The sequence below is a fragment of the Ictidomys tridecemlineatus genome, chromosome 7 (genome assembly GCF_052094955.1).
Source record: "Ictidomys tridecemlineatus isolate mIctTri1 chromosome 7, mIctTri1.hap1, whole genome shotgun sequence".
Classification (NCBI taxonomy): Eukaryota; Metazoa; Chordata; class Mammalia; order Rodentia; family Sciuridae; genus Ictidomys; species Ictidomys tridecemlineatus.
In genome coordinates, this window is record NC_135483.1 from 181,307,949 (window position 1) to 181,584,513 (window position 276,565).

The 276,565-nt window shown below is 50.6% G+C and overlaps 11 protein-coding genes and 3 long non-coding RNA genes across 51 annotated transcripts; 9 read left to right on the top strand and 5 right to left on the bottom strand.

Annotated features, from left to right (window-relative positions):
- Positions 1-27,298: 27,298 nt before the first annotated feature.
- Positions 27,299-34,390, top strand: Des (desmin). Its single transcript, XM_005330512.5, has 9 exons — positions 27,299-28,017; positions 28,918-28,978; positions 29,084-29,179; positions 29,285-29,446; positions 29,619-29,744; positions 30,352-30,572; positions 31,795-31,838; positions 33,344-33,426; positions 33,630-34,390. The coding sequence occupies exons 1-9, from the start codon at positions 27,314-27,316 to the stop codon at positions 33,669-33,671; spliced, it is 1,539 nt and encodes a 512-aa protein (XP_005330569.3). The 5' UTR covers positions 27,299-27,313; the 3' UTR covers positions 33,672-34,390.
- A 9,844-nt stretch (positions 34,391-44,234) lies between these two features.
- Positions 44,235-50,696, bottom strand: LOC144365634 (uncharacterized). 2 transcript variants are annotated; one of them, XR_013424325.1, is made up of 2 exons: positions 50,319-50,696; positions 44,235-44,559 (listed from the first exon to the last, which is right to left on the bottom strand). It is a non-coding gene; the product is annotated as an uncharacterized LOC144365634 (long non-coding RNA). The 2 variants fall into 2 exon arrangements; XR_013424324.1 differs by lacking the exon at positions 50,319-50,696 and adding an exon at positions 49,501-49,783.
- Speg (striated muscle enriched protein kinase) lies at positions 46,635-96,403 on the top strand. Of its 20 annotated transcripts, none has more exons than XM_078018060.1 (43): positions 47,051-47,203; positions 48,152-48,194; positions 49,022-49,051; positions 49,605-49,694; positions 49,777-50,113; positions 53,130-54,436; positions 56,211-56,354; positions 56,647-56,829; positions 66,050-66,225; positions 66,436-66,524; positions 67,943-68,118; positions 70,498-70,758; positions 71,803-71,961; positions 72,092-72,281; positions 72,397-72,620; positions 74,924-75,043; positions 75,258-75,362; positions 75,957-76,163; positions 76,476-76,599; positions 76,695-76,870; positions 79,459-79,571; positions 79,940-80,108; positions 80,337-80,433; positions 80,549-80,749; positions 82,129-82,186; positions 82,753-82,830; positions 82,924-83,102; positions 83,518-83,544; positions 84,104-84,256; positions 84,417-84,459; positions 85,453-85,521; positions 85,758-87,729; positions 88,026-88,157; positions 90,904-91,020; positions 91,193-91,360; positions 91,465-91,587; positions 91,761-91,928; positions 92,053-92,650; positions 93,171-93,410; positions 93,496-93,719; positions 94,564-94,639; positions 94,869-95,018; positions 95,367-96,403. In XM_078018060.1, exons 1-43 carry the CDS (start codon positions 47,171-47,173, stop codon positions 95,557-95,559), a joined length of 9,522 nt encoding a protein of 3,173 aa, XP_077874186.1. In that variant the 5' UTR covers positions 47,051-47,170; the 3' UTR covers positions 95,560-96,403. The 20 variants fall into 20 exon arrangements, 17 of the variants coding, with proteins under 17 accessions (XP_040123814.2, XP_077874186.1, XP_077874189.1 ...); XM_078018063.1 differs by having other exon boundaries at positions 49,777-49,936; XM_040267880.2 differs by lacking the exons at positions 47,051-47,203; positions 48,152-48,194 and adding an exon at positions 46,635-46,906.
- A 1,814-nt stretch (positions 96,404-98,217) lies between these two features.
- Spegnb (SPEG neighbor) lies at positions 98,218-100,814 on the top strand. The gene is made up of 5 exons (XM_013360857.4): positions 98,218-98,326; positions 98,862-98,983; positions 99,315-99,622; positions 100,246-100,387; positions 100,581-100,814. Exons 2-5 carry the CDS (start codon positions 98,862-98,864, stop codon positions 100,717-100,719), a joined length of 711 nt encoding a protein of 236 aa, XP_013216311.1. The 5' UTR covers positions 98,218-98,326; the 3' UTR covers positions 100,720-100,814.
- LOC144365636 (uncharacterized) lies at positions 99,132-100,583 on the bottom strand. The gene is made up of 2 exons (XR_013424326.1): positions 100,402-100,583; positions 99,132-99,549 (listed from the first exon to the last, which is right to left on the bottom strand). It is a non-coding gene; the product is annotated as an uncharacterized LOC144365636 (long non-coding RNA).
- Positions 100,815-101,487: 673 nt separating the features above from the next.
- Positions 101,488-108,517, top strand: Gmppa (GDP-mannose pyrophosphorylase A). 2 transcript variants are annotated; one of them, XM_078018071.1, is made up of 13 exons: positions 101,488-102,315; positions 102,420-102,517; positions 103,469-103,572; positions 103,825-104,011; positions 104,320-104,379; positions 105,593-105,723; positions 106,365-106,379; positions 106,708-106,842; positions 106,967-107,064; positions 107,229-107,275; positions 107,491-107,583; positions 107,755-107,923; positions 108,237-108,517. In XM_078018071.1, exons 1-13 carry the CDS (start codon positions 102,276-102,278, stop codon positions 108,335-108,337), a joined length of 1,278 nt encoding a protein of 425 aa, XP_077874197.1. In that variant the 5' UTR covers positions 101,488-102,275; the 3' UTR covers positions 108,338-108,517. The 2 variants fall into 2 exon arrangements, with proteins under 2 accessions (XP_077874197.1, XP_021585659.1); XM_021729984.2 differs by lacking the exon at positions 106,365-106,379 and having other exon boundaries at positions 101,491-102,315.
- Positions 102,922-123,459, bottom strand: LOC144365633 (uncharacterized). The gene is made up of 2 exons (XR_013424323.1): positions 122,848-123,459; positions 102,922-104,231 (listed from the first exon to the last, which is right to left on the bottom strand). It is a non-coding gene; the product is annotated as an uncharacterized LOC144365633 (long non-coding RNA).
- Asic4 (acid sensing ion channel subunit family member 4) lies at positions 114,047-138,860 on the top strand. 2 transcript variants are annotated; one of them, XM_078018070.1, is made up of 10 exons: positions 114,047-114,126; positions 115,289-117,423; positions 132,954-133,098; positions 133,197-133,324; positions 133,504-133,666; positions 135,995-136,148; positions 137,250-137,341; positions 137,424-137,503; positions 137,778-137,882; positions 138,024-138,860. In XM_078018070.1, exons 2-10 carry the CDS (start codon positions 116,842-116,844, stop codon positions 138,135-138,137), a joined length of 1,563 nt encoding a protein of 520 aa, XP_077874196.1. In that variant the 5' UTR covers positions 114,047-114,126; positions 115,289-116,841; the 3' UTR covers positions 138,138-138,860. The 2 variants fall into 2 exon arrangements, with proteins under 2 accessions (XP_077874196.1, XP_013216309.3); XM_013360855.4 differs by lacking the exon at positions 114,047-114,126 and adding an exon at positions 134,152-134,208 and having other exon boundaries at positions 116,648-117,423.
- A 179-nt stretch (positions 138,861-139,039) lies between these two features.
- Positions 139,040-143,538, bottom strand: Chpf (chondroitin polymerizing factor). Its single transcript, XM_005330516.5, has 4 exons — positions 143,225-143,538; positions 141,672-142,245; positions 141,049-141,228; positions 139,040-140,716 (listed from the first exon to the last, which is right to left on the bottom strand). Exons 1-4 carry the CDS (start codon positions 143,536-143,538, stop codon positions 139,460-139,462), a joined length of 2,325 nt encoding a protein of 774 aa, XP_005330573.1. The 3' UTR covers positions 139,040-139,459.
- Positions 143,539-143,885: 347 nt separating this feature from the next.
- Positions 143,886-150,078, top strand: Tmem198 (transmembrane protein 198). 3 transcript variants are annotated; one of them, XM_013360853.3, is made up of 5 exons: positions 144,214-144,354; positions 144,690-144,859; positions 146,984-147,559; positions 148,707-148,909; positions 149,224-150,078. In XM_013360853.3, exons 2-5 carry the CDS (start codon positions 144,694-144,696, stop codon positions 149,359-149,361), a joined length of 1,083 nt encoding a protein of 360 aa, XP_013216307.2. In that variant the 5' UTR covers positions 144,214-144,354; positions 144,690-144,693; the 3' UTR covers positions 149,362-150,078. The 3 variants fall into 3 exon arrangements, with proteins under 3 accessions (XP_077874200.1, XP_013216307.2, XP_021585663.2); XM_021729988.3 differs by having other exon boundaries at positions 144,230-144,354; positions 144,657-144,859; XM_078018074.1 differs by lacking the exon at positions 144,690-144,859 and having other exon boundaries at positions 143,886-144,354.
- A 996-nt stretch (positions 150,079-151,074) lies between these two features.
- Positions 151,075-170,165, bottom strand: Obsl1 (obscurin like cytoskeletal adaptor 1). 5 transcript variants are annotated; one of them, XM_013360878.4, is made up of 20 exons: positions 168,433-170,165; positions 166,711-166,980; positions 166,370-166,621; positions 165,923-166,225; positions 165,476-165,772; positions 163,786-164,058; positions 162,156-162,428; positions 161,305-161,577; positions 158,273-158,545; positions 157,348-157,623; positions 156,987-157,274; positions 156,526-156,801; positions 155,720-155,989; positions 155,330-155,602; positions 154,060-154,326; positions 153,157-153,269; positions 152,395-152,551; positions 152,064-152,225; positions 151,662-151,766; positions 151,075-151,352 (listed from the first exon to the last, which is right to left on the bottom strand). In XM_013360878.4, exons 1-20 carry the CDS (start codon positions 169,442-169,444, stop codon positions 151,075-151,077), a joined length of 5,691 nt encoding a protein of 1,896 aa, XP_013216332.3. In that variant the 5' UTR covers positions 169,445-170,165. The 5 variants fall into 5 exon arrangements, with proteins under 5 accessions (XP_013216332.3, XP_005330578.2, XP_077874198.1 ...); XM_005330521.5 differs by lacking the exon at positions 156,526-156,801 and having other exon boundaries at positions 168,433-170,164; XM_078018072.1 differs by lacking the exons at positions 151,075-151,352; positions 151,662-151,766; positions 152,064-152,225; ... (2 more) ...; positions 154,060-154,326; positions 156,526-156,801 and having other exon boundaries at positions 154,733-155,602; positions 168,433-170,158.
- A 201-nt stretch (positions 170,166-170,366) lies between these two features.
- On the top strand, positions 170,367-174,219 carry Inha (inhibin subunit alpha). Its single transcript, XM_005330523.4, has 2 exons — positions 170,367-170,778; positions 173,188-174,219. Exons 1-2 carry the CDS (start codon positions 170,505-170,507, stop codon positions 174,018-174,020), a joined length of 1,107 nt encoding a protein of 368 aa, XP_005330580.1. The 5' UTR covers positions 170,367-170,504; the 3' UTR covers positions 174,021-174,219.
- Positions 174,220-185,728: 11,509 nt separating this feature from the next.
- Positions 185,729-202,131, top strand: Stk11ip (serine/threonine kinase 11 interacting protein). Of its 3 annotated transcripts, XM_021729992.3 has the most exons (25): positions 185,729-185,812; positions 186,004-186,089; positions 188,584-188,789; positions 188,999-189,073; positions 189,349-189,444; positions 189,888-189,995; positions 190,126-190,197; positions 192,459-192,585; positions 192,774-192,877; positions 193,000-193,095; positions 193,258-193,299; positions 193,501-193,647; positions 193,842-193,926; positions 194,471-194,830; positions 194,978-195,183; positions 195,582-195,698; positions 195,812-195,989; positions 197,875-198,105; positions 198,204-198,307; positions 199,303-199,400; positions 199,492-199,670; positions 199,844-199,925; positions 200,132-200,202; positions 200,744-200,991; positions 201,739-202,131. In XM_021729992.3, exons 2-25 carry the CDS (start codon positions 186,029-186,031, stop codon positions 201,886-201,888), a joined length of 3,243 nt encoding a protein of 1,080 aa, XP_021585667.2. In that variant the 5' UTR covers positions 185,729-185,812; positions 186,004-186,028; the 3' UTR covers positions 201,889-202,131. The 3 variants fall into 3 exon arrangements, 2 of the variants coding, with proteins under 2 accessions (XP_021585667.2, XP_040123829.2); XR_005725876.2 differs by lacking the exon at positions 201,739-202,131 and having other exon boundaries at positions 200,083-200,202; positions 200,744-200,822; XM_040267895.2 differs by lacking the exon at positions 194,471-194,830.
- Positions 202,132-212,101: 9,970 nt separating this feature from the next.
- Positions 212,102-225,789, top strand: Slc4a3 (solute carrier family 4 member 3). 8 transcript variants are annotated; one of them, XM_078018077.1, is made up of 24 exons: positions 212,102-212,161; positions 212,285-212,337; positions 212,890-213,033; positions 213,359-213,521; positions 214,105-214,382; positions 214,511-214,626; positions 215,038-215,237; positions 216,830-216,978; positions 217,134-217,314; positions 217,773-217,908; positions 218,155-218,338; positions 218,714-218,813; positions 219,170-219,354; positions 219,893-220,118; positions 220,310-220,528; positions 220,921-221,069; positions 221,204-221,398; positions 221,870-222,088; positions 222,425-222,514; positions 222,988-223,154; positions 223,758-224,011; positions 224,320-224,489; positions 224,674-224,847; positions 225,511-225,789. In XM_078018077.1, the coding sequence occupies exons 3-24, from the start codon at positions 212,983-212,985 to the stop codon at positions 225,586-225,588; spliced, it is 3,684 nt and encodes a 1,227-aa protein (XP_077874203.1). In that variant the 5' UTR covers positions 212,102-212,161; positions 212,285-212,337; positions 212,890-212,982; the 3' UTR covers positions 225,589-225,789. The 8 variants fall into 8 exon arrangements, with proteins under 8 accessions (XP_077874203.1, XP_077874204.1, XP_077874202.1 ...); XM_078018078.1 differs by lacking the exon at positions 212,285-212,337 and having other exon boundaries at positions 212,140-212,161; XM_078018076.1 differs by lacking the exon at positions 212,102-212,161 and having other exon boundaries at positions 212,224-212,337.
- The last annotated feature ends 50,776 nt before the right edge of the window (positions 225,790-276,565 follow it).

Sequence of the window (276,565 nt, forward strand, 5' to 3'; positions counted from 1 at the left end):
CGTCTCTCCTCACCACCCTGGGCAGAGAGTGAGTGGGGTACTCGCCCCAACCAGCTCACGAGTCGGATGGGTACAGTACAAAGTACTCTCTCTTGTCTCTGACAACCTTGTGATAGCACCAGGGCTAATGTACATGCTCACGATGAACTTTAGCTTTATGATAAAGCTTACCGGGTTATCTGGATTAGTCTTCACAACTGCCCTATCAATGTAGGACTTTCCCTGTTCCCATTTTATACATCAACTAACAAAATATAGAGAGGCGTAACCTGTCTGAAGTAGCTGATGCAGAGGAGGAGTTTGGACTCCACTGGTTTGATTTCAGAGGCCTGAAACAACTTCCAGAGGTCCTGGAAGGGCACAGACATTAGTGACTTGCCCAAGATCACCAGGCTATTTGGGCAGACCTGGGGTTTTAATTCTGATATCTGTGTTCTTTGCACTTCTTAAAATGTTACAAAACCAAACCAAAAACAAAACTCCCTATGTTCTTGGGGGCAATTTCAATATTTCCACAAAACTCTCTATATTCTTGGAGGCAATTCCAATATTTCCAAGTCAAAAGTAGTGTGTAGCAATTTAGAAACCTGCCTGGCTATTGGATTCAGATCAGGACTTTGGAGGACCCAAGGTTTAAAATAGGACCTAGCTATCAACACTGGGGGATCTCAGGTCCATGGTGTAATCTGACATTTACATGCTTAAGGTGGGAGTGAAGGAGGGAGCAGAGAGGTTGGAAAGGTCCTTCCACCCTCCCTTCAAATGAGTAAATATTAAAGGAAGGCTTTCAAGACACACACACCAGGTGATGGGTTAAATTTATATGATTCCCTTCAGATGCAGTGGCTACATGTGTATAATCCCCATAACTTGGGAGTCTGAGACAGGAGGATGAAAAATGTGAGGCCAGCTTGAACAAATTAACAGAAACCCTGTCGCAAAACAAACATTTTAAAAAGTGGAAGAGTGCTTTCTTAGAATACATGAAGTCCTGAGTTCATTCTGCAGTTCTGAAGAAAGAAAAAAAATCTTGGGATTCCCTAACCACTCATTGAAATAGCATTCTGTATAATGTTCTGTACAGAGTGGGTCATGTGAAAACATTATTTTTGAGACATGGTTTCAATATGTTGCTCAGGTTGGGCTCAAAATCACAATCCTCCTGCCTCAGCCTCCCAAGTGCTTAGAATTACAGGTCTGTGCCATCACACATGATAAAGGTGGGTAAAAAGAACATTCTTGACTTCTGAGAAGCTGCCATACAGGACTAGTGTCTTCAGTCAGTCCTTGGGAAAAAAAAGATTAACCTGTACTAAACATGTACAGCCTTTTTTCCATGTCATTACTTCTTAAACAATATGATTTAACAACTATTTACATAACATTTGTGTTTTATTAAGTAATAGAGAGATGATTTAAAGTATACAGGATATTGGGCATAGTATATATGCAAATACTACACCATTTATGTGAGGGACTGAGCATCCTTGGATTTGGGTTTCCACTGGGGGTCCTGGATCCAAAACCTCACAGATAACAAGGGATGAGTGGATAAAGGAAGGAGACCTAAAAAAGAATCTTTAATGTTCTGATCACAAAAGAGTACATGCTCATGTGAGAAAGTCATACATCACCAAAGTGCATAACTTAGAAAGTAAAAATAAACATTTGATAAATTGAACCTCTATTCTTGATTTTTAAAACATCCTCTAAGAAACCAGAAAGAAGGCAGGTGTAGTGGATCTGTAATCCCAGCAACTCAGGAAGCTGAGGCAGGAATATTGCAAGTTTAAAGACAACGTCAGCAACTTAGTAAGGCCCTGAGCAAGTCAGCAAGACTGGTTCTCAAAATTAAAAAAAATAATAAGGGCACCTCTGGGTTCAATACCTGGTACAAAAAGAAAAAAAGAAAGAAAGAAACTAGAAAGAGAAGCAACAAAGGACTTCTGCCAGAAATCTACAGCAAAAAGCAAGGAAATAACAGAAGTGCCCTTATTGAAATTCAAATTAAGACACTGATGAGCTATAACTGCTGCACATTATAAACTGTCAAGCTATTAGAACTGGGAGAAACAATGGCCAGATTAAATAAATAAATAAATAAATATTTGCTTTCTTGTACAACAAAGAAGTAGAAAATATAAAAAGAAAAAAAGGTCCTATTTGCAAGAGCAATAAATACTATTATATTCCTATGCATGATCATATAAGAGACCCAATGTGACTTTAATCAGGAAAATACAAGTTAATCTTTATTTATGAGATTAACAAAAATAGTGGGGGCTGGGGATATAGTTCAATTGGCAAAAGTGCTTGCCTTGCATGCACAAGGCCCTGGGTTCAATCCCCAGCACCCTCCAAAAAAATGATTAACAATAATGAAAAAGTTGGTAATGTTTTGGAGAGGCTTGGGGTAATGCTGCCTTCATACCCAATTTTCTATAGTGTAAACATTCCCCATGTTGATTTCAAGCTTCCAACATGATGTCACTGAACACAGCAATTGGGAAGAGATGTGTAGAACCATGTCATTGTATAGATTTTCATCATACACATGCAATGAACATAAATGACCTCAAGAGCATAGATTTAGGAATAAGTGGAATTGAATAATTGGGCAAGTGATGATTGTTTTAACTTTTATCATCTCTATTTGCAATATAATATATTTAATTGCAATTCTATATAATTTAATGTTTAATGATTTCTGTGTTAAACAACAGCCTCACCAAACCCTAGGGATTTGACAATCCCTAGTTCTCATGAACTGATCTAAGTTGGCTCCAGCAGAATACTCCACCCACACTGCATATCTTTGCTATTAAAAGTACATTCTGTTGTCCAACAACATCAATAACACTTGGGAGGTTTTCAGAGATACAGAACCTCGGGGCTTCTGTAGACCCATCCAAAATCTACATGTTAACAAGATCCCTAGATAATTTGAATGAATGTTAAAGTTTGAGACACAGTGTTTTAGAATACCACATAACAGTAAATAAAAGTCAGGTCAATCTTTATGTATTATCACAGAAGAAAGTTCCAAATATATTTTTGAATAACAATAACAATAAATCAATTTCCAGAATGTTCATAGGGCAGGGACATTTATGTAGAATTCACATAAGGAGCTAAATTCCAGATTTTATATAAATTAATATGTAAATGCATAGAAACAGGGTTGGAAAGCAAGTAGTCACTCTGGATAAGGGAATGATATCGGGTACAGAGTAGCCATGGGATATCAGAGAATTATTGTAGGACCCAGATGTTTGAAAGAATCATTATTTCCCTCAGGCTTCTGATTGAATCTTCTTCACTAGCTGGTGTTTACAATGCTACCATTATTCATTTATCTTTTTGGTTTACAAATGTTAAAGAGTAAATGCCTGAGTTAATAAGGCAATTGGTTATGCATATCACTGAGAGTGGATATGATATATATGTCCTTTCTGATACACTGGTTTATGAGAGAAGCTTTCTAAGTAGTAATTTGTCACATAATTTTCAAGGGTGATTTGGGATTCAAAAGACCAAAGTGGTGCTGTAAGGAAGAGAGGAGTGTGTGTGTGTGTGTGTGTGTGTGTGTGTGTGTGTGTGTGTAAAATCTAGTCAACAACTGCTTACTAACTCAATCAGGGTATAGAAGAAGACAAAATCATGGTCATAGAAAGTGCTTAAAGACCATTTTCCAATTGTTACTTTTTAAATGTACTTTTAAAAACATTTAATACATGGACATAAAAAATAACTCAAAGGTACAAAAGAATGTATTAAAAAAAGTTATATGTGGTCACATATATATACTGCCCCCATCTGCTAAAATGGTTCCAGTGAGGGGCTAAATCAGACTGAATCAGATTATCTTGATTTCCTGATGACAATTTCTTGATTTCCTGTGTATCTCACAGGAAGTAGATATGTTGTTTGTTTCAATGAATAAAAAATCTTCTTCTAGGTATGATAGAAACTTGCACAACATGGTATAGTTTGTCTTTCTTCAGTGTTGCTGGAGGGACACTTTAGTTTTGAACACAGGATTTTGCTCTGGACCTGTTTTCCATATAGTACTTAACTGATGGAGAACTACAAATCCCAGGATACCTTGAGGTAAGTGACTCAAGCAGAAATAATAATTTCCAACCAATTATGTCTTAGGAGGGAGATTTTAAAACTTCTATTTAAAAAGTGCTTTTCACTGTATGACCAATGTGATTTTGCAATCTGTACAATCAGAAAAATGAGAAATTATATCCCAATTGATTCACATGTATGAATTGCCAAGATCATTGTAATGTCATGTGTAGCTAATATAAATAAATAAATAAAATAAAAAAGTGCTTTTCAAACCTCTGTAAGTACCAGTAGGAAAAAACATGTATAAGAGTGAAAATGCAATGTATAGAACAGCAGTTATGATATGCAGCTGTTTGTATGCTTAAACACACACACACATACACACACACACACACACACACACACACACTCTCATACCTTTAAAATATATCAGAATTCACAAGAAAATTCTGACTCAGAAAGAGAAATGGGATGACTGAGGGACTAGAAAAGAAAAGAAACTTTTTTATATACATTCTTTTGTACCTTTGAGTTATTTTTTATGTCCATGTATTAAATATGTTTTTAAAAGTACATTTAAAGCCAGGCACAGTGACACACACCTGTAATCCCAGTGGCTTGGAAGGCTGAGGCAGGAGGATAGTGAGTTCAAAGCCAGCCTCCGCAAAAGTGAGGCACTAAGCAACTCAGTGAGACCCTGCCTCTAGATAAAATACAAATAGTACTGGGGATGTGACTCAGTGATGGAGTGCCCTTGAGTTCAATCCCAGGTACAAAAAAAAAAAATACATTTAGAAAGTAACAGGTGGAAAGATAGTCTTTAAACACTTTCCATGACCATGATTTTGTCATCTTCTATACCCTGATTGAATTAGTAAGCTTTTGTTGACTAGATTTTACCTAAAAGCCTCCAGTAAACTAACAGTGTTTCAAAATGCCCATATAGCACAGTATTATTTTCTGATGTGGAAATTGTGTACTTGTGGAAAGGGAAGTGGATGAAATTCTTCTTTTGATATTGACACTTGAAAAACAAAAACTGAAAAGCCAGAGATGAGATAGGGAAGCCTTTGGGAAAAGGGTACCCAGCCCCAATCTTTATTCCCCTACACTAGAACTGTAGACTATCAGTCCTACCTGTATTCCCACTTCTGACTTCCTGTCCCTCTGACCAGCATTGATCATCTGTTTTACTATATGATCACACCCTTCAAGTCCCCTGCCCCACTCTAGATTTGCTTACTTGTCTGGCCAAACCTCAACCCTGCCTGCAATCGACTCCCTACCTGCTCTGTGTCCGTACCTATGTGGATGGAGAAGCACACAGCTGTGCTGACCTATTGCAACCACTAACTTAAAAAGAGGTCCTGTCCTGCCCAGAGTGCCTTTTGCATCTCCCAGACTATTTGTTCTTCCATTCTCGGGAGGAAAGTTTTTTCCAGTGTCCATCCCCACATTGTCACTCTTAGTTGATGACCCTGGTTCCCAATTTACTGTGAACATTGAAGTCTTCAAAGGAGCACTCTGAGACAGGCAAGGTGATGCATGCTTGTAATACTGGCGATTCAAAATACGGCAGGAAGATGACAAGTTCGAAGCCAGGCTCAGCAATTCAGTGAGCCCTTCAGCAACTTAGCCAGACCCTGTCTCAAAATAAAAAGTAAAAAGGATTGGGGATGCAGCTCAGAGGTAAAACACTCCTGGGCCCTTGCATTAAAAAAAAAAAAGTACTTTGTCCTGTTTTTCTGAACAAACCAACATGCTTCTAAGGCCTCTCCCTTGCACTCAAGATTCTGCCTCAAGGGCGCACCATGTCTGCAATTCTCCCCTTCTACCTGCATTATCCAACTCCACAATTCTAGTGGGTCATACGGATTGGCATACAAACATTCTGTAATTTCTCCCATTAAAAAAGTAAACATCTCTTACTCCCATCCTCCAGCAATGGCCTCATTTTTCTTCTCTCCTTTAGTTTTTGCTTTTTGAAAAAGAGTTAGTTACCTGGACTTCCTGTCCCCAATTCCTCTTCTCCCATTCTCTTGAAAGCTCTCTGAAATGAGATTTTCACTTTAATCATTCCACAAATATTTTTCTTGTAAAGGTCAACAACAACCTCCACAATACTGAAGCCAATGGTCAGTTTTAAGTCCTCACTGTACTTGACCCATGGACCATATCTGACCAAGTTGCCTGCTGTGTCTCCTGGAAACTCTCCCTCCATTTGGCTGCCAAGACACTTCTGGTCCTTGCTTACCACTCCTTTGCGTCTTCTTTCCTGGCTGCTCCTCATCTCTTCATCTCTCCCTTTTAATGGTACTGGGGATTGAACCCAGGGGCCCTCTACTCCTGAGCTACAGCCCCAGCCCTTTTTATCTTTTTTTTTTTTTTTTTAAAGAGAGAGTGAGAGAGGAGAGAGAGTGAGAGAGAGAAAGAATTTTTAATATTTATTTTTTAGTTCTCGGCGGACGCAACATCTTTGTTGGTATGTGGTGCTGAGGATCGAACCCGGGCCGCATGCATGCCAGGCGAGCGCGCTACTGCTTGAGCCACATCCCCAGCCCCAGCCCTTTTTATCTTGAGACCACATCTCCTGATGGAAGCCTCAGGATTTAGCTCTTAGAAATCTCTCCAAGATCACTCCCTGGCTGATCTTTTCTAACCTCATGGCTTTCCTACACCCTGACAATCTCCAAACTTACCTATATCTAATGCAGATATCTCTTCTGAACTGTAGTCTCTTGTTTACTCAAAAATCTCTATATGCCACTGGGCATGGTGACACACGCCTGTACTGAGGCAAGAGGATCGCAAGTTAGGAGGCCAGCCTTGGCAACTTAGTGAGACCTTGTCTCAAAAAAAAAAAAAGGCTGGGGATGTGGCTCAGGGTTAAGCACCCTTGAGTTCAATCCCCAGTACCACCCCGGTAAATCTCTGTATGTTTAATAAGAAACTCCAGTTCCATATGTCTAAATTGGAATTCCTGGTTCCCCCAAACCTCCTCCATCTGCATTCTTCCCAACTCAGTAAATTGCAACTCTGTCTTTCCAATTCCAGGCCCAATTCCTCCATGTCATTTGTGGCCCCTCTCTTTCTCACATCCCAAGTCACATTCGTCAACACATCCTGCCATCCCTCATTCCAAACTGAGCCTTCTCTAGGATCTCCAGAGGGCACTGTTGTAGTTCTCTGTCCTCCCCGTTGACATCAGCATCATCTCCTATCTTAGGTTCCACAGGAATCAGTCTCAGTATTTGCCAACTCAGAGTAACCTAAAGGCCAATGACTTGTGATAATTCTCACTTTGCTGGTGTGATTCTCAGTGCCTTGCCCATAGTGAACATGCAATATATATTTATTGAAATAATGAGATTTTTAAACATAATTGTTCTTTATGAAAGGAACTCTCTTGGAATCCTCTTCAGGAATAAAAAGGAACAAACCAACAACTCAAGCAACAATTGGGTGGACCTCATGGGCATTATGCTGAGTGAAAAAAATGACAAATTATAGAGATGGAGAACAGATTAGTGGTTGCACACAGAGGGAGGATGGGGAAGAAGTGGGTGTGACTCTAAAGGGGTAAAACAAGGAGCATCTTCATAGCAATAGTTCTGTATCTGATGGTTGTGACTGTATGTGATAAAACAGGTTTCCAGAGACTGGGGGTTAGCTCAGTGGTAGAGGGTAAGGCTCTGGATTCAAACCCCAACATGGGAGGTGAGGCAGATTGCCAGATAAAATACAGGATGCATAGTTAAATGAGAATTTAAGATAAAGAGTTCAAAGAGTTGCTTTTTTTTTTAAGTGTATATACATTCCAAATTGTGTGGGGCACACTACTTATACTAAAATACATACACACACACACACAATTAGCTGAGTGTCTTATATTTTTATTTGCTAAACCTGGCAATCCTAGAAAAAAATGTCCTAAAAGTATATGCACAGACATTTTATCCATGTCATTGTCCTGATTGGGTTTTATGTTTCTGTTATATAAGATGTAACAATTGTGGGAAACCAAGGGGAAAGCACATGGGACTGTGGTACTTTTTTTGAAACCTTGCATAAATGTGCAATTATGTCAGATCAAAGGGTTTTTTTTGAATGGCCCTCAAAAGAAAAGTAACTGCTTCTTAGGTGATGCAAACAGAGAGGTATAAGGAAATGCTGACCTTGAAGTTTTATGGAGCATTGTAAAAGTGGCACTTCACAAAGGTTTTAAGCAGTGTCCCTCTTGACTGCCAACACCCTCATTCAGTTATTGACCGTATTACAAAGTGGTTCTAAGCACGAACTTGAGATCAAACACATCTGGGTCAAGACCTGGCTCCTCCATTTATTTATTTATTTAGCGGTGCCGAGGATGGCCCTGAGGCCCTGGCGTGTTCGAGGAAGGTGCTCCATCACTGAGCCACATCCTGATCCTCCTCCACTAATCAGCCATGGTCTGCCTATGCCATGTAGACCTGGACAGCTCACACTTTTCTCTTTCCTACCCCACATCTAGTGACAACCAGTGGGAAACCTGAAACAGGCCTGGGAAATTGGCAAACACTACAAATTAGCTCTTTTTTTTTTTTTTTTTTTCCTGGAGAGCTAGTAGTTAAACATTTATCATCACACCACAGACTTTGAGCCTCTGTTTCCTTATCTGAAATATAGAGGAGGATAAAAATAATAACCTCCAAATGCTATAAGGGTTAAATAAGATAATGCCTGTAGGGTGCTTATCATTGAATTGATCAATGAGCAATGCATGTTAGCTAGTGCGACCTCTCATGGTCATGCCTCATATTAAACTGTGAGAACTTTGAGGGCAGGGCTGTGCCTTACTCTGTTTTGTTTTGGTGATTGTTGTCGTTGTTTGCTTTTTTTTAAAATACCTAATTCATCTATACTTTTAGTAACTGGTTCAGGATCTGACATAAAGCAGGGGCTAAATAAATGTTTACTAAAGTTACTGAATAAATGGCAAATAATGCTGGACATGGTGGCACATGCCTGTAATACGCCTGTAATGCCAGTGGCTCAGGAGGCTGAGGCAGGAGAATTGTGAGTTCAAAGCCAGCCTTAGCAACTTAGCAAGGCCCTAAGCAACTCAGCGAGACCCTGTTTGTAAATAAAATACAAAAAAAGGGCTGGGGATGCGGCTCAGTGGTTAAGCGTCCCTGAGTTCAAACCCTGCTATGAAATAAAATAAAATAAAAGGTAGATAATGGTAACTTAGAATAATATGCTGCTAGAAATTTGCATATTGATATAGGCCTCTTGGGACTTAATCTTTATATTTATTTGTTTAGTAGTACTGGGGTTTGGACCCAGGGCCTAATACATACTAGGCAAGTGCTTTACTACTGAGCTATATCTCCAGACCTTTTTATTTTGAAGCATGGTCTGGTTAAGTTGTTGAGGCTGGCCTCAAACTTGTGATCTTCTTGCCTCAGCCTCCTGAGTCGTTGTCATTACAGTGGGCACCACCATGCCTGGCTCTAGGACATACTTAATCTTTAATCTGGGGGATTTTCAGGCTCTGGGGCAGGCTACCGGGGAGATCTGGGAACACTCCTACCACCCAAGGCTAATGTCTATCCTTCGTGACCTGGCCCTGACCTCCAAGGAACCATCCTCCTGGGGGGTGCTTCCTCCAGTGGGCAGAGGCAGGCACTCACCTCTCCTTCCTTTGGGAGCCAAGATTGGGCGTTTCTGGCTCCAAGCCTGTCTGGCTAGAGGTCATTTAATCCTCACTGGATTTGTCCTGTTTATTTTAGTGAACATGGCTGTTTACTTTCCGTTTTTATTTCTAGGGGTGCTTACTCATTTTGCTTCCCTTTTATTTACTCTTTGCAAGCACTTGGGTTTGAGCAAATATGTCTATAAAGTTCCAGGGACTGGGTTATTCTGTGTCTGGTATTTTAATGGCCTTTAAACAGTGTCTGCTCAGGTAAGCATTTTATAGATGGTTGAAAAGATAGGGGATTCTGTTCTTAGTGGCCTCTGACTCCTTCCTGTCTGATAGCTGGCCACCAAAGCCATGAATCATAGCTTTTCATCAGCAATAAAAATATCAAAAGTCAACACTCATCTCAAACAAAGAAATCAACCCCCGCTGATAGACATGTGGCTTAGAAACTATGGTAGGTGTTTAAACTCCAGGGCAGAACTCAAGATTCAAATTCCCTCCAGGGCTTTTTTAAATGAAGACTCAGTAACCCCATCCCCGAAAATTCTGATCTGGAAGATTTGAATATAGGCCCAGGAATCTGCATTAAAATATATTATTTATATATATATATATATATATATATATATATATATATATATATATATATATATATATTTGGTACAAGGGATTGAACCCAGGGGCACTTAACCACTGAACCACATTCCCAGCCCCTTTTAATTTTTATTTAGAGATAGGGTCTCACTAAGTTGCTTAGGGCCTCTCTAAGTTGCTGAGGCTGGCTTTGAATTCACAATCCTCCTGCCTCAATCTCCCAAATTGCTGGGATTACAGGCATGAGCCACTGTGCCTGGCTAAGGGGGGCACTGCAAATAATTTTTCCATCCCTATACCACCTGAGAAACAATAATCTAGATTCTCAAAAGCAGTTTATGGCCGGGTGGGTTGCTCTTAAGCTCTCTGCCATGTTTCTGGGCAGCATATAGAGAAGCTGGGAACCAAGCAGGATTGTTAGGACTGATTACATAGACGGTCAGCACACTGCTCCTCCTCATTTAGCTGGGATCACAGTGAGTGTCATTCTCTTAGGCCATTTATTCCAGGTCCAGTTTATTGGCAGATGGAGGATGAGGATGATATCTCATTCATCTCTTTAATCTCCCATAAGGCCTAAGACAGTGCACATGCTCGCTGGCTGATGCTCCAGGAGGTAGCCACGTCTTCATGGGCTGGGGCACCCACACTGAGCACAGAGCAAGAAACAGGCCTGTTACCAGGAGCCAGAAAGCCAGCAGTTGAGAACAGACATAACAGACAGGCTGAGAGCCATGGTGACTTGCCTTCCTCCTCCCAAGGCCAGAACCAGCTATGTCTGTCCAAAATGGAGGGACATAGTGTCTCTCTGTCCCAACTTGCAGGGTCTTCATTCCATCCTCCAGAACCCATTATCACATCATCAGTGCAATTTGAAACAGTGACAGCCCCACAGCACCACCAGCCTCTGGCTAGCCTGTTGTGGCCAATGTCTCAATAGCAACTCCTGACCGGAGGAGGGGACTCCTGTATTCCAGGAGGCTACACACAGAGCCATCCTCTCTGCTTGAAGAAGTCCTCCCTTGTTTTCTATGGGCCCCTTTCTTTCTTCCTGCCAGCCATGTAGACATTAGGTTATTTGCATGCATTGACTTGTTTATGGTCTATTTCTCCCATCAGAATGTGAGCTCACAAGGGCATGCCTGCCCTGCTCACTGCTGAATCCAGAGCACAGCAGAGGCTGGGTAGTGAGTATTCAGCAAGGCTTTTTGGTGCATGAATGCACGAACACGAGACTTCATAGCTCCGGACATCCACTCATTCACTCATATGACAAGCAGGCCTTGGGCATCTGCTGTGGGCCAGGCTCTAGTTGACCTGCATAACTCCGTTTTGGCTCCGAGGAGCTTCCAGCCTGATGGTGGGAAGCGGGAGACACATCCTTTGTGTAATGCACCCTGACAAGGCCCGAGTCCACAGTCTAATGGAGATGGGGTTGCATGGAGGAGCACGCTGTGGCAATGACAGGCTCTTAAGTCAGAGAAATGGTATCTTGTCTGGTAGGATTTCCCCGGCCTGATTCAGGGAGCCTCATCTGCCCTGAGGCCTCTGCCTCTGCTGACAACCTCAGCTGCTTGTTTCTGCTAATATTACAACAGGGTGCTTCTATAGAAGCGATCTATAAAACACCATTTATAGACATAACTGAACCACAAAAAATCAATCCCCAACATTCACTCCCATCAACAAATATGCTTTGAGGGCGGCCTCAGTGTGGGGCCCAGTTTTTAGGTGTCACAGGGGATAAACAGATGAATACAACAAGGACTCTGCCTCAAAGGGGCTTCTAATTTCCTTAAGGAGACAGGACACACAGGGATGAGATGATGAATTGCACGGAGCAGAAGTGGATATGCCAAATAGAGAACAAAGGCTCCAGAACCGTGCTGTCCAATACAACGGCCACATGTGGCTATTAAAATGCTGCTGCACATTCCAGCACCTATAGAGAGGTGCTATAGTTGCCAAATCATGTAGGTATTAAATTCTAAACAAAATGGGTACAATATCTCCACTTTAAAATATTGATCACATGTTGGAATGATAATCTTTTCTATAGATTGGGTTAAGTATGCTATGTCATGATAATAAATTTAACCTGTTTCTTGTACATTTTTAAAAGGTGGCTTCTAGAACATTAAGAATAATATGTACAGCTCCCATTATATTTTTATTGGACAGTACAGGTCTAGGGCTTGAGAGGGCCTAATAGGGTACCAACAGCCTATGCTCCTGCAGTTGGGAAGGAAATGGGACAATGGAAGCCAGCAAGGGGGGAGGGCGAAGAAGGGTGTGGGGAAGACTTTTGAGGAGTTTGATCAGGAAGGGAAGGAGGGAGAATGGTAGTTCCAGGAGGTACTGGGCTCCCAGGGACAATGCACACACCAATAGTAGATGTCACCAGCAATTACCCCCTGGCCCCCACCCCTTCAGCCACCCTCTCATGCAACAACTCTAAAATGAGTCTACTTCATTTCAGTCCTAGGTAATGGGGAGTTGACCTGAGATGGCCAGTGAGCTGCATTCAGATGCTTAGTAGTGATCAACAAAATTCCTATCCAGGACATTCATTGCAAGTGATTTAAAATCATCAAATAAATAAAATAAAGATCCGTCAACAACTTAAAAAAAAAAATCACTTGATCTTGACTCCCAGCTCTGGGTCCTGGTTGGCAATGGGGAGGAGAGATCAGGAATTTCCATGCTGCAGGAGCTGGGAATCTGATTGGTGTTGAGATGAGGGAAGATTTCTCAGATGAGCAAGAAGGCTCTGGAGGAGGTAGCCAGCCCCCCAACCTAGCCAGGCTAGGACACATTGCATCAGGGGAAATCAGGCAGCTGGAATCCATTGTTCGCTTTTCTGCCTCTGCCTCCCACTCAGTCACCCAGAGAAGCTGTAAACACTTCAAGGATTAGCTCTGCATGTGGTGTCTGGGACATTGTGAACAACTCTTAGTGACTGTGTTTGTGTCTGTGTTAAATTGATCTTTTTTAACCCCAGCACCTAGGATGCAAAGCTTGGCACATAGCCAATGTTCAATAAGTATTGATGAATGGATAAACATAGAAAGGAAAGAAGGAAAAAGTGCATGGTGAACAGATGAATCTGCTGAAGCACAGAGCCTACTCTTGGAATGGGCTAACCTCATCCTGTGCTAGATTTTTGGAGGCAGGTAGCAAGAGGGGTCTTTCACTCCACCGTGTCCAAGGAGGATTGAAGCTCAGCTCACAGCACTCTACCATCCCACCTTCTGCCATGAGTCCTGGCCTACAAGCTCTGAGAGGGTTAGGCCCAGGCTTACTGCTCTAAAGCTCTGCCCCCATCTCTGATCCTATTGAGTACCAGTTAGAAGCCCCTTAAGGCCTCCAAAAGAGAAAAGGTAATGAACAGAATTCCAGCAGGATTGGATAACCCTGTCCTACCAGGGGAGTAGGGGCGCATCTGAATTCTTGCACCAGCTAAGGAAGGGCTCTCCAGTCATCAGGAAGCCTGCAGTTTCTCCTTATGGCCACTGGAGGGCACTTGGACCATGAAATATCAGATCACCACCTCCCAGGTCTTTGGAAAGCTGTGATTCAATTCAACAAACGTTTCAAAATCATCACAATAAGGATAGCCCTCGTGTGTTGAATATCCAATATGGTGACATATATAATGTATATAATCTTGTTTAATGTTCATTACAATTGTTGTGAATTACAACAATTGGCTATTTAGGAAAAACTAAGGCTTATAAAAGTCAAAGAACTTATCTAAGGTCATTTAGCTAAAAATTTGGGAATAAGGACTTTAATCCAAATCCTTAGGCACTGGCCATAAATAATGAATGCACAGGAAGCTGAAAAGGGGCTTTCTGGATGGAGGCGGGGAGAAGCAAATGCTGTATAGACATTATTGTTACTGAACAATTTACACATTCTGAAATTGGAAGATGGCTTACAGATGATTTGTACATTTCATGTGTTAATGTTGTTTCCCCCTTGAAATGATGTTATTAAATAAATGAAGTGTCTCACAATTCATGGTGTCTTAACTTGGAGAAAATAAAGTCTTAGTAATACAAGGCAGAAAATGATGATTTTCATCTAACATTTAAAGAGCACTTACTCCGTACCCAGAATTGCTCTAAGCACTTTACATTGTTACTCGACTCTTCCTCATAGCGCCCCTCTGAGGAACGCATTATTATGGCTCTCATTTACCAAAGAAAACATGGAGCCCAGAGAGGGAAGCCATTTGCCCAAGACCACACAGAAAGAAGAGGGGCTGGGCTGAGGGATCAGGTCGTGTGGTTCCAGTCTGGGCTCTGAACCACTTCCCTTCAGAGAAGAGAAGAATTGAGAGATCCTCAGACGAGAGCTGCTGGCCTTGTGAGGGGATAGTCCACAGAAGAAATGCACAGTGAGGGTGTTCCAGGCCCAGGGACGGAACAAGGCCTGGGAGACCAGGACAGCCTGAAAGAGGCCAGCACAGCCAGAGGTCCCTGGGGCCTCCTAGAGGTAGGAAGAAGCACAGTGGGAGGGTCCAGGGTGGGTGGGTGCTTCAGTGTACAGAAGGGCAGAGGCCACCCTGCCAGTCCCCTCTCCAGGGACAGGCCATTTGGGAAGTGCAGTGTGTGCTCAGGAAATGGCCAGATTGGATTTCAGGGAAGATTAAAGGAGCTAAATCTGGCCTGGGGCTGGGGGAGGTGTCCCAGAAGGGAACTGCGAAGGGCCAGCGGCTGGAAGGCCCAGAGGAGCAGCCTGGGACCTAAGGGTGGGGGCGGGGCTCCCACAGCAGGCCGGAAGCCCTCCTGACCCCAGCGAGGCTGGAATGTGGGGTCGACGTGCAAAGCGATTCTCTTTTAGAGGGGTGGGGTGGGCAGAGATCCAGAGAAGAGGAGTTGCTGGGCTCAGCAGAGAGAAGAGAAGCTAGGGTGCAGCCTCAGCCCTGTGCTGAGATGTGGTCTGGAGCCTTCCCTGGCTGGGAAGTGGGGTGGGGGCACTGCTGCTTGTAGGGTGTTGGTGGGGAGCTCTACACAAGCGCAGGGAAGCAGCTGGCAACTGCCAGGGGCCTGCGGTGCCCTCCCACAGTCCCTGCCCACCCGCCTGCCCCTCCTCCTCCCAACCCCTCTCTAGCCTGAGTGGCAGCAGCGGCTGTGGCCCCTCCCGGTCCCAAGGGCAGGCAGTCAGTGATCTATTCTGGTACCAGGGGGAGGGCCGTCCCATCTTTTTGAGTTGAAATGGGGGGGGGTGTCATCAGAGGGCCTCTGGGATGTTGGGGGGTTCTGACCTCTATGTGGGGGGTGGGGATCTTTCACTGGGAGGGGAGCGGATCTGGGACATCTCTTGGTGGCTCTGGCTAGGAGCTGGGAGCTGGGGCGGTGGGAATCCCCAGCAGCTGGCAGTGGACCCCAGAGTCTCTTTCCAACCTCTGGGCTCAGGATCAGTCCTGGCCCCCAGCCCCAGATCTCTAGGCAGCCTCTCCAGAATCTAGTTGTGGACCAGGCCTGTTGGGGGCAGTCTGGGGCCAGGGTGCCCAGGGGGAGCCTCTCCGGTCCTTGGGGCAACCATGGCACCTGGCTGGCCTAGGGGTGGCACAGGGTGGGGTGAACCTATTGGTTTCTTTAGTTCCCAGATGAGAAATTTCAGTGCCCGCCCCTCCTGTAGGATGAGGCCAGATTCCTCTGCCAATGGGCCCTGACTCCGTGAAGACCTCCCGCTGTACCCAAGCCCCTCTGTGGAAGGCAGCTGGGTAGGGAGAGGAGCATGGCTGGATGTGGGGTTTCCTCCTGTGGTGATCCCTCAGTAGGGCTGAGTTTAAAAGGGAAGACCCTAGGCTGAGCCTACCAAATCAATTTGTGCTAAAGCCTGAGAGCCCACGTAGGCCTACCAGGGGCCACCAACTAGGGTTCAAATCCAGGCTTTGTTTTTTACTTGCTGTGCACCTTAGGGAACTTCTCTCGCTTCTAGTCAACTGGGGATAATAAGGGTAGTTGCTTTACAGTTTCACAATTCTGTGAGGATTAGAGACACAGTGAGTTGACATGACAGCTGACCATGATACAGTGCCCATATACAGTAAGTGCTCAATCACTGACACTGGTAGAGTAAGAACTTTGGAGTCAGGCAATCCTGGCTCTGAATCTTGGCCCCATACCTGCTGACCTTAAGTAAGGGCTCACGGAAGTCCCTGGACCTCCCTGAAACAGTTCCTTCTTAGTCAAAAGGGGATAAATATTTATATTGACCGGCCTTTAATGAGCGTTCCCTGCACACCCAGAACTGGCTAAACGCTCTACAGAGGTTTCTCATTTAATCTTCCCAATACCCTATGCTGTTATTATCATTTTACAGATGGGTAAACTGAGGTTCAGAGAGATGAAGAAACTAACCCAAAAGGGATAGATCCAGGATTTGAACCCCCAGTTCCTCCCCATACTTCCGCAGAGGTGAATGGGACTTAGGTCACTGATTGGCTGGCATGAGAAGACAGAAGGATAAAGGGCTGAGACTCTTAAGAATTCATAACAGTAAGGCCCCAAGAAGGGGTGTCCTCTGGAACCCAGGGCTCACTCTCATTGTGTGTTTAGATGATTTGATGAATAATTTTCCTCCCTACCAGCAAGAACAGATTAGGGTGCTACGGTGGGCTGTGGTCTGGAGTGTCAGAGAAGGCCCTGGGATCTGAGTGGACCCCAAGCTGACTGTGACTCAGCTGGTTAGAGGAAGAGGAGGATGATCTATAAGGCTATAAATAGCGGCTGTGCATAGTGGCCCTGTGAGGTCATTGCCAGCCTGCTCAGGCCCTGTTTAAAGCACTCTACAGCCTCAGAGGGATGTAGGAAACCTGGAAAGGGCCCAGGACAGCAGGAATATGACCAAACAGGAGGGCCTGGAACCAAAAAAGCCCATGAGGAGAGTCAAAAGGAATGGGGATGGATCAAGCCGAAGAGAGGGCTGAGTGACGCCTAAGACCCCGGGAAAGGATGAGGCCGCCCCTCTGTCTCCACCTGGGTTAAGGTGTGAAGAGTGTCCAGCTGTGGCTCAGTGGTAGGGGGTGCCTAGCAAGGGAGGCCCTGAGTTCTCCCCCCAAGACCGCAAAGCACAAATAAATAAATGAAAATAAAAATAAATGGTCATTAGAGTTGAGCCATGAGCGCGCCCAGGTTGTGAGTCGGGGGCTGGGGGAAGAACCTGGGCACTCTCTTGCCAGGAGGGCTCTGTGTACCCCGAGTCTGCCATAGCTCTCCATTTTCCCTGACTGTCTCCCGCCCTGGGTTCTGCACCCCCTTTCCGCTTCGGCTCTCAAACCCTGATGCCCCCGGCTGGTCAAAGAGATTCCTCCTTTCCACCTTGGGGGTGGTGGCTGTATTGGGGAAGGGGCTCCTCTGCTCTGGTCTGTCTCTTTGGGCAAGGCTCAGGCCTGAGTGGAGGTGAGGGGGATGAGCAGAGAGGTTCAGAGACATCCAGTGGAGACTGAGAGCCGGCAGGGAGTTGGGGTGCAGTGGGTGGTTGGAGAGGACCAGCAGCTGAGACAGTAAGGGTGGATGCCTGGAAGGAAGGAAGAAACAGGGCCAGGGGAGGGAGAGGGGCTGTGTCCAGGGAGGGGTGGACTCCGATTCTGCTGGCTGGAGTAGCCACGTCTCACTGGTATGTGGTGGCATTGGTTCTAGTCTGGGGGATGTGCCCACAATCTGGGTCCTGCTTCATGGTGAATCTTGGGGGAGCACAGAGGCTTCAGACCAGGCTGCCCAGAGAGGCCCCCAAACTACAAAAAAGAAATTGAGTCTCTCATTACTCTCCTTAGGATCAGGATAGGGAAAGGTGTGTGAGGTATTCACTGTATGCAATGAGAAAGGAGATCCAGAGAGGGTTGGTGACCAGTCTGGTGTCACACAGTTCATCCCAGAACTGGCCCAGGACTGGGGTCTCCTGCTCCCCTGACCTCCAGTTCCCAGCCGCGTGCTCCCAATACAGCAGAGTCCCTTCCTTAATGCTAGCAAAGCGCCCTCTCCTTCCCGCTAACCTTCCATCCCGTCCTCCCCTCCCTGCTTCTTCTGCTGAAAAACACCTGATGTTTACATGGCACTGATGGTCCATGAGGCCCTGTCACCTTCGCCATCTCTGTCATTCCCAGAGCGCTTGCCCTTGAGGCTCAGGCTCCTCCTCCTAACCTCCTTCATGCCCGCGATGTCTTATTTGGTAGAAGTTGGGGGCTGGGGTGGAGGTGAGAGTAGCGGGAGACTTCTCCTACTTTGGCAGAAAACCTGCTACACTCCATGTCTGTAAAAGGAGCTGGGGGGGGCAGGAAGGGGCTGGAGTGGGGCAGAGGGGGTGAGGAGGGTGAGTGGAGGAGGATTTATGAGAATCGGGTGGGGGTGCCATAACGGAGGGGGCCCAGAAAAGGGTCTGGGGACAGGACGTGGGCAAAGTCGGGAGCAGGAGGACACGGTCTGAAGGTCTTAAGCCAGTCAGATGTGGAGGGTGGCAGATGGTGGCGAGTGGCAGGTTTGCTGGCGGAGCCCGGGGAAGAGGGGGCGGTGCAGCAGGAGACAGATGAGTCTCAGGGAGAATCTTGACATCGTTCCGGCTGGCCCCCAACTCTCCAGCCTCCCCCTTCCCGGGGTGATAGCAGAAAGAAACAATTGCCTCTGGACATTCCTTCCCTTTTACAGTCACTCGGGCCCCAGCAGACGTGCAGGTTTAGCAGCTGCTACAGTGAGAAGGTGGCTGGGGGCATCCTGGAAGGGGCTGCTGGAGGGAGGTGGCCTTGGGCAGGTCACTTCAGGAGGTGACCCCCCTCCCCCATGCTGTGGCCCAGAGACTCAGAATGTCAGAGTCAGGGGTACCCCAGAGATGAGCTGGCCTAGTCCCCCTTCCCACAGAAGTCACCCCAGGACCAGAGAGGAAAAGGACTGGCCTGAGTTACACAGAGGGCAGGTTGCTGAACCCCGAGGGTGAGCACCCATATCTGCGCCTCTGGGGGACCGCTCCATGCTCCCATCCAGGCTGTGTCTCTGACCATCCCTCCAGCTAAGTGCTAACGCTGAGGACGAAGCCCAGGCTCCCAGGATTCACCCCACCCTGTTCCCAAGGCTCCCTGTTATAATGGCTGCCTCCTGGCCCAACCTGGCCCCGGAGAGAAGCATGGGCTCCTTGGCTGGGAGACAGAAAGAGGACTGTGGGCCCTGGAGGAAGGAGCAGATGCGTCCTTGGAGGTCCTAGTAAGGTTTGGAGGTGCTTTGTCCCCTAAGGGTTCATGTGCTGGAAATTCGGTCCCTGGTGTGGCAATGTTAAGAAGTGGCAGAATCTTTAAGAGGTGGGCTCTAATAGGAGATAGGTCATGGGGACCCCACCTTCAGAAGTGACTCACTTCAGGGAGTTTCCACAAGAGGGAGTGCTTTTAAGAGTAAGATGAGGCCCAGCTAGTGGCGCATGCCTGTAATCCCAGCTGCTTGGGAGGCTAAAGCAGGAGGATCATGAGTTCAAAGCCAGCCTCAACAATAGCAAGATGCTAAGCAACTCAGAGAGACCCTGTTTCTAAATAAAATATATTAAAAAGGACTGGAAATGTGGCTCAGTGGTTAAGCACCCCTGAATTCAATCCCCAGTTCAAAAAAAAAAAAAAAGAGTAAGATTAACTCTGAATCACTCTTTGGCTTCCTTTCCTGCTATGAGATTTCTTCTGTATGTGCCCCCACCATTGGATGCTATCCATCATAAGAGCATCATCACAGCCATGCAGATACTGGTACCATGCTCTCAAACCTCCAGAACTGTGAGCTAAACAAACCTCTTTCCTTTATAAAGTGCCCAGCCTCAGGTATTTTGTTATAGCAATGCAAAACAGACTAAGACAGGTGGGGTGTCAGTCAGTGGAGGGAGGGCACACCGTGGAAAAGATCAGCACTGTCTCACACCTGAGATCCTGAGGTAAGTGAGATTTTTGTCCTTGTCCTAGATGGGGCAAGAATCTGGCTCTCTTATTTTGGGTCTCTTTCAGCTTTTCCTTTTCCAAGTGTCCCATACTAGCCAGACCAGTGTCTTCATGCCAACTCTTCACCTATACCAGTGACCTGTCCCTTGTCCATGCCATCCATGAAATATGGTGATATCCTATGGGTATCCAGAGCCCTTGCCTACTAGGGAGCCCTCTGTGAGGCTCAGATATCTGCCTAGGCATTGTTTAGTCCTCCAGACACTGCAGCTGGGAGAAGACGGGGAATAGCACATGCTAAGTCTGGAGGCTGGAGAGAGGTGATTCACCAACAGAAAAAAGCCTGCAAAAGAGGAGAGCGAGTTGAGGTTGGCAACATGGGCAGGTCAATCCCGTGGGGCCTTGGAGGCCACGGTGGGTTTGGGTCTTGCTCGTACAGTAGTTCAGGCACGGGAGAGAAGTTGGGAATGTGAATAGGCAATATTGCATAAGGCATGGGAGCAATGCCTCCTCATATTTTCAGGGCATATCTATGAAAGAGAGGTTCTTCTTGCCCTGGCTCCTAGGTTACAGTAAGTGGCATAACATAGACACATCACCTGGCTTCAAATAAAAGCAAAATTTTGGGCTGAGGATGTGGCTTGGTGGTAGAGGGCTTGCCTGGTATGTGTGAAGTCATGGGTTTCATTCTTAGCACTACAAAACAATAATAATATGAATAGTGATAATAAATAAAATGAATGGCTTTCTACCAGCAGAACTGGCCCCTGCCCACAATGGAGACATATTAGGTACCCAGTGACCCCTCATGGAATGGAATAAGTGGGACAAGGGCTTGCTGCAATTGTAGTAGAGAAGATTTAAGCCTTCTATGAGAAGGGAGAGAATGATAGTGGTTAACCTTGTTATCTGTGGGTCCAACCTTAAATTTCTCTTTTTTTTTTAGGGGGGGGGGTTACCCTGGATTGAACTCAGGGGCACTCAATCACTGAGCCATATCCCGAGCCCTATTTTGTATTTTATTTAGAGACAGGGTCTTACTAGCACCTCACATTTTGCTGAGGCTGGCTTTGAACTTGTGATCTTCCTGTTTCAGCCTCCCAAGCCACTGGCCAACCTTAAATTTCTAAGACTTGATGAGATTTGAGCCATCCAGGAACATTTCAAACAAAGAACAGAACTGTTTTTCTTCTTTAACTCATTTGACAGAATTTTTTGCCAGTACACTCTGTGCAAGACACTGTACCACATACACAAGTTATAAATTGTACCCACTTTCTGACAAATCCTGAATGAAATGGTCTGTCTTGGTGACTCTTCTCCTCTCTGACATCATAATGCTAAAGAAGATGTGATCATAAAACTATGTGGCTGTTTTATGCTATAAATAATTTACCAAATTTATATATTCAAACATGTGTCCTGAAGATATTCACAATCAGTATTGTTTATCATAGCAAAAGACTAAAAACAACATAAATGTCCATCAATAAGAAACCAAATAAATTACACCAAATCCATACAACAAAATACAAATGAAGATATTAAGAAGAATGACTTAAAACCTCACAACAAAGAAAAGTGCATGACCAGATGGTTTCGCTGGTGAGTTCTACTAAACCTCTAAAGAACATACACCAAAAAGTAAAAACAGAGAATATTTCTTAGTCATTTTATGAGGCCAGTACTACCCTGATATCAAGGCCTACAAAGACGCTAAAAGAAAACTACTGATCTGTATCCCTTATGAACATTGATGTAAGAATTCTGAATGATTTATTAGCAAACCAAATTTGGCAACAAATTAAAAAATTACATGTCATGAATAAGTAGAATTTATTCTTGGGATGCAAGGATGGTTCAGCATATGAAAGTGAATCAATGTAATATACCACATTTCACAGAATAAAGGGGAAAAACCCCATATGAGCTTCCCGGTTATTGGTAACAGTATTGTTTAAAATAGCATCAAAAATAATAAAATACTTAGCAATAAATATAACCAAGGAGGCATAAGACTTGTACATTGAAAAATGTAAAATGTTGCTGAAATAACTGGAGGCATCCCATGTTCATGTTCTGGAAGAGTTAATATTGGAGATGTTATTTAATCTCTCCAATTGGAAAATCCCTAGTTACATAAGTTTCTTGGCTGCTTCTGATTGGTTGTACTTAAGTTTTGTTTTCCTTTAATACAGGTATTTCCAAATAATAAAACCAATTAAGTTTCACTTATATTTGCAAATCAAGCAAGGATTAGGATATTTATGGTGTCTAAGTGGTTTGATCTGCTCATTCTTCATAGGTCATTTTCATTTAACACCAACTTTCTTTTTCTAAGAATTTGATACTCTAGGTACTTTATACAAAAAGAATCATATATTTTTCCTCTGTGACTGGCTTATTTCACTTAGCATAATATTTTCAAGGTTCATACATATTGCATGTATCAAAATCCATCCTCACCCGCCCCCCCCCCCACCTTTTTTTTGGTGTGGTATTGGGGATTCAACCCAGGGAGCTCTATAACTACTCTACATTCCCAGCCCTTTTTATTTATTTATTTATTTTAATTTTGAGACAAGGTCTCACTAAGTTGCTCAGGTTGGCCTTGAATTTACAATCTTCCTGGCCTCAGTTCCCCAAGTAGCTGGGATTACAGGTGTATACTACCAGTTCTATACAATCCCTTGCTTTTAAAAGGGTGAATGATAGTCCATTTCATGTAATATCATACTTTGTTTATCCATTCATCCGTTGATGAATATTTGGGTTGTTTCTATCTTTCGGTAATTGTGATGAATGCTGATATGAGTTATGGTGTACAAATATCTGTTAAAATCTCTGCTTTTAATTCTTTATTGTATATGCCCAGAAGTATAATTACTATATCAAATATATTAATTTTATGTTTAATTTTTAAAGAAACTGTTATTTTGTTTTCCAGAGTGGTTGTACCATTTTATATTTCAGCCAGCAATGTGCAAGGGTTCCAATTTCTTCACATCCCTCCCAACACTAGTTATTTATTTATTTATTTTTGTAAGAGCCATCCATATAAAATATAGTGAGTATAAAATGGTAGGTACTTCATGGTGGTTTTAATTTGCATTTCCCTAATGATCAATGGTGCTGAACATCTCATGTGCTTACTGGTCATCTTTACATTTTCTTTGTTGAATGTCTATCCAAAATCTTTGCCCATTTTTTGAATTGGGTTTCTCTCAACTGGTTTTGTCTTCAAAACCATTTAGGTCTCAAAAGTAACCTAATCCTTGCTCAATTTGCAAAAATAAGTATATTTTTTATAAATACATATACTAAAGGAAAACAATATAAGTTAATAAATCAGAAGTAACCAATTCAAACTTATATAATTAGGGAGTTTCCCATTTGAAAGACAAAATAAAGCAGCCATACAGCTGTAACCAATCAAAGATTTTATTAGCTTTCCTTTTATATTTGTAAACACCTCCTCCTCTCATTCCTCCACGGACCTCCTGATCTCCTTCTGATTTGGAGCTGCTGAATTCACTAATCACTTTTGAAAAATGTTTTGTGCCTCAGTTTACTTACTTTCTGTCAATGATAACCAGGGGTGGCAAGGAAGGGAGATGGGGAGTTATTTTCAATGGTTGTGGAGTTTCCGTTTGGAAAGATGAAAAAGTTCTAAAGGTGGCTGATGATAGTGATGGCACCACAGTACAAATGTACTTAATGCCACTGAACTACACACTTTAAAATGTCTAAAATGGCCAACTTAATTTTATTTTTTTTTTGTATTTTTCACCACAATAAAGAAATGAATCTCTAACAAATATGTTCATTGAAAAAAGCTTTTAAGTTGGGCGCGGTGGTGCACACCTGTAATCCCAGCAGCTCAGAAGACTGAGACTGGAGGATCGTGAGTTCAAAGCCAGCCTCAGCCACTGCGAGGTGCTAAGCGAATCAGTGAGACCCTGTCTCTAAATAAAATACGAAATAGGGCTGGGGATGTGGCTCAGTGGTCAAGAGCCCCTGAATTCAATCCCTGGTACCTCCCCCATCCCCCCACCAAAAAAAAAGAAAGAAAGAAAGAAAGAAAAAAAAAACTTGACTCAGAACAGTATGTAAAGAATGTTTTTATTAAAGGGAGAGTTCCATATACAAAATGTGCTGGTATATATGTCAAGCATCTCTGAAAGGCGACACCAACAGACGGCCCAAGACTGGTTGTCTCTGAGGAGGGATACCTAGTGGCTGGGGGTCAAAAATTCGAAAGAGACTTACTTTTGACTTCATACCTGCTTGTGCATTTTGTGCCATGTACATTACCCAGCCAGATAAATGGTGATGATTTTTAGTGTGCTTAGTCCTTAGTAGGCCCCCCTGGGGAGGCTGAACTCTTATTCCTGAGGTGCTGTCCCTCTCAGAGCATGTTTTGGAGTGCTCCTCTTCCACCTGCCTTCCAAGCCCAGGGTGTTGTTTTGCTGCCCTCCATGGTAGCAAATCCACAGGGTGGAACTAAACTTTGGAAACCGTCCCAAGTGGTTCAGAGCCAAGTCTGGTGGTTGTTGATTTTGACTAGAGAGTAGATGACACAGTTTATTTATTTGTTTTCTGCCTCATTTCACCAAGGAACTGAGGCCTCAAGCTGGTCAAAAAGCCAATTGCCTTATGTGGTCTGGAGACTGTGTGCTGAGAGGAATCCCAGAAATGTCCTCAGTAACATCATAGAAATGGGTGTGCAATCACCTACATGGATTAGTTGGGTTCTTTGGGCTGTAAGTGACCAAAACCAACACCGAGGACCAGGAGAGCTTAGTAGCCTAAAGTCAGGAAGGACATAAAAGGTGCTGTGAAATCTAAGGAAAGTCCTGGGCAGGAAGCAGAGTCCCAGGCGCTGGAATTGAGGACTACTCCTCTCCAGGTTTCTTTGCCTCCTGCATGTAGACCTCTGTGTCTCCCTATGCCTCCCAGGGAACAGGAAACACCCACCACTCCAGGCTCTAGCTTAATAAATCCAGTTCCAGCTCTAAATTCCAGGATGGTCTCTGATTGGTCCTGCTCAGGGCCCATTCTTGAGCCAATCACTACAGTCAAAGGGATGCAATAATAGGACCAACTGGGATCAGAGTTACATATCTGGTCTTTGGGGTGGGGGTGGGAGGTGGGAAGGAGGTGCAGCATTTGTCATCAAAATAAAGGGATGGGCAAGAAAAGCTTACAGGCCTACTTTGAATGACAAGGACAACGGATGGTGCTGCCTGGGATGTGTTAAGTATCCACACAGCCTCCAGAATCCTCCAGGAGCATGCAGACTAGTTTGGGAGCTGAGACACAAAAATAACCACAACACAACAGCTTGCACTGACTCGAAGGTTGGATAAGAATATCTGGAACTCCCATCCACCTCGTAAGCTTGTCTTGTGGATAAAAAAATTAGACACTTAATGTGAAACGGCTTTAAAAGACAGCAGTTACAAAGCCTTTCCCAATCTACCTGGCACACTGTTACCCAACTTGAGGCCAAAGCATGGCCCCACAGCCTCCTGAGCAACCAAGTGAGAAAGGGGTTGCTGGTCACAAGTATGAAGTGTTCAGTAGAGTGGTCCACTGTAGGTGGTCAGTACCTGTAAGGTATTGTTATTATCATTGCAATGTGCATTATTGTTGCCTGGGCCTCTTAATCCCTATCAAGTGGGTAGACCTGGCAAGGCTGACCAGCCCCACTCTATAGCTGAGGATCCTGAGGCTCTGAGAGGTGAGGGATGAAACTTCTAGAAACTGTTGCTACTGGAATTGGCAGGACCAGCCATGGTAGATAGACGGTAGGACCAGCTATGGGCTCCTAATCCAGGGTTCTATTCCCAGGGTCAGCATTCCAGAAGGAACAGGCTTAGGAAAGGCCTGAGTCCAGCAGGTGGAGGTGAGGAGACAGCCAGTGGATGGAGAACTGTGGGTGTTCTTTGGGGGTCAGCGAGTGGTTTTGCTGAGGGGGACTGTGAAGGAATAGGCAAGCCCTCTCTCGGGCTTCATTCCTGTTGGGGGCCAGACCATCATGAGGGTGGGATGTGACTGGGGCTTGTCAATCCTGGCTGTCCTCAACTTTCTGAGGCCTGAGCTTCCTCAGGTGCTGGGCCCCCACCCCCAGAGCTCCTCTCCTGCACCTTGTTCTCAGGCCCCTGCATTCTCCTCTATAAATACCAGCTCTGGTATTTCGGGTTGGCAGCTGCTGCTGCCAGGGAGATGGCTGGGTTGACACACGGCTCCTGACAAAACACAAGCCCCTGGTGTGAGTGGGTGTGGGTGGTGTGAGTAGGGGGATGAATCACAGAGGAGGTGAGGGGGACAAGGGGGCAGGAGCCAGGCAAAGTTGGTGCGGAGGTGGAACTACACTGCAATTGGAAATGGAGAGTTCAGCAGACTCTCTGTGGTAATCATCTTGCTGCTTATAACCCGAGCCCCCCCCCCCAGCGGGGGGGGGGAGGAGGAGGGCCTAGAAGACTCCAGAGGGAAACTGAGGCTCAGAGCTAGAATCCACGTGCCAAAGGATATTCATGGGCCGGCCAGCTCTGGCCAGGATTGTTCTCTGCCGGCCAGGCACCCTCCCACTTTCCTTGCCTGCCTAGAGACCCCTCCGGTTTGGCCAGTGGACTCTTGGTGTTTCCCTGAACCTTCCAAACCTCCAGAGAATCTTTAGAAATAAGGTGACTTGGGACCTTTCTTGGGTACAGGCCTTGTCCATTCAAATGAGCTAAAGTTTCTCCTTGGAGAAAAAAGGGGAGCCTCAAACTAAATGGAAGTGTAGCTTGCTCTCTCCCTAGGGCAAGGCAGGCACCTAGAGGCGGCAGGGGGCCCGCCTAGGGTTGCAGGAGAGCTCATCACCCCGGTGAAGCGGTTGGCAGGCCTGTTTGCAGCGCTTCTCAGCCCCTCGCACGGCTCAGGGGCGCAGGCCTCTTCGGGGGAGCTGGCCTCCCCGCCCCCACGGCCAAGCGGCCGCCCTTTCCTGGCAGGACAGCGGGATCCTGCAGCTGTCAGGGGAGGGGCGGCGGGGGCTGATGTCAGGAGGGCTACAAATAGTGCGGACGGCTAGGGGCTCCGTCTCCCCTCTCCGCAACCACTCTCCAGCCGGCTGTCCGCCCGCTGCCTCCTCCGTACGCCCACCCAGCCTCGCCCGCGCCGTCACCATGAGCCAGGCCTACTCGTCCAGCCAGCGCGTGTCCTCCTACCGCCGCACCTTCGGCGGGGCCCCTGGCTTCTCGCTCGGCTCCCCGCTGGGCTCGCCGGTGTTCCCTCGCGCAGGCTTTGGCACCAAGGGCTCCTCGAGCTCGGTGACATCCCGCGTGTACCAGGTGTCGCGCACGTCGGGCGGGGCCGGGGGCCTGGGGTCGCTGCGGGCCAGCCGGCTGGGGTCGACCCGCGCGCCCTCCTACGGCGCGGGCGAGCTGCTGGATTTCTCGCTGGCCGACGCGGTGAACCAGGAGTTCCTGACCACACGCACCAACGAGAAGGTGGAGCTGCAGGAGCTCAATGACCGCTTCGCCAACTACATCGAGAAGGTGCGCTTCCTGGAGCAGCAGAACGCCGCGCTCGCCGCCGAGGTGAACCGGCTCAAGGGCCGCGAGCCGACGCGAGTCGCCGAGCTTTACGAGGAGGAGCTGCGCGAGCTGCGGCGCCAGGTGGAGGTGCTCACCAACCAGCGTGCCCGCGTCGACGTCGAGCGGGACAACCTGATCGACGACCTGCAGCGTCTCAAGGCCAAGTGAGGGCCCGGCGGCCCCAGACCCTCTTCCCCCGGGCAGGGCTCCACTGTCAGCACACTCCTTTCCGGGCCAAGGTCCCCTTAACCCCCAGGTCTTTCGCATGTGCTCCCCTCCACACAGCAGATCTTAGAGATGTAGATCAAGGGGTAGAAATCAGAGGCCTGGTGCCCTGTGGGCAGCTGGGAATCTAAGCTGCTGGGGTGGGGTGGGGCAGAGATGGACTGAGGAAGGGCTGGGGAATGGGGGTGGGGAGGGGAGTTTGGTGGGAGGTAGGAAAGCTGAGCAGGCTGAGAAGTGGGGGAAAGTCAGCAAAAACTCTCAGCTCAACTGTGATGAGGCCCTGGGGAGGGGAGAAGCAGGGAGAGGGGAGCTTGACTCCTGGGCCTCCTCCCAGAGGCTGTGGCATCACAAGGTTAAGCTGAAATAGAGGGGAAAGTGAGCAGGAGGCCCTGGGTCTGGAAAAATTACGGAGCACTAGTTAGTAGGCTCCACCAACATCCAGTATGAAAAGGCTAAGTATATTCATGGGTCTTGATTCTGATATTCCAAATGAGCAGTCACCCTCCGGCCACCAAAGTCACAAATATTAATCAAGCTGTTACATGGGCCAGGGTTAGACTGAGAACCAGGAACTCAGAGGTGAATAAAATAGATACACTTTCTCACCCAGAGAGGTCATAGTCTTCAGGAACATAGACTTCAAGGGTGTGGCTACAGGACAGAGATTTGGCCACTTCCTGTCCCCCCCCCCCCATGGACAGGCCTCTGCCACTCCCTTTCTGGGCCTCTTGTTTCTACCCATCAGCCAGGCCTTCTCCCTCTGTCCTGAGTCCACTCCCTGATCTGTCAGTAGTGGCAACTCTATCCCAGTAACTGTCTGTCCCATCTGTCTTGGTCAGGCTGCAGGAAGAGATCCAGCTGAAAGAAGAAGCAGAGAACAATCTGGCTGCCTTCAGAGCGGTAAGCCCTCTTTGGTCACCCAGAAGTCTTCCCACTTCTGTCCCTCCTGAGTGTCCCTTTGCCGGACCTGGGTTATCACTGACCCTTATATTGGATCTCTTCCAGGATGTAGATGCAGCCACTCTAGCCCGCATTGACCTGGAGCGCAGAATTGAATCTCTCAACGAAGAAATTGCGTTCCTTAAGAAAGTACACGAAGAGGTACTCGGGGGTTCTTGGGTGATGGTGAAAGCAGCTGGGAATGGGGGGGTGCCAGGGTCCTCTGGGGGGCCTGCAAGGGAACTGAAGCCCAACCACAACCTGCAGGAGATACGTGAGCTGCAGGCCCAGCTTCAAGAACAGCAGGTCCAGGTGGAGATGGACATGTCCAAGCCAGACCTTACAGCTGCCCTTAGGGACATCCGGGCTCAGTACGAGACCATCGCAGCTAAGAACATCTCTGAAGCTGAAGAGTGGTACAAGTCCAAGGTGGGTGGCCTAGCCCGGGGACTCAGGCACCTCTGTTCCCTCAATCCCAGTTTGGAGGTGCTGCTTGTGGCCACATCCATGAAGGAGGGTGAGCTCAGAGTGCCATACTTCCTTGTCCACCCTATTTGCACCCTGCTCCTGCTTATCTGAGGGACCCTCTCTCTGCCCTCAGGTGTCCGATCTGACCCAGGCAGCCAATAAGAACAATGATGCACTGCGCCAAGCCAAGCAGGAGATGATGGAATACCGGCACCAGATCCAGTCCTACACCTGTGAGATTGATGCTCTCAAAGGCACTGTGAGTCTCCGCCTACTTTCACAAACCCAGCCCATTTCTACAGCTCACACCTTCACTCTGTGACCTTGGATCTAGTAGAGACCCTCTCTGGGCCTCCATCTCAAGTCTAAAACAGGGGTAAAACCCGATGAGTGGATTCCCAGTTGGGCACTAAGGATTCAGGTGTTTCCTAGGACATCTCCCTGTGTAGGGGTAGGGGTACTAAACATAGATGCTCCTTTTTATGTTATTTATTCTTTAAGTGTCCACAGAAGACTTTGTTTGAGTTCATGTTTTCCTGGCTAAGAAGCCTTTGACAACCCCTGGACATGACTCTCTGGAGTTACCACCCATCCCCAAGGCCATGTCTCTTTCCAGTCTGGCTGATGGGTAGAAACAGGAGGCCCAGAAAGGGAGTGGCAGAGGCCATGCCCAGGCCAAATCTGTGTCCTGTAGCCACACCCTTGAAGTCTATGTTCCTGCAGACTGTGACCTCCCTGGGGTTAGAAACTATTTTATTCACCTCTGGGTTCCTGGTTTTCAGTCCAAGCCTGGCCCATGTAACAGTCCTCCTCCCTGAGCATGCTCTGAGCCTGCTCTTGACCTGAGCTTCCTCTCACCCCTGCAGAATGATTCCCTGATGAGACAGATGCGGGAGCTGGAGGACCGCTTTGCCAGTGAGGCCAGCGGCTACCAGGACAACATCGCACGGCTGGAGGAGGAGATCCGACACCTCAAAGATGAGATGGCCCGCCATCTGCGCGAGTACCAGGACCTGCTCAATGTGAAGATGGCCCTGGATGTGGAGATTGCCACCTACAGGAAGCTGCTAGAGGGCGAGGAGAGCCGGTGAGGAGCAAGGCAGAGGCTGGGGGAAGGTTGCTGGGGGGGTCCCAGTCCTGCCCCCAGGGGGCTCCAGATCACCTCCATGAGACCTGAAAGCAAATTTATACGCAAGGCCACCTTTCTGCTCATTGCAGAGAATTAATCAAGGCCACCAGGGTAAAAAAGTGATGTAATTAACAGCTTTTATAAAAAGAGAAATGTAAGTATTCCCTTATCCACCTTTAGAATTAAGAACCAAGCAGCATAAAATCATATTTCGCAATCAGTAATAAAATATTACTGCCAGTCAAGGGAGAGATGAAGGCAGAACAGGGAATGAGGATGAAAGGGAGGGGGGAGATGGAGACAAATGAGACAGGAAGAGCCAGAAAGCCTTGCACGTGGTAGGCTAAAAGAAGGGCTGAAGAAATTTGTGCACACACGCACACGTGCACATGCTCAAAGGAAAAGACACAGAGGATGTGCTACTAGGAGCGCATCTCTAGACAATATCCAACTGGAAGGGACATGAGGGAACCTTTAGGGTGATAGAAATGTTCCATATCTGGAGCTAGACCGGTGGTTATGTGGATATAGGCATTAATCAACTCTCATCATTGTACACTAACGATCTGTCCATTTCACTGTATATAAATTTAGCTTTAAGACAGGTCAATTACTTCCAAAAAAGTTACCCACTGATACTCATAAAAATTATATCTGAAATTTTTTTAAAAAGTGGCAGACATGTTTAGATATGGACTTACACATTAAGAGAGGTTTCAGGTTTTGTAGAATAACGTCTACCAGATGACCTTTTAAGGTAGCTAAAGCTGCATTGACTTTTCCCAGCACCAGGCGTAAATGGTCAGCTCCTGGAACTGGCCTGTCTGGAGGGTGGGCACACACAATGATGTCACAGCTGCTCTTCATACTCTTTCAGTGCCAGGAGCAAGAAGGAAATGCTGGTGAACTGCAGGGTGCAGAGAGGTCGGGTGTCATGCTAGCAGGTCAGGGTTGGAATGTGTGATCTTTCTAGAAAGGACAGTTACTGGGACAGCTAGAGTTGGGCTTTGGCTCCAAGCCCTACTGTAGGGGCAGTGGGAGTGCCGGGATCAGTGGGACTGGGACAGCTGAGGATTGCGTTTAATGAGGGTCAGGGTGAACCTTGATGGGTGGCCACAGGGAGAGACAGGAGGAGAAAGAGTGTCCTTAACCCTTTGGGAATTGGTCTCTTTCCTTTCAGGATCAACCTCCCTATCCAGACCTTCTCTGCTCTCAACTTCCGAGGTGAGTGTGTGGTAGGAGGTGGAGGTGGGGTCACAGGGGCAGGAGTCCAGCTTGGATACTGCCCAAGCCCACCAGGAGGGGAGGATGAAATCCTGGGGCTGGGCTGGGGCTGGGGCCAGGCCAGGGAGAGAAAGAGGCCTGCCAAGGTTAGGTAGGAAAGTTTGGGTAGAAACAGATGAAGTGCCTGTCTGGGAAAAAGAGAGAGGTTTTTATTGGACCAGGTTGTCTTATATTAACCATGTCCCTTGTACCTTCAGAAGAACTGAGCCTCAGGAAACTGTCTCTGTTCTGAATCCAAACTCTGGAAGTACCAGGGGTATCTCCGGGGACCTAGAAGTAGGAGCATCTCCCCTTCTCTGGCCAGAAGGAACCCACTGCCCATTGTCTGTCTGGCATGTTGCCAAGTACTCTCTGACTATTTGTTGAGAACCTCCAGTTTACTGGAGCAAGATGTTGGATTCATGTTTGAAAAAAATGAAGCCAAATCTTCGCAAAGCCAAACGATGAAAAGAACGAGCTCTTAAGGCACTCTGCCATCCTAACGTCAGTAATATGCAGATCGAATGGCTTTCCAACCCCAGAGAGCAGAAAAACACGCTCTAATGATACATTAGGAAAGCAAGTCGGAGTGCTTGGCAGCTTCTCCTTTCCTAGATCAAACCTCTTATATCTTCGATGTTCATTTCCATCAGGAAAAAAATACACGCGCTGCTCCACCCAGTTAGAACGTTCATCACAGGCTAGTTGCTTGCTAAGAAGTCTTAGGAACGTCAGACTCATGATACCAAGGACCCAAATTTGACTCTCTATGAAACTCAGGACCTTTCTTTTTAGTTAGTTGTTTATACAGACAACAAGTGTGATTTTTTTTGCATTTAAAATCATTTAATGCCTTTTCAAATCAATACCTCTGTGGTGATGATAGGAAAAGTCTCATTGTCACCATTTCACAGTGAGGAAATTGAGGCACAGCAGGGCAATGATTCGGCATGATATATCATGACTGAGTCCTGTTCTGACTCACTTTCATTAAGACATCAAACTGCTCATCTTGTCCTAAGAGGGCTGGGCTCCTGCAGATCTTCCAAGAGGGTGCCTCCATTCTAAGCTTTGGGGTTCTAATGATCTTGGAAGAAGAGAGTCCCAGGACACAAACTCTTGTAGGGTTTTCCTGGAGCCCAGGGTGGAGAGGAAGCTAGGAGCAGTTGGGAACATGAATGCTGCACCTGGATCTTGGGGATCCCCCACCCTCCAAAACCAGCACACATGGTGCTACCTGTTGACTCCTAAGCCCATGTCAACCAAGACACTGTCCCCAAGATCCATAGGGTCACCTTCTGGGTGCTGGGCGTAAGGACAGGTGCTAGTGTCTAGAAGTAAAAAGCCCATCTTGGGGGATGGGAGTCTTCCAGGACTTTGGGTGCTGTAGCCAGAGGTAGGTGCCCAGTCTCGTGCGGCCCAGTCCTGGTCTTGCTCAAGCTGAATGTGTGGTGGATCTATTACAGAAACCAGCCCTGAGCAAAGGGGTTCTGAGGTGCACACCAAGAAGACAGTGATGATCAAGACCATTGAGACCCGGGATGGGGAGGTGAGTGGGTTCTCTGGCCCCTCATTCTTGGTGGAGACTGCAGAGTATCTGGGGGACTGTCAGCCAGGTGTCTTCTACCAGCTCAGCTGGTCCAGGGCCCTGGCTGGGGACAAAGCAGGTACCGCCACACAGTGGTGGGGTGCATGGGGCTGAGACTCCTCTTGGTCAGCAGTGGGCTGGACTGGGCTTCTCTTTCTTCCCAGGTCGTCAGTGAGGCTACACAGCAGCAGCATGAGGTGCTCTAAAGCCAGAGACCCTCAGACAACATCCTGGCCCCCTCCTCACCGCCTCCTGAAGCCAGCCTCCTTCCATCCTGGGAGCCACACCCAGCCACCTTCCTCCCTCACAGCCCCTGACCCTTCCTCACTGGCCACCCCTCCTGGTTCCCATCCTGTCCAGCCCCAGAGAGCTCTCCAGCGGCCTTTGTGGACCCCATGATGAGTCCTAGCTGTTGGAAGAGGGTGAGGCTGGCCCAGGGCTGAATGGAACCAGCTGGAGTGGTGACCCTACCCTCTCACCTCTGTGACCTCAGGCTCTAGTCTCTGCTTTGGAAAGGGCCCCAGAGCAGGGCATATGGACCCCGAAGTGTCAGGACAGAGCCCCATGGACCCCCACCCTCAGCCTGGGTCAGAGAGAGAAAGGGCAGCCTCATCAGAAAGCCAGGCAGAGACCAGGGCAACTGGCCCCTCAGGAGTATGAGGGGCCTCAGCCTGGCCACGCCCACTTCCTTCCTTTCCCTAGCGCAGGGTGGGCTTAGAAAGCAGGGGCTGCCAGAGGAAACCCCCGAAGGTGCTGGATGTGGGAGCATGAGATGCAGAAGGAGAGAGGGTGGGTGAGATGCTGGAGAGGAGAGGAGAGGAGAGAGGCAGAGAGGGGCTCAGGTTGGCAGGAGGACGCCACCTCCCCACGCCTGCCCCTCCTGCTGCAGGGGCTCTGAACTGAAACAATAAAGAGATAAGCACAAGCTGCCATGTCCCCTGCTGTCCTAACTATCGGTCTCCTGGGGCAGGAGGTCTAGGGTCCTGTCACACCAACCATTACCCTGAGATGGACCATGCCACCTTCTTGCCCAGCCCGACTGTCCCCTGGGCCTCCCAACGCTGCTGTATGTGCGCAGCATAGGGAGCAGGGAGCTGGGAGCAGGGAAGCAAACAAGGGGCCTTTGTTGGCGAACCAGATTCCTGGACTAGCCCCTTCTGCCCATTATCCTACCTGCAGGTGAAGGTGGGAGGCGTGGCTGCCCTCTTGGAAGGAAGCCACAGCTCCCTACACACTGGCTCTGAAGGAGGATGTTCTTGGTCCCTTCTCCAAAGAAGCTTCCAGCCTCTTCATTAACCCTACCCTAAGACTGTTCTATGACAGGGTCCAATTCAGGAAAAACAACATTGTTCAGAAAAATGCAAAGATCTAACTTAAGAAGGCTAGATACTCTAAAAATGTCAGTTCATCCCACCTTCTTCTATAATTCCAGTGCAATGCAATGTCAATTAAAATGGCAAGGGGACATTTTGGGAGAATCAGGGAAGCTAGGAGGGGGGAATATAGGACCTATGGAAAAAAAGGAAAATCATGGAATAAAACATTGAAATGTATTATGAGGCTAGGATAATTCAAAAATATGTTAACAAAGAGTTAATACACAAATAGTAATAGAATAAAACAGAGTGTTTAAGTGTTAAGACCCATAAACATATGATACTCTAATATATATTAAGGGAGTCAATTAATCAATATAAGGGGAAGGCTTAATTGATCTGTATGAGGTTTAGGGAAAATGAGTAGCAAGGGTGTTGGAGGGGGACATGAAGGCTGCCTCTCTTTTCACTCCTTCCAAATAACGTATTCCAGGTAGATCAAAGATTTAGGAAACTTGTTGGCTCCATGTAGGCCTCAGGCTTTAGGTTGCCCCTCCAACTTTGAGGGACTATCTTTAAAGGAAATGGCAAGAGGGTGAGATCCAAAAGATGATAAACTCAGACAGCCTATGGGTGAAATAAACCCAATGAGGTTTTAGTCTTAAGTTCCCGACTCTGTGGCTCCAAATTGGCTTGTCTAGAAACTTCCAAAACCTTTTCTGGAAACCCTGCTTTTCTCCCCTGCTTTGAAGCAGCCCTCATTCACAAGTTGCTCCCTCCCTCCTTCTAAGAAGGGCCCTTTGACAGGAAGAGCTCTACTCCAGGTCCCCACCTCTGCCACAGGGGACGTGGGTCATTCCTTTGCCCCCTGTGCTCAAATGGGGTGAGCCCTGTAGGCCTACAGAAAAACTCCACAGCTTCAGGAAACACAGAGCCAGAAATGCCATTTCTAGTGTCTTCACATTGGGCAGAAGAAGAGGGATGGGCATGGGGCTATTTATCCTTGAAACTGAGGGGGCCCTGGAATCTCAGCTGGCCTCTCTCTGAGGGAAATTCTTGGTTGGGACTGGGCCCTGGTGGATAAGGAGGGGAGATATTTGGAGACATTTCTAAAGCCTTGATCCTTCTTTTCCTGAATGAGTTATGTGCACCCAACTGTCCCACAAATGATAAAAGGGACACACAGATCAGGGAAGGTTTTGGAGGCAGCCTCCATGCCCCCCCAAAAACACTTGGGTACAGACTAGTCACTAGGGTGGAGGGAGGGTAGAATCTTAGACTCTCAGGGTCAGATCTCAGAAGTCCCCTGGATAACTCTCCCAGTAAGAAATCTGCTTCCCAAGCCTCACCCCTGCCTCCTTGATGGGCAGTGAGCTGGTCCTCTGCCTGCCTGGCCACAGTGTCAGAAAACTCCCCATTTGCCCTTCTTCTCTTTACACCTGTCTTCTCTAACTGCTACCCACCTGTCCTGGAGGAAGACAGAGCCACCCTTGGACTCCCAGGGGAAGCATTCTCTGTGTAGAACCTTCCAGACCTGTCCCCCTGGGACCCAGGGAATGGGCAAAAGAAGCCAAAGAAGGCTTGGTTCTCACGTGGCTGTGTGCATACAACCAGACACTCGGTGTCCCCTGCCCCTTCCACACACACCCCATCACCTCCATGGCAAACCCCTTCCCTGCACTTTGGGGTGCTCTAGGGTCATCGCAAGACTCTGAATGTGGAAAGAGAAGGGCTTACAGAGGACTGACCAGTTAACTTCCCACTGAACCCAGAGAACCAGACCCAGGCCAGCTCCTGTCCCATCTGAGGGGAGGGAAGGAGGACGGTGGAAATGGACAGATTCCTGTTCCAGAAACCAAGGGCCCCGTAGACACTTTCCCTCTGTCCATTCTGTCTGCCCTCTCAGCCCTGTCCCTTGAGGCTCTATTCATCCCCCCTCTGACTCACTACAAGCTCACCCAGGGTACAAGTGGAAGGTATTTGTGACCTCTGATTCAACACCTAAATTGTCAGTAACCCAAGGGTAGGGTTTTCATCCATCTTAGTCACTATTCTATACAGAGTACCTAGAAGAGTGCTTAGTACGTAGTAGGTATTCATTGAATGTTTACATACTTCTTGAATAAATACATACCACTTTTTTTTTTTTTTACATTTCTTGAAGTTAAATATTCACCGAGAAGGACTGATGGTCCCACTTCATTCATTGATTCAATGAACACATATTGAGATTTTCCCATGTTAGTCACTTGGTACACAATTACAATGGAGAGTTAGTGCCTCATAGCCCAGAGAGGTGGGGTGACCTGCCAAGGTCACACAGCAGAGTGTAGCAAAGAAGGACCAGGCCCTGGGCTCCTTGACCTCTGGAGCCTAGATATCTTTCCATGACACCATAGACTTGAGATGGAAAGCCAGGGCTTTTTGGCAGCACACACACCCAGCCTGGCGCCAGGCAGCAGGGTACTGTGGGGCCCATGCTGAGGGACAGACAAGTGCCTTGAAGCCAGCTGCTCTGGGTGACTGGCCTGGCCAGAACCTGACTGCTTCCAGCTGTCTCAGTTTTTGTGGGCTCCTCCAGGAGAGGGCACCAGTTGCACACCAGGGCCTGTGCCCTCCCCACGCAGGCAGGCGGATCCTTGGATGCAAGCCAATTCATGCCCCAGCTACGGACACAGGCAGGCAGGAGACAAGTCATGTTCCGGGCTCTGTACCAGGCCCTTTTAAATAGTTAATATTCATTTTAATATTTAATATAATATTTGAATACCATCACAACCATGTAGGATCGTGTAATTCTCTGCTCAAAACACTGAGATGACTTCTCATTTCTCTAAGAATAAAAATGCCATGGCCTGCAAGATGCTAGGCCATCTGGTGCCTGCCAGGTGTCTGATCCAGTTTCCTCCACTTTGCCCTCACTCTCTCTAGCCTTGCTGGCCTGCTGGCTCTTCTGGGAGCCCACGAGGCATATCCTCACCTAGCCTGAAGCCATCTCTCCCCGATGTCTGCATCATTTGCTTGCTTCCCCCTTCAAGATTAGCTCCAATGTTCCAACTCCACCCACCTTATTTGAAAGAACAAGCCCACCTCATATTCCCACCCCCACTCAAAGTACTTAACTCCCAAAATACTTATCTTCTTCTCACGATCTTTACAATTTCTTTATGTCTGTTGAATGTCTTTTCTGGACTATAAGCAACCTGGGGGAAAGGAATCCTTATCTGATTTGTTCATAGCTATAGTCACAGCTCCTGGAAGAGTGCCATGCACACAGTAGGAACTCAAAAATATTTGTTGAATAAATAAATTCTGAGTTGTGCCACTCTCATTTTGCAGATGAGGAAACTTGAGGCTTAGAGATGCTCAAGATCATCTGGTCTCCTTATTCAACTAACTGACCAACCAGACAAGATTCACAGGTTACCCACAGCATTCCACATGATTGTTTGGGGCACGGGGTTAGGAAACTTCAGGTTCAATTAGTTTTTTAAAACAGTCTCTATTCCTTTGTTCTCGATATTCTGTTTGCAATGTTTTCTCCCACATTTTTACCTTTTTAGAATTCAATTTACATTGTAAAATTCAATTCATCATCAGTGGTTGCCTGGGGATGGTGGAGGGGGTGTGGTTGACTACAAAGAGGATTCACAAGCAATATTTAGGGTGGGGGAACTGCTCTGTATGGTCCTGGGGTGGTGCAAGTATGACTCCATGCATTTGTCAAGACCCAACACAAAGAGTAATCTTTAATATATGCAAACTACAAGAAAAAATTATTCCTCAAGGCTCTTAATCTCTATGGATATAATTCAGTATTTAAATTGTTTCTGCTGTACTGTGCTGTGTGGTTTTGACTTCAGCATCCTAGAATGAAGGAGGGGATGAAAAGGTAAGGGCTAGAGTGCCTCTCCCATCCTCCAAATGACTTGTGGATTCTTTCAGTCCCTCTCTGACTTCATCCCACAGGCCTCAAGGTCAGGCCTGGGTCTCTCATTGACTGTTTTTTTAACCTTTGATTTTGAGAAATTATTGATTCACATGTGATTGTCAAAAATAATATAGTGAGATCCTGTGTACCCTTCACCAGGTTTGCTTAGCAGGAAGGTAACATTGGTATAGTCCATCCACCTTCTTCAGGTTTACCAGTTTTATACACACTCTTAGGGTATGTGTATGTATGTATATATGTGCACATGAACATTTAGTTCAATGCAATTTTATCACATCTGTAGATTCATGTGACTGTCACCACAGTCAAGTTACAGAACTGGTCTAGCACAAAAATCTCCTTTGGATTTTTATTTTATGTATTTCTCTGCAGTGCTGGAGGTTGAATCCAGGGCCTGTGAATGCTATGTGAGCATTCTACTACTGAGTTATACCCCCAAACCTCCTCAGAACTTTCTATTTATTTATTTATTTTGGGATGTCACAGATTGAAACTAGAGGAGCTCTACTTTTATTATTATTATTATTATTATTATTTTTTTTTTTGATACAGGGCTTGCTAAGTTGCTGAGGCTAGACTGGAACTTGAATTTCTCCTGCATCAGTCTCCCAAGTCACTGGGATTACAGGATTTTGTCAGGCTCCTATGGAATTTTACAAAGTCTTGTCTTGATGTTTCTCAGAGTACAACCCTTAGACACATCAGAGTCAGCTGGGCCTTGTGTTAGATGGGCAGATTCCTGGGTCCTCCCAGCCTCTCCACTGAACCAGGTCTCTTGGGATGCAGCCTTTCAGCAGGCACCATCCTTGGAGGATCATTGCTCTGGTTAGCCACGTTCCCTGATCCACCCTCCACACTGTGGCTGCCAAAGGCATTCTCCTAAAACACTGACCACCCACTCCCTATGGTAGAGCCCTATGGTTGCACCCCTGCTCTCAGATAGAGACCTTAGCAACCAAAGCCTTGTCTGGCCAGCCCCAGATCCCTTACTTTCACTGCCAACCCACCATGGGCAATCCCTCCAAACCTTTCTGATTCAGAACTCATTCTCTTCTTTCATCGTGCTCTCATTTTGCTCATGCTGTCCCTCTGCCTGCAATGTCCTTCCCACTCTTTTCTGCCTGTTGCAACCCTATCCAACTAACTACTATTAGTGCAGATGAGGACTTGGAGGCTGAGAGAGGTTTGGTGTCACCCAGTGGGAGAGGGCAGGACCGCTGAGAGACCCAATCCACTAAACTGCCAGGCTCCTGGTCTTACTGTTGGCCAGATGTAATGGAGGTGCTGGGTGGCCACTGGTCCTTCCTGCTGGGCAGTCTGCTCCCTCCACTTGAGAGGTGGAGGTGGCCTCTCCAGCCTTCTCTCCCGTCTTCCTTTCCTCCAGCCACCAGCTGTGTGAGGCTGGGGCTCTGGGACTGAGAGGAGGGAGGAAGGGAAATGGGACTGAGCCCAGGGGTAACTTGATTCCCCTGCGTGGGGCTGAGGTGGTTGGGGGACAGGCACCCCATGAAAGAGGGGGCCTGGAACCAATCCCCAAGGATTCATTTGAGCCAGGGCTGGAAGACTGGCGATGGGGGCTCCTGGAGGGAGAGAAGGAGCCGATGGAGTCCAAGTCCCCTCCTTTGCTGCCCCCTCCCTCCACAGTTCCCTCACAACGCAACCCGAGCCGGGGGGCCTAAAAATAGACCCCGAGGCGCAACCGCGGCCGCCCTGGTGACCTTCTGGGTAGCACAGGCCGAAGGCGGGCGGGCAGCAGGAAGGCAGGCCGCCGGCCCCCCAGGACTCGTCTCCCAAGTCACCATCCTCCCGGGTGTCCCGTGGGCGCCTAGATCCAGCGTCCCCAAGCCCAGCTCGCAGAGGCCATGCAGAAAGCCCGGGGCACGCGAGGCGAGGACGTGGGCACGAGGGCACCCCCCAGCCCAGGGGTGCCCCCGAAGAGGGCCAAAGTGGGGGCCGGCGGAGGGGCCCCGGCGGCCGGGGCCGGGGCCGGGGCTGGGGCTCCCGTCTTCCTGCGACCCCTGAAGAACGCGGCGGTGTGTGCGGGCGGCGACGTGCGGCTGCGGGTGGTGGTGAGCGGGACGCCCCAGCCCAGCCTCAGCTGGTTCCGGGATGGGCAGCTCCTGCCCGCGCCGGTCCCCGAGCCCAGCTGCCTGTGGCTGCGGAGCTGCGGGGCGCAGGACGCTGGCGTGTACAGCTGCAGGGCCCAGAACGAGCGGGGCCGGGCCTCCTGCGAGGCTGTGCTCACTGTGCTGGAGGTCGGAGGTAATGGGGAGGTGGGGCCATCCCTGTCGGGCTGGGGGGAGCTGGAGTAGAGAAGGGTTGCCCAGGCCACGTGGGCCAGGTAGCGGCTCCTCCGCCTTCTTCCCAGGTTCCCAGGCTTCTCAGCTGTGCAGGCCCCAAGTGCAGATCCAGAGGGAAATGCAGGGAAAGGGTGTCAAGGTGCAGAGGCTCCCCCACCGAAAGGTCAGAGGTCAAGGGTCAGCAGTTGGTGAGCCCAGCTTGAGACCACACTGGCCTTTTGGGGAATTCTGTAGTGGAAGCCCTCCCAGCTCTCCTGTAGAGAGAGAAGCCTCTCTGGAGAAATCCTCTTCTTCAGCTCCAGGAACAGACTTGAGAACCAGGCCATGAATCCTTTGCAGGTGTGTGCCTGTCTGAAGGAGGGGCCAGTTCCCCGGGGGGCCAGGCTGCACTGTGGAGGGGATGGGCCACTGCTGTGGCAGGGCTGGTGTGATCAGCACCAGGCAGGGCGGAAGGGTCTGGGACATCAGGAGGTGGAGCCGGGGTGGATTGACAATCACATGCATGCATGTGTGGAATACTTGCGCAGGCCGTGGAGCGCTGGATCTGTGTGGTGATACAAACAGATGTGGGAAAGGGGCCGGGAAAGGTGGGGTGGAAAACCTGTGGACCACATCCACTAAGGTTCCAGAGTGAATTTGGGGAGGCATGGAATGGGGATGTTCTGGGCAGTCCCTTGTGGAGGTACAGTTCCAGGCTGGTGGTCTGAGGCAGAAAGGAAGGACAGGGGCCTGGGCCCTGTGCTTGTGGTTCTGATGGGCCTGGTGGGAATTCTCCTTGGGTCAATATTTGGGCTTCTGTTTTTATTTTCTCATTTCCTGAGTTAGCTGAATGGTTCTTCTCTTGGTCAAAGGCAGAGCCTTGGGTAGAAAACAGAATTTTGAGGAAGTAGAGTTTGGGGGAGATGGCAAACAACTGGAAGGAGGTGTCACTGTTCCAGGAATTTGTCAGAGGACATCTCAATCCAGTTGGGTGGTCTCCTATAGGGGCCAATCCTAGGAACCTGGGGAGGAGACCCCAGGATGAAGGGAAGACCTCAGCAGCTAGAGGAAAAAGGAGACTGGGAAACAGCTCTCAGCATCTCCTCTCCCAGCCTGACCCTGATCACTTCCCAGGGTCTCCAACTACTGGTTCCTCATGGTCTCTGTGGCCAGACCTGAGTAAGAGAAGGCTAAGGCCAACTTCTCCTGATTGGCTTAGCCACTCATCGGGTACAGGCTTCTCCAGCCTGGGGTGATGGAGTGGAGTGCATTCTGAGCTGGGGAAGGACTGGACTTACTTAGCTCTGGTCCCCTCAGGAGTAAAGAGTGCTGAAACAACATAAATCAAAGGGTAAGTTATGTACCTTAATGAGAACAGGTGTAGGAAGGGAGAGGTATTAGGTAAGATGAAGGAAGGACAGAGAAAGAGCAGTGGTATAATGTTTGTTTAATGTTGGACAGGTCCACAGAGAACTGCTGCTCCAAACGCTTCCTTTACAGGTGAGGACATTGTGGACCAGAGGGGAGGGAGATCTACCTAAGACATGCAGCTAGGTATGGCCATCCCATCCCAGGCTCTTAGTTTTGGCTCTGGGGGCTCTTTACTAAGAAGTTCTGAAAAGTAAGAGAGAGGGAGAGAAAGACTGAGTGAGCCATGCAGTATTTGGGGAGTGTCTGATATGGTACAGGCCTGGAATTTCTTAAGATGGGAGTCTCCTAGTCTTCCTGGTCCCTCCAAGTGCTTAATTATCAGGGTGACATGGTGGGCAGAGTTCAGCTCTGGCTGGGTTTAACTAGACAGAGGCTGGGGACAGTCTCCAGTCTGGGCTGCTCTGATGAATCGCAGGTTTGAAGGTTGTGGGTGAGGAAAAGGCCCCCGGTGCTGTGGGGCTGGATTTGGGGCCTTTGACATTCATGTTAGAATCAGAAGAGGATTGGGCTGCAGCATGTCACATATGAGAATATGTCCAGATTGTACAGACAGAAGACAGCACAACAAACGGAAGCCTCATTCCATCCCGCTGGAAAGAACCAGGTGGTTAACAATTATACCCTTCTCCCATGATTTGGGGGAGAGAGGCTTGGCTTTGGTGATGTTGGGAGATTCACTGGATGAGTCTGGCTTCCATTTCCTTCTATTGGCCACCCCTCCACCAGTCCCTTCCCAGTGACAGCTCTTGAACAGAGGCAGCTGCACAAATATCTCAGCACTGCTGAGACTTACTCATGGAAAACTTTCTTGGTTGGAATCAACAGCAGGATTCAGGGTACTCGAGGAAGCCAAGCAAGGACCTGGCTGCAAAGAGAAGGAGGCAGTTTCCTGGCTGAGATTGTTCTTTGGCCCAGCGAGACAGGGTGATGCTAAGAGTCCTGGCAGGCTCAGGATGGATGGGTATTGGCTAGGCCCTGAGAGGTTGGGTCCTTGAGGTGATGAGTGGGCTGCAGGCTGGGGAGTTTGGAGGGTGTGAGAAACTGGGATGGTAGTGATAGGATTTGGGGATATAGAAATGAGGAAAAAATGGGAGGTGAAGAAAGTAGAAATGCAGGATGTTTATAAAGTCCTTAACTGTGTAAGGCACTCTATCCCATTTAATTATTTAATCTTCCAAACCCCAGGTTATTATTATGACAGTTAGTCATAAAAACAACTGGGGTTCAAGGAGAAAATTTACCCAAGGTCTGTCACATGGCTGGTAAGGGGGTAGGTTTGGGTTTGAGTCTGTAAGTCTGGGTCCACACTGCCCCCTCACAGAAAGAGATGGGTGGGAAGGCTTCAACAAGATTCATTATCATGAACATCTTTCTGCTGTCAACATGGCAATCTACCTTCTGATCTAGTCTCCAGCCGAGGCAGGCATTCTTTTCTTTCAAAACACCAGGTTTCCACCTGTACAAGCTGAGGAGCCATATGTAGATTAAGTGACTAAGTGACGGGAACAAGTGCTACCCTCAAAGCTTGGGGCATACGTGGCTGCAGGGGAAGCCTCTTTGTAAGGGGGTAAGAGGGAGAAGGCACGGTTGAGAGGAGGGGCAAATGAAGGATGCCTGCCCATGTGTTAGCTGGAGTTTTGCACAGGGTCTGAGGGACTTTGGTGTCAATCATAAGGTCAACAGATGGTAATGAACCATTCTGGGGACGGAAGGTATGAAGGGCAAAGTTAGAGATAGGAAGAGAGAGTCAGTTTAAGCAAAGGAAAGATAGGGAGTGCAGCAGAACTCATGTTAAGAAATATTCTGCAATTTCATCATCTTTTATTTTCTGGAATTTGAAGTGAATAGATGAAAACCCAGGAGGAAACTAGTATGGAGCTGGGAATGGGTATGGAGTGTTGCTATCCATTCATGCCAAATGCCAATCAGAGAGAGGAGGAGGGGCCAGAGTGTGAGCAGAAGGATGGCCTGGGAGGGAAGCAAGAGAAGAGCAGAGAGGAGCAGTGAGTCAAAGCCTTTGCAGGAGACACTGTGCTGATCAGAGCAGATCCTTCCAAGAAGCTCTGGGTAGAATCAGGAGGGTGGTCACTTCTCCAACTGTTTCTTAGAAAAGGATCTGGGTCAAGACAGAAAAGTGGGGACAACTGGATGAAGAAAGCTATTCTAGAAGATCCATTGTCCCCCTCCCTAGCACTCCTTATCCCACCCCACCTCTGTAGCTCTACCACCATTTATTCCCATATTTATTGAGTGCCTCTTATATGCCAATTACTGTTTTAGGTACTTGGAATACACGAGTGAAGAGGAAAAAACTAACATTCATGTCCTCCTAGAGGTTACTTTCTAGAGAAGAGAGACAGACAATATACAACAAATGTAGTAAATAGGTAAATTATACAGAGTGTCAGAAATACAGAGCAGGGTAGTTAGTGAGGGAGGGGAAAGAGGGAGAAACTGAATGGAGGCAGAAAAGAGAGGCAAAGGGGAGGAGAGTGGGTGCCTGCAGCTCAGAGGAGTGTCTTCTTGAGAGATCAGGTATGGCACAAGGACTTGGATTTTCTCTAGCTAAGGGGAAATGCTGGCAACATGGAAATGGGAAACCTGAGTTTGGGAAGTAGCAGGAGAGCACAGCTGCCAGCCCAGGAGCAAAGGAAAATGGGGCAATCTGGGGCAAACGGCAGAGGCCCACTCTGAGAGCATGTCCCAGACCAGCACTTCAGCAACACAGGTCCAGGGCAGGAGCACAGAATCTCCCCACCCCTCCTAGGCCCAGCTGTCCCGTCACTCACGCCCGCTGCTCATTGGTTATTTTTGCTACGGAATGTGCCAGCCCCTCGGATTCTCCTGGGGAGCAGAGGCTCAAGTTACCCCCTCTCCCATCTCAGCTACCCCATCTGGGTGGGACATCTGGGGTGTCCAGGGTCCTTTGGCTGGAAGCAGTATGGACAGACACACATGCTCTCTCAATGCGCATCCCTGTGTATGGATCTGTACTTGACACACTTGCCACTGACAGTCTGGGACACAAGAACACCTGTATGTATCTGGAAGGTATAAGGTGTGACCTTAAACTTAAAAAAAAAATAGGGTGCAAACTCAAATAACTTCAGGGGCCAAACAGAAACTGAAATGTGGGCGGTGCTATTGTTAGCTGCTGACTTTGAGATGCTTGTGCCACCCCAAATATTGTGCAGGTTGAACAAAACTCATTAGTCTGACTCTGAATTTATTTTAGTAACCAGGCTTTAAAGCAATAAGTTTAGAAGACACACTGACCAATCAGCTTGTGATGCTTTATGGCATAATGGTCAATCATCCAGTCATAGAATCCTGGCTCCCTCTATCCTGGCTGTGTGAGCTTGGGCAAATGTCTCCATGCCTCAATCTCATTCCCTGCTGTGAAGACTATATGAGTTTTTTTCATACAAAGTGCTTAGCACAATGTCTAGTACAGACCAAGAGTGCAATATTTGTTAACAGTTACTTAGTACTGTAGACACTAAACCATTTAACATGGTGGGATGAGAATTTCAATCGGAAGACTTGCAGACTCAGAAGCTGTGTGGCTCTGGCTAAGCCACAGGAACTCTCTGAGGCTTGTCAGTGAAGTGGGGATGGGAATGCTCATAAAAGCTTCAAGCTCATGGGGTTGCTGTAAGTGTTGCATTTATAAAATGTCAGGTACTTGGTAAATATTAAAGAAATCTAGCTACCATGATTATTGAGAAGGACGGAATAGAATTTGGTTTATGTAAAGAGTTCATGGTGCTGAGTAGGATGATGGGGGTGAGGATAGGGTGGGTGGGGAGGGAAGTGGGGGGAACAAAAAAATCTGTTGAGGGCTGGGGATTTAGGTCAGTGGTAGAGGACTTGCCTAGCATGGAGGCTCTGAGTTCAATCCCCAGCCTGACCCAAACAAACATCTGGTGAGTGTGCCCACTCTGCGAATAAGAGTAGTACCTCTGGGCACCTTAGTGTGTGTGTGTGTGTGTGTGTGTGTGTGTGTGTGTGTGTGTGTGTGTGTAGGGCATCAAGAAATTCAAGGCAAAGGGAGGAAAGCCGTCTTAGGCTGTCTTGAGGATCCTGGGCATTTTATAGCCTGGGTCCGCGTCAGCAGGGAGCCCCCATCCCCAAGAACCCTTGAGTATGACCTAGGCGCCCCCACCCGGCGCTCTGTCCTTCAGTGATTTGGGTACTGCCTGGCACCGTCTGCGTGTGCGCATGTTTGCGGAGTGAGAGAGTGGAGATGCTATTGACCTTCCAGGGCCGCCGGGCTGGAGGACGGAGGAGACGCCCTGGAGGCGGCTTTGGGCTGCCAATGAGAGTGGCCTGAGCAAGGGGCCGCTGCACCCCGCCCTTTCTGTGCCTCAGTTTCCCCATGTGCCCAGGGCCCGGGAGGCAGATGCGGGTGGAGTGGGGGCTGTCAGCAGCGGGAGCTGTCCTGTGGGCGTGCGGGAAGGCAGGTGAGGGCCGCCCCAGGGGACGCAGAGGGGCAGGAAAGGGTAGGGGCGCCAGGTGGGGTGCAGGCTTGCAGGAGAGGGCGGGCTCTGGGCGCCGCCGCCGCCTTCGCTTTACCCCCGCCGGGGCTCCCGAGGCCCGGCGGCTCCTTCCGCCACCCGCGCGGACTCCCGCCCGCTCCCCAGCTCGCCCCCGGCCCCGCCTCCGACTCCGCCCCGCCCCCGCCGTCCCCTCCTCGCCCGGCCGCCGGCCCGGCCCCCTCCCCCGCCATGAAGAAGCTGTGGGTGAAGAAGCGTTTCCAGGTGAGGGCTCCGGGGGCGGGCAGCGCCGGGAGGGGGCAGGAAGGGCTGGGCGCCCCGTAGGGAGGGCGGGTCACCGCGGCTAGGCCCGGGGGAGGGGGCGTTGGAGCGGCGCCGGCCCCACCCCAGCCTCGCGGACCGCGGCGGCCCGGTGTCTGGGCGGGGGGCGCCCCGGCCTGCGTCCGGAGCGCTCAGGCCCCTCCCCAAGCTGAAGGGCAGAATCCCCTATAGTCCCCAGTCCCCGCGACCACCCGGGAGGCCACCGCTGCAGCTTCGGCGCGGGGCACCCGTTTGCTTCGCCATCTCTGGCGCCTCTGTCCAACCCCAATCCCCGACCCCCGCCCGGCTTTCCCCAGCTCCCCACTCTGGAGCCTTCCATCTTCTGAAGCTCCTGAAAGAAACGCAAAGGGATCTTCGCTGAGCTCTAAATTCCCCCAAGCCCTGCCCTGTCCTTCGCGTACCCGGGCATCCTTCCTGCATTCCTGGGGCTCTGGCCCCTCGGGGATCCTTACTCTTTGCCCCCCATCACCCCTTCCCCGTCCTCTTGACACCTATTCCAGGTATCTGTCCTTCCCCACAACAAAAATCTGTGTCCTTGGCCCTCCATCTCTCATCATTCAAGCGCACCCCCTCCATTTTCTTATCAGCCATCCTGGCTACCACATCTCCTCTCCTCTATCTGGTCCCAGGCTATAAGCCTCTGTCCAGCAGGGAGTCCCAGTGTTGGACCTGCAGCCTTTCTGTTCCCTCACCTTCCTCCCCTGCTCCTGAGCCAAGCTGGGTGGCCTGGAGGAAGGCAGAGTGGATACACTCTCTACCTGGCAAGCTATGCCCCCCCCCACTGGCCCCTAGTATGCATTTTTGCCTGATATAGCAGGTTGGGACTGGGAGGTATAGGGACTCAGGAGCAAGCTTCCCCCTCAACAACTCATTCTGGCTTTTCTCTTTCAGAAAACCGGCCATTCCCGCCGGGCCTTTGGCCGACTTACCCATGGTGCGTGGACTGCTCTAGCCCATGCCCACCCCTCCTCTTGATCCATGTCCCTTCATGAGGCATCAAGGCCCCGAAGATAGCCCATAAGATGTGGGACACCCCCCCCCAATTCATCTACCCATCCACCCAAGAAGGACCCCTGGGCCCTGAAGCTGAGAGAGGACCTAGCAATGGGAAGGGGGCTTATCAGCACACCCTACCGTGGGCCTGGGCTCCCCATTCTTCATCTGTGAGACCAAGTGAGGAGGAGCATATTTCCATGCTATGGCAACCAGCACATGGCTCCTGCTTGTCATGGCACCCAAGGGAAAACTGAGGCACAGAACCTGTTAGACTCTGGGAAAGTTAAAAAAATATGCCCAGGAATCTTTGTTTCTAACTCAAACTCTGGGCATTTTTAAAGAACCACTCACCAGTAGAAGAGAGGATTCTTGAGGAGAGTACCTGTCCCAGCCCCATGCCTTCTTTTGTAAGGAAGGGTCAAAGCATAGTACAAATTTTGTGGTAGAGGGTGGGACTGACCCTTAATATTCGAAGGCCCAGGTCTGTGGGTCTGTGGCTGAACTGGGCCCAAACAGGTGTGAGTATGGCCAGTAGGAGCACCAGGAAGGGTTCAGGGTCCCAGAACCACTGGGCCAGTTGGAACAACCAGCCCAGCACATGGGGATGGCTCCCTATGCTGGGCACATCTGGTGTCCTCCTCCCCCATCTATCCCCACCAGGCACTGGGGACCCTTGTGCCCCTTCTGTCCTCCATGTCCCATCCCACAAACACTCTGATAACTGTCTGTCCACATCTCTCTCCTGCTGCTCCTATGGAAGCGAAGTTTTCCGCTCCTGCAGAAAGCAAAGTTACGGTAGGAAGCTGGCTTCTGCCCTACCCCCATTTCCCCCTCTACCCTGCCCAGCCCTGGCCTCTCCTCACCCTGCCTCAGCTGTGTACCCTGATGCCTTCCAGCTGGTTGAGGGTGCAGGACAGGCTGGCCCTGCAGTTGGTCGAGTGCCCTGACAGTTCGACTCTGAGGTGACTCCCCTTTGTTTCTGGGGAACTGGAACCCAGACTTTAGAGCCTTGGAACCTAGGACCTTGTTATTTTGGGCACCACACAGGGAGCGGAGCGGGAGGGGATGAGTCCCTGGTAAGCCATTAACTGGACAGGAGGGAGGATGGCAGTGTTGAGGGCCCCATGGAGGCAAGGGTGAGTAGCCAGGGGGTCAGGGATGGAGCCAGGGCATTGAAGTGGGAATCTGGGCAGGGAGGTGGCAGAAGCAAAAGAGGAGAGAAGACTGGGTCTTGAAAGCCCTACCTGTGGTAAGATGGAGCCCGCTGTGGGCGAGGCAGGAGGCGACTTAGGCAAGAGTTGGAGGAGAAGGAGGAGGGCCCTGCCCACACAGACCCCATCTTCTCCAGACTCAGAGACGGCTGAGGATGACATCAGCGATGTGCAGGGGACCCAGCGCCTGGAGCTTCGGGATGACGGGGCCTTCAGCACCCCCACGGGTGAGCTCTCTGGGTGCTCTGAGAGCAGGCAGGAGGGTTTCCCGCAAGGGGCATCTAGGTCTTACTGTGCTCCTTTCTCTAGGGGGCTCTGACACCCTGGTGGGCACCTCCTTGGACACACCCCCGACCTCCGTGACAGGCACCTCAGAGGAGCAAGTGAGCTGGTGGGGCAGCGGGCAGACCGTCCTGGAACAGGAAGCGGGCAGCGGGGGTGGCACCCGCCGCCTCCCAGGCAGCCCAAGGCAAGCACAGGCAACCGGGGCCGGGCCACGGCACCTGGGGGTGGAGCCGCTGGTGCGGGCATCGCGAGCTAATCTGGTGGGCGCAAGCTGGGGGTCAGAGGATAGCCTTTCGGTGGCCAGTGACCTGTATGGCAGCGCGTTCAGTCTGTACAGAGGACGGGCGCTCTCCATCCACGTGTAAGTAATGGCCTCACCTGGGCCTGCATTGTCCCATCTCACCATGCTGTCCTGCACCGCCCATTACTGCTCCATCAGCCTCCACCCCATCTCCCCTGCCCCATCCATCTCTGTGCACCCCCCACCCCCCACTGCTGGCCCCAGCTACACTCTTTCCACACCATTCCATCCGTGGCCATCACCTCCCACATCCTTCTGCTCTCACCTGTCCTGGCCCACTGTGCCATCTCCATGGTCTCATGGACCCCTCTGTCCCTTCCTCTGTCCCTTCCTTGTCTCCTCTGAGAGCTCCAGTTTGTCAGGGGCCCTCTACTGCCTCGCCCATTCAGGCTCCAGTTGTCCCTAGGATCCCCCCCCCTGCCCCCTCCGTGCCTGCTGTCTCAGCAGCTGCTGCCTTTTCATCTCTCTGCACATTCCTGTTCCCATGTGGGCCTTTTTCTGGGAGGAACAGAACCTTTCCGCACAGCAGCTCCCGGGAGAGCAGGGAAGAGCAGGGGAGCAGGCGAGCACCCAGGAGAGAGAAGAGAACCCAAGGTGGTCAGGGGCAGATGGGGCGAGGGGCCTGCAGAAGCAGGAGGATGGACGTGGGCTGTGGGGAGGCAGAGGGCAGGGAGAAGGAGGGGCTAGAGACAGCAGGCTGGGGTGGAGTGGAGGGTTTGGAGTGACAGCGGCAGGGGGCAGGCGATTATCTTGTGGGAAACACCGAGGGTGGGGTCCAGGGTTGTCCAGGTTGGGGGTGGTAACAAGTGGAGATATTGGAGTGAAGCACTGGAGCCATTTTTGGAGATTTGGGGGCTGGCAGATACTGGAGGGAGTGCTATAGCCGAAGAGGGGAGTGGCTGATGGTAGAGGTAATGGGGGCCATTTGGGGAGCTGTGAGGGGGCCTGCTTTGTGATGGGTATGGGTATGGAGGAGGTACCTCCTTCATGGAGTAGAAAGAAGGGGTCTGGGGAGGGGGTTGTTTCATAAGTGGTTGGAGTGGCCAGTGGTAGACACAGGAGAGGTCTGGTCTGGGACAGGGGCCTGGGGAGCTCCCTTGGCTTATCCTTGGTGCTCCTGTACCCTGTACTGCCTCTCCTTTCTTGCCTTTCCCAGGCCCCAGCCAGAGCCTGGAGTTGCTATGGCAACTCGGAGGAACCCATTTCCTTAGTGATGTCTGGTAGAGTCTGGCCTGGAGCTCTTGGAGCTGCCGGCAAGAGGCCTCTTTTGCTGTCCCCAATTTCTCTGCAGACCTCACCCAGTTCCCAGAGGCCATTCCTCAGGGACTCTGCTACCTCTCCCCCAGAGTAGACTATACCTCTCTGCTGGTGGCTGGCTGAGGCTTTTCTGCCTCCTGGGGCACTCAAGATTACCTCCCCTGCCCCCAGCCAGAGGTGGGTCTTGCAATGTGGGTGATCAATCAAGGTAGTCTAAGATATCCTTACACTTAGGCACTCCTAGGACTCCTGGCTGGTACTGTCCTATTTCTCTTCCCTTCTGTCTCTCTAGAAACCTAACAGTTGAAGGGAACAAGGACTCAGAAGTCAGATTCACTTAGGTTTCAACCTCAGTGCCCCATTTCCTAGCTATGTCACCTTGGGAAGACACTTAACCTGTCTGAAGCCTCGGTTTTTTGGAGTGAAGCACTGGAGTCATTTTTGGAGATTTGGGGGCTGGCAGATACTGGAGGGAGTGCTACAGGAGAAGAGGGGAGTGGCTGATGGTAGAGGTAATGGGGGCCATTTGGGGAGCTGTAAATGGGGTTAATATCAGTTCCTATCTCAAGGGGTTGGGAGGATTAAATGACTCAATGCATTTGAATTATTTTGTATATGCCTGGCCACACAGTAAATATTCAATAAGCCATTTTATAAATTTTTATTATTTTATTTTTTAATATTTATTTTTTAGTTGTAGTTGGATACAATATCTTTATTTATTTATTTTTATGTGGTGCTGGGGATCGAACCCAGGGCCTCACCCGTGCTAGGCGAGCGTTCTACCACTGAGCCACAACCCCAGCCCCATTTTATAAGTTTTAAAGTTATTTCTAATGTGTCAGGTATGGTAATAGAGCTCAGATTCCTTGTCTTGTTATCTTTACGTTTGACTTCCCCCCACCAAGGGTCCATAAGGGGGAAACTGAAGTCTATCTCTTGGATATCAAAGCTCTGCTAGGTGAGGGGGTCTCCTGGGCTGATAGGCTACTTCCCTCCTCATCTTGCACACTCCCTGTTCAGCCCCACTGGGTAATTACTTCTGGGTATACCCTTTGGAGGGAATTTCAGCACTTCTCAGGAGGGTTTTCAAGGATTCAGGGTTCCTTTCCCAGGGGCAGGACAAAGACAAAGGTCTATGCTGGGGCAGATTGAGCAAAGAGAACAGGAGTCTGGGTATCCTATTCCCAGGGATTCAGTTGCTGCCTGCTCTGCCCTACTGTGGGTGGTATTAGAAATGGAGTCAGGTCTCCACAGGAGCTAGGTCATCACAAGGATGGGGCACTGCTCTATAAAGTCTTGTGTTTGGTAGAGAAGGCCAGTGCCCTTCTTCTAAGGGCCGCTGTGAAGGGGATGCATTCTTCTGAGGCTGGGCTGGGCTGTGGGGGCCAGCTGAGGGCAGGAATGAGTAGAAGACTGCATTCTAGAGAGGACCCCTCCCTACCCAACCCTCCTGTCTTCCCTCACCACTTCATCTTTGGGTCCTAAACCTCATTCTTTTTTTCTCGCCCATGCTCAGTTCTGTTCCTGCTGTTCCCAGCTTCCAGGCCTGGGGGGAGGGGGCTGGCCAGAGCTCCTGGGGTTGAGTCTGTATCTGGACTCAGCCACTAGCCCAGTCTTCTGGTGCATGAGCCGCTGGCCTCTCCCCAGCCCCTGCTCTGGCTGTGCGGTTCTCCAGGGGGTGGGGGGCAGGAGGGTCTGGCCCATGTCACCCCCAAGCCTGCCCAGCATGTCCCACCGCCTAATCCCTGTCACAAGCTGAGAGTCTAGGAGGGGAGGCTCCCTGAATCCTCTACCCCTCTTGGTCTTGGTTCTGCAGCAGCATCCCTCAAAGTGGACTGCGCAGGGAGGAACCTGACCTTCAGCCTCAGCAGGCTAGTGAAGCCCCGCGCCCTCGCCCTGCCCCTCCGCCTCCTTCCAAGTCCGCGCTGCTCCCGCCACCATCCCCTAGGGTGGGTAAGAGGGCTCCACCAGGACCCAGCGCCCAGCCCCCAGCCACCCCCACATCGCTCCATCGGCGCACTCAAGAGCCTGAGCTACCGGAGGACACCACCGCGGAAGAGAAACGAGGCAAAAAGTCCAAGTCATCGGGGCCCTCGCTGGCGGGTACGACAGAGTCCCGGCCCCAGACGCCACTGAGTGAGGCCTCAGGTCGCCTGTCGGCGCTGGGCCGCTCACCGAGGTTGGTGCGAGCCGGCTCCCGCATCCTGGACAAGTTGCAGTTTTTTGAGGAGCGACGTCGCAGCCTGGAGCGCAGCGACTCGCCCCCAGCGCCCCTGCGGCCCTGGGTCCCCCTACGCAAGGCCCGCTCCCTGGAACAGCCCAAGTCCGTAGGCGACGCTGCGTGGGGCATACCTGGGGCCTCTCAGGAGGAGCTGCAGGCACCACAGGGCAGTGTGGCCGAGCGGCGCCGCCTGTTCCAGCAGAAGGCGGCCTCGCTGGACGAACGCACACGGCAGCGCAGCCCTGCCTCTGATCTGGAGCTGCGCTTCGCGCAGGAGCTGGGCCGCATACGCCGCTCCACTTCGCGGGAGGAACTGGTGCGCTCCCATGAGTCCCTGCGTGCCACCCTGCAGCGTGCCCCATCCCCTCGAGAGCCTGGAGAACCCCCACTCTTCTCCCGGCCCTCTACCCCCAAGACTCCACGGGCTGTGAGCCCTGCCGCCACCCAGCCTCCTCCTCCCAGTATTGTGGGCAAGTCTGTAGAAGAGCCTGGGAGGCCCAGAAGCCGTGGCCCTTTGGGCAGGACAGAGCCTGGGGAAGGCCCACAGCAGGAGGTTAGGCGGCGTAGGGATCAGTTCCCACTCACCCGGGGCAGAGCCATACAGGAGTGCAGGAGTCCTGTGCCGCCCCACAATGCTGATCTTCCGGAGGCCCAGACGAAAGCCCCCTCGGGTCGGAAGCGGGAGCCCCCAGCGCAGGCAGTGCGCTTTCTGCCCTGGGCCACACCGGGCCTGGAGGGCGCTGCTGTGCCCCAAACCTTGGAGAAGAACAGGGCAGGGCCTGAGGCCGAGAAGAGGCTGCGCAGAGGACCAGAGGAGGATGGTCCCTGGGGGGCTTGGGACCGAAGAGGACCCCGCAGCCAGGGCAAAGGTCGCAGGGTCCGACCCACCTCTCCTGAGCTCGGTAAGGCTGCTGAAAGGGTTGGAAAGGTGCCCAGACCTGGCTGGGAGGGGATTTGGGAGCAACAAGACTGCCTGGCAGTAAGGAGGGCCTTGCTTGGGCCTGGTAGGCTGCTCTGAGGGTGCTGTTTGCCAGAGAACATATTGACACAGGCTCGGGTTGGAGTGACAGGCTGTGAAGGTCCTGTGCTAGATCTTGCCATTGGTGAGTTAGGAGTGTGAGTGTGTTTGGATGCCAGGGTGAGCAAAGGCTGGTGCCCACATATCTGCCATAAGTTCACAGAGGTCCAGTGGTCTCCTGGGTGGTTGTTGGGTCAAGGTCCCACAATGAGAAGAGGCACTAGTGAGAACCTAAGCAGTGCTCAGCAACCTCCATTCCTCTATGGGGGAAGAGAGGGTAGCTGGTCTCAAATTCCTGTTACAGGCAAGCATTGCATTAGTTAACCCCTTACTCTGCCCTTCCCTTCCCAGCACCGTATGTCAGCCTACCTGTGGCCGCTAAGGTCTTACCCAACCTCTTCTCTCCCATACTCACATCCTGCATTGCTGAACTAACTGGTCCCTACACATACTTGTTTTTGTGTTGTCTTCCTGCCTTTCTGTGGGTGATGAGCAACATCAAGGACAAGTGCTGCTGCCCCTAACCCTGCCCATCCTGAACAGCAACTTGGGGCCCACTTCTGGAGAGGCTGAGGGAGCTATCCTTGACTTGCTCCCACTCCCTACTGCTTTTCCACACTGTATCTAGGAGACCCTGCCAGTATCTTTCTTATTGTGTTTATCACCCTGTATTTTTCTTCATCAAAGTTATTTTGCATTTAAGTGTTACCACCTCAGAATCTTTAGAGATGATTAGGCTCCAGTCCATCATCCTACTGACAGCCATTATTATATACCCACTATGTCCCAGGTGTTGTGTTAACTAGGCCCATAAGGATGTTATCTCATTTAGTCTGTTTGCCAGCTCTGCAGAGTATTGCATGTTATTCCTCCATCTTCCAGATAACATAACTGAGACTCAAAGATTATCTCATTTGCCCAAGATGATATAGTTAGAAAACAGCAAAATTGGTATCTTTGCAGCCCTTTTAGCTTCCTACATTGTCCTTTATCTAGCTCATAGAATGTCAGAGTTGGAAAATACCCAGAAAGAACCATGACAGCGTAGTCTCTTTTTATATAAGCAGGGATCACATCTTATTTCCTGTTATATTCTGGGTACCCATCAGTATGCAATGTAGTGAGTGCAGTGTTACTGTCTGGTGAAGGAGGATGGAAGCTGATCTTCTGAGGCCCATCCAATCCCCCTGCAGCTCCCTGTTTGTCATATGGTGGCCTCACAAATGTGACAATTTCCCACATATTACCATTTGTAGCTATTGTTGCTGCTCGGTCTTGGTTTGCTGGTAGCTTGTCCTCTGTCCGTTCGAGCTTATATAGTCTTGTGTCCCCTTGGAGTGCCTTGCACAGGGTCTGCTGTGCCACATGTGATGAACAGTTCTTGTGAAGGTGCCTATCACAGCACGTCCCCACCTTCCTCTAGAAACCAACACTAACTGTGGTCTCAGCTGCCCTGTCCTGGTGAAGAACCTTCCTTCTGAAATTTTCTTTTCTCTATCTTAGGACTTTCAGTAAAGAGACCTTAATCCCTTCCAGAAGCCCTGATCTCTGTGTTTTGGTACTTTCCAAGACACAGGGCTGCCAACATGCTTTCTCCCCGAGTCATTTCCACAGAGACCACATCCCCCTCATCACTCATGTCACCCCTGTGTCTGCAGAGTCTTCGGATGACTCTTATGTGTCTGCTGGAGAAGAGCCCCTGGAGGCCCCAGTGTTTGAGATTCCCCTGCAGAACGCGGTGGTGGCCCCAGGGGCTGATGTACTGCTTAAGTGTATCATCACCGCCAACCCCCCACCCCAAGGTAAGCTTCAGGTCTTGAGGTGCAGAGCATGTGGGACAGGGAGAGGGAGCCTCCCCTAGAATCCTCTGAGGGGGTGGGTGGGAGGAGAGGAGTCTGCCTGTCTTCAGGGAGATGGCTCAGGACTCCCTAGAGAGAAAAGGACAGCCTGGGCTTCTGGAGTGAGGGCAGACTCCTCAGAATTCCCCACAGGCAGAACAAGGAATGGTTTGAACCTTTGTGTGGGAGGGGTGGAGTGAGGTTTCCCCAGTGAGCCTCTGGCCGTAGTGAGTTGGTTCTCGTTGCTTCCCCACAGTGTCCTGGCTCAAGGATGGGTCCACGCTGCACAGTGAGGGCCGCCTTCTCATCCGGGCTGAGGGCGAGAGGCACACTCTGCTGCTCAGGGAGGCCCAGGAGGCTGACGCGGGGAGCTATATGGCCACTGCCATCAACGAGCTGGGCCAGGCCAGCTGTGCTGCCTCACTGGCTGTGAGACCTGGTAGGAAGCCCGCCAAACCCAGGGGCGTGTGAGGGGTGAGCTGTGATCCTTCCCTCCTAGCAGATGTGAGGCCATGGGCCCAAGCTCCTTTCCCACTTGCAAATGAGAGTGCTTGGGCTCTCAGTCATCTTGCAGAGTCCCTTCTCTGTGGGCCTCTCTGGAGAAAGCATTTAAAATGGTCCCGTCCTTAGGGCAAGGATCAAATTCCCAGGACAGGCACCAGGCTGGTCAATTCATGAAGTCGGTAAAATGTGTCTTTAGACATCCTATAACCACCAGCTTCCCCTGCCAATTCCCTGAACAGGGTCCTGTGGGGAAGGCGAATTGTCTTTGAGTCTGAGAAAAAGAATCTCTCAGCCCAGAGGGCTTAAGATCCACCAGGAGCTTTTTATGTTATTTTTTCTATAGGAAAGCCCCAACCCTGTAAAAAGAGAGGCTTTCAAGTGTCCTTGCTTCCTGTTGAACCCCAAACCTTAAAGAAGGTGCAGCTGAGAACACCTTCAGGATGGCAGTATGGAGTTGCCTTGTTTTCTATTTTTATAGAAGCTCTCACTTGGTGTCAGACTACTTCCTTTGGGTTTCAGTCCAGTTTCTTTCTGGCTCAGGCAGGGCTGGACTGGTGTCAGTGTATGTGGCCAGTTCTGTTCATTCAGGTGGCTGGGCCTGACAATGCACTGACCCTGCACAGTGGGGCAGAGAGAGGGGAGGATGGTAGGGGTTGTCACAGAAGGAAAAGACAGAGACTCAACCTGCAGTCAAGGGGATTACCATTGGGTGTCCAAATCTAGCTCAGAGGACCTAGGCTGGAGGACATCTAAGCACAGACGAATTCAGTTTGGAGATGAGTCTAGCAGTGGTCAGTGTTCTAGGATATTTGCACTGAGACAGGAGAGCCTGGAGGAGGCGGGGTTTAGACTGCAGAAGGAGGGGCAGGACATGCCAGGAGGGGGAACAGCACATGCTGTTCTGTGCCTTTCTTCCACTCAGTGCTACAGGACAGCAGATGACAGCCCAGCCTGTGTGCCTGGTCCCAGGGCGTTAGCACTTTCAAAATACAGGAGCTCTTGGTGGGGTCTGGCACCACAGCTGTGCCATGTTAGCTCCTTTGATAGCACCTTATGTTTTTGTGGAGCAGCAGGTCCTCATCTTGCTTCACCTCCGTGTCCCTCCCAGGAGCCATGTTCAAGGCTTGCTGCCTCTTCTTATCCCTCCCACCTTGATGAATCATACCCATCCCTCCACTATGCGTTTCCGTCCTCCCATCACCTCTGGGATCTGGCCTCTGACTCAGCTCCCAGGTCCCCTTAGGGGGCCCAGGCCTGGCTCTAGGACTCCAGTCAATACCTGGCTTGGGCTGAGAAATGGCAAGGGGTAGGGTGGGGGTGCCTGAATATTGGCTAAGAGCCATTTGGGAGCCTTTTAAGGTTGGGAAGGCGGCTTGGGGCACGGCAGCTGTCAGCACTTGACAGGGAGTTCTGTGTTTGCCACATTGAATCTCCCCGAGCTTCAGTTTCCTCATTTGTAAACCAGAGATAATTATACCATCCTCACGGATGAAAGCGAATGTGCGAATGAGCTTTATGAACTGTAAAGCTGTAGACAAATGTTAGTTGTTAGCGTTCAGGGACGGTGTTGTGCACACTAACTCAGCTTTCCAGGAGGACCTGGGGAGCACCTTACCCTTTCCTGTCCCTGTCTTCAGGCTGTCTGGGGCTTTGGGACTCCACTTCTGCCTTGCAAACCTCGTAACCCCCTGGACCCTCCCTATTTCCCAGCCCCTGGATTCTCAGACTGTTGCTGCATCTTTGTTTCTCCTCTGCCCTGGGGAGCCAGAAAATCTTCAGCACAGAAGTTGGTTGTACCAGGCTTTATGAGCAGCCCCATAAGTCAGACTGGCTCCAGGGCCCCTGGGTCCAAGGGGCTGGCGTGCTGGTCCAGCATCGTCGCTGATTGTAATAGAGCAAGCTGACTTTCTTACCCTACAAGGCACTGTTTGGTCCAGAGTAGCTGGATGGGGGCCAGTGGATCCAGAGAGCCGCCTGAGTGGGTGGAAGCAGTGGTGGCACAGATATTTGACAAGGGAGGGGGTCTCAGGCCTAGAGTCTGTAGGCAGTGGTTCAGGCTGTGGGGAGGGGGGGGAGTGTCTGGCTGTGGGGGCGTGGGGAGCAGGTGGAGGGAGGGAGTGGGTAGTGTCTTGTGGGAAGAGGCCCTGTACAGAGCCACTGTCCTCTCTTACTACTTCCCCACCCCCACACCCAATGCCATGGAAACCAGGGCTGGCTGCCCAGTGTGCTCCTGGGGTGCCCACCCCAGCAGGGCCTGCTTTTGAGAGCCCACAGATTTTATTCCTGTTTAGGAACCACAGTAACTAGGGAATGGGCAACTAGAAAATGCAGCCTGGTTTGGGGGGCAGGCTCTGTGCAGGCAGAACCTGGTATTACCAGCTCTGGCCGCTCCTCCCCAGCCCTATGTCCCTCCCACCCTTGGAATAACTGTCTTAAAGCTGGGGAGTGGATGGGGATGGGTGGCTGGTGAGTGTGAGAAGTACTGCTGCTGCTGCATCCAGCACACAAGAATTTATAGAGTGCCATGTCCTTTTCCCAAATCCTTTCATGTCTTTTTCATTGATTTATGTTGAGATAAAATATATGTGTGTGTGTGTGTGTGTGTGTGTGTGTGTGTGTGTGTGTGTGTAATATATATATATCTCCCTTGAAGGGACCGTGACATTTTACAGATGGTGATATTTCCATTTTACAGATGGAGAGACAAATACATGGAGACTCTAGTGACAAAGCTAACACTAGGCCAGCAGCCTTTATTGAGCTTCCACAGTCTGCCTGGGATTGTTATAAATGATAAGAGACTTAGAGTAGAAACAAATAAACTTAGCATGAATAGCAGTTAAAAAATAATATCCCTAATTAGCATTTACTGAGCACTGTTGATTGGGTAATCATATTCAGTCCATCCCTGTGAGGTGGGTTCTATTATTATGCCCAGGTTACAGATGAGGAAACTGAGACTGGGAAAGCTACTGCAAGTTGCTTAAGTTGCTTTAGGCTAGTGCTGATCGATACACCTTTCCACGATAGTGGAAGTGTTTGGTATCTGCCCTGTCCAGTGTGGTGGCCACTAGCCACATGTGGCTGTTGAGCGTTTGAAATTCAGCTGGTCCAACTGAGGAACTGAATTTTTTTGGTGGGGAGGTGCTAGGGATTGAACCCAGGGCTTCACATGTGATAGGCAAGTGCTCTACCACTGGGCCACACCTTTAGCTGGAACTGGGGTTTTCGTAACTGTCATTTTTATTGAATGCATTTGGATAGTTTCAGTGTCCTTTTTGGATACTGAGTCCTAGGTGCACCGGGCCAGTTGGAGGCTTGAGACATGCTTTAAAATGCTTTCTCAGGGTTTCTCAAGTAGACACCCCTAACCACTACACTGCCCACTTTCCTTTTACTCTGAAGAGGTTCAGGGTTAGGGCTTGTGCAGAGGGGCAGCTCGGGCCTCTGTGGGTGGGTCAGATTGGGGGTTTTCTCAGCTTCTTTTGTTGATTCCATGCCTCCATCATAGCTGTGGTCCTGTTTATTTCCTCTGGTGCCTGGAGGGAGCACACCTGGCTCTGCCCCACTGTGGGCTCAGACAGGAGGCCTTTCTGGTGCCGGGCTTCCATACCACAGCCTGCAGCCTTCTGCTCAGGCACAGGTCTCATGTGTTTGAGCCCAAGGCTGTAGCATTTTCTACTCAAGCCTTTGGCTTTTTCCCTTTACCTTGGCTGCAACTTTCTTATCTGTAAAATGAGGATCATCCTGACTCATGGGCTATATGCTCAAAAAGACTCCGAGCTGTGTAAGGAGGATTAGTTGGCTGCAGACGTTTGGACTTGGGATGTGGCTTGTCAAGACTCCTTCTGGTCTTGCTCATATGATCAGCACTATCACAACAGGAAAGAGGCTGTTTATTGGCAGCCATGAATGCAAAAGGCAAGGAAGAAAATCATATCACCAAATTCTACACCCCTTTTCCTCTGCCTTAGGTCCCTGGCCACAGCTACATAGTTGCAGGGTCTTCCTGGTGATGACAGTGCCTGCAGATGGAGGGAATCTTGGAAAGCCACATGACCCGTGTTGTCCATTAGGATGGGGGTCTGGACAACACCTGAAAAAGCAAGGTGGCATGGTTCATTCAACCAGACTCAGTCCCTCCTCCCAACTCCTGTCTGTCAGCAGCAGGTGTACCCCATGGACGACTCCCCAGGACTCTTACCTAGAATGCAGTTGATTGCTCTCAGTCTGTCCCAACGACAGAAACCTAATTTACCATGAGTGCAAACCCTTTATCTAACCTGGAACAACCCAATGTAATTATATGTGAGAAATTCAACACTTGCCTGGATAGGTCAGGCTAACCATGTGAAATTTCCTCTAGTACTTAATACACTTTAAACCAAACCTGAAACACTCTCAGCCTAACCCTTCTCCTTGTCCAGGGGAGACAGTCATGTCAGCACCCTCTGGAAATTCCTACCTCTTGGCAGCCCGCAGCCTCCTTTCCCCTCACTTTCCTGTGGTGGGATCGCATAGCAGCTATTTCAAGAGAGGCCCATGGAGCCTGGGTGTGATGGCACATACCTGTAATCCCAATGACTCAGGGATCACAAGTTCGTAGCCAGCCTGGGAAACTAGTAAGAACCTGTCTCAAAATTAAAAATAAAAAAGGGCGGGGAATGTAGCTTGGTGGTAGAGTACCCTCAGTTCAATCCCCAGTGCACCCCCCCCAAAAAAAAGAGAGGAAGGAGAAGGAAATACAGAAGAAGAATGCCTGTGGGGATCTCCTAGCCACAGGTAGAGGACAGGGTTTGCAAGGCCAGGCTGCATAGGAATGCTGGCCAACCTCCAACACGTTCCTCCCTTCCTCAAAAATCATAAGAGCTTGTCTTGGCCTTTAGAATAAAGGCCACATGCTTAAGCTGGCATCCACCTTCTGGATCCATAGAGGCCAAAAGCCTAAGGATGCTCCAAGAGAGGAGGCAGCAAGAGGTACCTGTTTTCATCACCCATCTCTGTCATCAGTTGAGCTACCGGCCTCTGTGCCTGTACATTTTTCCCCTGAACATTTGTTCATGCAGGTTCATCGTCATGGACTGCTTTTCCCTTTTCCCTGCTTAAACCAAGTTCTAATTCAATACCACCTCTGCTCTCAGTTGCCTCTTTCTCCCTGAGCCAAAAGTCATCACCAGCTGTCTGTACTCTTGTGGTTCTTATCTGCTCCCCGCTTGCCATCTCGTCATTCTTTCCTGCTTGCTATTCTAGTCATCTATGTATCTGGCTTGTCTTCCCTACCAGCCAAAGGCACCTGAGGACATGACCATGCCTTCTCCACTCCTTAGCCCTTGATGCCACACTAGGAGTCACTCCTGGGCAGCTGGGGACTGTGTAGACCACAAGGATTGAGTGTGAGGCAGCAGTGGGGGACCGAGAGCCCAAGAAACTCCAAGCCCTGGGTAATACACAGAGGTAGGGCAGGACACACAGCTGCAGGGAGTAATGAGACTCTGCCTAAGAGTGGTGGTTGTGATGGCAGAGTTCTTAAAGTATGGTCCCCAGACCAGTAGCATCAACATCCCTTTGGGAATGTGTTAATAAACGCAAACTATTTGCCCCAAACCAGACCTACTGAATTCAAAACTGGGGGGAGGTCCCAGCAGCCCATGGTCTAGGGAACCCTCCAGGTGATTCACAGTAAACTTTGGAACCCACTACCAAGCTGGGCGCAGTGGCGCATGCCTATATTCCCAGTGGCTCAGGAGGCTGAGGCAGGAGGATCTCAAATTCAAAGCCAGCAACTTAGCAAGACCCTGTCTCCAAATAAAAAATAAAAAGGGCTAGGGGTGGGCTCACTGATTAAGCGCCCCTGGGTTCAATCCCTGGTACAAAAAAACAAACAAAAAGCATGCCAGGGAGAGAGAGAGAGACAGGGAGGGAGGGAGGGGGCAGGTGGGCATGCAAAAAAAGATGAAAGGCCAACTGGTGTGGTGGGAAGTGTGTGGACTGTGGAGTCAGACCTTATCTGTTCAAAGCCCTGCTGTGAAGTTGGATGGCCAAGCGTGCTAGGACTTAGTGAAACTACCTCCTAGGGTTGTCCTCCTCCCATGAGGGTTGGCAGTGGTCCCTACACTTTCATGTGCATAAGAATCACCTGGAGTGTTTTTGAAAAATGTGGTTTTTTGACCTCCCATTTCAGAAAATCTAATTTTATAGGCTGGGAAAGGCCCAGGAATTTATTTCAAAATAAGCTCCCAGGTGGTCCTGGTGTGGGTGGCTCAAGGATCGTTCTGAGATAAAGGGCCTTGTGTGATGCCTTTCATGTGCTGGATACTGGCAGTGGTGGCTGCAGCCATCTCTGTGGGGAGACTATAGCAGGGGACATTAGAAACTGTTAGGATGTTGGGACCAGCAGAATGTCCCTGATTTGTGGGTTACCCAACACCAGTGTTTTCATGAAGTGTTTGACCCAGGGGTTGTGTTGGAAAGGCAGATATGGGCCTAGGGTCAGCACAGGGGGTGGAGGGCAAATGTGAAGGGTTGGTCCTTCCATGGCATGCTGAGTGTATGTGCCTCTGCGATTTGGCAGGGTGTGGGGGCACCTGCTCCCTACTTCCTGGCTAGTGTAACTATGTCTCCCACAGTGAGAGCTGGGCTTGTGGGTAGAGCACAGCTGGAATGTTAAGGACTGGCCACAAAGGTGGTTGTGACCATAAGGCCATGACATCTGGTACCCGAACATGATGTGGAGCTCCAGGATCCTCCATCAGTCTCTTTGGCCATGCAGTTTGGGGTTATGTCAGGGCAGAGACCACTATCTTCTCTCAAAGAGGCCTGGTTGTGCTTCTCTGGTGTCTGAGCCTCCTGCCTGGGCCACATCCCCTCTGGGAGGGGCTTGAGGACTGCAGCTCACTCTGGCTGGATGCCCCCTGGTACTGTTCCTCCAGAGACCACCAGGGGTCGCTAAAGCCCCTGCAAACCTCACCAATCCAGCACAAATCTCCCTCTTCCCTGGGAGGTACCATAGCACTGTCCATCAGGGAGGTGACCCTGGATCAGGACTCACAACTCCATGGAGGGGAGATAGGCATCCACCTCCAGGGATTGTGCCTATGATCTCAGTGTCAGCTGGGAGCCTTTGGCACCAAGTGCCATTCTGAACACCACCACCCCCTACCTCAAGACAGCCAGCCTGAATGGTGGCCCCTCCTTCCTCATTGGCAATGCTGGGAAACACAGGTCATAGCTTGAGAATGTGGCTCTGGGCGGGGGTGAGGAGATAGGAGGAAAGACATGTGGCCCCAGCTCAACAACCCCTTCTCTCTTGCTCAGTTTCCAAGTCCCTTCTCCAACCCAGATGCAAACGGGTACTAGTTAAAGGGCTGTTGGGGAAAGTAGCCCCCACTCTCCTCGTCCTTGGCCCTGGTGAGGCTGATGGGTAAAGGTAGGTTGCCAATAAGTGTCCCAGAAGAGCCTACCATGAGGACTGAGTGCAGGCCTGTGCCCTGGGGTGGCTGCTGGGCTGACCTGCTATGGCAGTCCTGGCGGGATGGAGATGGGGCTCTGGGGTCCCTCAAGTTGGGAGGGAAATCTCTGGGAAGGAAGGTAAAGATCTCACAGTTCTCTGATCCTCCGTGCCAGAGAAAGCAGGGCATGGCCTAGCTCTTCAGTATTGGAGGCTGATCAGTGTCTTCCCAGGCTGGTGAGCCTGGTGGTTTGGGCAGCACAGGGCCATTGCCATCGGCACCTCCTTTGGTGGACTTGTCAACATTAATGGATCACACAAAGGTCTTGAATGCCACAGTGTGGTGCCTCCCCACCCCATCTTCCTCTGGGGACAGAGGCCCCCATGCCTAGAGTCCGGCCCCGCTGAGGGGCTCTGCTCTTGTCAGTGTCCAGAGCTGTAAGGAGAGGAAAGGCAGAGCGCTGCTTGGGAATGAGCAGGCAGCTAAATTCAGCTGGGCTGGCTCTGCCCCTCCCTCTCTTCCCCCTCCACTCCAGGCCAGGCTGCCTGTGTGCTCAGCAGGCGCCACCTTCCCAGCCCACCACCTTCCCAGCCCAGCCTGCCAGCCACCCAGCCTCTTGCTGGCCACCCCCACCTTCTCTGTCCCCCTCCAGGCTCCTTCCCCTCCCCCAGGGGCAGCTCAGTGCTGGGCCTCCCCAGGGTCCACCAAGTGGGGCTGGGCAGGCTGGACTCCTGCTCCCTGGGGAGCCAAGGCGGGGTGGGCAGTGGGTAAGCAGCAGGAGGGCCTGGTGCCAGGACAGAGCCTTCGGAAAGGTGCAGGCTGAGGTCCGTGTGCAGTCTCAGGGTGAGTTGGGGTGCAGCCCTGCTGGGGGCTTGGGTTAGGGGAACCAGGAGGAGGGGCCAGGGGGCTGTGGCAGATTCATGTCTGTATTTGGCAGTCGGGTAGAAGCCAGCTCAGTGAGCCTGGGCCCCCAGCCAGTTGCGGGGGAGGGCGTCAGGGCCCTGGGGACACCCCTCCCCCAAGGCAGACTCAAGTCCCCCTGCTCTTCCCTAGGCTGAGCTGCCCTTTTCTGTGGATGACTCTAACTGCTTTCTCACCCCCTGAGAGATTTGGGGTCCCCATGCTCTAGAGCTGGGGCTAACAGGTGCCCCTGGGGTTTCTGTGGCAGGAAGCTGAGAAGGGAGGGGGAAGGGCAGACTGGACAGTGCCACCTCATTGGCCCTGGACCGAGATCAGGATAGGGCTTGTCTGGGGTGTGTGTTCCTCTGTTCCAAGCCCAGCTCACCTAAGAAGCAAGTGTCTTGGCTTTGCTGCTGTGGGGTCCCAGAGGCCAACACCACCTGCTTTTAAAGCAAATGATTGGTAATTTGGGCCCCTACTCTGTGTTAGGATATGGATCCCCTGCTCCAGTGGAATTCTGGGTCTCCCTCAAGGCCCAGGAGCAGCCCCTCTGTTGGCTGAATCCTTTGCATCAGGCCATTTCCAATGAGTCCCCTCCCAGGGGGTTCGGTCTTGGGGCAGAGTCTAGCAGTGGAGGAATCAGGAGCTCAGGGAGAGGAAGTGCCTGGGAACAGCAAACCCCAGAGACCAGGAGTGAAGTCAGGGCAGGGCCCACAGGAATGGCCTCAACTAGGCTCTGGGGACATTTCCAGCCAGCTGTCTCTCTGCCTCCTCCCTCTCCTGGCATCCCTTCTGTCTCTCTTCCAGGTGGGTCCACATCCCCTTTCAGCAGTCCCATCACTTCTGACGAGGAGTACCTCAGTCCCCCAGAGGAGTTCCCAGAGCCTGGGGAGACCTGGCCCGGAACCCCCACCATGCAGCTCAGCCCCAGCCAGAACCACCGTTCTTCTGACGCTGGCTCCAAGGCACCCCCCACCTTCAAGGTCAGATTCCTGGCCCAGGTCTGTGTGGACCTCCATCCCTTTGTGTCCCCCTTGTTCTTCAGGAGGACCTAGAACTTTATCCCATTAACCCTTCTTAACCAGCCTCAGTCAGCTTGGTATGGAAGAGACCACTGTCCCAGATCTCCCAGTCCCCAGGAGTCACTGCTATGCCCTGACTGTCATCCCTGACACTTTGGAGTTCCCCTTTAGGTCTCACTCATGGACCAGTCAGTACGAGAAGGCCAAGATGTCATCATGAGCATCCGTGTGCAGGGGGAGCCAAAGCCTGTGGTCTCCTGGTGAGTAGCAGCCACTCACAGGTCTGGGCCCTGTGAGCTGGCTTTGGAGGAAGGGAGTGATACCTGAGGGGCCTTCCCCAGGTGTTGGTCTAGGTGCAGCGGTACTACTCGCCAGCACACCCTGCCCCTTGTGCTGGTGCTCCAGGATTATTTGGGCTTCCCCTTTTGGGGAGAGATTTGAATAATGAATGGTTTCATGTCTTCCCACTTGAGACCAATGGGGAGCCCTGAAAGAAGGCTGCCCACCCTTACCCCATCAGTTAATGGTAAGGTTACTATTTTTTTTAATACCTTTATTTTATTTTTTTATTTTTATGTGGTGCTGAGGATCGAACCCAGGGCCTCACATGTGCTAGGCGAGCAACCTTCCACTGAGCCACAACCCCAGCCCTGGTAGGGTTACTTTTGAGGCTCATTCTCTACCCAGCCCTGGGCTGGACCCAGTCATCACAATTTGTTTCTGAACTGCCCAAACCCAGAGTTAAATGTGGGTCTCAGCTGGGATGCCCGGAACAGCCATTACTCAGCATGTTTTTCTATTGGTTTTCGGATCTATTTTTCATTTTTAATTGATCGGCTGATTTCCTCTGTGATTTTTTAGAACGTTTAAGTTCTTTCACATCCCTTTTGGGAAGTGGGAGAGCTATCTTTCTGGAAAAATAAAAATAAGACAGGGAAATTTAAGGAATACTGAGAGCTAAATAAGCCAAGTTGATGGCACATGCCTGCAATCCCAGCTACTTGGGAAGCTTAGGCAGGAGGATCTCAAGTTTGAGGCTAGTCTTAGCAATTTAGAGAGACCGTGCTTCAAAATAAAATTTAAGAAAGGGTGGGGACTGTGCCCTGTGGCACACCCCTGTAATCCCAACAAGGCCAAGGCAGGAGGATTAAGAGTTCAAAGCCAGCCTCAGCAACTTAGCAAGACCCTAAGCAACTCAGTGAGACCTGTTTCTAAATAAAATATAAAAAAGGGCTGGGGATGTGGCTCAGTGGTTAAGCACCCCTAGGTTCAGTCCTTGGTACCCCCCAAAACAGGACTGGGGATATGGCTCAGTAGTAGACTAAGCAGTCTACTACTATGAAATGTGAATCTCTGGGATCAATTCCTAGTATTGCAAAACAAAAACAAACACAAAAACCTACTAAATTGCATGTCTCTATTCCAAGTGAAGTGAGTTTGGAGAAGGGAGATATCCAGGTGGATTAACATTGTCTGGAAGTTCTTGGAACAGGTGGGAAGGTAGAATCAAAGTGAAAACCTTGTCCTGGAATCCAGGGGTGTCTGTGATCACTGGGACAGTTTTGGGGAGCAGATGAACAGGGTAGGGGAGAAGAGGCCTGTGCTTCTCTGAAGCCCTACTTTGCTGAGCATGCAGAGGACCTTGGGCTCTGGGACTGAGTTGTAACCCCTATTTCAGGCTAAGAAACCGCCAGCCTGTGCGCCCAGACCAGAGACGCTTTGCAGAGGAGGCTGAGGGAGGGCTGTGCCGGCTGCGGATCCTGGCGGCCGAGCGGGGCGACGCTGGCTTCTACACCTGCAAAGCCGTCAATGAGTATGGCGCCCGGCAGTGTGAGGCCCGCCTGGAGGTCCGAGGTGAGAGCCCCACACTCTGATGAAGCCCCAACCTGGTCCTGTCCCCTCTGCTGACAGATTTCACACAGTCTCAGTTACAGGATGCCACACTGAAAGGGGCTGTGGAGGTCCCCTAGTCTGGCTGCTTATATTGTAGTTGAGTAAACCGAGGCCCAGAGAGAAGAAACAACTCGCCCAAGGTCACACAACAAATTGTTCCACTCTCAGCTTGCCACACAGTTCTGCCTTCCCTAGTTTCCATCATGACAGCCCCTGATGTTAGCCAAAGACCCTGCTTCTTGCAACTGGCCACCCTCCCTCCGTGTTCTTCTGAGCCTATGTCGCCCGCTCTGCCCAGTCCTCTCCCTCACACCCTCTCTGTTCTCTTCCCCTTTGCTCTCCCTCCTTGCCCCATTGCTGTGCAGAAGCTCTTGTGGTTGAGGGTAGCAGTGGGGAGAGTCTGATGTCTGGACCCGTTCGGAGGGGCCCTTGATGTGACTTAGGCCTGGTGCATTGCTGGGACCCCAGGGGTGCCAGGATGGGCCCCCAGAGTTGAAGACATAAGGCAGGGGCATCTTGGGCTGTGCAGACAGGTCCTAGCCAGGCTGCCCTCCAAAGGCAGTTGCTTTCCTTCCCTGGGTTGCAGTTTACTCAGCCTCCCACTTCACCATGTCCTATGATGGCTCACGACCAGCAACCTCTCCTTAGTCCTTACTCAGCCATTGTCCCTCTTACCTACAAGCTCAGTCCCTTCCAGCCCAGCAGAGGCCATCTTTGGGAATGCCCCGAGATACCCCCATGCACCTACTGGAGCCCAGACTCTACGGGTCATTGCCCCGCTGCCAGCCTTACCTCCTCACCCTCCCTGGTGCCTTTCATTCCTATGGCTGCCACCTGTTTGGTTTCTAAATTCTTCGGTGCCCCCTTCCCTGGCCTGCTCCTTTTCCAAGGTCTGGCCCTGCCTCGCTTCTCTGTGTTAACCCGTGTCTTGGTGCCTTTCTCTTTGGGATTCCTCCCTAACATCCTGTAGGCTTTGGGGTGTTCCTGATGCCTGTGAATGCCTCTCCCTTGGCTGCTCAGGGTCTCTGCCTGCCCAGAAACCCTGGGAACTTGGCCTCTGGCTAGCCTCTGGCCCTCCCACCCTGGGCTGACCTTGGGGGAGCTGCACATGGCAATGCTCCCTAGAGTGTCAGAGGCAGCTCCATATCTAGAAGGGCCCTAGCCAGGTCTGTGCGTGTGCGTGTGTGTGCGTGTGTGTGTGTGTGTGTGTGTGTGTGTGGTGTGCTGCACTAACCTGCCGCTTGCTGACTGAGGTTTTTGTCTGTACACAGGCGAGTGAGCTCAGGGGGCCGCCTGCGCTCCCCGCCGCTACCCTCCGAGCCGCGCCCCTGTCTCAGGCACCTCTCGGACCTCGCTGTGTTTCACTGCCTCCTGCCCACAGACCCAGCCGGCCTGCTGGCCTGGACCCATCCCAGCCTCCCCTCCCCTCCCCAGCCAATGCAGCACCCTGGGGTAGCCCCTGGGGACCCTCCCTCCCCAAGTGGCTGTGCAGGCCAGGAGGCCCCCAGATGGACTGAGTGCTGGGAAGGTGGGGCATGAGGGTTATCAACCCTCCCCCACTCTTCCCATGGGGACCACCAAGTGAATGCATGTGCTACGCTGCTACAGGCCTTTGTCTGTCCATCAGTTTGTCTGTCTGTGTGTCTGTGACAGTCAGGGAAAGATACCTCTGAGCTGGAGTGGGATGAGACAGAACAGAAAAGGACAAGACATGGCAGGGAGGGCCCCGAGGGGCAGGGGTGTGGACAGGAGGCTCACAAGGAGTGGGGCAGGGCACTGACCATTCCAGAAATGGGTTTCAATGGCACGACACTTTCTATTCTACAAGAGACCAAAAATCAGAGGCCAGGGGCTGACCCCTGGCCCTGGCAGGGGTAGGGCCCAATGGGGACTCCCTCATTCACAGTCAGGGTGGGGGTGCTCTGTCTGGGAATGAGGGAGTTAGCCAAGCGTGGCACAGGAGCAGGGCCATTTGTTGGGGTGGAGGTATTTGGAAACACTATTTCTTAGCTCAAATAAAATCCAGTTTGTACCCAGTTGGTGTGCCGCGTTTTCTTTTCTGCCGCCGTCACTGCCACCACATGGCCCTTTGGTTCCCCTCTTGATTCCCTCTTGCCTTTCGTGACTTTTCCCTCCCTGGGCCAACCTGGGTGGCCATCTCAAAGCCAGGTCTAGGAGCTCCTTGCTGTCCTGGCTGGGTGGGTGGACCTTCCCTGTCTCCAGAGGAACAAAATGCATCTCTCTCTCTGTGTCTGTCTCTCTGTGTGTGCGTGTGCGTTTGTCTCCCTCGCCCTGTATGTCTCTGCTCTGTGTGTGCCCCCTGTGGCTACCTTCCCCCAGCACACCCTGAAAGCCGGTCCCTGGCCGTGCTGGCCCCCCTGCAGGACGTGAACGTGGGGGCCGGGGAGATGGCGCTGTTTGAGTGCCTGGTGGCAGGTCCTGCCGACGTGGAGGTGGACTGGCTGTGCCGTGGCCGCCTGCTGCAGCCTGCCCTGCTCAAATGCAAGATGCATTTCGATGGCCGCAAATGCAAGCTGCTGCTCACCTCTGTTCATGAGGACGACAGTGGTGTCTACACTTGCAAGCTCAGCACAGCCAAAGGTAATGACTTGTTCAGGCCCTAGGGCTGCTGTGGGCACCAGACCTGGGTGTGGGGGATAGAGGGGAGAGAGCTGGGTGCAAAATAAAACACCTAGGAAACAGGGTCTCATATCCTTGGGGAGGTGGGGTGGGGTAGGAGATAGTATAGTACTCAAAACAGTGAAGCTTCCAATAGTACCTGGCACCGAGAGGGCTCCTGTGTCCGCTGAGACGTAGAGAGCAAATCTAGATTTGTGCTCCTGTTCTTGTCCTACAAGCTCCCAAACAAGTGTCTTTGGGCAAGTCCCTTCCTCTGTTTGAGCTGTAGGCTATTCAACTGTAAAAGGAGATCAGGCTAATAACGCACTTTCTAAGGGGACTGCAGGGATTACATAAATTAGAAAAAAGCACTTTGATGCCTGGGGGTACCTACTAAATGCCAGCTGTTTTGCTATTGATGACATCTCTGACCTGATCCAGAGCTCATGTGAAGAAGAGATGATGGCACCTGCCCTACCAGGTTGTGGGCAAGGTGTAGGCTCCCCTCACACCATCATGGAAGGTGAAGTGAGAGGGGCTTAGTAAGCAGGAAGAAGCATCAGGTCCGTGTAGGGATTGTTATCTCTCCTCAGAAGATTCTTTACTGGGGATAGAGTAGGGGCCAGGGGCAATTGCTGGGCATGGGACAGGTGGGAGGGAGTTGTGGGATGACAGAGGAGAGTTCTGAGAGTTGGAAGCTGAGGAGGCAGTGGACTTGCCTTTTAGGACCTTCTCACAACCCAGCTCCTTCATCCTGCACGGGCAGGGTGAGGTAAGAGGGAGCCCTGGGCCAGGCTCTGGGCTTTTATGGAGTCCCCAACCTGCCACGGCAGCCTGCTGCCTCTCCTTACTGACCGCCTGAGAAAGCCTGGCAAGTGGATCTTTGCCCACTGCCTTGCCCCCAGCCCTGTTCCCAGAACTTCTGTAGGACTCTGTCCAGGTTCCCTGAGGCTGGGCAGGACCCATGAGGTGGGGTGCCTGGGCCTCTGTGGCCTTCCCTGGCCCAGTGCTGCCTCTCCCCTGCAGATGAACTGACCTGCAGCGCCCGGCTGACCGTGCGGCCCTCACTGGCGCCCCTGTTCACCCGGCTGCTGGAAGACGTGGAGGTGCTAGAGGGCCGTGCTGCCCGCTTCGACTGCAAGATCAGCGGCACCCCACCACCGTCCGTTACCTGGACTCACTTTGGTACACACCCCCTCCCTATGCCCCTATGCAGATATTGGGAGATCCCAAGGGCCCAGAGCAGGATGGAGTGTATACAGAAGGCAGGGCCCCTGCTATACCAGCTCTGCCCTCCTGTCCTTCCCACCTCCAGGTCACCCTGTAGAGGAGAGTGAGAACTTGCGGCTGCGGCAGGAAGGAGGTCTGCACTCACTGCACATCGCCCATGTGGGCAGCGAGGATGAAGGGCTCTATGCAGTCAGTGCGACCAACACCCACGGCCAGGCTAACTGCTCGGCCCAGCTGTATGTGGAGGAGCCTCGGACAGCCGCCTCAAGCCCCAGGTACCTCCTGGGGCTCCAGATGCTGTCAGCACTGCTAACTCTGCCTCTCAGGAGCCCCCACCCTGCACTGGGAGGTGCAGCCCTGTACCTCTGGGCAACCATGTGGTTCTTACAGCTCAAAGCTGGAGAAGATGCCGTCCATCCCTGAGGAGCCGGAACAGGGCGAGCTGGAGCGGCTGTCCATTCCTGACTTCCTGCGGCCACTGCAGGACCTGGAAGTGGGACTGGCCAAGGAGGCCATGCTAGAGTGCCAGGTGACTGGCCTGCCCTACCCCACCATCAGCTGGTTCCACAATGGCCACCGCATCCAGAGCAGTGACGACCGGCGCATGACACAGTGTATGTGTCCAGGAAGGGACCCTTGTGGCACCCTCTTGTCTTTCAGGGCCCTCCCATCAGCCCACCCTTCATTAGGGCCTTCCCTTTTGTAGCTTGACCAGAGATGTGGTGTCTGACAAAGGGGGCCCTCCAGGGCTGTGAGGTCATTGTGTCCCTTCTTGATCCCACACGGTGCCCATCTGTTAATCACCCCTTGATGGCACCTTGATGGCACCTTTAGCACTTACAACAGGTAGCCCAGCCTGATACTGACCAGATTGTCGAACCCATCTGTGCCTCAGTCTCCTCCTCTGTTACAGGGGTGCTGCTAGAATCGCATCAGCTTGTCTGTGTAAAGCACTAAGAGCCATGCCAGGCAGACAGCGCGTGGCCTGCAGCTGCTCCCCTTCACCAATTGCACCCTTGCTGCCATGCTCCTCACAAAGGAGCCCCTGATAAAGCCCATGCTTCCTGAGAAGTTTCAAGGAAAGGGCAGGGGTAGGCAGCATCTGGCAGGGAAGGGAGCTTGGTCCTGGGTTATTAACAAATAGCCAGCAAGGCAGAAGGAGGCAGGGGAAACAGAGAGCCATGTTGGGTTGGCATCCTCTAGGCCTGAGCTGTGTTCCCCAGGGAGCACTTTTATTCCATCCTTGAAGGAACCTGATTCTCACGCGAGGTCTGCCTGCCTCTTTAAGTTGTGCCTATACTGTCACCCATGATGGACTTCTCCTGTAGCCACAAGCGACCAAGGTCCTCTTACTTGCTGAGTGCTCAAGACCTGATGTGTATGATCTTACCTTGCCACAGGCCTGTAAGGCAGGCACTATAAGCCCTCTTTACAGATGGGGAAACTGAGGCTTACAGAGGTACAGAGACTTGCTCAAAGACAAGTAAGGACCACCTGACTTGTGCCCATCTCCTAAAGGATGCTCCCAATCACCATGTCCCAGTCTCTCAACTCTATCCTCACCCTATCTCCAGAGCCACAGCTGCAGCTCTGGCCTTTCCACTTGGTCCCCTCCAGCAGCGATTACTGCGCAGCCCCAGGCCTTCCTATCTCCCCATCGGCTTGGAGACCGTGGGTGGGTGTCTGTCTCAGGATCTGAGCTGGCGTCTCTGCTTCTGCCTGAATCTGGGGTCACTGGCAGCCTCTGGCTTCACTTTCCTTATAAATAGTGTCAGCAGAGATAAATGAACGGGTGACTGTTCTATGCAGAGATAACCGCTAAGAGAAGGGAGGGTGTTTGGGGCCATTCCTGACGTGAAGAAGGACAGTGCAAGCCTCCTCATTTCTGTGTCCTAGCCAGAGACAGCCTCCTTATCACTCAGGGAGCAGAGTGTAAGGAAAGAGACTTGGAGGAGATGAAACTGAGTTCAAGTCACGGCTTCATCGCTTATTAGTTGTGTGACCTTGGGCAAGTCAATTAATGTTTCTGACCTCATTGGTAAATGGGATAATTTTGTAGAGTTGTTGAACGTATTAGGATTTCGGGTCAAGGCTGGACACCCAGTAGATGACTTATTGCAATTCATAATATCACATGTATTTGTTACTTACTGCATGTGAGGCATTGGTTCAGGGTGGGACAAGCAGATTTGGAAAAAAGCAGCCTGGTCTTTAAAGGGACAGACTGGGTGGGCGATATGGCTTCCTCTTCCCAGAGGAAGAGCCCTGCAATGGCCAGTGGTGCACACCCAGCCACCTGCCACGGAGAGCCGGGGCATGGCACAGGGAAGAGAGCCAGGGCATGGTAGGGTAGGCTTCACTAGAATTGTGTCTCAGAGAGAAGGAAGGCTTAGGTCCGAGGAGAACATTCCAAGAGGAAGGAATTTGTGAGCAAAAACGTAGAGATGGAGCTCCTGTGACTTGTTCAGGGACCTGATGGTCTGTCAGGGTCAAGACATGGAGGAGTAGCAGGGGACACGGCTGGAAGGGAATTTGGACTGAAGGGTTTTCCTCAGGCTCTGCTGGAGATGGGTGGAAGGGCAGCTGCCCTGGGGCTGGAGAAGAGGACTGGAGGAGGAGCCTAGGAGCAAAGCTGTGTCAGAGCCTTGACCTGAAGGTTGTGACCCAGTAGAGGTGAGGGAATGAGGAAGCAGCCGACAGGAGAGGGACCCCAGAGGATGCCCCAGTGTGGGAGGAAGCTGTGAAATTACTGGGCACGAAGAGCAATAAGAGGGTCCAGCACTGCTGGTTTCGACCACTCGAAGGACATACTTCTTTCTGCCTGTCCCCACTTGCCTCCTCCTTGCAATGGGTAGCGGTTCACCCCTCAAAGCATCCTCCTAGCCTAGCCTCCATGTCACTGTACCTCCCCCACCAGACAGGGATGTACATCACCTGGTGTTCCCTGCGGTGGGACCTCAGCATGCTGGCGTCTACAAGAGTGTCATCGCTAACAAGCTGGGCAAAGCTGCCTGCTATGCCCACCTCTATGTCACAGGTAAGGCACCCTCCTAGCAGCTGCACCCATAGCCAAACCTCCAGTACCACCTGGGTGCTGAGGGAGGGAGGCGCCTCCACCAGTTTCCCCCTGTTCCCTGGAAAACTGGCCTTGCCCCTGCCCCTGGTCCCCAGCCTCATTCCCTGAAGCTCAGTGATCCTGTGGTGCTCTTGGGCCCTGAAAGATCCATGGACCTCCAACCTGTGGCTTTCAGATGTGGTTCCAGGTCCCCCAGATGGTGCCCCGCAGGTGGTGGCTGTGACGGGGAGGATGGTCACACTCACATGGAACCCCCCCAGGAGCCTGGACATGGCCATCGGTGGGTCAGGGCCATGCGGGGCTTTGGGTGGGGATTGGGGATGGGCAAGGCAGGCTCAGGCAGGGGTATCAAGGACACCAGGCCCCCAAGAACATGGTGGGAAGCAGGAGCAATGGAGTGCTGGGAGTGAAGCCAGGAGCACCTCTGCTGTCTTCTCTCCTTGGTGGATGAGGCCCTGGCTCCAGGTCAGGAGAGGAGCCGTGGGGCATCACCACATCCTTGCCCTTTCTCAGTGGGACAAGATCCTGGGTCTTGATCCTGGGCATGTTCTTTTCTGCCCTTGTCCAGGATCTCTTCCTGGTCAGTTTCCGTACCTCGGGGAGCAAGGATTTGGGTACAAGTCCAGGGCAAGTGGAATGCTAGGTCCTTCCTCCACATCTGAAGGGGTTGGCGACGGGCAGCTTGATGGCTTTAGGGCTGGCGAAGGCAATGAGAAAGCAGAGCAGGTGGGAGGGAGGCACGCAGGAAACTTCAGGGGAAACTGAGGCACGCACTCAGAGAAGACCCGGGATGAGTTCCAGGACCCTGAGTGGGCAGGATGAGGAGGCACAGTGACCCTGTGACATCAGCCTCTAGCAACTGCCTCCCCTCCAGACCCAGACTCCCTGACATACACGGTGCAGCACCAGGTGCTGGGCTCAGACCAGTGGACAGCGCTGGCCACAGGTCTGCGGGAGCCCAGGTGGGCGGCCACAGGGCTGCGGAAGGGGCTCCAGCATGTCTTCCGGGTCCTCAGCACCACCGGCAAGAGCAGCAGCAAGCCCTCACCCCCATCGGAGCCCACACAGCTGCTGGAGCATGGTGAGCAGGGGACTCCAAGGGCAGGGCTGAGGGGACACCAAATAACCATGGCAGGAACAGTGTGGCTGAGTGGGATCCTGGCCCATCAGTGGCAGCAGGGCCCAAGGACAAAGCTAAGGCCCTGGGGTCAGACAAGCTGTAGTCTAGCCCTTGCTCTGCTGCTTCCTGGCTGTGTTCCCTGCACAAAAGACTAAACCTCTCTGAGCCCCAGCTTCCTCATCAACTCTGGTGATGATGGGGGTAAGAGAGGAGCAGTGGGTGTTGAGTTCTCAACATCAGCCCCGTATGGAGCCTGTGTTCCCCTTCTCCCAGGCCCACCCCTGGAGGAGGCCCCTGCTGTGCTGGACAAACCAGACATCGTGTATGTGGTAGAGGGACAGCCTGCCCATGTCACCATCACCTTCAACCATGTGGAGGCCCAGGTCGTCTGGAGGAGGTAGGACTCCCTACCTGCTGACCCATTCCCCGTATGTAATAGTCCAGCCCCAGCTTGGCCTAGGAGGACCTCCTGTCCTGTCTTGTGTCCCTTAGCTGCCGAGGGGCCCTCCTGGAGGCACGGACAGGTGTGTATGAGCTGAGCCAGCCGGATGATGACCAGTACTCTCTTCGGATCTGTCGGGTGAGCCGCCGGGACGTGGGGTCACTCACCTGTACTGCCCGCAACCGCCATGGCACACAGGCCTGCTCGGTCACACTGGAGCTGGCAGGTGGGTGACAGTAGGCATTCTTCCCATTCCTTCCTCTGAAGCACACTTCTGGTGTACACACCCACCTGCCTCTGGGGATCACATCCCATGTCCTCCCTCTCAGGCTTGTACATCTAATGGCAGTAATAATACCAGTACTAGTAATAATAGCAGTGATAATACTAATAAAATATTGATTGGGCACCTAGTATGTGCCAGGATCAGTGATGAGTGTTTTACATAGATCACTTCATTTAATACCTATAACAAGCTCGTGCAATGGGGTTGGTTATTATCCCCATTTCATAGGTGAGGAAACTGAGGCTCAAAAGTGTGCTAACTAACCTGGCCCAAGGAGCCAGGTTAAATAAATAAATACAGGAGCTGGGTTCAAGTGTGGATGTCAGACTCCAAAGCCCTGGCTCTTATGCTAAGCCCAACAGGAAAGAGATCTCAGCTATAACAAGAGTGGGAAGACTGAGTTAATAAAAACAAGCAAAAGCCCCTGAGCGCAGCTTATCGCCCAACTCCCATCTCTGAGGCTCTTGGCTGCCTTTTTGTACAACCCCCTTTGACCGGGCCTCCCAACCTTCACAGCAAGTCTCCTTTTTATAATTTCTCCTTTAAGGATGTAGCCTCTTAAGCCGTAGCATGCTTAAGTAGTAATTGTTTTGTTTTCCGGTTGTTAATTAACTCCAGACATCTGTAACTGCCACTCAGAACTTCAGATCCACATGAGCTGAACAGTGCTACCTGCCGAGTGATATAATTCCAGCCAAAAGCAAAGAAAGTGACATGTTAGTTAGCACAGGAGATCTGGGCAAATGGCCATTTTCCAGTGCTTTAAAACAATCATGGACATTCACTTGAAACTTTCTGGTGCTTTGACCTTCATAGCTTGCTTCCCCGCTCACCTGGGGACCAGATTCCTAGAAAGGAGGGAAAGCAGTAAGGGGTGAGAAGAAGAGATGGGAACCCTCCTGACTTGGAGGTGAAGAGGGTAGATGGGGTGGGCCACAGATTCCTGGGGGCCCCCTTTGGAAAGTCTTGCCCTTTGCCCAGCCATGATCCCCAGCACTTCCTACTCAGTCACTGCTTTGTTCCCCAACAGTGCCATCTGCAAGACTCATCTTCCTTCCCAGACACAGCCCTATGTTTGGAGCATAGAGAGACCCTGGCCCTAAAAGCCCTGCAGCACAGTTTGGCCAGAGCAGTGAATGAGGGAGACTGTTCCACCCAGCCAGGGCTAAAATGGACCTGGGGCTTGCATTAGCACCCCCATTCACTGGGCTCCAGCCCAGCCCCAGCCAGGCAGGGCAAGTGGAATACTAGCCCCCTTCCTCCACATCAGCTACATTGCAGTGTCTGTCCCCCACATTCCTAGAACAGAGCCCCCTGCTGTCTGCATAAAGCCAAGTGGGTCCCTGAAGTGGGTCTATACGTGGCCACCCTGCTCCTCTCTGAGGTCCTGATCACTCCCACTCTCCTTAAAGCCAAGATCCGCAAACATGCTTAGGACAGAGCACATGGAAATCATAGGCTTCTTCACAAATGTATTTAATACAAAAATATATTTAATTCATGAGAATTAGAAGTGGCTTTGCAGGTCCACATGTATGTGGAGGATAAAATCAATCACCTGTGGGAGAACTAAGTAGAAAGTTAGCTTCTAGACTGTCTGGTTTACATTTGGGGGTTATCTTGCCATCTTCCAGATGGTAGAAAGTCCCCTATACATTTAAATAAGATTCAGATGGGGGCTGGGGATGTGGCTCAAGCGGTAGTGCGCTCGCCTGGTATGCGTGCGGCCCGGGTTCGATCCTCAACACCACATACAAACAAAGATATTGTGTCCGCCGAGAACTAAAAAATAAATATTAAAAAAAAAAAAAAGATTCAGATGGAAAAACTTTAAGATAAAGGTAATGTTGCCAGGAGTGGTGGGGAACGTCTCTCACTCAGCTCTTTAGGAGGCTGAGGCAGGAGAATCAAAAGTTCAAGGCCTGCCTAGGCACTCAGAAAGACTCTCTCTCAAAAAATAAAAAAGGCCGGGGATGTAACTCAGTGATAGAGGGCTTATCTAGCATCTAGCTCAATTCCCAGTCCACAGAATAAAGAGAAAAAGAAAGTACCACAGAAAAAAAGGCAATGTCATCCTTGATCAGTAGTCTGGTGGAACTGTGAGAAGGGCAGTCGCCCACAGGGGGCAGCATTGAGCTGCACGGTGCTTGTTGGTTAATACAAGAAGGGAAGTGGCTCAGGATGGCCAGTCCTGATTTTTCAAGAGACAGGAAATCCAGATTTCTTTTATGTGTGACAACTCTCCTAATTTCAAAGCTAGTAAATGAACGCTGAAGGTCAAACCAAGGAAGCCTGTACCTGTGACAGTTTTTCAGAGATTTGGAGAACATTATGTTTGGATTTATAGGGAGAACACTTGGTCCAGGCAAGGAACTTTGGTGTTCTGAGGGGTAGTTGGCCTGGGAGGCTAGGGCCTGGCATTCCGAGAAGCCAGTTGCTGATAGGGTTTAGAAGAAGGACGGAGAATGCAGGACTTTGGGGAACGTGCTAATCCCGCCCTTCTACTCACCTGTTCCTGTATGTTTCAGAGGCTCCCCGGTTTGAGTCCATCATGGAGGATGTGGAGGTTGGGGCTGGAGAAACTGCTCGCTTTGCTGTGGTGGTTGAGGGGAAACCTCTGCCAGACATCACATGGTACAAGGTCAGTGGGTGATATAGGCCTCAGCAGGGATCAGGCCAGCTTGCCGGAGCCTGGCAGATGGGGAAGGGGTCCCCTGGGAGCTTGAGAGGTTCTGGAGGCCTTAGGAGCAAGGAGTCTGGGCAGAGATGTGGTTAGAAGGAGGAAGTGGGATCCAGGTGATTGACTAAAAGGTGCAGGTCTTTTAAGCTAAGGGAGAAGCTGACTCTGGGTCCTGGAGGAGCAAGGCCACTGGTATGGAGATGCCACCTAGTGAATGGGCTGCTGGCTCACAGATCTAGATGAATCTGGGTCTCTAGTATGGAAATAAAGCTGGGTGCCAGGTGGAGGTGAGGCCAGGCCCTGGCTGGAGGTAACACCTACCTCTGCAGGACGAGGTGCTGCTGGCTGAGAGCAACCATGTGAGCTTTGTATATGAAGAGAACGAGTGTTCCTTGGTGGTGCTCAGCACGGGGACCCAGGATGGGGGCGTCTACACCTGTACTGCCCGGAACCTGGCGGGGGAAGTCTCCTGCAAAGCAGAGTTGGCTGTGCACTCTGGTGAGCTGTAGTTCCTGGGGAGAAGGGCCAGATGCCCACTTCCAGGAACATGATGTGAGCCCCTGCCCTTCACTCCTGACCATCGCATCCCCCAGCCCCAGCTCCCCACCTTAGGCCCCAATATTCTTGCTCCTCTTCTGTCTCCTTCAGTTTCCTCACTGGTCCCAGTCTCTACCCTTGTCCCTTTCATGCCCTCCTCACCTAACCTCAGGACATCTGTTTCCACAGCTCAGACAGCTATGGAGGTCGAGGGGGTCGGGGAGGATGGAGAACATCGAGGAAGGAGACTCAGTGACTTTTATGACATTCACCAGGAGATTGGCAGGTGTGGAGCTGGGAAGCACCAATATAGGGGGCCAGGAGAGGCTGGTGGGTCCGAGGGCCAGAAAAGGGTAGACAGGGCTGCAGCTGAGGACTGCTACCTTCCTTGTATCACCCAGGGGTGCCTTCTCCTACCTGCGGCGTGTGGTGGAACGCAGCTCTGGCCTGGAGTTTGCGGCCAAGTTCATCCCCAGCCAGGCAAAGCCCAAGGCATCAGCCCGGCGGGAAGCCCGGCTGCTGGCCCGGCTTCAGCACGATTGCATCGTCTACTTCCATGAGGCCTTCGAAAGGCGCCGGGGACTGGTCATTGTCACTGAGCTGTATCCTGGGACAGGCTGCAGGGGAGTGGAGGGTACCCATGCCTGGATTATCATTTACAAAGTGGACCTGTTGACAACTAGGAGGATTAAGTCTGGAGGCTTCTGTGAAAACCAGTCTTTTTTTTTTTTTTTTGTCTAGCTTAGTCTTACATAGCATTTAATATGTGTCTGGCAGTGTTTTATGAGTTTTGCAATTATCAGCCTATGTAAGTCTCATGTAAACCTACCTGATGGGATTTTATTATCCAGTTTTGAAGGATGATGAAACAGGTATGAAGAGGTTAAATAACTGGCCCAAGGTCACATAGCTAACAAATGGCGTATGCTTTTTAATCACAAAATGCAGGATAGTAACTGGGTGGCACACATCTGTAATCCCAGCAACTCCAGAGGCTGAGGCAAGAGTACTGCAAACTCAAGGCCTGTTTCAGTCTGGGGCTGGGGTTATGGCTCAGTGGTAGAGCGCTTGCCTAGCATGTGTGAGGCACTTGGTTTGATTCTGAGCACCAGATATAAATATATAAAATAAAGATCCATTGACAACTAAAAAATATTTTTTAAAAATTATCAATCCCAGGGCTGGGGTGTAGGGGCAGGGAAAGACACACAGTGTATCTGCACATTTGAAGGAGCCCACTTCAAATGAGCAGCTATGCTTGGCTTTATTTGGGAGGCTTTTTTCATTTAAAAAAAAAATAGATGTTACCTTTCATGAAAGCTTCAGTTAAACAAAGGCACTTTGAATTAAGGATGCTGGGTGATTGATTCAACTCTCCTATCTCAGGGTGACCATGACCTGCTCACCAGTCTCCCAGGCCTCAGTGTTCAAACATAAACCTCAGCAAAACGACAAATTTTTCCATGTTGTAGACCTCTGGCTCATTACCAGATAGCATCAAGAAGTTCCTTCCACAGTCAACAAGATTCTTCTGTGATTTTTTTAAAAAAACTTTTTAAAACTTTATTTTACTAGTTTACTTTTTTGTGTGGTGTTAAGACTCAAACTCAGTGCCTCTCATGTGCTAGGCAAGTGCTCCACCACTGAGCCACAACCCAGCCCACTCTTCTATGATTTGATCCCGATAAATACTTCATCAGATGGGCAGGGGAGAGTGTTATTCCCATTTTATACCTGAGGGAACCTCGACTCAGAGAGGATAAATGACTTGCCTGAAGTCCTGCAATAAGTGAGTGTTCCAGCGAGTGAGTTGTCCCATCTTGCACCCACATGATGGGGAAAGGGTGAGGACAACTCTGACGGGTATCAGATGTGCTTTAAGGGGAAGGAGAAGCCTGTGCGGAGCTAAGGCCCATGCTGATCTCTGGGGCTGGGCCAGGCAGTCTGCACTGGTCACTGTTCTCCTTGATCCAGGACATAGCTGTACAGAGGAGCTGCTGGAGAGAATGGCCAGGAAACCCACCGTGTGTGAGTCTGAGGTGAGGGCAGTGGGTGGCAGGGGCCAGGTTGGGAACCAGCCTTCACCCATCTGAGCTCAGAGAGTCAACAGGGGGGTGCCCCACATGCCACCTCTGCCCATGAGGAAGCCAAGGGTGGTGGTGGAGAGCATTGATAGGCAGGCAACAGAACTCCCCACCCTGGGGGAACCACACCCCATCTCTTTGGGACTTGTACTGTCCTCTGATCTCAGCAGACCCACCCTAAGCCCTAGCAATGTTGGTTTGGTCTTTCTCACATACACATTCCCCGATCCTGTCTCAGAAGCAGCCCCACCTAGACTCTGGGTCTCGTTGCCATCATCCTGCAGGGTCTGGCTGTACATACTATACACTGCACAGCTCTATATTTCATAATGTAAAGTCCCCTATAATTGTGCTTTTCCCAACTTGTATAGCTGTACTTGATAACCCTAGGTCTTAGCAACTCCAAACTTGTGTTTCAACCCCCTCCGTGAGCCATCTGAAAGCCACTCCCCTGGCCTGGTGGTGATCAAGCATAGCTCCCCACACTGCCCCCAAGGACTCTGGGCTTCCTGTTTCCACAGATCCGGGCCTACATGCGCCAGGTACTAGAGGGAATATGCTACCTGCATCAGAGCCAGGTGCTGCACCTCGATGTCAAGGTGAGGCAGAGAGGGGAGAGCAGGCAGCCTCTGATCAGTACACAAGGCAGTGTGTACTTTACTCAGCTTCCTCACGTTGCTTGTGTTTCATAGCCTGAGAACCTGCTGGTGTGGGACGGTGCAGACGGCGAAGAGCAGGTGCGCATCTGTGATTTTGGGAATGCCCAGGAGCTGACTCCAGGAGAGCCCCAGTACTGCCAGTATGGCACACCTGAGTTCGTAGCTCCCGAGATCGTCAACCAGAGCCCTGTGTCTGGAGTCACTGACATCTGGTAATGCTGGCATTCTCAGCCACTGGGTGGGCCATGTTGGGGACTTAGCTCACCAGCAAAGAGGAGCATTATGAGCATTCTCTGACAGTGCTTGGTGGCCATGTTCACAGGGTCTCTTGCCCATGTAGGAGTCTTGCAGTCCTTGGCTCCTGGCTCCCTTGGGGGTGGGGCCGCCCCAGTGAGACAGACATGCTCTCATTGGTGCTCAGACTTCTCTGGGCTTCATGACAGGTCAGCCCTGTCACGAGCCTTTTGAACTACTGGGTTCAGGGGCCTCCCCGAAGGAGACACTACTGTGTCCGTTTGTCCAGCATGGTGTTCCTTGGGAGGACATTTCAGAGTTGAGGTATCAGAGAACTGCTCACTTCCAGCAGGAGGCAGGCTATCCTCTCACCTGTCCACTCTCTTCCCACAGGCCTGTGGGCGTCATTGCCTTCCTTTGGTAAGAGTCCTCTCCAGTCTCCTAATGGTCTCCCACCCCTAACATTTGCAGGGCCCGCAGCCCACCCCTCTACTCCCACATCTTCCTGCACTTCAAAGGGCCTCACATGCATGAACTTGGATGCCCTGGTCTGCATGTCTGACCTTGTCTACTATCACACCCTCCATAAGAGGTGGACACACTGGACCAGTGCAACTCAGTGCCATTTGGGCAGGGAACTGCCTGGTCTGAGTGTCAAAATCATGGACTATAAGGGGTGGGACTCCCTTCACACAGATGCCTCATCTCATAGAAAGGCCACACGGGAGGTGGGGCAGAACTGGTCCTCTAAAAGCACAAGTAACCAGGTCCCAAGGCAGGACTGTCCTCTGCTCTTCCAGGGGTTGTAGTAGGAGCAGGACAGGCAAGAGTCCGAAGCTTTGGCTTCTTATTCAGATTCACCCAGCCTGTGCCATCCCCACAACCTGGGGCCTCTACCTGCCCCTGGTCCCCCGCATTCTACTTCACTTCTGCCTCAGCCCCAGGACCCTCCTCTCACAACAGTCCTCTCCACCTGCAGTCTGACCGGAATCTCCCCGTTTGTTGGAGAGAACGATCGGACAACACTGATGAACATCCGAAACTACAATGTGGCCTTTGAGGAGACCACATTCCTGAGCTTGAGCAGAGAGGCCCGGGGCTTCCTCATCAAAGTGCTGGTGCAGGACCAGATGTGAGTACAAGACCCCTCATGCCACTGGCCTACTCCTGTTAAGCCTCTGTCCTTAGATATGTAACCCCCAGCTCCTTAGAGGCCCTGTTTTCTCAAACATTTATTAACTATCTGAATAAATGAACAAAAAAATCCCTACTTAATCCTCATTCCTTTACAGGAGACCTACTGCAGAGGAGACTCTAGAACATCCTTGGTTCAAAGTAAGTCTAGTCCTGCCAGTTGGTGGTGGGAGAGGGAGAGAAGACATTATAGCTCAATTTATTGAACATCTACTATATGCACTAACTATGCTCTAGTTTATATACATATGATCTATTAGCCTCATAATAGCTCAGTAAAAAAAGGCATAGTTCCCATTGTTGATAAGGAAATTGGACCCCAATTAAGTGATCAAGTTGGGATATAATGGACTCTAAGTCTTGAATCCCTCCACTCCAGGAGTCCTCTTCAGGGTTCTGTCTGATGCTAGAGATCAGCCCTCATCTTCGTCATTTCTGTATGTCCACCACTGTCCTGTACTGGTCCTCACAGTGTGGTGGGTGGGTGGCCTGTAGACTCGGCCTCTTATGATCTCCGTGAGGACAGGGTTCTCATTCATCTTCAAACCCCAGCACCCCAGAGCACAGTGCTAGGCACAGAGGTGTGGGTATAGCAACTGAGTCCAGAAAGAACACTTGAATAAACTCCATTGAGTGCAGGAGACTTCGGTCATTCTGCTAGCAGTCCTTGAGGTAAGAGCCTCCTCAGATCAGAAACAAGAGCCATGTGGGTGAGGGTGGCTCAGGGAAGCCTCTGTCTTTGTCCAGACCCCAGCTCCTGATGCCTGGAATGTGGCGTTACATGGAGACAGAAGGGCAACTAGGGGCCAGCCAGGGGCTAAGATCACAGCCTTCCCAGACAGCCAGTGTACAGGAGAGGACCTTGAGCCCCCAGTGTCAGCTTAGAAGCCATTCCTGGGAGCCACCCGATTTCTACCTGTCCCCTTAGATTCAGGGAGTTTGTCCACAAGTGTGCACCCTGACTATGGTAGTTGTCCTGATTGATCAAAGGGAAAGAGGACCCCCAGGAGCCCAGATTCAGTGCTGCTGTTCCATGCCTTCAACCCCCAGTGGACTTTGTCTCTCCATTGCCAAACCTTGAGGGTCTAGGTTAATAGAGAGCTGACCCTCAGGTCCTCTTTCCTGGGTTTGCAGACACAGGCAAAGGGAGCCGAGGTGAGCACAGATCACCTGAAGCTCTTCCTGTCACGTCGGAGGTGGCAGGTGAGTGGCTCAGCCCTTCCTCTGTTCCTTCACCATCTAATTTTCTCTCATCTGGTCTGTTTTCCCTGTGTGCCCTCACCTCCTGCTCCTCTGTGTGTGTGGTCTCAATTCTGGCTTTCCTTATGCCCCCGCCCCTCTGCCTGCCTAGGCCTCCTTCTCCAGGGCTGAGGTGGGCCTGAGGGGTGGCAATCCTGCCTGGGGGCCCCTCAGGTCTGACTCTAGCCCCCTGTCTCCAGCGCTCACAGATCAGTTACAAATGCCACCTGGTGCTGCGCCCCATCCCAGAGTTGCTGCGGGCGCCCCCAGAGAGGGTGTGGGTGGCCATGCCCAGAAGAACACCCCCCAGTGGGGGGCTCTCATCCTCCTCGGACTCGGAAGAGGAAGAGCTGGAGGAGTTGCCCACTGTTCCCCGCCCCCTGCAGCCGGAGTTCTCTGGCTCCAGGGTGTCCCTCACAGACATTCCCACTGAGGATGAGGCCCTGGGAACCCCAGAGGCTGGTGCTGCCACTCCCATGGATTGGCAAGAGCTGGGAAGGGCTCCCTCTCAGGACCAGGAGGTTCCCAGCCCCCAGGCCCTCCCCTCTCCAGGCCAGGAGCCCCCAGCTGGGTCCAGTCCCAGGCGGGGAGAGCTCCGCAGGGGTAGCTCCGCTGAGAGCGCCCTGCCCCGGGCTGGGCCGCGGGAGCCGGGCCGGGGCCTGCACAAGGCGGCGTCTGTGGAGCTGCCGCAGCGCAGGAGCCCCAGCCCGGGAGCCACCCGCCTGGCCCGGGGAGGCCTGGGCGAGGGCGAGTACGCCCAGAGGCTGCAGGCGCTGCGTCAGCGGCTGCTACGAGGAGGTCCGGAGGATGGCAAGGTCAGCGGCCTCAGGGGCCCCCTGCTGGAAAGCCTGGGAGGCCGTGCCCGCGACCCCCGAATGGCGCGGGCTGCCTCCAGCGAGGCAGCGCCACACCACCAGCCGCCACCCGAGACGCGGGGCCTGCAAAAGAGCAGCAGCTTCTCGCAGGGAGAGGCGGAGCCTCGGGGGCGGCACCGCCGCGCCGGGGCACCCCTCGAAATCCCTGTAGCCAGACTTGGGGCCCGCAGGCTACAGGAGTCTCCCTCCTTGTCTGCCCTCAGCGAGGCCCAGCCGCCCAGCCCCGCGCGTCCCAGCGTTCCCAAACCTAGTATCCCCAAACCTAAGGAACCCGCTACTGCCACGCCAGGTGGTTCTCCCCAGCCCTCCGCACCCCTGCCTACCCCCGAGAAGGCCCCAGAGCCCACGCCAGAACCAGGCCGAGCCTCCAGGCCGGCACAGCTCCCCGTGGCTCTGCAAACCCCAGCGCTGCCCCTCACGCCCTATGCCCAGATCATGCAGTCGCTCCAGCTGGCCGGTCACTCCCAGCCCTTACAGAGCCCCCCATCGCCCTCGTCAGAGCCCAAGCCCCACGCGGCCGTATTCGCCAGGGTGGCCTCCCCGCCTCCAGGAGTCCCAGAGAAGCGCTTGCCTTCACCCAGGGCTCCCCCAGTGCTAGTCGAGAAAGCCAGGGTCCCCACGGTACCCCCCAGGCCAGGCAGCAGCCTTAGCAGCAGCATTGAGAACCTAGAGTCAGAGGCGGTGTTCGAAGCCAAGTTCAAGCGCAGCCGCGAATCGCCCCTGTCGCGGGGCCTGCGGCTACTGAGCCGGTCGCGTTCAGAGGAGCGTGGTCCCTTCCGCGGGGCCGAGGACGAGGATGGCATGTACCGGCCCAGCCCGGCGGGAACCCCGCTGGAACTGGTGAGACGGCCAGAACGCTCGCGCTCCGTGCAGGACCTGAGGGCTGTCGGGGAGCCGGGCCTCGTCCGCCGGCTCTCACTGTCGCTGTCCCAGAAGCTGCGGCGGACTCCACCCTCACAGCGCCACCCGGCCTGGGAGGCTCGAGGCGGAGACGGGGAGAGCTCAGAGGGCGGCAGCTCAGCGCGGGGCTCCCCGGTCCTGGCGGTGCGCAGGAGGCTCAGCTCCACGCTGGAGCGGCTGTCCAGCAGGTTACAGCGCAGCGGCAGCAGCGAGGACTCCGGGGGCGCCTCGGGCCGCAGCACGCCGCTGTTTGGACGTCTGCGCAGGGCCACCTCCGAAGGCGAGAGTCTGCGACGCCTTGGCATCCCACACAACCAACTGGCCTCTCAGGCCGGTGCCACTACTCCTTCCGCCGAGTCCCTGGGCTCTGAGGCCAGCGCCACCTCGGGCTCCTCAGGTGAGGAAGGGCTAGGCTAGGGGCGAGCAGGTTCCAAGAGCGAAGGAGGTTGGGGTATGCGGAAAGAAGCTCTAGGAGGAGAGGTTGAGGACACCCCAGAAAGAGGCTTCAGAGGTGCTGGAGCCCTGAGGGTGGAATGGACAGTGCTGGAGAAGAAGGAGGCTGAGAGGCCAAGGCTGGGACGGAGCAAGGCAGAGGCTAGATGATCTACTTCTCTGGGCTGAGGGCTGCAGGGAGGCTGGAGCCAGCTGGTACTGGCTGGGTAAACAAATGCTCACAGGCCTGGGTCTATGCAGCTCCAGGGGAAAGCCGAAGCCGGCTCCGCTGGGGCTTCTCACGGACGCGGAAGGACAAGGGCTTATCACAGCCAAACCTCTCTGCCAGCATCCAAGAGGACTTGGGTCACCAGTATGTGCCCAGTGAGTCAGGTAAGAGAGGCCTGCTGGGTGAGCATATCCCTACCCCCACCCCAGGGAGCAGTCCTAGCTGGGTGGGAGGTGAGGAGCCTGGGCAGCCAAGGAAGGGGCCTAGAGTCAGGAAAACAACAAGGATAATCATTGCAACAGCTGCCATTAATTAGCAAAGCCAAGTGTCCTATTAAGCACTTTACAACTGCTGTCTCATTCAGTGCTGCAGCATTGTTTAGGAACAATTATTGTCATCATCCTATTTTACAGGTGAGGAAACAGGCTTAGTGATGTGATGCTAAGTAGCTTTTCCAAGTGGCAGAGCTAGTAAGTGGAGCAGCCAGAATTGAACTGTGTGACCCTCTGCAGCCAGGGCCCAGAGTGGCTTCGGGGCACTGGATTTGGGCTTTTCTTTAGCCTCTTCTCTCATAGGAGACTCTAGAAGGTTTCTGTACCTGGGTATGGTTTTGAAGGAACCTGAGCTCCTGACTGCCCCCATGGCCACCTTCAAGTGTGTGTACTTGAGTGTAAACTCAAAGAAACACTTTGTTTCCCAGCCTTACTTGTGCCCCCAATTCTCCATTTTTCTACAGCCTGGAACACCTGGCTGCCTTCCTTGCCCCTTCCTTCTACAGAAGGCACATCTGTGAGGAAAAGCAGTCTTCAGGGCTGTTTGCTGGGGAGGAGGGGGCTGGGGTATGCACTGGCTTGTTTCTTGCCCTAGTGTACTGGGGCTGCAGGGAGAGAGGCTTTTTCCACCTAGGGTCACCCTACCTGGAAAAGGGCCTTTACTCAAGGACTGCAAGCAAAGGCTTTGGGATGCCAAGTGTTCCAGACCAGCAGGAAAGACGGGAGCCAACCACCAAACAAGATTGTGCATGATCTTTTTAAGCCACCAGCTCCATTCTTGCCCAATTTCTGGTTGAACTGCTCAGAATGGCTCTAGCCTGGCCTCAGCTAGGCTTGAGGGGACTGTGTCCAGCCAGTATTGAGTGAAGGGGAGGGAGGGAGGCCAGTTGGTTGGGGGAGGGTGGAACAGGAGGGGGAAAGAAGGAAAACATCCAGCAGAGAGGACTGGGGACAGCTGATCCCTTCCCACCTGGGGCCTCCCTCCCTCTCCATTTTGCTTGTGCAGCTGATTCCCTGCCCAGCAGTGTCCCCTGACCTCATCCTCTCCCAGTAGGAAAAAGCCTGTCCTGTGTCCACTTCACCAACCAGGGCTGGCCCTGGAGGAATGGTGGTAGGGCTGGCATCACTGGCTCAGGTCACCTTTCACCTCTCTTCCTGCCCACTTGGTCTGGAGGCAGCTGTTAATGAAAATATGTTCACATTACATTGGAGCCTCAGAGGGGAACAATGGGTACAGGCAGTCGGGGGAGTGTAGGCTGTTATCCTGGCCATCCACTCCCGCTAAGTATTCCTCTCCTGCCTGTTCATCCCCACTCACACTCCCTCCTGCTTCTTCAGACTGGCAGGAGCCGGGGCTCCCATGGGTCTCTGTGCACAGGTGATAAAAATCCCCTCATCCCCTGTGGCCAGAACAAGATTTGGGGGTTTTCTAAAGGGAAATTCTAAGGATCACAAACCTAGCTTCTCATGGCACTAAGTAGTCACAGGCCAACTACACTGGAGCAAAGATCCTTACCCCAGGATCATGGGCAAAGTCACCAGTTCACGGTAAAGCAATAGGAAAGGTCACCAGTCCATGGTAAAGCAACTTCTCTGTTTTGCTGAAACAGCCTGTTTTCTGGGTTCTGCTTCTGGCTCTTCTGCTAGACATATTACCAAGAGAACACCATAATAAACTGTGAGTTTATTATGTGAGTACTTGTTTCATGCCAGACACATACTAAGCACTTTATATGACTCTCTTAATTCTCACAACAACCCTCTGAGCTTGGTATTATTATTATTTTCCTCGTTTTGCAGATAAGAAATGGAGCTTCTGAGAGAGTATATGACTTACCCAAAGACAAATAGATACTCCTGTGTGTGTATGTTGGTGGTGGTGGAAGTACTGGGGATTGAACCCAGGGGCGCTCTAGCACTGAGCATCCCCAGCACTTGTTATTTTTTGAGACAGAGTCTAAGTTGCCTAGGCTGGCTTCAAACTTGTGATCTTTACAGGCTTACACCACCATGCCTGGCTAGGATACTGTCTCTTGCCATTTCAAAAGTTCTTCTTGCTTAGTTGACCTAAAGGAGGAAGTGGAAGGTCTAGGAGTCTGACACTACAGGGACAAGAAGGCTGGCATACTTCCAGGGGCTGCTCATGATATGTTGAGTTCAAGTCTTTTGAGACTACATTCTGATGGGAGAATCTATGTTCAGTCTCAGATCACCACCTACTTTCCCTTCCCTTCTCACTTACCTGTGGTGCCCAGGAGTGGGCAGTGCAGAATCTGAACTGTTAACATTTTTCACTATTTGTTTTTATTTTATCTGACAAATGCTTATAGAGCACTTAGCTCCAGACCCTGCCCTAAGTGATTTGCAAATACAAGGTATGTCCCATGCATCTTCAATAACCATTGTAAGGAAAAGGTAGTCTGCACATGCTGAGGGCCTGGGGAAAGTGATGCTCACCCCAGAGAAAATTCTCAGGCATGGAGTGAGTTCCCCTTCCTACATCTGGGTGGGAAGAGACAGCCTTGCACTCTGCTCCATGCAGCAGCGCTTCAGGGCTCACACACACACACACACACACCCCTCCCTCAGAAAGTGGCCCAGGGCTTGCATACACTGGCTGTCTTTGCTCTCCCTTTAGACTTCCCCCCAGTCTTCCACATCAAACTCAAGGACCAGGTGCTGCTGGAGGGGGAGGCAGCCACCCTGCTCTGCCTGCCAGCTGCCTGTCCTGCTCCCCGAATCTCCTGGATGAAAGGTAAGGAGATTATGGGGATTGCTGCCACAAACTCAAATGCAGGAGATGGGAGAGGCCAGGCCTTGGGGTGACCATGGTTCAGGGGAGGCTGGGGCAGAGGCATGGGCACGGGAGAGGGGTCTCTACATGTGCTGCCTCACTCAGCAGCCCCTTCTGCTCCTCCCTGCCCTAGACAAGCAGTCCCTTCAGTCAGAGCCTTCGGTGGTCATTGTGTCCTGCAAAGATGGAAGGCAGCTGCTGAGCATCCCCCGGGTGGGCAAGCGACATGCCGGGCTGTATGAGTGCTCAGCCACCAATGTCCTAGGCAGCATCACCAGCTCCTGTACTGTGGCTGTGGCCCGTGAGTCTGGGGCAGGGCCCCAGTGGGGAAGTGATGGGGACAGTGGGGTGGGGCTTAATAGGCCCTTAGCTGGGGTATCACTGAGCCTCTCTCCCTTTTACCAGGTGTCCCAGGAAAACTAGCTCCTCCGGAGGTGCCCCAGACCTATCAGGACACGGCACTGGTGCTGTGGAAGCCGGGAGACAGCCGGGCTCCTTGCACGTACACACTGGAGCGGCGGGTGGATGGTGAGGAACAGGGCAGGATGGTGAGGGGAGGAAGGTGGCAGGTGGCAAGTAAGGGGAGTCTGGGAAGGCAAGTGTCCTGCTTACACAGAGGTCCCTTCCCATGTTCTTAGACAGTATTGGGAGCTTGGGCCTCCCCTTCTGTGGCCTTATACCCACCCTTATGCTGCCCACAGGGGAGTCTACCTGGCACCCCGTGAGCTCAGGCATCCCTGATTGTTACTACAACGTGACACATCTGCCCATTGGTGTAACTGTGAGGTTCCGCGTGGCCTGTGCCAACCGTGCTGGACAGGGGCCCTTCAGCAACCCTTCTGAGAAGGTCCTCGTCAGGGGCACTCAAGGTCAGTGGCTGGAGGGGGTGACAGGAGAAAGAAGGGGAGCCTGAGTCCTGGGTCTTCCCCGGCTTGGAGCATGGTGGCTTTGCCCCCAGGTCACATGGTGATGATTTTCTTTGTTTCTTCTTAGATTCTTCAGCTCGACCATCTGCTGCTCACCAAGATGCCCCTGTTACCTCAGGGCCAGCCAGGGCCCAGCCTCCTGACTCTCCTACCTCACTGACCCTGACCCCAGCTCCCCCAGCCCCCCAGTCAGCCTCTTTCAGCCCCTCAGCCCCTCTCACGCCCCCCAGCCAGGCCTGGTCATCACTCAAGGCTGTGGGTCCACCACCCCAAACCCCCCCACGAAAGCACAGGGGCCTGCAGGCCACTCAGCAACCAGAGCCCACCCTACCCAGTGCCCAGGTCACCCTAAGTGAGCCCAAGTCTTTTGTTCCTGACACTGGGACAGGGACTCCAACCTCCACCCCTCAAGCAGTTAAACCAGCGTCTTCCTCCACTCCCCTGTATATGGTGACTTCCTTTGTGTCTGCACCCCCAGCCCCCGAGCCCCCAGCCCCTGAGCCCCCTCCTGAGCTCACCAAGGTGACTGTGCGGAGCCTCAGCCCAGGCAAAGAGGTGGTCAGCTCCCCTGGGGGCGGCCCCCCCAGGTCCCCCACACCAGAGGGCACTACTCTGAGACAGGGCCTCCCTCAGAAACCCTACACCTTCCTGGAAGAAAAAGCCAGGCAAGTAGGACGAGGGAAGGGAAGGAGGAAGAACGGGGAGAGAGTTGGATGTAGGGAACACAGCCGGGGAGAACCCAGCAGACTGTCCTGGCCAGCCTTGGGGAAAGGTGCTGAGATGCAGGTCCTTGGAACTGTTGAGTTCAGGGCTGGAGATGTGACTCAGTTGCAGAGCACTTGCCCAGCATGTGCAAGGCATGGGCTCAATCCCACAGGCAAAACACAAAATAAGTTGTGAGTTCAGATGTGCCAGGTGCCATCCTGAGCTTGATAGCCACATGCTGTCAATCCTCACCACTCTAGAGGAGGCACTATCCTACTGTCATCACCCATCCCACAGGTGGGAGGAGAGCTGAGGTTGGAGAGCATGTGAGAGCTGCCCAGGGTAGAGAGCCAGGAGTGCAGAGGTGGATGTTCCCAGGATTGAGCTCTAGAGCCCACAGGGGAACCCACTGCATTCTTGTCCCCTTAGTCCTCACAAGGAATATACCCCTGAACCTGTGGTGTCCCCCTACTCACACAGGGGCCGCTTTGGTGTCGTGCGAGCATGCCGGGAGAATGCCACAGGCCGTACATTTGTGGCCAAGATTGTGCCATATGCAGCAGAGGGCAAACGGCAAGTCCTGCAGGAATACGAAGTGCTCCGGACACTGCACCACGAGCGGCTTATGTCCCTGCATGAGGCCTACATCACCCCTCGGTACCTTGTGCTCATTGCTGAGAGCTGCGGCAACCGGGAACTCCTCTGTGGGCTCAGTGACAGGTAGCCAGACCTTCTGGGGCAGCAGGGAGCAAAAGCAGGGGAGGCCGGGCTGGGAGATCTCCCACTTGGCCTTTGCCACCCCCAGGTTCCGGTATTCTGAAGATGACGTGGCCACCTATGTGGTGCAGCTGCTACAAGGTCTGGACTATCTCCATGGCCGCCACGTGTTACACCTGGACATCAAGCCGGACAATCTGCTGCTGGCCCCTGACAACACCCTCAAGATTGTGGACTTTGGCAGCGCCCAACCCTATAACCCCCAGGCCCTGCGACCCCTTGGCCACCGCACGGGCACGCTGGAGTTCATGGGTGAGGGGACCAGCTGCCAGCCGGGGGTGGGGGGGATTGGGTACTGCCAAAGGTGCAGCCTCCAGGGCTCACCCCACTTCACATACGTATCTACCATTGATTGTGTGCTTACTGTATGCAAGCAATGAACTAAGTTCTGAACATGAATTTTTAAAAATTATTTTCACAATGGCCCTGGAGTTTGGCAAAATATTACCTACTATTTACAGATGAGGAAACAGAAACACACTGAACTTAAGTGTTGGTCCAATCAGTTATAAATGGTAGAAGTGAGATTTGCTAAGACTGGAAAGACAGGAGAATCTATTATTATTTATATAAATAAGGAAAACCAGCTGCCATTCAGCTAGCTCCTAAATGTTTGAGGTTTATTATCTCTATTCCTTAGAGCTATTCTACAAGCCCCACTTTACAGACCAGACAATGAGGGTTTAATAAATCACCCAGAGTCCCATAGCTAAGAGGGGCAGGCCTGGGATTAAAGCCAGCCAGGTTGGTTTCAAAGGCTTTTAATCTTGATGTTGGCTACTCTCTTTTTAAATGGGAGTCCTACCTCGGAGCTGATCCAGGGGAGCTAAATGACCCTGCTTCTCCACTCCTCTAGAGTTCTGGGGACCTCCATCATTCAGTGTCCAGGCTATTTCCTCAGATGGCCCATATCTCTCCTGGGAACCACTCCTGCTTCTGTCCTATCTGCTAATATCTAAGGCCTACTGTTGTGATTGTCCCCATAGTCTGGTGACTTGAGCATTATCCTGCTCCTCAAACCCCCAAGAACCTCCCTGCCTCTTCCTTCTCCCCTGTCACTGGGAAGCTGGGTCAGCTTGGCCTCTGTCTCCTCTAGCTCCTGAGATGGTGAAGGGAGAACCCATTGGCTCTGCCACAGATATCTGGGGAGCAGGTGTGCTCACCTACATCATGTAAGTTCCCTGGGCCCTGCTCCAGCCACTTCTACTCTCTTTCTGCCTACACATTCTCCTTCCTGTCTTGCCTCCCTAGCACATCCCTAGGTACAGGTTGGTACTGTGCCCCCCAGCATCCCCACATGAATGTCCCCCAGGCCTGGGAGTTGACCCTCAGTCCACTAAGGTAGAAAAGCAATGAGTGGCAGATTTGGGGCTATTTCAACTTATCTGTCTTCTAAAACAGGCTCAGTGGACACTCTCCATTCTATGAGCCAGACCCCAAAGAAACAGAGGCTCGGATTGTGGGGGGCCGTTTTGATGCCTTCCAGCTATACCCCAACACATCCCAGAGTGCCACCCTCTTCTTGCGAAAGGTTCTCTCAGTACATCCCTGGTAAGTGGGCCCCCTACCTGCCAACCCCTTCTGCCTTACCTGCCCCTGGCTACAGACTGCCCTGGTCCCACCTGGCCAAAGATCCCCAACTACTTCCCTGCCTTAACAGTATATTCCTGTTTCTGCTTCTGGGAAGTCGCATTATTCTCCATTTAAAGTCCCTAACAGCCCTTTGAGAGACAGAATCACAAGCCTCATTCCAGACACTGGGAAACTGAGCCCTGGGGTTGTCCAGTATCACACACATGGTGGTGGAATCAGGATTGACATATGGATCGGGGGAGGACAGAGCCCAAGGACATCGGGAGTCATCAGTCCTGGCTTACTGTCCCTGGCTTGGCCTGGCAGGAGCCGGCCTTCCCTGCAGGACTGCCTGGCCCACCCGTGGCTGCAGGATGCCTATCTGATGAAGCTGCGCCGCCAGACACTCACCTTTACCACCAACCGACTCAAGGAGTTTCTGGGTGAGCAGCGGCGCCGCAGGGCTGAGGCCGCCACCCACCACAAGGTGCTGCTCCGTTCCTACCCTGGCAGCCCCTAGCAGCATGGACCACAGCCTGGCCGTGGGCTTCAACTTGGGGTTCCCACCAATGTCAAGGGACATTCCAGGGCCCATGCTGAACTGGGTGGGCCCAGGGCTTCGGATACCACCAGCAGCAACATCTGGCCGGGTTATTACCTCACGGACCTGCAGGGATGGAGGCTCTAGGGCTTCAGCCTGATGCCACTCCCAGCCAGAGCCAGAGCAGAAGACCCATTGGGCAGGGGTGGGAACAGAAAGAGTGACAAGAGGGATTGAGGAAGTGAAGAGGAAGATACAGAAGACAGGCAGAGAGACTCTAGGAAGGTTCTGGGGGTGGGAGGCATATTGCATCTCAGGGAGAATCCAGGAGGGTGAGAGTCTGGAGAGGAGGACAAAGAAGGAGTCCAGGTGTCAGGGACACAGGCTGAGAATGTCAGTGAGGCAGGGACTGGACACAGAGACAGTACCAGGAGTCCTGAGCCAGGGTGTGAGAGAGGGCAGCAAGGTGGGAGGAGAGGACAGCAAGCTCAGGGGGGACGAGGGGAGGGATGGGCCAGCAGCGGCATCTCCAGAAGCAGAGAAGAGAAATGCTGAGAGCCCCAGGCAAGTGGCCATACAAGCAGTCCTTCTGTCCCAGCGGATGCAGCTCTGGGCACTCTCTGCTGGCCCAAGGATGTCCCCACTGTCCCTCCATGACCTTTGCCTTTCCTGTTCATATTTATTTATTTATTGACTTTTATGAAGTTTTCCTTTCCATCCAATCCCTATTGCCCATGTTGTCCTGACCATTCCCCCAGCCATCCAGCTGTCTGTGCAGTTCTCTGTCTGTCTGTCACAAGGAAAATAAAAACAGCAAGCAGCAGGACCTATGTGTGGTCTCTTGGGGAGGGCTGGCTAGTGGGGACTGAGTTTGGGGGCAAAGGCATTTGTCCTTCTCTGGGCTACTGAAGACACATTCAAGGGTATATCAGCTCTTACCCTGGGACCTCCTACCCTGTCCCCTGATCCTCAAGGCCCCTTACCCCTCCTTATTCCTAGAGAGAAGGGAGACTACAGTCTGCTTCTCAACCCATAGTTTCTAGAAAGCTTCCAATCCTACTGAACCCCTCACCCACAACCTCTAACTGGATTCTGGTAACCCCACCTCTGCTCATTGTCCCCTCATCATAACTTGAGGAATGCTGGCTCTGGAATGAACTAGCTTATCCCAGTCCTGGCTCAGCTTCCTTCACTCTGGTCCTGTGCCCTGGGATAGTGGGGTTTCATCCTGAAGATTGGCAAGAGGAGGCTGTGTGAGAGCTACAGGAGAAACCCGCACAAGCCCCAACCTCACTCAGGCTCCCAGTGTTAACAGACAGAGTGGAACACATGGAGCAGCTGTGGGTACTTGACACACTAGCCTGGACCTTCTGGTCCTAGTGGCAAGTTGGGTCTGCTGTCTGCTAAGCCACCCTGACTCTGGCCACTCACCTGCAATGCCACAGAATGGTTATTGATCCTAGAACTGAGTTGCTCTGCCCTGGAATGAGTAGGGAGAGTGAAGCCAGGCTTCCTTGTGTCTAGAAGGATGATTCTCCCATTGAAAACTCTGTTGCTGGCAAAGTAAAAGGAACAAAGCCTCCAACCATGAGCCGGGAGACTGGCATTGTCGTGCGATTGATTGACTCTGAGGGCCCCTTGGCTCCAGCTTCAACTGCCCTTTGCCCAGCCCAGCCCAGCCTCTGTGGCTTCTCAGAACCACAGGGAAGAGACAAGCCCCATCATCAAAAACTAACTGGATGTTAAAACCAGCTAGAAGGGATGAGAGAGACACCTTGCCCACTTGTCATTTTAGTGATGAAGATATACAGTTTGCCTGTGAGATTCTCCAATCTCCTACATGCTGCAAATGTTTTGTATAAAAATGAGGTGCCTGAACTCATATCTTGATAAATGGTAAAATTTCCTCCCCGTCCCCTTTCTGATCTGGAGCTCCTTTCCCATCTCCATTGGAAATGGCATGTGAACTGTTTATTCCAAACCTGGAGGAGCAAAGGTAATTTATGTCAGTAGAGCTGTGTCAAAATTGTTCTGATCAGAAGGTGACAGTGTGGGCTGGGTGTGTAGTTCAGTGATAGAGCTTGTCTAGCATGTATGAGACCCTGGGTTCCATCCCCAGCACCACAAAATTATAAAAAAGAAAGGGACAATGTTCCACACCTGATTAGATAGTTACAATTAACAGAAGCAATGCTCCTACCTGGGCCCCTACACTGATAGACTGAACTCCAGGCATGCCCCTGAGGAATTTATGTGAACCCCTTCACCCCAGATAGTCTGGTGAAACTGTGCTCTAGTTTAAGCCTCAAAAGGGCGTGGCAGACCTAGAGTTGGGGACTCAGTAGTAGTACTAATCTCCAAGGACAGCACAGATCAGCCAAACCCTACCTTGTCATATCCAGGGGAGTGAGTTGGGATGGCAATGTCATGGGAGAGGTTGTTCTCAAAAAATCATTCCTGTCCCCTCTGGATTTACCTCCATTTACCACCAGGGGGCACAGTGCAAAATGACTACCGCAGAATCCTGGGGTAAGGATGGGGGTAGGGGAAGAGTAAGGCCTTTCCCGATTGGTCTTGACAGCCACTTAGCCCTATCATGATTGGCTATATGAACCACAAAGTCCGAGGCTACTCTGGCTTCATTCCGGGACACCCACAAAAACACTTGCACCCCCTTAACCTACCATGCGGGAAGCACAAATGTGGGATTACATGGAAGCTGAATTGAGTGTTAACTGCTCCAGCGGTGAGCTGAGTCTCTTTCTGGCTAGGGACCATGACTGGTCCCCCAGGGAGTGGGATGGATACCCCAGTCCTGGGACGGGATGGGGCAGCATCCAGTTGTCCAGTTGTCCAGGCGCTGACATATAGTGTACCCCAGAGCCGCTCGAGTTTCCCCTCCTGGGCCTGTACCAGCAGCTGAGCCAGCATCCCAGGCATCCTCAGGCTATATAAGGAACCTGCTTGGGTCAAGGGGCGGGGGCTGGGGTCCCGGGGGGCTTAAGGCAATCACCCCAAACAAGGCAAGGAAGAGAGCTATGTATAAAACCAGGGCCTGGGGCTGATTACCTGTCTGCACCCTTACTGTGCCATCAGAAGGGCTCTGGGCCGCTTGCAACCAGCCAGTCGCCTGAAGTCCCAAAGTCAACCCCTCCAGGGTGAGTTCACTCCCCAGAGAAGCCTCAGATATTCCCATCCCCCAGGATGTTTAGATCGGGCAGGAAAAGGGCTGAAGAGCTTCTGGCTCAATCCGGATCCCATGTTCATTGTCCACTCACCAGATGTCCAAAGCAGCTCCTGCCAAAAAACCAGCAGCCCCACCTCCAGGATGTACCCTGGATATTAACGACCCTCAGGTTCAGAGCGCTGCCATTCGCATCCAGGCCTCTTACCGGGGCCACAGGTGAGGAAGCCACAGGTGGAGGGTACCCACCTGGAGCCTTCAACAGGAAGGAAGCTGTAGCTTCCTGAATTGGGGTAGGGGTGTGCCCTTGAGGACTTCACCAGGGCCACTGGATTTAAGGAAGGGAGGTTACTGAGTTGCAGCCAGATGGCTGGCAAAAGGGGATCATTTTATTAGGGTTAACAGTGCAGGGACAGCCCCCTTTCTATCCACTCCCATTTCCCTGTTCATGGATGGGGTGGGCAGGAGACAGTGTGAGGGAGGACTGGGTTGGAGAAGGGCAGGAGCCATGTCATGGTAGCTCTGGGTCCTGACCGCGCCCGCGGGGTAGGTCCAGGAAGGAGTTGCGCGAGAAGGGGCCGCCAAGGGTGCTGGAGCCACTGAAGGACGTGGTGCTGATCGAGGGCAGCGCTGCCAAGTTGACTTGCCGCATTTCGGCTTTCCCTGACCCGTTCATCCGCTGGAGCAAGGATGGCAAGGAACTTCGAGACGGGCCCAAGTACCGCTATGTCTTCGAGGACCCTGACGTTGTGGCCCTAGTGGTGCGCGACGGCGAACTAGCAGACCTGGGCCAGTATAGCATCAACGTAACCAACCCTTTCGGCCAGTGCTCAGACTCGGCGCGCATCCTCGTGGAAGGTACGCGACCTCCGCGAAAGCCAGGGTGCCAACAGCACCACCCCGAGGGTGCCTGCAGCTGGGTCCAGACCCGCGCAGTAATTGCTGGGCCTAGCAGAATCTGGGTAGGGTTCTGGCGAGTTTATCAGCCTGGTTCGCATCGCCGCTCTGGCAGTGGACATCTTTCCCTATCTCGGGATCTGGCCCCACCAGGGCTGAGAAGTCAGCTGTGGGCTTTGATCACAGGATTCCAAGGCCCCAGGGTCAAAGGACGAGGCAGAGGCATAAACAAGGTTAGAGTGGGTTTTCTGGCTCGCAAACCAGAGCAATTTACACCACTCAGAGCTGCCTCTAAGGCACATTAGATATGTGAACATTCCCAAAATTCCACCCGCTGTATCTCTTTTGATCTCTCTTCAGCCCCTTGAAGTAGGAAGTTCAGGGATAAGTTCCCTTTAACAGCTAAGGACATGAAACCAGAGACTAACGATTTGTTCTATGTCACTGGGAGTTTAAATGCACCTTGTTTTTTAATTAATTAATTTTTTTAATGCACCTCGGATTTAGAGCTGGATATTAGCTGAGAGGTGAGGCCACTGTCCCACCTCACCTCACGGGGTCGCGTTTCCCTCCCCTTCCTCTAGTACCCGCTAAGATTCAAAAAGGACCGGACAACACTAAAGCACGCAAAGGCACCACGGTAACGCTGACCGCGGAGATCATGGGAGAGCCTCCACCAGACGTGGGTTGGACTAAGGACGGGGAGGACATCGAGGAGGACGACAGGCAAGGGCCAGTACCTGAGGACAAGGGCCGGGCCTGGTGCTGGAATCTGGCGGAACTCTGCCCAGAAACCGGCTGGGAGAGGGTTGAGGGAGAGGAACTGGGAGGCAAAGAACAGGGCTGGCTAATTAGCCGGACCCAGTTCTCCTGTAAACTGACCCGCAGCCCCGCCTCCCCCTGCCCACTCCTTCCCCAGGGTGTTCTTCGAGATCGGTACTACTACCACGACGCTGACCATTCGCCGGGCCACACCTCAGGACAGCGGCAAGTACGAAGTGTACGTGGAGAACAGCCTGGGCATGGATCAGAGCTTCGCTCGCGTGGACGTGGCCTGAAAGGGACCCTCAAACCTTTCGCCCTGGCTTCAAGCCTAGGGGTGGGTGGGGACCGACAGCCCTCCTCTTCTTGCTTAATAAAGCTGCTCTCTGACCCTCCGTGTCTATTCGGTTCTTCAGCGTCGCCATTCTCTCCCCCGGCCCCTGTCCCCACACTTATTCCAGGCCCACAGGCCAAGGTCACAAAATGCTGGAGTCAAAGGGAAGTTTGGAGAGTGATTGGTCCATGCTTCGTTTTACCGAAAGTAAACCCGAAATAGAATTACTCTCACCGTGGGACTTCCCAGAGGGACGGGCAGTGGAGCTATGACTCCGCCCTCTCATCCTGGGTTGCCTCAAGCCCCACCCTCTCGTGGCTGCTCGAGCTCTGGCCCGCCCCTCCCTTGACGGGTCGTTCCCTCGGTGGTCTCCAGTGCCACTTTCCACTTCTCCACTTTGGCCGCAGTCCCTGGGTCCATTCCAGGACAGCTCCGGTCCCAATCTTAGGTTCCAGCCTCTGCTTCTCAGGTCCCCTCCTTCTCATTTAGGCCGCCCCTCGATCCCTTGGCTCTGCCCCCTACTTCTAACACCGCTTTCCTTCGGTCTCACAAAGTTAGAAAGGGGAGGGATCTTCGGAACTACAATTCCCGGCAGGCCCTATGAAGGAGTTCTCGCGAGTTGCGAGAAGACACGTGCGCGGAAGGAGCAAGCTGTAGCGGGCGACCAAGCTGAAATAAAGGGAGCTAGTGGTAAAGGGAGCCGGTGAAGGGGTGGTGCGAGGGGTTGGGACTGGGCACTAGGCCGAGCGCCAGCTCGGATGTCCTGGCGCGCTCTCTGCGGTCGGCGCCTATGTTGGTCTCACAACTCCTAGCTACAAGAAGCTAGGGTTATTGGACATAGTCTGTTGTGGGGTTCAGAGGGTCAGCAGTCATTCCTCCAGATCCAGAGATCCGGCACCAGTCGCCAGTATTGGGACTCCGGGGGCTAGTAGGTTCAGGTTTGGGATGCTGATTTGGGATTCAGCATATAGAGGTTAGTTTTAGGATTCATGTTCAGCATCTAGGGGTTTTTTGCTTGGATTGGGGGTTTGTCAAATGTGGTCATTGTTGGATCAATACTTGGAATTCATGCTTAGGATTTAAGTTAAATATCCGAGGCCCACTTAAGGTTTATGGCTCGATATTCAGGTGCACTGTTGGGATTTAGGGCTGAATACAACAACTTGAGAATCACTGGGATAGAGTTTTCAGTTTTTTAAAATTTGGGTTCGAGAAGGAAATCTGCTGAGTTTCTTAGTTTGCACAATTTGTTTATAGCCAAAGGGAAATCTTTTAGAGATAAGGTTGTGAGGTATGGATTTCAGAATTTGTGAGGAATCATTGTGAGGTTTCAAGGCCACCTGGAATCTAGGTGGCATTTATGAGATGTTGTATCCAGGAACGGACTACACTGAACTTTGGTTTACATCTTGGGAGGGAGCTAAGTGTTGCTATTGAAGGTTTTTGGGTTTACTTGGGGTGTGAGAAAGGGACCTGATTTGTCTGTTGGGGTTTGAGATTTAGGTAGCACTCACCATCATGCTGAAAGCTGTCATCCTGATTGGAGGCCCTCAAAAGGGTGAGGAGCCAGGGGACTGTGGGGAGGGGGGTGTTGGGCTCCAGTGGTTAGTGGGTTGGGGCAGAGGGGGGCAGGAGGCTGAAATGTTCTCTCTCCTCTCCCAGGAACTCGCTTCAGGCCTTTGTCTTTTGAGGTGCCCAAACCATTGTTTCCTGTGGCTGGGGTCCCTATGATCCAACACCATATTGAAGCCTGTGCCCAGGTAATCACATAGGCTCCCCTCTCCCACTAAACTTCCTGCTGATCTCCTTCATGCTATATTTCCCTTTCCCAACAATAGTTTTTTCCTACTGGGGAAAAATGTGAAAGGTGTCCCCTTAAGTCTCAAGTTGTACAGCGTAGCTGCTCTGTTTTTCCCTAATCTAGTCTCTCATCTGGCCTCTTCCTGCTCAGATTTCACACCTTTTTTTAAAGTTTGGAAATGAGATCAGACAAGGATCTTAAGGACAATTTAAAGTCATAGCATGGAGATCCTTTTTTTTTTTTTTTTTTTTTTGTGGTACTGGGAATTGAACCCAGGGCCTGTGCATGAGCGAGGGAAGCATCTACCAACTGAACTATATCCCCAACCCACATGGGGATCCTTAATGAAGACAAAGCACAGAATTCATTGCCTTGCTCACCACAGAGCTCATTTCTTTATTTTAGTATTGTTACAGGCGAGGTTTTGGGTGAAATCTAGCTCTGCTGTGAGACTGACCTGGAGCAATCAAGCTTGGTACCCTGTCTGAGCTTTAGTTTCCTTATCTATAAAATAGAGACTCGACTTTGTTGTAGGATGGCAAAGCTATAAGGTGCCTAGTTCAATGCTGATCCTTGATTAATAGTACCCTTACTCATGCTGATGTCAAGTTTAGACTGACAGATAAGAAAAAAGGGCGGTGGGGTGAGTAGATTATCCTTTGCATTAGCTTGGCAGGCAAAATCTTTCCAAGAATGAGTCCATTTCAGGTGTGTGAGGGAGTGTAAAGGAGTGAGAGATCTGAACTGAGATTTCCTCTAACTCCCTCATTGTGCAGGGGAGAAGACAAGAGTGGGTCCCCAGCTGAAACTGAAACTGTGGTCTCTGGACTTCTAGGCCAGCACCAGGGATTTTTCCCAGCATTCCCTCCTATTAGCTATTTTCTCTCCCATTCTCTTGCCTTATCCTCAGGTCCCTGGAATGCAGGAGATTCTGCTCATTGGCTTCTACCAGCCTGATGAGGCCCTTACCCAATTCCTAGAAGCTGCTCAGCAGGAGTTCAACCTTCCAATCAGGTGTTTGTACATGCAGAAGGGGATATCCTAGGCCTCTGAGTTCATAAGAGTGGGTTGAATTAGTATTTGCCAGAGTTCACCATCACATGCTAGAAGGATTCTTATTTGGATACCTCCGACTCCCTAGATATATGGAGTTTCTCTGTGGATAGGAGTACTCCCAGGGGCTGGGGTTAGGAGATTAGCTTTCCTGGCTCATGCTGTATGTCTTCTCACATATCACTGAGCTGGCTTTGGGGTCCCTGGGAATAGGTACCTTCAGGAATTTGCTCCCCTGGGCACAGGAGGTGGTCTCTACCATTTCCGGGACCAGATCTTAGCTGGAGGCCCTGAAGCATTCTTCGTGCTCAATGCTGACGTCTGCTCTGACTTCCCCTTGAGTGCTATGTTGGATGCTCACAGATGCGAGCGCCACCCTTTCTTACTCCTTGGCACTACGGTAAGGGAGCTGGTAGGGCCAGAGGATGTTGGGGAGGCAGGGGCAGCCCCAACAGTTGGAATAGGAATGTGTGTTGGGAGGGAGGTATACTGTCCCAGCTGTAACGAAGGTATCGCTGGTGACCCTGAGCCCTTTGGCTGCTCAGAAGCAGGGAGGTGGGGGGAGCTGTCAGCACTCACCCTGCTGAAGGCCTGTCAGTGGTGGAGCTGCGTGCCAGGTGCTGTAGGTGAAGGAAAGAAAGAATAAGAAAACAGCCCTGGCCCCCCCTGAAGCAGCAGGTCACTATCTTGGATGTGTTTATCTTCCAGGCTAACAGAACACAGTCCCTCAACTACGGCTGCATCGTTGAGAATCCACAGACACATGAGGTGAGAGCAGAGAGGGGGCTGGGTGGGCATCTGCTCATGACTCAGAGGACAGTAGAACACTATGGGGAGGCCCCAGTCTTTTCAAACAAGAGGCAGTCCCTTGATTAATCATCTTGTATCGCTTTCGGAGAGGCTGGCTAGGGGGAAGGGGTAACAGTTATTTCCCATGGGTGTGTGCTGAAATCAATGTATGTACAGGGTGCTATGGAGCACAAAAAGGGGCCCTACTGAGCCTTGCCTGGGTGGGAGGTAGGGAGGGCTTCCTGGAGGAAGCAAGGTACGCTGAGTCAGAATTGTCCAGATAAAGGAAGAAACAAGAAGGCATTGCAGACAGGGAATGGTATGTGCAAAGGCAGAGGCAGGGAACATTGTGGTGGCTCCTCCTCTAAGGAGGTGAGAGTGTAGTCAGCCAGGCAGAGGGCTGTGGCCCTGTTTGTGAATCTCCCTGCCCTGAGCCTCACTTTCTCACAGCCCTTTTATTTCACCTTATTTTTAAAATATTTTCTTAGTTGTCAGTGGGCATTGATTTTATTTGAATATGGTGCTGAGAATTGAACCCAGTGCTTCACACACGCTAGGCAAGCACTCTACCACTGAGCCACAACCCCAGCCCTTGACCTTGTTTTAATGTAAAACATATATATGAACACACACACATGGCATGCATACCTCGTTTTGCACCAGGCACCAGCTAGATATGAGAGAAACAGAGCCAAAAGGCACAGTCTCTGCCTCTCTGGAACCCTCAGATTAGTGGGAAAGACAGAATCCAAGACAACCTTTGGAAATGGCACAGTGCCACCAGTGAGGTGTGGTTGGGGCCTAGGCCTGAATAACTAACTTTGGGACTGGCAAGAGAGGACTCACGGAGGGACTGACAATGTCAACTGCGTTTCTGAAGATGTTTTTTTCAGAGGAAGAGATGGAAAGAACATTCCAGGGCATGCATGCAATGGCTTGGGGCTTTGGCCCCGGAGCCCTAGGAGATGGGGAGGGTGGAAGAGAGAAAGGCCTGCAGTTCAGATTTATCTTGAAGGTGAAGGTGAAGGACAGTCATCTCAGGGTGTAAAGTCAGGTGAGAGCAAGATGCATGCTGCATGTTAGCAAGTCCATCCTGGCAGCAGCAGGGAGGGCCTGCAGATGAGAGGGTCTTAGGGGATCATGCTGGGCAGTGGTCCTCTCTACTACCAAACCCAGCCCTCACTGTCCTTAGGTCCTGCACTATGTGGAGAAACCCAGCACATTTATTAGTGACATCATCAACTGCGGCATCTATCTATTTTCTCCGGAAGCCCTGAAACCTCTTCGGGACGTCTTCCAGCGTAATCAGCAGGATGGGCAACTGTGAGGCCCCATCGCCCTGTAACCCCAAGTACCCCAGTCACAGACCCCTGGCACATGCCAGGCTCTCAGGCTTCATCTCAACCTGCTCACCCTCTTCTTCCCTTCTCCCTTTCCCACTTGTCATCTCCAGCCAAACCTCCCTCCATGTCCCTCCCTTTCTAACCTCATTCTGTCCCTCTTCCTTATCCGTCCCAGTTCCTCCTCTGTCACTGCCTGCCCACTCCCCTTCTGGTCCATTTCTCTCAAGCCCTGAGTGACCCAGAGACACCTTTCAGAGCAAACGGCAACACACTTGGGCCCAGGCATGCTCCAGTGCAGACGCAGGTGCACACATGCATACATAAGTACACACATGCATGCACGCATATTCTCAGGCTGACTCTCCTTGGGATGTAGTATCCCAGAGCCCTTCCTACCAATCCCAGGGTACCCCTTCTTGGCCTAAAAGCTGTTCCCCTCTAGGATTCCCTGTCTTTACCCTCTCCTCCCTGCCCACCTCCCCATCTCACATCATTTGCTCATAGCTATTTCTCACCCCACTGTGTCTCTGCTTCTCTCCATCTCTCCTGGCCTCTCTGTCTCTGAGCTGGCATCTACCATCTCTTTTTCCCTCTCTCTGTGACTGTCTCTGCCCTCACCAGCTGCCTTGCTCTGGGGTGAGTCTGCCTGTGTTTCATGCCATCCTGTGAGGGGAGGGTGAGTGGAGGGGTGCGCGGGGAGGAGGATGTGAAAATTGGGGGATTCCTTCTAGACGCGGGGTAGAGATAGGAAGCGGGTCTATGCCAGGGGCTCCCCTGCAAGAGCAGCCAATCCAGGGCGGGTGAGAAAGCGGCCTGAATGTGAGCACACTTTGGAGAGAACCCACCGGACCTGGAGAGGGGCTTGGAAAGGTGATGGGAATCTCTCCATTTTCTTCTGGGAGAGACACATTGGCTCACCTCTGGGCTCAGCTGGGGACCTGATGTCAACATCCTTTCTCTGCAGGGAGGACTCTCCAGGTTCATGGCCTGGGGCAGGGACCATCCGCCTGGAGCAGGATGTGTTCTCAGCCCTGGCTGGGCAAGGCCAGATCTATGTGCACCTCACTGATGGCATCTGGAGTCAGATCAAGTCTGCTGGGTATGCTAAGCAGGGGGGTCTGTGCCTCAGATCTGGAGGTTGGGGAACCAGGTGGTAGGGGGTGTTGAGACTTTGGGGTTGTGACCCTGCTGGCCCCTGAGCTTCTCCCCTCTGTGGCGTCTAGTTCAGCTCTCTATGCCTCTCGCCTCTATCTGGGCCGATACCAGATCACTCACCCAGAACGTCTGGCCAAGCACACATCAGGGGGTCCAAGAATCCGAGGTACCCACCCAGCCCCAGTTGTTAACCTTTGCCCATCCCCGTCCCCCATTCCCCCATTGCTTCCACTCCTGACCTCAGGTCCAGAGGTGAGTCTCAATCCCTGCCCCTTCCCATCTAGATAAGGTTTTGGGTATTTGGACCCAGGTCCTCTCTTCTGCTTCTAGGAAACGTTTACATCCACCCCACTGCTAAAGTGGCCCCGTCAGCTGTGGTGAGTGGTGGGCCCAGCCCCAGAGAGAGGAAGGTGCTATCCGTTTGGGTTCAGGAGTGGGGTGCAGAGAATGCCAGAGCTCAGGGTGCTGGTCTCTGCCGAGCCCATAGTGTGGCCTGGCGCAGGTTGCTTCCACCTTTTGTGTTCTAGGATGGGATTGGACCTGGGCACCTGTAGGTCCTTACAGGACCCATGGTATGTGCTTCTCTCCACAGCTAGGCCCCAATGTCTCCATCGGGAAGGGGGTGACTGTGGGTGAAGGTGTGCGGCTCCGAGAGAGCATTGTCCTCCATGGAGCCACGTTGCAGGTAGGTACCAGGTCCCACAGCAGTGTGTGGTGCCCAGGAGGCTGAGGGATGGACCCAGCTTGCCTCCCAAGGTAGAGAAGGGTGAGCCACACAGGCTCTGCCTCTGGACCCTCTCACACCCTCCCGTTCCTGCCTCCCAGCCCACTCACCTCGCACCATCCTGTTTGGCAGGAGCACACATGTATTCTGCACAGTATCGTGGGCTGGGGGAGCACTGTTGGACGCTGGGCTCGTGTGGAGGGGACCCCCAATGACCCCAATCCCAATGACCCTCGAGCCCGCATGGACAGCGAGAGCCTCTTCAAAGATGGCAAGCTGCTGCCTGCTATCACCATCCTGGGTATGACTTACTGGGCCCTGGGGCTTCGAGAAGCACCAGAGATGATGCCAGAGGTCTGTGGGAATATTTGTTCCTGTGTGTGTGTGTGTGTTTGTGTGTATGTATGCGTGTATGCACATGCGTGCACGCTTCCTTTAGCAGACACTTACCAAGTGCCTGCTGTGTGCCAGGCCCTATGTGAGTTTCTAGGGGCATTAAGCCAGGACCACAGATGGGCAGGGAGGGATCCCTCCCAGATGGCCTTGGGTCCCTAGCTACCTGCCCCTTTCTCTTCTCCCATGACTTCCCCTTGGTGCCCTCATCTCTACTGCAGGCTGCCGTGTCAGGATCCCTGCCGAGGTGCTTATCCTGAACTCGATTGTTCTGCCACACAAGGAATTGAGCCGCAGTTTCACCAACCAGATCATCCTCTGACAGGGGCTGCAGAGGGGCCCCCAACTCCTTCCTGCTCTCCTGGAGGCTGCTGCCTGCTTGGCCAGTCCCTATCCAGAAAGGACCAGATGAAGCCTGGCAGGATCTTCACCTGCTGGGGCAGTGTGGGTGGCTTGGTCTCCCTCCCCACTCCCAAATAAACCCTAGTGAACCTTGAAGCCAGCACCGACTCCACTTGTGCCTGGGCAGGGGGTGGGGGCAGAAGGTGAGCAGCTGAGTCAGGCCCCCCCACATTAGCATTTAAATTGGAGTCGTTGCTGCGGGCTCATGAATAATGAATCTGGAGCTCTGGTAAATCTCCCCCTCCCTAGATGCCCTTCAATAGACGAGTGGATAAAAAAATTGTGGCAGCTATACACAATGGAGTATTATGCAGCACTAAGAAACGACAAAATCATAGAATTTGCAGGGAAATGGATGGCATTAGAGCAGATTATGCTAAGTGAAGCTAGCCAAGCCCTAAAAAACAAATGTCAAATGTCTTCTTTGATATAAAGAGAGCCACTAAGAATAGAACAGGAAGGAAGAGCATGAGGAAAAGACTACCAGTAAACTAAGACGAATGGGGGGAGAGAAAGGAAGAGAGAAGGGAAAACATATGGAAATGGTAGGAGACCTTCAGTGATACACAAAATTATAAGAGGTTATGAGGGGAAAGGGGGTGGGGGGAAAAAAGGGGAGAGAACTGAACAACAGCAGAGGAGGTAGAGAGGGAAGATGGGAGGGGAGGGGAGGGGAGGGGGCATAGTAGGGGATAGGAAAGGTAGCAGAATACAACAGTCACTAATATGCCATTATGTAAAAACGTGAGTATGTAACAGAAGTGAGTCTGTATTATGTATTTGGGGAGTTCAAATCTCAATTGAGTCGAATGTATGAAAGATGATATGTCTTGAGCTCTGTAATGTTTTGAACAATCAATAAAAAAAAAAAAAAAGAAAGAAAAGCCAAATGGAAAAAAAAATAAAAATAAAAAATAAATAAATAAATCTCCCCCTCCCATTGCCTCAGCCTCTTGCACTGCTTTGGAGGAAGGCCCTCCAGGCTCCCCTGCCCGCTGGCCCCCACCTTTGCCCCTGGTTGTCCACCTTCCTGCCTCTTTATCCTTACTGGGCCTGGCCTGGACTCCCAATGTGAGATTCAGAGGTGGGGGGTTGTGAGCCTTTCAGCTGGGCCCCAGAGCTGGGAGCCACAGCCCTGGAGGCTGATCACCCCTGGCAGCCCGCTCTCCTCAGCTCCTGCCGAGCCCTGGTGTTGGCCTGTTTTTCCACTTTGCCAGCCCCATCTGCTCCCAGCCTGGCTTTTGGCGAGGTGTAGGAAGGTTTGCCCCCGCCTGGGGCTCAGTATCTCTGTCTCCTACTCCCCTGGCAGGCAGGGCAGACCTGAGCCAATGCTGCTCTCTCTGGAAGTGCAGGGGGAGGTGTCCTTTCTGGGAGTTCTGGCCACTTCCCATCAGCCTGGTCCTGCCCTTCGCAGGTCTCAGTCTTGCTCTCCCTACAATCTCTCATGTTTGCCCATGACCCCCAAGTGCCCCTCTCAGTGCCCCCCTTTCCCCAGCTGTGGGTGCGGAGCTTAGTTGCCAGATGAGCTGGTAATGATCGTAATCTGCTAATTGAGAGGAATCTAATTACCCGAAGAGAATGGGGGGGGGGGCAGGGTGTGGGTGGGAGGGAGGAGGGGGTCCTGGCAGCAGGCTGGGGTGGCAGGCGGCAGGGTGCTGGGGCCTTGTTATCAGCACCATCATCAGGGACAGCCTAGGATTTCATAGCTCCATAGGTGGGCAGTGACAGAGATGCACAGGAGCTAGGCTGAGGTGACCTCTCAACCCCTTCAGGCTCTGCAGATTGTGTGAGAGCCATGGGAAACGACTGGATTTAGCAGGCCTGACCCGTAACCTGCCTCACTCAGCTCCCTTCCCTCTTCCTTTGGTCCCTGCTTCCAACCCAGACCTTCTATCATCTCTTTGCCTGCAGGGAACTGCAGAGGCCCACTCTGTGCCTGGGGTCATCTCCCTGAGGAAGGGGCTGGGAGAGGGCTGGGCCGCAGGGCCAGGCTCTGGGTCCCTTCCCTCTCCACCCCCGCCCCGTCCTGACCCTTCTGTTCCAAGCGGTTGGCAGAGGCCATGGCAGCTCCATCATAAATATGATAATTTAATTATTTTCTCAGCAAAACACCGTGAAATCCAATAAGTCTGTGTCAGGCCCTGGCCCCCGGGACCCCCCTCCTAGACCCAGTGGGGGTGGGGACATGGTGGGTAGAGGTACTAGAAGGGGAACAGGTCTGTGTTTGAAAGGGGGGTAGCTAGTGAGGCTGAGGTCTGCCTCCCCCCAGGCCAAGAGAGTGTATGCAGGGGGGTGTCTAAGGGGAGAGGCTGTAATGCCCCATCTGCAGCCCTTTTCTGTGGTGGAAAGACCTAAAGCCTCTTGCATCTATGAGGGGGCCACTCAGGGCCCAAGATGTGAGTAGGGGGAACAAGGAACCCCCTTGTCCACTGCTTCTTGACCCTGCACCCAACCTTCAAAGGCCCTGTAGGGGTACAAGGGTGCTGGCCCTGTGAGGGTTGGAGAAGGGAGAAACAAGGGAACTGGGGTGGGAAGTGGGGGATGAACAGGGGGAGGGATGCGGGGGAGGGGTGCGCTCCTGCCATTAGCGCTTTTTCGGTTTCCATAAAAAGATTATTCTGTAAAATCAGCGAGGGGGAGCAAGCTGGGGGCCGGGGAAGGGGGTGGGTCCCTGGCACCAAGCTGGATGGGGCGACAGGGGAAGAGAGCTGGGGACAGGGACTGAATGTGGAGAGAAATTTGGATGGGCTTCAGGAGCCAGCAGAGGGGGAGAGGATGATCCAAGAACAGACAGGGAAGGTTGGGCGGGGTGGGGTGGGGCAGGGCAGCAGTGCCTTCATCTCCCTCCTGTCCCTTCGGTGGGCTGTCCAGGGACCCTGTCCCACCTCCATCTCGATCCCCTCCCTCTGGCACTTAGCAGCCATTATCGGGGGAGCAGATTGCGGCCCCCTCCCCCTCTCCGGGAAGCAGGCACAGCTGGGGCCCCGCCACATCTGCCGCATCAGCGCGGAGCACAGCTGGGTATGCCCAGAGCCTTGCTCCCCAAAACACAAAGGGGAGCCGGGGGCCAAGAAGAGCCCAGACCCCCGAAACAGACATACCGACACCTCTGCCAACAGACACACACTCCTCAAAGCGAAGCTACACCCACCAACACACGCTCCCTCGGTGTGCAGAGACGGAGAACTGGCAAACATGCAATTACCCAGCCCCGCCTGCCACCCCCGCTCCCCTCCCCCAGCCCCTCCTCTTCCCCCAGGCTCCCTTCCACCACCCAGACCACCTCTGAACTGCCCTGGACTCTGGTCTGGAGGGAGCAGGGATCTCACTGCCCCAAACACCCTTCTGGGAGGGTAGGAGGGTTGTAAGGGACTTCGAGGCTCACCCTGAGAAGCTACCCGCCCTTCTTCTGAGCCTATATCTCTCCCCAAAAAGAAGCCCTTCTGAAACTCTGGCCTTGCCACAGTCTGGGTGTGATGTGGTCTCCATGCTAGGGCAGTGGACTGGGCATCCTTAATTGTTCCCTGTGGCTCTCTGGTGTTCCATCAGCCGCCTCAAGGAGGCGCTGTGTGCCCTCAGTCTCCAAGCCTTGGCTCCAGGGCTCCCAGGGCCACCTCTGCATCATCCCCTCATCCCCACCCTACCCCTTAATCCTCCAGCACTCTAACCTCAGCAGTGCATCCCTCCGTTTAACTCTGCTGTCCCTAATGTGGGCAGGTGGGCAGGGTGTGGGGACTCCATCAATGGTACAAAAGTCTTCCTCCCCAGAACAGACGATGAACAGTCGCTTCTTTCCCAGTTAATGGCCACCTCGTGGCCCCTGATTAAATCCTGCTGCCTGGAAGCCGCATTTTCCTACTCATCTCCTTGGCCCTGGTGTCTTGCCCTCAGCCTCTCCTCCCTGCCCCCCCACCCCCTCCCACGCCGCCCCCCCCATGCCCCTCGGAGCTTTAATCCCTCCTGCTGCTGTGCTGCCTTATCTGCTCCCAGCAGCTTTCACTGCTGCAAAGCCCTCTCCCCCTCCTTCTCTGGATCTTCTCCCCTCCTTCCCAGCTCTGGCTGCTCTCTGACCAGCCTGTGCCACCCCCCAAGCCTCTCTGCCACTCAGGCCCCCATTGGGGCCCCTGGCTGACACCAGATCTGTACCCCGGTGCCCTTTGCCTGCTCTCCACCTTAGCTCTGAGGCTGTGGGCTGCCCACCGTTCCCAAGCTAGCCTCTTCCCCCTGACAGGCTCCACAGATTTTGTCAGTTTCTGGCAGCCAGGATTTGTCATTTTTCTTTTTCCTGCCCTTCCCTTGCCTGGGCCCCTCCTCAGTTCCTCAGATGAACGCCCTTCGCCCTCCGCCCCATCTTGGACCAGCTGTGCTGCAGTCCTGGGGACCCGTGGTCTCTGAGTGGGAGTAACTGCATAGGGATGGAGGGTGTGGGTTCAAGACACAGGAAAGGTGCTGTGCTGCCCTGGCCTCCGGAGGTCAGGGTGGGGGGTAAAAAGTACTGGTGACAGTGGGGGCAGGGCCTGGCGGTGGGATGCTAACCCTCTTCAGTCCTCTCAGATCACGTCCAGGCCTCCCCACCCCCTTTCGCCGGGACTCTCATTAACCGCTTCTCCTGCCTCGTCCGCGGCATAAATAACCCAGATAAATCAGCCGCCGTCCGCCCCCCGCCCCTCACCCCCGCACAGCCCGTTTGTCACCGCGGCTCGCTCACTAGCCAGGCCTGGCCCAGCCCGGCCTCCCCTTCCTTGTCCCTTCCCGCCCACGTCTGTCCCACACTGGCTCATACCCTGGTCCGCACCGGAGGCAGGTTCCTGGTCGGGGAGGGTGGTGAAGGGGTGTCTCCTGAGAGTAGGGGGAGGCTGGGGACTCTCTGGAGAATGCTACCTAGGAGTTTGAGGGTCATGTGGTTTATTAATGGGGCCAGAGAGATGGAGCTTGGGGCCTACACATGGTAGGAAGGGGCAAATGTAGCTTAGCTTGGGGGTCCCTGTCCTGTGAACAGAAGCCCCCTGGGAACTCGGTGAAGTTGAGTCCTGGGATGTCTCCAGGTCTCCCTTTGGGGTATTTTGCTCAAATAAAACCCCTGTGCCTCCTCCCAGATTCATTGAGCCAGAACCATTCTGCCCTCCCTGCTACTCCTCATTCCTCTGCCCCCATTCCCAGCCCTGCCTCATCTAACCTCTGCCTCCTCACTGTCACAAAGCCTGGGGGTGGAGAATTGGACTGTGAACAAATCTGTGGAATGGGGACAATTGGAGGGCAGAGGAACTCCAGCTGAGGCTTCACGTCCAGACCCTGCAGCAATGCCCCCAGCCCTTCTGTTTGGCCCAGGGTCCCTATCAGCCCCACCCTGTTTGCTCACCCCCAGCTCAGGTTCTGTCCAGCCCCACTTGGCTCTGATTCTTCACTACAGGGGGCAGCTGGTCCCCTGGGAGTGGGTGGGGGGAGCAGGGAGGGGATGGGGAGCTTGGGCGCAGGACTGGGGATGGGGGTGGGGAAGAAGCTGGGCCGGGCCCCAGGGACCAGCTGGGCAATGAGCCGGGGAAGCAGCCGGGAGGCTAAATGAGGGAGATTATCACCCAACTGCAGCCGGGCAGAGAGAGAGGCAGGCAGGGAAGCAGGGAGAGGCGGGGAGAGGGGACGGGGGGCCAGAGGCGACAGGGGTATAGAGGGACATGAAGAGGGCCAGCAGAGGCTGGGGAGGAGTGGATGGTAAAAACCAAACCAAGAGATGGGCTGGAAGGATGGGTGGGGGTGAGGGATGACTCCTACCGAGCATAACCAGATTCCTGGAGATCTGGGAGACTGGAGGTGGCAACTTGGGGACAATTGGAGACAGCTGGCCATCGGGCAGTGGTGGGGGTGTCAGTGTAACTAACTGCTGCACCACTTCCAGGCAGCCTGGAGTTCCTCCACAGCCCCCCATGCTCCCCCTGTGCCCAGTTACCACCCAACTTCATTCCTTTTAGAGGTTGAAGCTTCCCTGCCATCCCTCAAGGGGAAAGGGGGTGTGATTTGGGCTCTGATGGAGGCCAGTATGTGATGGGAGGGTGTGACCCTGAGATCTCAGCAGATGACAGGGGAATTCAGGGACATGTACAGACGCCAGGGCAGTAGTGAGTGCTGGGGAGAGCTTGGGGGGCAGCTCCTTGCTTTCTTGGCAGAGCCCCAGACTGAAGTAACCTTAAAAAAGCAATTAAATCACCTTTTTAAAAAAAACCTAGTAAAGAAAAATCAATATTGGGAGAAAGGGGAAGAGAGAAGGATGGGGAGGAGCGGTGGGGGGAGCTCTGGAAATGTCTGTAAGTCTACCAGGGAGGGGAGAGCCTCGGAGGGGGCTGCCAAGGCATGGGGCATGGGGGCTGTCTGTGGTCACTTGGGTACCTGAGTAGTATTGTGGCGGCTGCTTCCAGTGCCAATCTCACTTTCCCCTCTAGGATGTTGAGTCCCAGCCAGAGTCAGCACTGGACCCAACCCCAGGGGTCTTCTCAGTTTGCCAAGCTTCTGACCCTGACTCAGCCTCATGGGAATCTATGGGGAAACCCAGCTGTGGGACGCCTGGAAGCCACTTTGCTGAAAGGCTTGGAACAACCTAGTCAGGGCACCAGGCATAACCAGGCTGGGTGTGTGGGCAGGCTCCATGCTGAGGTGACCCTGATAGGACCTGACCTGGCCTTGCAGCCAGGGTGGCAGAGCAGCTCCCTGCTCCCTAGGGAACCATCCTTGGGTCCCTCCCTCAGGTCCAGGCGGAGACTGCGGGGCCAGGCCTGACGCAGGGGAGGGGTGGCCGACGGGCAGCGGGTGGACCTCGGGCTCTAATCCCCAGCAGCTGCCGTTTCCCTCAGATCGATTCCCTTCTCACTTTTTTTTTCAGCTGCTGGTTCCGCGGCTTGGATCGATGGAGCCGCCTCCCCCGCCCCTTGGAGCTTCCTCTCCCTGCTGCTCATTAGCGCCCCGATTAATCAGCCCCCCCTTCCTGCAGGGGACAAGTGCTTCCTCCCCCATGAGGGTTCACACTCTCACATGGGTCCCCCAGAGCACAAGCAGCTCATTCTTGCTACCCTCACCCTGGGGGCCACAAATGTATCCCCTCCTGGCCGGCCAGCCAGGCATCCTTCCCCTGCCTGTGTTGACAGACCACGTGCCCACTTGTCCCTCCACGAGAATATGGCAGTCCCTCAGGGTTACCCTGCCCCCATTCTACCAAGTGACAGGGCACCCCTGGCATTGGTTTCCTGAGGATGGCATTCTCTCCCATTGAGAACCAGCACATCTTCTCGCTCCCTGGGAAACCTCCATCTGGGCTCTCCTCTACCTCCTTCCACATTTGAGAGTTCCCGTTTCCTCCCTAGTCTATTCACCCAGCACCCCCCCACCTCCAGCCTGGTTGTGGCAAGAGACTGGGGGGACATTTGGGGTGAAAGTGGCCATAGACATGCAAGTTAACCAGGGTGGCCTCACTCCCAGTCGTATGAGTGGCTCAGGGGTTAGGGACAAGATGAGAGAGACAGAGCCAGTCTCCTGGAGCAGGGACAGGGGTACAGTGGGGCATTGAAGTCGACAGCAAAGCTCTAGGGAAGCTAGCATCTTAGTGGAGTCACGGTTGTCCCCTAGTCTGTCTTGCCTGCCCTCTCCTCCTTTCCCCTTCCTCATTCAAACAAGTGGCTCTCTCAAGGAGTTTCTGGAAGCTGTTGTGAGCTGGGTAGTGAGACCAGGTGTTGGCTGGAGTCCGGAGTCAGGGAGGCTGGGAAGTGGAGGACAGAGTTGGCTGACCCTCCATGGGGTGTGGTTCAGAAAAGTGGCAGACGAGGTTGAACGCTCTGGGTGTTGTTCTCTTGCCTGAGTGCCCTGGGAGTGGGACACATCTGGGGCTCCCTGCAAGTGGCTAGGGTGTAGCAAGACTTTGGGGGATAGCCCAATCCCTGGATCCCTGTCCTGGACTAGGGGTTTTCCCCTCCCCTGGCCTGGCTCCTGCCGCCCATGCCGCCGGTGAAACGCTGTTGACATGTCCTGAATTATTAAGCACGGGGTGGGCTCCGGAGCACATGCTGAGCGGAGCGGCTGGGGCTGCGCGGCGTGGCGGAGCAGCGCTAGCTCCCTCGCTCACTCGCTCGCTCGCAGGGACACACGCAGGGGCTGACAGCTGTGCTGGTGCTGATAAGGGAAGCCACAAGGAGACGATCGAGGAGAGAGACAAGCGGCAGCAGAGGCAGCGGCGGCAGAAGCAGCACCAGGGCTGCGGAGCTGCTGGGAGTGGGAGTGACGCCCCCACCTCGGGCCCCCACCCTGTCCCTGTCCTCCTCCTGCTTGCCCTGAGTTTAGAAGAGCAGCCGCTGCCACCACCGCCACTCCGGAGGGCACCAGGGCTGCTGGCCAGGGAGGGACAGGGGCAGGGAGGCTCTGGCCAGTCCCAGCAGCCAGGGACAGATGCCGATCGAGATTGTGTGCAAAATCAAATTTGCTGAGGAAGATGCGAAACCCAAGGAGAAGGAGGCAGGGGATGAGCAGAGCCTCCTGGGGGCTGCTCGGGGGGCAGCAGCCCCTCGGGACCTGGCCACCTTTGCTAGCACCAGCACTCTGCATGGGCTGGGCCGGGCCTGTGGCCCAGGCCCCCATGGACTGCGCAGAACCCTGTGGGCACTGGCCCTACTCACCTCGCTGGCTGCCTTCTTGTACCAGGCAGCTGGCCTGGCCCGGGGCTACCTGACCCGGCCTCACCTGGTGGCAATGGACCCTGCTGCCCCAGCCCCAGTGGCGGGCTTCCCAGCTGTCACCCTCTGCAACATCAACCGCTTCCGGCATTCAGCACTCAGCGATGCTGACATCTTCCACCTGGCCAATCTGACAGGGCTACCCCCCAAAGACCGGGATGGGCACCGTGCTGCTGGCCTGCGCTACCCAGAGCCCGACATGGTAGACATCCTCAACCGCACTGGCCACCAGCTTGCCGACATGCTCAAAAGCTGCAACTTCAGTGGGCACCACTGCTCCGCCAGCAACTTCTCTGTGGTGAGTTCTGCCAGCTGGGCTGCCTGGCCTGGGGTGGTGAGGCTGGCGTGGGGCGGGGGTGGTACGTGAGGGCATCCTCAACAGGGCTTCCCTTCCTTCCGCCACCAGAGGCAGGCCTGGTGTCTCCCCAGCCGGTGTTTCCCTCTGGCTTCCCAGCCCTGGAGCGGTGGACAGTCCTAGGGACTTACCCCAGTGCTGCTGCTCCTCTTCTTGGTCCTGCCGCTGCTGCAGTGCCCAGGGTTGGGGGCCAGGGGCTAGCCTGGGGTGAGCCCAGGGATCTTGAAGCTGATCAGCTAGCAGGGAAGGGATGTACCCTCCCAAGGCTGGACTGACTGATCCCCACTTTGTTCTTGCTCCCCTTTTCTTCTGGAGCAACTGAATTCTCCCCCCCCAAATGAAGATGAAAGGGACGGGTATTTGGGGGGCTTTGGCTAGGGAAGGACTCAGGGCTGCCTTCTGGGGAACTGGCCCCGCTGGCAGACTGGATAGAGATGGTCTTCGTGTACACTGGGTGCCAGTGTCTCTTCTGTCCCTGTGTCTCTCACTGCCCCCCTTCACGGATACCCTCACACATCCCTCTTTCATGCTCCCCCCAGCTTCGCCTGCCAGTGGCCCCCTCCATCCCCTTGTTGCTCCCTTGCCCGGCTCTGGCTCCTACACTGAGGATCACTCATTCACTCTGTGTGCATAATTCACCCTCAGTGCTAGCACACGCACATGCACGCGCGTGCACACACACACACACACACACACACACACACTCCTACTGCTTGGGGACACAGTTTCCTGCACACTCCCTCTCACACGCACTCAGTGTCCCTGTCACTCCACTCACATGCACACCTGCACGCCCACATACCCACACGCCCAGAGAGCTATTCAGCTCCATGCCCATATTCCAGCTCCTAGCTGCCAAGGATGGGGTCATGCTGTGGGTGCCATCTCACCTCATGATGCCCCTTCATCTACCCCAAGTGCTGCTCCCCATTCTCCACGCAGAGATTGCTGGCGCCATCTCTCACACATGTAGGAACACAAACACATGTACCCTGGCTGGGAGTGTCGGCTCGGGCTGCTCTCCCTGCACACCTCCCACAGTCAGGTGTATGAGTGCGAGGGGTGTGTCTGGTGTACTGTCTGTCTATCAGCAATCCGTTCACCCACAGTCACAGGCTATCTATTATTCATGGTGCTTGAGATGGCTGTCCCCAGTCCACAGTTGACTCCCAGCACTGTGTGTATCTGTGTTTTCATCCTCGGTACCGATGCCCATGCAGGTGCAGATGTGTGGTGTCAACACGGTGCCCACTCAGGCCAGCCTCCAGCAGCAATGGGGACTTTCCTTCCTCAAGGCCCAGCCCCCATCCCCAGGCTTTCACTCACTTGCTGCCTCAGTGTCACCAGGAAACACACTCCATCCAGGTCCTGGCCCCCACCATGATTTCTGCCTGGGGCCTCCTGACATTGGGTGGGGGCAATTAGATGGCAACAGAGAGCCAAGAAGGAGAGGATTGTACTGGGAGCAGAGTCAGAGGGCATCAGCCCATTGTCTGGCTGTACACCTTGTCTTCTAGGAAAACTCACTGCTCCTCAAAGGCAAGCCTGGGAGGGTCCCTGAGGAGGAGGTGGGATATAGAGTATGTGGCCTCTAAGATCCATGGGGCTCCTCTGCCCTGCAGCCTCACCCCTCCTTGTTGCGGGGGTCCAGTCTTAGCAGGTGCTGTTGGGGCAGAAATCAATGGGGTCTTTGTGTCCCCTAAGCAAGCTAGAGCAGGAGTTTGTGTCTCAGGCCCTTGTTGGGGGTGGGCAGGAAAGGGGAAGGGTAATGACATATCAGTGGGAGGGAAGGGGAGAAAGAGATGGAGGGGGGCTGAGGAAGTAAAGAGAGGGAGCCAGAGTTCCTGCCTAGCCTCCAGGGAGGGAGGAGGTGCCTGGAGGATACAGGGACAGGGAGTCCCCTGATCAAAGCTGGTGAGTCCTTGGAAATCCCAGGAAGAGCTGGGAGGAGTGAGGGTGGGTTTCCCACAGGCCCTTTGCTACCCTGGGGCTGCAGAAGAGAGGATAGAAGTTTGTGGGTCTCAGCTCTGGGGCTGCAGGAGGATAACAAGGGGAGGAGGAGCAAAGCAAGCACTGGGGGGTGAGTCCTCTTTGGGGTTCCTATTCTCTGTGCCCGATCTAGATTCATACCCTTATGCCCATACCTCGTTCCCATCTGCTGAGTGTAACTTCCCTTGGATCTGGCACCTTCGGGCCGAGCCTGCTGCAAATGCACCAGGGTCTGGAATTAAAGATTGAGATGGGGCCCAAGATCCGCAGCCTCGGGGAAGATGAGGGCATGTCATCTGGGCAAAACTGGAGAAGGGACATGAAGACATTGCGGTGTCTGGTGAGGGCATGAGGTCTGTAATTGTCTCTGTAGTGAGGACATGGAGTCCATGTTGGGGATGTGGGGAGGTCTGTGATGGGGAGATGGGTACCTGAGACAGTTGGTGGGGAACATGGAAGCAAGTGGGTCATGAAATGGTCAGTGACGGCGACAGCCTTCAGTAAGGGGCTATTATGTGTTTTCTGTTGCTTTCCCTGTTTCCTCTTTCCCACTCCCCACTCTGCTGTGACCTTTCCTCCGGAATCCAAGTTAATAAATGTCACATTTTCCAGCCTATTTTTACTCCTGGTAATGCACCCTCCCCCAGTCCCCTAAGCTGCTGCTCTTGCTTCTGTTACCACTGCAACTGCTCTCACCCGGTGCTCCCAGATAGCCCCTCATTCACTCGCAGGCAGTCCATCAACTTGGAGCTTGGTGTACCTACTATGTGTTGGGATCCCTGCTTGGAGTTGTGGGGGTCAGCAAAGAAGAGAAGCCCTAGTCCCTGGTCCCTGTCCTCAAGCAGCCTACAGTCCTATGATAGAGCAAGGACAGGGATGCTCAAAAGCTTAAGCAACCATGCAAGAGTTAATCAGCCATGCAAGTGGTGTCGTAAGGTGCCAGGATTAATTGCCAGATGAGGTGCATGGATAGGAAGAACCTGAGTTCAGAGAGAGAGGCCACTCGGGCTGAAGAGGGCTGGGGAGGCTTAAGGGATGAGGCAGGATGAGGCAGGCTGGCCATGGTGTGGAGAGGAGGAGAGGGAGGAGGGGAGGAAGAGAGAAGAGGATGCTGGGGCTGGGGGTGCTCTCCCTCCACACTGCTCTCCTCCAGCTAGTCCCCAGCTCTCCTCCTCATTCCCTTTCCCTTTCCCTGCCACGCTTAGTCTCACACCAATCCACTCCCACTTATACCTCCTACTTTCTCTGTCACCTATGTGTTCCCCTGCCACCTTGTAGATGGTTCTCTCTTTCTTCCCCATTCCTACCACCATTTGCTCCAGGGGTCCTGTGCCCCAAGCCCCATTCCACTTTCACTACCGGGCTCATGCCCAGCCTGCCCACTTCCTGGAAGACAGGCATCACCCTTCCCCACTCGCCAGCGTCTCTTTAGCTGTACAAAGCCAAGGCGGCTCTAAAATTCAGCATCTCCTCTTAGCTGGAGACTGTACCGTGGAGGGGTCAACTGTGTGAGTTCTGGAGTCACCTGATTGTGTGGATTTGAACCTTGGCTCTACCCTTTCCAATGTATGGCTTTGGGGGGACCTAAAAATGCTTCTGTGAGCTTCGGTTTTTATATTCATTAAATAGGATATTAGAACCTAAACATTTGGGGTTGTCTTAACGATTAAAGAGATGCCTAAAGTGCTTAGCACGCTGCCTGGCACCCACATCCTAGGCACTCTGCAAGTGTCAGCTGTCAGAAACGCCACCAACCCTGCTCCTGGCTATCTTTAACCTGACTGATCACAGCATCACCTACTGGTTTCGGACCCCTGCTTTGGCATTGTCGCTGCTGTCCATCACCTGGTCTTCCCTCCCTGTTACCCTCGGGCCCAAGTCCTCCTCTGTGCCGACGTATCATTTCCGTTTGATCCAAATAGGCACGCACATGTGCATATGTGCCAGAGTGTACGCACACTCTAGATCAGTGCTAGCCAAAAGAACATTCTGTGATGACAGAAATGTCCTGTGTCTGTGCTCTCCAGCATGGTAGTCACTAGCCATACGCAGCTGATGAGTATTTGAAATGTGATTAGGCATGTGTGGCTAGTGGCTACTGTCTTGGACAGTGCAGCTCTTGATGATTCTAGGAATGAGGTTCAGACTGCCTGGCAGGCTGGAATTAGAACTGGGATCAAGGACAAACTGTAATGGCTGCAGGCTATGAACTACTGTTCAGGCTGAGGTACCAGGCTGAGCTGAGGAGGGTGCCTGGGGCACTGGGGCATCCAGAAACACCTTGCAAACCAAGGGACCTTTTTTCCCAGGTGCAGATCAAAAACTGGCCTTTCGTCTTCCATTCCACTTCTAGGAAAATTGAGGCATGGAGGAGCGGGAGAGTCCCTAAGGAGGGAGGTGTAGGACCCAGACCTTCTTCATGGGGGTTTAGAAAATTCCTGGAGGGGTGGGAGACAAGGGCCCTGTGGGTGCCTCACTGTCTCCATCCCCTCTTGGCTCCCAGGCTTCCCTCCCCCTCCCAACACTCCTTCCCCACAGGCTGGTGACTGCCGTGACTATTAATCACTCGCCCTGTTCTCTTCCTCTCTACTAATCAGGCACAATTAGACAAGGCCTCTTCCAGCTGGGCAGTCCCCCTCCCTGCCCTCCTCCCTCTTCTCCCAGCCCTACCCAGCCGCCACCCAGGGCAGCTCTGATACAAGAGGAAGAGCATGTAAGCCTTCTCTCTCTCTCTTTGGCTGCCCAAGTTCCCCGTTTGGGGCTCTCAGCAATCCCCTCCTTCCATCCCAGCTTCCCTCTTAGCCCCTTCAGTTTCTTTTATGGTCAGACCAGTACTGATCATCTCTACTCCCCCCGCAACTAGACCCCCTGCCCTTGGCCATGGGAGTGGCCACTCCATGATCCATCCCAACTCCATTCTTTTGCTTTTGGGTCTGAGAACCTAAGGGCTGCTTCTAGCCCTTGTTGGCTCTGGAAGGATTCCCAATTGGCTAGGGTTGGTTCAAGCCTCTTATATACCAGATGAGCTCTGACCCCCATACCCTATGTCCTCTGTCTCCTCTGTACCATCCTCTTTCAAGGTGTGAACCTTGAACACAATTAGTTCAACATCTAGTTCAGGGTCGGTTCTTCAGGAGCCAGGCAGTCAGGTCAGGGAGGGAACACAGTGGGGAAGGGAGGGGTCTGAGGAGAACTAGAGATTAATTAACAGAATGGACAGCTGCTGTTCATATCCAGTTAACTGGAGGGTGCCCAGTTAACATGAGGGTGCCCAGTGTTGGAAGGTTTCCTGTTTTTGTCCGACTAAGGCCCAAATCTTGCTTATTTTAATAATTTTTTTTCTGATATAAAAAACAGCAAGGGCTGTCTCCAACTCACCCAGAACCCAGTGTGATCGCTGGTCCTGCTCACCTCTTACTCCAACACTGGCTGCTGTCCCTTAGGCCCTCCTGCAGGGGGCGCCTCAGTCTGGCTACTTTAGCAGTGGAGTTGGTGGACCAGGATTTGGATGGTGTGGTCCTGCAAGGAAGGGCAAAGATTGTTACTGTCACAGAGGGCTGGTCTGCAAGGGCAGTGGGGAGGGTCATGAGGAACGTGCCCCACCCGGCCCCACTCAGCAGCCCCGTGGCCTCTTCATTAATCAGGAATCAGCCCTGAGCTGGGCTCATTATCAGCTCAGCTTCTCCTGGCACTGCCGGAAGATGCTGATTAGCATTTGAAGAAATGGCCCCCACGTACTGTTCCCCTCCTGTCCTCCCTCTTTCTTCCCTACAGTATTCCTTCCTGGACACCCATTCCTGCCCTTCAGCTTCCCAGGAGGGATCTGCTCCCTCTTGTGGTTGGTGGCAGGGCTACCTCTGTTAGATCAGGGCTGGGGGCAGAAAGAATCAGGAATGTAGGGGATCCCAGGGAGCATTGAGAGCACCCAGCCTCAAGGTTATTCCTGCTGAGGCCCCTGACTCAGTGGTTCAGTGGGTCCTACTGGGTGGGGGAGGGAGAGTGGGGGATGGAACCTGAGGGTGGTTCAGGAAAGATGCACAGACACCCTGGAGGAAGATGAGAGGGCAGCCTCAGGCTGGGGGTTAGCAGTGTTGCCTGCCCTTCCAGGTTCTTCTGCTCTTCTGCATCCCACCTCCTTTGAGCAGCTGGGCAGAAGAGGTGGGGACAGCCAGCTTGGTGGGCAGGAGGCCTGAGGGGAGAAGACCTACCAGGGCATTTTCTTGTTGCTGTTTTTGCAAATCATGGTAGAGGCTTAGGATCTTCAGAGCCACCCCAGATTTGGGTGGGTTGGGGGGGGGTGGACAGGGACCCTGAGGGTGGGGACAGGAAGACTCCCCTGCTTTGTGTTTTCCAGGAAGGTGGTGGGGGTGTCTGAATTTCTTCTTTGGGTCCCCAGGCTGGGGGCTGGCAGCTCTGGAAATCCAACCCACCCCTCAAATGTTCACAGTGCCCTTGGGACACTCGTTTTGGTTGGAGGGGAAGCAGTTCCAGAGAGATAGGCATAGGCTGCGGCAGCCGAGGCAGCAGCGAGAGTTCAGAGAGGAGCCACGGGATGATTAAGGGGAAATGGAGGATTGATTTAGGAGGAAAGATTAAAGGAGCTAAATCCGTGGCGCTTGGCTCAGCGGTGACTAAGCGTGGACAGGATAATAGCTTACAAATGTGTGAAAGGTGTAAATACCAAACGGGGGGAGGGGAGGCGGCTAGGCGGGCCAGGGGAGCGGGGCCAGGGGGCTGGGCAGGCCCCGGGAGGGCTGGGACCCCAGGGTGACTGCTCTGTGGCGCTGGCCCCTCCCCAGCAGGAGTACAAAGCACAGAAACTCAGTATTTGGGACCCCCGGGTTCCTGGAACCGGGGTAGGGGTTTCGTTTCTGAGGCTCCGCTTTTCTGGGCCTCGACTGACCTCCACGTCTCATTTCTGCCCGACGAGGCACCTGAGGTCGCGGGTTCAAATCCCTCCCGCTTCCTCGGTGCCCCTCAGCACCAGACCTTTAGGCTATCCCCACGCCCGCCAGCCACCCCCAGCTCTGCAGACATCTCCTCGCGACCCTCTCCAGGCTGTCCGGGCTCCCGCCCCCTCGTCCCTCCCTGGCCGCGGCGGGCGACGGTGTCTCCCTCCGCCGTGGAAGCCTCTGGCGCTGCTGTGTGCGCGGAGGTCACTTTGCCGAGGAGCCGGGAGCCGAGGGAATGCAAATGAGGCAAACCCAGGGAGGAGAGCCGAGGCGCCCGGAGGAGAGGAGGAGACGGGAGGAGGGCGCTGGCGCCGTGATGGATGCCTGCCCCGCAGGAGCGCGCGCGGCGTGGAGAGTGGGTCCGGTGCGGCTCTGGGCTGCGGGTGGGCCAGGCCTGGGCTTTCAGGGTGGGGGGTATGCGCGGGACAGCAGTGGGGGCCTGGGGGCCGGTCAAAGTTCCTGGTGGGCACACAGCCACCCATGGCTGTCCCCAAGGCCACCTCAGCTTTGTTAGGAACTGGCAACTCACATCCGGTGTGGGTGTGTACTCCGCGGTGTAAGCACAACTCTTAGCGACAACTTTGCATGGGAGGGGAGGTCAGGAAAGGACTTAATAACCAATTAAAAATATTCTCGCCTGAAAAATTGATTTTCTAGGGTTTAAGGCCTAAGCGTGGCTGCCAGGGGAACAGGGTTGACTGTCCCGCCTCCTCCTCTCGGTTGGAAGCTGGCGCTCCCTGGACCTCCGCATTCTTCCACCATTCTTCCACCGCTTGAGCTCCCTGCTCAGAAATCTCAAGGCCTTACTGGTCCTCCTTCCGTCCACCACAGTGCTCACATTTACATTTGAACAAACACAGTGACCATTGCTTCTCAGACTCACCTTAGGAAGGAAGTCTCCTTGAAGAGCTCATGGGTGACAGTGGGGACTAGGGGCTGTGTTGACCATAAGGCAATGGAGACCTACACCATTCACATGACAGCCAGGACCCCTGGAGGGGATAAGTGTATTCTCTGGTCTTGACTGTGACACAATCCCCATGCCCTTCCTGGGCAGTGGAAGGTAGGCCTGTGGTCTTGCTCAAAGAAGCTCTGCCTGACCCTCTAACCCAATGGTCCTGTTCCACATTCGGAGGGCTTGACTGGGCTTTGGCATCATAGCATGGACCACAGCTAATAACCTCTATCTGTGATTGGATTGTTGGATTCTTGTGTTTTCTTCTTGTTTGTAGACCTGACACTTAGAATTTGCCTGGCATGTAGTGCTCAACACTTTTTGAATGAATGAATGCCCAAGGACCGGATGGCAAATTCCCTAAAGGCAGAGACTGTTTTGTTCTATGATGCATCCTCAGCACCAAGCACAGTGCCTGGTATATTGTACAGGCTTCACCAATAGTATTGAACACGTGTTGTTTGAACATCCACCATTCCTTGAGCACCTACTGTTTGTAAGTGCTGTGTGCCAGGTGTATATTGCACAGTGGCTGAATGCAGACTCTGGGCCAGACTGACGGGTCCACCAATCTACCATACTACATGACCCTGGCAAGTTCTTTATCTGTGCCTCCATTATCTTGTCTGTACAACAGAGACAGTAGGGATACTCCTATCATTTCTGTCAGCATTGACAAGCAAATTTATGTAAAATACTTGGACTGTGCCTGACACAGAGTAAGTACTCATTAAATGTTAGCTGATCCTAACATGTTATGTAATTATCTCTTTCTTCATAACACCTCAGAGACGTGCCTATTTAAAAAAAAAATTTTTTTTTTTTAGTTATAGTTGGACACAATACCTTTATTTATTTATTTTTATGTGGTGCTGAGGATCGAACCCAGTGCCTCACACGTGCTAGGCAAGCCCGCTACCACTGAGCCACAACCCCAGCCCCAAGGGTGCCTATTTTGAATCCCATTTTATACATGAAAAATGGAAGATCAGAGCAGTTAAAGCCCATGGACTTAAGGGTAAGGCCTGCTGGTAAACGAGGTTAGGCTTTCCAGCTGGTAGGACAACCGTATCTATATCAGAGCCTGCGGGATTTTCTCTGACAAAGCGCCATCCTCTGAGCAGCTTCCAAGTTCCAGAGAAAGCCTTACCAAGGGGCATGCTGCCCTGTGAGGGTGGGCCCAGTGAGAATCCAAATCAGAGCTGCTGTACCATCTCGGCAGGAAGCTCCATTTCCCAAATGGGCTCACCTAGCATACGTCACTCTGAACTTCTCTAATCCTCACTCCTAATTTTAGGAAAATGAATCACCACTCCCCTTTCACAGAGGCACAAGCTGGGGCTCAGAGAGGTTAAATCAAGCTCCCAAGGTTCTTTGCCCAAGATTGGTGGAAGAGGCAGGATTTGAACCCTGTTTTGTCAGGCTCCAAAATGAGATACACTAAATGAGACTTCTGTGTATCCATTTCCAGTATGACATCCAATGGGCAATCCCTGCCATATCTTGGTTCAAATTGGTCTATACAACTCCCATTACTAATATTGAGGCCTCATATACATAATTTCATCTTGCAAATGCCTTTTTTTTTTTTTTTGAAATTGGATGTCACTCTGTTGCCCAACTGGCCTTGAACTCCTGGGCTCAAACAATCCTCCTGCCTCAGCCTCCTGAGTAGCTGGGTCTACAGGTGCACACCATCACGCTTGGACTCTTATCTCTTTTGAGACTTACAACTACCCTCTGAAATGTCAGGCAGGAATTTTTGTCCCCACTTGAGAGATGAGGAAACTAAGGTCTAGAGAAGTTGATAAATCACTTGGCTAACCAAGGCCACAAGCTGTTAATGGTAGAGCTGGAGCTGGGACCAGCATTGACTGACTCCCAGAGAAGTGGCTGAAATGAGTGGAGAATACTGGCGCTTATAAGGGAGGTGGGACTGGGTTCCAGTGTTGAATTTGTCAGTTTCCTGTGTGCACTTGGACTTGGACCTTGTCATCTTTAGGCTTCTGTTTCAGTCTTGGGAAAAGAGGGGTTGGACTGAGTGACATCGAAGTTCTGACTGGCACAAACACCCAGAAGTTTTGGGTTGGTGCCATTTTTCTTCCTCTGCTCCTGGAGAGGATAAAGAAGGAGGAGGCTTTGATCCTGGTCACTCCTGAGTAAAGCCAGGCCTGGGAGCTGTCTGACTGCAGAGTGCGAGACTCAGTCCAGGGAGGATGGAGTTGCACTCCCTTCCACTGGCCCACCCTGGACCTCGGGGTATTGTAGGGGTAAGAGAGGCCCAAGTGAGAAGCATGGGGGTGGACTTATTGCAGGAGGGCTGGTGGAATTTGGGAGAAGGAACTACCATGGAAAAGTGAGTGGGAGGGCGGGTGCTAGGGTTTTGGCAGAAGCAGGGTGCCCAGAAGGTGGTGGAGATAAAGCCTGGGCTGCAGATTAGCTCTGGGATTAGCCAGTCTGGTCTTCACTGCTCCTGGCTGCTTCTTATCTCCTGAAGGCCCAGGGCCCTCTCCCACACAGCTCTGAGCCCTGGCCCTGCTAATTGCCTATTAACCCTGTGGGCTCTGTGACTGCAGGGAGAATGAGGGACTGGGGAGGGCTCTGGGAGAAGCCAGCCAGCCAGCCAGCCAGCCAGGGAGAGCTATCTGAGGAAATAGAAGCTGTGGATAGATGGAGCTCAGGAGGCTGAAGGAAGCAATCGCTCAGGGGAGCAAGCTCTGGACAGATTGCTCCCAACTTCTGATCATTGTCAGACCCAGAGAAGGGGGAGGAGAAGAAGGAGGGGCACCTGGTGAGGATGACCTCAGGCTCAGGGGATAATCTCAGAGGAAGACAAGAGACAGAGATCAGGCAGAGAAGAAAGCAAGTGAGAGATGCAGAGGGCAGAGGACAAAGAGGCCAGGGGGCCTCCACACCATGTAAGAGAAAGACAGAGGCTGGGGGGAGGGACAGGCTGACAGAGGGCAGAGAAAAAGTCTAGACAGACAGTCGATCAGGTGCCAGAAACAGATAGACCAGGGATAGATAGAGAAGCGTTGGAGAGACAGAACAAGATCAGAAAACAGAGGCTGGGGAGGCAGACTCAGGCTGGGCTCCAGGCCAGCTCTGTAGGGGACAGAGAGGTAGTCAGAAGGGACCCGCAGAGGGCTGGCCAGAAAGGAGGTGGTAGAGGGGATCCAAGAGAGTCCTATGGAGAAGCTGTTCACCCTGAGTTCAGAGGGGCCTGTGGCAGGCTATAAGCTCCGGGTAGGGTCAGGAGGTGGGCCTGGGAGCCCAGGCAGAGAGGAGGAAGGACCAGACCAAGAGAGGTGATCGGCACAGGGTGCAGAGGCTGAGGGGCGGTGTGGGTGGGTGATCTGGAGAAAGCCCCACTGCCATCAGGACACTTCTTGGCCTGGGACTTTCCCCTCTAATTGGGCCGTGGACTCTTAACCCCTGTCCACACGCCCTCCTTCCAGGACAGTCCATGTGGCAGGAGCAGTGGACTGCCAGTGGGACCTTGTGGCTGAGCAGCCGTGCCGTCTCCATGGAAGAAGCTGTGGGCTGTGCTGCCACCAGAGTTCTGCCACTTAGGAGCTGGCGGCCCCAGCGACACTGCCTGGGCCAGGGACTGTCTCCGGGGCAACGCTGTGCTCTGCCCAGCAGTGGGGCCTGACCTGGGCTATGCAGGTGGCCTGGTCCTTTCCGCCTAGCCTGTTCATTCCCTGCAGAGGGACTCTCTTAGGCCTGGACTACTTCTACCTACCTCCCTGCACAACCACCTCAAGGGCACATGTGTCCCACAATCACCCCCTTCCCAAGCCAGGGATTTGTTCCATCCCGTGTGGGGCTGGCTGAGCATCCTGTAGCATGTGTCTCTCCAGTACTGCCCCACCCAGGATCAGGAGCCTCCAGGAGTCACTCACTCACTGAACACCCATCCACCCACCAGACATTTCGTAAGCACCTACTGTGCCTTCACAGGGGTCTGTTCCGTTTGCATCTTGCCCGTCATTTACTTGCTGGGTGACCAGTCACTTTCCTTCTCTGAGCTTCAGTTTGCCTCATCGCTAAACAGGGGGCAACGACGCTTACCTCATGTGGCTTCCTTGGAGGCTCAAAGGAGAAAGCAGATCAAAAGCATCTATCAGAGGACCTGGTAGGAAGTGGGAGTGTTTGATGGCGTTTGCCTTCCTCTGTCGCTCACCTCTCCTCTGCAAATCTCTTTGGGCTCTGGGGATGCCAAGAGGGAAGCAGGACTCCCAGCCTCAGAGAGTTCATCCCCCCATTCTTGGGTGAGGTTGAGCTTCCAAAAGATCTTGGCATTGCCTGGCAGTCAGGGCTCTGCCAAGGTGGTATGAGAGTGGAGGGGAAATGAGTGAACTGCTCATCTCTCAGGTCCCCCACACAGTCCAGGCCTCGTTTATCCTCTCAACTGGAGCATGCCCTCAAAACTGGCTGTGTCAGCAAGAGCTGATTCCAGCATCTTCTTGGCTGGAAATCGCATGAGGTCGGGCATGGTGAGATTTGTGTGTGTGTATGGTGCTGGGGATTGAACCCAGGGCCTCACTCATGCTAGGCAAGCACTCCACCACTGAGCTACATCTCCAGCCCTTTTTATTTTATTTTGAGACATAATCTCCTTAAGTTGCCCAGGTTGGCCTCAAATGTTATCCTCCTGCCTCAACCTCCCAAGTAGTGGAATTACAGGCATGTACCACTATGTCCTGCTCACTTTGAAATTTTTGCAAATACTTACATATTCCCCCCATCTACATTTTCACGCCACCAGGGACCCAGGAATCTTGTACCCAGCCCATTTTGGGGTTCCTCTACCTCTGGTGACATGTCGAAAGAACATGGTTAGACCATTTTGCTGGCCTCTTACCCCTTCACCTAACATCTTTCTTCTCACAGTGTGGTCAGCAGGTTATTAGAAACACAGAATCTCAGCCCTGCCCAAATCCAACCCTATCTATTAAATCAGAATTTACACTTTGAAAAAGTCCCCAGGTAGCCAGCTTTGCGCCATAGCACGTGCCTGTAATCCCAATGACTCAGGAGGAGAGATCCTAAGCAACTCAGTGAGACCCTGTCTCAAAACAAAACAGAACAAAAAATAAAAAGGGTTGGGGATGTAGCTTACTGGTAAATGCCCCTGGGTTCAATGCCCAGTACCAAGAAACAAGAAAAAAAAAAAAAAAAGTTCCCCAGGTGATTTGTGTGCACATTGGAGTTTGAGAAGCACTGATCTTGGAGATCTTGGCATATCAGCTTAATTATCTGAGCCTTGATTTCTTCATCTGTAGAATGGGGAGATAATAATACCAACCTCATGGTATTATGTTTTTCATGAGGATTCAATTAAACAGAGCATGTTCAGTGGTTAACACTGCCCAGGGCATATCAAGGGCTCCTGGAACTGTGGGGCCTACTCCAGCCCCTCAGATGGACACAGGCAGGGAGCACACAGTTGAGAGCAGGGGTGATATAGATGGGGATCAAGAACTGGAATGCAGAGGCTGGGCGGGGGACAGGTGAAGAACTAAAAAGCAGCAGATATGGAGAGAATGAGTGCAGAAGATGCAGAGGAGTGGAGAAGAAAGGAAAAAGGTACAGGGGAAAAGACACATGGGGTCGCATCCTGTCTCATTTCACCTGGATGGAGGAAAAGCCTCTTGAGGTGGAGTGGGCTTGGGGTGGGAGAAGTTAGAGCTTTGCCCATGGCTGAGTTCCACCACTCCTGCTCACCAGCTGTGTCACCCTGGGCAAATCACTTCACCTCTCTGAGCTGCAATTTCTTCAACTGTAATAATAGAGATAATAAACCTACCTGACACCAGAGAGGCTGCGTGGATGAGATGGAGCAGCAGTAGATGTTGCCCTGTTTTGTAAACTCCAAGCTACTTGTTATGCGCGTGTTTTTGATTTAGGAATCAGGCAGGGTAGCCGACTGGATGCAAGAACTGCCTGAGGGGGAGGAGCAGGGTGGGATCCCTGGAGCGCTCAGGCTGGGTGGTTGACCCAGCGACAGAGGGAGGACTTAACTCTGCCCCATGGGATGTCCCCTGGACCCCCTAGGCTCTGCTACGGAACTCTGCACTTCACTGCCCTCAACCCCGCCTCTCTGTCCCTTCTGCCCTCTCCTCCGCAGCGAGGCCTCCAGGAGATCTTTGCCTTCGACACAGCTTCGTGCCATTTGTCCCAGCTTTTACAGTGTGAACATGTTCCGCGAAGAGCAGGGAGGGGGAGCGCAGGAGCGTGATTGAGTGCGCTGACCTCCTGCCCCCAGGGAAGGTGCTGCCTGTGATGGGTTTGACCCAGGGGCTTGTCTCTGTGGGGTGAGCCTGGCAGGAGGAACTAGATCCACCTCTCCCTCAGCCGCTTTCCCACCCCAGCTGCGGCGCAACTCTGGCTCAATCCCCAGCCCGAGCCTCAGCTTCTATCTCCGGGCCGTCAGCGCCATCTGGTGTCCATTCCGGAGAACCCTCCCCAAAGGAATAGGGAGAAGGACTTCGCTGGGCAGTTAACAGCTTACCTAAACATCGCTTATGCCCCGCACTGGGGCAAGAGAGGGAGACATAAGGCAGGCTCGCTGCTCCTGCGAGGCGTGCGCTCTGGTGGTGGTGGTGGTGAGAAGGCGGACAGGTAGACGAACCAGATCATCTCAGGTCTTGGTAACTACCTGAGCAGATCAACAAACTGGACATGTGTGTGGTGTATAAGCGAGAAGCTTACGCTCAGGCTTAACAGCTGTGCCAAGAGTGTGTGTGTGTGTGTGTGTGTGTGTGCGCGCGCGTGCGTGTGCATGTGAGTGTGCATGCACTCGCTTGTGCATTCCAGGAGAGTGAACAACAACAACAAAGACCAGAGGGGAAAGGAGGGGCAAATGTTTGAATTTGTCACAGATCCAGGGGTGGAGGGGCAGGAGAGGCAGGCAGGGGTCACATCACATGGAGACTTTCAGGCTAGGAAAGGAGCTTGACTTCATTTTCTAGAAAAATGGGAATCCATGGTTGTTTTTTAAAAATAAAATTTATTTCATTGTGTATTTGAGGTTTATAACATGATGGTGTAGGATGCAGATAGTAAAAGCCAGCAGGTGGTTTGATGGCATCTAAGTGTTCTGGCTGCTGTGCAAAGGATGGAGGGGCAGGGATGAATGAAGGGAAATCAGTTAGGAATAGATTATGGGGACGTCACTGGAGAGGGAAGAGAAGTAGAGGGATTCTGTCTCAAACAGAATTGCTGGGGACTTGCTGCTGGATTGGATGTGGGGTGAGGGAGATGGAGATTTTAAGGATCCTCACTTGAAAAACAGATAGCAATGTGGGACCCTCTATTCAGGAGGAGAATGGTGGTTGGGGACAGGATATTGAGAAGATATCAAGAGTTCTGGCATTGATGTGTTGTAAATTCGAGCTGCCTTTTAATCATCAAAGGGGCATGACAGTAGAAAAGATGGAGCTCAGGGGAGAGTGGACTGTACATTAGTTGCTGGTGTAATGGCCTTTGGGGCAGGGGTGGCCTTGGGGCAATAGGGACAGGGAATTTTGGAGTTGTCTCAGCTCCTGCTCTCTCACCTTGCCCCCCTCCAGGTCTATACTCGCTACGGGAAGTGTTACACCTTCAACGCGGATCCGCAGAGCTCACTCCCCAGTCGGGCTGGGGGCATGGGCAGCGGCCTGGAGATCATGCTGGACATCCAGCAGGAGGAGTACCTGCCCATCTGGAGGGAGACAAGTATACAGGCGGGAAAGGGACAAGGGCCAGTCTGGGGACTGGGGTCTGGACCCTCTGTCTGGGATAGGTTTCCAAAGATTTTCATCTCTGCTGTGCAGATGAGACATCGTTCGAGGCAGGTATCCGGGTGCAGATCCACAGCCAAGAGGAGCCACCCTATATCCACCAGCTGGGGTTTGGTGTGTCTCCAGGCTTCCAGACTTTTGTGTCCTGCCAGGAACAGCGGGTGAGCACTCCCAGCTAGTCCTGGATTGGGCATGGGGTTGGGCCTCCATGATCAGAGGGGGTCCCAACAAGGCCTGCCTTCCAGAGGCTCACAGCCCACCAGGTCCCTTGGTCCCTGCTGTGGCTGTGGGCATCAGGAAGGACTCCTGGCCTTGACCCCTTCATGCCCTACCTCTGCAGCTGACCTATTTGCCCCAGCCCTGGGGCAACTGCCGGGCAGAGAGTGAACTCAGGGAGCCTGAGCTGCAGGGCTACTCAGCCTATAGTGTGTCTGCCTGCCGGCTGCGCTGTGAAAAGGAGGCCGTGCTTCAGCGCTGCCACTGCCGGATGGTGCATATGCCAGGTATGCACCCCACCCCCAGCCGATCCTCTGTGCCACTCTGCTGGCTCCATAACTTCTGGGAATGGGGATGTGTGCTTCCTTACCTGTAGGTGTACAACATATGCTTATAGCCATGAGAGTGTTTGTGTACATGCTTGGGTTCTTCTGCATGTTTTTTACATAGACATTTGGGAATGTATGTTAATATGTATTTGTGCATGTGTGTGCTTATGTACATGTTGTGTGCATGTGTATTTTGGGGTATTGTATGCTTGTGCTCAAATAAATTGCATACCGTGTATCTATGTGTGTGCAAGGATGCATATTTACAGGCATAAATGCATTTTCATGCTTATGTGCAGAAGTGTGTATCAGTTCATCTGTGCATGTGTATGTGCAAACATGTACATTCGTGTACATGTGGTGCATGCATGCCCACACTGGGTGTATGGTGAGAGGGAAGGGAAGGGATTGTAGATTCCAGAAATAATGTTTTCTCCTTTCAGGCAATGAGACCATCTGCCCGCCAAATATCTACATCGAGTGTGCCGACCACACACTGGGTCCGTGCTGCCTCCCCTCTCCCCCACCTCTTCATCACCCTCTTCATCTCTCTGTCCACCCTGTCCCTCACTGTCTTGGCTCCTCTCCCAATCTCTCTCTGGAGGATTCTTCCTGGGACTTGAGCCTTATCCCATACCTCAGGGGTGTCTGAGAACCTCTGCAGGTGCAGACACTTGGGTAAGTGATGCTCACAGGGCGAGGTTGCAGAGAGCCCAGGACTGGGACTGAAGGGCTGGGCTTCCAATCTTGGTTCAGCCAATGAGCTCAACTTCTCTGAGAAAGCAAAATGACTCCTTGTCTCAGGAAGAATACGTTGCTGCCTGTCGGTGTGAGCCAGGCAACCCCATCTGTCCACAGGTCTCGCCTGATTTGCAACTCACCCATCCATTCATCCATCGATTGATTCATTCATTCTTCAGACCTTTACATTCCTCCGGGGTGCTAGAGGTGGGAGTGCAACAAGAGTCCAGCCCTTGATGAGCTTACAGCCCACCTGGGCTGTGACACAGTGGGGATAGGGAGCCTGGGGGTGCTACAAGGCCCCAAGGATGGTCATGCTGCCCCAAGGAGGGCAGGGAAGATTCCTAGGAGAAGTGAAATATAGCTGAGCTTGAAGGGTGCATGAGAGTCAGCCAGCTGCAAAGGACATGTTTTAGGCGATGGGAACAGTATGCACTAAAGAGCTTTCGGCCAGAGAGTGTGCTTTGCGAAGGCCAGAAAGGTCAGTGTGGCTGAAGGCAGAGCAGGAGGGGCTGACAGAATGGACGGGGAGGCTCTGGGAAGCCAATGAGGGCTTAAGGCAAGGCAGGAATGCCATTGAACCTTCCAAAGGTGAGTCTGATAGGACTTGAAGCAGGGGCACTGGCCACAGCTCATTGTAATAATTCAAAAGTGATGGGACCCTGGGGGATGGGCCTGGGGGGCAGGGCGAGAGGCTGCATGGCAAACTGGCACATGCAGATCGTCTTTGACCTCCATACCACCTGCATCCATTCAAGGGGTGGTTGAAGAGTGTTCAGTGAAGGAACAGAGGTGTGATCAGGGATAAGGGAGGTGAGAGCCCACAGAACTAGAGAGACCAGGGAGCCTTCACTCTCCCAGGTCCAAAGCAGGCAGGAAGGGAGCACCATGGAACCCAGACAGAGACTTGGGGCAGAATGATGATGGCAGGTGAGGGGGAACCACAACCTCTGCCAACCTACAGTCTGACAATCAGGAAGTCATACCCTGGCCTCTCCTACCTCACGTCCTCTGACCCTGCCCAATCCGAGGCCAGAGGGCAAGGGAGTCTAGGTGATTCATTTGCTAAACAGCCTCCTGGGGATGGAACAAGGGAGAGGAGAGTGGAGAATAGATCTGAAGGGATGTGTGGAGAAACCCCAGCACAATGAGCTTGCACATCTTGTCTGCCTGTTTGTTTTGTGGTCTGTCTGTCCATCCATCCTAGCATCCTCTCCATACTTACTTGTGTGTCTGAGGCCTCGTGGTTGATTGGTTTTGCAGATGGGCTCTGACCTCCCTCTGAGCATGGGGCCTCCCTGACCCAGGGGCTGGGAGCAGAGGGATAAACCTATGGGAGGGTGCTGTGGGTTCTCCTACACCTGCCTTCTTGGTTTTTCTAAAGCTAGTCCAGCAAGAACTCCTGGCCAGTGTCCTCTAGGAAGTGCCAGGGCTGGCTCTCAGGGTGGACATGCCTGCCTCAGGACAACTCCTGTGCCTCCTCCCTGCAGCTAGTGGGCTTGTGGGCCACTCTCCCCTACTGCAGTTGATACCTCTGTGTTGCAGACTCCCTGGGTGGGGGCTCTGAGGGCCCGTGCTTCTGCCCTACCCCCTGCAACCTGACCCGTTATGGGAAAGAAATCTCCATGGTCAGGATCCCCAACAGGGGCTCAGCCCGGTACCTGGCGAGGAAGTACAACCGCAATGAGACCTACATACGGTATGTGCCTACTTATGGGCTGTGTGTGTGTGTGTGTGTGTGTGTGGAGTCTGCCTTCAACAGGCCTGGTACATTATGGAGACTGAGAGTGGGCTGGATATTCATGTTTGATGAATCTTCTCTGCCAGGATTGATGTTCACAATTCTTTTCTTCTGACTACCCATCCTTAAAGTCCCATCTTGTATCCACCTCTAGGAAAGTACTTCCTGGCCCAAATGTCCTCTCTGAGCTCCCACAGCCCCCTGTACATATCCCTGCTGTTGCAAGGACTCCATTGTTTTAAAACCTTTTATATGTCTTTCTTCCTGGCAACCCGAGAGCCATTAAATACACAGGGAGTGAACTGCATGCTGACGCAGAAGAAGAGGGTGGGTGGGAGAGGCACAGGGAGGGGCTGTACTGAGCCTTGAGTCTAGTACCCTGCAGCCAGTCAACAAATACTAAGCATGGTCTACAGGCCAGGCCCAGTGCTGGGTAGTGGGTACAAATGATTCTGATACAAAACCTACATGCCACATTTGGAACAAGCCACATTTGATGGTGTTATGCTGATTTTCAGACCCTGATGGGGGAAGGAAAGTAGGGGAGGCATGAGTTGGGTCTTTGAGGACTCTGGGTTGGAACCTTGGGGGAGAGAGGGGAGGCTTCTCAGTTGGAAAACTGTAGAGTGGTGGGTACCCAGAAAAGCCTGAGCAGCAGGAAGCCTGTGTGGAGGGAAGCTCAGAAGAAAACTGGATAAGAAGACACAGTGTAACAGATCTGGGGGGACAGCCTTGAAAGACTAATGAGCAGTAGGGAACCACTGAAGGTTCTAGAGAGGCATAAGGAAGAGGCAAGGTGAAGATCCTGCTGATTTTGAAGAGATAGGAGACAATACTTCAGGCCTTAGAGGTCTCTTGGGCCTTTGCCTACCATTCAAAATATGAAGCTAATACCTCGGGGACTACCTCCCCTCATGGCCCTTGAGAGTCTGAGAGGGTGGTCACTAGCTCCCCAGCACACAAAGGGTATTCAGATCAGAATCTGCCTGAGTTGCTCCTGCCAGCTGTCTCCTCAGGAAGAGTGGCCCTGCAGGGATACCCTGTTTTCTTTCTCCACAGGGAGAACTTCCTGGTCTTAGACGTCTTTTTTGAGGCCCTGACCTCTGAAGCCATGGAGCAGCGAGCAGCCTATGGCCTGTCAGCCCTGCTCGGTGAGACCCAGCCCCTGCCCCTCCTCCCATGAGGTGGATCAGCCCAAGCTGCTCCCTCTGACCCTTCCCTCCTGATCCCCAGGAGACCTCGGGGGACAGATGGGCCTGTTCATTGGGGCCAGCATCCTCACGCTGCTGGAGATCCTTGACTACATCTATGAGGCAAGGGAGTCAGGAACAAGGATGTGGGGGAACAAGGATGTGGGAGACCCGGAGCTGGGTGGGCAGGCTCCTAGTGGAGCTGGTCTGGCTGGGCAGTCAGCTGGAGCTGGGCCTGACTGGCTGGAAGACCTGAGGGCCCTGAGGAAGCAGAAGGGTTTGGCCAGAATGATGTGGGATCTTACTGGGGGAGTTGCTGGGCAGCAAGTCCTATAAGCCAGCCCTCTTTTTACCAAATTTCCTGAGCTCGCTTCTATACCCCACCCTGACCCTCAAGGTGTCCTGGGACCGATTGAAGCGGGTGTGGCGGCGGCCTAAGACGCCCCTGCGAACCTCCACTGGAGGCATCTCCACTTTGGGGCTGCAGGAGCTGAAGGAGCAGGTGAGGACAAGCTCTTCAGAGTTTGCCACCAGTGCCCTCTTCAGGACCTAACACCCCCCCCCCAAATTTCTGAAGGGCCCGAGGGGACAAGGAAAGGCTGTTGCTTGAGTCCTCCCGTTCTACTCCCTCTTCATCCTACAGAGTCCCTGTCCAAGCCGGGGCTGTGCTGAGGGTGGGGGCGCCAGCAGCCTGCTCCCCAACCACCACCACCCCCATGGCCCCCCCGGAGGCCTCTTTGAAGACTTCGCTTGCTAGGATGGTGCTGTGTTAGAAAAGCCCTAGGAGTCCGGAACCCCTCCCTGGATCCCCAATATTATCTCCTCCTGCTCCTGGGACAGAAGGCCTGGGGGCAGCACAGGCTAAGAGGAGCGGGCGGTGCTCACTGAGGGCCAGGACTCAGTTCTTGCTCTCACCTGATCCTTGCCTCTGCTGCTCTTTAGGAGTGTCTCCCCACCCCCAGGGCTGGTGCCCAGGGAGGGTTGGGGACTAGACCAAGGGCCCCTGTGCAGGGGGAGGAAAGAATAGAGAGGGAGGTGGAGATGGAGCCCACCCCTGCAGGGTGGAACCCTCTGTATATTTGTATATATTTAGGGAAGACAGGGTGGGGGTGGGGTACATATGTAGAAGTTGGGTGGGGCTACAGGGGTGGGTGATTCCAGGACAGCCAGGGTCCCAGAGCCAATGTCAGCAGAAGAGGGCAAGTCCCTGGGACTCAGGTGTGCTGGGCTAGTCCTACTTCCTCCTCTCCAGGCCCAGTTTCCCTCTTGGCGGGGGGAGTGGGTAGCCCAGCAGGTCTGGCCTAGCTCCCAGTCCCCTTGCACCAACCCCTCCCCAAGTCCTCTCTGCAGGGAGCGGGTAGACCTTTCAGAGCTTGACTGAGCTTGGGTTGGGGTGGGAAGGCAGCCCTTACAGGCCTCTCTCCCTCCAGGCTGGTTTTATAAAGTGTTAACAAAATTGGGAATAAAGAAGCATAAAGAATTCTCTGAGTGTGTGTGTGTGACCTAACATATGCCGGTGGCTGGGGCTGGGATGGGCATGCTCATGACTTGGTCCCCCAAAAGGAAATGCAGTCCCCAGCAAGAACAAGACACCTCCATCCTCAGGATCAACGCCCCCCCTTCTCCAACCCCTACCTTTCAAAAACTCAGATTCACCAGTCCACGTTCAGCCAGTTTATTAAGGGAGCTTCATCAGGGGTCCAAAAGGGAGAAGGTGGGAGATGCCCCCCTCCCTCAGCTCCCCCTGTCTCCAACTCATCTGCAGCCCGGCCCCTAGGACAAGATCCCAGGAGATGTGGCTGGCGTCAGGCATAAATACACAGAGGCCACAGCCTGAATCAGCAGCGTCATGGGGAGACTGGGCTTGGGGCACGAAGGGGTGACTCTGGGGGTGCCTCCCCCAGGGTTTTCCTGAGCCCAGGGTCCCACTAAGCCAGAGCAGGGGACCAGCAGGCTGCCCCAGGGTCTGAGGTTTTGGCCAGCCCTGTCCAGCGAGGCTGGCAGGTGGCTGTGGGTTGTTGGGAAAGAGCAGGGCAGGGTGCAGTCGCGCCAGGGTGCAAGGGCCCATGGTGGACGGGGTCAGGTACTGTTGCCCTGCTCCTGTTCAAAGAGCAGCATGGCGAGCTGGGTTCGCGAGCCGAGGCCCTCGAGCATGCTCTGGCGGCAGCGATGGTATAGGTCCTCGCTGAGTCGCGCACTGCAGGACTGGGCCCGGTAGCGCTGCAGGAGTGCTGGCTCCACCGCACGCAGTACGTGCAGGCTGGAGTAGCGCAGAAAGAGCTCATACACATCCAGGCTCTCCAGCAGCTCCTCCTCCTGCTCTGAGGCTGCCGCCAGCCTCCCTCGGGCGGTCACATAGTCGGAGTTGTAGAAGCAGGCCTCGCTGGCTGCCTGGCGATCAAAGCGGCCTGTGTCACGGCCCAATTCTGGTGGCCCAGGCCCCTGTGGTGGAGCCACAGCTGGGTGGAAGGCCTGAAAGTGCATGGGAAAGAAAGCCTGCCAGCCAGAGATGGCATGCATGCGGCAGCGGTTCAGGAAGTCAGGTGTGAGCACTGTGTCTGGCCCGGCCAGCAGGAACAGTGTGTCCAGCGGGTGCTTCTTGGAGAGCAGATCCATGAGGCGTAGTGGGGAGGGGGCGGCTGTCTGCACACTGAGCCAGGGCACCCGGGCACCAGGGAAACGCCGCTCCAGCTCTGCCACGTGGGCCTTGACAGGTGCAAAGATATCTGCATGGGCTGCCCGCTGGGCCTGTCGTGGTTCATACAGTAGCAGCAGCGTCAGGGCTGCTGCATCTCCAGGCTCCAGTGCTGCAGTAGCAAAGGCCTCCAGGAAGCCAGGGGCCAGGTCACGTTCGGTCGCAGCCAGGGGCAGCAGCACAGTGAGACGCGAGGCCTCAGTGACATAGGGCACGGGCAAGATCTCCACACGGCTTAGTGGTCGGAGCAGCTGCACCCTGCGGGTGAGGGGCCTGCGGCCACCCTGGGGAGTCAGTGCCTCCAGCTGCAAGTCCAGTGTGTACTCCATTCCCCTGGCCGGATCAAAGCGACGGTAACCATTAACCAGCTGCTGCTTCTGGAGACGTAGGGCTGGGTGGTAACGGCGGTTGAGCTCCTCCAGAGCTGCCCCCAGCACGTCAGCCACATCAGCCCGGTCAGCCCCACGCAGTGGGCAGCGGGGTGAGCCATCAGCACAGGAGAAGGCATGCTGCTCTGTGAAGTAGTCCCAGCGTAGGACCTCAAAGCGCGACATGGGGCGGGATGGTGCTGGGATGCCCACAGGCCAGGCAGCCGCCCGCTCTCCATCAGCAGCCAGACGGCTGGTGTTCTGGATCTCCCACTGAGCCAGAGAAACAGGCCATGAGCAAGGCAGAGACCTAGCACCAGCACACAGTAGGGGGGCTGGGTAGGTGGCAGATGCCACTCAGGCTGGACCCCCAGTCCTCTACACAACTCTGCCCATCCAGGGCCCACACATATTCTTTCTGCAGCCTAACAGTTACAAGGTGGGGAGGGGTTCTGGAGGCTCCTCTGAGAATGTGGAAACAGACAAGGACTGGGAAACAAGCTTGTTCTGTGATTCAGGCTCTAATTTTATATTCCCTGGGATCTGAGACTTTAGGCCCTGTTTGTCCCACACCCTTCCCCCACACCTCCAAACCCAGACCATACCTGCAACTCCTGGATCTCCTGGTACGTGCGTTCCAGCTCAGCTCGAGCAAAGGCCTTGTGCAGCTGGTACATGTGCACAGGGTCATGCACAGGGTGGGCTGTCAGGGCACTTCGGAAGCGAGGGTCTCCCTCCTGCACAGGCTCCCCAGAGCTCAGCTCCAGATAGCTATAGTGTACCCTCTAAGGAAAGGAAGAATAATGAATTATCTTTACCCTTGTCTCAGAGTGTCTCATCTCCTCATCTTACAACCAATTGTAGGCTTGGAGTCAGATTTCTGTGGGTTGGAGTATACTGTGACCCAATGAGCTTGAGTGACCTTGGCCTCTGCCAGCTCACCTGTGAACTGGACATACAACCATGTCAGAGCTGTCCAGGGGTTCAAATAAAATAACTAACACTGAACACCTACTGTGTGAAAGGTTGCCTTATTTTCTTTAATCCTTATAACAATCCTGGGCAATAATTATTTCCATTGGCATGTATGAGAATACTGACACTCAGATTTAGTTATGTACCCAGAGTCACAAGGACAGAAAATGACAGAATTGGCATGAACACCAAAGCCTGTATCACCACTACACCTTTGCCTCTCAGTGGGAAGTGTACAAGCTTATCTTCCCACCTCGTGGTCGCCTGTGCAGCCCACTCCAGTAGCATCCAGGATGCAACGTCCCAGCCACTCGTCTGGGCGTGCACTGACTATGTCATTGCGGCAGCCTTCCAGGTGGGGGCGCAGCTGCTGTAGTAGTGTGCGGGACAGCAGCACCCCAAAGCCACCGTGGCAGTAGCGGCCGGGGACGGGCTCTCCACCGATGAAATCCTGGGGTCGGCCGAGATAGAGGTGGGTAGCGGAGGCCAGGCTGAGGCGGCCAGTTAGGCGAGTCAGTCCGTGCGCCTCAGTGTAGGTGGTGTCAGGCACTAGGAAGAACCAGTCAAAGTCGTCTCCGTGCTGCTCCAGCAGGTGGCGTAGTGCCAGGTGCAGGTGCCCGATGGGCCGCTCCTCGCCTAGCGTCACCACAGCCATGCCAGTGGGTGTCCGGCGGCCCCGTGACCCAGTCAAGAACACCACACGCTCTAGCCGGTGTCCCAGTGTGCGGTTCACAGCCACTCCCAGAGTGGGCAATGTGGCCTGTGAGGTCAGCACCGCCACAAGCAGCCTCTGCCTGATGCCCAATTCCGTGCTGATGTAGCGGGTCCTGGGGGAAGAGACAGTACAGGATTATAGAAAAAGACACCAGGGCATACACAGGCTCCAGCAGAGCATACCTTCTTTGGGCCTGTTCCCTCGCCCATGAATAGGATAAGAATAGCACATCTTTCTAAGTGAAACACGTCTTACCCACTATACTTTGCATTTGGGAATGGCACTATCCATGCAGATATAAGAGATATATCATGGCTCTCGATTCCTGATTTTACTACTTAGCAGTTTTGTCCTGGAGCACGCTATTTAACCTTAACCCTCTTTAAAAGGGGATGTAAAGGGATAGCTGCCATTTAAAGCACTTAGCCAAATGCTTGACACACCATGTATATACTTATTTCTATATAATACTTTGTAATATCACAAGCACATCACATGAATGATGTAAAGGAATATGTGGCACAGGGGTGTATAGAGTGTGTTCTGAGGAAGGGCAAACTAGGACAGTAATGCACCTTTGTAAAGCAGAAGGTAAATTGCAGAATTGGAATTTGAGCCCAGTGTTACTCAGGAGAAATGATTTCAACCCACAAGCAAGGACATTAATGAGTACATTCCTCCCTCCCCATCTCATCCCAAGATGGTCCTTGTAACCTATCAGGAATAAGATACAGGTAAATCTAATTTTTTTTCTCTTTCCCTCTCTTTATGCACTCATCCTATATATTAGTGATTTATCCAACCCCAATAGCCCAGCCGAGGAGCTAAGAGGTCATTTGGGGGACCATTGCGTGGAGCCAGCTTAGGACAGGAGCGGTTAAGTTCAGCTCACATCGGGCTGGGGCCCAGAGAGGACCTCAAACCGGCCCCAGTGTTCCAGGAAAGCGGGGCCATCGGAAGTTATCTGGGCCCAAAGACTTCCTGGCCGGCCAGCCCCTTCCTTCCGGAGCCTGACCCGGCCTCCGGCGGCCTCCCCCGCGCGCGCGTCCAGGCCGGTGCCCGGGGGTGGGGCTGGCAGGGCTGATCACTACCTGACGGCCTTCTTGGCGGCCTGGCCGGGCTGTGCCGGGTGGTAGGGCAAGACACGCGGCTCCCAGTTCTCCCCGGCGCCTGCGCCGGCCCCGGGCCTCTCGCGCTCTGCTCCCGGCTGCACCGAGTTGGGTCGGCGAGCCGCGTTGGTGTTGCCGTGAGGCGGCAGCTCAGAGTCTCCGGGTTGCGGCGGCCCTGGGCCGCACGGCTCCTCCACCCAGGTGACGCTGAGCAGGCTCAGGGTGAATCCCAGGGAAATGCCCACAGCCACGGGCCCAGCGGGCCGCAGCACCGACAGCAGCAGCGATGCCCGCATGGCGCCCGGACCGCGGGCCCCCGGCCCCGGCGCAGCCCCAGAGCAGCCCCAGGAGGCTCCAAGGGGGCGGTACCGGGGAGGGGGCGGATCCGGAGGGCCCGGGCCCAGCGGGCGGGCCCGCTCCCTCCCCGCCCGGCAGAGCCAGCGGCCCGAGCCGAATCCCCAGCGCAATGCTTCAATCTCCCTCCAGTTGCGCTTGGCGCGGGAGCTCCGGCCGCTGCAGCCGCTGTCCGACGTGTCACTGCGAGGGCCCCGCCCCCGGGGTGGGGTCTCAGGCTTCAGCTACCGGAGAGGGAGGAGAAGGGGGAGGTTAAAGGGGAAGGACCCCCGGAAGTGCCCCCTCCTCAATGCCGGAGAGGGAGACGCCGGGGGCGGAGTCCCCTATCTCCCCCTGGCGTGGTTGGTGCGTCCCGGGTGACGTCAGAAGCAGCCCGCCCCTGCTTGGATGGTGCGCCCTGAGTGACGTCAGGAGTAGAGGGCCGGAGCTGTCCATCAGCACCAAAGGCCGCGGGCGGGCTCAGGGCATGGGGCCGCGGCTCTGGGGCAGCCCGAGCCCCTACTCCTGTTCTTTTCTCTGTCCTGGGGTTCGGCCTGAGTCCCTGAACGCGGCGGGACTGGAGTGCCAGCCGGTGTTGGAGGTGGAGCGGCGACGCCGCCGCGCAGAGACCGGTGTCTCCGGCCCAGCAGCCCCCTTCCCCGCACGCCGGACTTTCCCTAGACCCCAGTCAGTTGGATCCTCTGGCACCCCGCAACCCCGGCCCCTCCGGCCCCTGCACAGCCTCTTTCGCTCAGAAGCCCAGGTCGCCTCCAGCCCAGGTAGATCTTGGACAATCCCAGATTTAGCCTCCCACAAACGGGTCTCCTGGCTGCCTCCTCACCGACTGCAAACTGCCCTCATCCCCACTCCCCCAGTCCCACTTTTAATTTCATCCCAGCCTCCTCTAGTCAGGCACTTTTTGTTTCCCTTTGTCTTTGCTCCCCACTCCAGGATGCTTCCCGAGCTGCATGAAATGGGCACCATTCCTTTGTCCACCTTGTCCTTGCTGAGTTCTCCCACTCCCACCCTCATCCTAGGAGTACCCAGGACTCTTCCTTGACCTCAACTTCCTATCTGTCAGGTTGATCTGGGAGGGACCCCCTTCCATTCCCAGCACTATGCCGGGCACTGTGGAGACACTACGATTCCAGCTGCTGCCCCCTGAGCCAGATGATGTCTTCTGGGGTGCACCTTGTGAACAGCCCCTGGAGCGCAGATACCAGGCACTGCCGGCCCTCGTCTGCATCATGTGCTGTTTGTTTGGAGTCGTCTACTGCTTCTTTGGTGAGATCCCTCTCATTCCTCACCTGGGTCCCCACTACTTCCCCCAGTTCTTTTCCTGTGGCTTCTCAAATCTTCTCCAGAATCCCTCCTTTCATTTCACACATGTTTATAGATCATCTAGACTCTAGATTCTAGGGAACACCGGTTTTTGAATAAGGCATGCTTGACTTTGAACCTGGCTGTGTACTAATTGTAATGCCTTGTCTGAGCCTCAGTTTTCTCTGTAACAAAGGGAACAATGGTATTTGTCTCACATAGACTTGTTAAAAGAACTAGTAGGCACCTAATAAATAGCTATTGTAGTGGAGAGGAGTTTGGGTCATATACTAAGGAGGCACAGAAAACACTTAGCAAGGTGATTAAACATGGTCCCTTACAACAGGGCATATTGCATGATGGGGGAGAGACTCCTAGAATAGTCACACTTGTGATACATATTAGAGTGGGCTGGATGGTAGTCACACACATGGAGATCGCCTACAAGGCAGGCTCCAGTAATCAGGAATGCTGTGAAAAGTTGTATAGGTTGGGTACTGCAAAAGGGAGCTCAGTTGAGTAGGCAAAAGGGGCTGAAATCCAGCTCATGCTCCACTTGCCAAACTTGAGGCATTGGCACAAGGCTCCCTTCCTAGAGAACAGGACACCTTTTTCTAATTTTCACAAAGTTGTCACATGGGCTAGTGGCAGCCTAGAGTAAGTGTCTGGTGGTTCTACAGCAATAATTACAGGATTTCAAAAAAGAAAAGCAGGTAGGGACCCCAGGAAAGCCTCAGGAAGGATGATTATAAGTTACTGGAACCAGTGGGCACAAAGGAGGCTGGTAGGTTTAGGCAGAGGTGTGGCAAGACTTCTCTATGCAGCCTAATATGGGTAGACAGATGGAGTGGGAATCAGATGGCCCCTCCCCTTCTCCCCTCCAAACCCTGGGCTGAATAACTACAGGAGGAAATACTCCCCACAAAGGTTCAGAACATGTTCTGGACCTCCAAAAAGTCTGTTATCAACTCACCCCTTCCACTATCCATACCCACTCCCTCTGCGAGGTGCTCAGTGTGACCTCATGTTCCTTTTCCTGGGTTGCCCTGATGTCCTACTTCTCTTCCTAGACTCTGAGGCCTTATCTAAGTCCTACTCCTCTCTCTGACCCCAGAACCTTCTGAACTCTGATATCTACTCTCATTGTTGGAACTGAATCTCTTCTTTATTATTGTTCTCTATGAGTCTCCTTGACTTCCTTGACCCCCATCTATGACTTCCATCTTCCCACCTGTTCAGGATCTACACCTCCCTCACTCTTTCAGGTACTGCTAATGGGCTTAATGGCCCCATAACCTCCTTTTCTTCTGAAACCCCACAATTGTTATTTCACCCTATACTCCTCTTTGATTTCCTACTACCCATTATAAGCCCTAATGACTATCTTCCCAGCTGTCTCATTACCTTGCATCCTTCTTAGTCCCTCTATGACTCTTAGATCTGATCCCTGGTTATTCCTATCTCTCTGATCCCTGTATCCCCATTAGTGGATCACCCCTCCCCACACTGTGATCTCATTTGTCTGGTCTCAGTGTTCCTATCTCTCAGAAACCCTTTAATAGTCCCAATGATTACAGTTCTGTCAATCCCCCTGACCCCCACTCCCACCCCATGGACCTACAAAGATCTTATCTTTTGGAACTCCTCTCCAAATAACCTACCTCTGTCCTCTTTGTCACCTTCCAATGATGCTTTGTCTCTGAAGCCCTGTGACCCCTCAAAGATCTCATCTTTCTGAAGCAGTGTGATCCCATCTCTCATGTTCTGATTCCTGTATTACTCATCTTTGAACAATTCCTCTCCAAAGACCCCAGTGACTCTATTGCTGATCCCCTTGTGGCCCCAATGACTTATTTCTCTAAGCTGTATGATCCCAAATACTACAGTGTCCCATTACTAATTCACTCATGACGTCAATGATCTATGACTCCATCACTGATGCCCTCATGACCCCAGTAATTCCCAATTCTCTGATCTTAGTGTCCTTATCACGGATTCTACTGTGCTCCCACGTCCCTGACCCCTCTGAATTCCTCCTCTAGCTCAGTGACTCGTTTTGGCCCCTCACTGGCCTCTGTTCCCCTCTAGGTTACCGCTGCTTCAAGGCAGTACTCTTCCTCACTGGGCTGCTGTTTGGCTCAGTGGTCATCTTCCTGCTGTGCTACCGAGAGCGGGTGCTGGAGACACAACTGAGTGCTGGGGCCAGTGCAGGCATTGCACTGGGCATTGGGCTGCTCTGCGGGCTGGTGGCCATGCTGGTGCGCAGTGTAGGCCTCTTCCTGGTGGGGCTGCTGCTCGGTCTGCTGCTCGCCGCTGCCGCCCTGCTGGGCTCTGCACCCTACTACCAGCCTGGCTCAGTGTGGGGCCCACTGGGGCTACTGCTAGGGGGAGGCCTGCTCTGTGCCCTGCTCACGCTGCGCTGGCCCCGCCCACTCACCACCTTGGCCACCGCAGTGACTGGTGCTGCACTCATCGCCACCGCTGCTGACTACTTTGCTGAGCTACTGCTGCTGGGGCGCTACGTGGTGGAAAGACTGCGGGCCGCACCGGTGCCTCCCCTCTGCTGGCGGAGCTGGGCCTTGCTGGCACTCTGGCCCCTGCTCAGCCTGATGGGCGTTCTGGTGCAGTGGCGGGTGACGGCGGAGGGGGACTCCCACACTGAAGGTGAGAGGGCAGAGGCCAGGGTGGGCCTGGGAAGAGGGGACTGCTAGGGTTGGGTGGGGGGGCTGAGGGACTGTGGACAGGGCCTCAATGGGGTTACAGAGCTCCCAGCTCAGGGTCTGGGAGGATGGGACCATGAGCCACTATTCATTCCACAACAATGTATGGAGCATTGGTTCTGTGTCAGCCCCATTCTAGGTACTGGAGAATATAGCAGAGGTAAAAGAGAAAGGAGGGATGGGGTATAGCTCAGTGATAAGAGTGCTTGCCCAACTGCAAAGACGCTGGGTTTGATCCCCAGCACCACAAAACAACAACAACAAAAAAAAAAACAAACAAAGAAAAGAAAAAAGAAAAGTTTCCTGCCCTTACCTGTGTAATCCAGGGCAAGTGAGAGATAATAAACAAGCAGACCAGCAAGATAATTCTGGTTGTACAGAGTGATATGAAGGAGATACACAAGAAGTGATTATAGTTAAGGTGGTCAGAAAAGGCTATTTAGAAGAGGTGACATGTAAGGAGAAACCTAAAGTATAAGGGGCAAGCCATGCCAGGAGCTAGAGAAGTGGGAACAGCAAGGGCAGGGGCCTGAGAAGGAACAAGCTGGGTGTATTTGAGCAAGAGGGCTGGAGTGTGGTAGGTGAGGTTTTGGAGTTGGGCTGATGATGTGGGTCTTCTGGGCTATGAGGAGAACTCTGGATTTTATTAGAAGGGCAGTGAGTTCCTATTAGAGGGTTTAAAGTGAGGAAAAATATAATGTAACTTAGTGTTCAAGATGCTTGTTCTGCTGCTAAGTGTAGAAAGCCCTGGAAGGAGACAAGCCTTAGTGAGAAAGCAGCATGGCTGTCTAGTTGAAAGATGGTAGTGTCTGGCCTGGGAGAGTCACCTGTGGCTCAGGATTGGGAGAGGGACAGCAGCCATGAAGGGTGTACCTAGAAGTCTAAGAATCTTACATAAAGACCATTGGAAGAAAGTAACTGCAGGAAGTCCTATCTGGAGGGGGTAACAAGGAAAGGAAGTGACAGGGTAGTGGTAGGAAATAACAGACAAGGAGAATCGGAAAGCATGAAACCTCAGGTGGGAGGAAAGGAGAGGGCTTGGAGAAGAGGCATGTGGGCTCTGAGACCCTGCTCTGCCCATACCTCCACAGTGGTCATCAGCCGGCAGCGAAGGCGTGTGCAGCTGATGCGAATTCGGCAGCAGGAAGAGCGCAAGGAGAAGCGGAGGAAGAAGAGACCCCCTCGGGCTCCCCCCAGAGGTCCCCGGGCTCCTCCAAGGCCTGGGCCCCCTGACCCTGCTTATCGACGCAGGCCAGTGCCCATCAAACGTTTCAATGGAGATGTCCTTTCCCCGGTGAGCACCTTGAGCCCCTCCAGCCTGAAAGGAGGAGAAGGGAATGTGTAGACTCCCCAGAGCTGGTCACTGTCTTGAAGGCCTGGTGTTTGTCCAATAGAACCCCTGAACCAAGGGTGGGATGGATACAGCTCTGGTACCAGGAGAAAGGTCCTAAATATGGATTTTAAGTGGTATGTGGTGGGTTTTCAGGGCTGGACACTCTGGGTATGGGCAGTCTAGGGGAGTATAAGGCTTGTGGAAGGACAGAGAGAAGTGATTTCAAGACAAGCGTCTCCATCAGGATTCTCACCCCTGTGTATATTCCCCCACAGAGCTACATCCAGAGCTTCCGGGACCGGCAGACTGGGAGCTCCCTGAGCTCCTTCATGGCCTCACCTACGGATGCCGACTATGAGTATGGGTCCCGCGGACCACTGACAGCCTGCTCAGGACCCCCAGTGCGAGTATAGCTGTATCTCTACTTGTCTAGACTCTGCAGTCACCAGCTCTGCCAACTTGGGGAGGCTTGCCAGACCACCACCCAGGCTGCCTGGCCCCAAGGCCTTCGGCTGTCCCTCTCACCTCCCTGGAGAGGACTGGCCTGGCCACTAGAAGGAAGATCTATCTCAGGCTAAGCCTGGCCTGAGGGGAAAGTCCCCTCCCAAGCTCCCAAGGGATTCCTGGGGGACTCGGGGTGTGAGCCCCACTGGGGTGTGCTCAGGGTTGTGAGTGTGTCACCCATGTATGTGTGTGTGTGAGGCGGTAGGCTTGGAGGGGACATTGGGACCCTTGCCTTAGATTTCTGATTGGTAGGGCTTCTCTAGGGCTGGCCCCACTTCCTCTCCTACTGCTGGGGTCCCATGGACCACTCTCCTGCATGTCTACACGAAGGAGGCCATCTTCTCCCTCATCACTCCGCCTCCTAACCACTCATCTAAGGTTCCTGTCCTTGTCTACAGGGCAGACTACAGCGCCCTTCACCCTGGTCCTCTGGCCTCTGCAAAGCCACGTGCCTGAGGGGATGGGGGTGGGGGTGGTGCTCTGGGCTGGGTTGGGAGGGTGGAGGAAGAGGGGCTTAAATGCACGGTGCATGTCTGGTGTCTGTCATGCCACCCTGGACACCTCATGCTTCTGTCTCTCCCCACCCCGCCCTGTTTTACAATCTTTTATAAATGTGCCAAACTGCATGGCCTCTGCCAGGAGTGGTGGTCTTCAGTGGCTGGCACTTCTGTGGGCCAAGCTGGAAGCACTGCAGCCTTGGGCCCTGTGCCACTTACTACAGGGGCTGCAGGCAAGGTCTGTCCTCCTATGGCACACAGAGAGGCAGGAAAATGAGCTACAGCACTTTTATTGTTTCCCAACACCTCTGGTTCCCATCACCCCACCCAGCCCTGTGTAAGGGCACACGCTTTCCAAGCTGTCCGAGGGCACCTGCCTTGCCTGGTTGGGTCCTGCTAGTCACCTGCAGAGGAATGACACCACGTGGGGCTGGGGGAGAAGAGGGCGCCTTCCTCCTCCCTGGCAGAGCCTGGGCACCCACCCAGGGACAGCTGGACCCTCGGCCTGTGCCCCACCTTTTCACAGCCTCTGTCGAGGTTGTCATGGGGGCAGGGAGGTGGGGTCATTGAGGGTGGGGCAGAGCAGGGCATGTACAGGGAATGCAGGAATTTGGGTTAGACTGGCAAGGCATCTCCTACATAGCAGAGGAGGAAACGAAGCTAGCTTGGGAGCCCTCTGTTGATGTTGAACTTGCTTAGAGAGGCAAAAGCCAGCCCAGCAGATAGCAGGAAGGGTGAGGTCAGTACAGCTTTTGGTGGGTAAGTGGGAAAAGAGAGGAACTGGTAAAAAAAAAAAAATGGGGTGTTCAGGAGAGCCAAACAGGGTCCAGAGGCAGGAGGGGGTAAAGAGAAGCTTGACAGAGGAGGAGTAGGAAGCTGGGGACACTGGCTCTGAACCAAGCCGCTCTTGTTAAGGAATCAGGGCTCCCTCCCCTCAGTCCTGGGTGTGATCTATCGCACCCCTCCCCCACCCCCAGATCCAACACACCCCTGCTAAGAACCTTTTCCAAGTCCTGAAAAACCTTTCATAGGGTGTCTCAGCCCAGCAGCTCCAAAGCACCCCCTCTTGCCTGGCCTGCCGGCCTGGTCCGAAGGCCTGCCCCTCTGACCTCTGCCCAGTGGGCTTTACTCACCCTCTACCAGCAGGCATGTGTTGGCACTGTCCTGGCCGGCCTGGCAGCAGTAAGTGCCCTGGTCCTCTGGTCTCACGTTATGGATGACCAGGCTGTGGGTGGGGCCGTGGCTGCGCATCTCATACTTGTCTCCTGGGCACAGCTCGACACCCTCCCGTAACCAGCACACGTGGCCCCTGGAGCGGGACACGGTCACCTCCAGCACCGCCCGGCGGCCGGCAAGAACAGTCTTCTCGCGAGGGGGGCGGCGGCATATCTGGAGAGGCAATGCTGGGAGCGGGTGGCGGGGCGGGCAGGAGCTTAAGTTAATAGAAACACCCATGGCCCCAGGAGGAGACACGCAGCATCCCTCCCCGTGGCCTCCACTCCAGGCATCAGCCCTCCGGGCCACAGTCCATTCCTCTGCATCCCCAATCCACAGTCTCTTCTACCCCAGGAAACGCGTTGCCCTCTGTGATCCGCCCCAAGAGCGCCCTCGAAGAGAGAGGGGAGGCAGCGTTACTGGGACCAGCCGCCAGTCCCTCAGTCCCAGAGCGGAGGTGATGCCCCCTTCCCTGTCGCCCCGCCTCAGTAGCTTACCCTCCACCTCCAGCAGAGCCAAGGACTGGGCGGGTCCCGCCTGGAAGCGGACTTCACCCGCGTCCTCGACTCGCAGCTCGCTCAGCACCAGAATGTGTTTCTTCCCTGGGGGTGATGGGGGGAGCTAGCAAGGCCGGATCCGCCTCTGGGGAGGGTTCAGGGGCGAGGGTGGGGATAGAGAAGGCCCGGGGTGGGTTCGGTCTAGGAAGGTGTTCCTTGGGATGCGGAGCGGGAAGCGGAGCGAACCGGACTCAGAGCTGGGGGCGGAGAAAAGTCCTGGAGTGCCGGTTTGTCGGGCGGGGCGGGGCCTATTCGAGCTAGAGGCGGAGCTTATCGTGGTGGGCGTGTCTGTCTAACCTGGGGCGGGGCAGCAGGTCAGAGAGGGTAGAAAGGCGGACAGACCTTCCTGTCGGATGCGGACGCGGCCTTCGGGTTTTAGCGGGCGGCCTCCGAGCTCCCAGCGCCCGGTGGTCTCGGTCTCTGACACCGTACACTCGAACGTGGCGCCGTCGCCTTCGCGGGCGCGCACGGACTGGAGCTCGGAAAGCACAGACACTGTGCGCTCTGGGGCAGAGCGGGGGCGGGAGGAGGGGTTGAGTGGAGGGGGAGGTGCCCGGCCACACCCACGCCACGCCCCCTCTCTGAGGCCTCCCCGGGGTCGGCCCTGGGGGAAGAACCGTCAGCGGTCCCAGTGCCCGTCGAGCACCCTGCCACCGCTCCGCCCTGTACACACCGCGCACGATCAGACGAACCGGCCCGGCCTGGGCCGTCCCCACCACACAGCTGTAGGTCCCGGCGTCCGAGGAACTGCAGCGCCGCAGCTGGAGAAGGCGGCGCGTCCCGAGGGCCTGGAGCCGGAGCCGGGGGCTGGGGGTGAGCGCGCGCCCGTCCTAGGGGCGGAGTTGTAGAGTCGGGCCGAGCTCACCTGGGTACTGGAAGCCGCGGCTCTGGAGGGCGGCGCCCTCTGTCGTTGCCAAGTAGTCTGGAGGCGAGTTTACTTGTGCCCAAGTTCCCAAGCTAGGGTTGGGCTTCACCAAGAGCCTCTTTGAAAGGTGTAACCCTTTAGAGACATTAGGGCCCAGAAGGGGCACCCCAGGTTCAGGAAACCAGGTCACATGGGGAATGCGCGGGGATTCTAGAATTAGGTAAATCTGGATTCTATTATGGCTCTAGCCCTTTTGTCTGCCTTTGGCAAGACAAATCTGGTGAGGTGTGGTTAAGTAAATTCATCTCCTTAGCTCAGTTGCAAGTAAATTCATCTCCTTAGCTCAGTTGCAAGTAAATTCATCTCCTTAGCTCAGTTTCTCCCTAGGCAACAAACACTGGAAAAAAGGCCTACCCCTGAGGTTTTAAAAAGTAAAGGTTTTGAAGACTAAAGGCCTCAATGTAATGTCAGTCTTAGTGCAGTGCCAGGCATACTCAGTGGGTATTAGTTGTTGACGTTATCGTTATTGTGGTTATGCACACAAGGTTTGCACTTGGGCTGGGCTCTGACCTTCTCCCAGGTAACATCAGCCAAGGCCTGGGAAAGCTCGCACTCGAATGTAGCTGTGTCTCCCTCTGTCACCTCTAGGTCCTGTGGCCCCTGCACAATGGTCACTGGGACCTCTGAGTGGGAAAGGAAGGACAGTGCACAGGGATCATGGGTAAGGGCAAGATGACCCAGCTTGCAGGGACAAAGAGGACACATGTGGGCATAAGGGGTCAGTGTCCAGCACAAACTGATGAGTGAAGGCCACTGAGTGAGTGGGGGACATGCAGGTGCAAGTAGTTTAAGGGGGATGCTGGTCATTGGGGGCACAGCAGAGTGATAGGGTCAATGGTTGAGTTACTAGCTGGAAGACACAATTTAAGGTGGTCAGTAGGGGACATGGCTGGGAGATAGAGGGGATTGGAGGAGACTGGAACAGAGGTGTCCATGAATTCACCTATAGGCATGGTTAGTGGGGGAGTCCATGCTTGGCTGGGTTGGATAGCAGCAGACACTGGGCAGTGGAGGACCCTAGAGTAATCTAAGTGTGGTCAGTGGGGAATACATTGGTCTGGAAGCAAAAAATGGGGGCATTCCAGCAAGGTTGCTAGTGGAATCACCCTTAGGTACAGTCAGCAGATCAGAGGAATTGAGTGGCCACAGGCAGAAGGGCCTCAGGGGACAGGTGTGATCAGTGGGGCTATTTTCAGACAGGCAGACAACAGGGACCACACTGGCACGGCCATGCTCAAGGTGGGGAGCTCAGCTCACTGGCTGGGGCAGTGGGGCCACACGGGAATGGAAGGGGCAGAGGAGTCACACTGTACAAGGTAGGTCAGTAAGGGCCACACGGGGACAGGCAGGGTCAGTGGAGGCCACACAGGTAGTAAGTAGGGTCAGGGGTCACACGCAGGCGATCAGCCGCACCTCTCACAGTGAGTCTGGCAGCACAGCGCAGGGAATCCACCGTGAAGGAGACACAGCCCGAGTCTGCCAGGCCCAGGCCACTAAGTGCCAGACGGTGAGTGTGGCCCTCCGCATGAATGTGGCACTTGGGCCCCGGCTGCAGCCGGACTCCACCCCGGGCCCACTCCCCAATCACACCCTCCTGGGACAGCCGCAGCTGGAAGGTGGCACTGCCCCCCTCGCTGACTGTCACATCTTCCAGAGGCTGCAGGACTCTCAGCTGCCGCGCTGGTGTGGGGAGATGGGGATGGGGAGGACGCCAGCTCCACCTCTGGGCAGGGGCCACAGAGGCTCACTCACCCCTTGGCTCTACCCACAGTGTCCAGCACCCAATCTGCGGCTCTGGCTACAGACTCAAGAATGGGGATGGGGGCAAGAAAGGAGCACAACTGGCTGGACATGGGGGAGGGGAGCATACTGGGTTTAGGAAAGGAGGACACTGGAATCTGGTGAGGTGTGGTTAAGAGGGTTGAGGAGTCTGGGTGAGAAATGCTGTGATACTAGAAAGAGCAGGAGATTTGAAGTCAGATCCACTGGGACTGGAACCTAGCTCTGCCAAGTTTGTGTACTGTGTGGTCTCAGGCAAACTGCTTGACTTCTCTGGGCCCCAGTTTCTCCAATTGTACAAGATGAATAACATTGAAACATGAATTTATTGTGATGATTGAATTAGAAGAGAACACTATCACCAACAATAACCATTCACTAAGCTCTGGGTGAGCATTTCTTATGTTATCTCAGTTAATGTTCTTAAAGACCCTAAAGATAGAGTTCAGCCCCCCTTTTCAGGAGATTTGGCTCAGAGAAATTAAGTAACTTGAGTGAAGTCACACAGCTAATAGAGCTCCAGCTGAGGTTAAGGAGTGGAAAGTGCTATTTGTCAGCCACCCCAGGTTCTTAAATGGGCATGTGTGTCCCTGGGGCATGTGACTAAGTTAAACACAGAGAATCTTTTTGAAATATAATATTTATGTGTATAGCAAAGCCACCTTGGGTATATGAAATGGAATGCAAAAGCCATATGGGCTTCTGAGGTAAATAGAAAACATTAGAAAAAAGAAGTTTTGCTTTGGGCAAGCTGCTTCAGTTTGCACCCCTGGACTAGGATGGCCAGGGCCGACTTTCCTCAGCGGCAAGGGGCACTTTGGTGGGGGTCTCAGGGGCTCTAGGACGGCCAGCAGAGGCAGCGTCATGGGGTGGGTGATGCGTTAGGAGAGGACGGGGCACTCACGCCTCACACTGAGCCTGGCCAGGGTGCGATCGTGGTGGCTCTCGCAGCCGTAGGTGCCCTGGTCGGCGAGCACGACGCCGTGGATGAAGAGGCGGTGGACGTGGCCGTCCTGGGCCAGGGCCAGGCGGGAGTCGAGCGGGAGGGGCTCCCCGCCTCGCAGCCAGCGAACGGCCCCCGCGGCGCCCACCCGGCCGGTCTCCACCTCCAGGCACACGTCCTGGCCTTCCTCGGCGCGCACGTCCTGCAGCCGCCGCAGGAACAGCAGCTCCGTCTCTGTGGGGCAGAAGAGGGGCGGCCATGGAGCAGCTGGGGCCGGAGGCTGGGGCCTCGCTGGGTCCCTCCCCAGGCAGGAGCAGCAGGCTGCCGGGGCCAGGGCAGGGGGACACAAACCTCGGACATGCAGCCGAGCACTTGTGACGGTGCTCCCTGCCCGTGCGGCCACTGTCCCCGAGTCCCCGAGCTTGCAGCCTCGCACAGTCAGAGAGTGGCTTGAGCCGCTCCGGGCTATCTCCAGCTGGGGCCCTGGAGTGACGACGGCCCCATTGCGTAGCCAGGTGACTTCTGCATCTGGTGGTGAGACTTCGCACTGGAACGTGGCGTCGTCGCCCTCATGGACCGTTAATGGCGTCAGCTCAGAGAGAAGTTTCACTGGAGGTGGCTCTGGAGGGCGGTGGGGCAGTGAGCTGGCTGGGTTTTCCCCTCCTCTCCTTTCACCCCTGCCTCCCCTCCCCACTATTCAGCACGTCTTTGCTGAGGACCTATTGTGTTGGTCAGGGTTGGCCCAGAGGGCAGGTGTCAGCTCCCTGCCACTCACTCCTTTTAGCCAGGTCCTCTCAATCCCCGCCTGGTGCCTGCCCCCACTCTATAGTAATAATAAATCATCTACCATGGATCGTATTTATAGCATTAACTGTCACAGCAACCCCAGAGGACAAGCACTTCCCCTAGTTGAAGAGCTGGGGCTCAGAGAGGTTGAGCTACTTGGCTCAACACAATGGGGGAGCAGAGGTGGGTTGACTCCAGAGCCGCTGCTCTTGGCCACCAGGGAGCCCTGTGTCCTCTCCAAGTTAACGGTCACGCACACACTGGTGGGCGCCAGACGCCTCTAGGTGGGGTGGGACATGAAAAGGGTCCAAAATAACAGGAAGTGGTCCTTGGGTTGCCAGGGCCAAAGAAAGTGAGGGGTACACTGTTACCTTCCACGCTGACAAGGAAGATGCGGCTGTCCTGGGGTGCATCGCACAGGTATTCCCCAGCGTCCCTGCTCCGTGCCCCCCGCACCCGCAGCACCTGCCTGGCCCCGGCCTGCTCCAGCTGTACCCGCCCCTGGCTCGCCAGGCGCTCCCCGTCCTTGTACCAACGCGCAGGGCCCCCTGGCCCGGAGAGGTGCACCACCAGCTCCAGGTCCCCGCCTGGGGTGCTTCGAACCCTCGTCTGGGCCGCCTCAGGGGTCACCACCCGCACAGGGGGCTCTGTGGGGTCAGAGCTGGGGGTCACCGGGAAGGAGAGGCTCTAGGGCAGTAAGAAGGGGAGAGGGAGGCATGATGGGAAAGGAGCAACGGGTGGGCACGGGGTGGACGAGGGGTGCTAGCAGAGCAGGAGGCCCATGCATTTTGGGATGCTTGCTACTCAGGTTTTTTGCCCACGTTCCACTCACCAGCCACCTGGACGGTGAAGCTGAGGCTTGGGGCCTCTGGGGCAGTCCCAGTCTGGCAGGTGTAGAGACCTGCATGGGTTAGGTCTGCAGCCCGGATGCAGAGGACACGGCGGGGACCCTCGGCTTGGAGCTCTAGGCCCTGGCCCTCCTGCACAGGCCTCCCGTTGTGACTCCAGAACACAGGGGCGCTAGCCCGGGACAGCTCGCAACTCAGCAGCACTGGCTCCCCAGGGGCCACACAGAGTGGGCTGGGGGCTGCCTCCGGAGCAAGGAACTGCACAGGGGGCTCTGCACAAAGAGAGGAGCGAATGAGCCCCCGTCCGCCTCTCCTCCCTGCCCCGGGATGGCTGGGAGCACCCACCAGTGAGGCTGACGTTGAAGGTGACGGCCTCATCGCGGGTCTCACACACATACTCCCCGGCATCCTCAGACTGGGCATGGGGCAGGGTGAGGGTGCGGGCAGGCCCCTCAGCACCCAGCTGCAGGGCATCTGAGGCTTCCACCTCCAGGCCGTCCTTGTACCAGCGCACCTGGGACCCCGCAGGGGCCACCTCACAGCGTAGCTCCACGCGCCCTGGAGCTCCAAACTGTAGATCCAGGGAACGGGCTGCTGGGTGCACGATCCTCTCTGGTGGGGCTGGTGAGTGAGCAGAGGCAGGGCATGGGGCTCAGCCAGTGGGCCTCTCCCTGCCTTGCCCACCAGAAAATAAGCCCTCTCCACTTGCAGCACAACCCAGGGGGCACTTGCTGTGTGCCAGACACTGTGCTGAGCACCTGCAGCTCATTCCTTGGCTACTCTGGACCACTGCACTGTATAGATGAGGATCTGATGTCTCCATAGAGGAAAGTGACTTGTCCAGTGTCCCACAGATAGAAGATGTAGATGGATCCACACCCAGAACCAACCTCAACATACCCCTTCCTTCTTCCCCCCTCACTTCCCTCTCCTTCCCCTACTTTGCCTCTGGTATATTTAGCACCACCTGTTTGTGTGCCCTCACTAGAATGTAAGATAGGAGGTTTTGTCTCATTGGTTCAGCACCTAGAACAGTGCCAAGCACATAGTAGTCACTCAGTAAATATTTATTGACTGACTGAATGAATGAATGGTTCTAACTGCTGGGATTCCTTCCACCACACCTGCGGTCCCTGTCTCAACTTGACTTTGGAGAGCAGGGCTCTGAGAATGAGGAGGCTGGGGAGTCCCTAAGATACAAGAATTCAGGATAGTTGAGTGTATCTATCCCTTAGTTCCTACTGCCCTGGGTGCCCCAGAATCTGCTCACCTGTGACAGTGACCGTGAAGAAGGCTGAGTCATCTCCAACATCGCACACAAACTCGCCTCCGTCCGCAGGCTGGGCAGCGGGCAGCACCAGGCGGCGGTAGCGGCCATCACTCTCCAGAACCAATGCCTCGCTCTCCTCCACCTCCAGGCCATCCTTGTACCAGCGCACTGGGGCGTCCTCTCGAGACAGCTCACACATCAGCACCACACACTCCAAGCTCACGGCGATCAAGGTCACCTCATCCCGAGGGTATATGATCCTCACGGGGGGTTCTGCAAAGGGGGGCAACCACAGGCTGTCGGCCTCCCTGGAGGTATCTGGCAGCATGAAGCCCTCTTGCCCATATGATAATAAGAATAATGAGTAGAATAATAAAAACAATAGGTCCAGGATCCGCTCTTGTAATCTCTGGCACCAGAGAAGTTCCAGAATTCATAAGGATTTGGATTTTAGAAATGGTGCTTTTCTCATATACCACATATCCTCAGCCTCTGCTGGGGGCCTCTCCCCATAACCAACCACATCAACATTTCTGCAATGTAACATATATTCACCTTCAGTAGGATATATGAAAAGATATATTCATATCTTATAAATGCAAATATACAAATACACTTACTCTAATGGATAATTAAAGAGTATAAATGGATTAAAAGCAATTAAATTCAGGATTCACTGAAATGAGTTTGCATACCAAACTTACAGAAAGACTTTAGTTTTTAAGAGTTTTTTTTTTTTTTTAGAATTTTGAATAAGAGGTGGTGGATCTGAAATACAAACACTTTTATATTACCTCCTAAGATTCCAGGAACAGTCCTTAGCACATTACACTTTAAACCTTGCAGCGTGAGGTTTCCATTTCCCAGATGAGGGAACTAAGGTGCAGAGTGATAAAGCAATTTTCTTAAACTCATAGCTGGCCACAGGTACTCAAAGGCATAAGGAAGAAGCACCATTTGTTCAAGGGAGGCACACACTCTGCAGGCAGCTATGGGGATTCCACACCTGGGCTTGAAGGAACTAAGTAACACTTTTTGCATCTGTGCATGAGAGTTGCCAACACCTAAGAGTTCTCAGGGTTGCTACGTGCTAATCCTGAGAGCTCATCTCCAAGTGCTGGTGACTCCTCCACTGAAAGGAAGCCATTTCACTATTGGAAGTGACCAGTGCAATGAGCCGAAGCCTATTGACATCCCTTAACGCCCTTGTTCCCTCAGGATCTTCAAGTCGGCATAAGATTTTAGTGCCTTTCGCCCCCTTGTGGCAGGGGTGGGCAACTGCTAGCTTCCGGGCATGGTGTGCGCATGGGCAGTCGTACCCAAAACGCGGACCAGCCCTCGGCCTCCATAGGGACTGCAGGCTCGAGCTCAGGCAACCCACTTTCCTACGTGGGCTTGCTTACAGAGACTGGAGGATGCAGGCTGGTTGTCCGGGGCCCATGGAGGCCAGTAGATAGCAGAGGGTGGCTGCCTGTGGGGTGCAGGTCATGATGGGGGCAGTGGTTGTAAGGGCGGGGTGCAGTAATGAGACCTGAACAGCCCTGGGACTTGAACTTGGTGTGCGACTTGATTCACTTTGGCCTGGAGCTGAGGTGGTGTTTTGTGGGAAGCCCAAGTGCAGGCTGAAATTAGGGTGGCTGTGGCCATTATATTTGGCCAGGGCCAGGGAAAGGAGAGAGTGAAAGTGAATGGACATAGGCTAGAATGCGTGCACAAGGCCTCACTGGCACTGTGGGCTTGGTGTGCCATGCTCAGCTGACTGGGGTGCAGGGAGCGGGGCACCCTAAGCAGCTCAGCTGGGCTAGGCATGGCTCCTAGGACATGGCAAGGGACAGGGGAACAGGACAGTACCAGCAGTGGGATGGTCTCTCCGGGGCAGCCATCTTCTGTCACCTACAGCTTCCTAAACATCGCGCCACCCTCCACACATGCACACTGGAATTGGCGCTGTGAGCTGCAGCCCAAAGTCTCCTGCATGGAACCAGTATCACTTCCACAGTTCTCCTGTGTTTTTCTTGTCTAGATTGTTCTCTGCCCACCCCCATCCCCACTCAACTCTCCTCTCAGTTCTAAAGACCCTGCCTGCTGCCCTTAGCAGGCAAGTAGCTTGTAGCCTTGGGATTCCTATGGCAACCCTGGGCTACCTGCTCTCTGACATGTCTGGCTTTCCTGCCAGGCTGTGCATGCCGGGAGGTCAGACTGAGTTTTCTAAGAGGTGCTAAATGTTGGAAGCCCAGCCCAGGACTGGCCCCATGTGTGGAGAGGCGACTTCCTCCAAGGCCCTCCCTGCCTCTCCTCTCTGCTCTCAAGCCCTCTTCCCTCACCGCACTTATCACAAGGTGTCGCTGTATGTTTATTTGCGTGTTTATTGGTTTAACACAGGGGTCGCAAATGCAAATGCCCACAAGGGCCAGGAACCTTAGGTCAGGGGCTGAAGCAGTCTGGGGAGAGGCAAAAAGGAATGGCAGGGAGGGTGGGCAGAGGAATGGGGGCCCCCGGTACTATGGGGCTATTCAGCACCAGCAGATCGTCGCCAAGGGGGGAAGCGGGACCAGAGCCGCCGGGTCTTCGGCCTTTTCAAGAGGACGCATAACTCCGGATTGTTATTTGAACTGTCCTGACTTTGGTAAGACTCTGCAGGCCAAACAAAACACACCTGTGGGCTGCCCAGGGTCCCAGGGACTGCCCGTTTGCGACCCCTGGTTAACAGCTGCCTCCCCAGCTAGACTGGCAGCTCCCCAAGGACAGGGACTGTATCTGTATCACTCACCAATTACTCCTGGCACCTGGCCCAGAGACAGTGCTTAATCAATGAGCTGGTGGAACACAACTAGTCCTGGCCTTGCACTGGGGAAGGGCCTGTTCACTGGAATGGGGCATCCTGGGCTCTTCCCTGCAGGGACCCTGGTGCATGCACCCGCGCCCAGGCCTTCCTCCTCCCATGTGCACGCAAGCAACAGGACATTCAGCCATTTCCCCCATGGGTCAGGACTGTTCTCTGGTCACTCTGGGGAGTTGGGGTGGACCCACACCTGTGACTGTGACAGTGAAGGAGGCAGATTCGTCATCAATTTCACACAAGTACTCGCCGGAGTCCTCAAGCTGGACAGCAGGTAGCACCAGGCGGCGGACAGTGTCCTCCTTCTGCAGAAGCAGTGCTGGGCTCTCTACCACCTCCTCACCATCCTTGGTCCAGCGCACCTCGGCCCAGGGCCGACACAGCTCACAGGTCAGTACCACGCGCTCCAGGCGCACAGCTGCTACATACACTTTGCCGCTGGGGTACACAATCCATGAGGAGACATCTGGGGAACAGGGACAGCCACCAATGCGCATGAGGGGCTGGGGCAGCTGTGCCTGCTGCCCTCCCTGATCCAAGCCTCTTCCCTATGTCCTGGAAAGTAGACCATGTGTTGAATAAGAAGGACTTTTAGCTGTAAGCAGCTAGAGACACATGGTCCCCCAAAGATAGCTGTCATGGTCAGGGGAACAAAAGTGCAGTTACCAAAGCATTCCAGGCTTTGGTGTACAAACTCCGTATTCCTGGGTTGGGACAGGGCTGTATGAAGGGTGAAATGGGGGAGAGGAGGGTCAGGCCTCCAGGTAGAGCTGGGGTCACCCGCAGAGCTCTGAGATCTTTTGACCTTCTTGTTCCTGAGACCCCTGGCCCTGCAGTACAGTTACTGTCCCCAAAGATTCCCCTTGGTGGGGTCTCCAGGACAATGGAGAAGGCAGGGCTTTCCTGGTGACAGGTAGCCAGGACCAATGTGATCGTGACAACACACTTCCAGACTATGGCTAGGCCCTGGTGGAGAACGGGAGGGAGTCTGATCAGCAAGATACAGGAGTGTAACAGCTGCTGCTGCTGCTGCTGGTCCCCCACCTGTGATGGTGACAGTGAAGTAGGCACGCTCCTCTCCAGCGACACACTGAAACTCGCCCCCGTCAGGGGGCTGGGCGGCAGGCAGCACCAGGCGATGATGGGGCCCCTCATTCTCCAGTACCACGAAGTCACTCTCCTCCACCTCCTGCCCATCCTTGTACCAGCGCACGGGGGCGTCCTCTCGGTCCACCTCACAGGTCAGCATGACACACTCAGAGGTTATGGCATGTACAAACACATGCTCTTGGGGGTCCACGATATGCACTGGGGGATCTGGGGTGGGGAAAAGAGATGGATCACACACACACCCACACATAGGAGACAGGAGTCCAAACTGGTCTCATGGCAGGAGGTACTGTCTCTGCATGCAAAGACATTGAGAAGTGCTTAAAGCTACTGCGTAGGAGTTTCAGGGACAATGATATGGATTCTTGATAGCATGGCAGGTGAGGCCATGACAAAGATCATATGGCCCTTGAGAGATCTTTTGGTCCCCAGAGGATCAGAGGTAGCTGGGTGGGGACATGGAGGAAATAAAGCATAGAGTTCACATAGTGGTATCCACATTTGTCTAGGCAGGAGGGAGGTCATTGTCACAAGCCACACTGGCTGAGCTTGCTACTTCCTTCACAATAAAGTCCCCAGGAGGGGCAAGAGGAGGAGAGTGGCTTAACTGGTGGGAACTAGCTGCTCGTATGGGTAGTACTATGTTTGATATGGTTGTGTCTTCAAAGTTCCATGTGCAAAGACTTGGTCCCAGGGTGGCACTTTTGGAGATGCTGTGGACCTATAGGAGGAGGTGCCAAGCAGGTCATTGAGGGCATGCCCTTCAAGGGGCCTGTGGAACCTCAGCCTCTTCCTTTCCTTTGCTTTCTGGCCATGAGGTGAGCAGTTGGCCACTGTCACTAGCACTTCTAGCTGAGGCTCAAAGTGGGTCCCTGATCTTGGACTGGAACCTCCACCAACGTGAACCAAAATAAACCTTTTCTCTTTGTAAGTTAATTAAGTTAATAATTATAGCCCTGGATGTTCTTGCTCTGGAGAGCCCAGGAGGCCTGGACATGTGCATTTATAATAAGCCTCCAGGGTGCTCCCGAAGCGATTGGACCATGGATTGTCTGGTGAGAACCACTGGACCAGGCACTCGACACTTCTGTATGATCTGACCACCTGGAGTAGTAAGCAGAGGCTAGTCCTGGGTGTGGTGTATGGTGTTTGCTGGCTACATATGGGGTAAACCACATCACCTCTTTGAGCCTCATCCCATTTATGTGAACTGGAATTGTATTACCCCTCATCTAGATGTGAAAAATTGAACCAAACAGTAAATATTTGAAGTCCTACCATGGCACTAGGCTCAGAGTGAGATGCCCAGTAAATGTTACCTCCCATCTTTTTCCTCTTAATTGCATTTGGTTCTTTCGCCTCATCCAGCAGAGGGTATGCAGGGGTCAAGTGTGCTAGAAGGTGATGAGAGGGTAAAGAAGCAAGTGCAGCTGATCTAAAATATGCACCCTGGCCACTAAGCCCTGCTTCTAAGGGAACCCCAAGCGGACAGACCAGGGGGAAAGGCTTGCCCTGCCCCAGAATTGGCCTCAGCTGGAGGAGCCCAGGCCAGTAGGTTTCTGACCTTGGACAGTGACACTGAAGAAGGCTGAGACCCCTTCTGTTCTGCATTCAAACTCGCCGCTGTCTCGGACTTCAGCCTCAGGCAGGATTAGACGGTGTCTGCGCCCATCCATCTTCACCACCAGCGACTCGCTCTCCTCCACTTTCTGCCCATCTTTGTACCAGGTTGCTGGGAAGTCTACTCTCGAGAGCTCACAGGTCAGCACCACCCGCTCCGAGGTCGTGAAGGTCAGTGACACCTTGTCTTGGGGGCTCAGGATGTGCACTGGGCTCTCTGCATGGGGACAAATAGCCACACCCAGTTTCCTCAGCAAGCTGTGCCTCAGATCAGCATCCCTCTCACTGTGCGCGCGAACATCTGGGAGGAGAGCTGACATTTGTGTATTTATTGGGGTTTAAAAATATAAGTTTGAGTTTTTGTGTGGTTATGATTTAAATGGATATGACTTGAATGGGAGACCCAAAGGTTCATGGCAGCTTGGTGGCACTGGGACTTTACGGAGATCGAGCCTATCGAGAGGAAATTAGGTCGCTGGGAGCATCATCCTTGGAAGAGATCAATGTTGTTCTCACATGACCCCAGTTAGGTCTTGCGAGTGGCTTGTTACAAAGCAAGGCCATCTATTCACTTGTCATCCTCCACACACTGCCATCTCGTGACTCAGTCAAGAGGGCTCTCCCCAGAGACTAAGGAGATGATGCTGCCCAATCTTTCTGCCTTCAAAATGGTCCGTGAAGCAAAGCTCTTTTCTTTCTAAAGTAGCCAGCATCTGGTTCTATTAGGGCAACAGAAAACCAACTACCAAAGGCTGATATACTCACTCTTGAGAGCAGTGATTTGAGGGTTCCTAGAGAGCCTGCCCCAAAGGCAGATTCTAGAAGTCTGAGTTTGCAGGGGCCAGGGAGTCTGCATTATCAACCAGCCCTCCAGGCGATTCTGAGGTGCTGGATCCTGGCTGCTGTTCATTTCCCCCCTGCTCTCGGCTTGCTGGCTGGCAGCTGGCCCTCTTGAGGCCCAAACTTGGGCACTGCTCATTTCTTGATTGGTCTAACAAACTCCAGTAATGGTGAGATGGCAAACACTAGAGTGTTCCTTGAATTCTCAGTCTCTCTACTCTAACTGTCCTCTTCAGGGATGCCTCATCCTCTCTCCTTCCCTGTCCCAACAGGTGGCATAGGGGGATTCTAGAGCCAAACTACTTGGGTTCATAATCCAACACCACCATTCAGTAGCTCTGTGATGCTGAACAAGTTATTTAACCTCTCTGTGCTTCAGCTGTCTCACTTATAAAATGGGGATGACAAAAGAGACTATCTCATAGGGCTGTTAAGAGAATAGTGTTAATTAATGTCAAGGGATTCGGACTGGCCCTGGCACATAGGGAGACTGCCATGATGGAGCAGGAAGCAGTCAGGAACTAAAGGTCAGGGTCCATGCCTCCCAAATGATATGACAAAAGTGACAGATTTCTATAAAGCATAAAACACTCTGGAGAATTGGGATGTGATGCTATAGAGAAAATGAGTGCCCTGTATGTTGCACACAGGTTGAAATTGGCCTATTGGCCTCTGACCTCTCCATATGAGCTTCTTAGCCTGTGAGAAAGGGGAACAGTATTTGCTGTATTTGGCCAACAGGACTTCCGTGTCTTGACCCTGTCTGCCCTTTGGGGGGCCCCGCCAGCACCAACCTTGGATGGTGAGGGCAGCTGAGTCCTGTACACCAGGGCAGCTGAAGCCAACCAGGGCCCCACTGTCCTCGTGCTTGACGGCTTGCAGGATGAGTCTGTGCTGCAGACCCTTCTGTTCCATTCGGTACCTCAGGGCCCCAGGCTCCACCTGGCCCTCTGGCTTGTTAACCTTGAGTTCTTCTCCATTAAGGAACCAGGTCCCCTGGATGATGGTGGACAGATCAAGGGAGAAGACAGCATCTTCCCCATCGTATACCTGCACATCCTCCAGACCTGCCACCAGGCGAGCTGTGGGCACTGAGGTAGGACAGAGTATGACCATCAGAACCGGAAGGGGACAGAGTGAAGAAACCAGAAAGCAGAGGGCTGGGAGAGAGCGAAGTGGTGATGGGAGGACATGACTTGGGGTACAGCCACTAACAGGCAGGGTCTAGCAGGATGACTCACCAAGGTGAGCAGAACCATGGAACACGACGTGGGGACTGCGGCCATGTTCGCTAACTGTGCAGACGCGGAAACGGTAGTCACCCTCCGAGGGCACACAGTCGCCTGGCACCTCCACGGCTCCAGCTTTCTCAATGCTGAAGCACTGGACCCAGTCTTCAGAGCCCACCTCCTGCCGCTCCAGGCGGTAGATAAAGGGGGTCTCAGGAGGTGGCTCGGGAGGCTTCCAGGTCAGTAGGACCGTGTTCTTGTGGCCCTTGAACATCTCAGCCAGCACCGGAGGTCCTGGAGGATTGTGCTTGACACCTGAGACAAGGGCAGGGTTTGCACTCAATCTTGCTCAAGCCTCCCACAGCCCTCCGTCTTTGAATATACTTTGCTGACCCCGGCTCTGGTGTCTGGTCACCCTCCCACCCTGGCCTTCCTGGGCAGAGGCCTTCATGTCCTCACATTTGACTCTGAGCAGAGTGGTGGTGCGCGAGTTGCCTAGGCTGAAGGTGACCTCGCCAGCTTCTTCTCGGGTGACCCCTGGAAGGACCAGGGCGTGCATGTGACCAGAACTGCTCTGGCAGGTGGCTGGCAGCTCCTCCCCGTCACGGCTCCAGCGCCCCTCAACCCCGGCCTCTCGCGTCTCCACCAGCAGCACGGCGTTCTCTCCCTCCAGCACATCAAGCTTCCGGGGCAGCCTCTTCAGTATGGGCCCTGAGATGTGCACGGCAAGCCATCAGCCCAGGGCTAGGCACCTGCCGGCCATAGCCTCAGCCTCAGCCTCTTCCCACTGGCCAGCTGACCTTTAACTGTGACATTGGCCACTGTGCGCACCCGGCCTCTCATCTCGCACAGGTAGACACCATCATCATCTGCCTTCAGCCTGTGGATGATGAGGCGCCTGACGGTGCCCTCTTCAATCTGTTCATACTTGCGGCAGGGCAGCAGCCGCTGGTCCTCTCGGAACCAGGCTGTGGGAATGCGGGAGTTGGGCACTTTACACTCCAGCACGGCAATCCCATGCTCCCGGCCCTCCACATCCTGCAGGGGCCTCGTGAAGCGGAGGCGGGGCTCTGCGGAGAGGGGAGAGACAAGAGAAGGCTCTGGAGAGAGGCCAGCCCAGGAAGAGGGCTCCTGAACATACATGAGATCTCGTTCTTTGCTCTTTCCCCAGAGACAGCAGGACATGGAATCATAAATTATAAGAAGGGAAGTCAAACGATGGCCTTCTCATCTGACCCTGACACTTGCTAGCCACATCACCTTGAGCAAGACCTGTGCCTCAGTTCCCTTACTTGTAAAATGAGAAAAGCAAGGGGAGAAGTTAGATCTCAGGTCAGTGATTTTCAAACTGATCCCTTAGGCTTCTCAGAGGCACCTCACAAATTCTGCCAGGGTCCGAGTCAAATTTCATTATTAAGATATTCTAACCATTTTCAAAAATAAAGTAAAAAGAAAGAAAAGTTAGGAAAGAGAAAAGATAAAAAGACATACGATGCTGGAAAATCCCAGCGGGTTAACTTGGGTTGCTGGAGAAGCTGGTTTTTATGGCACTCTGGGAAGTTCCTCTTGCCTTCCCTCTGGGCTTTTCTTTCTTGATGAAATTCCAATTCAGCACTGGCCTGGCAAGTTCGTGCACATAAAGCTGTACCAGTGAGGCCACTGCTACAGCCCAGGTGCCACACGCTTGAGTGAGTGCCAGGGAGGGCTTGGAAGAATTTGTCAACATTTTTTTTCCCAGCAGAAAGTTGAGTAATAACCAGTGAAGGTATAACCCCTCATGTTGTGATGAAATCCTATTATAGAGAACTTTAACTTCCAGTGTGAGCATGGGGTGTGTTTTTGTTTTGTATGAATTTTCTGTTTGTGAATAAGGTAAGCATTTATTAGATATTATTGGTGATTCAAGTTTGAAAAACAAATTTTCTCTCCTTCACCTTCCTCTTTTTTCAAACTTAAAAGAGCAGTTTAATGAAAGAATAGCCAAAAATTATGGGATATTTTTCCTCTCCAGTGAATGAATAGTTTCTCTACTTGATGTCAGCATCAGGGCCTTCCCCACAGGTTCAGAGATTAGACCCACTATGCATCCAGCCTCCACTCCAAATACTGCAGTCCCTTGTTCTGACTGATTAACCTTGTAAGTTTAGACCTAGCCTTATTCGTTTAGACAGATAAAAATGCTCCTTATATCTGTCTTACATATTGGAGTTACAAATGGGAATCCAGTTGAGGAAGGGCTAAGATAGCAAAGGTTGGAAACCACTGGAGAACAGATCTAGGGTTCTCGCGGTTTGTGCATCAACCATTTCTTAGTGCCTTGGAATGGGCTAAGAAATTCCAGAGTGTCTTGGAAACCTACTAAATCAAATATCTGAGGGGTGAGAGGCAGTCAGTTAGGAAACTGGTATTTAATGTTTCCGCCTGTCGCCCAGACTTGGGCACCAAGGGGAGCACGAGTTAAGGAGGACCTCAGAGGGCGATGGAGGCCCCTCCCCAGCCCCAGAACGCTCAGAGGGCGCTACCTTTGACGTGCAGCTGCACAGCGCTGAGCGTTTGGCCAGCAGAGTTCCGAGCCGCGCAGACATAGAGCCCGCGGTCCTTGGCCTGGCAGTAGAGCACCTTGAGCACAAAGCCGCCATCGCGATCGCGGTACATGAGGCGGCGGCGGTCAGGAAGCAGGGGACGGCCCTCCCAGTGCCATTCGATCTCGGGCTCAGGCTTGCCCATCACGTAGCAGCGGAACTTGGCGTGCTTGCCCTCGTTCACCCAGAAGGTCTTGGGCGCGCACTTGAGAGGCTCCACCACCGGAGCGGGGGCCTCCTCGGGGTCCTCCGGCGGGCTCTCGGGGGGCTGGTGCACCTGGAGCAGCGCGCCGGCCTGCGCGTGGCCGTGCGCGTTGCGGGCGTGGCACACGTAGACGCCCGAGTCTGGCAGACGGGCCGCCAGGATGCGCAGCGCCAGGCTCGTGCCCCGGCCACCCGCGGCGCGGCCGGGCTCCAGCACGAAGTGACTGCTGTCCCACACCTCATCCAGGGCCATCCCATCCTTCTCCCAGTACAGCGTGGGTTCCGGGATGCCCCCCACTTGGCACGTCAGCACCACCTCCTCCCCCCGCAGCACCCACTGGGACCGGGGTCCCGTCAGGAACACCGGGGCGCCCTCCCCGGTTCCGGGAGGCGGCAGCGGGTGCTCGGCGGGTTGGGGCTCAGGCTCGGGGGCCGGCGGCTCCAGCACGGTGACCGCGGCCGCCGCGTAGGCCTCTCCGGCCGCGTTACGAGCGCGGCACACGTAGACCCCGGCGTCGGTGGGCAGCGCGCCGCTCAGCAGCAGGCCATGCTCGGCGCCGTCCGCCGGGAAGCTCAGGCGCTCCGAGGCCGCCAGCTGCTGCCCGCCTTTCTCCCACACGACAGTGGGCGGCGGCTCCCCCAGGACCACGCATTTGAGCTCGGCCTCCGCGCCACTTACCACCCGCACGGGCCGCGGGAAGCGCAGGAAGCACGGGGGACTCCCCTGATCCCCTGAGCCTGCCTTCATCGCGGTGGCTGCGGATGCCCCACCGCGGCGCGGGGGAGGGGCGGTCGGCGGTGGCGCCGAGGCCGGGAGAGCAGCGCGAGTCCCGAAGGCTGGAGCGTTGGGGAACCGCGGAGCTCGCCCCAGTCCACCCCTTCCCGGCTCGCCTCCTTACCCTCGGCCTGGAGCAGCAGCTCTGGCGCGCGGCGGAAACTCCCCGGCCCGCAGCCCAGAGCTTAGGGGGCAGTCCTTCCTGTTTGCCTTTCCAGCGAGGGGCCCCGCAGCCTCCTCTGCCCGCGGCCTGGTTTCCTGCTCTCTTCCCAGCCCCCTCCCACAGCCTGGGCCTCTTTCCCTCCTCCCTCCCACCTCCAGCCGCCAGGTCCCCAACTGCCCGCCAGGCTTGGGCCTGAGTGGCAGAGGCGCCTGCAGCTGCCAATCCCAAAAATATTCTCTGATGACACAGCTGGAGGACAAGGGCCCAGCCTGGCTCCTCCAGGCTAAGTATAGAGCAGGCTGGACCACCTGCCCCCCGCCCAAGCCCCAGTTCTAGTTGCAGCCCAACCCTTCGCTTAGGCTAGCCCAGCAGTTGCTTGGTTGAAGGGCTCTCAGAGGGGCTAAGGAAGCTGATGCATTCTGTCTTTCTGACAAAAGGCACTTTCAGAAACTGGCCAAACCCAGCTCTCAGGCTGCTTCTGTCCCACCTGAGGTCACCTCTGTGCTGGGTGCTGAGATGTGAGACAGCGTGTGGGTGTGTGTGTAGGGGGAAGAGGTTGTATGTTTGTATGTGTGGGTCAGGTCACTCCGGGTGAACATCCTCCCCAGCCCCCTCTCCCACATTCTTGGCCCCAGTGGGAGATAAGGCTCAGGGCCACAGACCTCTGCGTCAGAGATAGGAGGTCTCAATGCCATGGGCAGGGGTGACTTGGACTGCAGGGAGTGGGAAGGGCTGGGGAAGAGGGGTGAGAAGGATAGAAGAGGGCAGGTGGTGGGATGGGGAGAGGAGGTTGCAGAGGCCTTGGGCAGACCCTGATAGAGAGGACACAGGGCAGGGTGTGGGTTCCCCGCTCGCAGGGCCAGGTGAGCTATGGTACCTCAGCTGCCGCTCCTGCTGCTGCTCTTGCTGTTAGCCCCGCAGGGTGGGCAGGGCTGCCATGGGCTGGAGCTGGACAGGGAACTTGTCCTGGCCAAGGTGAGGGCCCTGTTCTTGGATGCCTTGGGGCCCCCAGCAGTGATGGGGGAAAGTGGGAGTCCTGGAATCAGGCGGCTGCCCAGAAGACACGCTGTGGGGGGCTTCACACGCAGGGGCTCTGAGCCGGAGGAGGAGGATGTCTCCCAGGCCATCCTTTTTCCAGCCACAGGTAACAAGGGTGGGGAACCAGCAAGGTAACTTTGAGAAGCACCTGGTACTGCATGGGCTTGGGAGCAGGATGACCTGGGTTTGAATCCCAGCCCTGCCACTCAGCTGGCTTAGCATCAGTGGGTCAATTACTAAAGTCCCCTGAGCCTCTGTCTCCTCAATAATGCCCACTCTTAGGGTTGAGTGAGCTGGTGAGCTTATAGAGTGACTGGAACATGGGGGGCATCTAGAGGCAGAGCTCTCTGGGCTTGGGCTCTTCCTGCTATCTTTTCTCTTAACTCTGCCTCTGCTCCCTGCCCAAGCCTTGTTTCTTCAGCTCCAGGTAGCTGAGACTTGAAGAGAGATATCAGGGAGGCAGGAGGATTGATTAGTTGGGAAGCTAGTCTACCTTCTCTTGAATTCCTGTCTCACTTCCATTTGTGTCTCCCCTCATTCTACTGACTGAATGAATAAAGCCCTCCTCTGGGTGTGCTTTCACCTCATCTGGCCCAACTTTCTCACGGAGGACCCTCTGCCTCCCTGGCTTCAGCCCACCTGCAGCATACTGGAGAAATGTATGACTTTCGAATCAGGCAGAATTCCAGTATGGCCATTTAGAGGTTGAAAAATCACTTCATCTCTCTAAGCCTCAGTTTCTTATCTGCAAAATGGATCAATTTTTATGAATTTATAATGAGAGAAGCTGTGTAATAGTTTAGCCCCAACTGCCTGGGGCTGGCCCGTGATTATTTACTACCATCGATGTATGTGGGGGCAAAGATGCCAGCTGCTTTTTCTTGGGAAGGACAGCCCTCTATTCTGTTACATCCCTAGTCCTCCTCCTCTTCTTTTTCTTTCCTTTCTTCCTGTTATGTGTGTGTGTGTGTGTGTGTGTGTATTAATCTGACCTTTAAAAATGGAATTATTTTTAAAAACTTTTCATATAATGCTTCTGACACTCCCAGAGTTATGAAGAGTAATATAACAAAGTCTAACAATTCTAAATATTGGTGAAGGTAGAGAGTGACAGGGAATTTTCTTTTTTTAATATTTATTTTTCAGTTTTCGGTGGACACAACATCTTTATTTTATTTTTATGTGGTGCTGAGGATCGAACCCAGTGCCCCGTGCATGCCAGGCGAATGCGTTACCGCTTGAGCCACATCCCCAGCCCGACTTTTCTTTTCTTTTTTGATACTGGGGATTGAATTCAGGGGCACTTTATCATTGAGTTACATCTCCAGATCCCAGTCCTTTTTATTTTGAGGCAGGGTCTTGTTAAGTTGCTCAGGCTGGCCTTGAACTTGAGATCCTCCTGGATCAGCCCCTTGAACTGCTCGAATTGCATGTGTGTGCCACTGTACCTAGCTGACAGAAACTCTTACACATTGCTCTGTGGAATATTAATTGAAAAACTACCTCAAAGAAAAGTTGGTGATGTTTTGTATATGTGTATTTTTTTTTCTTTTTTTGCAGTGCTGGGGATTAAACTCAGGACCCTATGCATGTGAAGCAAGCACTCTACAACTGAATTCTATACTCAACCCCTATATTGTATTTTTTTTCTTTCTGTCATATAATTTTGTTTCACTGAGGATGATCCACAATGGTCAGGGGGCATACTAGATTGAAATTCTCATATTTTGGTTCTATGCTTGGTCTTTCCTTTTTCTTGCTTTCTAAAACATTTATAAGGTGTGTATGTATGTGTGTATATATATATATATATAATATATATTTATTATATATATAACCAAGTAATTTTATTCTAATTCTAGTCCTAATGTTGTTTAATATAGTCTAATATTGTTTTCCTTCTTTTTCTGAAATATCTCTTTAGTTGTCAATGGACCTTTATTTTATTAATTTTTATGTGGTGCTGAGAATTGAACCCAGTGTACATGCTAGGCAAGCTCTCTGCCACTGAGCCACAACCCCAGCCCTCTTCTTTTTTTTTTTTTTTTTACTTACTTTTTTTAATATTGGGGACTGAGCCCAGGGGCCCTTTACCACTGAGCTACATCTCCAGCTCTTTTTATTTTATATATATATATATATATATATATATATATATATATATATATATATTCGTTTTGAGATGGGATGTCCTTAAGTTGCTGAGGCTGGCTTCATGGGGCAATCTTCTTGCCTCAGTCTCCTGAGTTGCTGGTATTACAGGAGTGTGCCCCTGTACCAACCCTGTTTTACATTTTTAAAATGCTTTAATAATTAAATGAAAAAATGGGGAGGCTATTTCAGTTCTCCCAAGACTTGGAGAAGCCCCAGGTCTGAGAGGGCCCTCAGCAGAGTGTATGGCATAACATTACCACTGGTGAATGGCGGCCACATCTCTCCTGATGAGGCGGGGGGAGAAGGGTTCCAGGTCTTGCTGGTCAGGGCTGCCCTCTCTCTTTTCTACTGTCCCTTGCAGGTGCCAGCTGTGAGGACCAGCCAGCTGTTGGAGGGCTGGTCCAGGAGGCTGAGGAAGGTGTCTTCACATATGTGTTCCGGCCATCCCACCACACACGCAGCCGACAGGTGACTTCGGCCCAGCTGTGGTTCCATACGGGGTTAGACAAGAAAGGCACAGTGGTCTCCAATAGCTCTGGGCCCCTGCTAAGCCTGCTGGTACTGTCGTCTGGGGGACCCATGGCTGTGCCCATGTCCTTGGGCCAGGCACCCTCTCGCTGGGCCGTATTGCATCTGGACACCTCTGCTCTCCCTCTGCTGACTCACCCTGTCCTGGTGTTACTGCTGCGATGTCCTCTCTGTTCCTGCTCAGCCCGGCCAGAGACCACACCTTTCCTGGTGGCCCATACTCGGGCCAGACCACCTAGCGGAGGGGAGAGAGCTCGGCGCTCCACTCCCCCAATGCCCTGGCCTTGGTCTCCTGCAGCTCTGCGCCTGTTACAGAGGCCTCCAGAGGAACCTGCTGCCCACGCCTACTGCCACAGAGCTGCACTCAACATCTCCTTCCAGGAGCTGGGCTGGGACCGGTGGATCGTGCACCCTCCCAGCTTCATCTTTCACTACTGTCATGGTGGCTGTGGACTGCCCACTCTGCCAGACCTCCCCCTGCCAGTCCCCGGGGTTCCCCCTACCCCTGTCCAGCCCCTTTCTTTGGTGCCAGGGGCCCAGCCTTGCTGCGCTGCCCTCCCAGGAACCATGAGGCCCCTGCACGTCCGTACCACCTCAGATGGAGGTTACTCTTTCAAGTACGAGACAGTACCCAACCTTCTCACACAACACTGTGCTTGTATCTAAGGGATTCTGCTTCCTTAGCCCAAAGCTGGTGACCAAACCCCTACCACTGTCAGCTGGGAGGAAGGGCAGAGTGCAGAAAATAAATGGTTCCCCCTTCCTCCTTTCTTCTACTTCTCTGCCAGAGGGATCCCTCCCCATCCACCCCGCCCCCCCCCACCATGGGCAACATGTGATAATAAAGAACAACCAGTGCATATGACTTGGCATGCAGTCTCAGGCTTCTCTGAATTGGTGTAGGGTAGGTTTGGGCCCCAACAGCATGGGATTGTGGGATTTCAAGTCACTTAGCCATACTTGACCTCACAGATCTGGGATCTAAGAGCTGCAATTGAGTGTGTTTCTGTTGGGAAGTTACAAAGGTGTCCCAAGCTCCTTGGAAGCCACTCTGGAGGCAGAATTGGCCCTCTTGCAAGCTGACATGTCAATCAGGCTGCCTGCCCTGCCACACCTAAAAGAAACTGCTATACTCAGTATCTCGATCCACTGTGGCCATAAGACCCCTCCCCTGCCATTCTCTACCCTTGTTGAGGATGCCCTGCTCAAGGTCAGGGGATTCAGAACCTGGTCTTTGGAATCTCATGGAGAAAACTGTTCATTAGTCAGATCTTGGGATCTCTTGGGAGGCTGGGTGGAAAGAAAGGGACAGATGTATGAGCTGGTGGTGTCAGAAAGAAGTTTAAAAGGGCAGAGAGGTGGTGTCACGTTGAAGTCACATCACCAGAATGAAGACCCGAGAATTTCATTTTGCTGAGGTTCCTGGAATTTGAATCTTTCCCTGGCTCCTGAGGTCGATTTCATGAGGCCTCGCTGAACTGGGGTTCTGGCTCTTGAAATCTTTGGCTCCCTTGATGCCCCTCATATACCTTGAGGTAACTCCTTAACTCACCACTTAACACCAGGAGGGTGGAAAGACAGAGACCACCACGGGGGGATGTGTGCCCATGAGAGGGCAGGGCAGAGTGCCGAAGGTCCTATCTTTTCCTTTTCCTGTTTGTTTCCTATTGTCCATCTTCCTCCAGATTTGGGCATAGGGACACCCCTTCTCTGGCCTTCCTCTGTGCTTTTGTCATGCTCTCATTTTCTCCATCTTATCTACCCCAGGGTTCTGGCTCTCAACCCCGGATGGTTCCATCATCCAGTCTGTGTGTGTGTGTGTGTGTGTGTGTGTGTGTGTGTGTGTGTGTGTGTGTGTATAAGAGGCAGGGATGTTCCATCTATTAGAAACTCATTCTAATACTGACTGCATAACTCCAGCGTGTATTTGTGCTGAGAGTCTGATTTGTCAAAGGCTCCCTGCTGCCAGCCCTGCTTAACGGGTGGGTGAGGAAGTGTCTGCCCCTACAATGGGGAATGGAGGGGAAAGAATCTCAACAGGTCACACTTGTGCTAACACCCTTCCCCCACCTGCAGAAACCTGAAGGAGCTACTGTTCCCCCAGCACAGGGGCCCTCCGGAGCAGTACAAGTGCACTGTATACTTCAGCACAAGTCCCAGGCTCTGTCCACAGAGTCCCCACTGCTGCCCCCACACTGGAGGGGCGAGGGCTTCGGTTCACACTCTGGAATCTCCCTTAATCTCTAACCAGCATTGCAACTACTTGTGCCCAGGGCCAGTGGGGGATGGGGGATTTTCCTCAAGGCTGTTTGTGATCCCTGTTCCCTGCCCTTCCCTAGGATGCTGGGGCCTCTAAGTCTCTGAGCTCCCCGTCCCAGGGTTAAGCTCTGAGGGTTGGGGACATTCTACTCAGGGTCACAGGACTCTGCACTAGGTCAGTTAGCAGATTGGTGTTGTAAGTAAAGTTTTTATATGTCTGAAGCAAAGTAAGAAAAGTGAGTACAGCAAAATAAAGCACAGCGCCAAGTGTTTTCATTTTAAAGGGCTGTTCTGTATTCCTGAGTTACTTTTTCTGTGTGTGTGTGTGTGGGCATGTGCATGCATTTGTGTGTGTGTGTGTGTTATTTCTTTTATAATATTATAAAGATGAAAGGTAGTAGGTGTTTTACTTTTTTTTTTTTTAAGTTCTACTTAACAAAATTAAACTTAGCAACTCTAGTTTGGACCCTAAGATTTTTCTTCAGATTTTGCTGTATGGCAAAATCCCAGTCTGGGTCACGGGTCTGGGCCTTCTGGAGTCTCTGAGTCCTTAGATTCTGCTAATTTAGCAAACCAGAGAGCTATGTCCGGCCCTCTCTGAGAGGGGTCCAACAGTGGCTAAGATATCTTTTTCTCCTTGCTCCTCACCATGAATCCAATCCCAAAGCAGTGGATTTCAGCTAAGCTCCCTGTTCCCAGTGCTGCTCTGTGAAAACTCTTAATACAGAATCAGATTAAACAGAAACCCAACATAGACAAAAAATAAATTAGATAATAACTGGATAATTGGCTCATGACCAGTCCACAGATACCACTGGCTAAGGTATGGCTTAACTCTAGGTTCAAAAGATGCTACTTACCTGCAGGTGCTACTTTCCCTGGGTCAACTCCATTCAAGGTGCAGGGTAACCCTGGGTAGCTCTAGGCTCCCATCAATCCACCACTTGGTCTAGCATCAGAGAGTTGGCTTCCAGAAGTCCTAAGAGAGGTCCATCTTCCACATGACTAAAAATGATCCATCTATGTGCTCATGTCACTTAGGTGACTTAAAATGCTATTTAAACAGAGTTTAATTTCCTTTGTGTGGTGTGGAAGCCTTTGGCAATCTATCCTAAACCCATCTATGCAGCCTGATTTCTTACGTATTCTTCTCTTCCTCTCTGCCTGCTATGGCCTGAGTGTTGGTGTCCCTCCAAAATTCATATGTTGGAACTTAACCCCCAAGGTGATGGGTTTAAGAGATGAGTCTTTGGGAGTAATTGGGTCATGAGGGTTCTGCCCTATATGGGATTACTGCCTCTATGAAAGGACCCAAGAGAGGGAGTTTATATACTTCCTTCCCTCCCTACCACCACGTGAAGATGCAGCAGCAAGACACCATATAGAGAGGACAGAGCAAATCCCCATCAGACAATGAATGTGTCAACCCCTTGATTTTGGACTAGAACTATGAGAAATAAATTTCTATTATTTATCTGATGCAGCTCTAGGGATCAAATCCAGGGCCTTGCATGTGTCAGACAAGCACAGTACCACTGAGCTTTACCTCCAACTCAATTTCTGCTACCTACAAATCACCCCGTTGAAGGTATTTGTTATAGCAGCAGGAACAGACTAAGACAGCACCCGAACACACATACCCAGACTCTGTTGATGCTAATCCTGGTCATTCCCCAAATACATCATTGTCTTTTCAAGTAGCCCTGTCTTTAGCAGGGCTCCTTTTCTTAGGCCACGCCTCCTTTAAGACACAATTCTGATGATATCTATACTGTGACTCTTCCCTCGATTCCAGTTTTTCCTTTTTCATTGCTTCTTGGAACTTTATTCTTTTTTAATTTTAATTTTCTAAAAAATTTTTTCTTTAAAAAAGTTTTATAAGTGGGCTGGGGTTGTAGCTCACTGGTAGAGTGCTCTCCTCACATGTGGAAGGCACTGGGTTTAATCCTCAGCACCATATAAAAATAAAAATGAAGGTACTGCATCCATCTACAACTAAAAAAATTTTTTTTTAAATTTCATAGGTAACATAGATGCATTCTCACAGTAACAATTAAAATACTGAAGATAAAGCTGAGGTTCCCCTTGATCATTCCAATTTTTTAATATTTATTTTTTAGTTATAAGTGTACACAATATTTTTTATTTTATTTTTATGTGGTGCTGAGGATTGAACCTAGTGCCTCATGCATGCTAGACAAGTCCTCTACCTCTGAGCCACAACCCCAGCCCCTGATCATTACTATTAATTCCAGTTCCCTCCACAGAGTCAAGTATCCTACCCTACATTGTTCTATGAGTTTGCGTACGTAAATGTGCCTTGCAGAAAACATCTTTTCCCCCAATGATAAGTATCATGCTATATGTATTGGGCTGCAATTATTTTGCTTTATGTTATGAGTTTTCTTTAACTTTATTTTCTAGTCTATTACCTTTATTCCTGTAACAATCCCCTCTAGTAAGAAATAAGCTTCATTTGTTAATTCTATTATTTATACATCAAGTATTAATATAGCACTATGTACCAGGCACATTGCAACTGAAAGCTCATAGCAATCATATGAAGTAGTCACTGATTTTATGCCCATTGCATAGATGGAGAAACCAAGGCATGGAGAGATTAAATAATCTATCTAGAGTCACATTCCTGGTAAGTGGTAGAATCTGGGTTTGGATTCCAGAAGTTTATTAATTTATTCTTTTATTGGTTGTTCAAAACATTACAAAGCTCTTGACATATCATATTTCATACAGGATTCCAGAAGTTTAGTTCAAGACCTCCGCATACTATGTTCCTCCAAATGTTCTTCAAATGTGATTCCTGAGGAGATGAAATTATTCCTGTCTGTTGATGAACCCTATGTCATTCCTGGTTCTCTAACAGTTTCTGGAGATAGCAATCCTTCCTTCCTTCCTTCTTGGACACTTTATTCCTTTCCTGGGGGTTGAACTCAGGGGCACTTTACCACTGAGCTACAAAGCCAATACCTTTTATTCTTCAATTTGGGACAGGGCCTCATTAAGATGCTGAGGTTGGCCTCAAACTTGCAATCCTCCTGCCTCAGCCTCCTGAGTCACTAGGATTACAAGTATGTACCACCTCATCCAGCTTAGTCTATGAAATTTCTTATCCTTTTATTATTTCTTTTTTTCTTTCTTCTTCATTCCTTTCTGCCTATTTTAATAAATTTGTAAAGATTTGTAAAATCTTTGCTTACATCACTTTTTACCTCTTATTCTCCCTCATGGATCCATTCTTCTTGATGCTGATACATCCTTTTTACTATTTATTTCAGAGAATATCTGCAGATGATACTTTCTGAGTTTCTGCCTAACTAAAAAAGGTCTTTATTTTTTCACACTGGAATGATGGCCTGATTGTTCATATAATTCCAATCCAAAGATATTTTTCCTCTGAACTTCGAATTTTTTCCCTTTTCTTCTTGTACCTTCTGTTCTTCAATGAATGACTCTGCTTCAATATGATTCCCAGACTTCTGTAGCTCAATTATTATTTTTTCTTCCTTCATTGGATGTTTTCAGGATTTTCTCCTTACTGTGGTATATGAAATTGTATCACAGTAGAGCTACATGTTAGTTTCACAAATGGATGCTGGTTTCATGGGGCCTTTCAAACTGAAGGTTCATGTTTTTCTTAAATTTCAGGACTTTTAAAAAAATTTATTTGAATATAACATCATCTTACCTTTTTCCCCATTTTCTATTACATTTTTCCCCATTTTCTACTTCAGAACCTATAAGTGATATCAGAAGTTTTAGGTTGATTCTCTGCATATTTTAGTCTTTTTTTTTTAAGCACTTTCCATATTTTGTCTTGTGCTATATGCTAGGCAAGTGTATTTGCTCAATTTTCCAGGTCACCCACACATACATTTTAACTATTCTCTTTCTGATCATACTATCGAGTAAATATTCTTTCCTACTTATATTCCATTTTTCAGTTGACTTAAAAAAAAATGAACAGAACTGGGTGTGGTGGTGCACACCTACTGTATGTAATCTCAGCAGCTGGGGAGGCTGAGGCAGGAGGATCAAGAGTTCAAAGCCAGCATCAGCAATTTAGAGAGGCCCTAAGCAAGCAAGTTAGTGAGACCCTGTCCCTAAATAAAATATAAAAAAGGGCGGGGGATGTGGATTAGCAGTTAGTGGTTCAATCTCCAGAACAACAACAACAACAACAAAAAAGAAAGAAACAAAGAAAGAAAGAATAGGATATCCTTTCACGATTATTCTAAAATCCTGTTCACACACTGTTAGCAATTTTATTAAGGGAAAGTTCTTCAAGATGTTGGATCTACTATTTCCCTTTCAAAATGTTGATTTTCTTCAAATGTTGGGTACTTATTGGTTGGGGGTGTCTTTTGTCCAAGATTCTCTGTGAGCCTCTTTGCCTTCTCTGTTTGTACACTCCTTGGCAAATATGGTGTGAGATAATCCATAATGTGTGTCATAGTCTATTGTCAATAAAAAGTGGGGATGGGATGTACTGCTGAGTGGGGCACTCTGGTCTTCTGGAAGTGGGTGCTTCCCTTTGCTCTCATCAGCCACCAGGAACACTGTCCTTTTCTCCACATAATTAATAATTTCATACCCACTGTTCCCATCTTCAGGCAGAGAGTCCTGCCATTGTTTCTTGGCACCAGGAAGTAAGACAGGGGCACGGAGCAGTTGACACGGTTGGCGTTGTCTGTTATAGTATCCTAAATACTACAACAGTGCCCCATTGGTTGCTCTGAGTACCCTGCTTCCAGAGGAACCCACCTCCCTTAAGCATGCAGTACTGTTGGTGCAGTTTTCTACTCTTGGGGAACTACATTGCTCTGCAGGTTTTGGGCTGTGTTTTTTTTTTTTCTTTAATCAGTATCTACCTGTATTCATCTTTCAGAGATTTCTTGTGATTTCTGGTCCACCCAGAGTTCTCCTTTTTATCCAGGTTGATTATGAATTTATTTATGTATTTTTATTTCTAAACATCTTTCTGTAATGTCTAAGCATCAGGGATGGGAGGGAGAGGCCAGAGAATGTATTCAGTTTGTAGTCTAGAAATGGAACCATCTCCTACAGAACTCTCTCTACTGTAACATGCCTCATGTTTGTGCTAGATAGAAGTTAGCCACATCCTAATCCTCAGCACTTGTGAATATGTTATGATGTCTCGAAAGGGAATTAATTGAAGGTAGAATTAAGGTTGCTAATCATTTGACCTTAAAATAGAGTGATTATCCTGGTTTTTCTGGGTGAACCCAATGAAATTACAAGAGTCCTTAAATGTTGAAGAGGGAGGCTGAAGAGTCAGTATCAAAAACATGTGCTATGGGAATGACTCTGACAGCCATAGCAAGCTGGCAGCCACTTGAAGCTCGAAAAGACGAGAATACATATTCCCCCCTGGAGACTTCAGAAAGGAACATGGCCTTGGTGACATCTTATTTTGGCCTACTGAGACTTATTTTGGCCTTCTGACCCTTAGAATTGTACAAAATGGGTTGTTTTAAGTAACTAAAAGTTGGTATAATTTGTTACAGCAGCAACAGGGCACTAATACAATGTTTACATGTGATTGTTAAGAATAGTCTCTTCCACTATAAGGCCAGCTTCTTCAGAAAAGGGTCATACCTTTGTCACCTTTATTTACCTAGAATCTAAAAGAAGGTCTAGCACATAGTCAGGGCTGAGCAAATATTTGTTGAACAAACCAAAGAACAAAAAGCTGCTCTTACTCTGGTTCTTATTCTTGCTTTGAGATTACAAAGCAACTCCTATCTCCCTCCTTTCCCAGAGGAGGCCCTTAGCCATGTTCTCATTTTGCTTTTCTTTCACTATTGTGCCATGTGTCGCATTGCAGGTTTCATTGCTATTGCACTTACAGCTTGCTCCCTTACTGTGGCCCACTCCCCTCCTCTCTCTGGGCCTGTGTTCAGGGAGAGTCGAGATGGAAGGCATGCGTCATATATGTACTTGGCTTCACCAACAGGCCTTTGGCGGGCTACGCCTGAAATGGTCTTTTCCTACTTCTCTCGGATTCTGTCTGCTTTCCTTTCCTCCCCTCTCCACAGCTGCCTCCACCCATAATTCCTCCCAAGCTTCTGCTCTTCTCAGACCCGTTTGAACAGGAAATAATGTAGCCTTCATCTCTCCTTTTCCTTCCCATGTACTGAATTAAGTACCTAGTCCTGGTCTTTCTGTAGTCCTTCTTTACCCTCTACTCAGAAGATTCCATGGATTTCCAGGATAAACAGTGAAGTAAATTAAGGAACTCTCAGGTTCCCTCAAGGAATCCCTCTGCTTATTTTATCCAGAACTTCGAGGCTGCAAGGCTGGGGGGCTCCCGGGCTGGGAGACCAGAGCTGATACTAGGTTTCCATACTGTGGCTTTTTTTTTTTTTCCTTCCTTCTCAGCCATTCTCAGGCCTGAACTTCTCAGATTTGGAATTGAGCTTGACTTCTGCCTCTCTGGCTCTCTGTCTCAAGTTCAGTCCAGTCTCTCCAGGAACCAGCCTCTGGTAAGCAAGATTGGTGATGGTCTAAAGCTGAGTTCTCAGGCCAGACCTCCTCCAATGCTGCTGCTAGGTTCTTTATGTTTGATTTGGGTGGCTGGCTCAATTCCTATGCCAGTCCTTTGTGGTCAGGTCTGGTAGCGTAGCCAAGAGACACAGTGTGGTAACTCATCTAGAGAGGACTGCCTCTGACTGATCAATCCTGGGGCTGAGGATGCTGGACACAGGGACTCTTCTCTAGCACAAACTCTTTCACCAAAATCTATTTGTGGAGGACATTCTTTTTGATCCATCTGCCTTTCCCACTACATGAAGATAGAAAGTTGATAAAACAAATAGATTATCCAATTTACTCTCCTCAATCCTAATCTAAGTATGAAATTCATATTTTGGAGGAATCTTTAGGTCTCAGACATCTGATCTCTTGGAGGCTGTAGCATCAGAGGATGAAGGTCAGGACAAAGACTCAAGTCCTAAAGATGAACTATGACTTCTCTTACTCTGTAGACAACAGTCCCGGGTGTTGCATGCTTCATCGTATCAGAAATAAGCAGGCTCTGAGGTCTGTATTCTCCTGTAGATGACTCTCATTCTTGTATGAAAATACCATTTTATCTTTCTTTTCATGCCAGCAGCTTAAGCCTATGACCTGAATGCCTTTCCTTACTCCTTTTTCTTTTCTGTTTTTTAACTGAGGATTGAATCCAGGGTCTTTTAACCACTGAGATACACCCCAAGCCCCTTTAATTTTTAGAGACAAGGTCTTGCTAGGTTGCTGAGGCTGGTGTCAAACTTACTATCCTTCTACCTCAGCCTCTTGAGTTGCTGGGATTATAAGGTGTGCACTCCTGCTCTGGGCTTATCCCTTTTCTTAAAAGCATTTGCAAAGGCTACTCCAGAGAGCTTAGGGTGGCAAAGAAGCTACCCACAAAAGGGTTCTCATTCAACACCGGAGTGGAAGGGGAGGAATGAGGCATAGATCCATACCTGGGCTGAGAGGTCTTAGTTATGTACTTAGAAGGACCAGTTTCACATTTCTGATTTTAGGTGGCATATTACTCTTGGGGACGAAAACTCAGAAGAATACTTTCAAGTTAAGGGTGTGATATCAAGACATTTCTTAGAGAAAATAATTTAATGTATGGTAATAAATTATGCAATGTTGTTATCTAATAACAAGTTTTAAAAAAGTTGCATTATATAACTTTTTAAGATAAAGATAATATAAGAATTTGAGTTTCAAACTTTTAAAGAGTGCTTAGATTTAATTTTTAATTTTTTTTTATCCTTTTTTAGTTATAGTTGGAGACAATACCTTTGTTTATTTATTTTTATGCGGTGCTGAGGATTGAACCTAGGGCCTCACATGTGCGAGGTAAGTGCTCAACTGCTAAGCCGCAATCTCAGCCCCCATAGATTTAATTAAAAAAAAAAAAACTGTTTCTTTAATCTTTCTGGAATCTAATGTGCAGGATGTAAGGGAAGAAACAGCTTTTTCTGGATGGACAGCTAGTTGTTTCAAAACTATTGAATAGGTTACATTATTATCCCATTGATTTGAAGTCAATTTTATAATGTACAGTAAAAAAAAAAAAATCCCTTGTAATCATGGTTGCTTCTGTGTTGTGTCTCACTGATTTATTAATATTTGTCTATTTCTTTGTCATTACTGCACTGCTTTGGTCACTCTGACTTTATAAGACATTTTGCTATCTTGTAGCACAAGGCCCCTACTAGGGCCTCATGTTTTGTTGTTTTTCTTCAAAGTTTCTTGGCTGCACTCATGTGTTTAGTCTTCCAAATGAATTTTAGAATCAACTCATCAACTTCTAAAAATCATCCCACTGGGTTAGGGATTGAAATTGCACTGAATTGACATCATTGTAATATCAAATTTTCCCATCAGGACATGATCTCTTTGTTTGTTTAGGTCATTTTTATGTCCTTTGAGTTCTCTTGTTTTCTTCATATAGCTCTGGCATACTCTCAAAATATTTTACATATAAAATGTATTTCTGGGGGGCTGACATAGTAAACAAGGTTTTCTTTTTCCTTTTGACTAATTTTTGGAAGAGTTTTATCTTCGTCAAGGTTCTTATGGTAACAATTTACAGAAGTACACTCAAACTAACTTAGGCAGGGGGGAAAAAAAAGAGAATTCTTTGGAAGGCAGCCAAAGCTTTGCCTGTAGGCCAAGGCCAGAAAGGGGAGTGGGCCTCACAGGGGGATGGAAACAAGAACTACTTCATCTCCTGTTGCTTCTTTCAGTAAATCTGTTTTTCTTTCCCTCTGTAATTCAGCTTTCTTTGCTTCTGTTTCACTTTCACATGTCTGGAAGCAAAGGAATATAGAACAAACCTGGCTACAGTTGCTACCCCTATGAATGGAGCAATTCTCAGAAAATAACTGTGGACTGGGGAGGCCAGAAGGAAAACAGTTCCTGCAATATTAGGAACTTCAAATCTTTTTTTTTTTTTTTCCTGAGAGGTTGAGTTGGCAGTTACAGTGAGGGAGCCCCTGCCCTCCCCAGTACCAGGTGATTGATAAACAAGAGACGACAATCATCAAGTCATGGAATTAACAATTCAACATAGATTGTATTACTCCGATTTTGTATCTGTGAACTGCTCTGCTTGCTGTTCATGATATACTTCTACTTATTTCATTTAACCAACTTTTAGGCTTTTGGCTTAGATCACAACACTAAATTAATGCGGTTTAGGAGAATATATTTATCATTTCAAATATCTGTCTTTAGAAAATCAAATCCTTCAAATTTGGCAATTAAGAAAAAAGATAAATATGATCCTATTCTTACTCTCTACTGACTTACAATTCATTTTTATTTTCTTCGGCAGAAAAGGGGCACGTTATAAAAGAAACCCTTCCAGAAAACCATAAATTCTGTTAAGACATTTTTCTTAACCTAGTTCAGCAGCTGACGTAAGCATCTGACCAGAAGCCCAGTAAAAGCTACAATGGAAACTTGCAACCAAGAAACTTTTGCAGTCTTTTCGCTATGGGTTACTAATTGAATGACCTTGGCAACTAACCTGGCCTCCCCGAACCTGTTTTCTCATTTTCAAACTGAGATAACAACTTTTCCATTCAGGTGTGATGAGACCAAACAGTAAAAACAAAGGGCTAGGTTCACATGTGGCATTACCAGCGGCTAATCTGAGAGCCTGATATTGCTTAAGGAAAAACAGTTTAAAGACTAAGGAAAAGGAGACAAAGAGACCCCACAGGTGTCACCTCCGCTGGCCTCAGTTCTTTTAACAGCTACCGAAAAAAGTCTTTCCAGGGGACACCCTTTCTTTTAATTGAAAAACAAGTGTTCGCTTTGAATGAGTTTTTTTACTAATTAACAGAAAATTCCATTTCTCCCAACTGCTTCTTCTCCCTGTCTGCAAGAGTCAAATTTTAGGCATCACCAAGAGCCAAGCAGAGTGAGCAGGAAGGTGACGGAGGCCCTCTACTCTGGGCCACGCCGGGCCCCCTCCGGACCCCCTCCAGCACCTCCCAGCCCCCTCCGTCTCCCCCTGCCCCCTCCGACACGTTTGCGCGTCTTGAGGCGTGGCTTCCGGTAACGGAGGCGTGTCTTCCGGTCGTCCTCGGCTCACCTCTTTTCCGGGGCGGGACTTCCTGTCCATCACATCTAGGCGCCGGGCTGCAGGACTGGTAGGAGGCCGGGACTGGAGGGTCGGTCTAGATGGCTAGGCTCTATGTTCCTCGAAAGGGCGCCCTGGAGGACGCTCTTTCTCGTTTCTCTTTCTTGCTTTTCTGTCCACGCGACGCTTTCTTTTGCGTTGACACCCTGTGTTTTTGGCACCACCGCCCACCTGAGGCTCTTCCGCTTCCTCTTTTCCCAGGCTCCGCCTCCGGCGTCCCGTGGCCATGACGACCGCTTCTCGGGACTCTGTGGTGTGGAAGCTCGCGGGGCTGCTGCGGGAGTCCGGTGAGTGGACTTCCGGTTGAACTGGGCCTCAGGAGAGGTGGGATTCTCCTCACCTTCCGGAGACACGCCCTGAATCACGGAGTTGTGTCTAACACGCGTTACGAGGTGTCAGAGTTCATTCATATCGTTAGTCCTCCAGAGTTTGTTAGCTGTTTGCAATGCCCTTCGACTCTGACAATGTAAATTCTAGCCTTCCATAGAGACCAGGCTCCAGTATCACTTCCTCCACGCATTCTCTTTATACTCTCAAAGGGAAATGATCCTTACTTGACTGTAATCCTCTGTACACCAGGGACAGATCATAATCGTTGTTGTATAGCAAGGCACCAAGTATGGTACTTTATAAAGTTAAAATAGCATGAGATTTGAAGTCAAAGCCACCTAGGTTGAAACCTTAACCGTCTTTCAAACTTGGTCAATTTGTTTAAAGTTTTCTGAGCCTCAGTTTTTTTTTCAACAGAAATCTGACAAAATTATTGTACTTAACTAGAAAGTTTTGGGGAATTCATTTTAATTCACGTAAAGCATTTAGTACCATGTATACACATGTAGTGACTGTTCAAAATTGGAAACTCTATTGTTATAGTTGCCTGGGCACAGTGAAACTTCAGAATTTCAGTAGTTGTTCACAAGCCTTGGCTTTGAGACCAGAAAGAAGCAGCCACTCCTACCAGTCATATGAGTGCAATCAAGATTCTTTGTGACTCAGTTTTCTCTTAAGAGGAAGTTAATAGTGCTTCACTTTGGGAGATTCTGATGAGGTTTAAATGAGGTAACACAGTCATTTGGCACATGTTACCCAGTTAAGTTTAGTTGTCCTCTCTCTCACTCTGCACTCCCATTGATGGTATCTGTGGAATCTATCTTTATAGCAGTGGTATTTTCTGGTTTGTATTAATAACTGTGCACACGTCTTATCTCTTCTAGACTGGGAGGCTCTTTGAGGGTGGGAAGAGCCCTTGAACCATGTCTGTATCTATCCTTAGTGTCTGGTACATAGAAAATCCTTCATGCAAGTTGTAGGAATTGTTTATTTATTCAGCAAAAATGTGATGTGTCTCCAGGGGTTAGAAATGATGGGAAGTGTGAATGTGTGACTATGAAAGTAGTAGTGAGAGGCAGATCTTTTTGGTGTTGGAATAGTTTTATATCTTGATTGTAGTGGTGGTTGCATGAATCTCCACAAATAGCATAGAACTGTGTAACTGCACAGTGTGTTGTGGCAATATCAAATTTTTAAAGTTTTAAATAACTTATTACAATACATTGTTATAGTTGTTTTATTTTATAATTAATTATTGTTAGTAATCTCTTTTTGGTCTTAATTTATAAATGAAACTTTATCTTAGTTACTTGTTTATAGGATAAAACCATGGCACATATGTAAAGAGCTCTAGACGATTCATGATTTCAGTCATCCACTGAGGGTCTTAGGAAGTATTCCTTGTGGATGAGGGGGACTGTTGTAATAAAATCTCTACTTGTATTTGAAAAACTGCTTCCTGATTAAAATTCAGAAGATTTTATAGTGGGAAACAGTTTTACTTTGATGATGATAATCAATTAATTGTATTAAAACTGACCCCCATGATTCTGCACCAAGCAATACCAATTTTTGATATTGACATTGTACTATAGATAAATAAAACATAAACATTGGGTGGAGGGTATAGTATTTCTGTAACATCCTTTGACTATCCTTATTTTCTAGAAAGTTTTTAAAAAATTCTCCATATGTAGCTTATAACTGCACTTTAAAAAGTATTTTTAGGGGCTGGAGATATAGCTCAGTTGGAGAGTGCTTGCCTTACGTGTAAAAGGCCCTGGGTTCATTCCCCAGCACTACAAAAAAAAAAAAAAAAAAAAAGTATTTTTAGTTGTAGATGGACACAATACATTTACTTTATTTATTTATTTATTTTTAATTTTTTTTTTGTAGTTAGGCCCAGTACCTCTATTTTATTTATTTATTTTTATGTGGTGCTGAGGATTGAACCCAGCACCTCGAATGTGCTAGGCGAGTGCTTTACTGCTGAGCCACAACCCCAGACCTTATTTATTTATTTTTATCTAGTACTGAGAATCAAACCCAGTGCCTCACACATGGTAGGCAAGAGCTACATTGAGCTACAATCCCAACCCCATAACTACACTTTTTTTAGGACCAGTGACAAGTACCAGGGTGACAAAAAGATTTGCTCAAGGATGACAGTCTCATTAGAGAGCAGTTTTAACATAGAGTAATAATACCGTAGCACTTTAAATATATGATTATTTTCTGACATGCATTTTAGTACTATTTGAAAGTTTCTATAAATGTACATGTTATTTTTGCAATCAGAAAAAGAAATCAACATAAAATGTCCATTTGACTTTTATGTAAAATTGAGTTAATGCAGCATAGAAAGCTTAGCAGTGTTACTTATTGCGAAGGTTTGAGAAGGGAAAGACCCTTTCAATATACTCTCCTTTCTGTCTGCCCCTCTCCTTGCAGGGGATGTGGTCCTGTCTGGCTGTAGCACACTGAGCCTGCTGACTACCACACTGCAGCAACTGAACCGTATATTTGAGCTATACCTGGGGCCATGGGGTCCTGGTCAGACAGGCTTTGTGGCTCTTCCCTCCCACCCCGCCGACTCCCCCATCATCCTCCAGCTTCAGTTCCTCTTCGATGTGCTGCAGAAAACGCTTTCACTCAAGGTTCTGTGGGTGGATATGGGTCAGGATGTGCAAAGAGCTGGGGGGAATGATAGAGACTGGGGGTGGGGTAATGGTGCTGAGAGTCTGCAGGGCTGAAATCCAGATGATGCCAGAGGCGTGGGTGGTTGTGCTGAGAGAGGGATGCTAATGAAAGGGATGCTAACGAAAAGGATGCTGTGCCTCAGTAACCTGAAATATTTTTCTTGTAGCTGGTCCATATCCCTGGTCCTGGCCTCCCAGGGCCCATCAAGATCTTTCCCTTCAAGTCTCTTCGGCAGCTGGAGGTATGGGGGGTGTTGGGGGATGTCATTGTACAAAATCCAATGTGAAGTATTCATTTGGGGCTTGGGATAGAGAGTTGGCCTCTTGGAGGAGAGGCTAGGCATGAGTGTACCCCTGCTCTGCAGTAATGTGGTATCAGTACTCTTCCATTTAATGTTTCCCTGAACCATAGCTGGGCTTTGTCATCTTCTCCCTTTTCCCCATCCTGGGAGATAGGCATGAGGTGCTTGTCTTCTGTGCAGTTCTGCCTCCCCCCTCCTTTCCGTTTTTGCCCTAGCTCCGAGGTGTCCCCCTCCACTGCCTGCATGGCCTTCGTGGCATCTACTCCCAGCTGGAAACCCTGATTTGTAGCAAGAGCATCCAGGCACTAGAGGTGAGGAGAGTGAGGGGTGGGCCCCGATGCTCTGTCCTGGGAGACACAGAAAACCAAGCTCTGAGGGCTGAGGGCGTAACTCAGTGATAGAGCACTTGCCTGGCATGCTCAAGGACCTGGGTTACATCCTTGGCACTGCAAAAAACTCAAATAAATAATCAAAAAACCAGAAAACAAAACAAAGCTCAGATATTCTCTCTTGCTCCCTCCTGTGATCTTGTGTCCTCGCTGCCTCCCCTGTAACTCCACAGCATTCATGCTGTATTAAACATTCTGGTGTGTACTTTCTTACTCTTTCCATAGTATAGTCCTTGGGGACAGGGATCTGGGTTTTCTTTGAGTCCAAATGAAGTCTGGTATATAGAGAATGAATGAATGATAGAGTATGGTGTGGGCAGGAGGGTGAGGGGACTAATGAGGTGCTTTGCTTGTCTCCTGCCCAGGAACTCCTCTCAGCCTGTGGTGGTGACCTTTGCTCTGCCCTCCCCTGGCTGGCTTTGCTTTCTGCCGACTTCAGCTACAATGCGCTCACCGCCTTGGACAGCTCCCTGGTGAGTTCCTCAGAGGGAAGGTGGCTTTGGGCAAGGGCAAGGTTGGGTCTTTAGGGAGGAGGGCTTGCTGGTCAATGAGGTGACCTTGTATGAAGATCTGTTCTCTGCTTCCTCTTTCCATCCTCCTCAGCGTCTCTTGTCAGCTCTGCGCTTCTTAAATTTGAGCCACAATCAAGTCCAGGACTGCAAAGGCTTCCTGATGGTGAGTGTGAGCAGCTGGTGGCTGGCACATTTGGGCCTTGAATTGCTCTGTTCCCACCACGCTTCTGGACCCACTGGTCCTTTCCTTGTGCTTGCCTTCTGGGTGAAGCCACACCCTTCTGGTAGTGTTGGGCTCTAGATAAGACAAGGCACAGCTTGAATCTCAGTATCTAACACCTGTGTGACTTGGATTAAATAAGCTAGCTTGTTGGTTTGTTCCCTATGAAGTAGAAATTGTAGGAATACCTATTTTTGTATAGATGGTTGTAAAGAGTGCCCGCTGTAACTTAGCGTATTGCCCAGTTCCTTTTGTGGTGATGGTGGAACCCTTCTGTATCTTTTTGTCCTTGTGAAGGATAAACAAAGCTGGGTATTAAAAGTGGTAAGAACAGATTTTAACCAGTCATACAATAAACTATTGCAATAGGGAAGAGGATTCAATGTGAACTGAATTCCACTTTAAAAAAATTTTTTAATTTGTTTTAATTAGTTACACATGACAGTAGACTTTGTTTATGCACTTTGATATATCATAAGTAGATGGGATATAATTTCTTATTTTTCTGATAGTACATGTTGTAGAATCACATTGGTCATGCAGTCACATATATAGATAGAGCAATAATGTCGGTTTCATTCTTTTATCCTTCCTGTCCCCGCATTTCCTCCCTTCACTTCCCTCTACCTAATCTAAGGTAACTCTATTCGTCTCTAGTCTCCTCGCCCCCAGTTGTGAATTAGCATCAGCATACTAGAGAAAACATTCGGCTTGTGTTTTTTGGGGATTGGCTTATTTCGCTTAGCATGATATGCTCCTACTCCATCCATTTACTGGCAAATGCCATAATTTTATTCATTAAAGCTGAGTAATGTTCTATTGAATATATATACCACATTTTTTTTTATCCATTTATCTAAAAACCACCTAGGTTGGTTTCATAGTTTAGCTATTATGAATTGAGCTGCTATAAACATTGATGTTGCTGCATCACTGTGGTAAGTCCTTTGGGTATAAACCAAGGAGTGGTATAGCTGGACCAAATGGTGGTTCCATTCCAAGTTTTCTGAGGAATATCCATACTGCTTTCTATAGTGATTGTACCAGTTTGCAGCCTCACCAGAAATGTATGAGTGTACTTTTTTCCCCACATACTTGCCAGCATTTATTGTTGCCTATATTTTTGATGATTGCCATTCTGACTGGAGTGAGATGTAGTTTTGATTTGCATTTCTCTAATTGCTTAGACATTGAACACTTTTTCATATATATGTTGATTGATTGTATTTCTTCTGTGAAGTATCTGTTCAGTTTTCTTAGCCCATTTATTGATTGGGTTATTAGGTTTTTTTGGTGGTTTTTGAGTTCTTTATATATTCTAGAGATTAATGGTTTATTGAAGGTGCATGTGGTAAAGATTTTCTCCCAATCTATAGGCTCTCTCCTCACATTGATTATTTCTTTTGCTAAGAAGAAGCTTTATAATTCGAATCCATCCCATTTATTGATTCTTGATTTTACTTCTTGTGCCTTAGAGGTCTTGTGAAGGAAGTCAGATCCTAGGCCCACATGGTGAAGATTTGGGCCTACTTTTTCTTCATTAGGCATAGGGTCTCTGTTCTAGTACCTAAGTCTTTGATCTACTTTATTTTTGTGCAGGATGGGAGATAGAGGTTTAATTTCATTTTGCTACATAGGATTTCCAGTTTTGCCAGCAGGATACAAAATCAACACCCATAAATCAAACACATTCCTATACATCAAAGATAAATCCACTGAATTCCACTTTGATTCATGCAGAGATGCCTAGATGTTTTAAATAAATAATAGGGGAAGTGGGGGCTTACAATCAGGGAAGTAGAAAGCAGGAAAGGGGATGTTGTCTGAATAAACCCATCTGAATTTGCTAATTAACTGGCACTTATCAAAGTTAAGTCCTTGCCCTCCCACAGAGGCTGGGAGATAGACTGTCTTCAAAGGTTGGCTGGAACAAACAGGACATTTTGTTTGTATTCTTGAGTTTTCCCAGGCAGGAATTTCAGGAGGTTGGAGTCACCATCCTTGGGTGCAACCTGGAGCTGTTAGGAACTATACTAGTGTTTGTTCAGGTCATTTAATGTGGGGATCAATGTGGGTGAAATCGTTTGTGCTGAGAATTTGCAGCTTTCATAGGTAGAATGGGAAGGCCATGTCCAGAAGGCCCAGAGGACCCTAACTAGAGTTTGGTCAAGGTGAGAACCTTTGTCCTCCCTGTCCCGCTGAAGGATTTGTCTGAACTCTACCATCTGGACATCTCCTATAATCGCTTGCACTTGGTACCAAGAATGGGACCTTCAGGAGCTGCTCTCGGGATCTTGATACTGCGAGGCAATGAGCTTCGGAGCCTACAAGGTGAGTGGGAAGTGTGATGGGGCACATGTGGAGGTGAATGGGAGGAAATACAAGGCTTGAGGTAGCCCAGGGACCATATGGCTAAGGCACTCTGATTTGTCTATTTCCTGTACCCTCCCCCAGCACACCCACCACCATACCCATGTACTCACTCCAACACTATTCCTCCCTTCTCACTTCCACCCCAGGCTTGGAGCAACTGAGGAACCTGAGACACCTGGATGTGGCATACAACCTGCTGGAAGGACACAAGGAGCTGTCACCTCTGTGGCTGTTGGCTGAGCTCCGCAAGGTGACATGGATGCTTCAAGGGTTCAGGAGCCACTTTTGTGCCTGGTCCTCCTATGGAGGTCAGTGCTTTCTTCCCACAGGAGGAACCCCAGGCCCTCCTCATTCTCTTCTCCTTCCCCTCAGCTCTACCTGGAGGGGAACCCTTTGTGGTTCCATCCTGCCCATCGTGTGGCCACCGTCCAGTACTTATCACCCCGGGTTAGGGATGCTGCCCACAGCGTGAGTGATTATCTTGTGTCCACTCTGCTTCCCCTTTTCTCCAAATCCTACCCCACCTCTGTGCCCTCTTGCCATCTCGGGTCCCTGTTGTCTTTTAATACCTGAACTCCTTGGTGATGGCTCTACCGAAAGCCCTCCTCCTCTTCCATTGTCTTTGTGCAGTTCCTTCTTGATGGCGAGGTCTTGTCACTGAAGGATTTTCAGGTCAGTGAGGTGGGGTAGTGGAGCAGGATGGCAAGGCTGATGGGTGAAGGCATGAAGGGAGGGTGTTAGAGGGGTGACAGAAGTGGCTGGTGACTTCCTCTCTCCAGTGGCTGGAAAGTAGGGTCTGCTTCTTGGCAAAGTTGGGTGGGGCAGAGGTGTTCCACTGAGCACCTCTCACTTCTTCCTGTTGTCACACACCAGACCCCTGCATCTTCAGGGCTTGGCCCCATGGTCCTACCTCTGCCCTGGCCGGTGGGGAGTACCACTGAAACTTCAGGTGGTCCTGAGCTGAGTGATAGCCTCTCTTCAGGGGGCATCATGGCCCAGCCCCTGCTGCGTAAGGTTAAGGTAAGTGTCATCCTTGCTGCTTTGTGCCTGGGGTTGGGTCTTTTTGTGGAGACTCTGGGTTATTGATGGACTGACAGTAGTAGGGCCTTTTCCTTGCTAGTAGTTGTGTGGTTTTGGTAAGATGGGTGGGTGTCAATGGAGGGCAGGGCTGGAGGCCTGGCTGATGTAGAACTGTGTCCCTCTGCCCAACCCAGAACCGAGTCCGGGTGAGGCGGGCAAGCATCTCAGAGCCCAGTGATACAGATCCGGAGCCCCGAACTCTGGATCCCTCTCCTGCCGGTAAGTTAGCTTCACCTAATCGCCAGCTCCTACTCTGCTCCAGCTCTCTCTAGTCTTGATAAAGATCTATGAAGGCCTGGTCGGAGAAATTTGATTTTTCTGGCAGTATGAAGCACTGCAAAGGTATTTTTAGTCTGTCTTTTAAGTTTAAGGAAAGGAGAAGGAACTGCTCCTGGGTAGCATTTTCTAAAGCTTTTCAGGGAGCATTAACTTTGAGGGGCATCAAAAGGTCATAATAAAAGGATTTTGTGGCCAGGTAAGTTTGGGAAGTGCTAGGTTAAACAAAAAAATAGATTTCTTTCCTGTGGGCCATCTCGGGGCTTTACTTATGTTACTGTGTTTGTGGCTCTTTAGAAGTAGCAAAGTGCAGTTGCTCATTGTGTGACCATAGTGTTACATAGGACATGCTTGGGGACGTGCTGCTGGGAGGGAGCCTGCAGTCCTCCCATTGCTTTACATTGAGGAGTACTCATAGAAAGAAGCTGGGGTCTTTGGGGTAGGGGCTGGGGCCTGCTCAGCTGTGCATCTTACCCTCTTCCCCCAGGGTGGTTTGTACAACAGCATCGGGAACTCGAGCTCCTGAATAGTTTCAGGGAGCGGTTTGGCTGTGACTGGCTGCAGTATAGGAACCACCTGGAGACTTCTGGGAGCCCCCATCTGGCCACGTCCAAGACTCCTGACCTTAGCACCCCTCTGCTGGATGCTCTGGGTCCAGAGACTCTACCTGGTCCCCTGGCCCCAGAGAAGGAAGCCAGAGGTCCTGAGGAATCACCACATAAAATGTCTGAAGAGGGTAGGGTGGAGCTGGAGCCCCAAGAGGAAGATAGGGAGGAAGAGGAAAAAGAAGAGGGAGCAAAGGAGGGACAGGAGGAAGAAGAGGAACAGGAATGGAAGGAAGTAGAAGGTGAGCATCTTATGACTATGGGGCAGGCTGGGGCCAGCCAGTGTTCCAGTGTCCAGGAGATTTCAGAACAACCATGGCCACTCATGGGAGGCAGAGACTCTGGGTTCATTTCATTCCTCCAGGGCTTTTCTCTTGGTCTCTCCACAGCGGAGCTCTGCCGCCCTATGTTGGTGTGCCCTTTGCAAGGGCCTGAAGGTGTGCAGGGCCGGGAATGCTTTCTCCGGATCACTTCCACCCACTTGTTTGAGGTAGAACTCCAGGCAGCTCGAACCTTGGAGCGACTGGAGCTGCAGAGTCTGGTAGTGGCTGAGCTAGAGCCCGAGATGAGAACCCAGAGAGAGCCGGTGCCTGAGGTGAGTGGCACCTCCAAGACTCCTGACTTTAGCACCCCTCCACTGGATGCTCTGGGTCCAGAGACTCTACCTAGTCAAGTGTGGGTAGGGTCCTGGAAGAGGCCCTGGGCTTTTTCAGGAGTCAGCTGACAACATGGTGGTGTTATATGCCAGCACCAGACTGAGTGTTTCCCACCATCTCTTGTGGGCACTTGGAGCCTAGGAGAGGTACTTCAGGGGCCTGGAGCATGATGGCAAGCTGTGTAGGAAGCTGGGCAGAGGAGGGGATCCTTGCCCAAGACTTGGGTGTCAGCTCCAGCATTTAAATGGGGTCTGCAGTTATTTCTCTTCTCCATATTCCGTATAACCATAACTCCCTACCTCCTATTGTTTTCTTCTGCTTTCTCCTTCCCATGCAGGGCTCAGGTCTGCTCCCTGGGGCCCCCATACTTGTGTTGCGCTTTTCCTATATTTGCCCTGACCGGAAGTTGCGTCGCTATGTGGTTCTGGAATCTGATGCTCATGCAGCTGTCCAGGTGATGGGGACCAGAAGGCTGTAGGGGAGATGAGAAGAGCCCCAGGCAGCAGGTCCGGGAGTCTGTTCTGAGGTCTGCCTGCTCACAGCTGCCTTCTGCTTGCCTTCTTTCAGGAGCTACTTGCTGTGCTAACCCCTTTCACCACTGTGGCACAGCAGCAGCTTAGGGAGGCCAGGGACCCACTGGGGACCAGATTCCAGTGTCTGCGTTGTGGCTGTGTGTTCAAGCCAGAGGAGACTGGGTTGGGACCGGATGGTGAGGAAGGCTGGAGGCCTTTGTTCCAAAAGACAGGTACCTTGCCCCTGACCTCCTTGCCAGCACAGCTTCCCCACTTCAGGGAAGGCAGCTCTGAGTGGGGGAGTGTAGAAGAGCAGCCCCAGGGAGGAAGGCCTAGAGTAATGGGGACCAATCATTCTACCAGAAGGAAAAGTAAAACTACTTGTCTGCTATGTTTATAAAAAAAGAAATCTGAAAAAGATGGAACTACATCTTGGTTTTTTCCTCTCTTAGTGAGGAAATATAATCCCCAACCATGCTTAAACATACTCATTAATTTTTCATAACTTGCAGGCTTTTTGGGTATTTTTGGCTAATATTTCAGAAATAACATAAAATCCAGTGAGCCTTTACTGTAGAGTCAGGTTGCTATGCTGCCCTCTGAGAATGGCTTTGGGAGTTGATGTAGTTTGTCTTTGCCTGACTGACCATGTAAGCTACTTAATAACAAACGACTTTGTGGCATCTCTTCATATTCTGTTCTTTAAAACAAGTTCCTCCCATTGTGGACCAATCAAAAAGCCAAGTCTTTGAAAACAGGAATATTCTGGTTAATAGTTATGTTAAATGACTTTTTTTGTTTTGTTTTGTTTTTCTTTTGTAGCAGGGATTAAGCTCAGGGACACTTAACCACTGAGCTACATCTCTAGCCCATTTATTTATTTATTTATTTGTTTGTTTATTTTGAGACAGGGTCTCTCTAAGGGTCTTGCTAAATTGCTGAGGCTAGTTTTGAACTTGTGGTCTTCCTGCCTCAGCCTCCCCAGTTGCTGGGTTACAAGTGTACACTACTGTACTTGGCAAAACATTGTTTTTTATTAGTCACTTTTTTCTTAGCAGTAGCTCCAGCAGAACATTAAGATGTAATTCAGAAAATTGAGCCCTACCCTGCTCCCCTCCCAGAGCCTGCCCAGGTGACTATAGCCCAGTAGCTCCAGTGGCACATAAGCAAGTGGAAATAGTCCCACTCCTTCCTGGGCCCTGGCTGTACTCCACAGACCCTGCAGCCTCTGGGGTCACCCCTGAATGTTCATTACTAATGAACATTACCATGTGCTGCATGCTCATTTGATCTGGACTCCAGTTACCTCATCTGAACAAAAGAAAATGACCCCCCCACCACGATGCTCTTACAAGATTTAAATGTGACAGTGCTGAGCACAGTGCCTGACACAAAACAAAGTCCCTCATATATGGTGACTGCTGTTATTATTAGTCTGTGTAAATTATCTGATCTTTCCTCATTTTCAAAATGGGATGGGGAGAGTTTTGATGGGGCTGAGATGTGATAATATGGTGTGGGAGCTAGCACGCACCTAGCATCTCGAAGCTGTCCTTATTGATCCATGTCCTGAATTCTTTACCTGCTTCCACTCAGCTGACCCACCAACCCTGTAAGATAACACTGTTTTCATGCTCATCTGATCGGTGAGGTTCAGAGCAGAGATGACTGGCCTGATTATAGAGCCATTGCAGTGGAGTCTGGAATAGAATCCACATCTGGTACCAGAGTCCTCCCTGCCTTTCCCAGTCTCTTCATTTGGTTTTTCAGACATTGATGCCAGAATACTGAAGTACTTGGTCAGCCCAAGGCTGTGGGACCGGACCAGATCAGGCTCGTTGAGTTTAACCCTATCAATCTGAGAGAGCCTAGAATTAGAAGCCAGGGTGTATTTTGAGGAGATTGTGGGCCATAGGTCAGCTCAGTCCCCATTGGGATGGGTGTCATCCATCAGTGACTATGCCTGGAGAGGGAGTTGGGGATGATTTGGGAATAGTGCTCACGTAAGAAGCTTAGATGTGGCCCTGGGGATTCCAAGAGTAGCAGGTGTACTGTGAGTGTGGTGGGGGTATGCTGTGTGAGCAGGCTTCTAGGACTTGTGTCCATATTTCTATCCAGAATCTCCTGCTGTGTGTCCTAGCTGTGGTAGTGACCATGTGGTTCTCATGACTCTGTCTGAGGAAACCTCCAACAGGGAGCAGAATCATGGACAACAGTCACCAGTTTCCTCTCAGTCTTCTAGTCCTGTCTGTGACACTCCTGGCCACAGTGACCACCCCAGCAGTGCTGATATCGTCCCACCTCAGGCACCTATCTCCCATGGCCACAGCAGCTGGAGCCTCAGTCCATGTGAGTATAGGCAAAGCAAGATTGGGATGGCTTAGGGGAGGGAAGGGGCAGCAGAGATGGGGCTGGGAGTAGGCTGATGGCTCACGGGTTGCCCCCAGCCCCTGAGCGCTGTGGCCTCCGCTCTGTGGACCACCGACTCCGGCTTTTCCTGGATGTGGAGGTGTTCAGCGATGCCCAGGAAGAGTTCCAGTGCTGCCTCAAGGTCTGTGTCACCTGGTACTGCCCATGCCCCTAACTGACCATGGTATCTACTGTCTCCATTGCTCCAAAGGGAGCCTGACCAGGTGCTTGGGAACCACCATATCTGGCTTCCGGTTTCACTTGTAGCAGTTCCCTGCTGTGTGGTGGTAGACACATTCCTCATGACCTCAGTCATCCCCCTCACAATGGAGATAATGCTTCCTGTCTTACACAGTATGGTGGTTGAGAGCTAGTGTCTGTCACCTGCTCAGCATGGCACCTGGCACTAATACATGGGGCCTCTAGTCATTACAAATGCACCGTGTCATTAGACCCTTCTATTGACACCTGATGTGTACTGGACACTAAGGATTCATCTTGACCTTAGTCTTGGAGTCTGGTGTGAGGAACTGACAATATCATGCAATGTGTATATGCCGTAATGGGGTAAGGTCTCAGGAGGGGTGTTTGATGCCGCCTGAGAGGGCCAGGAAGCCTCCCTGGAGGATGCTGTTGAAGCCAAGCCTTGACAGATGAGCAAGGAGTAGGAAGGAGAAAGAATTACAGGTGGAGAAAATAGCAAACGCATAGAGGCTTGAGAGACTGGCCTGTGGGGAGAGCTGCGGGGGTAGGGAGCCCGTGTGAGAGGGGCAGGTGTCCCTAGGTGAGTCTGTTCGGGAGCAGGTTGGTGTGTCTGTTAAGGAGTTTGGACTGGATCCAGGAGCTATCACAAGCCACCTCAGCATTTGAGGCAGGAAGTGATGATAAGTTTTGTGATTAAAAGACAATCTGGCAGAGTATGGAGGGCAGGTCAGAGGGCCCAGATAAGGGTCACGGGGACCAGTCAGGAGACTACCAGGGGATCTAAGTGAGGGTGGTGCTGTGGATGGAGAGTAGTGGGACTCGAGGTCATTGTGACACTGATTAGTGGTGGGGAGAGCAGCTCAGCTTTTGGTATGGTACTTGCTTTTCTGGTTCTCTTATTTTGGTTTCTCATCAACTTTCTCTTCTCCTTAGGTACCAGTAGTATTAGCAGGTCACTCTGGGGAATTTCTGTGTCTTGTGGTCGTGTCTGATCATAGGCTTTACCTGTTGAAGGTGACAGGGGAGATCTGGTGAGTGAGCCAGGTGTGTGGCCAGGGCAGCATTGGGGTCTGTCATTCTCAGTCTGTCCTTATTCTTGGTCACTCTGTACCCCTTCCACAGCGGGCCTCCAGCTAGCTGGCTCCAGCCGACCCTGGCCATTCCCCTGCAGGATCTGAGTGGCATGGAGCTGGGCCTGGCAGGCCAGAGCCTACGGCTGGAGTGGGTGACTGGTGTGGGTAGCTGTGTTCTGCTACCCCGAGATGCCAGGTGTTGCCGGGCTTTCCTGGAAGAGCTCATTGGTGAGATAGAGGCATCGAGGGCGGGGTAAGGAGGCCAAATGGGACTCGCCTCTTTTAGAGGTTTCTGAAACCCAATACAATGGAGAATAGACAGGTGTTGAAAATTGGAGAGCTTGGGATAGAGGAGAGCAGAGCTTTCTGAGGGTTCCTTGTCTCTGGCTGGCTCTTTTCAGGTGTCTTGCAGTCTCTGCCCCCTACCCAGAGGAACTCTGTCATTGCTACAGAGGAGGAGGTAACCCCGCAGCACCGGCTCTGGTGAGTAGACAGGACTGGGTGGGGGTTGGTTCCCAGGCCCTCTCCACAGATTCCAAACATGGTCCTATGCTAGACAGGCCCTGAGCCTGCCCCCATCCTTGGGTACACACCTCCCCACAGGCCCTGAGCTCCTCCTGACCCATTCCCTCCCTTGAAGCCCTTCCTACACTGGCTGACCCTCTTCCTGTGTCTGCCACGGCTCCCAGGCCATTGTTGGGACAAGTCGCTTCCTCAGAGGCTCCCCAGTTCTTCTATCTTCGGGCATTCTTGGTTGAAGGTGAGGCCGCCATGCTGCAGGTATCCTTGGTCTCTGTATCCTATCTCATCCAGTCTCTGTATCCTATCTCAGCCAGCCCCCATGCCTCCACAGCACCCCGATAACAACTCTCATTTTCAGGAATCTGGAATCCCCCTCATGGGTGTACCCACACAACAGCTGGGTGTTCTCTGTTTCTCTGTTTGGGTGGGGCCCTCAGTAGCTTAGAGACCTTTGCTTTGGCGTCCAGTCTTCCCTGATGTGGGCCAGTTGGCTGGGTCTGTTCCCTTCATCCCTTCAGAAAGGCTAGATGGGTCCTTGCTTCTGTTCAGGGCAACTGGTGGGGTGGGCTCTCTTTGTCTCACCTCTCAGAGGTTTTGGAAGTAGGGATTCCTGGAGTTTGGGAAGGGGAGGGCTTTGGTCCCCAGGGCACAAGCTCCTTTGTGGCCCATTCCTGAAGAGGTTCGTACCTCTTCTGAGCAGTGCTAGGACACTGTCCTCCAGGGATCCAGGCCTTCCATAGCTTTTTACTCTGGGCCTCACCTTGCCTCTCTTCCTCTAGGTCCCTCTACCTGCCCTATTTCCCTGTTGCTGACGCTGACGACTCTTTACCTGTTAGATGAGGACCCTGCAGGGTCCCAGGAAGAGCCCCGACTCCCAGGAGCATCTGGTGAAGCCTCTGAGAAGGCCCCTCCCTTGGTCCTGGGCCCTTCTGTGCAGGTCAGGGAGCAGCAGCCACTCAGCAGCCTGAGCTCTGTGCTGCTCTATCGGTTGGCCCCTGAGGACCTGCAGCTGGTCTTCTATGACGAGGTGTGTGTGTGTGTGTGTGTGTGTGTGTGTGTGTGTGTCTCAGATGCAGAAAGAGAGGAAGAGGGTGTGTGTATGTGTGTGTACACACACATGTGCTCACACTGGAGATGGGCAGTGTGGAAATGGGTTTAGGAAGGCTGGGAATTGGTGGGAGAATGGAGCTGAGGGAGGAGCAGGCACAGTGAAGGGAACGCAGAATTAGGGTGTAAAGAATCAGAAGTTCCTTGGGTTTGAATAAGAAGCAACTAGAGAGCATGGCAGCTGTAGACAGTGGGAACATCTGGCCTTGGAGCCCTTTATTAGCTAGGGAGCCTTTAGGGAGACATTTGGCTGCTGTGAATTTGTGTAATCACCTCTCTGTTTGACCTTTATAACTACCAGGTAAGGAGGAGATATTATTATTGGTACTGTTTTACAGATGAGGAAACTGAGACTTGAGGACATTAACCAACTTGCTCAGGTCACAAGTGATAGGGCCAGGAATCGAACCCACTCAAATCCTTGGAATTGATTCCAGAACTTGTATTTTGTGTAGCAGGGAAGATTAGAGATGAGACAGTGATGGAAAGCCCTCTAGCAGCTTGGTTGGACTCTTATCTTCAAGGCTCAGGGTCAGCATCTTTTATGGGGAATGACATAGGCTTGGGGGTTGGGAGAGAAACAATGAGCCAAGGAGGGTGGTGGTCCTTCCCTGAGACCTTCTTGTCCCCCTGTGCATCTCACCTTGCTAACTGCTTGGCCTGCCAGGTGTCTCGGCTGGAGAGTTTCTGGGCACTCCGTGTTGTATGTAAGGAACAGCTGACAGCACTGCTGGCCTGGATACGGGAGCCCTGGGAGGAGTTGTTTTCCATTGGACTTCGAACTGTGACCCAGGAGGCTCTGGACCTGGACCGATGACTTCCACGCTGACCCTAGCCCTGACCTCAGGAGCTAGGCTGCAGAGATTCCCTCTCTTGGTCTCCGAATCTGTCTTCCAGACTCTGATTGTAGACTTCTCCAGTCTTTGGGCATTTTTCAGTGACCTATGGCTGAAGGGAAGGACAAGAAAAATGATCTGGCCTGAGGGGACAGGCTAAATGGTCAGTGGGAATGTTTCTCACACACTTTTTCTCAGGTATGAATAAAGTAGTTTGTATTGCAGATGTTGTGGAAGGTAGTTGAATGTGTCGTTCATAGAGTTGCCATTTCCCTGACTTTTTCTGAATGGGCATCCCTGAGCAGACTTTTTTTTTTTATTATTTTAATTTTTAATATTTATTTTTTAGTTTTCGGAGGACACAACATCTTTGTTTTTTGTATGTGGTGCTGAGGATGGAACCCTGGGCCGCACGCATGCCAGGCGAGCGCGCTACTGCTTGAGCCACATCCCTAGCCCCCTGAGCAGACTTGTTTGTACTGAGACCCTGTCTCCAATCCTACTGTGGCCCCAGCTTATGGGATCAAGTAGGATTCCTGTCCCATGGGCACTCAGTCCTCCAGCTGGCAGCTTCCTGTCATATGGCTAGTCATCGAATCACTGCCAATTAAATAGCTGGGTCTCTTAGATTCTCACTCTTGAATTTCATTTGAGAACTAGTGAGGACTTCAGGCCATTGTGGAGGGTGTCTGGGGAAAGGAACTGTGGTATTGAGCTGTGGAGGGAGGGCTTGGCATCTGGAGTCTTCTGCTTTTGCCTTCTTATAGCAGTGCCTCACCCAGCCAATGGCTCCATTGGTTATCCCATTCCTTCACCTCTCCCTCTCTGTCTCGCCATGGTGATTAGCTCAGAAATGCTCTTGTGATCTGATGTGGCCCACCAACACCTAGTCCTGGTTTTGGCCACATCAGCTTACCCAAGAGGCCAGTTTCTTCCCTGAGAGTTGCTGAGAAGATAGGCTGGGGCCGCTAGCCATTAGGGGAAAACTTTCCTGAAAGTGGAATCATGCAGAGAGAGGAAGATGGAGCTGAGATGGAGAGAGTAGGATCAAAACCTGGGGTCCAGGCTGGGGATGTTGCTCAGGCCATAGCGCGCTCGCCTGGCATGCGTGAGGCCCGGCCACATACAAACAAAGATGTTGTGTCTGCTGAAAACTAAAAAAATAAATATTAAAAAAACACACACACTCTCTCTCTCTCTCTCAAAAAAAAAAAAAAAAAACAAAAAACAAAAAACACCTGGGGTCCCTGAGTAAAGAAAACCTGTGTGTGTTTAAGCCAATATGAACCACTGGAAGGATCCTGATTAAAGAAACCCCCACTCCAATTTGAGCCAGCTGGGCTAGGGGATCTGTTTCTTGCACCCAAGAATAAACATGGTAGGAATAGTGTCACCCATATATTTGTATCTATAGGCCCTGGCTCTTGGTTCCTATTTGTGAGTGGCAGTGTGATTAATCCAGATAACTTTGGGTCAGGCAATTTAAGGCCTTGACCAGTTTGTGGCCTCAGTGCTTAGTAGGATAGGAGGGTAGGGGCTCTGTTACAGTTGGGGCCTTATACCTGGAACCCTGTCCTGGTCAGCCCACCATATCTCTAAGTCCTTGAGATCAAAGTATTTAAAAATTAGGAAGGGACATTTCAAAAGCTTTTTTTTTTTTTTTTTTTTTTTTTTTTTTTTTTTAAGAGAGAGGAGAGAGAGAGAGAGAGAGAGAATTTTTTTTTAATATTTAGTTTTTAGTTCTCGGCGGACACAACATCTTTGTATGTGGTGCTGAGGATCGAACCCGGGCCGCACGCATGCCAGGCAAGCGCGCTACCGCTTGAGCCACATCCCCAGCCCCCAAAAGCTTTTATTCTAAAATTTATTGGGAGAGCTGAGAAGAAACAAACATTGTACCTAAATATAAAGCAAAAAGTGGGTTGCCTTTGTTGCTGCTGGTCTCTAAATTTGCTTTTCAGACAAACATATTGCTGATTCTTTGTGTATCTGTCCAGGAATTTCAATGTGTATACATTTCATGTGCATACTTTCCTCAGAAAAGGGTAGTTAAGCCATTCAACTTCCTAAAAAAAGATTGCTATTTAAGCTTAGTTACTCCCTAGATAGTGCCTTGTCTGGCTTGGCAGAAGGGTGGGGTGCTGTGGGCTAGGAACCAGCCAACTGGGAGAGGGGTAGAGGTCCCTTGGTAATAGGTCGAGCAGGGGCCTAGAGAGGCCTGTGTAGAAGCTCAGAAAATAAATTCACCTACTTCTACTTTGCTTAGAGCTGCCCTGAATTTTTTAATTGAAGCAAATTAAAACTTCCCAAATATATTAGTTCACTTTCTGGATGATGGCACATGGCTCCTTCCCGTCAGTGTTGTAGTCCTGAGGCCTTCCTGGCTTCTGGCCCAAAGCTATCCTTTATCACGGGGCCTCTTTGCAAGCTGGGGGATCATGGCCCAACAATCGTCACTTATTTAGGGTGAATTGAGAAAAAGTGTGAAGTGGGAAAGCTGAAGGAGAAACATCTTCCAGTTCTTTGTGCTTCAGGTCTCTGTGAATGTCCTTGTTTTCTTCAATAATGCAGGAGTCTTCTGCAACCTCTGTGCAAAGGTGTTCTTTCTTTGATGGCCCAGAAGACAGGTATTATCAGGAGTAAAACCATTAGCATTCTTTAGTTTTGTGCCTTACCAGGAGCAGGGACCCTGATGAATGTACCTTCTTCCTAGATCCTGCTATACTCTGAGCAAAGGTGACAGCTTTTTTTTTTTTTTTTTTTTTTTTTTTTGCGTCAGGCATTGAATCCAGAGGTGCTTAACTACTGAGCCACATCCCCAGCCCCCCCTTTTTAAAAAATATTTTATTCAGAGACAGGGTCTCACTGAGGTCCTCGATAAGTTGCTGAGGGTGGCTTTGAACTGTTCCTTCTGCCTCAGCTTCCCAGGAGGCTGGGATTATAGGTGTACCACTGTGCCCAGCAGGTGACAGCTTTTGCCACTGATGCTAAGCACAGGTGTCAGGAGATGCTCACCTCGCATATCCTGGACTTTCCCCAGAGATCGATTTGTCCATTCAGTCTGGCCTTTCCCCTCCCACAAATGCTAATCGATTGCCTGGCCTCTGTCTGGCCTTAGGCTAGCTTGGAAGGGTACACAGTGGAAGTCTCCCAACTCTTAGACAGCAGTGGAGAGAAAGGATTGGCTCACTTGAAAATGCCTCACACCGGGCTGGGGTTGTGGCTCAGAGGTAGAGTGCTTGCTTAGCATGCACAAGGCACTGGGTTCTATTCTCAGCATTATGTAAATGTAAAATAAAGATATTGTGTCCACCTAAAGCTTAAGAATAAATATTAAAAAAGAATGCATCATACCATGCTGTATCTTCTGTAGAAAGAAGGTGGAAAGGAATAAAATACATGTTTATATTTGCTTTTATTTGTGTAAGTAAATTCCAGAGTGATGAATAAAAAATGTTAGGAGATGAAGAGGAGAACAAAGCATAAGGGATGGGGTGGTACTGAGAGTTACATTTTTATTAAAAATAAATAAAATGTAAACCCTCTGAATGTATTATAGATGCCAAAATTACATTTAAAAATTCATGAGACCCTATGGGATCTGAGGCCAGATGGAGTGGTAAGAACATTGATTCCCAAGACTTTCACAGAGGAGAGCAGGCTGGCTTGAAGGACCCTCTTTCTCAAAGGAGATGCTCTATCTTTGCAGATGAATCATTTCATGGGAGTGATGGTTGACCTTTTTCCTCATTCTTTGTCAAGATGCTGGGGATAGCTTTGAGAAGATCTTAACCAGATTGCTTAGCTGCAGTTGGAAATTCAGCCATGGCTTTGTGCTGTAAGCTTTGCCTATCTCTGAGTGTGTGATGACAATGTTTGTCATCTATCTACAGGGGTCATTGTGGCATGGTTGTGATATAGGAAAGGCACAGAGGTTTTATATCTGAAAGATTCAGGGTTATATCTTAATATTGTGGCTCACTATTTAGCTAGGGCGAATAACTTACTCTGGCTCCCTCAACTACAGTGTGGGGATGAGACTAATCAATAACCCACCAAGTTCACAGAATCATTGAGTGCAATAATGTGCATGAAATGCTGAATAAATCATAAATCATTAAATAAGCGCTGGTTAAAAAACCTGTCTGCTAGTTGCTACATGTCGCTTTGTTGCTTAGGAATGCCCCTTGTAATTGGAAGATGGAAAGCCTGCATCTTATTGCCCATGTGTTTATGAGTGGATGTTTCCCCAGTATGCCTCTGGGGGAACCTCAGATGCTTCTGAGGATAGGAACGAGCCAGGGCATGTTTTCTTGGCCCATCCTTTGTCATTTGATCATTCTGGACCCGGTGAATTCTCTTGTCCTCCACAAAGACATTCTTCAGTTTATTAGTTACTATAATTACATGCACATTTGTTTTCAGTTCCACAGATATTTACTGAGCTCTTCAGATAAGTCAGACTCTATGTGGATATGATGTGGGGGGGTGATGAAAGGAAGAATGAGACATGTGTCTGTTTTCAGGGAGTTTGGTCCAGGGGAAGGATGCCCTGGAGCTTGTGGTAAAGAATGGGGAAGGTTGAGGGAGGAGAATGTTCTCACAATGAATATTTTTGAAGATATTGGTCAGCATCCTTGAAGTTATTCACTGTACCCTGAAGGAGAAGTTGATCTCCATTTTGCAGGGGAGGAAGCTGAAGCTTAAGTTAATAAGTAATCTCACCAGAGGATGCTGGGGGAAAAAAGCTCTTAGGTCTAGAATGTCTCCCCTGGTTCATCTTCCAGTCCTTTTATATCTGTCCCCAGTGGTAACATCCTACCAGCAAAATATCATCACTTCATTCAAACATCCAGGCAGACCCATTCTTTCCTGCCCACAGGCCTTTCCAAGGTTCTTCCTTCTGCCTGGAATGTTCTCAGCTATTCCAACCCACCCTTCATTGGATGGCTAATTATTTCATATCCCTTAGGTTTTTGCTTAATTTTCACCTCCTTACAGAGGATATCCTGAGCTCTGCCACCTGAATATCCTCTGATGGGACTTTCCCTTCATGGCGCTTGCCTCATTTCATAATCATGTTTGCTTATTTGAGGCCTGTAAGCTGCCCGCTTTTTTCACCAGGTGTTTTTCACAACCCTTGGCATTGAGTATAGAGACAGTGTGAGACTCACTTTGCGCACTTGGGTATGCATGAAATATTAGTTTACAACATTTACAAAACAATCTAACTCATTTCAAGCCCCCATCTCATGGGATCGACAGGACTCCCTGATGTCACTCTCTCCCTACTTTATATCTTGGGCAGCCTCCTTCTGCTTTACTGTCTTGGGAGGGCAAAGGGCCTGCTACTCTATCCCTCTCCAGCTTCTGGCCAATTGCTGTGTCTCTTGCTAACCCACTTCATTTTTCTTCCCTCAAAACCTCTCTTGGTTTCCTAAGCCTTTGGCTCTGGGTGTGTGTGGGGGGGGGGAGCAGAAAAACTGGTAGGCTGTTTCTGCTTTCCATCTTATCTTCCCTCTCCCCCCAACAACATTCAAAGCAGGTAACTTACCCAGGAATAGGAGTAGAGGAGGAGCATGAAAGATGAGCAAGAGACTCCTATCTCAAAATGCCATGCTGGCCTCAGAGACATTAGGAAGAACAGGGCTGGGAGTTGGATTCTTCAGTGAAAGAAACTTCAGGGACAGTGGTGCTGTCTGGAGATTGGATTTCTGTCAAAGCTGAGTTCAGGTTTACTGCGGGACTTGTGGATTATAATGGGATAAATTACTGCAGAGTAACAACAATAGTAAATGATGAGTGACATTTACCGAGCACGTATTCTGTGCCAAGCATCGAACTGGTGTTTTATATATAGCATCTCTAACTCCAGAGTTTGGGCCCTTTCTCAGTGCCATGCCACCTCTCCCGGAAAACAAAGATATTACCACAGGCCAGTCAACAGCAAATGGCACTAGATTCTCTGCTTTGGGGAGCAGGGAGATACTTTCATCAAGAGCCTAAGAAATAACCCTGAGACTTGTCACTGTCTTATAAAACTCTTCAGTCTGCTAATTTAGGGTTCCTGATGAAATATTGGTCTACTAGGGCTTGGGGCATAGCTCACTGGGTGGAGTGCTTGCTTAGCACGCACACGACCCTGGCCTCAACTTCCAGTAAAAAAAACAAAAAACAAAACAAAACTGCTCTATTGGCCAAGAAATCTGTTTCATGGAGGTCCAAACCATTCTGAATGTCACCTACCTACTTTGCTTTGCATGGTTGGCATCTTTAATATGGCTCTAAGACTTAGCTTACTGCTCTTATAAAGCTAACTTTCACTTATTTTATGTGTATACTTATCATTTTTTCATATTGCAAGTTATCTGATGACTTTTGGGGGCTAGTGTCTCTTAGTTTGTAGTAGTATTGCAACTACCTAACATTTACTAAGCACATACTGTATATGTTAGTCACTGTCCTAAGTCCTTTACACAGATGGGCTCATTTTATCTTCTCAGTAACCCCATTGTTATCCCATTTTACAGGAGAATCTAAAACCCAGAGAGAGTAATAAATATCTTGCTCAAGGTCACACTATTATCTAGTAGCCAAGTAGGGCAATGAAGTGAGGCCACTTGGCTTCAGGCCCTTTAGTAGCAAAGCTACAGTTTCCTCAAAAAATGAACCTGAGAAGTTAGTGGTATATTACAGTCATTCATGGCACCGATTTTTTTTGTGTGGGGGATTTCTGGGTATCAAACTGAGGCCTCGTGCATTCATGCATCCCAGGAAAGTGCTCTACCACTGTGCCATATCCCAAGCCCTGGCATGGAAGATTTAGTGGTTGTGGGAGGGCATCAAGACACGATGGTGGAGTGGTGTATGCCATACAAGGTTAAACATTAGACAGGAAGTCAGAATGCCTGGGCTAACTTCTTGGCCATGCCTCCTTGAGCCCTGGATCTTGGGCAAATCACTTAAATTTCCTGAGCCTCATTTTCTTCAGCTGTCAAATAGGATACTCTGCCCCAGGGTGGGTTGTGAGGGATCAACAAGAAAATGAGTATCAAAGTGGCTTGTGTGCTGGAAAAATCGGCCTCAATTTTGGGTGCTGAAGTATCATTTTTGTCAAGAGAGTGAAGGATGGGGATAATGAGGAATGACCTGGTAATCACAAGAAAGACAGGGCTCCCTGGCCTGTTGATAAGAGGGCCACTTTCTCATATCCTTTCTACCAGTGCCCTGATGTCAGTGACACTCATGCCTGATTCCTGCTCAGCCTGTGACTTGGACTCAGAGTCCCTTCCCTGGGTCCATCAGCCAGGGGGCCTGTTTGTAAACTACAGCTATTTTAAGCTAGAAAGGAATTTATTAAAGGAATATTAGTATTTGGGGAAGGAACAGAGAGTCAAGAATCATGACCAGCCATCACATGAGAAACAATGTTTCTCAGGCACCCAAGCCTCTGCCACTGCTGCTCAGGGAACAGCCACTTGGCTTTACTCCTCACCTGCTTGCAGAGGTGGACTCCCCATGCACATTGCTCACTTCTGCTTTCAGGCTTACACTGGGGAGCCTGACTGGTGGGAACCCAGGTCAGTGTCTGTATTCTAACTGCAAGGGAGTCTGGGAATGTGAGTTTTCTAGCTTCTACTTTGGGAAGAGAGGACTTACACTGTGTTACCAAAAATGTAAGAGAAGAGTTTCAAAGATTTTGGTGGCCACAGATGACAAATATCTGTTACAATGGCCTAGTTCCTATCATGTTGGATCCCAAGACAGTGATTTCAGGAAATGGCTGAGAGAGGAAACAACTCCAGAGGGCTCCAGGTCCATTTGTGAGGAACCCAGAGAATGGTGTGCTTGTGTCTCCAAATTTGAGTGGTGGGATGGGGTGGGTCCAGCTCCATAGAAGACAGACCATGTGGGTGTCACATGTGCCAGACAAGCATCCTGGGGCTTCTGTATGCAGGGTGGGAAGTTTAAATCAGTCTGGACTGTGAGGAAGGATGTGAAGGGGTAACTTCTGCTCTGAGCTTGGCTGTTTCTGGCTTCTGCCTTTGCTGTCACCTTTTCTGTCACCATCTGAGCATTTGACATACACCCTGAGCGGCCATCCTTTGTGCATACAAAGGACACTTTTGTCATAAAAATGAAGACCACATCAGGAAAACACTGTAGGGGGCTGTCGAGTACGGAGAGAGGATACTGTGGCATGATGGAAGCATAGATTATGTCTAATAGGAGGAGATGGTAGGAAACAAATGGGGGGGGGGAGGTGTCAGCATCTATGGCTCATTCTGCTCTGGAATGAGAGCTGAACTTGGGCTTCTAAAGTCTCTTCCACACTACACACCTGTAATCCTAGCCACTTGGTCAGCTTGAGCAATGTAGCAAGACTGTCTCAAAAAGTGAAAAGGGCTGAGGATATAGCTCAGTGGTAGAGCACCCAAGGGGTTCAATCCCCAGTATCACAAATAAAAAAAAAAAAGAAGCAAATAAATAAAATCCCTTCCAGGGGAGATTTTATTCCATCATCCCAGAGGGGCAGAGGATAGAGTAAGGAGCTTGTGAGGGTACTCTTGGTAGGGTGGGAGTCTCCAAAGGGGCTCCTGGGAGAGAAGGACCTATGTTCAGCATGCTCCCTGGGGTGGGATGGGGTTTTGGACAGATACAGTATACAGGATATACAGGGCCCGATACACCAGGGCTCCCAGGTTGGCAAGATCCCTGCATCCTGTCTCAGCATGAAGGTGGCTGTTGTCTGATTTTATAGGCTCTAAGAGAGGGACCGGTCTACGATGTTGAGGGTAGACTGATGATCAGAGGGAATCTCCTGCAATATTTCCAGCAGGGGAGGGCTCCAGCGCTGTCGAAACTCTCTAAGGAAGTGAAATGACCCACAGGGTAGATTTGGAATGAAGACATCTGGCTCAGAGGAGATGAAGGAGGGATAGAGTGAACTAGTTTGCTAGAGTTGCTATAACAAAACACCATAAATGAAGTAGCTTAAAAAACAGACATTTACTGTCTCACAGAAGTCTGACATCAAGGCATCCATAGGGCTGGTTCCCTTTGAGGATGCTAGGGAAGGACAAGTTCCAGGGCCCTCTCCCAGCTTCTGCTAGTTCTTTGGCTCATGGTAGCATAAACTCCGGTCTTGACATGGTGTTCTCCCTGTGTGCCAGTGTCCAAATTTCCCCTTTTATAAGTACATTGAATAAGGAGTCCTTCCTACTCCACTATAGCCCAGCAATGACTTTATTTCCAAATAAGGCACACTCTGAAGTACTGGAGGTTAAGACTGCAACATATAAATTTTGGGGAACACAAATTCAATCCTTTACAGATGGGTCTCACATTCTGAATTTTGGGACACAATTCACATTTGCCTTCTATGCCGTGACTGGCATCTTCTTTCAACTTCCTTCTCAGGGTCCTGTGAACTGGGAGGGCAGTGGGTGGCCTGGAGCAGTTAAATGGCCATGCCTAGAACCTCACCTTCAGATTTGATACCTGAATCTGTCAGCAGCCTGCTTCCCAGTCATGACATGGAGGTTAACAAGCCTCCCAGAAACTCCCCCTAGCACATGAAATGGGAATAAAATAGCTCACTGAAATGAGGCAGGGAGTGTGGAGGGGGCCCACCTAGGAGGGGGCCTCCTAGCACAGGGTGGCAAGCACAAAGCAAAGTGGGTGTTCAGTAGATCCTAGCACCCTTTCCTTTTTGCTCTTGGAAGGTTGTGCATGCAGAAGCCCTTTCCTTGGTTTGACAAGACCCTGAGGAGGGCAGGGGTCAGAAAAAGTGCCCAAGGTCTCAGGGCCTGTTCTTTCTTCCTCTCCACTCCCCTTGCTGATCACATTTGTTTGCTTCCCCTACTGGCTCTGGCCATTCCACTTTCTGCTCCCCATCAGTTCCACTCCAAGCTCTTCCTCCTCATTGTGTTTGTCCTGGAGATTCAGGAACGTGGCTTCAACAGATGTTTATCAAGGGACTGTTACATGGGTCTTGTTGATAGGTGTCCAGTTTCACAGACCCAGGGATGGTCAGATTGGGGTCCAGTAGCTCCTTCCAAAGACCTTTGCCCTTGCAATATGATATGTGACTTCAGATGGTGCAGGGGCGTGTGTGTGTGTGTGTGTGTGTGTGTGTGTGTTGTGGCCTTGAGAGGAAACTTAGCCACAGAATTTCAGAGTTGCACAGAACTTTGGAACACTCCTAAGCTTCCTCTGGCTATCCATAGGGAAACCGAGGTCCAGGGAGGGGAGGTAATATGCCAAGGTCAAATGTTGGGTGGTGCAGGGCGCCAGAAGCCAGGCCTTTGAGGGACATAGGCTGTACTGAGACTTGGGTGGTGGGTGCTTCGGGGGTCAATGATCTATGTTCCCAAGGCTGAGGGACTTGCATTTGCGGAGGGAGTCGCTTTCAGAGTTCTGGAGCCAAGGTGAGACGAAAAGCAAGGTGGCGGCGTGTTTGGGGGATTGTGGGAATTTAGGGCCATGCACCCGCCCCCAGCAATGCGTGGGTCGCCTGGAAAAGGGGCGCGTGGGTAGGTGGGGTCCTGCGGGGGTCAGGGCGCGGGGCCCGGCCGGTCTGGGCGGGGTGAGTCACAGCCCGCCCGCTCCCATTGTGCGGCCCCGCGGCGGCGGCGGCGGCGGCGGCGGGGGAGCCGAGCGCGAGGAGGTGGAGCCGCAGGCTGCGGGCTCCAGCGCCTGCGTCCGCCAGGCCCGGCTTGCGCGGCGAGAGGCCGGACGGGAGCCCGGTGGCCGCGCCCTGGAGCGCGTTGGGAGGGACATGGGGCGCGGCGGCCCGCCCCGGCCCCGCAGGCTCCGGAGCCCTCAGGTACCGCGGGCGGGACGTGGTCGCCAGGAGGGGCGGGGGCTCGGGCTGTCCCGGGAATGGCTGGGCCTGGAGGGACACTCCAGCCGGGTGAGGGGAGCCACCCCCGGGCGGGGGCCGTCAGCGCGAGCATCCTGACCCCGCCCTCCACCCCCAGGGCTCCCCACTAGGCCTCCGCAGCGCCCCCTTCTTCTCACCCGGGGTTCTGGTCCCTTGGTGAACCGGAGCCTCCCAAGCCGCCCGCCCAGCCATGGCCAACGGAGTGATCCCGCCGCCCGGGGGCGCCTCCCCCCTACCCCAGGTGACTGACGTTGGAGGGGAGGTGGGGGGAAGAGGGGCGGGATGGACCCTGCGAGGCATGGTGGTTCTCCCATAGGCCCTGGGACCCCTATATGTGCTTATCTCTCTGGGCTGGTGGAATGGAGAAAGAGGGGTCTTTGATATTTTTCAGATCCGTGGCCCCCTTCCCTCCCAAGGCCTGGTTGCCTGCAGGGGATTAGGGGGCTGAGGGCTGTTGAAGATGTAGCCTGCTGGTTGACCCCGCCTCCAACTAGGGCATGGAGTTGGGGTGGGTGTGGGGCATTCACAGCCCATTGGTCCTTAGGAGATGCTATCTGGGCCTGCAGGTCCGGGTGCCCTTGGAGGAGCCCCCTCTAAGTCCAGACGTGGAGGAGGATGATGATTTGGGCAAGACCTTGGCTGTGAGCAGGTTTGGGGATCTCATCAGCAAGCCCCCAGCCTGGGACCCTGAGAAGCCCAGCCGCAGCTACAGCGAGCGGGACTTTGAGTGTGGGTAGCTTGGGGACCCCTAGTGTGGCTGCCCTCACCACCATCACCTTCATCGCCACCATCACCGTGCTCACCTTCGGCTTGGTCACCTAGTGCCATCCTGTGCTGGACACACTGTGCTGGACTCTGTGCTGGGCCACCATGCCATGTTAAGTCATTCTGCCTTTCTCACCCATCACCTATTCACCTGCCAGGGAAGCAGGGGCCCAGACCAGGGAAGATGTAGGGAGATGGGCCTGAGGCCTCACTCGGTGACCTTCATCTTCCCCTTTGGCCCTGCTCACCCTCCTCTCTGCCATGTGGTGACCCCTCTCAGCTCCTCTTATGCGTCCTTGCTGTATCACATCTTCCCCCACCCGAGGTTCTCTTTTGTGACCTTCCCTCTCCATCACTCCTGACCCCCACTCTGTCAGGCCTCATCAATGACAGGAGCATGGACACAGATGTTGGGGGGAGCCAGGCCCTGGAGGAAGGACTAGGGTGCCCTCCTTTGAGGCCTTGAGCTAGAATAAGGTGTGTGCCCCTTGGGCGGGGAGGCTCCCCTGCTTATGCGCGGGCCTCACCAGCTCTCCTGCACCCCTAGTTCACCGGCACACATCCCATCACACCCACCACCCGCTCTCAGCGCGCCTGCCTCCACCACACAAGCTGCGGCGACTGCCCCCCACCTCTGCCCGGCATACCAGGAAGAAGGGGAAGAAGGAAAAGACCTCTGCTCCTCCCTCTGAGGGGACTCCCCCGATCCAGGAGGAGGGGGGAGCTGGAGCAGATGAGGAAGAGGAGGAAGAGGAGGAAGAGGAAGGGGAATCTGAGGTAGAACCTGTGGAGCCCCCACCATCAGGGTCCCCACAGAAAGCCAAGGTAGGGACCTGCCACTTGAATGAGGGGTGGCTGTTCAGGGAGGGTGCACAAAGGATGGAGGAAGAAGGGTGGGGGCTAGTGCTTGCTGAGTGGTAAGTTGGGCCCAGGGCACATCTGTCTATCCACAGTTCTCCATTGGCAGCGATGAGGATGACAGTCCTGGCCTCTCAGGGAAGGCTGCTTGCACCAAGCCCCTGCCCTCGGTGGGACCACGCCCTGACCAGAGCCCCCAGCCTTTGCTCAGGTATTGGCCTCAGCCCCATTCAGCAGGCTCTAGCCCAGCCCAGAGTAGTTAGGCACAAGGCTCTTGATAGTCACCTCCTTCCTAACCCTGAGGGGTGTCCCCAGGTGTGACCCAGAGAGGAGGGAAGGTGGGGAGCATTATATGTCTCCATAGTTTACAAGGGGGAGAGAATAAGAGAAGACAGGAAAGAGCAGAGCCAAGAGTTGAGTCCTCTAGGCCTGAGGTGTCAGAAAGAAGAGGACAGGATACAGGCTGGAGGAGGAGGGCCGGCCTGATGGGTGAGGGAGGCCTGTGTCCGGTGCCCAGGTGTCTACTCCAGGCCCCCCAATTGGAGAATGTACTGGAACCCACTAGCCTGCTCATCTCCTTGGCCTTGCCCTGTTAAGTCCAGGGTGCATGTTGTCTTCTCAGCTCCCCCAGTCCCCGGGCCCGGGCCTCCCGAGTCACTGCCGAGAAGAGCCGGCCCTGGAGCCCATCAGCCAGTTATGACCTGCGGGAGCGACTGTGTCCAGGCAGTGCCCTGGGTAACCCTGGTGGTCCGGAGCAGCAGGTGCCCACTGATGAGGCAGAGGCCCAGATGCTGGGCTCTGCAGACCTGGATGACATGAAAAGTGAGTGACACCCCATGGTAGTCCTTGCTGCCCACTCCCACAGGCTCCCAGCCTGCCAGGGACCTTGAAGAGGCTTGTGCTCTCCCCCACCCAGGGCTGAGTCCTCTCTGCAGTGTTCCTGTCTGCTGGAATGTGACCAATGACAGGGAGCTCACTACCTTACCAAGCCATCTCTCTGATTGCCAGAGCTGAGATTTCCATTTGTGACACCTTTGGTTCTGATTCTGTCCTCTGAGTCACCCCTGAAATAAGGCACCCTCTCTCCCTGTGGCATTTGAGGACATCATTATATTCCCTTCTCCCAAGGCCCTTCTTCTCAGAGAAAACTCTGAACCCCTTCTTCTTACCCCCTGCAGACCAGCTTTTTAAGCCTGAATCAGGCTGCCAGGCCCCTTCTCCTCCCTGAGCCAGGACCTCTGTCAGTCCTGTCCCACCACCCTTGGCTGGTCCTGGCTGTGATCTCTACATTCCTTCCATCTTATCAGTGCCCTGGCTTTGGTGCCACCTGTCATCACCCGTGGGGCTCTGTGCCCAGGCCAGGGGCATCACTGGCCCCGCCCTCCTGCTCTTCAGAACCACTGGATGTGTTTGCGGGGGCAGGGTAGGGTAGGGCTTTGAGCTCAGTACGTCATGGAAAGTTGCCAGGGCCTGAGGACAGGGACAGGAACAATCCGATGGCAGCAGCGGCAGTGGCAGCAGGATGGTGGGGGGGTGGGGGTATGGGGAGGGCGTGTTTACAGACCCAGGGTGGGGGCTGGAATCATCAGGGAGAAGGCTTGGGGATGTGAGGAGTTGGGGTCAGGAGGCCTCGCTACCTACAGCTCTGCTTGGACAAAGACCTCTGCTGCCCAGGCTCTCACTGTTGGGAGAACCCAGGATCTGGGAGGGAGCAGGGGCTGAGGCCTTGGCTGCGGGGGAATGACGAGCCTGCTGGAGGAGGTCATGGAGCCCAATGGGGCACTGAGCCCTGGGCCTAGGGACACTGAGAGCCACAGTTCTGGGAGGAATCCAGCCCCCAGCCCTCGAGACTTGCTGGCCTCAGAGGACTTGGAGATGTTTGTGCTGGACTTTGAGGACTGTGGCCTGTGGGAGCCCACCAGGGCCCAGGAGAGCCCCATGGCAGGGGCACCAGCTGGTGAGTAACTGGATGGCCAGCTTGTCCCCAGCTGTTGGCCTGGGAAAGGGCAGGCAGAAACATATCCTGCTGGAGTGTGTATCCATGGGGCATGGGTGCTAGGAAGTGTTGGGGGCTTGGTGCCTAGGGACTGGTGTCAGCCATAGGGCTGGGGAGGAAGTGGCAGGGACCAGTAGATCCAGCTGGGGATATGGACTGAGTTAGGGTCTGACTTTTTGTGTGACTTGGCCAGTGGTTCTCTTTGTGATTTGGGGTTAACCATCTTCCCCCTTCCTGTCAGTCTCCTTATCCATGAAATGGCCACATCAGATGATGTGGTCCTGGTAGTGTGTCCTCTTGGTGACTGTCACCCTCACCAGGTAGACTTGTTGGGCAGAGCAGAGGGCTGGAGTCTGTAGTGCGTGACTCTAAGGTCTGAGCTGGACGTGTGGGACCACCAAGCCCACTTTCTCTGCAGGTCACCGCCTGGAGGACAACCCTGGTGTGCGGCGGCACTTAGTGAAGAAGCCGTCCCGGACTCAGGGAGGGAGGGGCAGCCCAAGTGGCTTGGCCCCCATCTTGCGCAGGAAGAAGAAGAAGAAGAAGCTGGACAGGAGGCCTCACGAGGTGCAGGGGCCTGAGGGCGTGGCCTGGGGCTCCCTCACCTGCTCTGCCTGGAGCCTTCTTTCTCTTCTTCCCTGCCCTTCCCTGGAATGACATTTCCCATGCCACCCTGTCCCACCTGGCAGCCCCCAGGCTCTCACCCCTGTCTTCTACGTCAGGTATTTGTGGAGCTGAACGAACTGATGCTAGACCGAAGCCAAGAGCCCCACTGGCGGGAGACAGCCCGCTGGATCAAGTTTGAGGAGGACGTGGAGGAGGAGACGGAGCGCTGGGGGAAGCCCCACGTGGCTTCCCTCTCCTTCCGCAGTCTCCTGGAGCTCAGGAGGACCATTGCTCAGGGTAGGGATCCTTAGGCCTGCCCACCTCAAGACCACAGCCCATGCCAGACTGCCCAGTACCCTGGGCCTACTCCCAGGAGCTCAGGGCCAAGGCAATGAGATCTGGCCACCACTTTGGGGTCATAGAGTCCAATTGCCTCAGCCATTCATAATCTTGAGGGGCTGGACCTATTGGTACCTAATACTGTACCTGGTGCCCAGTGGATGTTCCCAAGGAAGGGGAAGTTGAACGCTGCAAATTCATGGAAGTCTTTTCTTCCTTGGTGAGGAGGGGCCTGCCTGCTTCTGTGCTCGGCTTTCACACCCCTTCACCAGCCAGCTCGTGGCCACAGGGGACCCATGTATCTGCCTGAATGCATCGGGTACTTACTCAGCACACACGCTTGCCCTGTGGGGCAAGGTAGCATGGGAGGTGGTCTCCTATCTGACAGGATGTGCCCCCTCCACCTGTATTCCTAGGAGCGGCCCTCCTGGACCTGGAGCAGACCACCCTGCCAGGCATTGCGCACCTTGTGGTGGAGACTATGATTGTGTCTGATCAGATCCGGCCAGAGGACAGAGCCAGCGTCCTGCGTACTCTGCTGCTAAAACACAGGTGCAGGCAGGGCACCTGGGAGTGGGTCTGGTTCAGCACAGGCTCTTTTGAATGACTCTCACCTCTGCTTGAATACCAGAAGTGATAGGGAGCTCATTCTCTTTCCATCTTTCTGTAGTTCCAACCGATAGAAAGTTCTTACACTGAGACAGAAGAAATGGAGGCCCTGATCTTCCCACTTCTTACCTCCTTGTGACCTCAGTCTGCCATGAGCCTCTTCTAACCCACCTTGTCCCCCTTCTCCAGCCATCCCAATGATGACAAGGACAGTGGCTTTTTCCCTCGAAACCCATCGAGCTCCAGCGTGAACTCAGTCCTGGGGAATCATCACCCAACCCCCAGTCATGGCCCCGACGGTGCCGTGCCTACCATGGCTGATGACCTGGGGGAGCCAGCCCCACTCTGGCCACATGATCCTGATGCTAAGGAGGTCAGTGGCCTTGCTCTGACTTGGGCTGGGGGACTGAGAGGACATCCAGTTTGAGTTGAGGTTGTCGACAGCTTCATTGAACAGGTTGGGAAGGTCCTGGTTTGGCACTGTGCTAGACATGCTGGGGACCTGGAGGTGACATGCATGACGGTTTCCTGTGATGGAGACATGGGGTAAAATGCCATGATGTGGCAGATCCATGGGGTCCAGATCTTGGCCTGGTCCCTTCTGAATGTGTAGCCACAATACAAATGGTCCCTGTCTGGACTGTGAGGGAGAACATGCGGCCCAGATCCAGGGCTGGAGTGAGGGATAGGAGGGCCTGCCACGGCCTCCGGTCTGGGTCCCAGCCCTATTCCAGTTCTGCGTCCTCAGAAGCCCCTGCACATGCCTGGGGGAGATGGTCACCGGGGGAAAAGCCTGAAGCTGCTGGAGAAGATCCCTGAAGATGCTGAGGCCACCGTTGTGCTCGTGGGTGAGCAGCGTTGGGTGTTGGGGGGCAGGGCCCTCCCTGTGGCCTGCTGGTCTTGAGCTCTGGCTGGAGGCTGTTATCTCCAGCCCTTTCTCCCCCCATTTCCCTCCTGTTTCCCATCTTGCTAGTCCATATGGCAACGTTGTGAGAATTAGAAAAAAGCACTCTTATTTAATATTTGTAATTTCCATCTATTAGCAAGTTGTAATAAATATATAAGTGCTTGAGTTAATAGGGTCTTGTAGATTGGTGTTTCTTTGTGCAGTGTGCAGTCTGTTCCACTGTGCCCCAGATCCCCCACGAGGGCCTGCACTGACTGCTCTCCTTTGCCCAGCACCTCTGCCTTCCTCTTCCCCCAGGCTGTGTGCCTTTCTTGGAGCAGCCAGCAGCAGCCTTTGTGCGGCTGAGTGAGGCTGTGCTCTTGGAGTCTGTGCTTGAGGTCCCTGTGCCTGTCCGCTTCCTCTTCGTGATGCTGGGGCCCAGCCACACCAGCACCGACTATCATGAACTGGGGCGCTCCATTGCCACCCTCATGTCTGACAAGGTGGGCTCTGCACCCCCAGGCTGGGATTGTTAGCCTATTTCCCTGGGCCCTGCTTGTTCTCTCAGTGCCCATGGAGGCAGGGTGCTGAGGCCCCTTGCAGGTAGAGGCCCTGCTTTGGACTCTGGTTAGCCAATGGTAGAAATTGGATCCCCGGGCTGGGGCTTGGTGGGAGAGGAAGCCCAGACCTTGAGGTGTCAGATGTAACAAAGACTTGAATGGGAGGGCTGGTTGCACTGGTCTTTGCTGTGTTTCTCCTGGGCTTGGACAGGAGGCCCTGTTCTGCCCTGCGTTACTGCTTTAGTTGTTGTGTGTGGAAAAGTCTGGAGGCCCTGAGGAGGACAGAGGGCATCCGGGGAGTTCAGAGCAGCACTGCTTGCAGGCCCGCAGGGACGAGTGCCACCATTTTGATAGCCGATATTGCCGGACTGGCCCTGTGGCCGTGGCTGCTGTCCACCCTGCTCCTGGCTGTGTGATCCAACACCTCCTTCCTGGAGCCCTCCACCAAAGTCCTCCTCCCTCTTCCCTCCTGTCGCCCCAGCTGTTTCATGAGGCTGCCTACCAGGCAGACGACCGGCAGGACCTCCTCAGCGCCATCAGTGAGTTCCTGGATGGCAGCATTGTGATCCCACCGTCCGAGGTGGAGGGCCGTGACCTACTGCGCTCGGTGGCTGCCTTCCAGCGGGAGCTTCTGAGGAAGCGCCGGGAGCGCGAGCAGACCAAAGTGGAGACGACCACCCGGGGCGGCTATGTGACCCCTGGGAAAGGTCAGACCTGTGACATACCCTCCCCAGAGCCAGGGCCTGCACCAGACCTCCACCCTGTCCTGACTACCCCAGTCCTTCCTGCCTGCTTTGGTTTCCCAGCCCTGACCCCACATCCCAGGCTGTGCAGCCTGAGCCTGGGGCCTCTAAGCTGGAGGGCGTGGTCTGCGTTCCAGTAGCCTCTTGTTCCCCAGAGCTGTCTCTGGAGTTGGGAGGCTCTGAGGCAACCCCTGAAGATGACCCCCTACTGCGGACGGGCTCGGTGTTTGGGGGGCTTGTCCGGGACGTGAAGCGGCGCTACCCCCACTACCCCAGTGACCTGTGGGACGCCTTGCACTCCCAGTGTGTGGCTGCTGTGCTCTTCATCTACTTTGCGGCCCTCAGCCCTGCCATCACTTTTGGGGGCCTGCTAGGTAAAGTGGGGGAGTTGGGGCTCCTGTGGTCACTTTGGGGGGCTGGGGTCACCTGCAGAGTTTCTGGACTGTGGTGTCCTAGGGGTTACTTTAGGGAGCTGATAGAGGAACTAGAAAGATGTGACCACCTTTGGGAGCTGCTGGGTCAGCGAATCCTAGGGATCACTTTTGGGGGGCTATAAAGGAAGGTGGTAGGAGAGTTATAAAGGGTGATCACCTTTGGAGAGGTGGAAGGTGACTGGGAAGAATGAGGGTGGAGAGGGGGCCTTGTGTATCACTCTGGGGGCCACTCCTCTTTTGCTGGGGTCACCAGTTTATGATACGCTAGAAGAGGAAGGAGGCAGGTATAAAGAGCCAGGCTAGAGCCTCCACACTGTCCACTGCCCACCCAGGAGAGAAGACCGAGGGCCTGATGGGAGTGTCAGAGCTGATCGTGTCCACAGCTGTGCTGGGTGTCCTCTTCTCTCTGTTGGGTGCCCAGCCACTGCTGGTGGTTGGCTTCTCTGGGCCACTGCTTGTCTTTGAAGAAGCCTTCTTCAAGGTAAATCTCTGCTGTCCCCAGGGCGGCCTGCCCCCCACTGTACCTCTTTCCCTCCTCTCTCCTTTGGAGTGCACCACCTTCTTATCCTGCTGAGGACAGATGTCCTGTGGGTAACTGCCACATCTCTGCCCTAGTTCTGCCGCGCCCAGGATCTGGAGTACCTCACTGGCAGGGTGTGGGTTGGCCTCTGGCTGGTGGTCTTCGTTCTTGCCCTGGTGGCCGCTGAGGGCAGCTTCCTGGTCCGCTATATCTCGCCTTTCACCCAGGAGATCTTTGCGTTCCTCATCTCGCTCATTTTCATCTATGAGACCTTCCACAAGCTCTACAAGGTGGGGGTCAGGATGGGGGGGTGGAGTAAGCCTGGAAGAACCCCAGGGAGTGGCGGGGGGCAGGTTTGGAGTTTGGGGGCAGGGGAACAAGGAAAGGGGCTCTGTTGGGTGTTGGCGCGGGTGGATCAGGGACACCCTAGGTCTGAGCTCAAGGGGAGGAGGTGAGACCCTGAGGATGCCAGTTGTACCCCGAGAAACTGGAGGCTTAGTGATGTGCATTTACCTGCACAGGTGTGTGATGGAGTTGGGGTACTGGCAGCACTACGAGGCTGCGTGTCCTTGGGTCACCTTTTGTAGAAGTATGTGTGTGTGTGTGTGTGTGTGTGTGTGTGATGCTGGAAGTCTATGGGTTATTGCTGTCTGCTCAGGTATGTGAGGGGGCACCCCCTCTTTCACAGGTGTACTGAAGGTGTTGACATTGGGTTCACCTGCCCAAGTGAGTGGTAAGGTGTCCTTGTTGTGCACACACAGGTATTCACAGAGCACCCGCTGCTGCCATTCTACCCTCCTGAGGAGACCCTGGAGGCTGGCCTGGAGCCAAATGGCAGTGCACTGCCCCCCACTGAGGGACCACCTGGCCCCAGGAACCAGCCCAACACGGCTCTGCTGTCCCTCATCCTCATGCTTGGGACCTTCCTCATTGCCTTCTTCCTACGCAAGTTCAGGAACAGCCGCTTCCTGGGTGGCAAGGTGCATGGCGGCTGGGTGTAGTGCCCTCCCCAAGGGTTCCTCAATGCCACGCTGTACTCTAGAGATAGACTGCGTCCCTCACCCTTCCCCAGCCAACCTATGGACTCACACCAAGTCTGGGCAGCCCTGGCACCCCATTAGGAGCCTCATCAAGAATTTTTTCACTGTTCCCCCCAGAGAAGTTTCATAAAGATGATAATGCTCTCCTGGGTGCAGTTGGCACCCATGGGAGGGGATCAGAGAGACGATAGGGGAACTTCTGGCTTCTGGAAGGGGATGGGAGGGGTGGGGGGAAGCCAGAGTCTGCAGACGCTCACTCCACCTCTGCTCCTGCAGGCTCGCCGCCTTATTGGGGATTTTGGCATCCCCATCTCCATCCTGGTGATGGTCCTGGTAGACTACTCCATTACAGACACCTACACACAGGTGGGTGAGCCCTGTCCCTGCTGCATCTGGTTCTCACTCAGGGCCAGGACCATGACTCATTTCCACTGTCCCTGGGTCAAAAGCAGGACTGGTCTCCTAGTAGAACAGTGACCTGTTGTGGCCATGTTGGGAGGGTGGGGCTGGGGTTCCAGGAGCAGGTTCAGGTTCCAGGTTCCAGGTCCAGCCAAGAGAGGAATCCTGAGGAGCGGGTGTGGGCTGGGGCAGGATGACAGGTCTCCCTGTGGCAGGTCTGCTGACTGCTCTTGCGCTCTAGAAGAAGGTATTTCATTTCCCTTCCCGCTACTGGATCCCTGGAAGGACTGAGACTTTGGAGTATATAAAGTGAATTTCCCCATTTCCCCAAAGTTCTGGTATTGGGGACACAGAGCTTGGCGGAAACAGCTACTCTGTGGGTTTCCTGTATGGGGAGGCTGACTGTGTCCCTAAGCCCAGTCTTCTTTCCTGTTTTGCAGAAGCTCACCGTGCCCACAGGGCTCTCGGTGACCTCCCCACATAAGCGCACATGGTTCATCCCACCCCTGGGCAGTGCCCGCCCTTTCCCACCCTGGATGATGGTGGCAGCTGCTGTCCCTGCCCTCCTGGTCCTCATCCTGATATTCATGGAGACACAGATCACAGCGTGAGAGGACTTGGGGCACTGGGAACGGGGGAGAAAGGGAGAGCCAGGGCCAGGCTCCTTGGATTGGTGTCAAGGTTAAAGTGGGGCATCTTGTCGGTCTGAAGGCAGCAGGAGATATGGCAGGCCTTGAGGAGGAGCATGTCGGAGCTGGCAGGGGTGTGGAAGAGGGGGGTTTGTGGGGATGTGGGGTAGGGGTGGGGCATGAGGGTCTGGACATGGTTCTCCTGGGTGGTTTGATGTGATACACGTCTTATGCCACCATGGTTTGCATGGAGGCACTTGACAGTCCTCAGAGTGCTCTGGCAGAATGTTCTGTCACCCGGGGATGCTCACATGTATCTCATTTGGGATAAACCAAAATAATGTGGTGAGATCTGGCATCTGGCTTTTGTGGTGTTTTAAATATTCACAGTATGAGAATTTGGCTCAAATTTGCTGCAATGTGAGAACTTCTATTTGGGAACTTGAAAGAGGAAGCTGGCAGGTCCCTGGGAGAAATGTGTCTGCACATCCCTCCCTCACATTCCTGTCCTTGTGTGTGTGTGCTGGGCTGTGCCTGTTGCAGGTCCCCTGGCCAGCCATCCCTGTTGCCCTCCCCTGCAGGCTCATCGTCAGTCAGAAGGCCAGGAGGCTGCTCAAGGGTTCTGGCTTTCACCTTGACCTGCTGCTGATTGGCTCTCTGGGTGGTCTCTGTGGGCTCTTTGGGTTGCCCTGGCTTACAGCTGCCACCGTCCGCTCTGTCACCCATGTCAATGCACTGACAGTGATGCGCACTGCCATCGCACCTGGTGACAAGCCCCAGATTCAGGAGGTGCGGGAGCAGCGCGTCACCGGGGTGCTCATCGCCAGCCTCGTGGGTGAGAGTCCAGCCTTCCCTGCAGACCTGCCTTGGGCCCCATGGCCTACAGTCCTCTCTGTCCCAGGCCTGACCAGGTCGCCTCTGAATCTGCAAATATGTCACATCTGGCTGTTCCTCTGACTCCCAACCTATCTCTCACCTGGTCAGCCCTTTCTTGAGCCCCTTCCTAGTTCTTTGTCTTGTTCCATCTTCTCTTCATGTGGTCCAGCTGACCTGTCAGGGGGTCCATGTCCCATTGTTCCCAGGCCCATCTGTCTTCATGGAGGCTGCCTGAGGGGTCAGGCAGGCCTGTGTCACCTCTTCCAGGCCTGTCCATTGTCATGGGAGCTGTGCTGCGGCGGATCCCACTGGCTGTGCTCTTTGGGATTTTCCTGTACATGGGTGTCACATCTCTGTCTGGTATCCAGTTGTCCCAGCGTCTGTTGCTCATCTTCATGCCGGCAAAACACCATCCAGAGCAGCCCTATGTGACCAAGGTCAGGCCAAGAAGCATGGAGGTGGGGAGAAGGGGTGATGGGGCAAGGATCTGGAGAGATCCCTGGGCCAGAAATGGACAGGGTGAGTATGAAGGATCACTTGGGTCTTGGAGCAAGGTTCCTAGGTGTGGGTGGGAGCTGACTGGGGCTGCTGGGTGGTGAGGCCCGATGCCTGTTCCTCCAGGTGAAGACATGGCGGATGCACCTGTTTACCTGCATCCAGTTGGGCTGTATTGCCCTGCTCTGGGTGGTCAAGTCCACAGCGGCCTCTCTTGCCTTTCCCTTCCTGCTGCTGCTCACGGTGCCTCTGAGGCGTTGCCTTTTGCCCCGGCTCTTCCAGGACAGGGAGCTGCAGGCGGTAAGGAATGGTGGTTTCGGGTAGCAGGCTTAGTGTGAATGGGCATTGGAATCAGATACTTGGGTTCCAGTCTCTTCTGAGCCACCTGCCAGTTTGTATGACCTTAGCCAAGTTAGCTTCTGAAATCTCATTTTCATCTGTATAATGGGGCTGATAACAGATTCTACCTTACATGATGTTGGAAGGATTAAATACTAATCCAGATAAAGCACTTGGCATGATGGTTTGGTGCAAGAGTAAACATAGGGCTGCTGTGGGCGGCCTGTGCCCTGAACAAAAGCACACAGCTGAGGGATGTACAAGTGGGGGTGGCATGGTGCTGAGGTCCATCCTGAGCCCTGTTTTGTTGGCTAGAAGAAGGGACATCTCTTTGCAATTCATCCATACTTAAACATTGCATGTAGAGGTGCTGCAGGAACTAGAAGTGGCCCTAGGAAAGAATTTCTCATGTAGTATTTGCCATCATGATTATTATTATTACTAGGAGGTACTTAGTAATCTGGGGAGTGACCCAAAGATTTTGGTCAAGGGAAATGCTTCAACTTGGGGTCATGATCCCTTCAGAGAGTGAAGCTGGAGAAGGTCTGGGAGCAAGGAGGGTTTGTGGGTGAAGGAGGATATGGGGAGTTGTTTCCCTGACCAACGATGTGTTCCTTTCCGCAGTTGGACTCAGAAGATGCCGAACCAAACTTTGATGAGGATGGCCAGGATGAGTACAACGAGCTGCACATGCCCGTGTGACCCTCTGGGATGGTGCCCCTCACAGACCCTACCTTAGTGATCAACACCAGGGCCCCTGGCAGAGCTCAGCACCAGGGCCAGGGATATGCCTGGAGCTATGACTGGTGCCAGGCCAGAGTGGCCCTCTGACTTCAGCCCAGGACCTTGCAAGACCAGACCGGCACAGGCTTTCAGCTCATTATAACCACACTCCTTGTCTTGTGTCTGCCTCACTTTCTTGGTGCCATCTCTGGTTTCTCAGTCATATTATCCATCCGGAAGAATCAGAAGAATTCTATTATCTGGGTCATCAAAACCTGGGAGAGGTTTAAGGCAAGGACAGAGTCCTTGAGGTGAAAGGGGAGAATCAAGACCACAGAAGGTCAGAGCTGGGCCTTATCATCCCTGCCTCAGGCCCCCTCAAGTACAGCTGAGGAGCAGGAGGCTCAAGGTCTGCTCAAGGTCACATGCCCTGCATAGAAAGGGGGAGGAGTGGAGGGAAGAGGGAGATGGTTGCTTCACTTTAGCCTCTAGGAAAATTAGAGCATCTCCAATGGCTGTGAGTCTACAAAGAAGAATGGAAATGTTTATCTTCTTTTCCTGCTCCCTGGCATTCTTTGGGGACAGACAGTTGCCCAATCTCCTAGACGCCAGAGTAGTGCTGAATTGGGGATCCCTTGAACCATTTTAGTCTCCAGGCTTAAAAGAGAGGCAGTTCTAGGATTCCTGAAGCCACTCCTTGTGCAACAGCCTCTGTTTTGCCAGAAATAACCTGAGAGGCCTTGAGGAGGGTGGAAACAGGAGCCTGTTGCGTCACAGTTGCTAGGCAACTAGCAGCCTGAAGGAGTCGGTCTTCCCATGTTGCCCTCTGGTGGTCACTCGCGCGGATTGCAGGCTCTGTCCCGGCTGAACGGAGTAGCGCTGCCACCTGGTGGATCCGCTGCGATCCAATCTCATTCAAGTGTTCTGTTCCTCTTGGGGAGGCATGCAGCTCTGAGCATTTGGGACCGGGAACCCCTTCGGCCTCAGCCGTTCCCTCCGGAGCCGGGCCTGCTTCCTCTTTATCCTCGCCGCATTTTCCTCCCAGGGCCTCTGAATAGCTAGTGTCCTGAAGCTGGTCAGAAGAAGCAGGACAGAATGCTCGGAGGCTGTTTGTTGTGTTTCTAAGCACCCGCTGAGCCTTCCAGCTGTCCTGGATTATGATCTGGGTTTCAGCATTTCATTCTAGCCCCACTCCCTTGGTCTCTGGCGCCTCAGTGCTCTAACTTCATCTGGCTATTGCTGGACTTCCTGGCTCATGTGAAAACAAGATCCCTTTTCCCTTAGATTGGCCAAGGATAGGTGGAATTTTGAAAAAACTTTGCCTAGGAACTAAGTCAAGGTCAAATGAAAAAACCTGCAACATAGACATGTGCAGAGCAAATTAGAGACATGAGATGAGAGGGCCCATGAGATGACAAGGCCCAGAGATGTGGGAACCCCACTTCCTGCCCCCAGCCTGGATCTCCTTTCTGGGCCTTGAGACTGGTGGGCTCTCCTGTTGGGTCTGGAAGATCCTAGGTCCCTCATGAAGGAACCTACTCCTTTTGCTGCATCCCAGAGATGAGATGGTGATCTGAGCCAGGAAGGCTATACTCTTCATTGGGCACAGATTGTGTCACTCATCTGTGCTTGGCCAATAGCTAAGAAGTGTGGGTGTTCTGCAATTGCAAAACAAAAAACTAGGGGAGGGGGCTTTTCAAACTGGATTTAGTCTTGGCTGGTGGGTCATGGAAATGACTAATAAAACTAGATCCTGAGGTATTAGAACAAAAATCTTTAGTGATTGAGCCAGATGTAACCTCATGTCATCCAATAGGGAAAGAATGAGTATAGCCTAAGAACCTATAGTTTAAAGACTGCCCCACCCCGACCCCTGTCACCACCCCTCACAGGGAGGTCCAGGAGGCCAAGTCAGCAAACTAGCTGAGCTGAGCCTGGTCAGAGGAGGGGGGGGAATTCTTCCCCACCCACAGCGCATGCCTGAGGAGGATTTGAGAAGTCAAGGGACTGAAGCAACTAAGAAGTGTACTGGGATTGGGACCTGGGGGGGGGGAGGTGCAGAAAGTGGCAGTGGTGGCCAGGTCAAGTGTGATAGACAAGAGATGACAAGACATATGGCAAACTCAGAGAAGGGCACTGGGCCTGGCCCGAGCCTGGATGATCACAGAGCATATAATCTGGGGATATATGGAGTTTGTCCTGAAGCCTTGGTGGCCCCTGTATTCACTTTCTCTTCACAGGGCCTCTTGCCTCTTATCTTTTGGAGGGGCCCAGGCCCCCTCAACTGAGGCCTTTTTCAAGGCATGGAGGGGAGTCAACGGGAGCTGTATGGGGGGATGTAATAAAGGTGACTAAAAAGGGGTTATAGGCCATGGTATTTTTGAACAACTTCCACTACCAACTGCTTTGTACTAGAAGTGGCTTGGGGGACTGAGCATATACACGGCAGAGCATATACACAGTGGCAGAGCATATACACAGTGGCAGAGGACTCTCCAATAAAGCTGTGGAGCCCTTTACCATTTTATCCCTCCCTGGAAGCTCTCCCAGTTATGGCTATATCTTGGGCAGCTGCCCAAAGCTTTCATTACCCTTGGACAAGTTCGAGTCCATTTCAGGTCCAGAGGAGTGCTAGCTCTTTTTTTTTTTTTTTTAACTTGAGCAAAGAGGTTGGGTGTCATTTCCTTGTTCCGTGCTGAGGATTCAGCTCACTCAAAACATCTGATGCCCTCGTGACAACTTTTGGCGGTCAGCACCCACAGACCATCTGCTTGGATTGCCCTGGGCCCCTCCTATAGGGCACAGAAGCTGGCAATAATGTGTCCCATTTGGCAGGCGGTGTGACATCTCTTCTTGTATCGTGTCAGGTGACTCAAATAATGATCACGCCTGCTGACACTTGGAGCTCCCAAAGGGAATTCTAACTAAGCATAAAAAAAAGACGAAACAAAACTCAAGGGCACTTGGCCAAAGGCTGGCGGCAGAGCCTGTGAAGGAGCCACTGCTGAAAACAACAGTAAAACAGGTTCTGGAAAGCACCGAACAGTGGGTTGAATCCATTGTGGCAAATTAGGAAGTGCAAAGTGAAGAATTTGGTTTTCAGATAAATCAGTTACATGATCCTCTGAGAGAATTTGATGTGTTGTGTAACTCACCATTTGTGCCAAGACCACACTCCATTATTTGTAGGATTTATGTTTTGTAAGGAAGATTTAATGTTTGAGACCGCTGCTGGGATTGTTTTTAAATTGAACAATGCTTTATCAAGCGCTAACTGAGCAGACAGCCATTGAGGTGTTCTGTGGGTGATGGATTGAGGTGGTGTGGAGGAATGGCATAGAGCTCCTCAATGTCCATTGTCCCCTGGATAGGGCTCAGGACTATGAGAGATGAGGACAGGAGGTGGGGCACAGCTGGAGCTGGGGCATGGCCAGGTGCAGCAGAGCTCAGAGCTAGTGGAAAGACAGCAAGGGAAATGAAGGGGCAAAGCCAGATGTCCTCATAAAGGTAGCATGTCCCCATGCTACCTTTCTAATTGGACTCCCATTGCTTATACTTATCTGTCTCCCCCTAGGTGGTAAGATGGGCAGAGACTCAGCCTGAGCTATGTTTGTACCCCTGGTGCCACCCATAGTGCCTGACCACAGTGCATGGAGGGCATGGGGTGAGCAGGTATAAGGGCCCAAAGGACCAAGAAGCTGCAGACTCAGCCTATTTAGGATCCAGTAAAGGCCAATGGTGACACCAATAGAACTTTGAAAGCATCCTGAAAATGTTTTGGTTTACAGATTTGTTCATTTCAATGATAGCTGTCATGTTCTCTGTGCCTGTGAGTATTAATGCCATCAGAATCTAAAGCCAGATGGAGGGAGAGATGCTGGTGATTCTCCATCCTGCATGTCAGGTTGATGAGTTGTCAGTGGCAGGTGTAAAGAGGAAGTTCCACCACCCTAGGAACTGCAGGATTAAGAGGGTGTGGATGTGAGCTAGCCAGGCCTGAGAACTGACCTTGGGGTTTGAGCCAACTGGAAGGCCCCATGGTCTACCTTACCTTCCTACTTCAGCCTCTGTTCTTAGGGGCCCAGCCCTACCTTTTCCTCTCTGGCAAAGTTTTCTAGTATAGCCTAGGGTCCCTCTGCATCTCAGTCTCCCGAGAACTTGATAAAATTGCCAACCCTGGACTCCATCCTGGGGTGCTCGCTTAGTTTCTCAATGATCTCTGATAGTTCTGATGAGCCTGTCCTGGGGAATCTTTGGAGCACAGTTTTAAGGACCACTCAGGGTCCTTTACACTTTCCAAACTATTGTCACAATGGTTATGGTTTCATTGTTGATTTAACAGGAATTAAATCAACACTGTGGAATCCTTCTGTGCTTGGTCAGGAGAATTTCCAGCAGGAGTGAGTTGTGAGGGACAGTGTCCCAGGGCTTTCTTTCCACAGTCTTCATGTCACATCTCTGTGGTTAGAGGCCTCGCCCTACAGTGGCACAGGGAGGATGCTCACCCCTTTGTCCTCCTGGGTGAGCATCTCGCGCTCCAGGTGCCCCAGGGAGGCCCCACAGCTTTTCAAGGGTTGGATAAGGGGTACTAATTGGGTGGGAATTCAGGAAGGATATACTCTCAGAAAATGGTGTCTCCTCCAGGTACAACCAACCTGGACTGTAAGGCCGGAGCAACAGGCCAGGACATTAGGTGTTTAGCACAGGCAGAATTTTCCAATATATGTGGCCCACACAAGAAGACAATGTTTTTTTAACAAGCAAGTCATGTCAACAAATATAGACCAAATCCGTAAAGCAACTCGAAAAAGCTGAGAAATGGGACATTTTTCTGAGGTCAGGGAAGTTCACTGCAGTCCTTCCCCAAGTGCAGAAGGGAACCAGTGTTGGTGTGTGAGATGGTTTTGGATAGTGTTTGGATAATTTAATTATACACAGTTATACATTTTCATGCATAGTGATAAAAATACAATGAACACATTAGCCTTGTGATTTTGCAGATAGCATAGTGTAGGATAAGGCTGAAGTAAATACGGAGTTGCAATAAAGTGAGTTGATTTAGAGAAAAAATACAAAGTTTTAAAATTTACATTTAGTAGATGTGACACAGGGTGATAATGGGAGAGGATTAGAGCTTCAGAAATTATTGCTTTAAGCTGGATGTCCTTAACTCTGGCTATCACCAAAATCAATAGGTATGTACTAAAAAATATGAGTACCTGTATGTTACCCTACAGGTTCACATTGGTATTTTTTTAAAAATGAGCCCCTCCCCCACCAAGCTCCAGCAATCTAATTTGAAGTCAGGGTTGAGAACCACTATCCTAAACCAATATGTTCTTTTCCATGGATGATTTCCACCCCCATTCCCATTATAGTTGAAAGTTATTTTTTATTATTGCTTCTTCTTAGTATGGAAATACAAATACACAGTTTGCATATTTATTTTAGAAAGCTCCAGGGCAGGAACCATGCCTATTTCTATTCTGTTTACCAAGCAACAGAAAGAGCCGAACATTGCAAATTCCAGTGTTGAGCTGGTTGGAGCTGTGGTCTGGGAGCACCCGGCTCAGGGTGTTGGTTTTGCTGTTATTGAAGATATAGTTATTGGGTGGCCAGAACACAGGGACTGGGAGGAGGGAGCCCTGAGGTCCAGCCTTGGCTCAGGTAATAGCTGGTCACTTTGGTTATATCATCTCATCTTTCTAGGGGATGAAGAATTTGGTACCAGGCCCTCCTGCATGGACCTTGTTCTTCCAACAGACCTTGACCACTATCCAGCTTGCCCAGGAGAGGTGGGAAGCAGGGGCTATAGTGCTGCACAAACACCCAAATAACCTCCCTGTCAAGTGAGGAGGCTAGGGACTTTTTTCTTTAGTCTATCAGGTGGAACCGAGCACAGATCCTGGGGCAGAGGCACTTTTGCAAATCCAAGGAGATCAGGAACTCAAGGACTTTAGAGGATGAGGTAGTGTGATGGGGTGGGGCTGAGCCATGACCTTGGAGAATGACATCCGTATGTCAGACAAAGCTATGAGGGATAATCAGAATTTAATTAGGTAAAGTTTTAAAATCCCTAAGAGTTGTATGATCCTATGAGATAAGAAACATATGTGAAGAATGAAGAATTCTTTGGAGGCAAATGAATACATATATAGTTTTATACCTTAAGGGTCAAATAAATGTAAATCAGCTATAGAACCTGGATAGGGGTTGTGGACCCCACTCTGGTTTGAATATTAGTTGTCACTAATTTGAGGAACTGAGCTATTCAGTCACTCCTATCCTTAAGTTATGAAGTTAGAGACTGGAAACAGTGCTCAGTAGTTCTCACAGTGTTTCCTTCTAGGAACTAATCAATATCTCACCCAGAGCCTCCACTGATCAGCAACCTCAATTAGCCGGGAAGGTAGTCATCTCCCCTGTGGGTAGACATCTTAGTAGCTTCGAGAATATTTAAAAATTATGCATACAAATGTTTAAGGGAATCAAAACTATAGATTTAATATCTTTGAGTTAAAGAATTTGTGCAAATAGTTTATATATGCACAATTTTAAAGAGAATTTGGCCATTAGAATAATACATCACCCTGAACAGTCTACTTTAATGTTCATACTTGAATAATTGATTGATATTTATGAGTTTGAAACTGAAATCTTTTAAGTTTACATCTAGTTTGGATGTTTAAGAGAATTCAAGTTTCACTGCTATTTTTTGTATGCTTAATTTATTAAATCTGTGAGAATCACTTCTGTGCTTGGGGAGATTTGTCAGTCAGAGGAAGCACTTAGAAAGGAATTGAATATATTAAATTTGTAAATGCCATTTAAAATGTTAAAGAGGTTTAATTAACTAAGTGTATAAATGGGACTAAGCATTAATCAAAAGCCTTCTCAAAGTGACTGTTAATATTTGCTAGGCTTATAAATAGGATAATAAGATTGCTAAGCTGTTTTTACAAACTCAAGGAAGAAATATACCTTTCTGAATCTGTAAATTTAATAAATCAAATACTAATTTTAAAACCCAAGTAGGTTGAATTTTTTTTCTTGGTACTAGGGATCAAACTTAGGGGCACTTAACCACTAAGCCATATCTGCAGTCCTTTTTTTTGTATTTTACTTATAGACAGGGTCTCACTGAGTTGCTTAGTGCCTCATTGCTGAGGCTAGTTTTGAACTCATGATCCTCCTGCCTCAGCTACCCTCCACCCCAACCCAGCCTCTGGGATTACAGGCATGTGCTGTGGAGCTTGGCCTAAGTTGGTGAATTTTGAAACTAAAGCTACCCTAAGGACATAAACTTTCCTCTAACCAGTAAGTCTTCATCAGTGCAGGAAGGGAGTGGAGAGGGAGGGAACAGAGAAAGAAAAATAAGATTTTGGGTTAATGAAACTGTCTTGTTCCCAAGGTCAGGCTAGTTAGTATGTCCCATCCAGTGCCAAACAGTTCATCTTCACTTATGCGGGTACTCATTGTGGGGGGGTCAGACCACTGAGGGAGGTTTGCAACTAAGAAAGCAGGTTGTGCCCATTCTATCTGTTTCGTGGACATATCCTATAGTGCAGATGATATGTGCATCTCCTCCCAATTCCTCAGTCAGTGACATTACACTGATAGCCAGAAACTGGCCTTGATGGGAATATTTACATCAGAGAAATGAGGAGATACCACAAATTAGGTACCCCACCCTTCATAATAGGTTATTAAACTTTTACCTGTGCACCACTACTCACAAGGTAGGAAATTTCCCATAATGTGAAGACATAGGTGTGGCTACTAAATGACTCTCCTTTCCCTAAGTTAACAAATGTCCATCAAAAATTGGAAAATGTCTCTGATCTATTATAAGAGAAAAAGGAATCTGGGCTTCTCCTAAGGCCATTTTCTTTCTACCTTCATTTCTATAAGGCAGTTACAGGTTTTGGTTGGGATAGGTGCTGGGGGGAATGGGATCCTGGCTGTTTATAATCTCAGTTTTTGAATATTCAGCAGAGAAATGGGAGGATGGAGAAACTACAGAAAAAGGGAGCTTTATGAATGCTCAGATCTGGTTGTATTTCCTGTAAGCAATGTCCTTCCTATTCTCTTGCTATCAGTATCTGATCCTTTGGTTAACACCACATCTAGAGGCCATAGGACCAGCTATTGGCTTTGTTCTTCCATAATTTTCCTTTTCCCTACTTCTCCACTTGGCCATGGATGGATGGGAGTGGGAAAAGGTGGGCATGTGGAGGGGCTCTGATCAATCCTCTTACTCTATACTGCAGCTATGGTGATGGTCCAAAGGGTGATGTGTATAGAAAAGGGGGTCCATGAACACGGGGTATAAGGAGTCCTCTTCATACTGAGGGCTGCCCAATTGGCACTGGCAGCACCTGTGCATGGAGAGGGTCTCTCTGCAGCCACTGGGCCTACACAGAGCTAGGCAAAGATGAGATACAGAAAGAGCACTTTTTGAGTTGAGTCTCTGGGAACCCCTGAGTTCCTGGTTCTTCCTAACTAAATTCTAGTTCATCCTTCCTAGTTTGTCCTTCTTAACCAAATTCCATTTTTGGCCTAAGCAAATTCTAGTTGAGTTGTTTGGCACATGCAGCTGAAAAATTCCAGATAAGCACACATATAGTCTTATAGAGATCTCCCTGCCCCCAGTTTCTACAGCTTCTCTTATATCCTCTGACTCCCCTCTGTTTGGAAATTACATATGTGGTCTAAAACTGTTGGTCACAACCTAAAACCATGGGAGAGTACCATTCCCCTTGAGATCTGGTGAACTTAAAGATAGGCTTCAGGGTCCCCTGAGAAGCTGAATTTCTCCTCTGAGTCTCTTGGGCTGCTGCGCCCAACTACCAAATTGAATCAGAGGCAGGATAATGGCACAATTCTGCTGTTTTATAGCCTGAAAGGCACATTTAGACAGAAATACACTTTTTTTTCCCCTCAATATAGAAGAAACCTTCCAAAATCAAGCCAAATGTTTTTGAGAAACATTTCCAGGGGGAGGTAAACTGATTGGGTACTAAGATACCTCCATCTTTGGCTCCCATATTCCCTAATTTATTTTGGCATGAGAATGTCTATAGTGCTACCATCAAGCCACATGTTAATTTTTTTTTGTTTAGGCAAGGGTGTAAACTGCATATGGTTTATTTCAATTAGCTTAATTGTTTTTGGTATTTAATAGCTAATTGTTCTAATTAGCTTCCAAGGCACAACAATGCCTACGATGGTAATGACTGCATCTTATCCATATGGTTACAGAAGACAGATGAGTCAATTTCCCACCCCCAGGCTGTGTGAGTCCCAGGAGGACAGGGCAGATGTGAGAGGAGGAAGATGGAAGTTCTCGAGAGAGCTGACCTGGCCTTGAATGCAAAAATTTGAATATTAAGAATAAATGAGGAGGTGATGGACAGGGAAATAAAACAGGAGGGTGAAGGATTTATGGAGGACTTGAGTCATCTATTTTCTTAATGTAGATACCATGCAGTGATGCTGGGTGAATAATAATAAGAATAACAACAAATTTCACAGTGCCAGCAGTCTATATTGGCTCTGATCTGAAGTGGCAACGTTTGAAGACCAAATTGTAGGATATTGAGAGTGAGAAATGCCCTGGGGTGCAATCTGTCTTAGCAATAGCTGGTACCAGTCAAAGCCTGGGTGACATTTCTCTGGCAAATCTGGCTCAGAAGTAGTTCATAGCTAGTGCCTGGCATATATTAGGAGCTTAATATATGTTTTAATCAGCACCTGTCAGGAAATCCTATGGGCTCAACCTTCAAAATATATCTGGAATCTGACACTTAGCAACTCCTTAACTAGTATTATCCTGGTCTGATACACCATTATCTTTGACCTAGCTGCCTCTGCCAGTCTTCCATTGGTCTCCCTGCATATACTCTAAACCGCTACAGTTTATTCTTAATATGGCAACTTACTTAGGCTATTCCCTGTTACTATAACAAAATTCCTGAGTAATTTATAGAGAACAGAATTTTATTTGGCTCATGTTCTAGAGACTGGAAACCCAAGAGCATGGTGCCAGCATCTTCTCCATATCTGATGAGGGTCTTCTTGTTGCATCATAACGTGGAGGAGGGCATTGCATGGTGAGACAGAGCAAGCATGCTAGCTGGGGTCTCTTCTCCTTATAAAGCCCCTAATGCTATCAAAGGAGCCCCACTCTCATAGCCTTATCTAATACTAATTGTCTCCCAAAGACCTCACCAGCAAATACCATCAACATGTCAATTTAGGGGGTTAATTTTCAATACATGAATATTTAGGGGACACATTCAAACCACAGTAGCACCTAAAGGAATCTTCTAGAAACATAAATCATATCACATCACTGCTCTTCTCAGAACCCTTTGATGGTTCCCATCTCATTCAGCGTAAAGCCAAGTCCTTGCAATGACACAAGTCTGCGTTACATTCAGAGTCCCTTGTGTTCACGCTTTAGGGCTGTGCTGCCTGCTTCACTCTCACTGGCCACATGGCCATTTATGTTTAAATAAAATGAAAAGTGCAGTCCCTTGTTTGCACCAGCCACATTTCATATGCTCAACAGCCACAGGCAGCCAGAGGCTATTGTATTGGCCAGCAGGAAAGAGAACATTTCCACCATCATAGAAAGTTCTATCTCACCAGTGCTGCTTTGGAGAGCTTTCCAAGATACCCACATGGCAAACTCCCTCAAACTCCAGAGTCATTGCCCAAATGCCATTGTCTACATGAGGCCCACTCTGACCACCCAGTTTAAAGTCTCAGCCCACATCCCACTCTGTCAAGCACTCCTGCATCCCTAACTCTGCTCAATGTTTTTCTGTAGCTCTGAGCACTTTAGAGCATATGTTGCAATGTAGTTATTTGTTATACTCATTGATTATTGTCAGTTTCTCCCATTAAAATGTATGCTCCAAGAGGAGGATTTTTTTGTGCATTTGCGAATTTTGTCCACTGCTGTATTCCCAGATCTAAAACAGTGCCTGACACAGAGTAGGAGCTCACTAAATATTTGTTGAAGGTATAAGTTAATGGATCAACTTATTTACTGAGCACCTGCTGTCTTCAGGCTCTGTGCTAGATCCTGGGGAACATAGGAGGTAGACCTTGCTTCTACTCTCATGGTGTTTCTATTCTAATTGGAGAGTAAACAAGTAGATATGGAATTCAAATTCTGGGAAGTTCTGTGAAAGAAAGAAATATAGAGGAGAGAGAGAGAGAGGAGAGAGGAGAGAGAGAGAGAGAGAGAGAGAGAGAGAGAGAGAGAGAGAGAGAGAGAGAGATAAGGATAAAGACCAGCCAGCTCAGTAAGGAATAGTGGAGGGATGGGTTGTGGGGAGATGGAAGAGTATTAGGGAGAGAGGGCAAGTGCAGAGATACTGATGTAGGAAGGAATGCAGGCATGGCTGAGGACAAATGGCTGGGGAGATGACCTGGGAAATGTGAGTCATTGTAGGTGGGTCACTAACTGGGGGCTGCCTTCTGTTTGTGACTCAGAGAATGGTGGTGAATCAGCAGTGTGGCATCATCTGGGATCTTGTTAAAAATGCAAATTCCTAGGGCCAGCTCAGGTCTTGGGGATCTGTGTTTCACTAAGCCCTGCACGTGCTTCTGTTCCAGAGCACCATATTCCTCTATAGCATCTAAGCATGCCTTGGGCACATGGCCATTGGTGAGTGAGTATGAATGAATGAATGAATGAATTAGTGAATGAATGAAGGGATATGTGTAAATTTTTCCAACAATGTCTGTACCCTTTCTTGTTCTGATTACTTGGCAGACACTCCGGGGATCCTTAGCACAAACACAAAGGACACTTTCTTTGTTAAAGTCATTTGTCGAAGTCATAAAAGAGTGAAGAAGAAAGAAATACCTGAGTGACACAGGAATTTAGAGATTTGAAAGGAGGTTCAAAGGCATTTCTGAGGGGAAAAGCCAAGGTTTGAGGCTCAGAGGAGCTTGGCTTGATCCAGGGAGAGAGAAGGAGCCCAGTAGTCAGAGAGGGCAGTAGGTGTGGCTGCTGCTGGAAGGAGAAGGGCATCCTACCTGGACAGGATTCTACAGTAGGTGAAGTGAGCTGGTCCATGAGTACTTTTTAGGAAGGTGGTGGTATCATTTGCAGGGTAATTGGAGTGACAAGATATTCAGTGGTCTTGACATTGCTTATAGGATACCTTACCTATCTCTTTCGTGTCTGACAATGTTGGAAGGTATGGTTGTTGTAGGGACAGATGAGGCAAGGCACCGAAGATAGCAGGAAACAGTTTTATTTGGCTGTAACCAGTTTCAGAGGGCACATCTTTTGCTGTAATCAATTAATCCCCTGAACCCTGAGTTCAGGTAGTTTTAGAGTTTTATACCCAGCATGTAAGGGGAGGGGCTCAGAAGTTCACAGTCTGCAAAAGTTCACATAAAAGCAGCTTTTTCTTTCACTGTTCTGGGCAATGTTAACGCTTCAAGGACAACACCTGAGAAGGGGAGAGCTAGCTTCTTCTCTCCTTCTTTCCTCCCCCTGCCAGCTGTTACCATGGAGCCCACTTATCTTAAAAATGTAGACATCTCTGTGAAGCTCAGCTCAAGGCCAGAGGCCTTGATTGCACATTTCTTCCAAGTCCTATACTGGATATATTTGTGAAAAACTAGTATGGGGGTGTCCAGCACCTGGAGTTCTGCTATCTTTTTGGCCAGTGGCCAAGTAAACAGGACAACAGGAAAATAGGAAGTTTATCTACATTGAACTCTTTTGCAGAGACTCTTTTGCTGACAGTCCTAAAATCAGCCATGGTGAAGATTTCTGGAGAGGCCCAGTTAAGACTTTTCAGTGGAGAAAGGGGGTGCCACTTCATGGTCACCATCTAGTGCTTCCTACATTCACACACTATTCTAAGCATTTTACACACACCCGCCAGCTCAGTCCTCTCAATCTGATGAGGTAGCTTCTTTTCCTATGTGACCCATGAGGGGACAATGGCACAGAGAGGTCAAGTGGCTTGCATAAGATCGCCTGGCCAGGAAGTGGTAGAGCCTGTGCTCTCCCAGCAGTCTGGTTCCACTACTCCACCCCTTGCCCTCTCAACTGTACTCGGAGCCAAGAACCTTGGGAAACATTTCTCTCCGCCTTGCTTCTCACCAGTCCCCCTGGATATCCTCTTAGTGAGGGTTGGGAGTGTCCCTCCTTCCTGGTTTCTTTTTCCTTTCTTCTGGCTCTGTCCTTCCCTGGGTTCCATTTCTCCCTCCTTGGACCTCTGGATTCTGTGGCCAGTGTGCCGGTCCATGTGATGTCACATGGAGCAAACGGGAAGAGCAGTTATGCCACATCTACCACAGATCTGGCAGGGGTAGATGCAGATTTTGTGGGGCCTGAGGATTATACTATTTTAGGAGCTTTCTTTAAGGAAAAAAAATACAGGACTGGGGTGTGTGGCTTAATGGTAGAGTGCTTGAGATCCTGGGTTCAATCTCCAACACTGAGAAAAAAAATAGTCTTACTTTTGCAAATTTTAAAAAACTATTGATCATGTGGATACCCTCTCTGCATCCAGGGAAGAAGCCTCATTAGCTTTTGGGATGTTTGCTTCTGGGTCTGAGCCTGGATTTCTGGCCATCCAGAGTGGGAAGTCTGCAAGCCAGACTAGCTGTCTCCTACTTAAATCAAGCCCCTCTTAGAGCAAATGCCAAGTTCATGACTTTGCTCCTGGAATCTCCTTTCCACCTTGCCGAGCCTGGGGGCAACCCATTTACCATTCTAGCTTGGAACAGGTAAGAAAACTCCATCCTGCCTCATTTAGGCAACAGCCATTCACTAAAGGATGAGGCAGGAGGTAGTGGCTCTGCTCTGAGTCCTGGATCCCACGGCTGTGAACTGAGACATGCAAACTCCTTACCTGAAAAGCTGCTGGCATTTTCCTGGTGGGACTATGGCTGCCAGGCTGCCATGGGCTATAGTAGATGACCCCAGCTCTGTCCCTATTGCTGGCTCAAACTTAGTTCTGCACACATTTTATAAGCATGTTCTGATCAGGAAGTGACCTGGTTTCAGCCTCAGCATGAACCAGGCCTTTTTTTTTTTTTTTTTTTTTTTTTTTGAGAGAGAGAGAGAGAGAGAGAGAGAGAGAGAGAGAGAGAATTTTAATATTTATTTTCTAGTTTTCGGCGGACACAACATCTTTGTTTGTATGTGGTGCTGAGGATGGAACCCAGGCCGCCAGGCGAGCGAGCTACCACTTGAGCCACATCCCCCCCCCCTTTTTTTTTGCACGCTGGGGGTTGAACTGAGGGCCTCATGCATGCCAGGCCAGCACGCTATCACTAAGCCACGCCCCCAGCCTGCACTTGGCTTATCATACCAACAATTCAGCAGGTAGCAAAACCAAATCTCAAGCAAGTCTTTCCCCCATTCCATTTGGGCCAGCAGGGCTATTCCAGGAATGTGTTCTGGCCTTTCTTTACAGAGGGACTTGGGCAAGGGGCTTTAGGAACATTAAATTGGGATGTCTGGATGGGTGGATTTCAGACAGGAGAGGCGGAGAGACAAGCCAGTGGGTGGGAGACAAGCCAGTGGGTGAGAAAGTGGGGAGTCTCTGCGGGGGGGGGCTCAGGTCATACATTTTTCACCACCATGACCCCTAGATTCTAAAGAATGCGTGTGCCGCTCCAAAGGGGGTGCTGTGTGGTCTCAGCATGTGCGCTGTGAACTGTCAACTTTGCTGTGTGGTCCTCCACGCGGACCTGCACTTCACTGTGAGTCTCCTGGGGCTGAGAGAGGCCGCTGAAAGCCCTCACTTGATATTCAAATATTCCCTCTTTTCATTTACTTCTCCCTCTCTCTGAGGAAATTGACTGTAAATGGCAACTTCACAGACAGTTCTAAGCTGCAAATTAGAACTAAGGCAGCAGTCCTGGGATTTACTGTCATAACCTCTTGGAATTGAACTATTAACTAATCCAAACACGAGTGCATTATACTAAGTCGCCAACCCCGGCTTGAGCAATTACCAAAGTCTTCCCTTCAGTCGATAATTCTAAAAATGGTTGAAATGGCAGCCGCTGCCTCTTTAATCAGATCTCAAGCTGCGGGAGGCTGGGTCTTCTTTTCTTCTGTCCCCTCATGCTTTCCTAAAGATTGTGGGGGACTGGGAGGGATGTCTTTGTTTTTCTTTCCTCCAGGAATTGTGTGATAAGGCTTGAAACCTGAAGATGCGCGAAAGCTAAAAAGTAAATGGTAAATGTTCAGGTTTTTTGAAATGTGGCCCCATCCTTTTAAGAAGGACCATATTATTTGAGCAAGAAGCAGAACAACAAGCGGAGTTCACCTGGAGACTGACACAATGGGCGAGCTGTAAAAGATCCGTAACATGTTCACAAGAGCAGGGGTTGTTTTTATCAAGGTCATGGTGGAGCAAATATTTTGTAGTGAATGTTTTTTTTTAATTTTTTTTTTTTTTTTTAGTTTTAATGGACCTTTATTTTATTTGCTTAGTTATATGTGGTGCTGGGAATTGGACACAGTGCCTCACATATACGAGGCAAGTGCTCTACCTCTGAGCTACAACTCCAGCCCTATTTGTTTGTTTATTTCTTTATGTGGAAATGGGATCTCACTGTATCACAGGCTGGCCTCCAACTCCTGGCCTCAAGCCATCCTCCTGCCTCAGTCTCCTAAGTAACTGGCACTGCAAGTGTGCATCACCATGCTTAGCTTGGATTTTGTCCTGCCCCTAAATATATTAACTGGCCCTGGCATGTCTCTCTTCTGATTCAGGCTGCTCTGGATCAGAGGTTGCTAAAGTGGGGATTTAGTAGATGGAGGCAAGGCCTTAAGCAAAGGAAGAGAAAAGGATTCTGTTTATAGTCAGACTGGACTCTGGTCTGGTCACTTACTGGATGAGAAATCTTGGACAGTTTACTCCATTTCTGTGTCTCTGGTTCCTCATTTCTCAAGGGTATAGACTAACACTTGTCTTTTGGGGTTGTCGTGAGAAGTGTGTCTGGACACAGTGCTATGTGAGCATTCCCTGTTATGATGATGAATTCCCTTTCAATCTTTCTGATTAAATAGAAAGTCTCAGTTTGGTGATAACGTCTTTAACAACCCCTTTTGGTTCTCGCTAATCGCCTTTTAACAGAGAGCAGGGATTCATTTTTTTGAGAGCTAGCTAGAATGTATTCATACTGGTTTTCATTTCATTTATTTTTATGGTTACTTTAGAGCTCACATTAAAGGCAAGTGAAACGGATTTTTGCTTTATTACAATGACAGAAAGTCTTTTTTTTTTTAAAAAAGCAACTTTATTTAAAAGTTGAGTTGATTTAACTGAAAATATTAAGAAAATAATAGATATAAGAGGAAAATGAAGAAGGCAAAGATTATGAAGTTGGGACCCGAGCGACAGGAGTCTGGGGAGCAGCAGGTGAGCCATCTCGCCTAAAGGAGCTTCCAGCACAGACATCTCTGGGTGGAGGATGCATTTGGGTCTCTGTATATAGGTGAGGGTACTTTGTCAGGGTACATCCTCTGGCTTCTAGTCGGCTCCTCTTAGCCTTTCTCTTTGTGCTCGGCTGCAGAGCCGAGTTGCTGGGTTAGACCAATCAATGCCTGCCATCCCCTGCCCCCACCTCCCTGCCAGCCCTGCTACCCTTGACTCCTGGGATGGAGGTTTCCCTGGGGAAACAGGCAGATTCTGTGAATCAGTGCATGGCATCTGGGAGTCACATGATACTGGAAAGTGAGACCATGCACATCTGATCATTTCTACCAACTGTGAACAAGTGGTACGGTTTGGCTGGATCTGGCCAATGGTCATTAACTTGTTCTGCCAAGGGAGGAGAAGGCAAAATGTGGTAAAGACAGAGATGCCCAAGGAACGTTTTGTTTTTGTTTGTTTGTTCTTTTTTTAGGTATCATGGAAAAATAGATTGGAAAAGACAGAAATGTAAAATTCAGGAAATTTTATTCTGAGTTATTACAGAGGAGACAGGTTTGTGTCCCATGTAAAGAGGACCTGGGGAACAGAAGCCATTAGTGAATGGCTCATATGGGTGGCTGAAATAATGGCCTTTAATGAAATTCTAGATGTGAGGAGCTGTACTATAAAGGATTCTATACCTTAAACCTCCAGAATACTCCTGAGGCTGCCCAGAGGATCCCTTCTAGCATGGTTCCAGATACATCCTGAGCAGAGGTTGGCTACATATCTCTATTAGAGTGTCTCTCTATTAGAGTGTCTGTAAACTAAATCATTCTTGATATCCTTCCTCCAATTCCTAATTTACACCCATGGCATTCCCACGAGAATGTCCCAATGATGGAAACCCTGGGGGCCGCCATTCAATTTCTCTTCTCTTTTCCTTCTCCACCCCACCAGCTATTAAACCCCTTCACTGGTTTCTGTGTGATTACCGTGAATTCAGCATCTCTCTGTCCATTTTTTCTAGTCACAATACCCTCTTCTTCAGTCCTTTCTTCATTCAGTAAATATCAAGTGCCTGATGTGTGTTGGACTGTGTGACCTGTGTCACATCTGGAATTCCCATGGGCTCAAACACCGTGCTGGGCACGTCACAGTGCCCTGGAAGTACTTACTGAATTGATCTCACAGTGTCTCTGTCTTCTCCTTCCTGCTGGGGATGTTTTTGTGGGGTTTGGTTAGGTGAGAAAATCTCTCATGAGACCTTGCCCCAATCTGCATCCCTGGAGATTGCTTGAAACTGACCTCCTCCTGGGCTCAGGTTTGGAGATCCACCCCAGCCCTTTCCTGTCCTCTTGAGAAATCCTGAACTGTATGAAAGAAGAGCTGGACAACCATGGAGTTTAATTTGCTGACTCCGGATGGTCAAATAAATGAAGGTATGAACTACAGGCAGCTGAGAATAGAACTGCTTTGCCACAAGGTCCTTGATTACTCTATCCTCTGATTATTTTTCTGCAATCATTTGGCCTTTCTGATAATCCTTCTCTGCTAGGCAATCAATCCCTGAATAGAGAAATACCTTGTGGATATAAGTATGGGGCTATATTATAGATAAATATATCTGTTCCTCGCTCATTGAATAAATAAGCAGACAATAATGCTGTAGGCACACATTTGAATTGAGAAAAAAAAAGTCTTTTAACTTTCCATGATAGAGTTTTCAATAGAATCCAGTCATGATAAATATTTTTTATTCCAGAATAACATACCACAGTGTTTACAGAAAGATTTTCTATTCAATAATGAAATGGCTGTTATTTTGATTACATTCTCAGTCCTTGGTAATTGTCTCATTTTCCTTTTGCAGAAGGAATTCAGACATCTAACACAGTTGTACCTCACTACCAATTCAGATCATCATGAAGAATTCTGCCAATAGAATTCAGCGGGTCATGAATAACTTTTTTGCCCACATTAGGTTTCCTCAAATCATCTGCTATTCATAAGTAGCACAGATGTTACCAGCTGCTGGAAAATGAAGCTCCAAGTTCCTGCCTATAAGGGAAAAAATTACCTAATTCAAATTCCAAGAATTATTTGACCTAAATCAGTTTCAACTTGAGAAAATGGGGTCAACTCTCTGTACCCCATAAGAACCACCCTAGTGATTAAAAAGTAAATCTTGAAGAATTAAATTATGCTGCTGTTCAGCTTTCCTGTGCACACTTAGGAAAAAAAAAAAACAGAGCATCAAAGGCTGTCAGAATAACTCAATTTAGTGATGGTGGCAAAGCATTGCTGAAGCAGGGCTTTCCGGGCTGCAAGCTTGGCTCGAGGGAACTGCTGCACACTTCAATTGCTATCTGAGAGAAAAGAAGAGGTCTCTCTGATGAATAATTTTATGACTCTCAACCACACACATACTGCTTGAATATCAAATTATTTTAAATGAGAACTTCAAAAAGATCCACCTGTTAAATGAATAAAAAGCCCTAAACAGCTGCCTAACAGAACAAAGAGATTCGGATTGAAATGCCAAACAGGGATGGGAATGGGGCTGGACTCTATCGTGCCAGGAGTCCCAAAATGCATGTACAAGGTCAAGTTCTCTCACTGATGGGAGTTAGGCTCTTTCTCATTCTGTTCTGGTTGCTGTAACAAGATACCTTCGTCTGGGTAACTAAGAAAGAAGTCCAAGATCAGGGAAAGAGCAACCTTTTTGTTTACATGTGTATTATGTAATACGATCAAATTGGAGTAATCGGGATCTCTGTTACCTCAGTATTTACCATTGCTTCATGTTGGGAACATTTAAAATTTTCTCTTTTGATTATTTAAAAATATATAACAAATTGTTGCAAACAATTCACCCAACTGTGCTGCAGAACACTGGAACTCATTCCTTCTTTCTACTGTATATTTGTACCTGTTTTCTAACCTCTTTCTCTCCCCACCCGCCTTCCCAGCATCTGGTAACCACTATTCTACTCTCTGCTTCTATGGGAGCAAATTTGTAGCTTCCACCTATGAGAACATACAATATTGGTCTTTCTGTGCATGGCTTATTCACTTAACATAGTACCTTCTAGGTGAAGCCACCTTTTAAAATGTCACTAATCCCATCCAGAGCTCTCATGACTTGATCACTTCCTAAAGAGACCCCAACCTCTTAATACAACCACATTGGTGATCAAGTTTTAAATTATGATTTTTTTTTGAGAGGGACGAATTCATGCCATAGGAGGGGTTGGGCATTGGGCTTCAGGATTTTTTTTTTTTTTAATAGTTGATCAAATCCATTCCTCCTTGTTTTCAGGTGAAAACACTGAGATCAGAATGCAGGTGACCTGGCAGCCCCCTCTTGCATTCAATGTCTAGTCTAGACACGTCCCAAGTAAGCATAGCAGGGAGAAAAATTAGTGATTGATGAACTGCTTTGGACTGTGGGATTAATGAAAGACAATGATTTATGTGTCAACCTTCCTAGATGATACCAGAATTTTAAAGAAGGGCTTTAATAGCTCAAAGAGATGAGTGAGGGTGGGGATTTTTCAGGCAGCTGAATCAGGATAGGAGTACACTGCCCTTTTCCTCCGGTATCTTCCATGTCAAACAAGCAGATACATATTTATCAAGTTATGTGTTGTGAGTGTTGTGGAGGAAAAATTGCCTTGGGTCAGAAAAATCTGAATACTTATTCTGCTCTCCTGCAGTCTGTGTGTGTGTGGTTGAAAGTCATGAAATTGTTCCTTTGAAAGGATCTGGCCACCCAATGAGCCACCTGTGACCCTGGCAATTGGTTTATCCAAGCTGACCTTCAGAAAAGTGGGCACATGGATATTTTCCCTGTTTTTTTTTTTTTCCCTCATGGAAGTTGGGAGCAAGATATAGACTCATGAAAGTGAAAACACTTTGTGAACTGGGACCTGAGATGGGAGTCTGGTTTTCATTCTACTGGAACAGAGACCTACTTCTGCTTGGTGATGCCTTTGCTGCCCAGGGTTCCTATTTGCTGGGTTGCTCAGTCCCCTGGCTGCCCTTAAATCACCTGCTTGCTCTAGATACGATCTCAGGGGAAGAGAAAAGCCTCCGAAGTGGCTGGTGGTGTTATCGAACCAGGCCTGTTTTGTCCACTGCTCACTATGCCACTTATGGATGCAAGAAGTTTTGCAAAAGAGAAAGAATTTAATTCCCATGTGGAGATGGGAGAGGGTCTCAATCTTCATCCCCAAGGATAAGGTTTAGGAATATTTAAGGGATCAAAAAGCAGGGTGGTCTAAGGTATGGGGAAAGGTGATTGGAGGTAAGAAAAGACGAAGTAGTTAGAGATCTGGACACTTATAATCTAGTTTCATAGGCACTTTGTAAGATAAGTATTTAGAAAATGGCAGCATTAACATGCTCTGAGGGTGGAGTTTTTGCCCTTTGACATCAGAAGGTCACCCACTGGACACTTGTATAAGCCCAAGTGAAGGGTCAGTGGTTTCAACCTGTTTGAGCTGCCTCTAAGTTCCTGAAAAACAAAGTAGGCAACCATTTTACCATTGCACCGATATGCCAGAGGTATTATTTTAGCAGCTAATGGGAGTATATTTGTTTGGTTATGACCTCTAAAATTGATGCTAAAAACCACTAGCTAAAAACAAGTGAAGCTAGAAGGTTTATCCAGGTGTTCCTTCCTTTCAGTGGTCAGCAGATCAGCTCCTCCCAGCTGTGCCCAGACCCAGGGACCTGGGAAGGCACCTGCAGCCACACTTCACTGGCCTAAGAATGCAGACAGGCATTGCCTTTCTACCTCTCTCTTGCACACTTCTCTTTTATATGTTTTCTCTGATCTCTGATCTTGGGGCATCGTGTGCCAATTCTCCCAATCTGCCTTATTATTAGTCTGGCTTTTAAAAATTTATGTAAGGCCCTTATTAGAATTTAAATATTTTTTTCTTCATAAAGATTCTGTATAGGGGCTGGGGATGTGGCTCAAGCGGTAACATGCTCACCTGGCATGCACGGGGCGCTGGGTTCGATCCTCAGCACCACATAAAAAAAAAAAATATGTTGTGTCCACTGAAACTAAAAAATAAATATTAAAAATTCTCTTTCTCTCTCTCTTAAAAAAAAAAGATTCTGTATATTTTTATTAGTTTTATCCTTACCATTTTTAAAACTCTTTTTGGTTGCTGCTATTTAAATAGAATTTTTTTCTTTCATTATAATTTTTGAATTAGCTATTTGTTTATAGTAAATTATTGATTTTCATATATCCATTTTTATGGCTAGCCACGTAGTGAATTCTAATGATTTTAACAGGCTTTTTTTTTTTTTTTTTTTTTTGGTGGGGGCGTTGTTGTTTTAACTCAATTCTCTTTGATTTTCTTGGTGTAGAGTCAAAACCGCTTGTACATAATTATAATGCCTTCTCATTTATGTTCATGGCTTTTATTCTTTGGCAGCATTGGGTTCTAGTGGTGACAGTGCCCTTTGGCTCATTTTCCTGGCTGTTCGATTTGTTTTCTTGTGAGGAATCTGCCTGTCATATTTTGCTTATGACCTGTGATCCTGAAATCTGAATTCTCTTCTGGGCTCTCTTAGGCTTTGTGACCCACAGTGCTGTTGGATTGCATAGTCCAACTGACTCAGATCTGTGTACCATCCCAACTCCTCCTCCTTGGAGCCTCCTCCAGCTTGATTTGTATTCTTGGGGGCTTAGTAAGTGATTTTAGGGGAAAAGGAACAACAACAACAACAACAAAAAAAGAGAAATGGTTATGAAACTCTAGCATTATGTCAATGTGCAGATTTTATAATTAGGAAAATACATATAAAGTATTTATGAGTATAATTTTGCTTTTAAAAAAACCCACTGAAACATTAACAGAAGTCAAACTCAAGCCAGCTTAAATTTTCAAAAGGAGAATTTATCGACTCCTAATACCAAGCTGCAGAAAGACTGGGTTGTTTCTCAACTATTCTCATGGATGATTTCTTTGAGTATGAACTTACTCTCTGTAGGTTGGCAGGTTCCACATGGTCTGTGGGTTCCACATGGTCAGCATCTCTGGGGCTGCCATCTTTAAAGTAAGAACAGCCATCTCTGGGGTTCTCATGTACTATTCTAAGCATGTGGCATGCTTATCTCATTTAATCCTCAGCATGAAGCCCTTCCCACTTTAGAGATGAGGAAATAGAGCCCTGGTGAGGAACCTTCACAAGTTCACAAAGCCAGTAAAAAGACTTGGGATTTGGAGTCATGCTGACGGAACAACTCAGGCTCTCAGGTCCTTTATGATTCTCCTGTCTCTTCTCTCCCCGCTAACTCTTGGCTAGGATTGGCGAGTCTTGGACCCATGCCCATCCCAGGGCTGTAGAGAACCTGGTGGGAGTGCAATGGTTTCTCAAAGAAGGTGGGAGTGTGATTCTGGGCAGATGCATAATAAATGGCCCCAACAATTCCGAATCCCAAAACTGCCCTCCAGGAAGAGCAGCCTTGGTGGGGCTCTGGGATCCAGCCAGCACATTCCCGCCTCCGCATCTTCATGCATGCCATTCCCTCTTTCTGGAATGGCCTCTTCTCCCACATCCTGGGTAACACGTCGCTTCTTTCCGTGTGCAGTACCTTTCATAAGGTAGCATGGAGCTGCCTCTCTACTGCTGATTTTGGGAGGTAGCTGAACAGATTTCTTCAACCATTTGATTAACGAGAAAATGGTTTTATTTTCTGGAGGAAGAAAAAAAAAAGGAACAACTTTCTCTGCTCACATTTTCTGATCTTACTCACCCTTTAGAACTTTCCAGCTGATGGAACTTTGCTGGCAAACAAAGCAGCTCAAGGTGCCTGTGCCAAGATATTAGCATATTCTGCCCCAGGCAAAGACACTGCTGGGGCGCTCCATCTGTTTTGCCAAGTTCTGTTATGTAAGTGACAGCTGAGGGTATATTTAAAGAAACGTAGTGTTTGTGAATGAAATGTCTTAATAGAGGAACAATGAGATGCAGCAGTGTGCAGAGCTGGCTTTGTGGGAGCAGGTTTGTGCTGGAGGGTAATTTGGAGGTGAAGAGATGTTCGGGTGGAATAGCAGTCAAGGTGGGCTGCTGGGTAAGAGTGACAGGAGAGCTCTTTTCATTTGTCAAACGTTGTCATCTGAGGCTCCTCTGGGGTGCTCGACTTGGCCAGGGTGGAAACACTCCCCAGACAAGCCTGAGTGTTTTTCTGGGTCCACACACTACATCATGTTTTGCTATCCAGATCAGAGACCCCTGTGTTTAGCTCACCAGTGGCTCTAGACATAATCTCCAAGCTTGGAAGTCATTGTGTGTATTTGGTGAGTGCAGGGGTGGCAAAAGTTGGCTCCCAAATTATTTGGTACTCTTTCTATTAAAGGGTGGGGTCAGGACCCTCCCTTTTGATTCCGGGAAGGTTGTGACTGACTTGCCCAGTAGAGCACTGTGGAGAGCTGGGTCAGAAAGGGTCATGCAGTTTCTGCTTGGTGCTTTCGTGGAGCTCCCTTTCCAGAACCCTCACCTCACATCAGGGAAGCCTTACTGCTGTGCTGTGCGAATCCCAGTCCCCACAGGCAGAGATCATCTGTAGGTGCTCTGACCCGTCCTTCAGCCATCCCAGCCCAGGCACCAGCCATGTGAGACAGAAACCACCTTGGAAGCTCTGGACATCATGGTGCTTGGAATCCTGATCCCCAGAATCTGGGAGCCAAATAAAATGGTGGCTGTTTTATGTTTTGCAGTCTCAGGGGGTTTATTCTTCAACAAAGATAATGAAAACAGGTCTCTTGAGATCAACTACAACTGAAGGCCCTAGAACCCTCTTCAGCTCCACAGGGTCAGGAACTGAGGAATTGTATGAGTGTTCACGTAAAGTGGGGTTCTTTGCAGATGACTGGGATCCCAGGCTATTTGGCATTATTTCAGAGGCTTCCAGAGTGTACAAACATGATGCCATCTTGTCCAAGAATATTTCCCAGCTTGGAACCGACCATAGTTGCTGTGGCATTTGGAAACTCTGCTCTACCTTATCAGTCTCCATGGAAGATTCCAGTGCACCTCTTTTCCCTTCAGCTACCTTTTGTCTTTAAGAACCATCCCCAGGGTTTGTCAACCACCCAGAAAATTCAATCTCAATAACTTTCCTCCTCTTGCCATATTGTTTTTCTCTTGGACACTGAATGTGATGCTGGCTTTCGACCATTGATGCTTGAAGGATTTCTATCAGCCCATCAATCCACAAATAGTGACTGAGTGACTTCTCTTTTTAAGGGCCTGTGGGAGAAACAAAGAACTGTATGGCTCAGTTCATGCTCTTAAGAGCTAGTAATTTATTTGGGGAAAGAAGACACAAACATGTAAAATGGAATAGCATAAAGATTATATTATTTCCAGTATTGATTCATCCCTTGCACCTAAGACAGTGGGTAGTAGGTACTCTTCATCCTCCTGTGTGCCTGGGGGAACCTGGGGATCTCTTTTATAATACACAGCACTGTAAAAGAAAATATCCTATTGAAAAATGGCTCTCCAAACACTGAAAAGCAAAACTAAAGAAGATTTGTGGATGTACTGAAAGCTTATCTTCTGAATTAACCCGTTAAATAACAAAATCTATCAATAGTTTCATACTCAGCCTAATTTGGAAGCAGTTATAGTATAGACTATATTTCAGACATGGCAACAACTGTAATATGATATTAAATAGCTATGATTTCTATTGGTCACAAAGTGTCAGGTACTGTTAATATTTCCATGCTTCATCTTAGTTAGGGGTAAATGCAGACAAAAAGAGGTACATGATCTGCAGCCCTGGCTTTGTATCCAGAGATTCAGATTTAATTGGACTGACTGTGATCCCCCAAATTGTCCAGGTGACCTTATCCTAACACCCTTAACTGAGAACCATGGCCGTACTCTGATGGTGGAGATGGCCCAGGCAGCTTGGGGGCTTTTATGGGGTCGAGTTCAGACTGCCCAACCAAATAGCTCTGTGATCCTGAGTAAGTGACTTAATCTCTTGGAGCTTCAGTTTCCCCATCTGGAAAATGGGGCAATAATAGTACCAGCCAATAGAGAGGCTGAGAAGAATTGAGACAATGTGCAATGCTATGAGGCTCTAGTAGTAGCTGCCCTGATGGTCAAGGTTGTTTCACTGACAGGGATGAATGAAGGTGGAAGAGGGCATTTGGGCCATGATGCTCCCTGTCTTACTCCTTGGCCTGTGTTCTCTGTGGGTCTGGATCCAGCACCCAGCATACATCAACCCTTGTGCCCAGGAGAAGGCCACTGGGCTGTCCCCAGCCCCTGTCCTCAGCAGGCCACAGAAGCTGGGGATGCTAAGAAGACATTTATTCTCTAGGCAGGGGGTGTCAAAGAGACTTCTGCATTTGAAGCACTTTTACTTTATAAAGAGGCTTTCTCGTGTGAAAAATGCTCACACAGTCACTTTCTACAGTGGCTGCATTACCATTATTTTCAACACTCGAAGGACAAAATGAGATTAGATGTGGGGAAGGGGCTGCGGTAGGATGAGCATTCAAGTGCTGGATTTAAATCCAATTCTGCAGGTTGATCCTGTGTTAATGCACTATTATAGGATTTGGAGGCAAGGGCCTCTGTGGCTTAATCTAAGGTTTCTCCAACATCTGGGTCGTTGGCAATGTCACTGCTGCTTTTATTCTAACTATATCAAGGGGATCGTCCGGGAGAGAGCTAATTCTTAATGCCCACAATTGCTTGCCTTGAAGGTACCAAATAGACACTCCTGCCACTGAACTTTTTTGACCACAGGAGGCCTGAAATAGAAATGGTTTAACCCTTTCTGACGATTAGAGAAGTTAAGGGAATACACACGCCTGCTGTCTTTCCACTCCATCCGGATAAATTTCAGACCAAAGAGCTCAGGGATCAAAGCAGGATGCACATTTAATTACCCTGCTGCAGTCACAATCTGCTCAGCCTGTCGGGGCCCCAGGAGCCTGCGTGAAAAGCAGCAGCACGTTCACCAAGCGCGTGGTTATCAGAGTTATGTGGCAAGTGGTACCGTGACTGGGAATTCAGCCCCTTCCCAGAGGGAGACCAGAGTTTAGCATCCAAAACACTATGACCAGGCCTTAAGAGAGCAGGGTGGACACTGTGCCCAGGTTGACCTCACAGTCATTCTTAATTTTCTACTCTGAAGCAGGGAGTTAAATACTCACTTCTTACTCCCATTACAATTACTAGTGGCCAATGATGCGTTTGAAATCATGAATTATAATTAGAAGTCTGCTAGCGGGTTTCAGGAAAACTTTTGTTCTCCTTATAGAAGAGGAGAAATAGCTGTCCTTACTCCTTCTTTTTTTTTTTTTTTTTTTTTTCTCTTTGGAAAGCAAACACAACACCTGGATGGATGGCAACCCTCCTGTAACCAGGAGGCTGTGCAGCAGGTTCACCAAAGAAAGCCTCCCGCTGTGTGGATGGCAGAGATCATCATTAAACCAATTACCAGGAATAGGAGTCCAAACACTCCTGCTCTCTGATTCAGAGCTGCAGTTTTATCAAATCTCCTGAGTCAGGGGTAACAAGAACAGACTGCAACAAGTTACATGAAGCGGATTTACTGTAGAGATAGGAAGAACCCTTGCTTAGGATCCAACGGCAAGCCAGTTCCTCGAGGCTCAAGAAGGCTGCAGGTGAGGTCTTGATGGCTCATGCCTTACATGTACCACAGCCCGGGGACCTGGAAAGGCAGCGATGTACCTTTGGGCCATGTACCTTTGAGACTTTGTGACTCACTGGGAAAGATGTGAGGGACATCCTGCTTCCAGGGAAGAGAGGAACAAACCTCAGGCTGTCAGGGGCAGTTCCTCCCTAACTCAAGATGTCACATTCCCTGGGAGGGATGGGAACCCAGCCCAGGTTGTTTCAGGCAGTTCCTCCCTATCTCAGAATATTGCTTTCCCAACACAAGCTGCAGTTATTTTGAGAACTACATGCAAGAAGGGGAGGCGGGGAGAGACTGGGTCAGTCAAGCTATCTGGGGACTGTCTGGCAGAGGCAATGAGCCTGAAACAAAGGCCACTTTAAAGATGCTGTCCCCACCATTGTCAGGCTTCTAATCTGAGGCCAGGAGCTTCCTTCTTTGAGACTTCTTTATTTTTGGTACTAGGGATTGAACTCGGGGACACTTAATCTCTGAACCACATCCTCCCCAGCCCTTTTTATTTTATTATTATTATTATTTTTGTATTTTATTTAGAGACAGGGTCTCACTGAGTGGCTTAGGCCTCGCTAAGTTGCTGAGGATTTGAACTTGAGATCCCCCTGCCTCAGCCTCCTGATCCCTGGGATTACAGGTGAGCACCATTGCACCTGGCTTGAGACTTTTTAATAGGTGAGAAATAAATCCCTACTTATCTAAGTTGCTGCAAGTCAGCTTTCTAATGCCTGCAGTGAAATGTTATCCTGATAGACACAAAAAAGTGCAGATAAAGCGTCACAGAATTGGAAGGTAGAGGAGGAGAGATGGCACAGGAGGGAACCTGGAGCGGCTTCCTGGAGGAGGTGGTAGCATTTGAGTTAGGTAGTAGGTAGAGATGGGAGGACAGTGGGCCACAGCATGAGCGAAGGCAGGATTGGGAAGGGAGGTGTGGCTAGGGACAAGTGTGAACTAGTGCTTGCTCTTTCAGCAAGTTGTAGGAACCAAATCCTAAGTAGAATGAGCAGCTATGACAATTATTTATTTATGAGATTGGGAAGCCCAAGAATGGACTGGCTTTAGGCATGTGGGGTCCAGAAACAGATTGCATCTCCAGGAGTAGACTTTTTAGTTTTTTTTTTTTTGTTGTTGTTGTTGTTGTTTTTTGTTTTGTTTCTTTCTGATTTTGTTCTTGGGACTCTTGTTGAGTGGCAGACAAGATGACCAGGATCAGTATCTGACCCACATTCTCTCCCCTTAGAAAGTGAACTTTGGACTCTTCATGTCCCTGTATCAGGCCCTGCCAAAACCACCACTGACCTTCATTGGGTTGCTTCTGATCAATTTAGCATAGACAAATATGGTTTCTGAAAGGGAAGCATGAGCAGGGCTGCCGTCTGCCATGTCCCTGCCCTGCTGACAGCCCCAAGAGACCATATGGAGTGCGGGTGGGGTCCCTAAGGAGTCAGGAGAAGATGGGTGGTGCATCCTGGGTGGACACACAGCAGTGATGTGGACCTTGAGAAGCAGGTAATTCAGGTGCAAGTTGACCAGGGAGAGGAAGGTGCCAGATCTTCCCCTAGATCCTTGAGCTCATTGAATCTGCTGCAGCTGCCTGCTGTACCCCCCACAAAGACTAAAGGGACTATGAACCAAGGCAGGGTCTGCTGCACTGTGCAGCTAGCAGCTCCTCCAGGAGATGCTGCAGGTTTTTCATGAAGCCACTCTCTGGAAATTTCTCTCACATTTATCACTTCTCTGATTTCCTTCATTTGCTTTCCAATTGGACTCATGACCATTTTTTTTCTCTCTCTTTTTCTTTCTTTCTTTCACTAAAGCAAAGACCAGTGTAGGAGGATTGGAAAACGCAGCAAGTGCCAGGCTACTGTCATCATTTCTGGACTGCAACAGAACTATATGTGACATGAAGAAACACCACTTCCAGCATTCCATACTGCCCTGCTTCCTGTCACCCAATTGTCACTCATCTCTCTGGGAGCTCTGGAGGGTCCAGGCCTGGGGGACTGGACTCTGAGATTTTTTCCTACCAAGGTATCCACAACAGGCACCAAACTGTTTCTTCTGACCAGCTGGAGATGTCTTCCAGCAGAGGCACTGAAGCTTAAGTAATTAAGCAAAGAATGTTTGTGGCTTTGTGCAGCTCAGGAGAGAAACCTCAGCTCAATGCTTTCAGATTCTTTGTTTCTGTGCAGCTCCTGGAACCACCTATTCCCACTGCAGTCCTTTGCCATTAAACCAATTGAGAAATCTGCCTTCCTCCTGCATTCATTCCACAACTGTTTGCCCAGCTCCCATTATGTGCTGGGCACATTTCTTGTTCTGATCCTTGGCTAAGCAAAGACTCCCTCAGAACTTTCTGAGCACCAAATGCCACGGGTCCCTCTTAGACCTGCTTTGGGGTGATTCTTTTGAGTTCAGTGCCCATTTCCTCCCTTCCTTCTACCTTCCGAAGCCAATCCTTTGCTTCCTTCTTCTTGTATCCCTCTTCTGTTTGTCCCGTGATCTCTGGCTCCCATTAGCTTTGGAAACAAACCCATGGTTAGTGTTTGTTACTTTCTTCTCAATGTACACAAATAGTTTGCTCTCATTGAAGCTTGCCTTCTCACACACTCTTGGCTCTTAGGGAGATACTTCTATCCTAATGCAGCAAATGTAGTGGAAAAAACAGGGTATTTCGGAAGGAGAAGAGTTTTCTGTTTCAAGTCCTAGATCATCACCACTGTGACCATGAGCAAGTTACTTATGTTCTCTGTTTTTCTTCGGTACAATGGGTATGATATTAATATCCACCCACTAGGTCTTTTATGAGAAGTAAATAAAGTGATTCAAGGGAACAATACGCCCAGAAGCACGCTACAGATGTTTCCTGCGCAGAAGACTTGAGCCTGGGCCCTAGGGGATGTGGGCATGCGCCCTGGAACTGCCCTGAGCCCCAAGACCTGATTCCACCCAGGAGCTTTTCCTTTTCAGCCATTTCCATCCTTGCTCCAGGGCCAGATGCTGGAAACTGACAGAGATGTTTTCTGGATGAATTGCCCCCAACATTCAGGGTTTTATGTTTCAGAATGTCTGAGCAAGCTGAGGTTTTAACTTCCCTTCTGGGCTACTATAGTCTTTATTTGGAAATGAATTTAAAGTCACATTTTTGAGATTCCACGTGTGTGATCCACTGAGCTATTTGAAGTGTGGTCTGAGGCTGTTTATGAGCCTGGGATCTTGACCTGGCTTCACTGCGGCTCTGAACTCACCCCTAGACTCCAGGCTCTCTTATGTTGCCTTTCGTGGCCTTTGGCATCCATGGCTCGGATTCCTTGGCTACCGCCCCTGTGTGTCCTGTGATGCACTCCTCCTTCCTCCAGCCAGCAATGACCACTCACTCTTCTAGGTGCTCATTTCTTTTCTTTTTAAAAATATTTTTAGTTGTAGATGGACATAATATCTTTATTTTATTTATTCACTTTTATGCAGTGCTGAGGATCAAACCCAGTGCCTCACACGTGGTAGGCAAGCTCCCTACCACTGAGCCACAACCCAGCCCTACGTGGTCATTTCATTCTGCAACTTACTGATGGGAAGGCTCCTGTGTACCTATTGCTTCCTATCTCTAAGAAGCACTACTTTTGTTTATTTAATAGGATTGGATGAACTCTAAATTATTTATCTGCATATAAGATACATTCCCTTTTTCTCTGAAATTGTATTGTATCTTAGATATGCAATGTATAATTTAATGTATATAATTGTACATTATATAATGTATAACATTATACATTATATAATATATAATGTTATAATATGTTGTATACTATATATACAACATGTAACATAATATATACAACATATACATAATGTGTTTTATCATATAATATATAGTTGTTTATTGTATATGAAAGTTTTCCTGTGAATCTTAACACATTGGTATTAGGAATAGTTGGAAGGCTGAAAAGAGATGAAATAATGGGTCATGCTACCCCCTAGTGGTAGAGCATGGCAACACACATCTCAGCAAAAGGTGAAAGTTTTCTATCCTCTTAGCAAATTATATATACAACCCCCCCCCCAGACATCACAGATGAGCATGAATTTGGGTAATTCCACTAATGTTGTATATTTAAATGCATTTCCATCGAATTCTGTACACATAAATGCCAAAATATTTCTTTCTAGCTCTGTGATTTTAGTCTTCTACTTTGGGATGATATTTTATTACAGTATTGTTTTTGGTGGATTGACAATGCTGTGTACTAAATCTACACGAGTTAGTGTTTTCTCTTACAGTTTATATATTTTTTCCTAAAAATCTTTCTATTGGATTGAGATGCATCTTATAGCTTTGGGTGTTTCACAAGCTGGCAAATAAAATATCGTAGGGGCTCTGGGGCACCAACAGCATGTGCGTGCTGGCCTAATGCCTCTGAGGAGTCAAGGGTTCTGGGCAGATGGACTCTAGGTTGTTGGGGACCCCCAGCTGGGATCTGCTGCAGTGTATGTTTGTCTTTTTTTTAACCAGTGCTTTAGCTTCTTTTGGTCCCTCTACCTGTATTCCCTAGAGTATCTTCACCTGCCAGTTGCCAGGGGTCCTGGCTTGGGACCCTGCAAGAAGCTTAATCCCTCTAGCTGCATCCCAAATGCTGGATGTGGGATCAGCAGCAAGCACTCTGGACCATTCAGGCCCTCGGCCATACTGAAAGTATTTAATACAACACATTAGAGCAAGGGTGTGCAGACTTTCTCTGTGAAGGATGAGAAAGTAAATATTTTAGATTTGTGGGCCACACAGTGTCTGTCACAACTATGGTACTGGGTTCTGCTGGCATAGTGCAAAGGCAGCCATAGACGCCACAGAAGAACATGAGGACTTCAGTTAGACTTCACTGACATTTGGTCTCCATGACATTCTCAGTGTCATGAGACCTCATTCTTGCTTTAATATTTTTAAATCATTTTACAATGGGAGACTCATTCTTAGTTTGTGGACAGTATAAAAACAGGCAACAGACCGTAACTGGCCTTGGTCCATAGTTTGCTGGCCCTTGTCTTGGAGTGAATATTCATCCTCCTCACTAGTGATCACATATTTTTTTTTTCTAGCAACCATAAACAACTGAATTCAGGACTCTAGTCTATCCAGTTTTCTAGATAAGACGCGATTCATAGATGTTAAAATTTGCTGTCAGTTCCAAACAGACACACATGTTTGTGTAGGTGTTTGCAACTGCTTGACGGAAGTCAGCCTTTTATTTCCTCAAAAGATTTTGTCGATCCTTTGAAAATTCTCTTTCCAAAGCAACCTCATGGGTGTTTTATCAAAGTCTAATTTAGAACCGCTGGGGCCTCACTCTGTCACCTCTGGCAAAGGTTCCTTCTGCGTTTGAGCCTCTGTCCATTTTCTCCTTTCTTCTTTCTAACTAGCTCCTGTATAATTAAACATTACTTCATGTGGAGGATTGGAGCCCTCCACAACCCCGCTAATCATGCCGTGGCCCTCCTGTGGCCTCTTCTATTTCCTTTGGAGATGAAGTGCTCAGACCTGAATGGCAGTCAAGGTCAGGCTGCCTGCATTTGAATTACATACCAGCACACCATTACCAGGGTGTTGGCCCCTTAATGCAGACTAATAGCTCCTTCTCCTCCCTGACCTCCAGAGAGCCCTGAGCGGCCATCCTCGGGGCTCCTTTGTGGTGATTTCAGGATATTTCTTTAGGAAGTTATAATTAATTCAAGGCCCATCAGTATCATAAATAGTTTAAATTGCTCTTTGGAGTGGGAACTGCCTCCCATGGGCCATTTAATTTACCAAGTGTCCCCTTGCTGAGCTAGTCCCAGACCCGCCCCTGTCCCTGCCCTTATTAACTGTTTCCACAGCTTACTTGGGTCCAGTCGGGAGACATGGAACTTAATGTTGGGGACGGAGCTTGATGCATTAAACAAATGCATTAAAGATGTATTTGACCCAATCTTGAGTTTTAAGCTGGAGGAGATCATTTCTGGAAGATTCCTGAGAGGCCAAACTGATCCTGGAATTGTGCTGAGAGGTGATTTGCTTCTGTTCAGAGTGAAAACAGTTTTGCTTTACCTGAGACGCTCCTGGTTTTAGGATTTTATTGAGATCTGGAGATCTTCTGAGACCAGTTTCTGCCCAGTTAGACTTTTTTTTTTTTGGTATTGAGGGGGTTGAACCTAGAGGCACTTCATCACTGAGCCACATTCCCGGCCCTTTTTATTTATTTATTTTTTAAGTTTTGAGACAGAGTCTTGCCGAGTCGCTTAGGACCTCACTTAGTTGCTGAGGTTGGCCTTGAACTTGTGATCCTTCTGCTTCTGCCTCTTGTGTTGCTGGGATTACAGGCCTGTGCCACTCTACTTGCCTAGACCGTTTTTTTAAAAGCTGTCTCTTATAAGTAATTTTTCAAGATGGTTAAATACATGAATTAAGTTGATCAAATTTAAATATGGATTAGATAATAATACTGAGCAATGATAAATTTCCTGAATTTGATAATTGCCACTGTGGCTTTGGAATGTCCCAGTATTTGGGAGATGCATGCTGAAGGATTCAGGGATAAAGGATCATGATGTTGGTCCCTTACTTCAAATGATTCAGGAGAAAAAGAAAAAGAAGGAGTGGGGAAAGTGGGGGGAGATAATATAAAATTTGTATACTGGACATACATGAGCACACACATATATGTAGTGTTATGCTCAAATTCGGGACTCCCAAAAGACCACCAGAGACCAAGATCAATGTAAGCAGCAAAGAGGTGTTTATTGTGAGCTAGCTCCGTCCTCCACTCACACACAGCAACTAGTGATGCTGAGAGGCCCCGAGCCCAGGGTTTGCAGCAGTTTTATACACTCTGCGGGAAAATCATAAAACAACTCTAAAACATGATTAGCACATTCACTGGCGGGAACAAGTTGGGTAGGGGTGATTGGTTAGTACAATAGGGGGATTCCTTTGAACTGATTGGTTTAGGCCACGAGGGGAGTACATGCTGAACTATAAGGTTTCCCAACATATCATCAACCACCATAAACTACTGGGAGGGTCATCTGGCATCCCAGGTATTTTTCTGGTCTCATGCTGATTGGTGGCTGCTAGGGGGTTGCTATGGGTCCCTACCTAGTCTGACTGAGTCAGGGACACCTGGAGCAGCAGATGTCTCCTGTTATTTGTAGATAAACAAGGGTATGTGCCTAGGAGTGCTCTGTGGGTCTTTCCAAGGACAAAGGTCATGCCCCCTTCCTTGGACAAGCTTTGCTCTGAGGTAGAGGCTGGCTTTTCAGTAGAAAGATGAAGCAGGTTTGGCAAAGTGCTAACAGTGAGTTAGGTGAAGAAAGGTGAAGAAAGGTGACTCTAGGTGAGGAGTACATGGTGGTTCATTTATAATATTTTGGCTCCTTTCCCGTTGGTCCGAAGTCCTTTGAAAGTATAGTTTCATTAATTAGGAAGGTGGAGCAGGATCTAAGACGTGAACTGAGAAACTGATGTGACTCCATTTTTGAGAAACCAGTGTCTGCCTCAGAGCAAAGCCTGTCCAAGGAAAGGGGCATGACCCTTGTCCTTGGAAAAACCCACAGAGCACTCCTAGGCACACACCCACCCTGCTGAGTTGTTTGCAAATAACAGGAGAGACCTGCTGCACCAGGTGTCCCTGACTCAGTCAGGCTAGGTGAGGACCCATAGCAACCCCCTAGTAACCACCAATCAGCATGAGACAGGGAAAAATACCTGGGATGCCAGATGACCCCCCAGTAGTTTATGGTGGTTGATAACATGTTGGGAAACCATGTAGGTTAGCACATACACCCCCGGATTAAACCAATTAGTTCAAATGAATCCCCCTCTTGTACTAACCAATCACCCCTACCCAAGTTGTTCCTGCCAGTGAATGTGCTAATCAATGTTAAGAGTTGTTGTTTGATTTTCCCGTGGTGTGAAATGTTTTGCTGTGTGATGTTGTGACACATAGAGTATCCCCCAAAACCTATAAAATCTCACTGAACAAAGGACCAGGACTCACTTTCTGGGACCACTGTGTCTTTAGAAACAGTTGTGAGTCCAGGCTCAAGCTTGCAATAAAGACTCTTGTGTGACTGCATGGGATTTGGCTTCTGGAGGTCTATTGGGGTCCCACGAATCTGGCATTACAGGACAATCTGGCCAGAGCCTGCCTTTCCCGCTATGGGCCATTGGTGTGTTTTTTGGATTTAACCACCCACTCTGTGCTGGCGAAAGTCCCTGCTCTTCTGGTCCCTGTCCCCACTGGTCTGCTCTGTCTTAGGAAGTCACCAGACATAAACTGAGTACCAGTTCTGGGCAGACACTGAGGGGACAGGGGAGGGGAAGGATGAAGATCTGTGGTCCCCATTGTCAAGGAGCAGCACAAGTCAACAGAAAAGCAACCAAACAGAGAACCATGAAGCCTGGAAAGGAGAAGTGCAGGTTGCTGACCGGTCGGATCCACCCGGGCTCAGGGAACCCTTCCTGGGAGTGCTTGATCCCAGAGCTGCAGGATCGTGGGGTGATGGTGTGCTGTGGGCCGTGGGCCAGGAGCAGGTTGGAGGTGTTGAGAGAAGCCACCTGTCCAGGGCAAAGGGCACAGAGTCCAGAGCAGATGAGATGGGAAAGGCAAATGGAATCTCATAGGCCACGTTAGTAACTTATTGTTCTTTATTCTGAGAGCTATGGAAGGAGTTGTCTATAATGTCAGGATTAGATTTGCATTTTTGGATAAAAAAGCCCTCTAGCTGCAATGTAGTAAACAAATTGAAAAAGATGGCAAGATGATGGGAGGGAAGTGGGGGGCTGTTGCAGCATCCTGTGAACATCGATGTTCCCCTGAACTAAATCCCCAAACTCACGGTTTCATTTATTTTTAAAAACCTAGGTATTGATGCTTTCTCTTGCTGTATGGACAGATAGGACCAGATAGACTGCAGGGATACGCAGGAGGGAGGCTGTGAGGGACTTGGGATTAATTGGACTATCCCATCCTGAAAAATTTTTTATTGAAAAATTTCTATTTCCTTTTGGTTTTTAGATTGTTTGGAAAATATAGGTATTCCTCTCCCCCCCAAAAAAACAGCATTTGCAAATATACCCATTGACATGGCATTGAATAATCGTCATGCTTGTGTGTGTCTGAGATGAATATTCCTCTCACAAGAGGGTGGCTTATCTCTTTCAGTAAGATCATGCTAATTGGAAATTAGGAGCTACCCATCTCACACATTCTACCCATCTTACTCGGTGTGAGATGGAAATTAATGTAGCTTTTAAACAATCTATTGCACTTAGGAAGTGGCACATTAGACAATGGGGTTTATATTGGAAGATATGAATTTTGACAGGGAAGGGGTCTGCACGATGCAATCTCAATACTGACAAATAAATGCCGTTGTACTTTTCCATGCCAAGGATGATTTACAATTATAGTGATACATGGTTCTCTTTGATTGATGGCATCCTGTTAGCCAGGGGATTACTTAGCAAAATCAGTTTGGCTTGATGTAAGGTTTTTTCCTTGCCTAGAAAAAATTTTGGCCTGAAGAAAAGATGACATTAATTTAGGAATAGTGGAGTTATCATTGAGTTATCAAAATAAATCTGAGGCCATAAATCAATTCTACTGCGTGGAGAATGCTAAATCGATAAGTCCAGAAAGACTTTATTGATTCTGTGGCTATCACTCAAGCCTTCTTCATTAGATTCCTCGGCCATATGTTTAATTGAAATGATAATGTAGATAACTTTGGGTAGATCTGTGCATCCTGACTTTGAGGCAGGGTAGTTCAAGGTAAGTGAAATGATGTGACTCAGCTGGCTCTCCTGCAGGCTCAGGAGGAGTCACCTGGGAGGACTTTATGTCTTTTTCCTGTCTCCTAGAACTTGTGTTCCAGGCAGATACAGGCTCATTGGTTGTAAGTCACTCCTTTTCAATTCAATTTAAAGAACTATATGAACAAATTGATCACAATATTAAGGGAACATTGAAAAAGTCACCCCTATTAACACCACCCTAGTATATCAGCAATGATTGTACTGAACTATAGTGTCTATTTCTGTGACTTGTCTCTTTCACTTAAAGGATTGTGAGCAATGGAGGACAAACCTTTTATCTCAGTATCATGTTTCAGTGCATGTGTGACTTTCTATAGCAGTATTAGTTATTATTTGCTACATAACAAAGAACCCCTAAATTTAGTGCTGAACACAACAGCCATGTGATTTGCTCATGATCTCAAGGCTCGTTGGGTGGTTCTGTTCAGGTCAGCCTAGCTGGAAGTGGGGTGTCTAGGGAGGCTCACTGCATGTCTGGCAGCTGATGGGTGACATCTGGGGTGAAGGTTACCTGCCTCTCATTTTCTAGTGGGCAGTACATATAATGGCAGGAGTTCCCATCAGCCAGAGGGGAGTAATTACCAAGTACTTGTGCAAGTACTTATCAATCCTGGGCTTGTGTCTCAGTGGCCAAAGCCAGTTACATGGCAAGGCTGCATTTGAGAAGTGGTCAAATGGATTTTACCATTTGATGCGAGGAACTGTAAAATAGTATGGCCATTTCCCCACAGTCTACCACAAAAGCATACGTAAACTTACACTCTCTGTGTTTTTTTTTTCCCCACCCCAGGGCCTTGCATGTGCTAGGCAAGCACTCTGCCACTGAACTAAATCCCCAACCTCACGGTTTCTTTTATTTTTAAAAAATTAGCTATTGATGCTTTCTCTTGTGTGTGATTTTTAAAGAGCTAACATATTGGACATTTACTGTGTAGTAATTGCTTCACATATTTGAAACATTTAATCTGCAGACACTCCCAAAATGTAGATAAAATTATTATCCCCACTGTTATGGTTTGGATGTGATGTGTCCCCCAAAAGCTCACTTGTGGGACAATGCAAGAAGGTTCAGAGAAGACACGATTGGGTTAAAAGAGCCTTGACACAGTCAGTGAATTAATCACCTGATGGGATTAATTGAGTGGTTAATGCAGGCAGGTGAGGTGTGGCTGGAGGAGAGGGCGCATTGGGGGCGTGACTTTGGGGCATATATTTGTATCTGGCATGTGGAGACCTCTCTCTCTCTCTGCTTCCTGATCATCGTCTGAGCTGCTTCCCTCGGCCACACTTTTCTGCCATGATGTTCTGCCTCACCTTGAGCCCTCAGAAATGGAGTCTGCTGTCTATGAATTGAGACCTCTGAAATTGTGAGCTCCCAAATAAACTTTTCTTCCTCTACAGCTGTGCTGGTCAGGTTGTTCAGTCACAGCAGCCAAAAATCTGACTTTGCACCCACATTATCAGAGGCTCAGGGATGTAAAGCAACTCATACAAGTTCACACAGCTAGTTAATGGGGGAGCACAAATTTTAAAACTGATTTCTCTAGCTCTAGAGCTTTAGTCAAATTTTCATGATGATAAGTGCTTCCTTGTGGTTGGATGTTTAGAAATTGATAATTTTTTGAAGTTGTAGGGATACTGTTTGGAGCATCTCCCCAAATTATATGTGGACTCTGTGCTTCCATGCCTTCCTGACCCAAGAGGGGCTGGGGCTTTATGGGAAAGCAATGCCATCATCCACATAGACCAAACACCTCTGACTTATAATAATTTTGATGTTTGCCTCTCTCCTGAGCCATGGAGGCAAAGGGTGGGTAGCAAGATTCCATCAAACCCTAATGGAGGGCCTGGGTGTGGGTCCCTGTGGCTGGACCCTCCCTTCCCTCTTCTCAGGCAGGAGGGGTACTGGAGTGAGTTCAACCTGAGCAGGCAGATGTGACCCAGGAATCTTTGTTTTCTTGCCTCCCAAATGAATATCATGACATTTCCCGGGTCTCCTCCGGCTTCCCCTGCCAGTTGACTTCCGGTGACCATTGCGTCCTGGGGAAGCCACGCTGATCAGACCATGGCTCAGGGTTTGCTTTGGAGAAGGCTGTGCCAAGCTCAGTAACCCCACCCCCAGTAACCTCACTCCACAGTAACCCACTCCACCAGGTGGATTCAGAACAAAACAACTGCTTGGATGTGACTGTTGGGTTGGAAAGATGGTCCATGAGGATTAACACTCACATTCCAGAGGAATTTACAGGGGTGTCCATGGGGGTGGGGTGGGGGAGCACTGCTGTGTCTTTCCACATTCTAACCACCACTTCAAGTATTTGGATTAAAAAGTAGGCAGCTTTCCTAAGACCTAAAACCTTCACATATGAAGTTATTGAGAAACTCCAGTATTTGATTTCTTGAAAAGTTCCAGCTCATGCAGTGTGCTTTTGGATTTCTTTTTTTCCCTCCCTCCCTCCCTCCCTCCCTCCCTTCCTTCCTTCCTTCCTTCCTTCCTTCCTTCCTTCCTTCCTTCCTTCCTTCCTTCCTTCCTTCCTTCCTTCCTTCCTTCCTTCCTTCCTTCCGTGGTACCTGGGATTGAACCCAGGGGTTTTATACCACTGGACCCTTTAAAATTTTTTCTTGTTAAATTGTTGAGCCTTGTCTCAAACTTGTGATTCTCCTTCCTTAGTCTCCTGAGTTGCTGGGATTACAGGTGTGTGCTGCTGTTCCCAGCTTGAATCTCTTTAAAAAGTATGGTGCAATATTATATCATGGTATGCTACTGTGCATTTTCCCCCAAATCTCTCATTTCATGACATCATGTTGATAGCTTGGAATCAACCATGGTAGAAATATTTATACTCTGAAAATCTGCAAATGTTACCAATCAAGGTTTGATTGTTAGTTTTTTTTTTTTTTTTTTTGGGTACTGGGGATTGAACTTAGAGGCACTTAACCACTGAGCCACATCCCCAGCCCTTTTTTGTATTTTTATTTAGAGACAAGGTCTCACTGAGTTGCTTAGTACCTCGCTAGGTTGCTGAGGCTGGCTTTGAACTCGTGATTCTCCTGCCTCAGCCTCCCAAGCCACTGGGATTCAGGTACATGCCACCGTGCCCAGCATGATTTATTGTTTTGTTGACCTCCAAGACGGGAGAAAGATGGATAAAATATGAACAATGCATGCTAAACTTAAAAAAGTGTGTTATGTCTCAGTGATTCTAGGCTTTGAAGAACTGAAGCAAAATCTCTCATCAGTCACCACCTCTTTATTATCCTGCTCCTGCTGACTCTGAAGTGCATTATTAAGGTTTATTTCAAAAAGAAGGAGCCAAACTCAAAGCCTAGACCCCACTGGCCACCGCTATCAAGTGCAAACTGTCCACTTGATACATATTCCTGCTGGTATCTTTCCCCCACTATCGTTACTCCCCTTTTTTCTGGAACTCTGGTTTGGCCTCCTCCTAGACATTCTTTCTGCTCTAAGATCACTGAATGGGGTGATTTTAGAATCCATTCTCATTGGATCTTCTCTCCTTTCTCTGGTGGTCCAGGCTTGGATCATAGGTACAATTCAGCAAGAAAACACCTTGGGCTTGAGTTTCCAACAACCAGATGCTTACAAATAGGATGGGAAGTAGCTGCTCATCTGTCCGTAGGACCGAGAGGAGGCTGGGTGTGGGAGGACAAACTCCCTTCTACACTCTTTCACTGTGAAGTAAAATCCATATGGTTTTGGTAACATAAGTGTTAGGCTTAAACTCTTCCTGGTTCCACAGAAAATAGCACTGGCACTGTTTTGTAAAGACAGTACTGAAAAATGAATTATTATTGTTAAAAAAAAGCCCGCCATTGTACCCGTTCATTGTGAATAGTATAAAAAGTTGAAGAAATTCTAGTATTTGAAACTATTATCATTACATTCATGAACAAGTGGAAGCTTTCTGACCTACATCTTCATTATTTCACTTCCCTTTTGTGTTAATGTAAAAGAAAATAACCAATATTCATCTAAGTGCAGCTTGTTTGTCAATTTGACTGTAGAGTGAGTGCAGGCACAAGAATTTAGCAAAAATTGGCAAAACCTTGGGTGAGAATCTATTTTCTATATGCAGTTCATAATAAAAAGTATTTTACAATTTGTCATTACTTACTAGTTGGGTGTTATACACTCTATTGGTAAAATTTATATTAAATGTACATACACCGTATATATTTTTAATTGATTTTATTTTTTAAATACATGACAGTGGATACATTATAATTTTTATTACACATATAGAGCACAATTTTTCATATCTCTGTTGGTTATATAAAGTGTGTTCACACCAATTCATGTCTTCATACATGTACTTTGGATAATAATGTCCATCACATTCCACCATCATTGTTAATCCCCTGCCCCTTCCCTTCCCCTCTGCCCTATCTAGAGTTGTCTATTCCTCCCATGCTCCCCACTCCCTACCCCACTATGAGTCAGACTCCTTATATCAGAGAAAACATTCGGCATTTGTTTTTTGGGGGCTGGCTAACTTCATTTAGCATTACCTTTTCCAGTTCCATCCATTTACCTGCGAATGCATGATTTTATTCTCTTTTATTGCTGAGTAATATTCCATTGATGTAGACTATATATGAATGTTCCCCCCAGAGATCAGCAGATAGACACTGCCTAGCACACCACTGCACATCCCCACCACGCTCTTGCTCCTCATATGGAAGAAACTGGGAATTTTTCTCTGCAATCTGGACCCGTGGGATCAACACTTCTCCTTTTATTCTTGGCTACCTCCAGACATGGAGAACCCTATAAATGATCACATTCAACCCTCTGTGTATGTCCACAGGACAAATAAATCACTCTCCTACCATCTGAGATCTGTCATAGGAAGAACTGTCACGTAAGCAGAGAGAGGACAGTTAGTGTCTCCTATAAGCATCTTGATCATCACAAAGGATCATTTAAAAATGTTTGCATTTACATTTACCAAGGTAACAAGGTCAGGGTATGTTAAAATACACCATCATTTACAAAGCACAAACACATCGATGGGCTTATTTCATACTTCTCAAGATTTCTCTGCTTCTAGCAATTCCTATGCAGCTGGAGAGGGTGACTGTTTATTGCAGTCCTTCTGTTAGACACTTGGTTAGCTCCTTCCTCTCCAGGTCACAGTCGCCTCTTGGACATGGTTATTAAAGGCATTTATTTGCAGTGAATTCAGGGCAGGAAACAAAACCCTCTGAGATATTAATAATGGTTGGAGTGGAAGGAGTAATCCCACTTGCCAAGAGTAAGTATGGTGTGGTTATCTTTGAATCTTATTTCTCTTCCTAGAAAAAAATGGGTGGGGAAGGGGAGCCTAGCACACAGAGGGGAGAAAACAGCTGCCTCAAGCTCTTGGGAGAGAGTTCCTGACCATCTCTGAAACGCAGTACCTGTTCTAGCTTTCCTTGTGTAAGAATTTTAAAAAAACCTTTGAGGGCTGGGGAAGTAACTCAGTGCTGGAACACTTGCCTAGGATGCAGGAAGCCCTGGGTTCAATCTGCAGTGTAGACAGACAGACAGACAGAGAGATAGATAGATGGATAGATATTACAATAGAGGAAGGCTTCACTTGACCCAACTATTATTGTTGTTATTGTGAGCCACCTTGTAGGATATAGCATTTGCTCTGGTAAATTCTTCAAGGAGATAACTGTGGATTCAGACAAAAACATGTGGCGACTCACTGATAATAGTTCATGCTTGGTCACAGCCATTAGGCGAGAGCTCTGAGGTACAAGGGTCGTTGGGAGTTTGGCTGTTACCCAGTTAACATGATGGATTTTCAGAACCATGTGAGATCTCTCAGACCTGCAAATGGGCATTTGGGACTAAAAGAACTGATTTGATATTTGCTGGTGATCAAGCTGAGACTGTTATCAGATCTTATCTCATCCTGGCCTGCTTTGGAGTGAAAAAATCCAATTCCAAAAGTAAACAGAAGACAAAAACCGTTCCAAGGCCAGCTTACCCGTGGAACAGAGCCGGAGTAATCAGAGCCAGCAAGCAGGGTGAGCAGAACTGAAGTTGTACTTTATGCAGCCAGACATGGCCCAAGAGTTTTTAAACCAAGGTTTGCTTTTTTTTTTTTTTTCTCTTTAGTTATTGATTACCTTTGCGAAGGAGAGAATATTGACATGTGCAGAAGACCGTAACGAGTTGAAATAGTTTTAGATAGAGTATCTTTGGCAGGTCTTCGTGTTCAGATTTAAGTGGGAGCCGCTGTGAGTTCTGAAATAGCTTCTATAACCAGTTTCATCACAGATCTAATCATCCAAAACATCATTCCCTGTAATTTGACTGAAAAGCAGCGAGACAGCAAAAGCTTCGGTTCTTGAGAGGGATTTAGCAGCCAGCCAGCTTCTGCTTATTAAAGACGCGCTTATACCCTCTCCTCCCCTCTCTCTTTACTCCAACCACGACTAAATAAATCCAGAGGCTTCAATCAAGCACAGAGGTGGGAGGGCCAAGACAAAGACCAGAACAGATTCCTGGGGGAAAACAGTTTGGTTAAAAAAACATTCAACAAAGCTTTATTGTCCTTCAGAAGTTCTGATGTCAGGACTGGGAACTTGAAAAGTGAGTTCTTTTTAATTTTTTTTTCAAGAGGACAGACAAGGTCTCACACTCTGGTCTGATTATAGTGGAAAGAAGCCAGCACTAGGTGGGCAGAGACCTGGCTCTTGGAGCGGCTTCTTCTTCACTGTGTGGCATTGGGGGGAACTCTTCTCTGAGACTTGGTCCCCTGGTTTGAAGCTGTGCTTGCTTCTAGCCCCTTTAGATATTTTTTTCCCCTGTGAGAAAGCTTTCCACTTTCAAGATTAAGATTCTTAGCCAGGTGTGGTGGCGCACGCCTGTAATCCCAGTAGCTCAGAGTGGGGAGGGGGGTGCTGAGGCCAGAGGATCACGAGTTCAAAGCCAGCCTCAGCAAAAGTGAGGTACACTAAGCAACTCAGTAAGAACCTATCTCTAAATAAAATACAAAAAAAAAAATAGGGCTGGGGATGTGGATCAGTGGTTGAGTGCCCCTGAGTTCAATCTCCCATACCGCTCCTCCCCCCGCCCCCACTCCAGAATAAAACGATTAAGATTCTTTGGTACTGGGGATTGAACCTAGGGGCATTAACCAGAGAGCCAAATCCCCAGCCCCCATATATATACATATATGTATATTTTTTATTTAGAGATAGGGTCTCCCTATGTTGCTTAAGGCCTCCTAAATTGCTGAGGTTGGCTTTGAAGTCATTATCCTCATGCCTCAGCCTCCATAGCCACTGGGATTACAGGCATGTGCCCCTATGCCTGGCTGAGATTAAGATTCTTTGAAGAGCTGGAGTGGCGGTACATGCCTGTAATCTCAGCTACTTGGGAGGCTGAGGCAGGAAGATTCCAAGTCTGAGGTCAACCTGAAAAATTTGTAGTCTGGGAAACTCGGTGAGATCCTATCTCAAAATTAAAAAATGGCTGGAGATGAACTTCAGTGGCAGAGGTCCCTGGGTTTAATCCCCAGGACTGAAAAAAAAAATTAAGAATTTCAAAGACTTTGCTCACATTGAGTTGACTTATTTTTATACATCATGTTTTTTTTCAGCAAACATTAAGTTATTTAGAGACTATACTGGGGACATCTGCAAAGGCCAGACATTATTGGGCTGTATAAACCAATATGTAAGGAAAGTACCATCCTTCAGATGGGCCTATGTTATCACAAACCAGCCTTCATTTTAACTATGTACATCACAGCACTGAATTAAAAGAAAAAAAAACAGATATAAAGCTAGGTGTGCATGTGTTACCCAAGTGGCTGCCTTTGCCCATTGCAAGGGTGGTCTTCCTCGAGTACATTGTTTTTTCTCCAATGGCTCTGTTGACCTGCGCATGATCTATGTCTTCATTGTTCCCCTCACTTTCTCAGATGTCCTGAGACTCCCTCTCTTCCCTGCTTCATCTTATGCTGGAAACCACTGTCTTCCCCTTTAAAGCACCAGGGACAGAGTTCCACCCGAACAGGTCTCAGTAAGCATTTGGAGACATTAGAGCCTGGTTTGGTGCGGGAGAGAAGACAAGTTCAGTGCAAACCTCACTGTTGGAAACTTAACAGCAAACCCAAATTGTGGTGGGTTGGTGTTACTGGGGAGCAGAGGACAACGGAACAGGACAATTAGCAGCCACTATTCCTCCCTCCCCTCCTTAGGTTCTGGAGTGGGAGCCTTAGATCAGAGAAGAGGAGGGCATTTCAGGACATGCGGAGGGCGGAGGGCGGAGGAGAGCCCACTGCCTTGTTCCCGGCCGCCTGGATATGAAGACCTTTAAGACACCTTGGGCTCCCAATGTCTGGGTAGGCCAACAGGCAGCAATACAAAGTCTGCTCCATGAGGTTGGCCTCAGCCCCACATTTTTCTGTTAGCTCTTTTACAGGTCTGTCTTCATAAAAGCACTTTGACAGTGTTTAACCACCTAGTGACAGATGTAGAGATTTAACAATTCTTAGGCCCCTTGATTTTCTTGGTGGGATAAAGAGATTCTTTTCCGTCACTCATTGGCTCCAACCTGTCTTGAGATCATGTTGAAACTCCTTTTGCCACATCCCCCAGATCATAATGAAAAGGCAGATTAACCTGATTATCGAGGCCCATCAACTCAATGCTCTTAGTGAAATGATACCCGCCCCGAACCCTGGAGCAGCACTTTGCGAAGTTGCTGGATGTGTTATTACAATGATTTCATTTAATAAACTTGCTGTCAGCAGGTAAACCCTCAGTGAAGTATAAGTCTGAGAATTCTTATTAGCCATGATTAGGCGACACTGATGGTTAACAAAATTTTCTCATGCCCCAGGATTCATTTTCATTAAAAGTCTACATTGATTAAAAAAATTTCAACAAGAGCACCTGACTGACGGCGACTTTATGGGCTTTGTCGATCAAGTCTTGTTACAAGGACACCATTTTAATCATTCAGCTTGACTTTTACATTTGGGTTTGCGCTGGGATGTATCTCCTATGTGCTTTCTAATTCTTCAGCCTCCTTTTCTGCCAAATCTGTACTTGGGTCCTCTCAATCAGTTAGGCATCCAGTGCTGGTGTCCTCTGATAGGGCGGGTGGAACATTGCCCAGTGGGTGGCGTTGTAAGAAATGATTGTCTATCTTCCTGTTAAAGTCTGAGGTTCTGAGGCTCTGGGCAGACTGGTGGAGTCTGGCACTTTTTCCCTACCAAGTCCCTCCTGACAGTGCCACCATTGTTTCCCTGACACCAACCCAGTGCCAGGCACACAGTGTGTCCTCCATGGATATTTGAGGAAAGAATGAGAGGGGCAAGGGTCTTGGGCTACACACACACACACACACACAAGGTGATTGTTTCTTTTCTTGTGCACTGTGTTCATCTGGGTCCTTGGAGAAACAGACTTCAAAACAGGATTGAACATGCAAGTATTTTATTAGAGGAGACGCCTCTGTGAGAGAACATGGGAGAGAGCGTGGGGAGCCTGGGAGCTGTCAGGCTGCAGTGCAAGTGTGACTCCAGTGCAGGAGGAAGGAAGGCTAGGGTGGGCAGTAGGCTGCTGTGAAGGTCAAGGAAGGCCCAGCGAGGCTGTTGGAAGTTTTCTGCACCAGACTGAATTTACTTGGTGCAAACATACATTCGATGAATATCAGTGTGTTTTTATGTTCAAATACCCTGAACCCAATGATTATCAGAAATGGCGGCAACCAACCTTTAAAGCAATTCATTACTTAATTAGTAAGTTACTACCAATTTTAAATGAGACATGCATCCATAGTCGGTATAAATATAAACCTGCTGAAATAAAAATTTACTATTTTCACATTGGCATTTTACAATGGAATTTTTAGTGAAAAAGAAATTGCTTTATGTAGAACCTTTACTTAATTGTATTTGCTCCAGTGGGATTTTATCTGAATTCTCTGGCATGTGAAGGACAGGAATTAGGTTTTAACTTGGGGGAAAAAAAAAGAATAATGGGAAGTTTTCTACAATGATTTCCAGGGATTGAATGGAGAAGACTTATCAATTTCACTCCATAGGGAATTAAAAAAGTTGAAAATAATTGTACACTATAAAGGTAGCAGTATGCTCTACCAGAGAATAAATCTGTATTTTCTCTCTGTTCTAACAAGAAAGGGTTAAGATATTTTGGACAAGATATTTTGGTTATTTTAAGGAGAATAAATCTTGATTCGCTTTAAGTACTCTCTGGCCCATGGAGATGTTTGGGACTCCTGGAGATGCAGAGAAAGGCAAGGGCTACTTCAATTTTTTATAAAGTGGGTGTGAGCAGACATTTGGGGACCAGGGTCTGGAATGAGAAATTGATAATGACCTGGGAGGAGGCTTTGGGAACAAAAGAGACCTGGGGCTGCAGGTCCTCAGGGCAAGTGACAGCTGAGCCCATTTGGATCCTGCATTCCAGAACCTGTAGTCCTGGAGGTAGGGGGGTTGGGAGCAGGGAGGGACCACCATGATGATGGCTCTCCTGTTAGTCTCTGCACTGAGACCTGAGGCAGAGGACTCCAGCTGGCTGGAACGTGCTTTTGGCTTGTCCATCTCACTTCCCTGGGCTCTGTTCCCAGGAGTTTTGGGGGGTCCCTGCAGATGGTGATACCCACTAACTTGGTCAGGGCCATGTGGGTTGGTGGTGGTGAGGTGGGTCAGAAAAGCTGGCCATCTCAGTTATATAAAGCCAAGTGGCAGGGCGGGCTTTTCTGACAACGAGGGTGTTAGTCACTGGGATAAAGACCAAATGAACTTTCCTTAGGGACCTTTGAAACAGAGATCTCATTCAATCGGGGTGCATTTTGGATTTTGTGAGGTCTTGCCTGGTGAGCTACGGGGCCAGGGGAAGGGGGAGAAGGCAACCATGGATTATAAAATAATGCTGCTTCCCACATGGGGATTATCTTTTTACTCATCTCCTGAAATCCGAATGGGTCCATTATTGTTCTGGCTCCTCCTGGTTTGCCAGAACTCCAAAGCACATTAACAAAATATGGAAGTGGGCTGAATTATCCTTTATGCTTGGTTTCATAAAAATTAATTACAGGAAAAATATATGCTATGACATAGTCTTTCTATCCCACTGAGAGAGGAATCTTTGTAGCACTTTCTCCTGTGAATAGAACTCAATAGTTCTCCTTTGTGTTGTAAAATGGTATTATAGTCATGGCATTGCATGTAATTACAAGCCTGTTGAGCTCTGCATTTTAACCCAGTGAGGGGGGACCTGGAGCTCAGCTTTTTTCAATCACACAGGATTAAACTTGGCATTCAAGTTTTTGTGTAAAGCTGGTGTTAGCTGGTTAATGTGCGTTCTGACCACCGGTGTGAAGAAAAATCAATTCCATTCAGGGTGCACAGCCAACTGGTGCCCGCGGACCAAGTTTGTGGAAAGAGACAGTGTCCTTTCTGCTGTAAAGCTCCTGTCTGATCCATCGCTGTTTCATACCTGCTGTCAAAACATTTTGAATATTGCCTCTGACTTACATCTGTACTATTTTTTTTTTAAATGTAGGTTGGATTATCAAGCTGTAACCTGAGAAGTTATGTCTAGCCACAAAAATAAGTGCCAACTGACATGTCTAAAATTCATAGGCAACAGATAAAGTGCAATGGATTTACAAGCAGCTACCCCCAGGCTTCATCAAATGAGGCAACTGAATACTGTTGAAATAATTGTTTTATTTACAGTCCATTAAAATTCCGACGGGCAGATTGCCAAAGCAGGGTCGATCATACCTGGGACCATACATAGGTCAATAACCTCCTTTACTTGTGACTGTTTCTTTCTAGATTCCTGTCTAGTGCACATGCTCATCTAGTGCACATGCACATGCAAAAAGGCTCTGTGATGGGTCACTTTGCTAGGTCAGCTTTGTGGAGCTGGACACATGTTTTCAAGTAAGATCATGAATGTTGAACTCCTGGTCTCCTTGGACCCATTGATGCTGAAATTTATATTCCACACTGAATGCTGTTTCTGGATGTACCACTGTCTAGGAGGGCTGAGAATCGGGAAGGAGATGGGAAATGGGTCTTTTGGGATTTACATAGTAGTGATGAAGTTGGAGATTGTGTTTCTCTTGTTCAGTTTTCCTGACCATTGTAAACAATCCTTGTCCAAGATCAGCCAGTTGTGTGCAGTAGACCTGCCCTGTCCTACCACTATCCCAAACATACGTTATAATGATAATGATAATCATTGGTAGGATACTAATTGTCATGTACTGGTGCAAAGCATGTGCTGAACTCAGGGCTAGTTTCATATGCATTATCTCATTTATTTTCTAGAACAACCGTTACGAGTCTGGGGCCTTCTGCAAAACTGGGACAGCACAGAGACTCCCTCCTGCCTTCAAACCCCAATTCTTGCAATCATGCCACAAAGATTTCAGCCATGTTGTTCAGGGTAGCAGGCATGAGTTTGTTTAAAGGATAAGAAAGGGGAAAAGGGAACACTCTTAAGGGAGAGAAAGGATCCTCTCAGAAAGGAGAGGGACAGTGTGACTCTCCTTCCTGACAGTTTTATTGAGGGTCCACCTCTTGATTTTGATTGACAGCAGGATGACATCAGACTTTCAAGTCCTCACCACCATGATAACCCTAGGTCACTTTGACCCATGTTGACCAGTTCTAATTGAAACCTGTTCTTAAAAGTTTTTGGTTAGGGGGAATTATCCTCACCTTCCTAATATTGGGATCTGGTCTGTCTAAGAGTCACAAAAGTCTCCCACTTCAGAGTAACTTGCTCTCTTATTATCTGCATTTCCCGTCTACAGATAACAGGTAGTTTGCTGAGAAATGTAACTCGTCTTGTCCTCTTAAACCAGGCAGGGCTACAGCTAAATTGCTTTAAGAAAAGAAATCATGTGAGGGTTAGCACAGTGGGCCCGGTTTGTACAGTTATTCCCTTAACCACATTTTCCTACCACTCATGTCTGTCTGTTCCTGCCTTTTATAGATAAATAACCTGAGGTTCGGAGAAACTTAGTAACTTGCCCAAGTTTACTTGTCCCAGCTCTTTGGCACCAAAGCCCGGCACAATGTGACTTCCCAAGGAAATCCAATGGTCCCTCCCACCCAAAGCTTTTTCTAACATCAGGTCGGTTTCATATGCTTCAACTTTATATGCAAAGTTCATATTTCCCTTAAAATTCCCCTGCTCACTCCTCCAGTCAAGGTTATCTTGGGCATAGAAAATTCTTTAAATATTCTGACCACCTGTCACCCGAGGAATGTTATGAACCCTGACAGTCTCTGAAGTGTCCTTCCCTGTGCATGCAGACGGCTCTATCTGCTTTATAATTAGAGGTGAAATAATTTTAAATGGCTTCCACACAGCTTCACTTTCAAAGCAGTTCCAGTTACAATCTAGCTTCATATAAACAGGTAATCAGAGGCCAGAGCTGGCGAACATAGTTCCTGCCTCTTAATTGGCATGAAGTGGGGACATCTGCTCTGCATGAAGCCTGAGTCAGGCCGCTCCTCCCAGCTGTGACCCCTGGATTACATAAAGACTTCACAGAAGTATGGGAAGCTGGGATGGCATCAGCTTGAACAAAAACATCTAATTAATTTGAATCCCTCCTTGACCATCAGTAATTATTTTGGGGTTGATAGTCTGTCTTGTAAAATAACAATTTCCTTTCCAAAGGTAAAATTTCTTGCCTTGGTTGCAAGTCCAAGCAATTTCATTCAAAAGGCTCTCACAGAGACGAACCCTGGTACAGGCCTAATGATTTTTTTTTTTAACTGAGATGAATTATGCAGATTGGAGAATATGGAAGATCATATTTATTTGAAGAATTTGTTCTAATCCTTCCCTTCATATTTCCAACAACACACACACCTTTGTTGTTGTTATTTAATTCCCAAACTGGATGGAGGTGGGAACATTGTGTGAGCTCTCAGGTTGGGTCTGGGGTTCCCCTTGACATTGTTGTTGGTTTCC

Coding starts and splice junctions, on each gene's coding strand:
- Gmppa (XM_078018071.1), top strand. CDS start 102,276: ATGCTGAAAGCTGTCATCCTGATTGGAGGCCCTCAAAAGG. Junction 104,380..105,592: donor AGAATCCACAGACACATGAG/GTGAGAGCAGAG, acceptor CACTGTCCTTAG/GTCCTGCACTATGTGGAGAA. Junction 107,276..107,490: donor AAGTGGCCCCGTCAGCTGTG/GTGAGTGGTGGG, acceptor TTCTCTCCACAG/CTAGGCCCCAATGTCTCCAT.
- Des (XM_005330512.5), top strand. CDS start 27,314: ATGTCAGGAGGGCTACAAATAGTGCGGACGGCTAGGGGCTCCGTCTCC. Junction 28,018..28,917: donor CTGCAGCGTCTCAAGGCCAA/GTGAGGGCCCGG, acceptor TGTCTTGGTCAG/GCTGCAGGAAGAGATCCAGC. Junction 29,447..29,618: donor AAGAGTGGTACAAGTCCAAG/GTGGGTGGCCTA, acceptor CTCTGCCCTCAG/GTGTCCGATCTGACCCAGGC.
- Obsl1 (XM_013360878.4), bottom strand. CDS start 169,444: ATGAAGGCAGGCTCAGGGGATCAGGGGAGTCCCCCGTGCTTCCTGCGC. Junction 166,981..168,432: donor TGTGCAGCTGCACGTCAAAG/GTAGCGCCCTCT, acceptor CCCTCTCCGCAG/AGCCCCGCCTCCGCTTCACG. Junction 156,802..156,986: donor CTTCACCGTCCAGGTGGCTG/GTGAGTGGAACG, acceptor CTGACCCCACAG/AGCCCCCTGTGCGGGTGGTG.
- Asic4 (XM_013360855.4), top strand. CDS start 116,842: ATGCCGATCGAGATTGTGTGCAAAATCAAATTTGCTGAGGAAGATGCG. Junction 133,325..133,503: donor TGTCCTGCCAGGAACAGCGG/GTGAGCACTCCC, acceptor CTACCTCTGCAG/CTGACCTATTTGCCCCAGCC. Junction 136,149..137,249: donor CGCAATGAGACCTACATACG/GTATGTGCCTAC, acceptor CTTTCTCCACAG/GGAGAACTTCCTGGTCTTAG.
- Speg (XM_021729977.3), top strand. CDS start 48,781: ATGGCCAGTAGGAGCACCAGGAAGGGTTCAGGGTCCCAGAACCACTGG. Junction 70,759..71,802: donor CAAGCTCAGCACAGCCAAAG/GTAATGACTTGT, acceptor TCTCCCCTGCAG/ATGAACTGACCTGCAGCGCC. Junction 91,588..91,760: donor ACTGGAGCGGCGGGTGGATG/GTGAGGAACAGG, acceptor TGCTGCCCACAG/GGGAGTCTACCTGGCACCCC.
- Spegnb (XM_013360857.4), top strand. CDS start 98,862: ATGTCCAAAGCAGCTCCTGCCAAAAAACCAGCAGCCCCACCTCCAGGA. Junction 98,984..99,314: donor GCCTCTTACCGGGGCCACAG/GTGAGGAAGCCA, acceptor CCCGCGGGGTAG/GTCCAGGAAGGAGTTGCGCG. Junction 100,388..100,580: donor GACATCGAGGAGGACGACAG/GCAAGGGCCAGT, acceptor CTCCTTCCCCAG/GGTGTTCTTCGAGATCGGTA.
- Stk11ip (XM_021729992.3), top strand. CDS start 186,029: ATGACGACCGCTTCTCGGGACTCTGTGGTGTGGAAGCTCGCGGGGCTG. Junction 189,074..189,348: donor AGTCTCTTCGGCAGCTGGAG/GTATGGGGGGTG, acceptor TTTTTGCCCTAG/CTCCGAGGTGTCCCCCTCCA. Junction 194,831..194,977: donor GGAATGGAAGGAAGTAGAAG/GTGAGCATCTTA, acceptor GTCTCTCCACAG/CGGAGCTCTGCCGCCCTATG.
- Chpf (XM_005330516.5), bottom strand. CDS start 143,538: ATGCGGGCATCGCTGCTGCTGTCGGTGCTGCGGCCCGCTGGGCCCGTG. Junction 142,246..143,224: donor GCCGCCAAGAAGGCCGTCAG/GTAGTGATCAGC, acceptor CTCTTCCCCCAG/GACCCGCTACATCAGCACGG. Junction 141,229..141,671: donor GCTGCACAGGCGACCACGAG/GTGGGAAGATAA, acceptor TCCTTTCCTTAG/AGGGTACACTATAGCTATCT.
- Tmem198 (XM_078018074.1), top strand. CDS start 143,886: ATGCCGGAGAGGGAGACGCCGGGGGCGGAGTCCCCTATCTCCCCCTGG. Junction 144,355..146,983: donor CCAGGTCGCCTCCAGCCCAG/GTAGATCTTGGA, acceptor GTTCCCCTCTAG/GTTACCGCTGCTTCAAGGCA. Junction 148,910..149,223: donor ATGGAGATGTCCTTTCCCCG/GTGAGCACCTTG, acceptor ATTCCCCCACAG/AGCTACATCCAGAGCTTCCG.
- Inha (XM_005330523.4), top strand. CDS start 170,505: ATGGTACCTCAGCTGCCGCTCCTGCTGCTGCTCTTGCTGTTAGCCCCG. Junction 170,779..173,187: donor CATCCTTTTTCCAGCCACAG/GTAACAAGGGTG, acceptor TGTCCCTTGCAG/GTGCCAGCTGTGAGGACCAG.
- Slc4a3 (XM_078018077.1), top strand. CDS start 212,983: ATGGCCAACGGAGTGATCCCGCCGCCCGGGGGCGCCTCCCCCCTACCC. Junction 215,238..216,829: donor AGACCTGGATGACATGAAAA/GTGAGTGACACC, acceptor CTTTCTCTGCAG/GTCACCGCCTGGAGGACAAC. Junction 219,355..219,892: donor CCACCCTCATGTCTGACAAG/GTGGGCTCTGCA, acceptor CTGTCGCCCCAG/CTGTTTCATGAGGCTGCCTA.